The following is a 252,410-nucleotide window of genomic DNA, read 5'->3' as shown; positions in this document are numbered from 1 at the left end:
TACGCCTGCCGGTCGAAAAAAAAAAAAGGATTAAAACTAAACGTGAATGCAGGACTGGTAATTCCTGGAACACTTCTGTTGGCTACCCCCCCACCCCCCCAAAAGGAAGCTTTTCTGCTGGCCTATGACTTCCCTGTCCCCCGCTGCAAAGTTTCGGCGTGTTGTAGGCTGCGAAGTGAAAACTTACTCCGGGGCTCTGTCTTAAATCATTTAGTTTCATGAAATATCTCCCAGATAAGAGAAACATACACCACATGGTTAGTCAGAAATTATTCTAGAAGTTCATTAAATCTCATCTGGGGAATTTAAATGAACTCAAGTAAGTAAATTAAGTGCTGAGTTAATTAAGTTGTTAATTAGTTAATTAACTGTTATGGTTTTAAGTGATGCCATTATCAAACTGACATAAATTTCAGTTTAATTTCCTATATATAGAAACTCTTTATGAAACTGTAAAAGCTTGGGGGCTTAATTCTTTCCACAGAATTTTGCACCAAATGCTAACATATTCCTAACAGTGGATTTATTATTTAGTGGCGAGGGCAGTTTTAAAAATCATTTAACTAGTTGCTTTTTAAAACAATTTTTTTTTTTCCCTTATCGTGCCATTTTATCCTGGAATAAAACTTGTATAAAAATGAAACAAGGTGATGCAAATTTTATAACAAACAGATAAAAAATTGCCCTCTTTCAGGACTGGATGTCTGCTGATCTCTAGAGAATATTACACTTGTGCACATTGACAATGTGTGGTGGTTTTGTGTGTTAAGGACTACCACGTGTGGCATTGTTATTACAGAAGACTGAAAAATTCTGAATGCATCTTTTTAGCTCTGAGTGATGTTACTCAATGTCATTTGGGTGTATGTACCCAAGTTTGTCTTGTGCACGTGCCTTTGATTTTTTTCACAAATAATTGATGAGGAAGACAGGATCAGAAAGCAAAGAGACCTTGGCTTACCTTAAGTCACTCATTTAGGAAACTCAGTAATTGTCCAGTTGTAGTTATGTGTCCTGCTTTTATTAATAAGGAGAAAATGGAAGCTGAGAAATACACAACTAGGGAAGGCTGACTTTCCCTTCTTACTTAAGCAGAAATACTAAAATAAGAAGTAGTCCACAGATGGTACTGTCATAGCTGAGTCTGTGATGCCGTGGAGGCCTGGAAGGCTTCTTCTGTTTAAAAACACAGTGCAGCCAGTATTTTAATACAAAGAACGTGGATGCAACCTCTGGGTAGGAAGTCTCACTTGTTTTTTCTAGCGTGCCTCCACAGGGCCGCTTGCAGGTAGTTTGAAGGCTGGTTCTGTCACAGTGATGGAAACATGAAGAAGGTCTTGAAGCGATTAACACACAAAGAAGGTTTTGAATTGATGCTGCCATCCTGCAAGAATCCTTGATCCTGCCAGTGTATTCTATCTTAAATTAGTTTTATGTCTAGTGATTCTATATGATTTTTTTTAGACAAAATATTGACAGGAGTACGTGCCTCTCCATAACTTAACATTAGCTTTACATCAGTTCATCAGCTTGCTTGTATTGCACCATATGGTACTTGGCTCGGTCAAAAACAATAGTTACATGAACTCTTGATTTGAGTTCCCATGTGGTTTAGGTCCAAACCCAGGGAATCATACAAATTATAGCCGGAAAGACATACCAGGTTTATTGCCAAACCAATGCAGAGCATTCCCTCTAGGGCATTTCCATGTGCTCTTTGCATTCTAATTTAAATGACTTGAGCAACAGATCTCCCTGTTAAGAAAGCTGTTTCAGTTTTGTATAAATTTCATGGTCGAGAAGCTTTTCCCACTTTGCTTAGGGTAATCCCCCTATTCTTAAATATACTTTATGTATAATACTAAGTAATTATTTGAATTTTGGTGTTTATGGCCTCCAAATATTTGGAGATGTTTATTGTGTCCCATTCCCTAAGCTAAGAGAGCAAAATGTACAAGCATGCAACATCTTTTTACGTTACTTTCTTTACGTTGTGGATTAGTTTGACTGCCTGTCTTCCCCTGTTTTTTACTGAATTGTAATTCTGCAAATAAAGACTTTACTAAACAACCTTACACATCTGAATGGTTTGTAGAAAAATATTTTCTCTCTTTTTGTAGTAGGAATCTTCCACCTTTATGGATCATATCAGGTTCTATTTCATTACCCTAAATTACTCTTACTGCCTTTGACATTTGGTTTAGAACAGGTTTAGAAGAGACTAGCTCGTCATTACTGCTGACATGTTTTTTTTCTGGAAATGCAGCAACTCATTTGTACTGGAGGCTGTGCTTAAAAAGAAACTTAAAATAAAAACTAAAAAAACCCCAAACCCACACTTAAAAATATTCTGTAATAAAAGTACCTTTGCCAGTTGAATTAAAAATGCTTTAAATGATCCAGTATTTAGTATAAAGGCAGAAGAATCACAATCTTGCCTCTTTATAGTGACTGAATATTTTGAGTTACAGTCCTTTCTGGGACAGCTGATATTCTTGATACCTCCAATCAGAAATTGGATAGCAATCATTATTCTTGTAGATTCACTGCTGGCAGCGATGAATAATAGTATTGTGGTCATTGCAATCTTGTTTTAAAGTTCAATGCTATATCAACATACTGCTAAACCCTTGATTCTTAATGTGAAAAAGTCACACATACATACATACATACGTATGTATATATGCACATGTATGTATATATTTGTATGTAATGAATAGTATTTGTGGGCAAATGCACATAGAGCTTGTATATATTCTCAGAAAACAAAACATATTTGATATTGTATTCTGTTTGGGAGATGCTGTGTTTTATCTGGGACAGCATTTTTATCATTTTTTTGTTTATGCTGCTGAAAATAGAACATTCAACTTTTCTTTACAGAAAGGTGAAAGTGTAACAAATTGATAGGTTTGTAAAATTTTTTGTTTCTTGTTTTGAAAATTTGCAAACCATGGCACGCGCATTGTTATTACTACAAAAGCTAGCTCAAACGTCTATCCAGCCCTGTTATGCATGTGTGTCCGTAACTGGAAAAGCTGAAGAACAACAAAAAAAAAGCTTTGGCCGCTCTTGCTATAGTCATTCTTACTGTGGTTGTTTCTGCTATGCAGGCTCAGAGAAGTGTTTCCTTGAAACTGTGAGGTCAGTTCATGGCCAGAATATCAGAACAATTGCAGAAGATATTCATGAGTGTCCATGAATAGCCCCGCTGGTAGCACCATATGCCATTGCTGGTCGAAAATGAAGAATAGTGTGGAATTAGTCTGAAATCAAGTGTTGGTGCTTTTATATATGCTGGCTCATTACATATCTGATACAGTGAAATTCTCTTTTCCATATTTTCTCTTACAGTATATGTTGTCAGTTTCTCTCAGCTAGTATTTGCTGGGGGAACAATCATTTTTTTTTTAGCATTAACTTTTTGCATTCCCACAGTGCCTAGGAGCTCAGGCTACAAGATAGAACAATGTTAAGTACTGTCAAGACCAAACCAGGAAGGATCATGTATTCCATAACTTCATAATTTCTGTGCTTTTAAACAGTCTTTAACTACCTTTGAGTTTGTATTTTAGGTGCTATACAAGCAAAAAAGCTGTTATTACAGAAACAAAAATTAGCCTGCTGTGAATATCCCTAGACTCTCCGTCTACTTACTTGGACAACCAAGTAAGGGGAAAAATGATAGGAAAAAGATGAGTCTCTGCTGATACTTCTGTGTGGTAACATGCTGCAAAATTGCACGCTGTAAATGTAACCTTTAGGCATGTAAGAATTTAATTTCGTTGTTTTTCAAAGACAAACCACTGTAGACGAATGATACTCGTATGTCTCTGAAGGAGACTGTATGCAGTAATAAGCAAGGGAGGGGAGTAGTTTTAAGTTGGAGAACAGGCAGCAAAGATATAAAGTTCAAGGAAAATGCATATGAAAACAATTACTGAAAGTAACAACATAGGCCATTTAAAATCAAAGTGTTATGCATTCAAGTATTATTGAGAAAATATTCAGCTTGATTTTATGTATTTGTTTAGAGTGAGATGTTTAGGGCCATGTTATGCAGGTATACCACAAAAAAAAGAACAGTAGAGCAGATAGAAATGCTGCTTTTAAAGAACATTTGGTTTTATACATGCGTTTTGTATCTCCAAATAGTTCTGAGAGATAATCCACAAAAATGTTTGTTATTATTGTTATTTTTAAATCTACTCAGTCATTTATTTTTCAAAGGTCTCAATCCACCAGTCCTGGTTTTGAGCATGTTTCTTTTGCTATGGTGCAGCTCTGCAACCAAGCAGTAGAGGGCATTCTTTCTTTAGGAGATGGCGATTGTTCCTGTAAAAAACCTAGTGTTCTATTTAGTAGGTTGGTGTTCTTGGGTCCATTTTGTCTTTAAATGTAGCCCATTCACATGTATATACTGGAGACAGGATAAAGGGATAAATTCCTACCCCAAAGGTGCAATATAGTCCTTAGTATTGAGTAAATAGGTACTAAAATTGTGTATATTTTGTCAGAGTATTTTTTGATAAATGAGAGATTATATATTTGTTATTTAAATTAACTTTGCAGCATTTTTCATAAATTCAGTTCTCCCAAGATCTGAGCTATTTCAGTTGGCTATCATCAGTCAATAATCCTAACAAAAGCATTTTCAATAGTACGTACAGCAAACTGCTCATGTTGACAGCAGCACCTGGGTAGGTATTTTGAGAGCATGTTCAAATGGAGTTGTTGGGGACTGCATTAAAATTCTGGTGGGTATATTTGTTTTTTACGTGTTTGCAATTAAATTTAGTGTGGTGTCTTCCTCTCCTACTTAGAAAATGCTATCTGGCAGAAGTGAACACTGGGGGCTAGAACCCTCCCTTCAAAAGTTGGGAACTTCGTTCCTCCATTCAGAGCCCCGCGTTGGAGAGCAGTAGTAGGGCTGCACACCCAGAGCAAAAGGCTAATTGGCGGTGGCTATGGATTACCTTCCTGGTGCTGTTGAATGCTGCTCGCTCTTTACCAAAGAATCGACTACACTCTGGGTATTTGGAGAGTATGTTTTTAAGTGTTCCTCTGTTGCGAGGAGATGGAGATTTTTTTCTTCTTTTTTTAAATTGGGGTGAAACCTAAGTGACTAAATGGCTTCTAAATGCTGATATGAGGCTTAGGCATATCCTTTATAGGCATGGGTATAGATTAGACATGGGCATAGGCAGATCCATTATATTCCAGATTTCATTTCAGAAGATGGCTGTCTTAGTGAGTCTAGTACCTTCTGTGTCGCTGGATTGTGCAGCATCACAGGTGAGGTATGGAACAGCACAGACAATAAAATGTTTCTCTATATATGCACTTTAGTAACACCGGGAAAACAAAAAGATCTGCTATCAGAGATGAAAATGTTTACATTTTAAATTTGAGGCTGCATATTGCAATTATATTTGCGATGTTGCATCTGAACATGTGAAAATAAAACTCCTTCCCATGGCATTGGCCTACTGATTCATATGTTATTTTATAAGAGCCCAGGAAGTAGTGCCCCTTCAACTGGCTAATAGTTCTTCTGGTATTACAAACCTTCAAAATAATTACTTAAGATAATATCTGCAAATAAAACTCCTTCCCATGTCACTGCACTACTGATTCACATAACATTTCCTGGCTATTTTGATTGTAAATAAACGGGTTTTGCTTGCATAACCTGTAAGCATTCAGGAATCTGACTCTGTAATAAAATGCTTATTATTTCTGAGGATGATTGTGAGCAGAAGACAAGTGAATTTGGGTACATATAGACTCTAATTATGTGTAAAAGATTAAAATGATCCTGAAAGTAAACATCACAGCTGTCTGCAGCTGTGCAATTGCGAAGATGGTTTTGAGGCTGGAACTTTTATTGTCTGTTGCTTAGCTGGAATATCTGCCCTATGTTTTTTCTTTGATATCAATAGGTTTGCAATGACAGTATCAGAGAAGGGCCACCTTCATGTCACAATAGATTAACGGGAACAAAATTTATTCCCAGCTGGAAACTGGCATTTGTGGAGAAGGCTCACAGACGTGAGATGAAAAAGGGCTTTCTGTGGAAAATTAACCTGAAAAAAAAGGGCCCAAACCAAAACCTTTTCTTTTATGGGGGAGGAGTGAGTTATGTTCAGCGAAGAGCCCAATAAGCACTTCTGGTGCAAAGAAAGGCAGTGGGAGTGCAGAGCAAGGAGTGTTGGTGAGAGAAGAGAAAGCAGGATCTCTTTGTAAAGTGAAGAGCTATGAGGTGGGTCATCTGACTAAGCCTTGGAATATGGATTGGTAGGCTCCATCCTATGGCTTCTATCCCAGGTAATAAATTGAGAAAAGCTGAAGGAGCATGGAAAGATCTTTAGATCAGCTACCGGATTTGGTGAGCTACTGGTGAATTAGATGAAGGAATGCAATATTTATGGGTCTTGGCAAGTTCTGATGCCTCATTGCTCAGCACTGGCAGTTCTATACTTGAATGAAAACAGTTTTGCCGTCACTCTTCCCAATGAAGCAACTCCCATAGGTCCCTACGAAGTTAAGCAATAATGTAATGTTTTTTTTTAGTACTGTCATTTTTTTATTTGTGCACAGATAGGAGAATTTAGTTTTAAGACTGGTCCATGAAAGCTAGTGGACAGCAGTCAATTTGCTCAAAACCAGAAGAAAAGTCTGGGGTGAGAATGTAATTTAACGGAAGTGTCCCACGTTCTGCATGTTCTGCTTTAAACACTGGTGTGTCTCAGTTTCAATTGCGACATACTGCTTTTTCCTTTAAAGTAGGAAGATTGAAATTTTAACTCTCTATTTGGTTGCTTCACCAGTGAGCTTAGCACTTCATAGATGCAAAGCTTTGGGTGATAAGCATTTAACAGATTAACTAGGAAATGGAAAGTTCTCTGAATAAATTGCTCTCAGGTCTAATGTTAATGGTGTATATAGTTGATTGGTAATGCTCTTTATATGACATCAGCAGCCCTGAGCAGAAATGGAAAAGAAAAAAAAACAGATTGCATTACAGTACTGTGGTATATATCAAGGCTGGCTGTCTTGGGACTCAAAGGGTAGCATAATCGTAAGCTTTTAAAAAAATGTGTACTAATGCTGAAGTAATGATAGTAAAGATTCTATCCTGAATGTTAACCCACAATAAAATCTCTGTCATGTCCTGAAAAGCACTGCATTCTCTATCAGATTTGATTTTTTTTCCCTAAAAAGATGGCACTAGCAAACATTAAACATTGTGTTTAAATATTAAACATCAAAGTGCACCATGAATTTTTAATAAGCCAATTAACAAAGAAATATCTCCATTTGTTTTTGTGCAAATGTAACAGTAGCGCAAAGAGTTCAGCAGACAGAATGCCAGTTGCAATGAAAGGTAAGGACAGCATTATAAAGCAAATCTGCAGCTCCCAGAAGGCACATTATTAAACCCAAATAATACTTTGCAGAAATGGACAGCCTGTTTTTTTTAAAAAAATCTTAATTTTGGGAAATGGTTGAAGGCTATAACCTTTAAATCTTTAAAGGTTCATTAGAAGGAAAATAGTGCCCCAACTGGTAAGTGACATGACTTACCTCTAACATTGAGATGAAAGTTACAGAAAAACAGAACAGCAAACTCTGTAGCTGTAGCTGTTCACAAATGGGAGTGCATTCTCATAGGGAAATATTTCTTGAAGCAGTTATTGCAGACTCCTGTTGCTGATACTGTCAGGCAAATTTGTAGGATAGTTTTTTATTGCAAGGATCTTTCCAAAACACAGACCCTTCTCCACCTGGCAAAGTACTAGGAAGTTCTGCTTCTGGAAACCCATGAATGTAAATGGGAGCACATCTGTAAGTAGGAATTTCTTTAATTTTACACGTTTAACTTGGAAATGCCTTGCCTCTAGCTATCTTTGAGGATAAAATGAGCACTTGTGAAAGAATTAGATGTTTAATTAGGAGAACATGAAGTTTATGAAGTGGGACAAAACTTGGAATAGTCTTATTTCTGGGCAAATGCCACCTGGTTGGGTTGCATGACAATATGTGTGTGTGGCATCATTCCAGGAATCTGGTTTCATGAAGTACTGTAGCAGGTGAAGGCTAAGTCAAAGGTCTTAATGTATAAGAACAGTTCTCTCTCCTTCATAAACCCATAGCTCATAGAACATCTTGAGAAAATAAGGAATTCCTGGCGTTAATTTTATTTTATTTTATTTTATTTTATTTTATTTTATTTTATTTTATTTTATTTTATTTTATTTTATTTTATTTTATTTTATTTTACTTTATTTTATTTTATTTTATTTTATTTTATTTTATTTTATTTTATTTTATTTTTCAGTTGTGAAATTGAAGGGGTAGGAATAAATTTCATGTGTAGAATGATTATTTATGTCAGTGGTGCAGGTTTTCACAGCTTCCACTGAAGCATCTGTTGCTTTTCTAAGACCATCTAAGACCAAATGTGGGACTTAACACAGCCTGGGTTTCCCCACTCCTTGTGATGATTGTTTTCTGCTGGTCAGGTGGGAAAGATCAATCCCAGATCAAGAACAACTGTTACATTCACTGTTTTTTAGCTTACTGGGAGCATAAGACTACATTTTTCCTAGTGCCAAAAATGGTTACTGTAGTTCATAACCATTTTGCTTCCCAGCACCCTTTGAACTTCTAAAAATTTACTGGACTAGGCTTCATCTAGTCTTAACTTAGAACTCTTCTACCTTCATCTCAAGTAGACATACATACCCTCCTCCTTTCCCAAAATGCACTCAAATTATCCCTCAGAATAAAAAAAAAAAAAAAAAGCACCTTTTAGACTGTTAACTTCTTGAAGGCAATGGGACATTAAGAACATTAATCAGCATAGCAGAATGGTGCTAGAGTGTTTCCCTTCGTGACCATCCTGCATGAAATAGCCCTGAGAACAAGCAGTTCTTTTTTGCTATTAGAGCACTGCTTTTTCTGGCACTTAATACCTCACTGAACGCCGTTGTTATTTTACAAGACCTTCAAAAATTGCCTTGAGTCTGTTATACTGAAACCATAGACTTAAGTGCAGAGCTTTATGCTGTTCGTTTCTGCTCAAGGCAGTCAGCCTCTGCATCTCTCTCAATTTGCTATTTATTATGTATGAATAGCACTTATGTGATTACTGGAAATCTACAGTACGTGTGATGGGATCTCAACAGATGCAGAGGAGAGATTTTTCATGTTTTCATGTTGTAACTGGGTTAGCTTAAAACACATGGGAATTGCTAGCACAGGCTCCTGTTGTAAAAAATATGTAAAGTTTGCAGGACCTAAACAGGTGGTATTCTTCCCTCTTCTTTCTGTGCGGTGCCTATGAGCAGAAAGAGCTTCTCATTTGTTACCTCCTTTCAGCACCTGATAGTGAAATACAGATAGAACTAAGGACATGGGAAGAAAGATGTTCTCCTGGTAGAGCAGTCATTGTGTTTCAAATAGTTTGGGCTGAAAATTTCCTGTTATGTTGACGGTTATGGCTGTGTGGTGGGTTGACCTGGGACAGATGCCTGATGCTCACCAAGCTCTTCTATCACTCCTTCTCCTCTGGACAGGCAGAGAAAAAAATATGACGAAAGACTCATAGGTCAGGATCTCAGGGAGATCACTCGGCAATTACTGTCAGGGGCAAACCAGAATTGTCTTGGGGAAATTGGTTTAATTCATTGCCAATCAAATCAAAGTACGATAATAAGAAATAAAACCAAATCTTAAAATACCTTTCTCCCACCCCTCCCTTCTTCCTGGGCTCAAGTTCCCTCCCAAATTCTTTTACCTCCTCCCCTCAAGCAGTGCAAGGGGTTGGGGAATGGGGGTTGTGGTCAGTTCATCACATGTTGTCTCTGCCGCTCCTTCCTCCTCAGGAGGAGGACTCCTCACACTCTTCCCCTGCTCCAGCCTGGGGTCCCTCCCACAGGAGACAGTCCTCCATGAACTTCTCCAATGTGGATCCTTCCCACGTGCTGCAGTTCTTCACGAACTGCTCCAGCCTGGGTCCCTTCCACATGTCCTTTGCATGAGGTGCCGTCCTTCAGGAACAGACTGCTCCAGCGTGGGTCCCCCATGGGGTCACAAGTCCTGCCAGCAACCCTGCTCCAGCCTGGGCTCCTCTCTCCACGGGGCCACAGGTCCTGCCAGGAGCCTGCTACAGCACTGGCTACCCATGGGGTCACAGCCTCCTTTGGGCATCCACCTGTTGCTGTGTGGAGTCCTCCCCAGGCTGCAGGTGGAGATCTGCTCCAGTGTGGAGCTCCATGGGCCGCAGGGGCACAGCCGGCCTCACCATGGTCTTCACCAGAGGCTGCAGGGGAATCTCTGCTCCGGTGCCTGGAGCATCTCCTGCCCCTCCTGCTGCTCTGGCCTGCAGGGCTACAGGGCTGTTTCTTTCGCATCTTCTCACTCCTCTCTCTGGCTGCTGTTGTGCAGCAGTTTTTCCCCCCGCTTCTTAAATACGTTATCCCAGAGGTGCTACCACCGTTTCTGATGGGCTTGGCCTTGGCCAGTGGCAGGTCCATCTTGGAGCCGGCTGGCATTGGCTCTGTCCAACATGGGGGAAGCTTCTGTCATCTTCTCACAGAAGCCACCCCTGTAGCCCCCCACTATCAAAACCTTGCCACGCAAACCCAATAAAGGCTGGAAGACATTCTAGCAGAAATCAATGGTATAGCCCCCCTTAGTGTCCAATTGTAAATCATAGACGAATCTCCAACATACTACTAGTGTGATTACGGAGGCACAGAACTGGAATGCAAAGAAGGGCATTCTGTAATCAGATAAATATTCTTACTGTAGTTTTCTGTCTGTCTATGAGTTACATGAGCTGACTGTAGTTTTCTCTGATTCCTTCAGTTAAATGTACTTAAATACCTTAGGTTTTCATTTTATCTAGTTTTACTCTGATTATTAATGAGATAGGTTTTCTATCATAGTTTATTTGCAATAGTTGCTGGGAGTCAAACTGAGGAATTGATCATGTTCTATCAGAGGTTACTAGATAAAACTTTCAGCAGAGAAGTTAAAGCTAATTCATTCTGAAAGTTGAAATTAGAATTTTTTTTTTTATCCTTCCATCAGAATATCAGTCTTTCTTTTAAGCCTTGGAGCAGAATTTAACTTTCATCACTTTTGTTAATTAATCCACTGGTGGCCACACCAGAATCCCATGAAACAGCCTGTATATCTCAAATGTCTATGATGTTGTGTGACACTAGAGTGGGAAGCTATAGAGAAGCAGCATGTCCTTCAGCTGAAAAGACAATGATTCCTTCAGTCTACTGCTCCCAGTCCATCCACTGAAAAAATTCTTTCACTGTTATTAGTTGACAGATATCTGAAACAAATATGCTTCTTACTTATTTTACATGGTCTTGCATCATGTATGGCATTGCTATTTCTACAGCCTTTGGAAATCTTGAAACAAAAATATTAATATAGTGTGAATCATTATAAAATACCAACATTGTTGCTGTTCTTGTGTTTGAAAACAAGGAGAATCACAGTCAAATGACTTGCCAAACTTAGACAAGTACGATATGATTTGTATGTGGTGGGAATTATAATTATCACTGTTAACATTGTTATTATTTTATTATATCAAAAGGAAGAGAAAAACACATTAATTGGGTGTTCTGACATGATTTCCCAGACTGGATGAATTTTTTTTTAAATAAAAAAGGAAGGGTAACTTCATTAAACAGAATATTGGAAATTGAAGACCCTGTTTAAATAATTTACAAGGGTATTCTTGACACATATAGTCACTGGACTTGCTCTGATAATGTTAGTGTGTTTGTATGCTTGTGAGATCTGGGTGTTACAAAGGACTTAAGATAGTTTTGGTATCCATATATTAAAGTCAATGGAAAGAAGGGAGGTGATAAACTTTTCTCAGAGCTCAGTACAGGGAAAGGAAAAAGGGTAACATCTGTCAGCCATATTTTGATTCTTTTTTTGGACTACTGTTATTTCTGATACTATCAAGAGAGGCAAATTACAATATGTTAAGATTGATTATTGGCAGTTAAATCAGAAGTGTTTCTGAGTAGCTACAATTTACAGAAATAATAAAATATTTTTGTTGAGCATTAAAAAACTGAATTAAGATATGGAATAAGACATTAGCATTGGAGCTCTGAAGGCATATAAAAGCCCTAGGCAGTTTATGTTTAATTGGCTCTCCAAGGTAGAAAACAATTCTATATAGACAGATCCCTTAACATACTATCCTTCATCCCTACCTTGGACTTACCCATCTGAAGGAGACCTGGAGGACAAGTAAAAGTACTGTCTGGCCAAAAAAGTGGATAGGTCAGTTTCCCATCAAACAAATAATTCCTGGGTGTTTTGAGAATTTGCTATAAAAATCAATAGTGTATTCTTTGTTCTATACTACGTCCTGTTTGAAGCAAATAATGCTAATTCAGTAATTGCTCTTGAGAAAAACAACTGCTGAGATTGTTGCAAAGTTGAAGAGCTTCAAAGGAGTTCTGCCCTTCATAAAAGGATTAATTTGACTAATAGCTGACTATTAGTCAGATTACAAACAGTTGCTTTCCTATAAGAAGTTTCTGGACGGTAAGCAATCAGGAGGCATGAAGGTGAGTCTATAGATGTTCAACTGCCTGAATGTTGCCTTCCAAGTATTATGCGTCTGTGATTCTGCTTACAGAAGCCTTGTGCTGTAAAACAGAATCCCATTTTTCTGCCTGTGATAACACAGTTCAAATATCTCTGCTCCTCAACAGTTCCTTGCATTCTGGGTAGATAACGAGCTCTTTAAGGGAGTAAAGAGACTATACCAATGTACAACTAGATTAGCTATGTACTGCCAAAAGAGGGGATTCCACAGGAGTTTCTTACTAAAAGCTATAATCACAATAAATATAAAGAAGGCAATTTTTAGTACTACCTGAATAGTGTCATGCAGATATAAGCCCGTAAACGTGAGAAGATAGCATACTGCTAACAAAGGATATCAGCATGAATAACTGTAAATTTTGGGACAGTATGAGAAAGATGCAGCTAATACCCAATACCAAGTCGGGTACTGGAGCTCTGAAGGCATGTCAAAGCCCTAGGCAGTTCATGCTTAACTGGCTCTCCAAGGTAGAAAACAATTCTATATAGACAGATCCCTTAACATACTATCCTTCATCCCTGCCTTGGATTGTTTAATTCCAAACACAAGAACTGTGGCTGTCATGAAGCACTGTGATACATGTGATCTCAGCTGAATATGAATATTTGTTTATTCTTGCATTCTCTACATATAGAGCAACTCCTGTTTCCCTATAAGAACGCAATACTTGTGATTAGACAATTTTTAAGATTGAAGAATCTTACTTTTAAGGTTGAAGGAAGAAGGAGGAAGTCTTGACCCCACTGATTGTTGTGGAGAACCTTCTTGTTGACTTTAGTAGATGCAGTCTTTCATGTTTTATTAAAAAAAAAAATCACTGAGGAAGCAGTGCCATTCAGGTGTAGTGAGTTAATTCACCTTCAGATGATACATCCAAATTCTCCCCTGTTCAGGGGAGAAAAGAAATACAATATAAAAAATAATTTGCCCTTTTCAGAGCAAAAGTCAATTCACGTCTGCATAGATATTCCTATCATATTCAGGGGGTCATGATAAAAGTGTATGTGTTTATTCTGCTTATGCTTCTTATTCCAAAGATTAATTAGTTCTGACATCCTCATTCATTGGTTAGTCTATTCCTCCCATACGTTTCACTCTTAGTGGTTATTTGTTCTACAGCAGTGCAATTTGCCAACAAGATTCTTTTTAGACTCAGTGTTGGTTCCACCAGTTACTCTAAGTATTGCCATTTCTTTTTAACATGCTTTACTTGCATTTTACAGTTTTCTCCAGGCTGTAAATCTTTCTCACAAAAAACGTTCCTGCTAAAGTGAATGGAATTGCTCATGAAGTAAGCAAATAGACTGAATCTGGCACTCAGAAAAGCCTATTGAGGCATATATTTAACTGTTCTGCATGTTAACATTATGATTGCAATTATCTTGTGACTATGAAGAGTCACTGTTTATATACAATTAGCAGATGAGAAGGGCACAACCTCTAATCTGATCTTTCTATTTTTTGTTACACCTACTGGGAGTGAGGGTATAGAGGATGCTAAGTACTGTTTTATTCCTTCATAATCTCCTTAACTACATAACCTCTCTTTTCCTACCTCTGTGAAAAAGGCTTCCTCCAAAAAAAGAGGGCAATCTTACCCCACCATGGATTTGTACTGACTTGCTAAGTAAATGCTACTCCTTTTTCCTGTATTTCTGAAATAATATTCTGATAACTAATACATTTATTTTACTGTATCTGAGTTTTATGGTTTAGAATGGGAGATGGGCCATCACAAGACCATCCTGGATTCTCTCCCTCGCTCCTGAAGCGAGTGAACACCCGAACAGAGCAATTATCCAGCGGTCACCGAGGAACAGGCTGAATCCAGAGAAAAAGATCTGAGTAGGAGCATGCACATAGGAAGCACGCACCCATGCTGCTAACAGATTGTATTCTGTCCACGGGAAAATGCCACTAACTGCAACTCCGTTCACAGCTACAAATTCCCCTCAGGCAAGTGGCCTAGACAACATTTTGTATTTTTTAATTGTTTTGGGATATTTGCAACATTAATCTTTTCAAACAAGCAATAATTTAGATTATTTATAAAGACATTAGTGATCTCTTTCAACTGTGTCTTTTGCTTTGGGATTGCTCTGGAAAAAGCACATGTTCAAATTGTGTTTCCTGAAAACAAAAGGAACAGATGACGCTGATAATCCATATTAGGCTGTAGTTGCTGAAAAAGAGCATTCCTGGTTTTGGATAGGTGGGCTTCACCTGAGGAGGGCAGAACGCTAACTTCTCACCTGTTGTGAGTGGTGTCTGCTTAACAATGCTTGAAAACTATAACATTGACTTAATAAAGACATTGCTCATACTTGAGCAAAAAGTGCTCAAGTCGACAGGCACTGAAAGGATTTGAAGATTTTTTTTAATGTTCTAAATGGATGTTCTTAAAATAAATTATCAAACATTCATGCTTGTGTCTTGATATTTTTTGTGATACACTTTATGATAGCCCCAGTTTTATAGTTTGTGTTTATCTATTTCTTCTGCTGTGCTGTATAACAGTGAAGTAAGACTTTCATTCTAGCTCTCAGGGGATGGCTTTATGTTATCGAATCTCTGTTTGTAGGTTCTAATACTGATGTTCTTTATATCCTAAAAAGAAATAACCCTGAATAGATAAAATACTCTGTACTACTTTGAAATCTTGCTTTTTCTAGTGGGTGATTTACATTACATGCGATGAAGGTTTGTTTGTTTGTTTTTAATGCTTAATCTTTATAATGATATGCTGGTTTGAAGGCACAAGCTTGAACAGAGCGTTTTTTGATCTAACACAATTCTTAGTCACTTCTCTGCTTCTGCAGCTCTTATCCTTAATACAACTTCATGCATCCAAAACTAGAGTGTTTGCCTCGCAGTGCGAAGATCCACATTTATTCTATACTTTCCCTTTGAAAATAGGAGTGTCCTTAGTCGAAAGAAAAAGTCACTTCCAGAGCTGCACAGGGAAGCTGCTTCAACAGCTGCCTGCACTGTATTTGTACTGTGAGTAAGTAGGGGAGCTTGAATAAATACTGTAATTAGGAACATAATAGCACATTTTGGTTGCTTTAATAAATAGCACTAACATGAATTTTTTCTTAGTGGTGACACTAATGATCATTAATGGCCAAGCCTGTTATCTTTACAGTATGAATTCTTTGCTGAAAAGCCCAAGTCTTGAATACAAGATGTGATATTATTGAAACAAAAAATAAATGCAAAACCTTGGTATTAATCTCATTGGTTTGTGATAATCCTAAAAAATATTAAACTGAAATAACAGAAAAGACTCCAAACCTTTTATTTCCTTTGGTTTTCATGCAAAAGTAACAGGAAGCCACATGGGCACAGCTGGATTTTGTATAACCGTGTTCATGCACTATGTGCACCTCAGCTGCCCCTGGGCTCCAGCTCTCTCAGGTTTCGCAACCACACAACAGCAAGTACCAGAAGAGGTTTCGCACTTCCCAAAAGGTAGGTTTCTCAGTGCTGGTAGTACAGGCTTGAGGTAGTGCAAGGGAAAGAGACAGCTTTGCAGGGGACTTGTACTAAATGCTGCCTTTAGCTGGCTCAGTCACATGCAGAGGCATGTGTTCCTTGGGGTGGGCATTTAAAGCTATAACGATGGTAGACAATTTTTTTTTCCTCGTTGTGTGCTACTGATTAGAGTGCTTGCAGGTCTTAATAACACCTTCGACAGAACAATGTCTATTTTAGCCAGCTTTCCTTTGGAAATGGTTACTTGCATGTCTGTTACTGTTTTCCAGCAATAACTTTTAAAGCATTGATCAGTTTCCACCACATTTGAAAGAATTTTTCACATATCTTTAACTTGACGAATTAAAGGCTGAAGATGAATTTTTATTTATTAAATGTCAGATCATCCATTGAGAGGGTCATACAAAGATTATGTCAAGCATCAAATGTCACCAGTCTTCCAATTTAGACACAAGAACGGTCTGCAAAGGAAATACACCTGTTCTTAGAAGACACATTGTTGATCTGCTCCTTTGTGCTGCTCAGGGAGCTATTAGTTTTTTGCCATATTCATCCCATTGAATATAAAAAGACATTGTAATCATTAAAATGCATTAATGTCATTAAATATACAATATTCATTCTACAAATGAAGTCTTATTGTCAAAGATTCTTTTTGGATAATATTTTACAGACACTATGAAAACATGTGGAGCAATGTGCTTTCTGGTCTTTCCACATCAACAAAATTATCCAGCTGTGGAATCTTACTTGAACTGTCTTGTAGGAACAGGGATCTGCAGCCCACTGATGGTGTTATGTGACTTTGACTGTGCTTTGTTTCACAAAATGTATCCATAACGCATAATGTTCTGCAAAACTTGTGGAAGCTTTCTTCCATCTTTGCCAGAACACTTTACTATCTCTTTATCTCATGATATAGGGAGAATCACAGACTCTCATGAAGAACATCACCATCTCCACTTTTGTTCTCTTTTGTCAGCTTATCAGTCCACCAGGCTGTAATAAACCTGTATGGAGACCTCCAGTTCTATCACATAAACCACCTTCTGTCAGCTTACAGGAAGGCAGTACATTTGCAATTATGTGTTGTAGGACCTGTTCTCAGTTATAATTTGAAATACTTGCTGGCATACTAGAATAAATTTTTTCACAGGAAAGGATAGAAAGGTGATAGGACATATTTGAGACCATTTCTCTTTGTAAACAATTGAAACTCTTCAGAAGTTAACTGAATTCAATGGTGACTTGAAACCTGTTCAGGAATTCTATTCTTCAATAATTACGGTGATCATTTTCAACATCTACACTGAGTTACAGTCATACAGAAGACAACCCATTTACAATGGGAATCTGTGGATTCAAAAGTCTTCTTTAGTATTATCTTCAGAAGGTGATGACCATGCTTTTTGAATGATCTGCATATATTCTGTATGTGCTTCCATTTGTTACTCTTTTTTTCAACTAACAACCATATGTATTGTGAGTCAAACACATTGTAGTTAGGTGTTGCTAATGTCTTCTATTTACCCCCAGTTTACCTAATGATATTGAAGCTCCCTGGGATTTTCAGCAAAACTTGCCATTTACATGATGAAGTTTAGTACCAATTTTTAGGCTAAGTTAAACTTAGTAAGCATATCTTACTTTGTGTGCCACACAGTAGTTACTCCCTTGAACTCTTCCAAATTGATGACATTTTAATTTTACCTAATTTAGTCCCATAGAAACGGTTGAGTTGCTATTTCATTCCACATATAAAAGTGGAAATGTGCTGCAGTGCTTCAGGAAGGAGTTAGCAGAAGAGTTAATAGCCACACTCCTAGGACAAACAGCCTTCTGCTGCATTAATAGGCTCTGCAGAGAGGAGCAAATTACAAATGTTACCTCCTACTATGGTTAATAAGATTTCCACCTTTAAATGCGCTATCCTAGTACCACTGTATGCTGTTATAGCCTGTTGACAGCTACTCTGTCAAGAATATTTTAGTTACTTTCGGAAACATTAGACAGAACTTTTCATTCATTTTTCTCATATCTGACAAACTGTACTCAGTTTCACTCTCCTGGCTTTGTTTGGGTTACATGTTGTCACTGTAAACCTAAAGTAAAAGGGTTATGTCTAAATATCAAAGGTTTCTTATTTTGGTATTTTTTCTGAAGCTGTATGCAGAGTAACCATAACACAGCAAAGCTGGGGTAAGTGTTCCAGGATACTTGCCTGTAAAATATGGTGCACTTGTATCAGATGATTTTTGAGGTATACAGAGTCAGCAAGCTTCATTCAGACTTAAGAGAGGGACTGAGTGTTCTAAGTTGTACACTTTTTTCCTGGAATAATCGTTTTTGTCCAAAACAACATTACCTGTGCATGAATTCCCCCCACTTGCATCTTCAGATCACTACAGCTTTTGTAATTCTACTGTTGTATTTATACGCTTCATTAAAAGAACCAGATTTTCTTTAAAAAAAAAAGTAGCCAGAGGTAATTCTGCCTCTCCCCCACCCAACCATTCTGCCTTTAAAACATGAGAATTTCAACTATGGAATGCTCTTTATTGTACTTTGCTAATCATATAGAATATTTTTAGTGGTATTTGGGACCTTCACAGTAAATGCTCCTCTACTTCCAGTAAAGAAACTCTTCCTTTTGCTCACACCATCGCACAAGCCTTAATTTTAGCCTCAGCATATCTGTATGATTCATTCAGTATTGTCCTACAAATTTGTTGAAGATGTATTAATTTCAAAGTTCAATGTAAGACTTTTACTGGCTTTATAGTATTCTTTTCAGGAAAGTAATTGCAGTTAGCAATGATACTTGTCTGTGGAATGAGAAGACTTTGCTAAAAATTATAATATGATATTCTATTAATTAAATAGTTTCTAACTTCAAAATTACTTTTAGCTGATCTATGATGGACAGTTGCACACTTTGGTCAGTTTGCAAAATGAGAAGTACTTCTATTACTCTACGGATTTCAAACAGTAACCAACATAATATTCAGTGTAATGTGTTTCAGAATTAGGTTTATTGTCACAAAGCCAATATTCTGTTAACATTATATTCTCTAATTTGAAATTTGGGGAACATTTTAATTTCCTTATTTTGTGTACTCAAAATAGCATTTGTAAGAATGTTCTCTTATGTTCTTTTGCTAAACAACTCAAAAGTCAATACTAAACAACTTACTATATGCAATTGATTAATGGTAATCTATAAAGCAGCAGAAGTTTTATGCACTGTTTACTCCAATTTTCTTATAACTAACTTGGAGGTATCTTGTGCTCACTGCAGCATAAAACCTTATTGTCAAAGGCATGAGACTAGATGTTGTTGAGAAAGGAGATCTGTATTCAAGGACTTTGACCTGTGTGCATGGGAAGCAAACAGTGTTAATGATTTAAGTCAAACGGCTTAAGCACTTTCCCCCTATTTTGGCAGGGATCACTGGCCCTTGGAAACATACTTTCTGCCTAGTTTAAATGGTACTAGTGAACCGCAGTGCAATGGGAATAAATCGCAATTAAGTTCCAAGTGAGGGGTAGGTGGACAGGAGGTTTGGTAAGAGCTTTAACCTGCAAAGCTGAGTGCACCTATCAGAATCAGAATTACTTCTTTGACCTGGGACCAGTTTAATACAAGTAGCCTGTACTCAGGCTGTGCAGATGAAGTAAAATACTCTGTCTCTAAGTAGATTGATCATTTGAACAGTTAGGGATGTATTCGCATGGGGCAGGTAATTTGCCTAAGTTCTCAGTATAAATGGCGTAAGAAAGAGGCAGCAGCACAGCAAGTCGACTTCTATGATAACCTGTCTTAGTATCCAGTTGTATTGACATTTCATGAACAACATAGGAACTCGGTTTCCATGGACGTAGTGCTAATGGGAGATGAATCTGGATTCTGGCTTCTCACACCCCATTTCATGGGTTTTTTTGGAGTTTGGGCGGGGACTAAACCTGCAGTTCTATTGTCTGTGCCTGTCAGCCTGTACTTTCCCACAAAGAAGGCCATTCAATCAACCATTATTTGGGACACCTCCAAGTACTTTTGGTATTGATTCGGTGGTGCTTTTTGGCTTTGAATTAGTAGCCAGACTTGGCTCAAAAACGCACGCTCTGGTATCTAACTCAGTTTCACATGGAGGAACAGAACAGACAATTATTGTAACACAAGAGTTATGTGCTATTCACAGCTAAAATGAGATTAATATGTTAAGTCTTTGAAAACCTCAGCAGATATACGTATAAAGCTTTCACCTTGAAGTTTACGATTGAGAATGAGGTAATCAAATAAACAACAGTGATCCCTTGAAGAACATAATTTCTTATTAATACTTGGTTTACTTCGGGAAAACCATCAGTTCAACAGGGACACTGAGTTTATTGACCCCATTTTCATGCCCACCTTCTCTAAAGGAAGACAGGAGGCATTGACGTGTAGAGGTTTTACGCATTGCTGATGGACAGTCTTCACGTTTGGAGGAGAAGAGTCTTCTGATATTTGAAATGGTTTCTTTCTGTCCGTCTTTATAGGTTGACCAGTGTAATTGAAACATGTAAAACTGTGAAGTGTAAGTAACATGGAAAAGCATTTCTCCCCGTAGGAAGTGAAGGTGCTCGATACAGGAGACTGGATAACTGGTGACTCTGAGTACATGTCCTCTTGGTAAATCCTGTAAGAAAAAAAGTAGTAGCTTTCATGGCTGTATGCAGAAATCATACAGAGACTCTGAAAATAGAAAGGCTTGAGCGCCAGTGTCAATGCCTGTCAATCTGCTGCTGCTGCATGCAGTGTTGGTCTTTCTTGTTTCTTTGGGTGATTGTCTGGCGAATTATTCCTTCAGTAATTTGTGAAATCACCTTTTTCCTTTCAAATTGTGTAATAATATCCTCTTACAGTAGCTAACAGCTGTGTACTCAGCTTTTTTCTCTTCATTTATTGAAATTATTATGTAATATTTTAATTCCTTGGGGCAGAAACTATTTATTCCTACTGTGGTAGTATAGCAACTCTTGCAATGGGAACTTCAGACTTATTTATCATGAAAATTATTATTAATATGCTACTGAAGTGTTTATCATAAACACTACTTATGATAGAAATGCTAAACCAGTGGGTAGCTGTATCATGACAGCTCTTCAGATTCCTTCCTAAGTTGTAAAGGTGAGCTACAGAGTTCAGATCTAAGTTTTTCGGACACATGGGTAATCCCTGGTTTTGCTTCTCCCGTATATGGAACAGCATAAACCCAGTCTTAACTGTATGCCTGGAGAATAAATAAATTGGATATGAACCGTGGAAACTATGGAAGATCACAGAAGCCTGTGTTGCTTGGTATCGCGCAGTATGTATGAGGATATAAGGTTTTGCTAGGATACTTTGTATATGACAGCAATTACTTTTCCCTGGATGGTCACAATGAAGATGCGAGGAGAGTTTTAGAAGATCCTTGTAGTGTAAGTCATTCCCTTTCTTCACAATCACTAGAGCTACAGCTTTTTTAGGACACATAAAAATAATACAGCAAAGTAATTATATATTCCTGCATGCTTTCATAATGGCTGAAGTTAAAAAATGAACTTTTCCTTTGCCACATAAACAGAGAAACATGCACTGCCAAATCATACTCCCTCTCAGAAATACGTCATTATTTGCATTTACATTTTCAAAAACACAAACACGTACACAGCAAAACTCATAGTTCACAGGCTAAATCTCTTCAACGTGACAAAAGGTATTGCAAATGTGCTTATGAACAAGAAAAAATTCAGCATTGTTCAACAAGTCTATTTTTTAATAATTCAATTCTATGAATGAGATATGGAATAAATTCTCACTTTTGGACACATGCATGATTCCCACCAATTTCATAAGGAATTATGTTACACACCCCAAGGGAAGAACATCCCTTGGGAAGATCTTCTCAATGACTGTGAATTGATTTTGTTTAGCTACTTCAGAAAGATGAATAAAAAAAATAATCTGGGTCCCCATTCATCTCTAATTTAAGCTTCTGTAAAGCAGAAGTAATTTAGTGGCTGCAATTGGCATAGAAAAAAGGAGAATCAGGCTAAAAAATTTCTATAAAATATTAAGCAGATACAACAACTAGTTCTCTGTTCATGGTTTTGCACTATAGGATGTGAATAATTAATTATGCAATATCTAATTCATGCAATAATTATAAAGGCAAACAAGTTGTTTCAAAAACAGTTTTAGAAGGTATCTTTTACAAATATTTTCAGGTAGCTCAGGAACATTGTGTTTTGTTTTCAACACAGCTGTACTGGGGCCGCCTCTGGATTGCCAGTGTGTGGATCACAAAGGATCTACAGGGTTTTTCTAAGCTCGGTGGAAGACCACTCAGGTATGTCAGCGTAAGGGTATATTTACCGACTCTGAAGTAATTAGTCAAAATACTTTATTTACCATATATGGGAACAAGTGTGCTTATGGATATGAGGCATTAGAACACAACTTTGCCGCCTGTTCAGCAAATTCAGCTATTTGTTCTCCAACTATTTGCTGTCCAGAGTCTGCCTTTTTTTAAGTATGTATGCAGCAAAAATTACCGCTTTAAGCATCAGTTTCCTAAACTTCAGCTTCGGTGCTGTCATAAGCTGGATTTTTTTTTTTTTTACCTTGTTTTGCAGGCTTTGCTGAAGGGAAATATATACTTTTCTCCTTTTTTCGTGAGATCATATTGATTTCTTACTTGGCAAAACATTTTTAGTAGACCTCAACTCTGCATCTCAAATTACACAGCAATTTCTGTATTGCAATACTTCAGTTTCAATTTTAAGTTACAAGTATAAAAATATGTTGTGCAAAACTTGTAATCTTTCAAGAGACCTACTTTTCTATAGAATAATGGGAAAACCCAAATGCAGATAGAATTCTGAAACACTAATGTGTTTCATACGAAAAAATGTTCCAGTAAATGTAGCAGAATTCAATTTTTTCTGTAGAACACTGTCATTTACAATACTTTGTTTCATGCCATTTGCACGGTGCTTCAGTCCACTCAAATATTTTAATGAAGATTTACCTTTCAGTTCTAAATGGTTATGATACAGATTAGGGTGGGTTTGTTTTTTTTTTTTTTCTATTCCCCAGAACACTTTGGAACAGGAACACATGACTAGGCAGAGCGGATTGATCATAACAGGCAACTCAGTAATAGGATCTGCAAGATATCATGAAAGAATTAACAAATTGAATGAGAGTGAATTACACTCATAAGAAAAAGTTTGTTAATAAGGAAGAAAGAGCTTTTAGCTTTTACAGTGATATCTTCAATGAGCTGTAAAATAATACACAAGAGAAAAAAATCCCAGCTCTCATAGCACTGGATTTATTAATAATTAGCCATCGCTAACTCCTCAGTGAGGCACAACTTGATTGGAATAATAAATCTATACTATTCAGGTTAGTTATTTATAGTGGGCAAAGGAAACACACTGGTGAATACCAGTGGTGTGCGAGCATCGGAGAAGCTGTCAATCCTGCAATTTATTTCCCGGTCTCCTCCACACTCATCGCATGACCTTCCATTGACTTCTGCAGTCCTGGACAGGGACCCCAGCTCTTCCACATTTCACTGTATTTGTCTACACAGCAGATGCCATCCTAGGAGGCTCCTCTGTGAGTTGTTCAGTTGCATAGATATGAAGTGTGACTGCGGGCACTACAGTTAGAAAGGATCCCAGGTCTGAAGTAGAGGACAGGGTTTCTGGAGCCTAGGCTGTGTCTGCTGGGTTCCCTCCAGACCTTGGGCCACCCCGGCAAAGGGACCCTGAAATGGCCACTGCCTCTGACCCTGATGCCCTCGTGCTTTCCGCTGATGAGCTTTGCCATCCGTAAATCGGGAAATGGGAAATCCCAGCCTACGGACCCGCAGCAGCCACCAGCTCGTACCTGTTGCTTTCAGCCCCCGAGACGGGTCTGAGCGCGCCCTTCATGTCGGGCCCACGCCACTGACGCAGGACAACTCGATGCCTTTAAGGGTCCGGCCGCCCGCGCAGGTCAGCGGGGGACGTGACCCCACGGCGGGGGAGGGGGCGCCGAGGCCGCGGCGGGAGGCGCGGAGCAGGCAGCCCCCTCCGCGCGCCCCCGCACCCCTCCGCTGGGCTCCGCGCCGGCCCTTGCGGCACCGCCTGACGTCACCGCCCGCGGCGGGCGGGGCGGGGCGAGGCGGGCGGCGGGGCCGCGCTCCGGAGCGGGCAGCGCGGGGACAGCGCGGGAGCGCGGCGGGGCGCGGCGGTCCTGCCTGCCTGCCTGCCTGTCTGCCGGCCGGCCGGCCGGGCTGCCGCCATGGAGGAGTTCCTGCAGCGCGCCCAATCCAAGCTGGTGAGTCACGGCGGGGCGCCGCGGGGGGCAGCGGGCGCAGAACTTCGCCCGACTCGCCGGTAATTGCAGCCATCGGCCTCTGCCCCCCCGCTCGCCCGCCCCGCCCGGGGTGCAGCAGGCGCGGATGCTTCCCAAAACTTCTCGGAGTGTTTCTGCAGCGCTCTGGTCCTCGGCGCTGCTCAGCAGGGCGGGCGGTGGGGAGAGGATGGGGCTTGTGACCTTTGCGTCGGCGGGGGCGTATTTTTGGGGGTGCGTATTTTTGGAGGTGCGTTTTCTTCTCACGCCTTGCTGCCCTCTAGTTACTGCTGAATAATGCTCTGCTTTACGAATATACGAGCCCATATTTGACAGGCACGTGGGGGGTGGCAGCGTGCCATGTTGGGATTATTGGTGCATTTGTAGAGACTTTCAGATGCATCAAGTTGCATAGTTGAATGGGGAAGAAAATACATCGGAAGTCACTGAAAAACTGTAATTTCTGTGGTCTGAATGTCACTAGAAGTAGGGGGTAAGTTTGGATAAGCGAGACTTGAAATAACTGAGGGATATGCAAAGGTGATCGAGGACCAGCCCCATAATTGCGTCTCGAGGGCCACAGGTAGTTAATATTGTGTTAGGAATCACAGAGAGATATACGTCCTGTTCTCAAATTACTGTATTGGTAGGGTTGTGCTGAAACTGCACTGCATTTATTTTGTTTACAGTGGTTGATAATCTGGCCCCAGTGTGTGCTTTTTATTTCCCCTTGGTGCAGTGCGAAAGTAGGATCTTTTTAAGACTGGGGTGGTCTTAAAGCCACTTCATTTCCAATCGTGAGGATTGATTTTCTGGGCAAAACTTGGTTTTACAGTTGTTACCTTTAACGGGCAGCCTGCACTCCTGCTGGCTATCCCAGCTCTAAGAACTATATTCAATTATAGGACTAATAATGGGTTAGTAAAAAAAATCCCGTCGCTGCTAGTTTTGCCCTGTATTTTTGGGCACCTGGGACCTATGTGCTTGCAGAGTGCCCTCCCCACCCTTTGGAGAATCGCTGTAGATAACTAAATGTAAACTTCATTGTTGATAATTAGAAGCGTGGGGCCTTCCCAGTTTCATAGACCTGTTATGACTGTCTGGAGAGCGAGCAATCATAAAAGCAAGATCCTTTTTCTCTGATGACCATCATTCTCTATATGCAATGGTTTTAAAGGATAGTTTGTTATACCATCTCTTGTTGTCATGCATACGTTGGAAACTAGACAAGGCATTTTTTAGAGGACTGGCAAAATAGAAGAGAAAAGAACTACCTTAATATTTAACTGTGTTGGCAAACGTTAAGGGTAAACATGAGGGTGTGTCATCTTGCTTACATGCTAGCTAAGTTGCTTTACTGTGTATTTTTAGGAGTTTACATAAAGTGTTTCCCTTATGTTTTCATGTAAACAGTCTTTGGTAGTCCTGTTGAAAGATACTGCATAGTGCAGTTTCAAATACTTAATACATTTTCAGATCAGCATTTCATACATTGCAACATTTGAACTGGAGTTTTGGTTTTGACAAGTTTCCTGCTCAGATACATCGAAGGTGGTCTCACTTAATGGACATTAATTAAGTTACAATAGCAGTCTCTTCTGCACCATTAGTAAATGGCAAGGAGTAAGAGCAACTTGATTTTGCTACTAAAAGCAAATACTGCTTTAGTTTTTCTGAGTAGCTGTTGGTAATAGGAAAGGAGTTATCTGGAAAACGATAATCTGAAGAGGCCTGTGGATAATAGGTAATATTATTTCTTTAATTCAGATGAATCGGGGAGCACAGCAACTGAACAGTGGCCCTTTTTATTCCTGCAACATGGGTTTTCAAAAGAAATGCAGTCTTCTCTTTGTACCTTCTGAACCATGGGAGCAAAACGTATTTTGGAGCAGGTCTCCTCTACAGGAGGAGTATCGCAGGAGGAAGTGTCTTTCAGGCTGCGATGTTTCATTTTATGGTCGTGTCAGCTGAGCAAGGCTGGGGAAGAAGCATCTGAGCATCAGCGTGTTCTGGTCAGAACAGATAAATCTTACAGGCTGACTTTAATTTGCCAATTTACTTTGTCCCACAGTAGCCTGAAAAAGGTAACCCGGAGCAACTGGGTTCTGCAACACAGAAGGCTCATGATGCGTTTTCCTGCCTGCCTGGTCAAGCCTTTTGTGGGGAATCTTTCTGTGCTGATACGAGGTAGCCATAGACTGAGTTGAGGGCAAACAAGGGGCTATGTTTGCTTTGCCACTGATCTAGGGTAAAGCTGCCTGGGTAAATGGGCGAATGGCTCAGAACTAACGAGCTGCTGTCTGTCACTGTGCTACTGCAGCCATGTCTGTGGAAGATGCTAAAGCCCTACAGTTGTACCTCAGAGGCCTGATGATGCCAGTTTTACAGTGCTACTGTTTCACACCATGGGAAATCTTCTTAGGTTAAAGTGATTACAGGGCATTGACTACATGAGTATTACTCAGCATAAGTAAAGGAAGATTTTCTTTACTCATGAACAATGGCTCCAGAAGAACAATTGCTCCAGACTGTGCAGGAGAACCTATTACTGCAAGTGCTTCATCATTCATTTGCGTCTGGCTCCAGCCACAACATTAATCAGGGCTGTTTTTCCACATGGAGAAAATTCTAGCCTCAGAGTACACCACACAAAGGACTTGCACATTTTTTTGTTTTCTAAGGCTCTTGCATTGTGTACCTTCATTGATTGTTAGAAAGGAAAATTCTTTGTGCATTATCTATTAAAAATAAAGTCTCCATTCTTTCTTTAAGAGCAATGAATTTTGCTTTTGTGACTTGTCATGTAGTCGTAGAACATTCTCAGGAATTTTCAGTACCGATTTTTAAAATTATGTTATGTATAATCTATGTAAAACCAAGGGGGAAAAATGTTAGAAGTCAAAACATGGCAGAATATAAGAGATGCTGTGCTGACATTTTTTGGCATTTACGGTTCAGTCCTGCAGGTTTTTCTCCAGTTTTTCCTAAGTCTAGCAAAAATGTGAGAATAGGTGAGACTAGGTGAGACCAAAGGTCCTTCTAAACCAGCGTTCTGCCTTGGTTTAAGGGAAGGTTATAAGCAGTAGAACATACAGGTCTGCTGATCAGGTGTTGAAAGCTTAGATCAAAATATATATATCTGAACTACAGTGTCAGCCACAGCTAGAGTAATCTGCTGTACATTTGGCTACATTTTGTGTTTGGTTGTGGGGTTTTTTGTAATCAGATTACACTTTGCCTTCCACAAAATCCCTGAGACAGTGAGTTTTACAATTTTATCATGTGCTCTGTGTGAGTGGGGCGATATCCCTGTTTGTTTGCTTTAAACTGTCTGCCCAACAATTTTGATGGGCGTTCCATCGTTCCTATGCCTTGAATGAATATTTTTTGTTCACTTTCTCCGTGGTGTTTAGTCAAGTATTGCCACATCCCCCTTCTCCCAAACATTTCCAAACTAAGGTTTTCTATTGCTCCTTCTTACACGAGCACTGTTCTATCACTCTGTCCATGCTTGTGGCCTCTCTCTGAAGATTTTATAATTTTATCAACTCTTTGAAAGTTATAGAGCCCAGAACTGCCTGCTGTATTTAAGGCATGAGTGCATAAAAGGCTTTGACAGTAGTATAAAACCATTTCAGGTTTTTTTCCATTTTCTTAAGAGGTCTTGGTATTCTACGTACTTATTCTATTCCTATTTATTCTATTTTGCTGTCAGAAAACATTTTTCTGATGCTTTCAGAGTATAATTTAAAACAAATGCATGACATTTTTTCTGCTTAGTAATACCCATTTTAAAGCCTATCTGACTCTGTATGGTACGTAAATATAGTTAAAAAATGGAGGTTTCCTCACATTTTTCCTAGTCTGCACTTCTCGGCCCTCATTTCCATTTACCATTTTATTACCTAGTCCCTCAGTGTCTTGAGTCCTTTCTGCAGCTCTTGTAGCAAGTTTTAGTCCCTTGAATACTCTGGTATCGCCTGCAGCTTTTGTAACATCATTATGTGCCTGCCTGTCCTCCTGGAAGTAATATTATTTATTATTTATGGATATGAAGAACAGCACGTATCCCAGCGCATATCCTTGTGGATGAATCCTTCACAGGTATTTTTCCTTTATTGTGAAAACCGACCACTTGTTCCTGTCCTTTGTTTCCTAACTCTTAGTTCTTTATTGTGCCATGAGAGGTTTACACCGCCTTTTTCTCTTGTGATTTAGCTTCTTTGCTAGGAAACTTTTGACTTTTGCTCTAGGAAACTTTTCAATAATATTTTTGGAGACCCAAGTACAATGCATTGACAAGCTTGTCCTTCTCTGCATGTTTGTTGAATTATTCAAAGAACTTTAAAAGACTTAGTACAAAAACGTCATACTTCGCAAAACCTTGGTGTCTCTTCCCCAGTATATTATGTTATTGATGTTTGGTGGCAATCAGTCTGTCTGTGTCTGGGCTGGACTCTTTCACGCACAGCAGGGCTCTCAAGTGGGAGAGGAGTGACTGATCAGTCAATACACTATTTTCTATAACTTAATTAGAAAAATAAATCAGAAATTTAAGGCTTCAGTGGTGTTACTTCAGAATGCTTATCAGAATGATTATCAAAAGGTTAAAGGCAATTAGATAGAGAAATACAAATTCAGAAATTATTTCTTTAGTAATTCCCCGGTGTGAAATACTGTGTGCTGCATGAGGTAGTTAAGTTTTTGGTATTTTTCGAGTAATCTCTGCGCTTCAGGCTGTTTGCAGTGAAGTTGAATGACTGTGAGAAGTTAAATCAAGGGAGCCTGTCAAGAAAGAAGCTGTAAGGATTAAAAAAAAAAAATAAATTAAAAATTAACAGAATTCCCCCTGAGAGATGCTGAGACAATGGCTGCCAGCCAGTACTTTTTCCCTGGCCCGAGGTCTGTGCTTAATGGAGAGCCTAATGCTTCATATGCTGTCCTCAGGGAAGTCAAAGAGGACAGAGTGAACCCCGGAACGGGCTTAATGCACAGATGATACGGAGATGTCCACACACTGCAGCAAACTGCTTCAAACTAGCAGTTCGAAGATGGTCCTCCCCCTGCAGAGAATAGCAGATTAGCTGAGGAAATAATCTTTCCAAATGCTGTGTCATCTTCAGCGGTTAACAGCATTTGGAAAAAAAACCCCAAACCCTGCTAAAATTTAAAGTTCTGTTAACCCCTTGCTGCTGTAAGAAAAGAGACTATGATGCTAGACCAATGTTACATTTGGCAAAATAATCCACTGGGCAAATGGGGAATCTTGCCCCCAGACAGATGTGCCCCGAGAAAAACTGGACTGTGCAACTGGACGTTTTCCAAAGTGAGGGCCAGGCCCATAGCCAGGGAGATGCCCTTGAGAATAGTAAAAGAGGCTTCCAAGGCATTGCTTTGACAGATATGAAAAATGAATGTTGTGCTCGTTTCTGAGGCAAAGAAGTTCAAAGAACAGTTAGTGATGATGGCATGACTTGAGCAGATTTATGCGGCTGCTGTTTAAAAACAAGCTGAGTCACAGGTTTATTCATATTGCCTTTTATTTGCCTATCTGGAGTTTTGTTATCAATCATAGGCAGTGGTGACTTTGAAAATAATATTTAATTTAGCTGGAATAAAGTAGTGGCTTTATGGGAAGTGGAAGACATTACAGAAGTGAAGGAGAAGTTATTTTCCCAGAAATTGCTGAACTTATCCAAGCAGAGGGGTATTTTTTCAAGCATTAAGACAAAGAATCAAGTTTTACACTCTCATATATCTTATTTGCATTAATCCAGCAGCACACAGGGGACTTGACTCCATTTAGCAGGGCACTTAGAGTATGTACAGAATTAAGAGTATGAGTAATGATATTTACTTCAGTCAGAAAACTCACATGCATAAGTTGTACGTACATCTAAAAATGTTGCAGAATCAGAGTCTTACCACTGATTAACCTTTTGTTCCTTCAGTCAGTCAGAAGAAACCATGTAATTGGCAGCAGCAACTTCAGAGTCAGGGTTCATTAGTAATGCGGAAAAAAGAGTAAACATTGCTCTAACGTAATTCTGAGATAAATATTTAAACAAAGAATAGTTGTGAGCCATGCTGAGCAGATACAGTAATATTAAAGGGCTTACAGAGATTAGTGAAATTATTAGAAAAATATTTTGGGAAATGCAATTGAAGAGTAATTCCAAATATATATTCTGTATGAGGAGAAAAATTTGAGCACATGAAAATAGAAAGATGGAGACGGGAGTGTCACTGTAATGCAAATAAGACATGCTTGTAGGGTGATAATTTTGTGAATATCCCAAAAGAAAATTTTGGGATACCGTCTTCATATTGCATAGTAAGGCAGTAATAGGTCTTTGTATGTTCATAGACACACATACACATCTTTATTAGGTTGAGTTATGTCCTGTAGACTTACTCTGTCTCTTTTTCATTATCATTATGCAATTTCAAGTGGAATGCTTCCTTCTGTTTTGGGTGCCATATAACCAAAAACATTTCTTGACTGTAGGAAGAATTCAGAGAATCATTAACAAAATGATTTAAAGAATTGACTTCCAAGGAAATAAAAATGAACTCAACATAAAACTTGATTAAACTACTGTTGAGCTGAGACATGAGAGCAGTCTGGATCTATGGGGTACTAACAGCAATGCCAAGAAGGAATCATTCATTCATGTACATTGGTATAAATAAGAAGTTGCAAAACTGTCAGCAGGGGCTTAATAACAAGAGAGTATTTCCTGAAAATGAGGTCTTTTAGCTAGGAGAGCAGTCCCCCAGAGGAAGGAGGGGAACCCCCTCCATAAAAGCAAACCAAAATAAAACAAGACTTGGATGAACATATGTAAAACTATTTCAAAAAACAACCTACAGTTGTAAGGAAAATATATTGGGTGATTTAATAACCTTTTAGAGTTCCACTAAGGCCATGCAAACTACAAGTATGTAGAAGCAGCTGAGAATTAAAAAAGCTTTTGCCCCATAGATTTTCTTGGTTTTGGCGGACAGAAATAACATTTTAAAACGGTAGCCTACATACCTCGCCTTTCGTCAGTCTCTGGTGCAGTGATATTTTCTCCTTTTTCACAAAAAAAAGGGAGTGGAAATGGAAGAATAAAGCACATCTTGGTGAATTTTCCATTGGAGGAGGTGAAGTACATCAAATTGAGCCAAATTCTATCCTGGATAACTTTCGGGGTGTTGAATCATTGCATGTGTGGCTGATGTACTTGTTCATTGTTCTACACGGAAATAAATTCCAAGGGCATTTCAGTGCAGTATACCTCAATTTACTAGGGTATCATCTACCTGTACTGGTATTTAAGTGTGGTACTGTGGTATTGACCAGGATCCTGTTGTGCTAGATGCTGTGCAAATACTTAAAAAAAAATCTGTTCAATCCCTGTCTTTAAAATGTCTGTAAAGTAAGTTGGAAAACATATAGGAGGAAGCAGATGAATCCAAAGTAGTAGTAGGGTGGTAATAGTTAGGTGTGATAACATTTATGTATCCTAACCTAATTGTGAGCATTTTGGCAGAAGGGTAGCTTTGAGTATGAGTTAGAAAAAGGAAGATGGGGAGGTTTGGAAACATGTCTTTAAGTGTAGGGACAACACAGGAGGAAATGAGATCTGATTACTCTTTCCACTCCTTTGCTATTGACCTGCTGGAGGTAAAAGTTAACGTTTCTTTATTGAATAGGAGATTATAGATGTAGCAGAGGAAAGTGTGAAAAGGTTACAAAATACAGTTTAGGGATTCTATTTGATGTGTTGGAGCAAGTGTGGACAGAGCCAATATGGCAGGGTCAGAGCCATGGACCATGGGAAGGTTTTCAAGAGCATGGTTCTGGAAGCTACCAAGTTACTTCTGCTGAAGCCAAATAACGTTTAAGTCATTAAATCATCAGGTAACGATGGCCAGAGTGTTAGCTCTGAGGGTAGGTAGGAGAGGCTGATGAAACAAGAAACCTCTGGAACTTTGCAATAGGCAGGATGTGTGTGTCTAAACTGGACATGGTGCCAAGATTACGGGCTGGCGTGATGCGTGGGATAGTTTTGTCAAACATTCCTGTGAGAGAGAGGTTCAATAAAAGGAGAGGCAGTAAAAGCTCAGCTTTAGCTGTGCTGAGTTGGACTGTATGGTAAGGTTATGCCAGCGAGGTGGGGAGAAGGTGTGGGTTTTCAGTGTGAAAGGGCAGGACTGGAGCAGCACCTAGGTCCTGTTTGCTAGGCTGGAGTCCTAAGGGAGGTCAGTCTCAGAGTTTAAATGACTTGATGGTGTTCCTGTTACATTCTTTTCCTGCAGAGAAAAGAGCCTGGTGCCAGCCTCAGTTAGACAGGTTCTTAACAACTGTAATGATATCACTTGTTCTAATGATATACAAATAGATTGCAGAACAGTAAGGACAGAGGACAGACGGTGAAAAGGTTAGGAACATTTCAGAGAACAATGACGTCTGCATGATGTCAGATAGTTCTCTTTCCTTGTTTACTGTGTCATTTGACAGTAACTGAATAATGGGTGATAGACCTAACAGACCTAATGCACTGGCCCAGTTCCATCTTGCACAGTCATAACTTGCTTTTGTACATTCCTCTCTAGCCTCAATTTGTTAGTCTCAAGCCTCCTTACATCAGCTTTTGTCTAGAGCGCAGTGAGATTTTGCAGTATACCTACATGATTTACCTGTTTTGTACGCTTTAGGAAATTTTGATTTTGCTGTACTTTGATAGCAATAATTGTGTTTATGTAATTTATTAAACCAGTTTTGATTCTGGTTTAGTTTTCTGTGTGGAAGTGCCTCGGTATACAGTGCCTGACACTAACCAAGTTAAATGCTGAACCAGCCTTTGATTAAGTGACAGACCATCATGATGGAGTGACCTTTTCCCCAGTGGTTAATCTTACTGTTATACAGAGCATAAGAAATACTATCCTTAATAAATACTTTCTTGCTCTTGTACACTAGTGATTAAAAAATCCTGGGCAAAGATGAGTTGCTAGGGAAGAAGAAAACTCTGAACTGTTTCTTCAGATGCTACCATGCTTTTATAACTCATGGAAGTAAGTGGAGACACAGAGTCTAGCTGGTGTGCTGGCAGAGAAAGGCATAGTCTGCTTGGTGAACCTCGTATACTGTTCTGCAGTCAGTGGGATAGGAGGAAAGAAAGGAACTTTTCTTTTGAGTTTGCCTTTTTTTTTTTTTAATAAGAAGCAGAATTGCACCGTTTGGAATCTATTTGACTCTTTGTGAATCAGTGATAAATGGTTAACTTTTAAGCACTTGCACGGACAGTGTCTCTTAAACATAGACAGTTGGCAAGTGATCAGTTGACTGATTCAGCAGCCTTTCCTTTACTTAACAAAGGTTTTAACACTCAGTCAAAGTCATTTGCAGGCCTGGCTGGATTACAGCTGAGTCAGATGGGAGTGCAGTGGTAGGTTAACTTGCTGGAGAGGTACACTAATGTTTTTTGATGATGCATGTATGCAGTCTGTTCGAGACTGTATCTTGAGCATTCACATTACTCAGAAGAGCAAGTGGCTTTACGTGTTGTACCTGTGTATTTTGCGTTTAAGAGGTTTGGGTCTATATGAAATCTTGGAAAGGTTAGCCTGCCAGGTTCCTGCATGTTTTTTTATACGTGTTTGAAGTGGATAGCCTTATCAAGTTAAAAGACCAGATACGGTTTTAAAAACACTGGTTTCACTTCTGGCCTTTCTCTGGTTTTGGATTTGTTTCTGTGTTGCTTTGAGTTTTTGGTCTTTTAATTCAGCAAGCATAAAAACGTAAATTACCCATTCAATTGAAGTAACTTTAGTGCAGAAAACAGCCAAAATTTCCCCTTTTTTCAAAGATGGACTTAGCTCTCCTTTCTCTTGACTTAGTTGAGATAGCAGGTGTGGTAATTTTTTGACTAACAAAAATACTGTAATTCAAGTTTACCTGAATTACAGATTTATTTTTTTTCTTCAAAATGAATTACTCATTCCGTCTGTGAAGGGTTTAGGGGCTGAATTGTTATCACTAAGGCATAGTCTGTGGTAAAGAGATTATATCCTTCCTCTCCGCCTCCCCTCAAGGAAACGTGTGCATTTATCTCTTTGTGGTATGATGGAACTGTAGAGGCTAATGATAGATAAATTGTTCAGTTGCTGCAACCAGCTGTAAAATGATGCATCTTGGCTATTTTTTACATAAAATTAGGTTTGTGTATGAGAGGAAGAGGTATGGGACGGCTTTGTACATCTCTGCTTTCTGCATGTTCTAAGAGGTTAGCTACATAAACTCATTTAAAACCAGTTCCATGCTACTGTGTGGAATTTGTTCCCTCCCTTGGGAATTTGATGCACACTAGAAGTTCAGTGTTGTCAGTCTTAGGAAGAATAAACAAAGGCAGTGACTTCATTTATTCTTTGGAAGGGTGGCGTAAGTGTGCATTAAAGCTCTTGTTACAGGGATGAGAAAGTGGTGCAGACTGGAGTTCTAGTCTTTCATCTCCAGAGACATGGACTCATATCCTGTTTTAGATCACATGTGAAAATGAGTTAAGTGATCCAATCCTAGTAGCTATTTGTTCACCTCTCAAAATCATTGCACAGTTTTCAACTGGCAGCTTTGGCACAGTAGAAGGGGTATTTCTAAGGCTGGGTCTGAAGTCTGTTGGTTCATCTGTTTTGCAAAGTTTGTGCAATAGTTGTTGGTGGGAGCCTGTCTCAGTATGAAAGTGTTCAGGCTTCATTTAAAAACCACAACCAACCAAACCAAAACAGCCATCAACTTAAACCCCCACCTCAGCCCCCCTCACTGTGTGAGAATTGGGCCAGTTACAGTCTTACGGTCTGAAGACGTAATTTATTTACAGATTCTAAATAAAACCCAAATTACAGTTGATAGATAAAATGGTCTGATCTAAAGAAATATTTTTAGTTAAGTTTAGGTAAGTATGAAGACCATAAAGTCTGCTTGACTGACAGTGTTGAGACTTTGTTTCTTAGAAATAGAGCAAGTTAAGTATATGGCTTACTTGTTTTAGAAACAATTGATATGCCATTTCCGTATCCTGTCACCGTATAAGATAATTTGAATGTGTCTCTTCACCAAATTGTCTATAGTGGCAGAAACCATTACCTGAGAAAACTTTCAGGCTTTCTGTTGATTCTCCCCCTTCCCGCCATCTTGTAGAACTTATTTGAGATTTTATTCTTGCTGTCAAATGCCCTGCAACTTGTCTTTTAGGTTGGGGATTCAAGTTCTGCTCTGTGTCACAGTGGTGAAAATACAGAGTAATGCCAGTTTGGTAGCATGAGTTTATGTTTATACTGAGAAAAACAGAAGAGGCTGGTTTCAGTGTGCTAAAATGTAACACTAAATGTAAAAATGCTCGCTTTTAATGGAGACAGCACTAAGCAGGTGAATTTACCTCCTTATTCCTTTTCTCCCCGGCTTTGTAGCTTCCAAAGAGAGGAGATGAACGACATCTTTATTTATATATTTAATTTATTTTCTTTTTCCTTTTTCAGCTGTTTTCTCTCTGCTTTCTCTCCTTTCCTGCCAGTAGGATATTTAAGAGTCAAGAGCCATGATATTTGCCATCTGGCTTTTAGGAGTGGGGGCATGCGTACCGATGTATGTGAAACCAGTATAGTCTCTCATTAAATGTCAACAGGTTCAGCACACTGTAGTATAAATACTTTGTGGTTCTCCACAAGTGCTTGTAATATTGCAGTTTGTAATTTCCTTCTGTGCCAACCAGTGAGGTCCAGTTCTTTTGAGTATCTTACAAATTTTAGGATAAATTAAGCCATTTGTCATAGGATTGTTTATGAACTGCTGTTTTTTGTTCCACCTTACAACATGCTGTCCATTGCCAGAAAACCAGACAGTTCATCCTGTCTGCCTCTGAGGTTTTCTTTGCATTTTGCTTCACTGGAAAATAAGCAAGGATGCTAAACAAGATGTGAAACGACACTCTAAAACTTCCTAGCCCCGCTTGATTACATGTATTCTCCATTGTTAACTGAGTGCTTAATCAATTTACCTTTTAAGCTAGTTAGATACTCGTTTTAATTCTCTGCACATTACAATTTTTCAGAGCTTAGATTGGTGCTGTTTGATGATGATGTGGAAAAAGCAACCTAGTTAGTTGCCATGTTAAGCAGTGATTAAAATCTAGCTGCTTCTCTCCCAACCAGATAATAATTACTGATATTGAATTACCATCAGTCTGTGAGAGCAGAATCTACTCTTTGCTTCTATAAATCAGAAGTGGTTATACAAATGAATCTTACGGTAATCAAGAGAAAGGAATTCTGCTTAATAAGTGTGGGGCTTATGGTGCAAAGCAGGAAAAACCCAGCACTATTTCATAGCATCGTTTTGAGCTGAGGCAGCAACGCTGTGGTACAATAGCAGAAGTTACAGCTGGAGTAGTAATCTGACATGTTTTGTCCAATTTGAAAGCTTAAAAGGTGATACTTTTAAACTATGGCAATCCAGGGAAGCTAAGGGGTGCTGTGCTTTCTAATTCAAATATGCCTTTTTTTTTTTTTTTTAAAAGTATCACACCACTGTATGTGTTTTGAGTACCCCTTAACACATTTCTGAATGTTTAGAAAGTACCCATTTTTGTGATAATTTGATACGAGTTAGGTTGATAGCTGACAAACAGAAGAGCATGTTGTCTGTACTGGGAGTTAGAAACCACTGCTGTAATAAGAGAAAGTAAGCAAAAGTGTGTAAGAATAGATTACAGGCAGGACAAGGGAATTTTCTTGCACTTTCTGCATCTTTGCAGGATATTTGGATATTTGCAAGCCCCATTCTATCCCTGTGCATTAACACCGAGTACTATTTTGAATAAGATTGTGGTCTGACAATTTTAGGTTAGGGATAGCTTGCTGGAAATCATGGAACTTTTTTTGAAATGATTGCCGAGACAGTGTCAAGGCCAGGGAGTGAAAACCACCAAAAAAAAAAAAAAAAAGAGAAAAAAGTGGGAAGTAGAATGATAATGTGAAAGATATTATTTATTGAATGCATAAGTGTTGTATTTGGTTCCTGGTTCTGTCAAGAATCTAAATAAACTTGAAAACTTGACTTGAGTCTTGTAAACTCCCCCTTTCCCTATGCTTACATTCTCTGCCTGCAATTTTTAGTTACTATTGTTAGAGAGATATTAATTTCAGGGGCCCAGCTTTACGTAATTGCAAATGTTTCTGAGGGCATTTAATTAATGTAAATCAACATGCATAAAGTTTAAAATAGTGCAAACCCACTGAGATTTAGTAATTAGGTCTTGTAAGGGCAAGCCCTTATAAAACCACCTATATAGATTTGATAGTTGTACTGGGAGAGCAGAGAGCAGCATAAATCAAGGGAACTGGATGTCAGCTGGAAATAGTGGGGTGTTTCCAGTCACAGAGAAATGGGTTTTCTTTCCCTCTCCTCTTTGGTGCCTGTAGCTTCTGCTGCTGAATGGTCTGTGAGAAGAAAGGTTTTTCTGTTCGTACTGGAGAAGGCCATACTGAGCCACAATCTTATTTCCATTTTTGACAGGGTGGTCTGTCATCCAGCAGCTAATACTAAAGCTGTCTAGCCTCTATCTCTTAAAAAAAATCTCTTGTAGGTGCATTTTTTGAAGTGCCCCTGGAAGAAAGAATCAAGAAATCTGATTTTAGCTCTTTATCATCTGCTCTTTAATTACAGAGATTAGTGCCAAACCCTTGAATTGCACTTGCTATCAGTGGGGAGAAAAAGGAAGACACAGAACATCAGTGTGATGTGTTCTTTTTGGCTAATGATGGTCTGTAAGGTAAATGTGCTCAAATAAGTCAGGTGCGATCCTTTTTTGTCCCTGTCCTTAGGTCTGCATAAGCTGCTGTACCAGGAAACCAGTTGAAGGGTGGGAATGGAGTTGGGTAGAGTTAGTTCTGGTTCTGCAGTGCTGGTAGTGAGGAGAACTGGAGAAAACATGCAGTGGGCTGGCCATAGAATCTTTGGGGGGTGTGTGGAAGACAGGACCCCCCTCTGTTTGTACACAGCTTCTGTGTGGAGTGTTAATTCCTATGCAGATATTCCTCATATTTAAAGTCTTATAATATAGAAATAGTTCTCTTATGTTCCAGGTTATTAAATAGGAGGATATGCAGATACTGAACATAGCCAGCATGCCTACATGAATATGTTCATGCACACACCAACCCCAAATGTGTACAGTGTCCAAAGTTGATAACCTGTGGGCACTTGTGCATCTGTAATTTAAGATTTGACGGCAAAATAAAACTGTGTTCCGTAGAGGTTACTGTAACCTCATCCCATCACAGACATTTAAGTTTAGATTCTTTTCTTCACAGAAATGTGTAAATCCTCAAAAACATAAAATGTAGGAATATTTTAAAATAGTGAAAGGCGTTTAGGAGTGAAAAGTTAAGTCAGTACTTTTGGTAATTTGGAGATGGGAGCTTGGCTAAATTATAATTTGTACAGTAAAGTTCGAAGAAAGGGCAAAGTATCTTTACCGAGATCAATAATAAGAAATCGAGTAAGTAGCACTAGCATAGCTCAGCACTCTGTGGCAAGACCAAAGATATTTTTGAGGAAATAGGAGAAACATACTAATACTGTTCCAGAAAGCTGCTAAGCTTCATGCTCTTCATGCAACTTTAATTTGAGGTTCAGTTTGAGCTGTAATTGGTATTAGTGTCAGATCTGTGGTATTTGGAGAATCAGTTGCACTTACATAACGTTCAAAAAGGCATTTTTGTATCTGGGAACAATAATATTTTGTATCTGGGAACAATACCATACTGCTGTGTTTGCTTTGGACAGAATTTCTGAAATGTCTTGCCTTTTTTTTTTTTTCCCCTCTTTGCCTTTCAGAATGCTTATGCTGAACTAGTAATTAACTACCATAATTATTAGCATCCTGGTTCCCCAGATGGATGGAAATCATTACAATGTATTTTAAAATCACAGGAATGTAATGTTCATGTGACTTCAGCCAGTGGATATGGATCTCCTCTGATGGCCATAACAGTCTATGTTTATAAATAGGCCTCATTCTCAAACTTTGCTTCTCATATATTGCTGTGCCTGTGATAGATGACTCAAATCACAAAGCCTCTGTGGGGTGGTCATTGTACAAATTTAAACAGTTTACTAATCTGTTTGAGTAATCATGTAGTGGAATATCTCAAATCTATTTAAAATCAGTATGTTCTTTTAAGACCTGATGTGCTTTTTTATTGAGGAGTGGCAAGTATATGTTGGTATATGAACATATGAACTCCATCTAGAGTCAGAGGTTCAATGTTCACATACAACTGCCTGTAAATATGCTGTTATACCTTATCCTCTTTGAGTGATCCTGAGAAAAAATATTGTTCTACTTAACTGGTAAAAGAAAGGAAAGAATTATGCCATGTTTATTTTTAACAGACTTTCCTAATTCCATTAATGCTGAACAGATATCCTCTCAACAGCAACACAAGGCCAGCACATGCTTCCCGTGTAAGGGAAAGAAAGCTACATGTAGTTATTCCTCTTGTTCTTTTAGGGCAAAATGCTTTTATTAAATAAAGCGCTGTGTAATGGTCCTCTGATCTGCAGAGATTTATGCAATTAACTAAGCAGAAATAACAAGCTGAAGAAATGTCAGATTGAGAACAGAGAGTGACCTTACACTGCAAAGGCAGGAAATCATCACCAGTTTCTGACGTTACCACCGTTCCTGTTCTGACAAGTGTTTAAGTGGATGCTTGTCAGTATCTCCAGAGGTGATGACTCCCCTTTTTTAACACCTTGAACACCTTGCGAATATGGAGGAATTTTATGCATTGCACCATTCTCGTGGATGGAAACACAGCAATCGTTTTATCGGCACATACTAAACGTCCATGTGATAGAGTGTGTTGTGTTGCTGGCCACTGAGGTGGGGTTTAATTAGAAGCAAATTCTAAATGTCCTACGAGTGTTCTCAGACTTTTGCAGGAGAAAAGTGTGTGTCTGGCTCCTGTGATCAGTCTTGTGCATCAGGTATTTTGGCTTGCATAGGTCTCTTTTATGTACTTAGGTTTGTGGTTTGTTTTTTTTGGTTTGGTTTTGTTGTTGTTGTTAATTTTTTTTTGTTTTTGTTTTTGGGGGGCTATTGTCTGGTTGGTTTTCCCTCCCACTCCCGGCGGTTGAAGGACTTCTGTCTGTGCAAGAGGTGACCTAAGAGGGATATTGTGCTTTCTGATTTTTTTTACCTTCATGGGCAAATTTAGAGCTCCATGATTTGGGGGAAGTAAGGTATTAGCCTGAGAGGAAGCAGATTGTTCTCTCCTAGCTTACGTGCCTCTCCTTACCTTTGGACCCTCTGTTCTTAACTAGCGCAGACACAGAAATCAATGGATGCTGCTTTTCCTAACAGTATGCTCTTCAGTTGAAAACCAAGAGCTTGACTGTTGAGAAAATGAAGCAAGTCCCTATATGGGGGAGGATGCAGTTACCAGTGTTTTCCATAGACTAAAAATACATCATAGTGTGTTAAATAATATAAATCTAGAAGATATTTTTGGTCTGTCAGTTGAAAGGTAAAGTTGAAATATTAATGTAATTTATTTTGTTTGTTGTTACCAATTTTTTTTTCCAAAATATTTGTTGTCTTTTGAATTAGCTGGGACAGCAGATTTGCCAGGGATGATGAATTGCCCATTTTGGTGTTAGCTGAGAGGATTCAGCAAAACTATCATTGAAGAGGATGTCTTACTTAATCAGTCATTAGTGACTCTTCATATGTGAGTTTGTCAATTTATATCTCCTGTTTTTTCCTGCTTAACAAAATTTGAAATAATACATTGTGAAAACCTAAATCAAAATGGATGAAATTGAGCCAAACCTTAAACAAATCTCTTCTAGGCGTATTCCTTGTTCTCATATTCTGTTAATGCTTACCAGATTTTTTAACAGAAATGAATGGCATAATATATCTTTAAAGAAACTGTTTTATAGCTTTGTAAGATAGGCAGTGCTTCAATTTACTTCGTAATTACACTTTAAATTATTTTGTCTATAGTTTTCCATAGTTTCAAAGCAGTAGTTGATATGCTCACCATGGAGATCATCTTTAGTACTGTATACTCTCTATTTCTATGGGTCTTTGCTATATAACATATCTTTTATGAGATGAAATTGAACTACTGTGCCAGATAAAATCTGTCTGTGCAATCAATAGGCTCTTCACCATTACAGAAGCTCTCACCTTTCTTCATGGTGGGGTTTTTTTGGTAGCTACAGTGACAATCTGGCTATAGGTCTTTATGAGAAATATGTGTTTATTATATTGCAGTTCTTGACAGATCTTGACTGGGCTGGAACATTACTGTGATGACCAGCAGAAGTAACATAATTTGTTCCTCTTTTTTTCTGTACCAGTTGTCCTAGTGCGTTACATTTGAAACATGGCTCAGGTACATGTATGTTCTACAGCGAGACAAAATAATGTGAAATGGAGCCGTGGTTCAGAGAGGCAATAATCATCATCACCATAAATACTTTTTATTTTACTTTAAATACATTTTGCAGTATCATCATCTGTATGTTCAAGGTGTCACTGGCACTCTGCAGGAGTAATAAGGCAGGAGTCTTAAGCAAAATATGTAACCGCTAGGTTCTTTCTTTTTTTGGGAGTCTTTGTAACGGGCACTGTGGTGCTCTGTGGCACTTCAACTACTGCAGTGCTGAACTCTGAAGTGCAAGAAGGAATGGGGAATGCAGATTTGAGTGTATTCCCTCCTATAGATATTTCCCAGCTTGCCCCAGGTTTAGCAGGTAATCATGATTCCACCTCCTGACAAATTTTGCTTCCTCTGGAGGATCTTTTTCAAAGTGATTGGTATTTCTTCCAATCCTTTTACTATTTTTCCATTGTCAATTGCACTGGAAAAATAAAAGGGTTAGCTTCAGTGTTTTCCCTGATGCAGAATGTTTTCATAGAAAGACACTTAAGAAATACCTTTTTTTCAAACTTATTTCTTCCTGAAAAATCTTACATCCTTAGCAGTATTTTAAAAGTTTTCCCTGAAACCCGAACACTCCCTTTTAGTTTTCTACCCTTTTCTCATTGAATGTTAAAGGAGGAAATTTTTCAGTAAATTAGGACTAGTGTTGCATTTCTTCAGATAGGAATATTTTTTGATTTTTCTTCACCAGAGTGTATTTTACCTGTTCTGTCTCATTAGAAGGAAAACTAACATCAGCACAGCAAAAATGAATGTTTTAGACTGCTACTGTATATTGCCTTTCAGCACACTTTAATTAAAGTGGCATTTGTTTGTCCTATAATATCACCATTCCCTAATCGATGTACTGAGCAAGCACCATGGTGACAAGATAAGTTGCTTTGTTTTGTTCCATATGTCTGTGTTCCAAATTTTCCATAGTTTTAATTGGTTCCCTGCAGAATAAAATTTACAAGCATATGGTATGGAAAATGCTGACTGCATTTGTTATCATATATTTTAGTACACTGGTGGCACTAGATCACTAAGCCTTTAAATGTGATTATGAGGTTATTTAATGCAGTCAACAGTGTGCTTAAAACAAAGCCAAATGGTATCAAGGAAATATGTTTGAATGCCTTCTTACTGCTTCTTGGATAGATGGGGATGTCTGATTCAGAAAAGGTTTTGGGAAATGTTTATTCTGAAACATACTTTGTCACCTAAGTGCAGTTCAGAAAGGTCTGTGGAGGCTGCTTGCCATCACAACAAAAGGAATGTGCGTAGGAACATGGAACGCAGAAAAGGCAAAACACTTGATACATGACAGATTATTGACTTCTGAAGAAATGCACTGGCATTAGCTGATGAAGTGGAATGCAGGATCAGCCCTTGAATCTCATGGGTCTGGCTTTGGAGACATCAGCACAACATTTTTACACCGATTCTGCTCTGGTAGAAGACAGCCAGTCCAAAAGAGAACGTGATTGTCTGAGAAGACCCCAGTTGTCTCAGCGCGTGAGAAGGTCTGAGTTCAACAATATTGACATAGGTGCTGGGTTATGCATTTTTGATTGTGCTGGAGGGGAGGCTGTGTCATGGTGGAGAAGAGCTGAATTGGATTTCCTGATGAGGCAAATCAACCAAGGTGGTTTCATACTACTCCAGGAAGTGCTCAGTGGGTCATTGTATTAATGAACTCTTTGGATTTCACGAGTAGACTGGAAACTCAGACACAGCTCAAATGATCAGAGGAAGAGGATCACTCCATACATGGGGATTTCTGATGTATGGATTACATCTCTTGTGTATGGATTCAAGAGGTACCATATCCCTTCTGTCCCTAGTCTGAATCCATCCTAACTTACTAAATAAATTACTTCCAAATTTCTAGTGTTTTAATGTCGTCCATGTAAAAAAGAGCATTAGACATTAAAGCAGCACAAGTTCTAAGTTTATTGGTGACTAGATGTATGCTGAAAAGCCTATGAAACAAAACTGTGATTATGCATTTTCTCGTATTCATATGCAGTGCATATATGGCTCTGATATTAGTATTATGGTGAGGGCAATTCAGGGATCTAAACAGTATAGGCATGACCAAGTGCTGTGCGAGTAAAAAGGCAGTGCCTTCTCATGACGAAGCATATGTTTTATTCTCATAACATCCCAAATAAAAAAAAATAGATTGTTTTTGTAAAACCAAGTTTCATTCTGAGTGTTCGTTTCTTAGTGCACTGTCATCCACTAAGAAGCACAGTGTTGCAAGATAATTTTTAATCTGTGCACAGCAAATCAATCCAACATCTATCTCTCACAAAGACACTTGGACTTAAACATGTTGCAGTAATAGAATTCCCTCACGGAAAAAGAAGCTTCCAATAGTAAGGAAGGGCTTTTGGGAAAATTCTTTTGGGGAATGGTATTTTAGGATAAGTCACTGATGGGAAGGTGGTGTCTATGATTTTATTGTTAGCATGGACTACCTGTTTGTCTTGAATCACTTAAAATATAGTTAATGACGAAGATGAGACAGCAGTTTACACAGAAGATTTGAAACAAAGTGAAAATGTACCTATTCATGATGTTTGTATTTGAGTGCATACGGTCACAAATATCTAGAGCACATATTGATAAAAAAATTAGAAGAAACACTGAGATTGCAAGATGATACAATAAAAAAAAAAAAGGAAAGACTAGAGTACAACCTGCTTATATGTTGTCCATATAAAGACAGAAAACTCACGTTTCATTATATGATCACTAATGATATTTCTACTGGGCTGTAGACTCACTTCAGCGTATGGTCTCCTGTTCAACTTGGTGCGTATCACCTAAGGGCTACGCTGACTTGAGAAACGTGAAGGTCAACTCCAAAGGCTCCTGTATAGCACAGTGTTCAAGTGCCTCCTAACTCTTGGCAGATTTATTCTCAGGTGCAAAGTTGCTTCCACCATTTTAGAGAAGCTGCTCAGCTTCTTAAACACTCTGAGGTCAGATGTTAAATCTGTGACTGCATTATTTGAGTTGAATTCCCTTGCCTTAACAAAAAAACCCCACCTCTTTCCTCCAATACACTTCCTCTTTGCTCTCTGTAATTCGTTCAACTTCTGCAGTGTATAATGTAGGGGATTATTGGTACCAGTCACCTCCTGACACATCACAGAACTGAAGCATGGTCCCTACTTTCAACTCATTTGTTTTTAGTATCTCAAGGGACACCTTCATCCCGTAGTAAGCCAAGCAATTCCTAAAGGATATGAATACTATCAAGCCCTGAGGCATCCCAATCTCACCTTTGCATGTTAAGTGGCAAGTGGGGAAGGAGAGGAGAGAGGAGCCGTGTAACTGGAGCTGAAAATTCAAAGATGTGCTGTGGCTGATTTTGGATGCTGAAGGTAACTTGGAATAAGGAATATGGCTTGTTGTTGTACAGAGGTAACTTGCAGTATGCTGTATTGCTGAGACTCAGTCATTAGGTGAGAGCACTAATCCTACATAGAACACATTAATTTGAACAACAAATGAGTTAATGCAGCATAAAAGGAAGTGAGGAACTTTGATTTTTGCTTTAGTAACTTCTGTGATAAAGAAACCTATTGACAGGCTGTTGAAGTATTGCTGATTCAAGCTTAAATAATGATTCTGCTGGGAACATTTTCCTTTTTCAGCCATACGAGAGTATATCCTGTTTTGCCTTGGCAGTAAGAGCAATGTGATATCTTTACTGAGCCTAAGGTCATTTAAATAAGTTTTTCCCCTCCTCACTTTGTTAATCTTGTATCATAAAAAATTAGATTTCTTTAATTCCCTAAGACAAAGCCTATTTAATATCTGTCTGTCTTAATGGGAGTTTTACCTTGATACAACAGCAAAATTGGAATCAAAACATGTGGTGCCAACGTCTGATTCCAAAATGTCTGTGAATATGGGCATATAAGTGTACCCCATGTGTGACCGATTTTGAAGACCAGATACTATTTGGTATACTTACATCCCATGATCCAGTAGGAGTAGTATCTCACAAGTTGGCCCTAAAGGTAAAGATTTGGAGAAGCAAGAGAGTGTGAACTTGTAAAGCTTATAAAACATGGTGGCAAATCAATGCCAAACCAATTAATGGAATAAATCTAATTTTGAAAGGAACCAACAAGATTTTGATTGATGTTTTTAATTCTGTGGTGCTTCTTTTGATATTTAAGTGGCATTTCTGCATTATTTGATTACTCCAACTATTCTTTTTCAAATGAAAATTGCATGTAGAAATCATTGTTCATGTTTATTTTTTGCAATGTGAATGAATGTGTGTGATAAGTTAGAAAGAAGGTATTTCAAGAACAGGCAGAGCAGATCTGCATGCAGTTATATTTTGTAAAATTGATTAGAAGTGAAGAGAGAGTAGATGTTTGCAGTTGGTAGGAGTTCTTTCCTGAATGATTGAAGTTCGTCTGTCTGCAGACTGCCAAATCAGAGCCCGTTGGCAATGTAGAAATACTGAACTCAATTCTCAGCAGCAATAGCTGACTTTGCCAATTCTCGATTAGAAACGGCTGGAAAAGAGAGCTCCTGTCTTGTGGAGATTCCAGGAACAACCTAGGGACAGAACTTCCTTGCCTGGCTGGCATGCCAGACAGTTAACCTGCCTCATTTCCATTACTAATTTTGAAGGATCAGTACACTTCTATGGAACAGTGTCATTCTGGGAAATGGCATTTTTAAGTTAGACTCTCTTTAGCAAGCTCTTGACTCTTAAATATGGCTTTTAAAGTATTAACTTTGGAAGACCGATAATGCTTCTTCAACAAGGCTGTGTTCAACATCTTGTAGGAAGTGCAGTCACCATCAGAGATGGGAGTGCAGGTAAGGCCGATTAAAATACGGAAAATATGTCAGTTAGGCCTCCGGTAAGTTCTATGTGTATGAACCCTAAGGAATGAGGATCTTTTCCTAGTCTTTGTTAGCCATATTCTTTTGTCCAAAATATCAGATGATATTTTATGCCTATCCAACCATTTCTGAGAGTGGCATTGAATTTTTATGACTCTTCCACTTTTGCTTATCTTTTTTGTAAGGCTGTGTCTCCCGTACAAAAGCAAATGGTGTGGATTTAGGAAATTGTCCTTTTGTTTTATTATATTTTACTCTGCTAGTGGGATTGATGTTTGCTGTAGCAGCTTTTTTTTAGATCCATAAGTAAAGCAACATTGTACAATATAGATCCAACAGGTAATGATTAAAATATGGCACAGCTGAAATTTTCTCTATTAAATTATGTTCTGTAGGGAAGAAATCGATATGTAACCATGTATTTTACAGCTATTACAGTAAAATACAATATATATTATATACTGTGCATGATAAATGCAGGGCCAGAGAAATGTAATAGTTTTTCTTCTGTCCTCGAAAAGAAAATGAAGACTTACCAGGATAAGAGACAATCTTTTTTTTCCAAAGCCAGTATAAAGCTTTCTTGTGAAAAGACGTAGGAAATATTAAGCTAACTGGAACTTTGCATAAAATATTAAATTAACTTTGTCTTGGCTTAAAGCCATTTCTTTGACAATGGTGAATGACAATCAACTTAAAAGCCCTCAGGTTGACAGAAGCATAATACTGCCTGAAAATATAAGGCAAATACAGGATGTACTCCAAAATTTGGACTACTCAGTAAATTTTACCTCTGGGTTGGAGGTACAACTCCAAAGCTACTGATGAGGTACAAAAATCCTCTCTCATGCAAGTAAATGACTTAAAATCTCAGTTGCAGTTTTTATTACTATCTTGTCCTTGGTCCAGGTAGTTAGGCTTTTTCCCTCTGCATCTCCAGGAAAGCTAAGTATGTCTGTGCAGCTGTGCTGCCTTGTTAGTGCTTCACCCACAAGGTTGGAAAAACTTTCAGTGTTGTGTGTGACACTGTATTATTTTGTGACTCCGCAGCTTCTTCTTTATTAATACGCATCTGTTGAGCCATTTAGCTCCTTGCTTCAAAGAATTGCTATCCTTGACAAGTGCTGTCCCATCCCGTGCAGCAAAATGCAGTGATTTTGTTGCACTTGGAGGACAGACGATCCAGTGAGGTTTGGGGGAAAAAAAAAAATTGCTCAGAAAGCAAGGCTGCAGCTGCGTATGTGTCTCTGTGGTTAGGGGTGTGTGTGTGAAGAAGAGGGAAAAGAACAAAAACTTTTGCCTTGAGGCAGCGTTTTGTAGGGGTTCCTGTTTATATTAGAAAAGGTCTTTGGTATTTCTCATCTTGGAAGATCATTTCAGATTCTGTGTTAACAGAAGAAAAAAAGAAGAGACTGGGTATCGTAATTTGATGAATCACTGTAGTGATATGTCCTAGCCAAAGTTTTTGCAAATCTGATTGCCAATATACTGGCAGTATGTTTGAATGAATCAGCTGTTTGATGCAGGTAAGGACTGATAAAATGTAATTTTGACTGGACTTGCATAAAGATAAAGTTGCCATACTAATACTTTTATGTGATTAAAGACAGCAAAACTAGGCAGATAGGGAGCTTCTTCACTGTTAAGCATCGGAGTATCAGAAGAGATGTCCTACTAGATTGTGGAAGTATCTTAATATTTATAAATCTCTTTTTTGAGCATGATAAGTGAATGTGAACTGTGCAGGTCTGATCTGAATTAAGTTATCCTGACTGATGCCATCTGAGAATGACACAGAATTTCTTTAATTCACTTGATCACAGGCATCTGCTGTTGATGTGTTCTACAACTTACCTTTAATCTAGCTAAACAAAAACCCATCAGCACTAAGAGAGACCAGTGGTCTCTGATGAATTTTAATTGATGAGTTCCAGTTACATCATCAACCTCTTAAATTTTTTAATTCTTAGAGATACTGAGGGTTCATGATTCCTCTCAGGTTTAGCTGTGGTAGCTGCAGAGTTAAGCACATTTTAGTCCTATTGCAGTTAAGTCTTACAGAGGTTATGGATCTAAAGCTTCATCTTCCCGATTGCAGGCTTCTTTGCTGGGGTCTTTGCTCGGAAGGACCTGGAAGAGGAAGCCTTACATCCATGTGCCCGCTTTTCTCCTAGCTGGCTGATTAAGCAGGCAGTAGACTATGCAAACTAGTTGTATCTGAGATGGTGGAAGGGGAAGCAGTCGCAGACCTTTAAGATAAACAATAAGCTTGGATGGCCCTGTAGACTAAGTAAAACTATGTATTTGGGTTAGTGCCCAAGTTGTAGTGACACTGTTTAATTTAGGCCTGATTACTTTGTATAAACTTGCGTGCCTTACTAATCACCAACCTCCAGAGGAGGAACTGCAAAGTGTGACTTCAAGGGCTGATGAAGGAAACATCTTGCTGCAAGGAAGGTAACAAGGATAGAAGAATGTCACTGGCATGAAGTCAGCAAAATCCTCAGTAACTGGGGTAAAGTAAAGGTGGCAGGAGGAGATCGCGACCACCAGCTCAACTGAGGGACTATGCAAATTATGCCCCCCCCTCTTTCTAGGACCATGCATGATAATTTAAATACATGTAACCAGTAGCAAGTGATACGGTGATCGCTAACCAATGAACATAAGCCTGGGAGGGTTTTCCACTGTTTTTGCTAATCATGTAACAACATAAATGCGTTGTAATTCCTTTGTGTGGGGTGCTAGCTTTGTGGAATTACCTCCTAGCACCCGTCTTTGCGCAAACATGAAATAAATAAATATCCTATGTGTAAGGTTGGCCTATTGCACACCAGGTACTGGACCTCGCCTGTAGGATAGCAGCCCTGGGAGGGCGTACTTCAGGGTTGCTTTTATGGCGAGTGTACTTTTTGGAAGACTATTATTAGTAGGTAGTAGTAGGATACTAAAAAGCCATTCAAGCAGCTACACGTGGTGGGAGGAAACGCTGGTGAAATCATGTATCTTGGACTTGCAAGAGGGAAATGAAAGGAAAATAAAATTATGCTTAGTGAAGAGAAAAGCAGAGATCAGGAAAGGTGAAAAAAAGATTTCACTGATCTTTAAAACAGCATGTGAGTAATGTCAGTGGAAGGTCTACCTTGTGCCTTGATCTTCCAGAAAAAATAGGTAAGAAATAAAGTCACAACAACAGACAGTAGCTCATGCTGCTTTCCTGTTGGTTTCTGAACCATGAGCAGCTGTAGAAGATGAGGAGACAGTTCCCTCAGCCTCAGAAGAGGTGGTACCAACTTAACAGAGGAAACCTTCCATATAAGTTTGTCAGAACTGAAGATACCACCTGAGCTAGAGAATGCTATTTCTTTTATATGCTCTTTGAAAACCATTATCTGATGTGAGAATTGAGAGGGATAGCTTAGTTTTGTTCCAAATACACAAAAAAGGCAGCATGTTGCAGGGAATGCTTGTGTTGTGCTGTGTTCTGTTTATGTTATTATGGATGACTTTGGATTTAAGCCCTGGAAGAAGAAAACAATGGTTGTTTTGAGGGTTTCATTAATCTTAAAATATAATTTTAATCAATATGAAAATAGTTTTGTAACAATGTATTCAACTATTCCTCTTAACATAACTTCGGATCTATCAGTACCCTCCTCTTGCTAGCTTTTGATTGCTTTAAAAGTTTTGGTAAGCAACATTGTGGTTATAGACTACAAGACCCGGTTGTTCCTGAAGGAGTATCTCATCATTTTTATTCATGGACCATGGTGTCTTTTTGCCAGTAATGATTATCTGAGGAAGTGATGTCATGCTGAAAGTATTGACTTGTAGAACTTCTAAGATGCTGCAAATTAAATTGAGGGTTAAAAATGTTGCTTTCATAGTCCTATGGTAGAATTGGTAGATGGCACCCATTTGTGTTGAGACGAGTGTTTGCAGTAGCATTCAACTTTTTACCATGGCAGTTTGGCAGAGTTGATCTTTTACCCGATGCAGAGATCTCAAATTGTCCGTCCAGCACAGGATAAAACAGTATTTAATGTGCTCGCACTTGTTGTAACACTGTGGTTATCGCTAAGCTTTTGATAAAGTACCTGTGGTGTTGGAACAAGAAGATTTCCTGTGTTACAATAGAATGGGGGACGTGCTACCTAGTTGTCTTGAGCGTTCTGTTAAATACATTGTCTGTGATTCTGTCATCAGATAAATACCCAGTTCAAATAATAAAGATGACTGGAATAGAAAATGTCCATGTGAATAGGTTATGCAAGTGTGATCTTTATGTGTCACTGATTTTAGTGGTTATCACTGAGGAATGGGAAGGTAAATAATTCAGTATTAATGTACTGAGCTCTATCAGGGATAGCATGCACCTGTTTATCTGCCCCTCTGTAGATATCCTTGGCTGCTCAGTTTTGCATGTGGTGGCTCTCAGACCATAGCTCCTGATCTATGGTTTGGAGTTCCAGCCGTGTGCTTAGGGGAATTGTTGCTTAGCCCACTGGTTCTAAAGTTCCTGTTAACTTTGCCTCTTAATGGGACAGCACATACTACGTGAATGCAAATACTAGGATGGGACTTCTAACTATGGCTGGTGCAGATTGTATGCAAGCCTAATCTGTTTCTATGTATATCAAATTTATGCTGTTTTCTAGAAATGTATCATAGAATCATAGAATATCTCGAGCTGGAAGGCACTCATAAGGATCACAGAATCATTAAGGTTGGAAAAGACCTTTAATATCATCAAGTCCAACCTAACACACCACGCCCCCTAAACCATGTCCTGGAGCGCCACGTTCACATGTTTTTTGAACACTTCCAGTGATGGTGACTCCACCACCTCCCTGGGCAGCCTGTTCCAATACTTGACCACTCTTTCTGTAAAGAAATGTTTCCTAATATCTAATCTAAACCTCCTCTGGTGCAACTTGAGGTCGTTTCCTCTTGTCCTATCGCTGGTTGCTTGGGAGAAGAGACCAACACCCACCTCACCACAACCCCCTTTCAGGTATTTGTAGAGAGCGGTAAAGTCTCCCCTCTGTCTCCTCTTCTCCAGACTGAACAACCCCAGTTTCCTCAGCCGCTCGTTATAAGACTTGTGCTCCAGACTCCTCAACAGTTCCGTTGGACACGCTGCAGCAACTCAATGCCTTTCATGTAGTGAGGGGCCCAGAACTGAACACAGGATTCAAGGTGCGGCCTCACCAGTGCCGAGTACAGGGGCACAATCACTTCCCTACTCCTGCTGGCCACACTATTTCTGACACAGGCCAGGACGCTGTTGGCCTTCTTGGCCACCTGGGCACACTGCCGGCTCATATTCAGCCGGCTGTCAGCCAGCACCCCCAGGTTCTTGTCTGCCGGGCAGCTCTTCATCCACTCCTCCCCAAGCCTGTAGCGTTGCACGGAGTTGTTGTGGCCGAAGTGCAGGACCCAGCACTTGGCCATATTAAACCTCATACAGTTGACCTCAGCCCACTGATCCATCCTGTCCAGATCCCTCTGCAGAGCCTTCCTGCCCTCCAGCAGATCAACACTCCCACCCAAGTTGGTGTCATCTGCAAACTTACTGAGGGACCACTCGATCCCCTCATCCAGAGCATCAGTAAAGATATTGAACAAGACCGGCCCCAGAACTGAGCCCCGGGGAACGCCACTTGTGACCGGCTGCCACTTGGATTTAACTCTCTTCACCACAACTCTCTGGGCTCAGCCATCCAGCCAGTTCTTTACCCAGTGAAGAGTAAACCTGTCTAAGCCACAAGCCACCAGTTTCTCCAGGAGAATGCTGTGGGAGACAGTGCCAAAGTCTTTACTAAAGTCCAGGTACACAACATCCACAGCCTTTCCCTCATCCACTACGTGGGTCACCTGGCCTTTCATGAACCCATGCTGGCTGGGCTTGACCCCTTTGTTGCCCTGTGCATGCCCTGTGAGCACCCTCAAGATGAACCTCTCCATAATGTTCCCTGGTACCGAGGTCAGGCTGAGAGGCCTGTAGTTCCCGGGGTCCTCCTTCCGGCCTTTCTTGTAGACGGGCGTCACATTGGCAAGCCTCCAGTTGTCTGGGACCTCCCCTGTTAACCAGGACTGCTGATAAATGATGGAGAGTGGCTTGGCAAGCCCCTCTGCGAGCTCCCTCAGTACTCTTGGGTGGATCCCATCAGGCCCCATAGACTTGTGCGTGTCCAGGTGGCTTAACAGGTCCTTAACTGCTTCCTCCTGGATTATGGGGGGTTTATTCTGCTCTCCATCCCCATCTTCCAGCTCAGGGGGCTGAATACCCTGAGGATACCTGGTCTGGCTATTAAAGACTGAGGCAAAGAAGGCATTAAGTACCTCAATCATTGAATCCAACTTGTCTTTGGGAGAACAGGTGATGCATGTGGATAAGAATATTTGTTCAGAAAATGGAGGATTTAATTTAGGAAAATAATAGCAGACATCTTATTGTGCTTTCTAGTGATAATTAAGAGTGTCATTTTAAGTTGTTTTTGTTATGTTTTGCTCCCTTTATGAGTTTCTAGAACTACAGGAAAAATTAACTGTCTGAACATATTCTACAACTTTATTAATATAATTTATTTTATTGTTAATAATTAGTTTGATAATGTATGATTTGGTATTGAAGGTGCCTCTTCAAAAATCATGGCTTCACACTTTTTTTAATGCAGAAAATTCTTCAGACTGGTGAAACAAAATGTGGACTATCATTTTCTCTCTCGTCAGTGTGTCTTACATCAGAATGTGAAGCACAGACTTTCTTTGCTGTTTGTTCTGGCCAATTTTGGCCTTGAAATCTGTGAAACAGAACTTGAATTACTTTTTAAGACAATTTACAGGTTGACTTTGTATTTTAACATTAGCAGAATAGCTGTCATACTTTATTAGAAAAACACCATCTCAAAACCACTTTGCTAAAAGTCACAAATGAGACATTGAGGAGTGAAATGGGGTAGTTGTGTGCAAATGAACAGATTCTTACTCAGGGAGAAGTAGAGTCATTAAAATAACCAATTACAGTGGATGAAACAAAAATATATCCTCTTTGGAGTAACCAGAGAAAGGTAGCGTGCATCAGAAACCCCTGAACGCCTTCAGAAATTTGTTTTTCATACCTTTTCTCTTGGGAAAGAGTTGGCAATAGGTAGTTGGTTACTGTGACTGCATGTTTGTCTTTGGCAGAAATACTGTGGAAGAAACCAGCAAGTTGTTTGGCAGGATAGTATATTAACAGCCTGACTGAGAAATACACCCTCTCACTGTTAGTCTGCTTACTGTCATACCAAAAACTCAGCTTAATAAGCTCCATCTCAGAGTTCTTGTTAAGCTTTTGACAACAGTCCAAGGAGATGGCCTCTCCTTCCACAGTCTGTTCTGGTTCATATGTGTTGATGAAATTCTGGTGTGCTGGAGTTAAAGAATTAGTCCTCAGATGGCTAGTTGACCTGTTTGGATTGTGAAGAGGTGGCCTCCAGAGCTTTCTTGCTCTGCTATGTTCTCTTCGTATTCTGCTCTTTATAGCCATGCTTTTCTCGTTTCTTCAGAAGTCAAGTGTAGGATTCAGAAACTTTCAGCCTTGGAATTGTTCAATTTTTGTGGAATTGTTCTGTCTCCATTCCTGAAGAGGTAATAAAGAGATGGGGGTGTGATGGCACATACAAATGAGTGAAAGATGCTGGGTTTTTTTTTTTTTTTAGCAATGTGTATTCTTCTTTTCCTTTCAGAGATCTGTTAAGACAGAAGTTTTTTAATCTTTGGTAGTTCTCCTCCCACATGATTTTCTACAGATTTTAGAACTGCAGTATACCTGTGTAACAAGGCTACAGCTAGAGATGTGAGTTGTAAAAGCAAGTATGCAGATTTTAGTGCTTGAGGGAATGAATACTTAAAGACAACACAAAAAATTTCTCAATTTTTCAAAAGAAAACACTCATGTACCCGATGACATGAACAGGACTGACTTTTATCACCGCAACTCAGATGACTGTTGAGGATCCTTGCTAATCGTATATGGGATAGTGTTTTGTGGAATACGAACAACAGGAAGCAAATTGTTTTGTAGGTACAGAATATGTAGATATACAACAGCATTAGATAGCTTGAAATTTTTTATATTGTTGTTTGCACTGGATACCTAGAGTTGTAGAATTAATAATCAGTTTGTCAGTTCATTCAGTTTCTGCCTTTTTCAGGGTTGAGTCATTTGCTATGCAGTTACAATGAACCTAAAGAAAAAGACTTGTATACTCTGAATAATACTAAAAAAAGGATGAGCTCGTGAACTTTATTTTCCGTCTTTGATCTGACACCCTAATCAGGAATATATGCTGCAGAAGAACAATCTGACAAAAATATATTGAAAAGAGGAAAATGGAGACAGTTTATTGTTGGTGAAGGCCTACAGATGAAATGAACATATCTGTTCCAGACACTGTACTCTTCAGAAAGCTGTCTTTCCCAATACATAGCGAATAGAGAATAGGTGTCCTGGTTTTATTACCCAAAGGTATTTTGATGACTGTGTTCCATATAAAGGAAAGAAAAGAAGTTTGTTACTTATATACAGATAGAGGTAAGATTAGACACAGAGAAAAAAGGTTAGTTTAAAAAAATTGCACATTTATAATTATTGAGGATAATATACTAATTATATACTTCTATCGAAAGTTTTATTTGATAACCAGAATCCTAATTTGAACTAACAAAAAGTACATCAGCCTGTATATGACAACAACAAGAAAAATGTTTAATTGCATATATTTGGTTTTGAAACATCTACCTTAGTGTCAGTCAGGTATGTTTCTCAAATCAAGAAGCGTACCTCATTAAAAGAAAATAAACTGGAAAGTTTCTGTGCAGCTAGCTTGACATTAATGATGTACACAAGAGAAAAACATCACCTTACATTTTGTGTGTGCAATTATGAAAAAGGTAGACGCTTCCCTGCAATGTTTTGCTTTCACAGAGTTGGTCTGTCTTGTCTTTTCCTTGTGTTCGGAAGGCTCCTAATTTTATTAAACGCGGAAGAGACTCAGTTTGCTTTGCAAGTGAGAACAACTCAAAAGTCCCCAGTGCTGCATCAGGTGTGTTCAGCTCCTGAAGGGTCAGGGTGAAAGCCGCTTACTTTGTCTAGTTACTGATTTCAGCCAAGCAAATTAAAAAAGGAAAATTAAAATTACAACTTGCGTGTATTTCCACACTCTTCGGGATGGCTTTTCTTACTAGATTTGTGGGGTGTTTTCAAAAGCTTTTTCAACATATACATTAAGCTGCTTATCTGTTACTTTTCTGCTAAGGGGACTTCTGTCAGGTAAGATCTTGTTTGGGTTCTAGATCTAACATCTCTTATGAAAACCACATTTCTTGCCTTTCTTGGGAGCTTGGGAAGCCAATGAAACAAGTCTGATCCCACAGTAAGTGCAGTCCTTCGGCCGATGGCAGAAAGCGCTACAACTGAGGACAATGTCTGATATGTAACTTGTCTTTTGAGGTGTCTTGGTGATTGGCCTTTGTTTTTTCTTATCATTGTTACTCATTGTGATTGTCCTCTAATATGTTACAGAACAGGAGCAAACGCCTGGAGAAAGTCCATGTTGTTCTTGGGAATAAATCCTGTGATTTGGATTCGCTCATTTCTACTCTGGCCTATGCCTACTTTTTAGACAAGGTAATGGAAAAAATGAACCAAGTCATCTTAACTCCTTTGTTCCAGGTTGTTACAGACATCATCTTATTGTTAAGTCACTTAAAACATACTGTAAAAACATTATGCTGGACAATGATGCTGGTATAATCAGAGGTGAGGTTTTTAAACTGAAACAATCTACTTTTTTTTTCCATACAAAAATTTATGAGTGGGTATTAGATGGCTTATTCAATAGCAGCAAAAAATCACCCCTGTACATCATTCTTTCTCCTTCCTAGTTTCCCAGTGATTCTGTAGGAGGCAAAGAGAGACAGAAGAACAAGGAAAAAAGCAAAAGAACTTTTTTAAAAAATTAAGTAAAAGGGGAAAAAAAAACCCAGAAAATTCAGGCGGCTTCTAATTGCTTACTCTGTTAACACATTTTCCTAATTAAAAACAGGTCTTATTTTATACAACTCTGACAAATTTATACCTGTGTTACAGGTCAGTCCTCCTGATGTTCTTTGCTTACCCGTGCTGAACATACCAAGAAAAGACTTCAGCTACTTCACAGAGACAAGATTTATATTGGAGGAGCTGAATATCCCGGAGTCATTCCATATCTTCCGAGATGAAATCAATTTGCACCAGCTGAATGCTGAAGGGAAATTGTCTTTAACACTTGTAAACAGCAACATGCTGACAAGGTATTGAATTGTATGTACAACAAGATGGCTTATGTGGGTTTGGGTTTGAGCTGTTTTTAAAAGTGTATTTTACAGTTTTTCTGCATTGTTAACACAGATTAAAAAAAAAAAGGAAGTTAAAATATATTTTGTCTCCCATTATGTCCAATAAATGTAACAAACTAAATAGTCATCTTTCCGTTGTTTTTGATGGAACTCCCTTTTTTAAGGACCTTGTATTTTCACACAGCTTAGATTACATATTTTAATTTAGTTTAAATAGTCTGGAAGCTTCCTGTGACCAGTAATAAGAGATCAGATTTTTCTCCTGTTTCTTAGTTAGCTTTCACTAAAGCCGTTAAGACTCTCACATTCATTTGGAGATGGCCAGCATACTTGCGTATGTGCTGCTAAGATGGCTGCTAGATTATTGCAGTCCTTAAAAAGTACAGAATATTTACGAGCCCATACTGAATCTTTCATAGGAGCCTCTTTATAATGGTCTGCCTGTCTTGCCCAGAGTGGAGGATGCTGTTTACTTCCAACTGTCTTTAGAACTTAATTTAAGATAAGCAACGTCCTGTTGTGCTGTGGCCCCATCCTACTCTGAAGGGTTTGTGGATTAGAATAAAAGTAGGGAATGTCTAAAATGAGAAATATGCGTAAATGTCATAGCTATTGATACTTTAACTGTCGTCAGCTCCGTACCTCATTGCAAAGTAAAAATTATTTTGTCTATTCCTGTCTCTTCCTGTGTTTCTTCCTTCTAAAGAATTATGATTAGAGTTTTATATATATAGTTTATATATATGTAAATATAGTTTGGCTTTGTTTATTGCTATTATAAGCAGAAACCTGAAGTGTCTAAATGCAAAAAGAAGATTTTTGGTAAGTTTTCATGTAAATATTCAGTGAGGAAAATCACAAGTCTCCCCTACATAAAGAGTGATATTTTCAGTACATGTAGAAATATTTTTTTCAAATTGCTAATTTTTAAAGGTTTTGTTAATGGACATAAAAACATTTAGCTCTTACTACTTAGTGAGGTATCAGGCCACAAAACCACTGAGAACACTTCATTAAAAATTACAGTTTTAGGACTTCATTGTCACATTCTTTGGCTTTATAGCAGACTTCAAAGTACCAATAATAATAGTCTTATAGCGCAGAATTTTGAAAAATTTTTTGCACTGTTTTACTGGTATGTCTAAGCAGCTAGAAAGAAAAAAAATATATATAATTTTTAAATTTGCTTAATAGTGAGGATAAAAGTTTGGAATCAGCTGTTGTCAGAGTCATCAGTCCAGATGAGCAGTGTGACGGCAGCCTGGAGTTACAAGCGTCGTCTTCCTCTTTAGTAGTAAAAGAGATTCTTCAAGAAGCACCAGAGTTAATCACTCAGCAACTGGCTTATCTCCTCAGAGGTGAGAGATTACTCTTTATATTAAATACTGAAAGGTTTAATGGAGTGTTTCTGAATCTGCTCATGCAGAAAGAGTGTGATCCATTCTTTGGTTAACAATCCCTTTAAAGACCACGGGAAGCTTCATAAAAGAAGCAGGGAGTAAAGAGTTTGTTAAAGAGTAACATTATATTGAATATTAAAAATGTGCATTTAAAAATAGGCATGAGAGGTCTTTGCTGTATCACTAGACAAGAATATTAAATGGAGCTGTCGACACACCAGCTGGGTAGCTGGAAAAGCTGTGCGGTTTGTCGATTCCAGGGGCTGTGCAGTGCTGCCAGTTCGGCTCTGCCTGCCTGTGGACAGCAACATGGATTGGAATCTAATATTTACACGTTACAGCTTCTCCTTTTTACAGAATGATGTTTTAATGGCGTGATGAGAAGCTTTTACTACTTAAAAACGCTGTAACCAAATCTTCGTTGTGCTCGCCTTTTCTTTTGTATCACGTGCCCAGTAGAGTACAAAGGATGGGCCTTCGACAGTCAGAAGAGTTTTCATTTCTGTCTTCGTAGTTCATCGTTTGCATTAGTTTCCTCAGTTTATTTGCTGCAGCAGAACTCTTCAACTGGAAATAAAACTGGGGTTAAAAAGAACTGATTGTTGCTTTTAAGTTATTTACTGAATTTTAATAGTGTTTAATAAATTTTAGAGGTTTTAGGTTTTAGTTGATGTGCAACTGTTAAAAGTCCTTTTGAGAAATTAGTGCAGGCATGTTTAACAAGGATTATGAAAACTTGCCTACACTTAGATTTCAGAAGCTACTGGAGTCTTGGCTTGTTATTGTACTCATCGTTGTGATAACTAATGCAATGCGCGTGTTATGAGAAATTACAAAAGGTAATTTTTATTTTTCTTTATTAATCCATAGAAGAAGCATTAACAGCAACACAGCATTTGGCCTGCTTTTTTAGTGTCTTCCATGCTAATAAGCTCTAGTAAACCTGCCATGAAATATTTTTGTAAGCTTCCCATTTCTGTTGAGGTATCCAGGAAGCTAGGCAAATGACCAAGCATAACAATTTATTTTGGAGACAGAACCAAAAAAGGCTTTTGCGGATGTCTCAGGATACCTGTTTGGTGGTGGATAAAGTCAGCAGGCAGTGCTCTGAACAATGACCAGAACATGTTCAAGTACTATACATGGCTGTAAGTGTCTGTATGTTTTGGCTCTCTAGTCTTTTGTATCCAAATTAAAATAAAGTGCTTTTATTAGAGAAATATTGAAAGCATTTGCATTAGAGATAGCACTTCCAGTTTTGAGGGAGATAGTAGCTAAAATTTTTTTTTATAATAGTAACTTCATTTTAATTATTGTGTTTTGTATTGCATGTTTGAGTAACTTAGTGGATATAGGAGTCTGTGCATAGCTTCTCTTTCATGGTATGAGAAATGATTGACAAAGACTAAACAACAAAACACAGCTGCACTTGTGACTTGATGCTTTTCTACTTCTCCCTGTAACACAGTTTGTACGTACAGAAGGCTAAGCAATACAGTGAGTCCTCTTATGGGTCTCTTAAAATAGAAAAGGTTTAGGGCACTTAAGAACATTCCACTGCAAATTCAGAAAAGTCAGTGAATCCCATTACTAGTTTTGATAAGATTAAAAAAAAAAATTCCTAGATATAAATGTATGTAGATGGCAGATCAAACTACAACCAGTCTGAAAGGAAAGATCAACTACGACCTGCCCAAGTCTAGTTTTTGTGTTTCTCTGTATATATTATGGCCTGTAGTCAAAGTCCTTGCCCATAAAGTATAGCTTTTGAAATTCATCTCACCTGTGAGCATAGGAAATAAAGAAACCACATATCATGGTCTGGAAGGAGGGGTGGGTGCTTCCTTCCCACTACCAGTGAATGTGTGTATAGAGGCTTGCAGGATGGTCTCTCTCTGGTGGCACTCCACAGGCGTAGAGCAAATGAAAAGGTCCTACTGGGTTTTTCCCACTGTGTTATGTTACTTCCAATGTAAGCCTGTATATTTTTAGTATATATAAATTTTGGGGGAAGTTCAGAAGAGAAGGACAACGTGGAAGTCAAAGCGCTATAAATTAGGATTTTATTTTCATAAAATGTCTGAGAGATCCTAACATCTGAGTCTCTGAGCTGGGAACTCATCTTTCATTTTCTGGCTTTCCCGTGAGTATTTTTCTAGAAGACTTGTAAGATAGTACAAATATCTCATGTTCCAATGATTATCATGTAGTCTCTGTGACAGCTTCATTTGCTGCCTCTTTTTCAAACTTCTTTTTTCTCACAGTCTGTTAGCAATTTTTTTTTTATTCTACTAACAAAGGTAGATGTTTATAACCTGCCATATTTCAACTTTGAACAAACTTCACCTGCTCTTCTGTGTTTAAAAAAAAAAGTCAAGAAAAAAGACTTCTCCTGTGAAACTGAGCATTATTGATTTAGACAGTTTAATGTTTAAGGACTTTTTTTCAGCTGAATGCTTTCCTGGTGTCTTTGTCTCCCCGTCAGCCATGCTACAAGTTAATTCTACCCTTGGGCTTTGAATAGAGCCTGCTTGGAGAGTCAGTGTTGTACAGACATACTTGCCTTAAGTTAGAGCTTGTGCTGTCCCTGGATTTGTGCCAGAAGCAAACAATTATAAAACCTGCCAGAGTCTTGGGCCTGTATTATTTTATTTCCCCAGAGATGTTTACAAGGGGACTGCTGCCAAACTCAAGATCCATTAAACTGCTGAATCATTACATTTTCTTGTTGCAGCCAGCTGGCAAGGATGTGATTCCAAGCACTCGCTGTCAGGTACCTTGGGTCAGTGCACTCTCAAAAATGCCTCCTTATGTTTATTTGTATAAGGCCTTGAAGGATGCCACAAGGTGCAGACTGTAACATGTAAATAGAGACAGATTTACAGCAAGAGCATCAGCATTTTTTTTTTTTATGTGAATCTGCTTTTGCTAGTTATGGGCTGCATAGTTGAGGTCTTCTCGTGCCCTGTTGGGGCAGTCTGACTTTCAGTAGAGAAGGTTAGTTTGTTATTCTAGCCACCCAGACAAATGTTAAGAAATGCCCTTTTAAGGACTTTGGGAATGATGCCTTTTTTTTTTTTTTTTTTTTTGTTCTGTCTTATACATCGATCGGATGATTTACATGTTCCCTAACTGGCGCATCCTTAGTATTTATGCCAGAAAGAAAGGAGCATTTTGAACTGTGCTGAATGCTGCATTTGTTTGGAGTGTGTTTTTATGTATGGAAAGAGTTTTCTTGGAGGCAATGCTTCCCCCTTCTCCCCCCAAATTACATTTTATTCCAGCTTTGTGACTTTCCTGTTAATTACAATGAAGACTGCTTGCGTGGGTCCACTTTCCAGTTTTGGCTTGTGGGTTTTTTTGAGGGTGGGGAGCGTTGAAATATACTTTCCATGAGGGACTGTTGGTTTTCCCTTTTTCCCTGTCCTTTATTTTTCCAGGTCATGGAACAAAACCTTGACAGGAGAAATGCCTATATTTTCATTGTACTGTTTCTCTCTGCCATAAACTTATAATTCAGGAGATGGTTGTGCTGTTCTTAATGTTTTCCCAAAACGACTTCTGCCTTCATTAGATCATGTTTAATATTAATGCACAGCAATTGCTTTTGGCAAAACTAGTGCTCCACTTCCAAACTGCTTTGCAAAAAAGAATAAAATGCACATTTTTTTAAGAGTCCTAGTCTATTTTCTAGTGACCTCTCCTTTGGAAAAAAAACTCCATAATGTAGTGTGATGCACACAAGAAATGATATTAAATCTTGTATTACCTATTACATATTTCTTTTTTCTGTGCTTGTCAGCAGACAGAGCAGCCTCCATTATGCTTTCAGAAACCCTGGGGGAGTTGCACCAGCACTCGGTAAAATCTGCAGGAGATTTCTGAGCCCATGTATCTCTTTTACAGCAGGTACTTACAGGAGAGCACATGACTAAATGGACTGCTGACCTTTGGCTGGGCAAAAGTACCTTGGATGAACTGTTTTTCTGAACTACCTGGAATCCTAACCCTCAGAGGGAGGCTGAGGATGCCTGGGAGAGCAGACATGTGTGCCTGCCTTTCCTGCTGATGAGCATAGTATTAAAGAATGAAGGAAGAATAAATGTTGATTTTAGGGATTGCTGACACCCTATTGATTTGAGAAGGATCCTTTTCTGGCTTTAATCCTAGTAGAGAAATTAGCAATTGCAAACACTACAGTATTGCTGTGACAAGTGGGAAAAACAGCCTTTTAAAAACCTTTCTAAGGTGTCTGCCTATGATGAGGCATTGTTTCAGGCTGACTGCATTTCATTCTTGTATTAAGTGATAAATCCCCTGATTTCTAAGTTTGCTTTGCTCTTTGAAGATGTCACCCCTGATGAAAATAAGCAAAGGGATTGACAAACTGAGCAGTGAAAGGCAAAGGCTCCTAGTTAGATGCTGCAGTAATAGTGCATGTCTAAACACATTCTGATTTTACAACTTTACAGTCATGTCTGTGTCCTGCCAAAGGTGAGATCAAATCCAAGATGGCCTTACCATTGAAGAAACCAAGAATTTGTTACAAATGTGAAAGCAAAAGACAAATGCACACTGATACCTGTGAAATGCTGCTGTAGTATGTCCTAGGCAATCTTTCCATCCCTTTTGTCTGGGGAAGAGATAAGTAATATAAAAGTTTCCTTCCACCAATCCAGGTGTTCAGGAGAATTAAGGTAGTTTTATTGGCACGAGCAATGCTGCTGCAACACTATAGTAGATCTGCTTTGGTGTGAAAGATATCCATGTATTATTTTAGCAAAAGGATACTTCTGATGATTTTTGGTGCTGCATAGCTGCTGTGGGTCAGGCAGTTGCTAAAATCACAGTCAGATACTGGCTGCTAAAACCTGTCTTGGTGTAACCACAGCATTCTGCTGACAGTTCTCCTGTTTCCTGCAGTTGCAGAAATATGAGACCTTTCTTCGCTCAACTCCTTTCCTGTCTTGCCTCCCAGTACCCTTTTTCTTGACGATAGAAGGGCTGGGCTACATTGGGCCTGGAGCTAGTCAGTGGTCCAGCCCTGAACTTCACAGTAGGAACTGTACCCTGTGCTGACTGGGTACGTTACCTGTTTGAAATACTGACATGGAAAAAAGGTTAATTAAATAATAATCTATTCCATTTTATTATAATAGTTTGTGAATTGTTTCTGTGAGAAACAGGAAAAAATACTTTTCCTTAAATTCTGAGACTCAGAAACGTTCTTCATTTGACTGTTTCTATATGGTTGAGCTTTTATTATGTTTTAGGAAGGATATAGTTCTGCATTTGTCTAATAGTTTAGTTGAAATCCAAGACTGACTGGATAAAAACTCTGGTATAGTTATTGCTCAATTCACAATCAATCCTGTAATTAGGTTGGAATGGTTTCTGGTATATGGAGCTAAAATGAATCAGAAGTTGCTGACCTGACACTGAACCCACTACACAGTAGTTATATCTGTATAATTAGTCAGACAACGAAGCTCACGTCATGTTGATTCAAAACTGATGAGCTTGATTGATATACAACTCACACGTCTTGCTTTACTGCATTTTCCAGTATGTTGCGTTAAGATTTTCTGTTCTCGGTCTTCCACAAATACTCTCCCCTGCTGAAGCATGCACAGCTGCGGCAGTCAAAATTTGACACATTGTGAGTCTGAGGACCTATGCAGATGGACAGACTGCCTGGCTCATCCTAGTGCTGCTGGGAGGCTGTACGGGATACGCTACAGCCTCCCTCCAGTAGGTAATTGTATGATGAATTTGAGCATGTGTTGTAGGTCCAGTGCTTTCTGCTGGACTCTCAATTTCCTTTGTGTGTGCACGAGCAATTTCCCTGTCTGCTCCTGGAGGAAGAAGAAAAGGGTGCTGGAAAAGCAGAAGATTGCTGTTGCTAAAGTAATTCATGCATCCTGGTCCTTGAGCTGCCATTTATCCAGGTGCAGCTCTGTGCTGACTGGGAGTGTGCTGTGGGCCATCTAACTCATTCTGGTCACCGCCCTTCCTAAGGTATGGACAAGAATATGCCGTAGGCACTCTTGTCTGGTTAGAGGTGGGAATGGCGAAGGGGCATTTTTAGGTGAATTATCCTGGAGGCTGATGATTGATCATACAAAAGGGATTGAAAAATAGGCCTTGCTAATATGTATGGATAGCTTGGGTGCTTTACATATCAGTTATTTGTCGGTAGACATCTGAAATGTGCTTGCTGTGGAGCCATGCTTTGTGTACCTGCATTTACAAATGTCAGTCTGGGTTAGTATTGTGTATATTAGTATTAGTTAGCTAGTATTAGTTAGTATTAGTCTGTAATTCTTTAATATTTTTGGTACTATCAAATAGGGCAGGAGCCTTGTCTTAAAGTGATGATAAAACTGGCATAAAGAAAGGGACACTGAGAATTAAAAGAATATTGACAGTTACAGTATCTATAACAGAAACACAGAATGGAATTTCATGTATGTGAATTTCCAGAAATTAATATCTGATAGGGATCAGCTTTTGGCTTGTTAAGCGTTTCTTATTATTTAATCCACACAGGACTTGTCTAATAAGGAGGTGTGTACTTAGCATGCCAAAATTGTTTCATATTACAAGTGCTTCATGACTTTTGAAGAAATGCTTTTTGTTACTTTATGTGATGGCGATTTAGGAGAAAAACGAATACATATTAGATGTTTGAGTCCTAGTCAGTTTAGTGAGATTGAGGATGGCTGTGTTCAGGTTTTTCTTTTCATCTCTTGGCTCTGTGCTAAAGCCTGAACATTTTGGTTTACAATAACTATCTTATACTATTGTACTGATTTACTCATTGACCTAGCATGATGCAATGCAATCATATGCTTGTCTGAAATCCCTGTGCACAGTACAGTAATAAATATTTTCAATGCTGAAGTATAAGATTTTATTATCCATAATTTAGTGTGAGTAATTGGAAGTGAAGGCTAGCTTCGGGTATATTAATAAATATCTCCAGGGAATGAAAGGGTGACTTTAAACCTTGACCCATCAGGAATGTTTCACATCCAGGATAGAATATATGCAGCACGTAGTTGTCTGAAAAGACATCAAACTCACTGCTGTATTGCAAGAGCGTACCAATTATGGTGAAGTTATTTATTGGATAACATTTCTCTTAAGTTTTAAAATTGAATGCTTCATTTTGTCTGGCTGAATGTGCTGTGCTTTTCTGGTATCTTCATTGATGAGGAATTAGCTGGAGTCAGCTACACCAAAATGACCAATGACTTTAAGATCATCTAGTCCAGGCCCCTGGCCACGTGCATGGACATCTTTCACTAGATCAGGTTGCTTGAAGCCCCGTCCCACCTGACCTTGAACACTTCAACGGATGAGGCATCCACAACTTCTCTGGGTAACCTGTTCCAGTGCCTCACCACCTTCATCATAAAAAATGTCTTCCTTAGTCCATTGTAGCAGTTCACTGACATGTCTGTAGAAGGAAGGTTGGCAATGTGGATTTACTGTTTCCAAGCATACCAACACTTGGTCTAACGCTCAGAGAGCGTCCCACCACTTGCTGCTGGCCGTGCCGCAGAGCTGCGTTGGACCTACAGAAGCATGCTGCACACTGTGGCAGCACTGGCACCAGCTTACTTAGCTGTAGCGTAGGCCCTGACAAGCCACCCAGTTCAGATCTTAGAAACTGTCTTCACGTTAGGAGGGTGTTTCTGTGTGAAAAGCATTCAATGTCTAATTCAGTGAACTTGTCAGTGGAAACAACCTCCAAGAAGGAGAAGGCTTGCGTGGCGATACAGTAGACATTCTTGTTTCTGTAGTACCGCTTCGCTGTTTACAAGGAGGCATTGGTTTTTATCTTTTGATGTTTCAGGAAGCATTCTCTTCAAGTGCATGTCTTTGGAGGCTGACAGAATTACAGAGCAGCAGGAGAAAGTGCTGTCAATCCTAGAGGAAAAGTTTCCAGATCTTCCCCCACGAGAGCAAATTATCTCTGTTCTCCAGGAGACTCAGTTTAATCCACAAGGTAGTGTGCAACTTGCTTCCATTTTTCAGACCTTGAGTTTCGCAACTGTATCAGAATATATCAGCTGGTTGTATGTGGTGAAAATACTTGCAGCATGCTATCTTCATTGACAGTTACATATATTATATTTAATTTTAAAAATAAGTGGCTTACATTCTGAATCATGGAATTGTGATTCCTGTTGAGGAACTACTGAACTCCTAAATAATCTTGTATTCCATTTACAGATAAAGTAAACATTAATTTATTTCATATATTGCTTTTACAAGTGTATATGCTAGTCAGTAATTTGTGTTGATGAAATATAGAGGCATAATCAGTGCATCAGCCCACGTGCAGAAACCGAGCTGCAATTGCCTATATGGTGTGGGCATGGATTTTACCTTCTGAACCTTGCCAGATTTATCAAGGGCTGTGCACAGTTGAAGTGGATTTTACTTTAGACTAACATTAGACTAACATTAAGGAAGCAGTGGGAAAATGGCAGTTCTTTCATTTCCTTCTGCTAGAAATAGCTGAACACAGTCGTCGTTTTTTTCAGTGATCAAAAGTGGGAATGTTTGAACCCAAAATTTGGTATCAGGCTTGTGAAGAAGGGTTTTTGGAGCCTGAAGAAAATTGTTGCAATAACTCTCACAGTTTTTACTGTCTTTGTTAAATGGTATTTGCTACCAAGTTGTTACCAAAGAGTGAGTATTGAATCACTGTGTTTCTTTGTTAGATATATCAGGTATGCACAGCGTCCATGCAGACTCATAGTCTTTTTATTTTTTGCCGTTCTTTATCCACCCATCTGCAGAATCCTCTCATCTGAATTCAGAGTGAGAAGGCTCCCTTACCTGGTAGTTTTTTTACCTGTCAGTATTAGGACAATTCATCAAAAAAGTTCTCAGTTGCATGCAGAAGTCATGATTTATTGGCCTAAAATTCATGAATTTGTTTGTTATTTAAGGCACGGTGGACTGTAGCCCACCAGTAAGTCTACAGGTTACCTATAAATATTTTTATAGGACAGATGCATAAATATAATAAATATGTAAACATTAGACAGTTTATCTTGTCATTAGAATGAATGCAGTATCTGGACTATACAGGAGCAATAATGAGAGTATTATTTTCTTTGGCATAGGTTGGTATTTGGCTCCCTCAAAAATCAGTCATGCAAACACATTTTGGATGTTATGCTGCGGGGCTTTAAAAGTCTTTGGACGTTTTAGTTGCTACCCTACACTGAAGTGGCTTGCAGCTTTCTTTATATAGTCATTTGGCTATCGTGTCTGTATTTTTGATCATGTGATATGACCATGTTCCTATACGTGATATATATTTATTTTGAGAATCCTTACAGCATTTTAGACAGACATCTCCCATTAGAGAAACTCAGTCAAGTAGATTTTCAATACATTGTAGTTAAACATATCAACATGTCTGGTTGCAATGTGAAGCAATTCCAATTTTACACTGTTATTTCTAATGATAATATGTACTTCTGTTTCTGTGGTACATAAACATCTAATTGGTTCATTCACCATTTGATGTACATAAGAAAACCCCATTGGTGTTGGTATCAATTTGTGAAGAAGGTCAGAAAGGTTGAATGACTGTGTGTACAGAATATCTTAAGTGCTTTGCTTCTAAATATTTCTAAATACCATAGTATTCCACATGTACTTTTCGATATATTACTCATTCCAGAAGTGTTTCTTATTAGTATTTCATATTAGACCATAGGAATGGTCTATCTATACATTTATCATCAACTGGAATTCAGTTTGCTTAAAAAATGTGAGCGTTCACACAACTTCATTGCAGGACACTTAATTCTTCATCCTTTGCTCGTCCCTATTCCTCTGCCTTTAAATCTCTTCCTTGCTTAAAAAATCCCTCTGGACACATTAGGTATTGAAATATTAATGTTGGTTTTAATTTTCTCATAGGATGTCATAAAATACAGAAGGCTCAATGTTAAGGTCTAAGCTGTGTTTTTAATTTATGTTGCTGCATCTACTCAGCTGTAGAAACTTGTATGTATTGAAGTTCCTTTCTCTTCTCAAACAGGTGTAAGTATTGAGGAGGTTATGCTGAAGGATCTCAAGGAGATTTCAGATGGAGAAATCAAAGTAGCAATTAGCACTGTGTACATGACACTGGAGGTAAGAGGAAACCTAAACAACGTAGTTGGTAAACAGCCCTATTGCATATGGAGATGGTTCTTTAACAAAGATTTTGAGCCAGTTATTTTCTCAAGATTATATATGAGCAGAATTGTCAGTGATTTAATTAACCTGGAGAGAAGCAGTAGCTGTTTGTAGTCTGACTTAGATTATTATGCATCTGGTTGCTCCTTCCTGTTAGTCTGTACCATGGTGTGTTAAAACAATGGCATCAGCAAATTGCAGCCTTTGGGAGAACTGAAGGTGTGAGCTTTCTGTCGTACTTCAGTAGGTAGTTACTAACTAGGACTTTGTCCTACTTTTCACTTGCAGTATGGCACGCAATTTATAAAGGCACTCTAATATTTAATCTCAGCTTTTTGAGAGGAGGGGATGTTCTTTCGTGCCTTCTATAAACCTATCATGAAACTGTATAATGAAGTGTGTCCTTTGCCACATTGCCTAACTGAAAACATTGGTAGAAACAAAAGGATGTCGATGGGGCTGAAGTTCCTAGAATTTTGACCTTCTGGATCAAAACTATAGATTTGTCTTTATGAGTATCCCTGAGACAGCCTGAGAGTGGCTGCTTGTATTTTCTTTCTTGACCAGTCCCAAACATTTGTAATTGCTTAGGGAAAATTTTTGTGTAGTATGTTTTGTATCATTATTTCAAGATAATTTGCGTTATGGATATCAGTAGGTATTTACCTTGACCTGAAGTAGATTCAAATATTACTGGCTATTATGTAAAATATTAATGTCTAGATCACTGAACAAGTATGACATGGCAGCATTACTTCTGATGGAGGTTTGCATACTGTTTAATAATAAAACTAACTAGATTGAAGAAAATCTCAACAACAGAGACCCTTTTGCAGAATACGTGTTTGCAATTTACAGTCTCACCATTTGCCTGAAGGTCACACATGCAAAAGTATTTGACATGCAACAGAAGTTGTCATCTTCTACTATTGCATTTTACTTTAATCAAAACTTTATTTGACCTCAAATAATACAAAAAAAAAATCACTTCAATAGTTCTTCCCTGTGTATATCCTATGAGATTTCTTACAACATGTCTTTTGTGATGCATTTTACAAAAAATAAAATAAGGTGCTTCTGTGGCTGAAGATGTTTGTGGTGCAATCCAGGTAATAATTATCCATAGATTTCTGCTTGGATACTAAAATATACAAAGCAAATAGGGTAGCAAAGCTTCAAGAAATGAAGCAGAATCTGTTGGCTTCTTGGTTAGTTCCTCAATGCCAGGCAATCTTTACCAGCCAGCAAACCTGCACTGCTTTATGAACCATAAATTTGCCCCTGAAAATTATGCCAAGATTGGGAGGAAAGGGGGTGGGGAAGGAGTAGTGTAAGATAAATCCCCAAAAGTGGAAATGGGATTTTTAAATATTCTTAATAATAAAATCTTCCTCTTCATTTGTTTTAATTTTTTCTATTTTTTTCTGTCAGTTTCAGTGAATGGTAGACACACGGCTAGTAATTAGGAGCTAGCTTTAGTGTTACATTTTCATTTTATTTATTTTCCTTTTAACTTATTTAATAAACTGTGTAGAATGCAGGCTTTGCACTCCACAGATCTAAGCTCCATTTTCTCAACTCCTTGATTTACAGTGCTTGACCAGCACAAGACCTTTTTTATTTGCTCTTATTAGAGCCAAGGGTGATATGGTCTGCATGGTGGTAATGGAAGTGACTTGTAAAAACATTCTGCACTAGTTACTTCACCCAGTATCAGAAGCATATTACATATAAGGGAATTACAGACAAAACTGTCAAGACCTGTATGTCTATTCAGTAGAAATCTGTTGCAAACTCATAACACACAAACTTTAATGACTTCAGGATTTTCTCAGCAATACTAATGGTAATTTGTTATTCTTCCTCAAAGTCCTCTACAGACACTACCTAATTAAACATTAACGGAACATGAAGAACAGGCTTGGCTTTGCTGCACGTGTTGAATCTCTAATATGTTTGCTTCTTCAGAAATCTCACAAGGTCAATTTTAATCTTTTTTTTGAATCAACAGCTATGCAAAAGTATCTTTTGTTAAAGTGCTTTCAGTAGGCTTGATCATTTGCTTTGTTTCAATGGTCTACCATGTAGGTGATACTGCTAAAAGCAAAGATGATGATTATATGATTAAAGTTGGGTAGAGTAAGCTGGTCACAAGCATGTATCCCTTGCTGTGTTGGACATGCGTTATGAAGAGTGCAAAGTGTTGCAGCTCAACACTGAAGCTCTGATTTCAGTCAGAGTTTCACAATAGTGAAGACAGAGATCAGAAAGTTTGATATTCTAACAAATGTCACACCTTAGTAGCACATACTCAAATGATTCTAAGTTTTCCTTATTTCTGTTTTTATTAGGACTCTAGGAAAGTTTTACAGATCTTTATTGAAAGTAGATTCTGAAAAAATTCTGTCATTTTGAGAGGATGGGTGCTCTTCTTAGCAAAGTCTTGACCTGGAGCTAAATTCCCCAGTTCAAGAGAGACAGGGAACTTTTAGAGAGGGTCCAATGGAGGGCTACGAAGATGATTAAGGGACTGGAACATCTCTTGTATGAAGCAAAGCTGAGAGACCTGGGGCTGTTTAGTCTGCAGAAGAGAAGGCTGAGAGGGGACCTTATGAATGTCTATAAATATCTGAGGGGTGGCTGTCAGGAGGATGGAGCCAGCCTCTTTGCAGTAGTGCCCAGTGATGGGACGAGGGACAATGGGCACAAACTGCAGCACAGGAAGTTCCACCTCAACATGAGGAAAAACTTCTTTACTGTGAGGGTGATGGAGCATTGGAACGGGCTGCCCAGAGCGGTTGTGGAGTCCCCTTCTCTGGAGACCTTCAAAACCCGACTGGGCACGTTCCTGTGCCCTAGGTGATCCTTCCTTGGCAGGGAGGTTGGACCAGCTGATCTTCAGAGGTCCCTTCCAACCCCTACCATTCTGTGATTCTGTGATTCCTTTCCCTCTCTAGTGCTGATTTCCTATGTTAAATAAATAGTTTCCTCAGTTTTCCCTCTGTAAATGAAGATGTTAATCTTTTATTTCATAAATGTGCTGTGAATTTAAATTAATTGAAGCTTATGTTAGATATGTTGCTATAAACCCCATTTTTATTAGTTTTGATACAGATTTCCTAGTGTCTGTGGGAATGTTTGCTAAGCCATGGACTTTATAAGGAAGGAAATGGTGGTAACTAATAAGTCATTAATAAGTTAATAGTCATAATTACTTCTAGTACTAATGCATAGCAATACTCAGACATGTAGGACACATGCAGGTACACTCCAGCTCTCCTGTTTCTCATGAAGAAAGACATGAATGCAAAAAGAGTAGTGCAGTTGATCTCAGTGCTTTATTTGTATGTACATATTGATACCAGTCATCAGTCTGTGATTTACATACATTGTCTGTTGGCTTACTAGTTGTCAACTGATTTTTAACTGTATTGGTAAAAGGGAATCTTTCAAATATTAAAGGAATAGACAGTGTTGTCATCAGCGATAAAGGCAGAGAAGGCATTTCGTATGGATGTGTTTAGGTTTCTATAGTGTGTCGATATGCAGCTTTGTGTTTACTGAGATAACTACCTTTGGATCTGGGCTTCCTGGATCCAGGTGGCATTAAAGCTGTAAGTTGAAATCAGACCGGTGTCTCTACTGACTAGCTGCCAAAGTGTATGCTACTTGGATTTCATAGGCATAGCAGCATTTTTTCAAGAGAGTGACAAAAGTGACAGTGCCCAGACCACAGTTATTTTTGTTGCCTTTGCCTTTTTGTTCCTTTTGTTAGGAAACTACCTAACAGTTTCCCCGAGTTATAATAATGATTACCCATACGATATTGTAGCATAATTCAGTGCATGCATTGCAGTTAATTTCTGTTACATTATGTTATACTCTTGTCCTGGTTTCAGCCGGGATAGAGTTAATTTTCTTCACACAGAAGCTAGTGTGAGGTTATGTTTTTGATTTGGGTTGAAAAAATGTTGATAACGTGCTGATGTTTTGGGTTGTTGCTAAGCTGTCAAGGACTGTCCAGCTCCTCGTGCTGGCCGGCCAGCGAGTAGGCTGGGGGTGCACGGGAAACTGGGAGGGGACAGAGCCGGGACAGCTGACCCAGGCTGGCCAAAGGGATATTGCATACTGTATGACGTCATGCTTGGTATATAAAGCTGGAGTGAAGAAGAAGGAAGAGATGGGGGGACATTTGGAGCGATGACGTTTGTCTTCCCAAGTAATGGTTACGCGTGCTGGAGCCCTGAGTTCAGCCATCTCCAGGGAAGCAGGGCTCTGTCATGCGTAATGGTTTCTTGGGAAGACAGATGCCATCACTCTGAATGTCCCTCCACCCCTTCCTTCTTCTTCGTCCCAGCTTTATATACTGAGCATGACGTTATATGGTATGGAATATCTCTTTGGCCAGCCTGGGTCAGCTGTCCCGGCTGTGTCCCCTCCCAGCTTCCCGTGCACCCCCAGCCTGCTCGCTGCAGGCCAGCATGAGAAGCTGGACTGTCCTTGAGTACTTAGCAACAACTCAGAACATCAGCACCTTATCAACAGTTTCTCATCCCAAATCCAAAACATAGCCTCACACTAGCTTCTATGAAGAAAATTAACTCTACCCTGGCTGAAACCAGGACACCCTGCTTCCCTGGAGATGGCTGAACCCCTGCCTGCCCATGGGGAGTGGTGAATGAATTCCTTGTTTTGCTTTGCTTGCGTGCATGGCTTTTGCTTTACCTGTTAAACTGTCTTTATCTCAACCCATGAGTTTTCACACTTTTACTCTTTCGATTCTCTCCCCCGTCCCACCGTGGGAGCGAGTGAACGAGTGGCTGCGTGGGGCTTAGTTGCTGGCTGGGGTTAAACTACGACAACCCTGAGAGTGTATTTTGCTTGTTCTCTGATGGAATTCTCTTGGAAATGAGAAATATCTTCTGACTGTGACTTTCTGTGAAAGTAATTTTCTTCCTGAGAAAGGAATACTTCCTTTGTAAACTGAAGTCTTTTGTCTGCTTGCTTAAGTCTAGTGCACTAGAAGAACAATCCAGGTTTCATGAGTGTTCAGTTTAGTTGAAAAGGCTCATGATATTGTAGCTTAATAATGTGCTTGTTGGACTAAGATCTGAATCAAATTCATGAAAATTTATTCTAAATGCTCACAGAACTTCCAGTCACTTAGGAAGATAAAATATCGAGTTTCTTCAGGGAGAAGCAGGGCAGTCAGCTGAAAACAAAGCAAACAGTCTATGATTGTCTGCTGCTGACTGTTAGAGACAAGGAAATATGTACATTCTGAAGGCTGACTGATGTGTTGAAGTTCTTGTTCTCGTCTTTCTGGCCATGGTATCTGAATACTTCATAAAGACAGTTTCCAGGTTGTAGAGGCTGTGTAATCTTTTAGTATTGCAAGGTTGGAGCCACCTCTATGGGGTGCCAACTAAGAGATTTAGAGGAAATGTCAGAGCCTCAATGGAGGCTGCTGTCACCACTGTTGTTGCCCCAAGAACATGACCTGCAAGTTCATGCCGGCACAGTGAGCTTGACTGTCCTTAGGTAGCATCCAGCAGTCCAAATGAGTTGAGGCTGGTACCAAGGGAAAGTTCTGGCCTTTGCAACAACTTTCCTCTTTGTGGAAGAAAACACAAGAAACATTCTCCGAAACACAGAAATTTGTTCCAGCAACAGTAGCTTAGGAAATTTAGAAGTGTTTGAGTACACAGTGGATCTGCTTCCTAATGAATAGAAATGTCTGATCTCAGAGAGGCAGTTTAATTTTCAGGCTGTTTTGTAGTAGTAGTAGGGCATGCAACTATGTTACTAATTTGGACAATTTTATTTGTGTAGTATGAAAAGTGATGCTTTTAATACTTATGTAAAGCAAATCAGGAATCTGTCTCAGCTAGAGCATGTTGAACAGGTGCTAGGTAGACTACTGCACACCGTTAAGTGAGATTACAACACGTTTGTTTGAAGGTTTGAACTTTTGTTGTCTGTCTGTAATGATTGGACCATAGTTATGTATTTGGGAAGTTTTTCTTGCAGTATAAATACAAACGTATTTTAAATGGCATCAGATTGGTCCATGAATTTGTTTTTAATGCTAAAAACAAAACAAGAAGAAAACCCCAAGTAAACATGTTAACATTTAATCTCCCAGTAATGGAATTGGAAACAAAATTCTCAGCAACTTACAATAGCAATAGCTGTTCAGAGATATTTTTCTGATGCCTGTTGTGAGAAGTTAGGGTCTGTAAAATAAATGATGTATGGAGCTGTAGGAATGCGACTTTTGCAGAGTACCTTATGTCTAAGGAACATTAAACATAGGGTTCTCGTTTAGCAAATAAATAACCATTCATTTCAATGGCTGCATAGTCTGGACTTTTGTGCATATTTTTGCAAAGATGAGAAGAGGCCATTAGGGATTTAATATAAAATAAATCGCCAAGGGGTCTTCTTGTAGTCCTAGTCTTTCTGCCACATGGTGTGTCACTAATGTGCATAAATGGGCTTAAATGAATTTGTTATCTGTATTACATTTGCAGTATGTATATATTTATATATTATTTTTTAATTGTGTTTAAAAATAAAACATTAAATACATCATTTCTGAGAGTTGAAAACATACCATTTGTAAATAAATCAACTTTAATTAAGGTCTTAAAATGTCAGTGTGTGAGATCTGCCTGTAACATATATAGTACAACAAAGCTTGAACATATGTTTGTTTGCTTTTTTTGAAGTATTAGGATGGTTAAGTGACCACCTTATAGGACTGAGTAGGGCAGGCAAACATGCATTAATGTAAATATCATACTCATGTTTAAATGTCAGACTACCATGTTCTGGAGGATGGTAGCTGTGTTGTTGATGCCCCAGGTCAGCCGAAGTACCCCAGTTGTAATGAGTACAACCCAAGGTGTGGAGAGTTGAGGCAGACCTGCTGAATTCTCCGTTGTAGTTAGTTACTTGTCTCTAAAGGTATGAAAGGAAACAGAAGGGGAGAACCTTAGACTGTTTTAAGGGCTTCCTAATTAACTATGTGAAATCAAATGGCAGCAAAAGTTACATTGATTACAGTGATTATCAGGATTGCTTGTTGTTTTACAATCAAGACCTTCCAGAAGATGATGTGGGGGTGGTACGAGCTAAGGTTCCCCTACTCAGTGAGATGTTTTTGCATGAAGTCATGTAGAATGTCAGGCAAGGTGTTCATTATGGTTCCTTGCGATGTGAGGAAAATGTAAACTTGTAAAACTGGTTGAGACCATTATATTTATCAATCAGTCCAATTCAGCCTGTGTTTAAATTGTTAAATAATGATTTATTCAACAGTCATTTTTGCAAGGTGTATTTGGTTATTTTATTCTGTACTGCTGTCATAACTTACAGTAAGCCAGAAGCATCAGAGATTTTGTACTTGCAGTATCTCTTTAAGAATGCACGAGGTATATGGTGATACCAGGTCTGCAATGGTATGTATGTAGTATTTCAGTTTATTTCAGTGTCTGATGAAACTGAATAGACTTGATCTGTTATAATTTGTGTCTAAATTTGCCCCGTGCTATTGTTTCTGATTTTGCCTTTACTGGTTTTGTTCAATCTTTGTTCAAAAGTTAATAAACAAAGTAAAATAACTATGAGAATTATTAAAGGAATAAGCACAGACATTAGCTTAATCTACTAACATTACAGTGAAAATGTGCTTGTGTTTACAACTACATTGTTCAAGAAGATAAACTGTATTTTTTGTGTCATTTATGAAATGTATTTCAATAAATAAAGATAGTTTCTTTATGAAACGCAGCTGTATAATACGCACTATCTCTCAGCTAAAGAAAATGCTATCATCTACAGTATCATTATTGGACTACATTCCTGACTTCTACAAAGCTGACTAATTTATCATTTGTGTACTCTTCTAGTTCTTGTCAGTAGCATCTCAGCTCAGCTGCTCATGTGGCATAGACATTGACAGCGGGAGGTGCTGTTTTGAGAAATGTTCAGCATAAAAAAGAGGTTTTTTTCTATGAAATACAATACACTTTTTAAAAATTTCAATGTCAGACCTAACTTGGACATTTAATATTTTAAGATCTGGCCATAATGCATGAGAATATAGGAACTGGTAATAGTTAGGGATAACAACAATATGAATATTACAGAAAGGTTAAATTTCATTTCCTGCTAATCAGTTTATGTTTTTTCTTCGCTATTGTGGGGGAAACAACTTAATTAGAATGTTAAACTGTTGATCCAAGATTACAATATCATTCCAGCTATAAATGAAAAGACTTGTTTTGGGTTTGCTAGTATTAGTGTTGCATTACTGCAGAAGACAGCAGTTCCATCCACAGGAAGTGAGAGAGAGATGCGGGGTATTTCTAAACAAGTATCTGTCTTGGTGACTGCCTTTGTGTTTTTCATTTAGAAATCAAAAAAAACACCCCACATTTAAATTAATGCAATATTTATTTAGTATAGTGATGTTTTGATGCAGAAAACCAACAAAATATGTCTGCTGTGTATTGAAATATTAATTTTGTTCCTTCTGTTTGGCAAGCCATGTGCCTAAAACACCTTCTGAACTGGAATGTAAGTTAATGCATAACACCTGTAAACATTACAATAGCCTGTGTTTTTAGCATACACCATTGAATTTTATACCTTCTGCTACATATCAGGAACTTAGTCCTGAAGCTGTTGTTTATTTTAAGATGTAGGGACATTTTAGAATTTTTAATTAGTCAGATCAAGTGCTCTATTTATGTTCTTTAGTTAGATGATGATGCAGAAGATCCTTCTTTTGTCTCTGTGTAACTGGGTACACTCTCAGGCTTACTTGAAGTCAAGTGCTTGTAATAAACTTCAGGGTTGATTTAATTTTGTATACATGTTAATATATTTAATTTCTAATACAGGGATCTAAAAACCACAAAATTATTCCAGTTGAAACCCTTCAGCCCCTGTTTGAGTACTCAAATTCCGAGTAGCTAGGATCACCAGCTGTAGTTCTACCCAAGAATGCTATTTTCTTTCTCTCTTTCTAGGAAACAGATAAAGTTTTTCTCAGAAAGACCCTGATTCTATATTCAGAATTATTCACAACCTCTGTGCCTCTCCAACAAAATGTAATTTTCATCATAAAGCTGCTGCATGAATGTTATTCACCAAAAAAATATAATCTATTCTGCAACTCCATAGCTAGATTGCATGTGTAAATTTTATTTTTGTATTTAAGTGAATACAGGTTAAGTCTAACCTGCAGGCTCTTTGACCCTAGAAATACGGACATTCAGAACCACTGTGCATATTGCAAGTATTGCAACATTTTACTTTTTGACCTTTTTTCCTTTTCTGTGTAGACTTGATCAATAAAGTATCAAATTAAAATTCCTTCCAGGTAATTTTGCACTGCTTTGGTGATAGAGACTTACATTATTTATTGTAGAGATGGGGAATTCAGGCGTATATACAGCCCTTTCACACTTGGGAGAATGTTATTGTCAGTTCTGTAAGAAAGAAGTAATGAATCTGAATCCAGTTTGCCTGGTTCTTTGGCTCAGGTCAAACAGGACTACGGAATTAGTAGTTCTCTCAAAGAGAGAACCTGGCAGGATTATATGTCTTCATTGCTGGATGATTTTTCTTCTTCCTTTGCATGAACAGTGAAACCCACTGAAGACAATCTCTCCTACCCTGGATTCTAGCTTTACCAACAAAAGCTATTAGTTTATATCTATTTATTGCCAGTTCTGTTTCTTTTTACAGAAGGACAAATCTCACTACTAGATATTCTGTAACCTGACTGCATTTCAGCATTTCTCTCTTGCTGTTGCTCTTGCCTTTTTCTTAGTCACCTTTCAAATGAATTTTCATAAAACGTGACTCTCCCTTCCTCCTCCCTCTCCCAGGGGCCAGGAGGTAGACTTAGAGAAAGGTAAGGGTAAGCAGAGTCCACAGGGAATCTTAATGCAAGTGCAGTCTTCTTTTTTTCCCTCACTGCAAGATTGCTAGAGAGCGATAGTCAGCAATCTGCCTGGATTCCACACCCAGAATTTGAGATTTTTTTTTTTTTTTTTTTTTTTTTTTTTAGGTTTCATGGATGCCAGACATCTGTGTATGCTAGTTTGTTCTCTGAGTGCTTGTCACAGACTAGAACAGAAAAAAGTTGGAGTAGATTAATTTTGTACCTGACATGGGAACTGTTAGGTCAAGTGTTTGGTTGGTAGAATACCATGGACTTACACTAGCTGTGGATTGTTTTAGCTGAAGAAGGGTTTGGGGATGAGTTTGAATAAGTGGCAGTTGTACAACCAAGAACTCCTGTAATTGGGTTTTAAAACCAAAAAACTTAACTGAGCACTAAGTTAAGCAGTGGTTGTTGTCAGATTCCTTCAAGTATGGAAAACGTATTGTTTTGGTCTAAAAAGTTTGCCTTCTCTTCTTCTCTATATAAACAGCATTAGCAGGGTTGCTTCTCAGCATTTGCTATCAATTTCTAAATAAAGGGGCTAGAGATAATTCAGAAACAAAAAAGTGATTTTCCTTTCACATCTCTGAGTTGAGTATTTGCCATATGGGTTGCTCAGCATCACACTCTCAGCAGGTCTAATTTATGGTAAACACACAGTGAGTGAACAGAAAAAAAAGGCAATGAAAATATTAATATTCTTCTCCCACCCCATTTTTTGAACTAAACATATTCAGGTTCGGCCCGTATAGTTGTGGCATTTAGTTGAGTATGTACGTATTTGCCACTCAGCTAGGAGTTTGTGGAGACTGGACTGCTGCGTTTTCTCGCCCTGAGACTGATTTGCGGGAGCTTGCAGGGCTGTGTGTAGATCAAACCTTCCCTGCTCCGATCTGGCGTGCTGCCAGGCCCCCCGGGGCTGCGTTCTCTCCATCAAGGGCAGTTGGTGGAAAACATTGCAGCTCTCGCTGCGGCGTGGGGCGCTTTGGCTTTTCCCTGGGCCTCCACGGGAGGACCACCAGCGGAGTGAATGTGTTGACGCTCTGGTCCACTGCTAGGATTTGCAACAGGCGAAGAAAGAGAGAGAAAATAAATAATGGTATGGATTTGTCTAGAGACTCACAGCCATGGAAATGCAGAGTAGTGTTCCTGGGGCTTTCTCTTACTGTTGCATATCTACGTTCTTTTTCTCGGTGGGTTACCTTCTCCCACTAGGGACTTTGCTGCCGCAACCATCCTTCGAGGATTCTTCAGAACTTGGTCAACCCCACTCCTTAGCATGCCTGTGTGGAAAATCACTGGAGAGCAACACAAAGTACTAAGCATGTATCGGCAACCCAAGTGAGCACTCTTTCATCAGTGCTTCCAGCTCAGGGAATGAGTTTTTTCACAGGAGGGTCAGCATTGCTATATTTGGAAAAAAAAACAAAACAAAAACCCAACTCTGTTTTACAGTGAGAAGAAGGCATATCTGAGCAAAAGAAACTCCATTGCATAAGCAGATGCATTGTTCTGAAAATAGAAATTGCTGCCATTACACACTTGATATTCTAATTACAAACAGGAAATAGCTATAGAATAAAAAGCTTTAAAAATCTGTGGCTTGAATCCTGTCCTCTGTCTTCTGGTCGTACATAGACCTTGGTAATGCGTAACGTACTTTCCTTTCTGTCTGGGCGCTTTCTGTTCCAGCAAGAAACTTCACATCCCCATTCCAGATCTGAGGATTCAGCTGAATAATTGGGAGCTGTGCATGGTTCAGATTTTGAAGAAAGTGCAATAGTCCTGCATTCAACAGTCATGATATACTTTACTTTAGGCAACATTTTTTCTAAGTCTTCAAGAGGAGATACCTGATTTACAACACCTGTAGGTATTTAGTTCAAATAAATTCAAAACTCTTTCTTTGGATCCTGCTAAATATTTGTGTCAGTGTGATCTCCACAGGTTGGCAGTAAGATCCACAGGTTGCATATTTAACTTGTATATTAGTATTTGCGGTTGTGTTCCATTACCCCTTCTTCAGTCTTTTGAACAGGGGTTAATTGGAATGGCCAGTTTTGTTTCTCTGCTTATATTGGGTATTTTATGCTCCTCTAGTGTGCTGTATGAACTAATCTGTAAATACTTGTAGATGAATGAATAGGAAATATTGGTTGTTTTATCATCTAGAATGAATTCTTCCTTCATGTATATCATTATCCTAATTGTTTACAGTGTTCCAGTCAGTTACACTTACACAGATCCTCTGAGGTAATGGAGTTGTGTTTTGTAGTATAAACCAATATTTACTCAGAAGTCAAACCTTAGCCTCACTTCCTGTGGACTTCTAGTATTATCAGTGTAGCAGTAAAATCCAAAGTGAGATTTTCAAGATGCCTAGGTGGAAAAAGCCATGTAATTTTACTAATTCCTTTCTATGCATTTAAATTTCTGTGAATAACAGCCAGCTGAAGTTAGGTGCCACTGGTGACTGTTTTGCCCTCTGTGGATTTTATGCTTTAACCATTTTAGAAAAATGTTAATTTACAGTGTCTTCTGTCAACGGGAAATGGTTGGGAGGTTAAAATAAATTAAGTGATGATGGATCCTTTGTGTACTGTACACTCAGTCATTGTGAACTCACATTCTGAACACATTTAAGGGGCATTGAATTTGGCTATATTTTTTATCCATTATTAAATACTCAAAAAACAAGCATATTTTCAAATGGCGTTCTGCACAGTCAGTGATGTATCTGTGCTTGATGCCACTATTCTTCACAAAATGTGATAATAATGTTATCTGTTAACATAAAAACAAAGTTTGACTCCACAGAAGCAGCTGGAAATGGATAACCACAATATGCGTAAATCTCTTAGGAACACACTGTTTGACATATACTGCTAAAAGTTCCTCATATTTAGGAATTCTTTTAAGTGAAATACTTGTGCTGAGTCTCAGCTGGTGTGCATGAAGGAATATTCATCTCCCAGTGGTAACATAGAATTTGATTTTTTTACCTTTTTATATATATTTAATGGATTGAAACACTTTTAAGAAAAAAAATACATACATTTCTGGCCCTCATCTAATTCAAAGGGGTTTTATTGTTCTGACTCCAGCCTTTTCTCATGTTTTATGTATAGGTAAATCAGAAGGTTATGCCTAGTCCAAGCTAGCAGGGAGCAGAAACAGTCCTTCTCTGTGACATCCAGGAAGGTGGTCAGGCGGGCAATGACAGACGGGTGTTTACTGGGTGGATACCACAGGTGATTTGAAAAGAGATTGTCTGCAGCTTGGCAAGAGGGTCACGCAATATGTGCTAAAACTTACTATTTTGTAGTTGCGGGTTGCAAGAGGGGGGCATATGAACCTTACAAGATACGCCGGGTGTGTCATGCTTGCAAGTCCGTTATAGTTTAAAATTTTAAAGTATGGTTATTGTGTTGTAGTGTTCTGTGCATTCAGTCGAAGTTTCGTAAGTCGAAGTGGGTGGTGGCAGCCACTGAAAGAAAGGAGCTTTCAGGAATTTGATGTCTGGTCAGGGAAGAGGTATGAAATGATGGCAGAAGAGGAGAGTGAGCTACTGTGGCACAGGAACATAAAGGCATAAACCAGCATGAGGTGTGATATAAACCGTCTTGAAGCTTCACCGTCTTAGAGGCTTCAAGGCTATGCCATAGGATTGTTCTTAGAGATGAGGCTACTGAATTGTGGCACTGCATGCCATACAAAAGTGTGCCATACTTTTTTTTGGTGTATGTGGATGTATATATGCACCACATACGTGGTGCTGTGAGAAATATGAGCTGTCTACCTGCTGTGTAACATGAAATTTTTGCTACATGGAAAATGAATTAGGCTCACTCTGTTTTATTTTTAAGTACTCATTTTCTTTATTCTAATGCAATTTGGTACTCATTTCTGTCTATGAGAGTGCATCTAGATTTCTGAGTCAGATCCTGAGAAATAAATTTCTAACTTCTGAAATTCATACTTGTCCTGAGAAAGCACCTTGTCAAAGTTTCTTGTTTCAAAGAAATGGAGAGAGGCCACAGTGTCTGCTGACATAACTGTTACCAAGCAGTAATTTCTTTCAGTTTGAACATGCACAAGCAGTACATCTGACTCAGTTACACTCGGTAGTAAAATCCTTTTCCAGAAGAGGTTATTCTGTGTATGACTTGGCTTAAACTTTGCTATTGATAATGCAGATTTCAGAGCTGGAAGAAGTATTTGTGGTGAAAGTCAACTAAAAGAAAGGGGCTTTCAGGTGCAGAGTGAATTAACATTGTTATAGGGTATTCTAGAGGTTAGATACAGTCCAGTTTCCACTGAGGGAAAGTACAATTGTAAGTGTATGAGTAGAAATATTTTTGTATGAGAGACATAGCCTAAGACAGCATCTTGGATGGTACCTACAGTAAAATATCTTACTATTTGGGCAAAGCAGAATGTAGATCAAGACAATATGTGGAAATAACTGCACAATTCCACAAATGAAAGAAAACTAGAGACAAAAATATCATGCAGATATAGGAGGTATCTCATATTAGGTCTTAGTAGTGTTTCATAATCACAGACAGTAAATTTGAAGCTCTTCACAGAAGTGTGATTTAGTTGCAATAGGCAAATGGAGATTTTAACAGAAGAGATCTTATTTTGGGTCAGAAGATAGAAGCTTTGTTTTCGTGAAGAAAAAAATTACATTAGTTTTGCAGTATCTGCATAATGCTGGTTTTCTTGGTAGTTTTAAAGATACCCCACTGGTAAAGCTTTAAAAAAAAGGATCTCTTGACCTCGTGAAAAAGTTAGTTATTTGGAATGTTAAATGCAATTATATTGACATATGGTGATAATGTGATAAAGCGTAAGGGTTAAAGGTTGAAGGAACCATGGCTTGGCAATTAGCAATGTAAATGAAACATTCATTATCCAGCATGCTGAGAAGTTGATGAACTGTACAATAAATCTGAGCCCAAGTCACTACTGAGATAACTCATTTCAGACATAACGGTATTTATTAGGATCCTGGACATTGTTTTGCATTCTCTGATGAAAAATCTTGCTATATAGAAATATTTTATCCATTAATTTATGTGACATAAGTCAAGACTAAGAATTCATAAGGCCCTAAGCAATTCTGCAAATAATATAGAATAAAAAAGGGAGAAACATGAAAGACATTGAAACATCCTGTCAGGAAGGGGTGTTTGATTAGATGTATCGGTATCTCTTCAATGCATTGGTATTGGTATTTCTCCAATGTAGATTGTCTACAGGGACTTATATTAACTCATTTGAAGCCGTTTTTCATCTTATGAGATATAACTGAAATCAGAATCTGACCTAGTAAGAAGAGAGACAATTATTTAGTGTTGTAAGTTCCATTTATACATGAAAGACGGTATTTTTTGGTAAGAACACAGGATGTAGTCTTGTTTGAGCGATGATGCAGGACATGTTTACATAGTATTTATAAGTTCCGTGAAGATTAGGATTGATTGTTATCAGGTATTGTTATAGTTAACTGTACGTGGGTCTCTCTTAGAATAATGCTCAGTATCAATAAAACCATGGCCAAATTTATTAACTTGATCATAGCACTGGTAGATTACTTCCCATTCATTAGACAGTTCTATGGAGCTCCTAATAAAATAAATAGTGCATAATTTGTTCAGTAAAAATAATTCAGGAGAAGTTAACAGAAACCAAGACACATGCATATGCGCTAGCTTTCTTGTCAGTGAGACAAAAGAATTTTATGTTTAAGTGATTGGTGGAAACAGAGTATATATTTGGCTTGTGTTAAAAAACGTTGAAGACGTTTGTTCCTTTTAAAGGCTACCAATATATCATGGCCCATAGCAAACAATACATTATATTTTCTGCTCCAGCTTTGCATCCATTTGGCATTGTTAGAAATTTTGCATTACGCTTCATATTACATAGATTTCCCACTGTGGAATAGACAAATTACTTACTATTGAGGCAAAACATAAACTCTGAGGGAGTACCACATCTTATGTAGTTTTCATGCTAGTTCTGTGAAATTTTGTTCTTATGAATCATTATGAATCCTGAAAGATCACATAATGATTTATGAATTCAACCAAAAACATCAGTACTCCCTTAATCTACCCCTGTATGAGTATCTGATGCACATAATTCTCACTTCATTCATCAGTGTCAGCAAGAAATGCAGTATTTGTTCAGTAATACAAGGGAATGTAATGCACTGTTCAGAAAAAGTTTAATATGTAATTAATGTAATAAAAGTTTAATATGTATTCTATATGGAAGAGATAGCATTCCTATATGTATATAGTATGGTATATTTGCTTACTATTCTGTACTACACAGAAAGTATAAAGAACATGCAAGGAAAACTCTAAAGAGTGTTGGCTCCACAGCCTCTCCCCTTCAGTTATTGTACAGAAAGCTCTTCAGAGGGTCAGCTTACATGATGTACCAATTGAAGTGCTGAAAAGGGCTTTCAGGTAGGCATCTGTCAAATACTTGGTATCTTAAATTTCTTTTTGGAATCTCTCTAGTTTTGTGATTCGACTGTAAGTTCCTTGGGCCAGCATGGTACACAGGGTGGAGGATGCAGGACATGTTAGGGATCCTATAGGAAGCCTATAACAGCAGCAAGAATTAAGTTTAGTACTCTTAAGTTCTTTAAATAGCAATTTAAACTCAAAAAAGTATTCTAACTTTCTTGGAGTAATTGAGATGGCTGAGTATTATACATGTTCCCAAAATGGGTTGTGAAACAGCTTTAATTGACAGGAACTACTTGGTTTCTGCTGTGGTTGTATCAGAGCATGGCTGTACTTTAAAACCTAAATTGTGGGAACTTAACAGTGGATGAAGCACACCAGCCAGGATACTGATTATAAAGACAGGCAAGTGCTTTGCTGAGCACAGCTCTGCCACAACTGAGAATGTAGCTACTAAGTTTTTATAAAATTGTGAGGAAAACACTATTAATAAAATATTTAACTCTTAAGTTGTATTTATATAAAGAGTCTCTTATTTAACTACCTTTGAATTTCTCTGGATGTCTATACAGCTCTGTGGCTATTGCTGTGCTTTCCTATAACAGTAATATCAGTTAGGAGGGCTTGGGGCATTAATCTCTAAAGCATATAATAGATTATCCTTTACCCAAAATTTTTAAATTAAAAATGACCACAAATAGGTCTTCTGAATTACAGTATTTGTAAAGTCTTAATTTCCTGACTGCTTACTGATTGGCTGTACTGGATCAACTTGAACTGAAATGCATAAGCAGTAGTGTATATGTGTGTTTATATACCTACAAATGTATATATTCACATGGACACTGTTGAAATGTGAAACATTCAGTACATATACAGGTTATATACAGTATATGTAAAATATTCAGTACATATACAGTACAAAATACATATAAATTAGATTTGTTTAAACGAGTTTATTTCCACAAGGAGCTCTAAGAGTAAGCAAAGGTTTAGACCTGAAGTCTAAGTGTTGCCTTTACTAATTTTTAGGTGTTTTCTCTAGGTACTATGCTTTCAGTTTCTCACTGTTCTTTGAAAAGCTATTGGAGTTTTAAAAGAAAGCTTAATGGAGAAGACTGGTCACCTTTCATCTCCTATTGCAGCCCTCTTTTAGATTTCTTAAGCTTTCCTTGCCATGTTTTTAACAGAGTTTGAAATTTCCTTTTGGCCAAAGGTGGAATATCCACTAATCATGACACCAATGTGGTGTCATGACAACCCAAGACAAATAAGCCGTAAGACTCTACAGTCTTTCCTAGCTTTCCAGTGTAGAGACTGCTTATGATGGTATCTCAGAACGTGTCTAACTTGTTGCAGAGTCCTTCAACAAATCTTCTGGAAAGATCATAGCAGAGGTGAAGGAAAAATAAGGCATTGGGAAACTTTTTGCATACTAACATGAAGGTACCTACACATACACTGTGCACTTTTCAGACAAGTTAAGGCAACGTTCTTTTTTACAGCATCCTTGAAGCTCAAATCCAAGCAATTTCTCAGAGTTCCACAACTAACAGATAAGTAATCTTTCTTCTATTTATTTGTGAATTTCTCAGTTAAAACCAATTGAAGATACTCACTGGCATATCCACAGGCATGAGGTCCCTATGTAGGATAGGAGGGTCCACCTGTAAATGGCAAAAAATGTCAGTCTTGAATCGATATTTTTTTCAATAGTTTTTTCTTATATTTTTCTGGTTAGGCCACTCCAATGTATCACTGCTTGTTCTCAAAGAATAACTCCCCCATCAACAAAATAGTCTCCTTCCAGTATGATGCTAGTGCATTACTAGTAACCAGTAAGAGTCAGACTTGAGGTGATTTTGTCTATTTTTTTATGGTAGCTGGCTTATAAATATCACCTGGGGGTTTTGCAGTCTAACCTCATTAGTGGTTTTTTTTAAAGCCAAACTCTTCTATAGCTGGTTAGAGGTAGGAAATACTTGTATTTTACCTGATCACATTTAGATTGTGCTTCCTAATTGCTTTCCTCTTATCAGCTGCAAGGCCACAACTAGATCTGACCATCTAGTCAGAGCATCTAGATGCTTTCTTGGCAAACATGGGGGTAGGCAAAAGGCATTAGACCTTAGACCTCTCCCTGTATCCTGGGAGAAACAATATTTTTGTTAACTTTTTAATATTTCTTCTGGCATGAAAACTTCTGCTAATAGCTAGGCTTTTCATAATGTAGTTCACATTTATTATAAGCTAATTACCCTGGACAACATTTATAGTATGGATGAAAGGTGCCTTTTTGTGAGGTGGCTACCTAACACTACACACAAACAGTACCCACTTAACAGCTGGTTTATTCATATCGTGCCCACTGCATACAAACTCCCAGGTCCCTGTATTGTGGAAATGACAGTCTTGGCTGAGAATTTTAGTGGTAGCTTTCTTCTGTGGAAAACTGGAGCCATCTACTGTCCAGAGAGAGCATCGTTTAAAGTGAAGTGTGTCATTTTTCTGTCTTGTCCTATATCCTCAAAAATTCTCCAGTGTTTAGTAGGTTATTTGCTAGCAACATGGGTGCAAAATTAATGAAGTCTAGATGTTTCTGGAAAAAACTTGCCCATTAGTATATATGCTAAAAGGCATTTATTTGGACTTCAACATTAACTGTTACTTAAAAATTTGTTTATATTATACAGGCAGCTTGATAATCAGGAAAACAGCTGGACAAACAGTTATCTGCAAGTGTGCAATGTCTAAAAAACTCGTTCAATAAAATTAACAATTTTTCTGCTCAGTTCATAGTTAGCTTCCCTGCCTAATTATCTTCTCAATACTTTACAAAAAAAATCTAATTTGGTAAAGTACAGTTCAATTCTGACCATGAGTCCATGGTAGAAGCATGCTAGGGCCCTCATTTCCTATTTCTTCCTGATTTTGGACCTAATAGATATAAAAAAAAAATTTGATCATGCTTTAAAAACAAAACAAACCAAACCAGAACAAACCCCAAACCTGGAAAAAGTCACGCGTTTTTATTTTTATCTCTGGCAAGTCTTCCAGCCTAGATCAAACTTTGGAAGCCTGTCAAGATCTTTTTTCTTCTGATGCTTCCCCACCGCTTCTGTAGGCCACATTGTGCCACTGCCTGCTGGCCAGTTGTCCCAGTTATGCCCTTGTGACACCTAGCACTATGCTTCAATATCTTAAACGGGTGTAGCTACACCCGTTGTACTCTACTAAGCAAAGAGTCAGACATCAGTTTGAGCCATAAAATAGGCTGTAATGCAGGCAGCTCTTTCTTAGTTGCAATGAGCTATTGAAGAGTGGGAGGAGAGAAGCAGCGTGTAAAACACTTACTTGCTGTTAAAGTCAAAAGATACACACTAATTAGTTTAACTTGTAAGGTTCCCCATCTAATTAGTTTAGCTTGTAAGATTCCCCATCATTTTCATTGCAGTGGTAGTTGCGCATGTCTTATACACATATACAAATACACCCAGTGCGAATAGGACAGCATTTATGTGTAGGTTGAACCAAATGATTATAAATGAATTGGGGGATGTCTCCTGGGATTGGACATAAAGGTCTTGTAAACTGGAAATTTTATAAACAAACAGCTGTTGGGAAAATACCATTATGCTGTAATAGCTGCTATTAAAATCCATTAGCAATCTTGATGGCCTGTTTGAATTTGATGCATCATTTGCTCTGATAGCATTTCTTTCTAAAGAATTTTGTAAAATATATGTAGATTATGGAAGACAGTCTTAGCAGACTAGGAGATTAACACTGATTACACATTTTACTTCCGTGTGCCAATCAAGCTTTGAAGGATGCTGTGTATCCTCCAGTTTAAATGTCAGCAGACAAACAGGAACACATTAACCTGAACAGCTGCGAAGCTTTCTCCATCACTGTGGGAGAAATACACAGCGCTGCAGAGATGAAGTATTTCCAGGTTAAAAACCATGTTTCAGGCAACAAAATAAATCTCCAGTGTTTTCTAGGAGTTTGTACGCTCTCCTAATTGATGCCTGTCGTTCTCCTCCTGCTCCCAGATCCAGATACCACAGTGGATACCAGCTGCGGTAGGGGTAGGCATGGCCTGCAGGTCATGCTGCTACCAAAATTAGTCAGACTTCTAATGAGATTTTGAAAAATCTGCATGCCAAGAACTATCTGAAAACTCTCGTCTTTTATGAACAGTTCAGGTGTCGGTGTTGTAACTAAACTGTCCCTCCAGAAGCAGGTGTGAAAACCCACGGAGTGAAATGTGTCTGCGTGGGTAGAGGTAGGGATGCACTTGGCTGGTGCTGCAAGGGCACCATCTGGTGGGTGAACAAGAATAAAAGACTACAGCTTGATAGAGCAATCGGATTTAAATGTCTTTTAATCAAGACTTCCTGCCTTCTTCCTCTTTTTGTAATGCTCATACTCAGATGATATGGTGCTTGTTATTGTATATACTTTGTTTCCCATTTCTTCCTGTATCTTGTGGTTTTCAATTTTTTTTTTTTTTTTTGTTTTGTTTTTCAATAAACCAACATAAGAGAGGAACCTTCATAAGTATTATTCTGGTATAAACTCACATGACAGTTTTATGGATACCCTCTTTTCCTCTCTCTCCTTCTACCTGTGCTCAGTTTCTTTGCCATATCCTGTTTCTCCTCTCTGATAACTGCATGCAGCTTTTTTGCTAAAAGGACTGAAAAAACATGCCATGTCTTCTACTATTTCCTCTCACCACTACTCCTCTCCTTCCTGGTGGAGGTACAGTGGTGGAGATGAAGCAGACCTTGTATGTAAGGATGTTGTTCTGCTAAAGCATACAGCAGAGCCATGGTCAGTTCCTTTTGCAGATTTGGTGTTTAAATTTTTCTTTTTGTTGAGGATTATGATACAAGTATCTTCATCAAAAGAGCTGTAGGTCTATGATACCACTGTTTATTCTGGTATTGTCTTAACAGAATTGCAAGAAGCTAAAACTAGAGTAATATAGCAGTTGCAGAAGAGCCTTTACTTTACTACCAATAATATACGATGCATTTCACTGCATGCTTGTCCAGCACTGAGCAATAGATGGTTTTGCAATGCACAGTGTAGCAGAGGTAAAGTCCTCGCGTTACTCCATATGGATTTTTTTCATGCTTTGAAAGAAGAATGGATGCTATTTGGAGCCTCAACTTTCTCATTTACATGTTAGCATTTTTAATAATATTTTCAGACAATAAATGAGGCCCTGAATTTAAAGATTCCAATTCACAGAGGTTGAAGTGAGAGCATTCTAAAAATGAGCCAGCAGGATAGAAAGCCTTAACTACAGCCCTAATTAATAAGGTGCTTGTCCACATATTTTTTACTTTCATTAATTACTTCAGGTCCATGAATTTGTTAAGATTTGAATATATTCCAAGTACATTTTATCTGTAAGCAGTTTGACCACACCATCACCCTATCTTTATTTTTACTTCAACGTTCAGACAACACAAATTCAATATCTGAAGAATTGTATTCAGAACCTTAGTTTTGAAAACTCAAATTATCATAGGCTACAATGAAGTCAATGGGTAGCAGTACAAAATTTAGTAAATAAGATGCTTGCTTTGTTAGCTGAAATTTTTCTTTGACATTGCTAGGAAGTACTTCTTTCTTTCCTTACTGGGTTAGAAAGATGCTTCATTGACAATGCATGACTGCATTCATGAAGCAGAGGGTAAACGAATGTTTTTTAAGGGATTAAAGCTATGCATGGCATGCCTGGGGCAAACTCAAATATGTGCTCTTAACTTGCTATGTATTTATTTTGCTGCTAATGTTTTGGTTTGTTGTTTATTGAGTTTATATTTAAGCATATTTATTTACTTTATTAACAGTCTTACTATACAATTTACCTGACAGATTAGGCATGGCTCGAGATCTAAGTGCTTGGAAGAAAGCTGGAGGAGAGTCATGAGGAGAGTCAGCTGTGCTAGCTGGAGTCACTAGTGCACAGGGTGGAATTACCAACAGTTGGTAAAGCTCTTTTTAAACTTGTGTTAGGCTGCAGAGGCAGTACCGACCTAACGCGATCAGCACCAGCAAAGGTTTTTGGAAACTAATTGGCCTGGCTGCTGAACATATTGGAAAATAATGATTTTGCATGCCACTCTTTCTGTAATGTTAAAACTTAGAGCACTTTTCTGCTTACCAACCCCAACAAAATTCTTGTATTATCACTCTTCAGCAAAACAAAAAAAAAGAGTTGTTTGTTTTTTTTTCCTTTTTATAGACTCTCAATCATAATTTCTTGCAAACATTGATGGTTCCGTCTAAGTATCAAGTGATATTAGAACCGTATTAAATGTATTCCAGCTGCTTTGGGCCCTGTGGGCTGATGGTTGTTAAACTAGATTTACATGCCAGTGTCAGCAGAGCAGTGGTCCTGTGCCTCAGAGTGGTTAACTCCAAGTTGGATTCAGGGTACTTTCTTGCTTTGTACCTAATTTTTCACTACTAGTGAGAGAGCAAAGCGCAACTGTCTGAAGCATACAACCTGAATAAAGCACATATGCTGGAGAGCTCGATCCTGCTGGTTGTCATCCAAAATCTGCCTTACACACAGCTTGTATTTTGTTCTCGGAAACTTGAACCATCTCAACGGTAGAAGATGCTGTCTTAGCTACTGTGAAACAGAGACAAGGGTGCCACAGCTGAACTTCTGCCTGGTGTGACCAAGTGTGTGTCCCCTGACAAGCATCTGCAAAGAACTTTGTTTTATCCTGTTTGTGCTTGTGTTGGTAATGACTTCTTTTGTCTCTTCTGAAGGAACTGACTGTTTAACAAATGAGTTGCTAAAGGCATTTTGCTTGCATAACTCTAAGTGCTTATTAGAAAAATCCTTAGGAAGACTTAAGTGAACTACAAGAGACCGAATTGCTACTCTTACTTATAAGAAGATTGGGATTTTTTTTAGTGGCAAAGTTCACTGTACAGTATTTGATCACCTCTGTCCAGTTCCTAGTTCATGTTCACAAACAGCCCGTGCAGATGAGACTAAAGCCAGTTCACTGAAAATACATTTATCCCTGTTTGTTTGTGTGTCTTGGAGAAAGATATTTAGCTTCCTCAGCGGAGAGATGAACTGGATGTATGGAAAATTAATTACTCTTTTGTGTCTAGTTGTATTCCAGGTGAGAGTTGCTCCATATTGACACTGGCAGCCAAGCAAGGTGCCAGTGTCTTAGCATACAGTGCAAAACTGACTTAATCAAAATAATTAAAAATGCATTTCCAAAATTTTTACACACTTAGCAGAGAACTTTTACTTCCTGGAAGGGCATTTTGCTAAACTTGGGTGCCTGAAAAATAGTGTGAATATTGTCTGTGCAGGGAACTGATGGGGAGAATACTTGCATTAGTGGGTGTGCCAAATCCTTTGAAGTCACCGAGAGGCTGTCTGTTAACTTCTAGTTTGTGTGATTCTGAATTGGCCTATGTCATTGCAGAATGAAAACGTAAAGGTAATAATTACTATTTGTATTTTTTCAATATGTAGAGACCCTGGTTGGAGTGGGGCACTTCAAAGCCATGGATCTGTGCTTCTGAAAGGGAAATATTAATTGCAAACCAAAAGATAAAAGTATAATAAGGACTCAGACACAGTTGAAGAGCATTTTGCTCAATGGGAAACTGTATTTGCAATTAGATTTGGGGCAATAGGAAAAAAAACTATAAAAAGCTAACACTAAATTCTTGAAGTGGCATCAGTGGTGCTTGCTGAGAATTCGACTGCAATAGTAAGTAGAATGAGAAATTGGAAATGGGGATAGAGAGTTCAGGACAAGTAATAGGGAAGGTAAAAAAATAACGTAAATCCGTCAAGAATTTGCAGCACTGGAAGAAGAAAACTTGTGGGAGAAAGTAGTATTTTGGAGTCAAGAGAATGAATAGAAGAAGTACAGTTTTTGAGAAAAATAGTTTGAAATTGAAAGACCAAGAGAGGAAACCCAAGAAAAGACCATTAGAAAGGCAGAAAAAGAGGTAGCTAGATGAAACAGAAGCCTTTACCGATTACTAACATTTGATGAAACTATCCAAAACTGACACATTAACAACTTAGAATGTATTAAAAGTGATAAATTTGAATCCTGTAGAAATGGTTCTTTTGTTTTATTATCAGCTGATCATTTTCAAAGCAGGGTTTTAAATGGGGAAAAGATGTTTAGGTCCTGCACAAATCTGGATGCCTGATAGGCCTGTACCAATAAAAGTGGTCCATTTTTTAAATTCTAGATCAATTATCTTGCAAAATCATTTACCCGTCTATGTAAGTAGGGTGAAATAGCTTTAACAATTAAGTAAGTGTGGTTTATTCCTGTAGTGAGATTGTGAGTTGCTTACATGAATTAGCAAAGTAAATGTGATGGGGAAAAAATAGATAAAAAATTAAAAAATCAGCAATTTGGGATTTAAAATTGCCGTTTAACCTTTCAACAACTTGAAGAGGTTTAAGGCATTATAAATTACTAAAAATTGTGGTGACTGAACCAGAAAACATAGAAGTGTGGATGCATCTGCATGGCTATGTTACTGTGTGACTGACACTTGGACTGAAAGACTCTATTCCCCAGCAGATTTTGTCGTTGGTTTTTCTTTAACTGAGCTAATTGTTTCACATTAAATACCATTCCCTTTTGGAAGGAATTAATGCTGAGAGAGAATGTTGTCCCACAAAATACTTTCGAAGTTTCTTCTCCTTCTTTTGGCTGATTTAGCTGCAAGTTTTTGAGTTCCATCCAAAAGATTTCTGCTGTTTTTACAACCTATATTAGCGTTAAAAACGTTGGGATTTTGTTACTGAGTACAAGTTGCACAGAATGATGTGTTCAGAGCGCCACACTGGGGGAAGAACTGCAGGTTTCCTTGTGCTTCCTATACACAAATGAGTTTTCCCTCTCAGCATAGTGGTGTTAAGGAACAGGGATGCTCGTGGAGGCATGGTGCGGCGGAACTCTGCTAGGCCATATCCCAGCAACATCAGGTGGAGACGTCTGCTGGCTGCTTTCTTTGGGCTGCAGTAGGAGGTCTGGCAGCATTATTCCCTCCTTTACCAAAGAGGGGACAGGGTTGGCTTCCATTGTATCACAACAGCAACAACAACAACAAAGAGAAAAAAAAAAAGAAAACAGGAAAGAAAGAAGGAAGCCTTCAGGACTAACTCAACTACATTATTTCTAATTATGCTCTTGGCTGAAGACTGAGTTTTTATTATCTTGAGGGAAAGTAATTCTCAGATATTAGGAGGAAGTTATTTCCTGTTACAGGCACAGAGGATATGTGTGATGTGTATAATATAGAAGATATAAATGTATATATAATTTTTCTTACCATCTGCCTGTGATGGTATACATTTACAATTTTGCTAGCTTCTTGCTTTTGAAAGTGTTTTCAATGGTACATCTAGTCTTGCTGTCTCCAAACAAAAAAAGTGTTCCTGAAAGCAGGAGAGAAAGCAGTATTTTATCCCTCTGTAGTGAAGCAACTAAAGAGAGATACCACTTTTTGCCAGGCAAAACTACATGTTTATGGGAAAACAGCAATAGTATACTGTTGTCATTGTTACGATGAAGCAAGTCTCCATTTCCAATTTAAGCTGCAAGCATTAAAAGTGCACATAGGAAGAGCTCACCATCCTGCCTTGTTTTTTTGGCTTTTTCCTTGATCATATCTTCAGGAAGAATTAACATTTTGATACAACATTTGTTCATGGATTTGCAGTGGTTAAATCAATAGTTAATGAGGTTCGTCTTATAATTTGAGCTTGTAGTTTGTTTATGCTAGACCAACTTTATCCATACTCCAAACAAATTATCTCTTATAATCACCAGCCTGAAGATAAATCTCTAAATGTTTTTCTGATGATAGTGCTGTGGTTGGCAGGTGTTAGAAGTGCCTCCCAGGGACAAAGATTGAAGATGGGCTTGTTCTCACAAATCCTTCAGGCGAGGTTGTTTAGCTTTCTATCCTGTCATCTGCAGAGGAGCCTTGTATGGTGCCCTGCTAATGAAATCTAATAGGCAAAGGTCATATATCTTTATGAAGAAAAATGCAAAGCTGGTGAATGATAAATGTGCTCCATGGGGTTCAATGGACGATGCTTAGCGAGCAATCCATGTTTAAAGTGTTTCAAACGGCTTGGTGTATCTCTTCTTTTTTTGTGCTTTAACTACTTTTTATAACAATTCTTATTGCTGCTGATGGGATTAGATAAATACAAAAATAGTTGTATATGCATGCAAAGTTGTCCATGTAATTAAAGAAATAGGTAGGGACTTTAAGCGGGTAATTTCCTATTCATAGCATAATGAATAAGGCAGCACACATAAAAGTACATGGCAGCATTGTATTTAAATCTGAAAGCTTTATTGACTAGCAGTAGAAGCATACTAGCTAGTGTGAAAGATGTGAAGATTTAGGTAGATTCTAGCATCAGTTGCAAATCAGAAATGCCGCTGTCAAATGTCAAAAAACAAAAAAAGGAATGGAAACAAAACAGGCTGGCATAAAATTGCAGATAGAGCTTCTAAAGAATGCAGTTGAGTGCCTTTAAGAAATTACTAATCGGAAGTTAGAAGGAATTAAATAAACCAGATATTGTTGAATCACTGCTGTTTTTTGAGAAGTTACCAGTTCATTTGCTATAGTTATACTGCTGAGCTAAGAGACAGTTCAATAAATCAACTTGGGCTTGATGGATTCTACAAACCATTGCAATGAGTGCGTGGAAGAGGAAAGAAATCTCTTAGTATTCCCTCTTTGACAAAAGGGTATGCAAAGAGCCTGAATGGATGAATGGTTGATTAATTTTGCCAGAAATTTTCTTGACAGCCAGAAATGTGTTTTTGCGCTACCATGTTTGCATGGGAATTATTTTGTAAGGTATGAATTATTATATATAAACTGACACCTGAGACTTAGCTGGCCAAAGCAGACAGCTCCTGGTCAGTATATATATGGTTGTGATGTTTCTTATGTTTTAATTCATCATTTTTCTTGTTACCACTTGCTAATCAGTCAACAGTGAAATCAAATGAACCTTGTAACTGAAGTGGTAGGTTGTGTCTTTTTCAGTACTTTTTAATTGATTTACAAGATACGAAAAAATCAGATAGAAGTTATTAATGTAGGATCAGAAAGCAGAATAATATAAAGGAGAATAAAAAAGTGTATTATATGATATGTCCACATGGCCTCTTAATTAGTAGGACACAGAAATAGTGTTTCCTTTTCTAAGTTTCTGAGGTAAATGGTGTATTCGATTGTATATACTATACTGTACTTTAGTATGGAGATTTTTCCTTTTAATTTTGTACACATTTGTGCATATTTTGTACAGATGATATTTGCTTATAATGTGATGCATAAGCAGGTCCCTGGAGTCCTTTACTTTTAGGCTTTGGATACTCATTCCTGTGGTTTTGAAATAAGCGACTTTCTTTTTCATGCGGTTTGCTCCAGAAAAATATGTACAGGCTCACTTCAGCCTTTAAAATGACCCAGAGTGAGTACATTTTAATGTCATGCAAGTACATTTCCCCAGAGTTCCGTACTTGCAGCAGAAGTTGTACTGTTAGGATTGCCAGTTTTCTAGTTTGTCCCTTTAATTATTTTACAGAGGCAGAGTTTTAAAGACACACTTGAAAAAGGAGGTGTCATTTAAGCCTTTAAACTTGAAATCACATCTATATGTTCTGTTATATGTTTTTATTTTTAACAACTCTGAACTACTTATCCTTCAACTGCCAAAAATGCTGAAAAACAGCAGCTCTGCCTTTTTCAGTCACAATTTTCTTATTGCAGAAGATATCAATTAATGATGAGATAAATTACAAGCGCTTTGAATTTCTCTCCTTGAAGATGGAAATAAATAAGCACTTTCACCTTTATCTCATTCAGCTGGATGATGTACATCCCTTCTTTGATTCCTGTGCTGCTGCAAAACCCTTTTTCTTCTAGATTCTGTCGTCACAGCCATCTAGTATTATCACGTTGTTCCAGTGCACACCACAACAGTACGCACACCATTACCTATGTTTGTTTATGTCTCTAACATAAGCCGGAGGAGGAATGTTCTAAGCCAAATGGGCCGTTATGATATCCTTACGTTACGTGGATATTATGTCTTTTAAGATAATAATGTCTTTTAAGATACATGGAGATGCTGTACCGCAGCTGCTAAATTCAAAGCTGTCTTAGCTATCTCTGAAAATGTGGAATCATGGAACTGAAGTGTGACTGTTTACCTGAGCAAGTTTGGTTTTTTTTTTAATATTTTATGATGAATCGAGACTTTCCTTTCTTTCCTGGAAATCGTGTGCTGTGCTAAATACATATAAAACATGGACATCTTTATAAGTTCTGCTTGAACACAAATTCAGACAAGCCTGAATTTGAATACACAGAATTTGTACTTGAATCAAGTGCAAGTAAAACTCATTTAGCTGTAATCTCAAATCATGAACAGTGGATCATTGTTAAGACACACTATCATAAAATGTACCAATGCTGTAGAAAAGGCACTGCTTCCAGTGTGAAACTGGCTAAACATGCTTTCACTGAAAAAAATACGATAATTTCTTGTATAGATGAATCCTTCTTTATTCTTTCGTCTTTGGTTTTGTTGTTTGGGCTTTTTTTTCAGTTATTCTGCATTTAATAATGATAAGTTGTAAAAACACAGCCATCACCTATAGTAAGGCAAGTGAGATCAGTGCTAAGCAGACATTCATACATTCATCATGTTATTCTATATGCAGTGTTCACAATGCTATAGAATTTCCTGTTTAAATTTCCTTCTAAGTTAAGCTCGGGATGCCTAATGTTAAATGTAAGGTGTGACTGGGGTCTCTATAGAACAGGGTAGCACAAGCTCTCAGATGCCCATTCTCCTGCTCTTCCATTAGGACCTAATACCTATTTCTCTTTGGAAACTTCAGACGGCAACACAAAGAAAGCAGAATTAACTGCTATTTTTGTTCTTTTCAGAAAACTGATAAATATTGGCACAGCCGAGCTGCTATTTCATAGATTGAAATGAACAAAAGAAAAATGCAATCTTTCCTTACTGAAAACATTTTGTATAAAGTGTTTTCAGCAGTGGTGTTGATACAAAAAAGAGGTACAATAGTGAATGTACTTGTCCGTGTTTCTGGAGTCTTATAAAAACTGTACTGTTTATATTGTTTTTTCCATTTCTAGTGACCTTACCTGAAAACTTTTATAAAATATCAAGTCTTTTTCTGCTTTTTTGCCTTTTTTTTCCCTCTTATTAAAGGAGGGGGCTTCTAGTAATTAGCTGGATTTACAACAAATGGCACACAGACTGTTAGCTCTGCATGTGTGCTATAACATTGGTGTTTACCCTATTATATTGCAATTTAAGTATGTCATAAAGTTTTATCAGTGATCACATAGAAATAAACTGGAATGCAGAAACACTGACCATGAAATATTAAGAGAATACAGTGTGAAGCAGTATTCTTTTAATTCTATATTGTGGTAATTGCTTTGGTTGTGAAAATTGTAATGGGATACAGTGATATTCCTCATTTATATTTTGTGATGGTTGGGTATTTTTAGCAAATGAGTTGTCAGCAGAAAGGCTTCATTAGACCCATCAGGGTATCTGCCCATGAATAACGAATCCCAAACTGTACTGACAGTTTCCTTGAGCCAAAATGATGGAGCACCTCTGACAAAAGCCATATTGTGCTCTCCATGTGAGGAGTGTGAAGAACAAAAGAGACAGTTTGTTCTTAATTTGGTCAGGTTAATATTGACACAGTTAGCTTAGAAGCGTCAGAAGAGTGTGTAATGTACATTTACAACAATCACTTGGGTAATTGGCTGTTGGCTTCATGAATCAGAAAGTGTTGGCTAGATATGGAGAAGTTACAAATTCTTTTTGGATATTTCTTGGAGATTTTGCTTCTTTTAAAGAATCATCCAGATTCGTAGTCACGTTAACTATTCCATTAAAAGAAAGAGATTCCTATAAGAAAATTAAGTTTCAGAGAAAGAAGTTTCACAATAATATAAAGCCTACACAAAACAGTATTTCTCAACAGAAATATGTAATAACTGAACAGGTCATGTTCAAAAATCCTTCAAAATTCTGTGGATTTCTTAAACTTTCTCATTCTGCTTACCCAGATAATAAAAAAAAATTCGTCATTTCAGAATATTCACCATATTGTTATGTTGTAGCATTATGTAAACTTTATAGGCATTAGACAAAACAAATGCACAATTTTATTAAAAATGCTGAGACTAAATTTCTCCAGTATCCATTTGTAAAACATATGTACTACTAGATTCTGCTTATTTCAAGTATGTTATGTTTCAAGTATACTTACAGTCCTTTTTTTTTTTCTTATTGGTTACTTATAGGGCATTATGCCAACTAATAATGTTTACATATGCAGTTTACCTGCTGTATACTATGCAAATATTAATTAATATTTAAGCCAGCACATGCTAATAAAGTAAGGAAAAGTAGTATAAGAACGGACAGCTGGCTGACCTTTGTCATGGTTTGTCTTTATGTCAATGTATTTCCTACTATACTAATTCATCAACAGCATACGTTACAGTGCTTGTAAATATAGCAGCTTAACTGCTGAAATGATTAGCATTTTTTCATTTCTAAAGGAAATGTTTTATTTTCTGTTAGCATTTACAATACGTGCAACATTCTGGTTGTTTACTTAGGTTAGCAAATTTCTGGAAGAGTCCATATGCCTACCATGTCTTTTAGTATATAGTCTTTGGTAATTTATAAGAGTTTCTTGTTTGCAACTGTCTTTGTTTATTTGAATGTTGGAATGCTTGTGAAGGGAGTATCTGGATTGTGTTGTTGGTACTAGTTTAGAAGAGTAAACTTTATGGATGTTTGGGGGGAGGGGTGAAATTAAACTAAGGCTTAGAAAAAATAATTATTTAAATCAATAATAATTATTAGCATGAATAAAATTACATGTGCTTATTTTAAAATTAATAATTAATTTTCTGTTTTGATTAATAGTCCAGTCAACCAAAAAAACTGAGAGTCATGATGCTGTAAGCATGTAATCTGATCTTGCTTTTATTCAAGCTTAGTCAACAGCATTTTCCAGCAAATTTGCTCTTTGACCTATTCTTTTAATGAGGTCTGTTTGCATTGTGTTTCATTTCTGGATGCACTTAGTGAGGTAAAAACTTATGAGAAACATTTGTTCTTGATTATTAAAATTACTGTTTATGGGAAGTATTAGTTGAATATTAATTGTTGCTTAGTAGTAGTAATGTGAGAAGCTTGCATCTTACTCCTCATGTCACAGAATAAATAGGGTCTTGGGGTTTATACCTTTGCTGAATAATGACTTTTTTGTCAGAAAGTTTTCTCATTGGCAGGCTATGGGGTAAAGTAATAAATAGGGTATGATCAGCATCATTTTGCTTGACTTGGACTGTGTTCAGACATGCCTTAATGACTTCCTCAGTATTATCGTTGGTTGCATGTCACTGTGACATCTCTTGCCCTCTTGCACTTTCAAATATTCAAATAATTTGCATGTTTTCTTTAAAGATGTTTTCTTTCAGTGTGGTGTATGGTGGTGGCACACCTAATCCCACTCCCACGCTGCTCTGAGCAGTCTCTCATCAGCTGATAGTGTTTAGCACCAGGCGGTGCTGGTCAAATATGATCCCAGTACGAAAAGCATGCAAACTCTGAGGTATCTTTTAAAACACTGTTTATTAGAGCCAACATTATAAGGAAAAAACACTATAGATAATTCTACATCCCTTTAGGTGGTGGGAATCCTGAGGGCTGCAGCATTGAGTAAGCCTCCAATCCATCCACAGCATGCTGGAGAGACTGTGTTCATAGAAGAGATTTCCACCTTTTGGTCATTTCAGCTATTACAGGATTTTCTTAGAAGGAAACAACTCCATTCCTCATTTCCACTGTCAAACAGAAAAGATGTTCATACAAGAACTTACTGCTGCACCTTTAGATGAAGGCAAGGGTGCACAGGTGATGTAGTTGCTAGTACCAGGTGGATGCTGCCTGCAGGCTTCTCTAGTACAGTTAGCTGTCCAAGTTTATTCTGCACCCAATGAACGTGTGTGGGACAACACACTGCAAACGCCAAGCTGGACATGAAGCATAGAGAAAAAACATGTAGTCCATAACTGATGTCCTTTGGCAGCTTGTACCCAATGGGGAGGGACAGGTAGCCGGCTCAGAGTTAATCTTTGTGCTTCTTTCGGTCATCAACATGCTGAGAACCTCAAGAAGAAAAAATACACACTCTGAATAACAGTAAGTTTGAGAGCATGGAAGCAATGGAGAGAAACTCAAGTAGCTGGATCAGGTAATTATGTAGGTAGTACAGATCCATTATTGTTTATATCAATGTGGGCTGATGTGAAGCTCTCCAGTCAAATTGTTCCACCAAGAATACAGATTTGGCAACTTCCCTGCTTACAGGAGCAGGCTACTGGATCACCTGGTGCTGTATCAACTCCTCAGTGCTGCTTTTGATTGTATGACATAAATTAGCAAAAAACAGGGCACAAGGCAAGTTCAGATTTTAGCACCTTCAGAGGGTCTACCATAGCCATTTGCATCTTTAGTTCCTCGTCTGACTGGTAGAACAGACCTTTCACTGTATGGCATTTGGTGCCACACCCTTGCTGGGTAACTGATCCTGCCAACGAGTAGCTGCTGGCATGTGAACGTTGCATCTTTGTCCTATTCTATTCATACTCTTGTTCTATGATGCCCTAGTCGTCCTTGGCCTTAAACTGTAGACGTGTACCTCTGATCACCCCACATGCCCATGTGGGCTCTCCAGTTGGCCATGGCTGTGACAGGGGAGTTTTCCCTTGCCATGTAGGAAGGTTAAGAGGTTCCTCCCTCAAAATACTGCAGAAAGCAGGGTTTTTGGCACTTCCCAACCTACCACTCTGTGAGTGACAAATGCGAGCTGAGATGATGGCAGATATTATCTCAGTCAATGTCACTTTCATGAGGCTTCCAGTTCAATCATGTGATTTTAACAGAAAATTTCTACTTCCTTGCACTTTCAACAGATAAAAGCAATATAGAAGATAAAGCATCATGAGCCTGGAAGGCTGGACATTTTTTAGAATGATCATTTTTTTACCTTATGTACCGCCATAGAACACCTTGCAGACTAGATCCTTGATTGGTCCTTCCCTGTGACCTCCTGTATTGGGTTTTGTGTCACAAGGTTTTGGTAGCTGGAGGGGGCTACAGGGCTGGCAGCTTGTGAGAACCTGCTAGAAGCTTCCCCTATGCCCGATAGAGCCAATGCCAGCCGGCTGTAAGACAGACCCCCCACTGGCCAAGGTCAAGCCCATCAGCAACAGTGGTAGCACCTCTGGGATAACGTATTTAAGAAGGGGGGAAAAAAATAGCACAGCAATTGCAGCTGGGAGAGAGGAGTAAGAATGTGTGAGAGAAACAGCCCTGCAGTCCCCCAGGTCAGAGCAGAAGGAGGGGCAGGAGATGCTCCAGGCACTGGAGCAGAGGTTCCCTGGCAGCCCCTGGGGAAGACCATGGTGAGGCTGGCTGTGCCCCTGCAGCCCATGGAGATCCATGGCAGAGCAGATCTCCACCTGCAGTCCATGGGGGATCCCATGCTGGAGCAGGTGGATGCCCAAAGGAAGCTGTGACCCTGTGGTAAGCCAGGCTGGAGCAAGTTTGCTGGCAGGACTTGTGACCCCGTGAGAAACCCATGCTGGAGCAGTCTGTTCCTGAAGGACGGCACCCCGTGGGAGGGACCCAGGCTGGAGCAGTTTGTGAAGAACTGCAGCCCATGGGAAGGATCCACGTTGGAGAAGTTCATGGAGGACTGTCTCCTGTGGGAGGGACCCCACGCTGGAGCAGGGGCAGAGTGTGAGGAGTCCTCCCCCTGAGGAGGAAGGAGCGGCAGAGGCAACGTGTGATGAACTGACCCCAACTCCCGTTCCCTGTCCCGCTGCACTCCTTGGGGACGAGGAGGAGGTAGAGAAAACTGGGAGTGAAGTTGAGCCCGGGAAGAAGGGAGGGGTAGGGGGACAGTGTTTTAAGATTTGCTTTTAGTTCTCATTGTCTTACTCTGATTTGACTGGTAATAAACTAAATTAGTCTTTCCCCAAGTCAAGTCTGTTTTGCCCATGATGGTAATTCGTGAATGGTCTCTCTCTGTCCTTATCTTGACCCACAAGCTCTTTATTATATTTTCTCTCTCCTGTCCAGCTGAGGAGGTAAGTGATAGAGCAGCTTGGTGGGCTCCTGGCATCCATCCAGGGTCAACCTACCACACCTCCCAATCTTGAATTGGCTATGAGTGGGTAACTGAGATAAGGAGTTATCAGGGATTTTCAAGTGGTTTTGAATCTGCTTTAGTTCAAATTTTTTATTCAAATAAATTTTGATTATGGGATAACCAAAGTAAGTTTTCCATGCTTGAGCACATTTTGTTACTTTTTCAAATATACCCAATAGTTGAGCCCTCAGAAAAAGGTTACTGGTTTGGACATTCAAAGCTTATGTGCCATAATTCCTCACCATAACGCCCTATTCAGATTTCGTATCTGAATGTCCACCAGTAAACTGACAGCTGACTTTTGTTTGTGCATTAATCTGCATGAATTACACATCAAACTAATTTTTAGGTGCTATGCAAACATTGAAATGGAACTTCAACTCTAATCTCAAAAAGAATCAACTTCCAAAGCATTTGACGAACAGATTTTTTTCTTTAAGTTTGATTTACAGGGAGGGAGATGCATTTTGTGGACACATTTGAGTAGATTAATAAATAGTATTTGTATATATGTAACCAAAACAGTAATTTATCAGGTAGGAGACAGATGCAGGGGAATAACATGCCAATCTGCATATACAGTTGTGTTGTGTTCATGATGAACTGCTGTTTATTCAGGGCCAGTGTAGCTTGGCAGCATAGCAAAACTATTAGCTAGAAGATTATCTAAAATACAAATAGCAGAAACATAAAGGAGAAAATAAAATTTCTAAGACTTTGTTCACTGGCAGCTATCAGAACTGAAGACTGAAGAGAGATGTTTATACTTTGCGTGTTATGTCTCCAGGTGAGAAAGAGGGATGTATGGTTTATGTTGCGAAACCTAGATAATTCAACACTGCGCTAGTGCAAATATACATGGGAATTTGAATGACAAATGTGGTGTTTACCTCCTGTGTATTTGGTGTGGGTTGTGTGTGAAAATAAGCATTTTTTTGGACACAAAGAGATTTTAAAACTAATTTGCCTTACTCTGTCCTTACTTTGATTTTTTTTTTTTTAAGACTTGCACAGAAGGAATGAAGGAATCTAAAGCAATAATCCGTGGTAAAATTGTATACAATCATGTAACATCCATCATAATGGGTACATATAAAGGTCTACAAAATTAAGTAGGCACATACAATTTCCTTCTGAGTGCCTGATTTTGCACCTAAATTAAAAGTATTATTTTAAATTAATTATTGACATGATAAATTTCATAAAATACTTTTGTTAAGAAAATAGTTTTTATTCAAGAAGTAGCAGTAGCCCAATACTTTTAAACAACCTTGCAAAAGCAAATAGCAGAAACAAGTAAGAATTCTGTTTTGGCGGCAGTTTCAAGAAGGTAAAACTTACATTTAGTATTTTAGCATTCTTCAGAAATAAAAGTCTATTACTGTGCTGTGATACCAGTTCTTGATTTTCTTTTAGCACAAAGCTGTTTTGACAAATGGAATGGAATTCTGTTGACAGTTACAGATACTGATGCTCATTAACATTTCTGTCTATTTCCACCACAGATTGGGATGGAAGAAGCAGGGAAAAGATGCTGACATTTCTTTTAATTTCTTACCATATTTCAGGACTGCATGTTACACAGGAGTCTCATTGGTGATCTGAAAGCATTCATAGATAAATATGGGTTTGATGTACTTGTCATTTTGGCCAACTGTTTGTCAGACGAGAAGCAAACAAAACGACAAATAGCAGTATACTCGGAAAACTTAGAGCTGGGCAATCAAGTAAGTGCCTGGAAAAAGAATCAAATAATGTCTTTCCTGAAAAAAATGTTTTTTTAAAGTAGTATATACCAAAGTGTTGAATAATTACGTGGGGTCAAAAAGTAGCAACTGTTGACTGGCGACTGAGTAGCTGTTTGAAATGGCTGCATTAATTATATGTTACAGAATGAAAGATTGTGATATTTATGATTGTTTCAGACCAGTCTAATAGAAAAAATGTGTGCTTACAACAAATACAGACAGTGATGAGCTTTTCAATTTAGCTAAAACAAAATGATCTTTTTGTAATAGTTTTTCTTAGTTATATATTGTGACCTATACTAGTAAGTCTTTGGCAGTGAGGCACGAGCAAACACATTGCAAATACTCATGACCAGAACTCATCTATGTGTAAGTTATCACTTAAGAATTTGAGCTCTGAAATGAAGCCAGATTATTACTAGCATGTTCATTTGTCCAAAGCCAGGTGCTGTCCATTTTGTTGACTATATTGATCCCCAAATGGAAGAAAAAATCTCAGTGGCAACTTTTTGAACCTTCTTCCCAGTCTTAAAAACTTCTGATTTTAGGGGCAGGCGGCTAAATGACTTTATTGCTTTCAAGGTCAATATAAATAGATTTATTTTATGAAACTAGTTATGTCATTTTAATAAACTTTTTTTTGGACTTTCTTTAACTAATGAAAAGTGAACTTGAAAGTCAGATGGTGTTATTTCAAGTAAATATTCTGACCAATTATATATTACATATTTTGTATTGATCATCTATTTTAATACTTCAACTATTTAGGGATCATAATAAGGCTGTTAAAGCAAAACGGACGAGAAATGGGTTAATAGGAATAGATAGGTATGGCTGTGTTACATGGTGAAGTAGTCAATATGTGCCCTTATGTCCATAATTGCAATGGCTTTTGAAACATCTTATTTTTCAACAGATCTGCTGTGAATTAGAAGAATGTCAGAACCCTTGTTTGGAGCTGGATCCTTTAGAATGTGGATGTGACCAAATTCTCATTTATCATCAAGAGAATTCTTTGGTGACCTGTGATCAAATTTTTCTTCTAGTTAAGGAAGTTATAAGTAGAAGGCAACCAGAAATGGTATCAAACAGTAGAACTTCTTCTACTGAAGCTGTCGCTGGAAGTGCTCCACTTTCTCAAGGATCTTCTGGTATTATGGAGTTATATGGTTCTGATGTAGAACCACAGCCCAGTTCTGCCAATTTTACAGAAAATCCTCAAGATCTAAATGGATCTATGCAAGCCCATGTTGATGTTAATGTAGACCTTGTGAGTCCAGACAGTGGATTGGCTACCATTAGAAGCAGCCGGTCTTCCAAGGAGAGTTCTGTTTTCCTCAGTGATGATAGCCCTGTTGCAGAAGGTGCTGCTTCCCATCACAGTCTTCTGCCTGGCTTTGATTCCTATAGCCCTATTCCTGAAGGAGCAATAGCCGAAGAACAAAAGCCTCAGTCTAGAAACAATAGTGATAACTTTGATCTTTTCAATTTTGATCTAGTACCTGTGGTTACAGCTCCATCTGAGTCACCTTCTCGTTCTGTTGATTGTTCCCCAGCAGACGACTATTTCCTTAATAGTGATTCATCAGAAGGACAACTCACTGTGCAGAAAGAACTTGAGGAAGCAAACCTGCTAGAAAATGATACAGCAAATTATTCAACTGACTTATTTATGACAACAAATGAGGAAGACAATTTAGCTGAATTTGATGAGGATCCAGGAGAAATACGTGAGAAAACTTCAAGTTTGATCGATTTAGTTGAAGGTGGTTCTTCTTCATCAGAAATGTTGAAATCTGCTGATTCAAGAATTCCACCAACTCCTATGAACAGTCTTGTAGAAACTTCACCATTAGATAATGGGCAGCCTTTATTTTTCCCACAAGATGTCATAAAAAAAATTAATGAAATGGATGGCACAAATTATTCTCCGTCTCGTGTTAGATATGGAAGTTGGTGGGATGGCTTTGACCTCGAGTCCAGAAATGCTGATACATGGAGTTCAAGTGAGCAAGAATCTGTATTTCAGAGCCCAGTCTTATGGAAAGATTGTAAAGAAAGTCCCTTGCTACGAGAACGTATTGATAGAAGAGCCTCAGATTCTGTATTCCTCCAAAAACAGCCAAAGCAAATGGAATACATGAGAGCAGGTCTGTGGGATAATCAGTTTAAACAAGATAATTGGAACCATGAGAATCAAAAGAAAAACAGTGAATGTTCGCATTTGCAAACTGCTTCTTTGGAGGAGACAAAGCAAGAACCAGAGAGCTTTACTGACCCGTGGAAGGTCAGTCAGCGGACACCTATAATGTCAGATGCATGGTGTAGTGGTGAAGGGAAAGGTGGTCAGCTAGCTGGAGACTCTTACGAAGTCTGGACTAAGTTTGATGCAGGAGATATTGCTAGACCCTCAGAAAATGTATGGAACATGCACAAACTGGATAGAGAAAAAAAATCAGTTAATATTCCTGAGGAATGGGCCATATCAAAAACTAATTTATCAGATTCTTCAGAAATCACAGTGGACAATGAGACTGAAAATCCACCTATCCAAGTATCTCCAGAAGCCTGGGATAAAGAACAGTATTATTCAGTAGAAGAATACGGGAAATCTGAAAATAAAAATTCTGTTTTCAACAATATGCAAAATAATTCCAAGCTACAAACAGGGGAAAAAACTGTATTTGGTGACCCTAAACATAGACCAAAACAATTTGAAAATATAGAGACCTGGAATATGTATGATAAAAATATGAGGAAAGAAGTAACAGAAGTAGTAGTGCCATGGGAGGATACCTTCTTGTATAAACACTCAGATCTTAGTTCATCAAACATAGGTGAAGATTTAGTTGTTTCTCCACCAGACACCAATTATTCAACATCTGATTCGTATATATCACCTACATATGTGGAAGACGAAAGAGAAAATGAGGACAAAGATTTTGACAAAGAAACAGTTACTGATAAATGGGTAAACCCAAATTTGACTGAGCCAAAAGTACTTGAGAAAGCAAATAATGAACCATTATCTCCCAGAAACATGCCTTTTTCAAGCACTGGAAACACAGACATCTGGGAGACTCCCCTAAATAATGTCACCCAATTACAAGAAAGAAATTCTGAAATTACTGCTCTTTATGCTTCTGCTAAACCTTTCCTTAATTCAGAACAAACAGCTGATCAATGTTTTTCAATACATACCAATGAAAATAATTTTTCTGCAACTGAAATCAGAAGAATAACACCGGTATACAATCAAACGGTGAATGACTTATCACCACCACAGAACGAATTAAATGCTAGGCAGACTGCATCTGAAAATGTAGAAACAGTGAGCAGTGTTCCTGTAGAAGACGCAGACACATCGACGCCAACTTCAGACACTGGGAATGGTTTGGATCTGAAAATATGTGACTTAGGGAGTGAGACACTTAGTCAGAAGGTGGCACAAAACACTGCTGATGTTGACGGAAGGCTGGATAGTCAGGATTCAGCGCAGCTGCTGCACTCATGGAGTTTGCAGAGCGAGCAGGGTTGTGAGGAAGGCTGGGACAATGCCTTCATCATCTCTCAGGAAGGAAGAGAGGAATTTAAGAGAACACATGGGACAAGTGGGCAGCAAATGATTATTGACATTTGTAATAAATCAGTGCAAGAGGACAGTGAATCTTCATGTAATGCAGATTCAGAAGAAAACAGGTCAACAGCTGAAGTTCCCAGCTCCCCAGAAAAAATGAGGAATAGTGTTAGCTTGGAAGCGCTAGTCACAGAGGATAAGTCATTTTCCAATCACAGTAATCCAGTGAGTCAGGAAGAGAGGAATAATGTGGAATCTTCTTCAAGTGCTTCTGAGGAAGGCAGAAATTATGAATCTTTTGATGACTCCAGACCACAAAATTACAATTACAGTGAAACATCACAGCTGCTTTCTGAGAAATCTGAAAAGGAGACTACAATGATAGAGGATGCAACAAGTCCTGAGATGGAAAGTGTCTCTGAAAGTTCTGATAAGGGTAGTGATAATCCTGAAAATAATTCTTCTAAAATGCCTGGAAGCTCAGGCATCTGGAGTGACTCTGGAAAAAGTGGTTGTTGCCTAGCCACATCAATTCCTTTGATGTATGATCCACAAGAAGGGCTGGGAGAAGTGAAAGAGGGCTTAGGTGAAGCGGTTCATAACCATCCAGTCATTTGTAATTCTGAGTTTCTGTCTTTCAAAAATAGCTCAGAACTGAACAGGACTCACGAAAAGTCTTTCACAGATGAATTTAAGAAGAGTCCTTCTTCTGGATATGTCAGTGTTCCTGACATTACAGATATGTCTGTGGTGGAAAATTCATTTTCACATGAAGTAGGTTCTGGGAGAAATGAAAACTCTGAATATTTAGAACCTGCTAATAATCTTTGCAGAGAGCCATGTATAATGCTTAGTGACAGTTTTCCCCAAACTGCTTGGAATTCACAGCCATGTGAAGATTTGCAGTCTCCTGGAACAAGTCCTGAGGCAAGTGAAGTCCTTGAAATGGCAAACACAACAAGTAGTCTTTCAAAGGATATACAGATCAAAAGTTATTTGGAAGAAGATAATGTGTGGAGTGATTCTATAAATGATTATGCACACTCAAGTGGAACAAGTCCCGATTTAAGTGATGCATCTGTGAATGTGTGGGGAGACCTTCCAGTTGCCAGTCATCACAAAACAAGTAGGGATATGTGGGTTATTAAAAATAATAAAAATAGTGAAGGTGCTTGTAAAAAGAATGAATTTGGGAATGAATGTGAAGAAGGATTTGAAACAAGTGCTGAACAGAACAAAAATCCTAAAAGCTTAGATTTTTGGAATGCCCATGTAGATGATGATACTGTATCTTCTTTATCAAGTCCTGACATAAATGAGGATTCAGAGAATTCAGAGTCATGTCCAGAAGTGATTCATGAAGATTCCACATATAAAAACAAACAGCACAAAGAGTCTGAAATTGGACAGGATTATGCTCAATCCAATGCAACAGGTCCTGAAGCAATTGAAGGCAATTTTGATGCAAAAACTAAGGTGGGAGAGGAGGTCCAGTTAGGCATCTTGAATGAAAATCCTGAAACAATCAAAGCTGTGAAGGTATTGCAGGAGGACTTGGCTATAATGGAGCTTAATGAGACTTCAGAATATTTAGGTCAGTGGGAAACGCTTGAGAAAAAAGCTCAGGTGAGCATTTTCAGTGAAGAAACAGGTAGTGGAGAAGACTCATATTTGTATCAAATGATTGAAGATATTACACCAACTTTTGCTGTTGGTGATAAAGAGGAGTATCCTTCAAAAGCTGTAGATATGTGGAGTATGTCATTGGAAGCTGATTTAAGAACTGATTCAAAACCCACAGTACAAACATTTGGTTTTCCAGGTGACAGTTCAGAATGGTGGAATTCACGACCTTGTGAAGAAAAGCAATTGGAAGATCAGTATTCTGTTTCAAGTCACTCTGCAATAAACCAGTTAACAAATAGTAAGGAGGACTCCTGGGGATCACCTTCACAAGATGAAAAACTAACAAAAGCACGTTTCACTAATGCAAGTAATGATGGAAAACAGCCTCATCCCCTGTACTGTAATGAAAAGGAAAGTGAAAGGCTAGTACATCCTATGAATATTCCTGATAGTCAAATAAATCAAGACACTGTACAGTTCAAACAATTTGATCCTTTCATACTGGATAAAGAAGAAAGGGGCTTGAAAGAGCAGTTGTTTCTTACAGATGAGGAAAATCAACTGACTCCACAGAATCCTTTTTCAGGTGAGGAACGAGGTATGCCAAATACATTAGTTCAAGAAATCACTGTACCAGATCTACCAAAAGACAATGAGGGAAATGCAAGTGTCATTGCCCAAGAACAACAGCAGGAAACCTGTGAAAGATTAGAAGTGCACAACTCCCTGCCAGGTGCTTTCACTGTAGAAGACTTATCTTTTGAAATGACAGAGAAGTTGAGTCCAGGGTGGAGTATATTAGTTCCTGAAACTGCACTTATCCCAGATATTTTACAGGATAACACACAAGAAAGTAATCAGCTGTTTTCAGTGGAACCTGACCTGTGGACTAATGCTGAGCAGACTGTCACTTTGAAATCAGATGGTGAAAATCCTGATGTATTAAGTCATTGTGACCAAGACAATAGTTCAGAAGCATCAAGCAGTCCTGACGTGTGCCAGGAGTATGAAGCTAAGCGTGCCTCTATCCCACCTTCTCAGACGGTGGTGGAGTCTGAAGACAAAGATAGTCAGGCATGGTCAAATACAAGTAAAGAAGCAGATTTTGATTCAAAGTGCCAGTTAATAATGCAGAAGGTAGAGGTACAGTCTGAAAGTGGTACACCCCAGGACTATGAACAGGGACAGACCACTGAATCCTATCAGCTAATCTCTTCTAATACACAGGAGCCTCCTGAATTTGCACTTTTGGAAGAATGTGGTCTAGAAAATAAAATTGCTACTTACCCAACTGAATTGGCTGAAATTACCAATGAAGTTTTAGAGGTGATGTCCTTAGATCTGAAAGACACGTTCCATGAAAGTTTTGCTCCTGCAAGCCACCAGGGAACACCATCTGATACAGCTCAAATAGCAACCTCCCAGATGCATTTGGTTCCCATGGATTTCACTCTACCTGATAGGGCAGAACAAAGCTTAAAAGAAGCTAGTACCTTGGCTGCAATTGGAAAATATCCTGGTACTGACCATACAGCAATAACTGGTGATGAGCTAGACATGTCAGAAGAATGTGTGGGTGAATCTGAGATAGGGGTAGAACACAACATCAGGAATACAGCAGTGACTAATGTTCCAGCAAGCACATGTGGTGGAATGAACATACTGTCAGTACTAGGCAGTGAAGCAGCAGAAGGCGAATCAAAGGATAAACAGATATTCTTTCCCAAACCCATTCTGCCTGGTGGTAATGAAGGCCATGAATCTGATTCAAATAATCAACTGGTTGATGACATAGCAAAAGAATCTGAAGATGTAATTGAAAATGATGTTCCTGTATTTAAGGAAATGCCCAGTGGCCAATCACCAATGATGTGTACTCCTCCATCCTGTGTGTCTTTTGATGCTGAACCCTCTGGCAGCAGAGAGTGTGCAAAGGATGAGCTCTTATTACAGCAGCCATTTTGTGATGGTGTTTCTTTGGAAAAACCTTTACCACTGCCAGCTCCTGCGGAAGGTGCAGAAGGCATCCTAATGACCAAAGACAGAAGCATTAAAGATCAGGTGACTGAAACATCCACAGAGTGCCTTCAGAAAAGTCACACATCAGTACCTTCACTCTCCAAGTCTGAAGCAAATCGAGGAGCTTCTGAGATTTCGATAGGAAAAGATGAAGCAGAAACAACTGATCGCGACTCACCGCCAGGTGGAGATAAAAGATCACCCGATGGTAAGAAATCCTGCTTTCCAGAGCAAGTTCATAGGACAAAGAAAGAAGGAAATATCTGGAGTTTTACTGCTGAATGATAAGGCTGTGAGTGAAGTTTGAAGTTTGTGTGTCTCCCTGATGTACAAAACTCTGTACTTTGGGAAGACCTCGAGCATCACCCTTCTAGACAGATCTAAAGCTTTTAAACATTGAACGAGGAACATTATTTCTGTTGTTTGTACAGGGCCTAGGGTATGGGACACTGAATCATTTGTCCCTTAGGAATGATTGCAGTGTTGCAATGTTAATGTATAATCTTTAACAATAATGATGATGATGATGATGTTATAAAATTCAAGTACACATTAACAGAGTAAAGCAAACTGAGAAGAGCTTTATCTCACTGTACTGATTTAAAGAAATCATGGTTACTGAAGTAGTAATTAAAAAACTAAAAGGAGTTTCTGTTTGCCTGTTTTTTTAGAAGCTGGTACTGACTCCCTACTTTGTAGGGAGAATAAGCCAAGAAATTCTTCTGAGCACCCTAAGCTGGAAAGTATAGAGGGTAAAGAAGATGTAAGGAGGCAGGTGCACCGAGATCCAGCTTCACTGGAGATGGATTACGTCCTTACTGAGGAAGAAAATATACCTTCACCAAAGGATACCCTTGAAAGAAACGAAAGTGATTTTGCATTTCAAGAAGCTAATGTAGCTGAACAAACAGAATCTCATCAACACTTTTCACCGGGCTCCTTGGATACCTTTCAGCAAATCTCCATTACAAGTGAAAGGGAAGATCACTGTGTTTGTGGGCCTGAATGGGACACTGTTCACTTAGAAGAGAAAAGTTCTTCTGTTGTGCCTAAAAAACTGGATGATGAAAGGAGATCACAGGAAGGCTGTGGGCAAGATGAGGGCTGGATTATATTGGGCCAAAATGAAGTCAGTGATGTATCACTTGAAGAGATTTCTGCCAAGTCAGAGTTGCCAACATCAGGGTCTGGGCATTCTGGTGAAGAACCGGCAGCTGTTGTAGCACAGAAATTGATTCTTGATACTTGGGCAGAATTTCAGGTAGAAACTCTGCTTCAGAAATCTTTTGAACATGAGGGTTGTTCTCCTTCAGACAGCCTGACTACTGAGGACAAGAGTTTGGGCATCGCTGGATCACATGTGTTGCAGGTAGTTGATGGTGATGGTGCACAGGAAGCAAATTCTCAACAGAGACTTGGAAATAATGTAGTAACAGAAAAAGAAATTAAGGAGGAAATGGTGCTTCTCAACAGTGAAAGAGAACTGAGTCAAAAATCAGGGTAAGGAAAAAACAACCTGTTTCCTTTCAAGAGTCTTTTGTTCCCTTGCTATCAATGTTATTGAAGTTGCTTGATACGACCCAAATTAGGATTGTTTTGCAATGCAGGAAGCTTGTAAGGCCACTTCCTTGCAGGTATAAGTCCATATTCTTTCGCTGGAGTCCCACAGACTTCATAACCTACCTCTAAATCTGAAACAGATGTGACCAGGGAATGCAGACCAAAGCCAGGTATTGATGGTATTGCCAGTCCAGATACAATGCCAGTGATGAGATTATGGAGGGATCAAAGTGAAGTACTGTCTCTGCCTAGCGCCAAAATGCTGTGAAGGAAAATAGGAGGGAGTTGAGGCCCAGAGTCGGGAAAAGGTGCTGCTTATAGAGAAGAGAAAAGGATGATGGAAAATTACGGTCTCTGTGGTTATTTCCAAGCTTTAGTCAGGTCGGAGCAGCGTTTCTGTCTGTTTGGACTGGACTGGACTGGCAGTTGAGGCAGTCTGAGTATATTTGCACCTGCCTTTTGGTGGAAGGGCAGCCTCTGTGCTGACAGCATTGCTACTGCCTGCTGTTGCGTCACCAGACGGAGAGAGAAGATGACCCTCTTGACTCCATTTACTGTGGCGTTTTGGGCAGGGTGCTTCTGTTGTTGACCCCTCTTCCTTTATAACTAGGAGGTTGTAACTGCCACAGTGGACTTCTAGGGTAGCCCCAGAGACGCAGGTGTGGAAGTATGACCTCATTTCTCCTGGGCATACACTGCAGTTTTACAAAGAGGAACCTGGCATTGTGTTTATACAGTGAAATTCTTCTGAGCAGTAAAAGAAACTTCCCAGTACAAATAAAACTACAGGGTGTAACTGCTTTGTACTTGCTACTCCTTTTGGACTCCACTTACCCAAAACAACATATGTGGAGGAAATGCGTAGAAACATACTGTTTATGTGAAATGCAAGACTGATTTTTTCCTTTTTTGAAAGTTTCTCCCAAGCACTTCTCAGTTCAGTGTAGAGTATACATCACATTCACAATTTCTATTACCAGGTTTTATTTGGCTTGCAATTTATTTTAGACTTTTTCCAAATTTTCACTAACAATTTTGCAATTCTAGCAGTAGGCTTTTTTCCCTTAAAGGTGACATGCCTCTGTATGATGGTATAACCCTGATAACAACATGTATAAATAATCTGTGATAGAAAACACCCCAAACAGTTCACATTTTATTAAGATTTCAGGAATGAGCAATTCAATAGCTGTGTTTTGTCTTCCCCCAGATGTTATAATACCTCCCCTCTAAATATTTTCACACATTTTTCAAACAGTGTGTTGTTGCCATAAGATGAGACACTGTTATAGCTGAGATATTTTTAATACAAGGTAAGTACTGGCTTCATCCTAAACAGAAACCTCAGTCTCAGAAACTTTGAAATATAATGATGTGACTTGCAGGCAGTTTTCTTGATAGACAAGATTTTGAGTAGATATAGAGCATACTTTGCCCTCACACTGCCCCTGGCTGAAATTGCTTTAGTCTTACTAGACAGACAGCATTGAGGCAAATATGAGAGGGACTTTGTTTTGGTAGGGCAGTGACAGCTTTTATTGGTGCAGGTTAGCATTTACTGCCCTGAGGAAAGAGGCAAATCTTCAGAAGGGTTAGCAGAAGATGAGCACTCCCCAGTTCTGTATGGTCTGAAGTAAACAAAATGCTGAATGCTTGCCCTTGCAGCTATCAAAAGTAGAGCTGGTTGGCACAACATTTTTGTTGCACCGAATCATCCAAGCTTTTAACTTCTGTTCCAGAAGGAACATAGAAATTTTGACATTTTCTACAAAAGAGAAATCTGGAAGAAGCAAAACAAGCAAAATCTCCAAGCACTTGTTTTGCAGCCACATTATTGTGTGGAAGGGAGGTTTGGGATTTGTGGATTTAGGAAAACTAGATGTCCCTGGACTTTTGAGGTGGTTTACTTGTTAGGACTAGTCCACACCTTGGAAGTCATCTTCTTCCATTATCTCTGCAAGGCTTCACTGTGAGTTCATCAAAATGAACTAATTTTGATTAATAAAGCTGTTTTTTGACAAACCAGTAATTTCTAGTGAAAATCTTTAAATCAAAAAACTTACCAGCTCTGCTCACAATAAATGGTGAATGGGACAGGACAAAGGAAGGGTTGTTTAAAGGTACTGGCTAGTTGCAGGCTTGCAAATCTGACATGAACAAATCAGCTGTCTTCTCCTCTGTCTCCCAAAAGCATTTTAAATTAAAAGCAGCCAGATGCTGCCCCTGCTTAAGGCACACTGATTAATTACATGCAGGCAGCATTCTAAGGTTTGACTTGCCATGCTTATGTTCTTAGAGAGGAAAAGAAAACTGGTCTACGTATCTGATTTTAACTGATTTTTAAAAATCAGCACAATGGAGTTGAGATAACTTTGAAGCAGTAAGATTCTTTGTTAGATACCTCAAGAAAAGGATCTGATTTTTGAACTTAGACTGGCACTAAAAAAATCATTCCTATGGCCATGGATTTATAGGAGTTTTTAACATGTTATTGGTATGACTTGTTAGATCCACTTTGAGAAGAACTCTCCTGTTATCTAGGAATTTCTGTAACTCTCCAAAGTAAAAACTTGAATCTTGTACACTATAGTAGTTCGCATTGGTGTTTCAGGTGTAGTGCATTCATTATTCTTAGAGCTTAGTATATTGTCTTAGACTGATTCCCTTATTAAAGTCCAAAACTGGACCATGTTAATGTAAGAGTGAAAACTTAAATATATGATGGAATATGGTGCATCCTGCAAGGAAAGGATACAGTAGTTCTTGGTATAGAATATATATATGGTAATTATAGCTTTTGCTATAGGCTTTTTTCTTATCTGTCTCAGAAGTTATTTAATACTTTTCTAAATACCGAATCCCTTTTCAGTGGATAGCATGAATAGGTTGGCTATTTCTGACCTTAACATGAGTGATGCTGAAGCCCAGAGAAGTAAGGAAAAGCAAGGAAATTATTGAGCATCCACATTAACAATTATTTATGGAAGCACACAACCAGTAAAATCTAGTTTCCTTTTGGTTTATGTTTTGTTGTTAGACTTTTTTGTTGATAAGGTGTGAAATCTAATGGAAGTTTTTTCCACCATTAATGTTATTAAAAATAGTGCTGCTGCATGAGGATTTCATATCTAATAGAGATTGCTCTTATGCTGCTGTTTTCCCCTCAGTTTCCCCTGTGTTTGGTAGCTGATGTTCAATAAACTTGTAATAAGCTTCTGTCTTTGGTCAGTTAGATAGTGACTTCAGACTTCTCAGAGGATAGCAGAGACACATGCAGATGTCCCTATGTGTGTCCACAGCATGATCAGAGAGGCCTTTATTCCTTTGAAATCAAAGCAAACACACAAAAAATGTTATGGTAGAAAGGATAAAACACATACAGGAGTAATTATTTCTAGACTGTATGTCAGTTTCATTAAACCTCTTGAGTAACAGCTGAAGAAACAGCAACTGATATGGTAGACGTGTGTAATTAGAAATGCTTTCTAATGCATTTCATTGGCAGTTTTAAAAACACAAGTTCCTTCTTAAAACATACCTCAGTGTGCAGCTTTTAAGTCTGAAATTAACTGCCCTCCTTGGCCAACAAAGTTTAAAACAATGTGATACAGCAGAACTGCCAACCTGTGGGAGGTTAGCACAGAAACACTGGTGTCTTCACATAACAGAAGAAACTAAGGCTTCTTTTCTTGTTGTTATTGCAGTTGAGTTTCTGGATGGCCTGCTAGTGCTAGTCATCAGACTCTTGAGTCCACCAAAGATTTACATCCTTTGATGTAGAACTGAACCAAAGACTAAGTAATTTATACTCAGCTCTCCAAAATGTCCTTCTTGCCTGAATTTTTGTACTTCTGAAAGGCCATAATTTTGACTCAGGAAAGTTTCTTGGATTCTTCACTAAATGTGACTCTTACCTTGACTGAACAGTCTGTTTCCTATCTTATGCTTACTTAAGCCTGCTTGGTATCAGCAAATTAAGGACCCTTAATCTGAAGGTCTGTCTGGATAGCTGTGCCCTGAGCATGGATTACATTATCTGCTCATTTTTTTGTTTTGTCAAAGACTTTTGTTTTATGCAGTTGAGTTTGCATTCTGAACCTGTAACTCCTGTCTTTGTGGTAGTGGTTTTAGAAGTGGCTCCTGAATCTGGGGCTTTCTCTAGTGCAGCCTTTGCTTCCCATAAGGAAGCTTTCCTTGTGGCCTGCCAGTTTCATATACCCCTTGGCAGAGTGTAGAAGTTAGGTTCCTTATTTTTAGGTATGTACTTCACCTTTATATATTTATATATGGCACAAACACAGTATCTCTGAAGAATAAAGAAACATCATCATTAGTACTTGAACAGATGATGCGGACACCCCAACCATTGGACAATTGAATTGGTAGTACAAAGTTTAGGGAGCCATTTACTTAGTAACTGCCTTCTAAGCACCTTTCTGAATTTATTCACATGTCCCTGTTTAGAAAAAACTGAAGTCCATGCTTGCATACTGTGCTAAATTCCTGTAGTAGTGGAATAAGGATCAGTAAAGAATGCAGTTTGCATTATTTTCTGCTCTCATCCAGAAAATGTCTGTCACTTAGTCTAAGAAAATTGACTGTTTTGTGAAAGAAGGAATTAACATTTTGGAACAGAAAGCGTAAACGAAAGTGAGAATGAAGAAGTGGATTAAAATTTTGATGTCTGCTGGTCACTGTCCCCTTCATCCCGATGTCAAGCATAACAACTCTCCAGGCTGCTCAGGCGGGTTATAAGAAAGTCTGTGACTGGTGGTAAAGTTCTTCACTTCTGTCCTGTTTTTCTTCTGCAAAAAAAGCATCAGCAGGAAGAGAAGAAAAGCATGAGGGTGCTTGCTAGCATTAAAATGCTGAAGAAAAGATTTAAGCCAGTCTCAGTAATATGCAAACACTAGAAATAATAAACCCGAGCAGTTTCTTTGGCCTCATAAAAAAGTAGAAAAAGATTTGATAGCACATTATTGAAGTCAGTCTTTCCAAAAAGAAAACAGCTTTTTATGTGCCTTTCCATATGCGAGCACCCGAGAGTGACTACATTTAAAAAGGAAGAGTTCACAGAGCACTGTATGAATGTTGGTAGGCAGGGTAACATACTTTGCTGCTGCTGCTGCTGCTGTGGCTGGAGGTGTGGCAGCAGTAAGGTTTATGAAGACTGGAGGTCTTTTCCTTCCTGAGAGAAGCTGTCCTCTCTTGCAGAGCTGTATGAACCTCGGTGGTGAGGCAGTGATCGGGAGGCAGAGGGAGAACGCCACAGGTGACTGTGCTAGCTTTCACCTACCAGCACACTCCTCAGGGTGTGTTAGTGGTTGTGTGAACCAGACCATTCTTGCTCTTAACCTTTGCTGTAGGGAAGGATTATCCTTTTCCTTAGTAGGGAGGGTTGGAAAGAACTAAGGGGAATACTACGAAAGGGTGTGTTGAGTTGGGGAATAAGAAGCAGTAAGAGCAGTAGAGGTAAGGACGCTGATGTTTGGAAGGTTTGGGGAGAGCTTGGAAAACTAGTGGCAAAACTGAGTGGAACACAATTTTCTTTGAACAACTGACAAGATTTATTTAACCCATTAGAAGGAGGATACCACAAAAGAAAGCTTCTCTGATAGCATGTTCTCAAAGAATCAGGAATCAGTCTTTTCTGCTCACTTGTATAGTGACTTTTTGGAAAAGATAATTCTTCTACTGCCTCTGTCCAAAGTATCTCTTTGTGACTATTGCTGTACTGCTGGCTATTAAAACTGCCCAGTACTGTAAGCAATCCAGTAAATTTTTAATGGAGAAACCTGTTTTCATTTTCTACAGGCTTCTCCATTAAAAATTTACCGGACTGCTTCTTCATCACACTGTGGTTGACAGTGAATAAAGATGGCTAAATATAATGAAAGAAAAATCTGTGGCTATTTCAAGATTAATCATAGAATCATAGAATCATTAAGGTTGGAAAGGACCTCTAAGATCATCAAGTCCAACTGTCAACCCAACACCACCATGCCCAATAAACCATGTCCCCAAGTGCCACATCTGCATGTTTTTTTGAACACCTCCAGTGATGGTGACTCCACCACCTCCCTGGGCAGCCTGTTCCAATGCCTGACCACTCTCTCAGTAAAGAATTTTTTCCTAATACCCAATTTAAACCTCCCCTGGTGCAACTTGAGGCCATTTCCTCTTGTGCTGAGTTCTGAGGCTACTCTGCTATCTCTGTGATTTAGCCAAATGCACATCATATATCTCAAAGCCATTAATGATTCAAGTCAAATATCAATGTCCAGTATTGGACTGAAATACTGACAGAATGGAACCAGGGAAAAAATTCTCATTGACTCCAGTGGAATAAGGGTTTCACCAAGTATTTTCTCAAAAAGTCTGTTCTATCACCCCAAAGGTAGGATAAGGCAATGAATTAGGGAGCCCAGCCTTGCTTTGTGCTTTAATAAGCAAAGCAGGCTGTGATATGTAGGAAGCCTAAAGGACTGAAAATCTGTTGTAAGTTTAAGAGACCACATTCTGCAAAGTAAACTTTACTTCCCTTTGGATGCCTCGTGTTTCCTTTTTTGCTTGCATACCCGTGGGGCTGTCATCTTTCACTCCTGTCAAGATTGTTTATTAATTGGCCAGATTTGCTGGAAAGCAGTTCCAGGCACTCTGGGGACCACGCATGCTGCTTCAGTGGTGGTTCCAGCTCCTGCTGAGCTACAATATTATGGACTTGAAACGGGAATTGAACTCGGGTCTCCCACTTCGCAGCACAAAGCGTGACAATTGACTGAACACAAGGAGCATGCTTTAAAGGTTAAAAACAAACATGTAAGGAAAGGAGCAACAACTGAGAAGGTTGCTTGTAGGAATGTCCATGTAAATGGAGTTAATGCCTTGTAACAAAACTAAAAAAGCAAATTGAAACTAAACAAAATGTTTAGCTTGGGATGCGCAAGTACTCTTTTAAGATTGCTGGTTCAGAACTTGAGATTTCAATGTTCATCAGCGTTTAGGATAGGAAAATATATAATTAATGTATTTTACATTATTATATGTAATACCGTTATAATAATTATGGTAATATACATTATGCACTAGAAGCTCTATGTTATATATTAGCCTTTGCAAAGATGTTGCTTCCTGAAAATAGAAGAATCCCTGGGACATATTCAGAGCAGGGAACTTTCCAACAACATAGCTGTAAATTCATTAAAACATTTTATTTATTTTTAATTTTGTAATAATATATTTTAATGCCAGTGAATCTCACTGCTAACCTTTTTTATTGATGGAAGTAACAACATATGCTGTTCATGCATGGGCATTAGTAACACCATTTCTTTCCCTCTACTTGATTTGGCCTATGAAGTCTTGACAACCATCTTTTTTGTTATCAATTTTGAGGTGATACAGTATTTTCCATCACCATCTGGAGGTTGAAAATTAATTAAAACTAAAAACCCAGTTTTCCACTGGAGAGCCAGCTGTTAACCATAGCAGCAGCCAATATGGTGATGATCCCATTTTTGTAAAAACAGCATTAATATTTACATGCAAATACAAAGTACTTTATAAAAACCTTTAACAATAAGAGAAAAACATTTTAGTGACTAAAAAACAATTTAAAAGAAATCCTACTTACTATTGTTCACTTGTGGTCCTGCAATTTTACTTAAATTGTGAGATTCAGCTGGTAGAGCCAGTTTCTTAAAGCAAGAAGACCTGTACTATGTTAGTACGGTTTAGTGGTCACCTGAAAAACTTCCCTGTTGTTCAAAACCCTGTGGTTTTCTGAGCTAATTCACTATAATTTATTCCAGTCAATGTCATCAATGGCATGAGATTTCAGCCTTTAAAGCATTAATGAGCTTTGAAACTTAACCCTGTTGGTGCAGACCTGACTTTGACAGTGAGCCCTGGTGTGCTTAGCGGGTCCCAGCAGAGTGTCCTAAAATCTCAAAGATTTAGAAGTCATTCTGAGCATGGAGGATCAAGGCCATAGTTTTTGCTGTGTTACTAATTTCATAGCTTCATCATAATCGTGCTACTAATGGCTTCTGTTGTACATGAATATTTTATAGCTCTATTTCCTGGATACAGCTTCTAGGTGTCTGGACTTTTGATTTCAAATTAATTAAAAGATTGTCCAGTTGAAGAAGTTATACCCTCATTGTTGGAAACTTTATGTAGAGCTAGCTGCCGGAAGCATTGAAAATCACACGTCCGCATCAGTGTCCTCTTTAGAAATGTATTTTCATACTGGTGATGATTTTTTCATTTTTGAAAATGCTTGTTGTTGGTCTGTTGTTCTTTAAAGTAGCACCTGGGGACAGATTTCTCAGGACATCTGCAGCAGATGATGATAACTTTCCCTGTAGGATTACTAAAACCGTGAAGAATGAGGTGGGAAGCCACTGAATTTTTATTTACACTGTGCTGTAGGTGTGTGTGGAGCTGTACTGATAAATGAAAATGGGGTTAGGCTTTTGTTTGATTTTGACCATTTATGGCCTAGCAATTTGTCCTCACGTAACTCATCTTCAAGGAATTGTGCAGTGTGAAGGGAGAAACTAGCTGAAGGTCAAGCCATTCTGGGGCCCCTCGCCTTGCTGTTTTATTCCCATAGGATTCCAAGGGAGTATCCCCCAAGGAAGCTGCGAGGATTGAAAGTTGTTTTGCATTTGGAAAGAAGCCTGGAGATTCTAGGGACCCTAACACCAACAGGCTTTTATAGAAGGAGATGGTGGGACTGCACTGCATGGGAAAAAATGTCCTTCCTTCTAGCACACCCCGAAGAAACATGGCCAAGAGCACCGGCCATGAACATTGCCCCTTGGTGCTCGTGCAGTTTCTGTTCCCAGAGTTCACCCTGCCTTCTGAACTGGTGTTTGGTTTGTTGCTTTTTAAAATTTGCATATGCGTTCCCATAGCTGAGTTGCAGACCAAACAAACTCTGTAAAGCATGTTTGAATATGCATGTGCTCTATAACCGTCGATGCAAACAGAAATGAGGGCTGGGGCGGGTTGAATTCGTAAGAACGTCGGGCAGGCGGTCTCTCATCACAAGCTTTCCTCGGGCTCTGAGATGAAGCGGCGGGGAGCGTTTCGCTGCTGCCAGCTGACTCGCCCTGTCAAAGTTCAGTGATGCTCCAGCAAAGCTCCACAGGGAATGGGGGGGGGGAGAAGATTTTCACGTCCGAAGCACAGCTCTGCGCTCATTTAAGCGCCCCTTTAAGCAAAGCCCAGTAGCTGCTGGTTCGTACAGCCGGCTATCGGAAGGCAGGTGATCACCCTTATTTAGCAGTACCACTAGCCACGTGACAAGAAAATGGTGGAGGATCTGTATTCCTAGTAAACTGCTACAGAAGGAGGGATGCTGAAGTGCAGCGGTAAAGCATCTTTATCGTTTTCCCAGTAGAAAGGCCTCTTCAAGTCTTTAGAAGGTAAGCATCTCTTTACTCCGAGAGGCTGATATGCAGAAGGTTTTCTGATTAACGGCTCTATTGTTGCAGTTACTTTAGACCGAAAAAGGGGAAATGTTTGTCAGCAGGATGCAAAGCACCCAGGACCTCATTACGGAAAACCGGGCAGCTGTATTTTAATTCTCTTGCAGCTCTTTATGAGAGCAGCTTACATCAGTTCAATGGGATTTCTTTTGTCTGAGCACAGGCACGGTATTTCTAATTAGGAAACAAAACTTCACTGCACAGTCACCTAGCATGTTGTATTATTTTCAGCTCGTTTGCCTAGCTCTGAGGATACAGTGGGGAAAAGAGGAACAAATGTTGTGGGCATTGTCAGGGGATAACCTGCTTTTAAGACTGCATAATTACTGGCATTGTGATTTTTTGTCGTAGCTCTCATTGTAGACTACTTGGTGGTGGTACTGTTTTCATTTTTTCTGCTATCAACTGAAACATATGATTTTTGAATTTTTTGCAATGTCCTCTTAAAATGTTGCAGTGAACAGAATAGGTAATCTTTGAAGGCTAACCAACCAAGGATGCAGCAATAACCTCTGTGGTAAGAGGACTGAAAAAATACTGCAAAAGCTGGTTTGTACAGGCAGTATTTATATTTGTATTTAAATTTAATTGTAGGAGCTTGATTCAGCTCCATTCAGTTGCTTGCTTTTCGTCTGTGCTGAAGGAATGAAAATGGTCTTCAGTTTTAAGTGTGGTAAGCAAACAAACGATGGTGATGTACAGAAGGCATTGAAAATGTATAGAATGTCTAAATATTAGCTACTTAGAGCAATACTGAAAGAAAATGTATGCAGGCTTGGTAGGTGTATGTAGCTAGAATCGTTCTAAGTCAGTGAGGGGCAGGCAGAGATGTCATTTCTGGACTTGCCTTTAATACTCTTGGGAAGCAGAGCTCCAGCAACACGGTCAGCAGGCAGTGAGGCAACTGTGGGGATCGGGGTGGGGAGCGGCACAGGCCAATCCTTACCCTGCCAAAACACTTTTCCCAGGGCTGCTGTGTTCCTCCCACTGCTCTCACCCATGCTCTCCGCTGCTATCTCTTGTGGGGCAGGGGAGTACTAGGGTCTAAAATAGCCTTTTTGTTCCTGTGTTTGATGAGTCTGGCTGTTACTTTACCCTGCATAAATTTGGGCAATATTATAGAAAATTTGTGTAGTTGGAGACAAGTCTAGCTTTCACAAAAGTTCACTACTTTAAAAACTTAGATCCTGCTACAAGCAATCTATTGTGGTTTTGTGGTGTCTCCATAGTATTCATCAGTAATAGGAGAGCAGTGTTATTTAACAGCTTGTAATATATCTGTAGAAAAAGGCAGAGGAAAAAGAAGTCAATCTTTAAGCCACAGTCTTTGTTCAGGCAAGAGATGCAGCCCTCAAACTTACCAAGTAATAATGTATAGGTGAGAATACATTTTTGTCAGCAACCGTGAATATTGATAAAGCTATTTTTATCACTGTAGTGTCTTCAGGACTGGAGACACTTCCTATCAGCCCCTGTACAAATATCCAGAAAAATAAGGTGCTGCTGCAACAACAAATGACACCGAGGCAGCGAGGAGGATGTAAGTGACAGTCCAGTTGCTTGACAGATTTCTTAGTTTACCTACTTGTTTTTCCTTTGGACATTGAAGGAAATGGTTTCTCTCTTACAGGATTTTATGAATTAACTCGTTCAGCTATTTCTAATTAGATCTTAGCATAACCTGTAGATTGCAGTCTTCTATAGCCATTGCAGCTGTGAAAAAGACAGCAGTGGATCAGACTTCCTTATTTCAGGCTACCAGATGAAAGCTGACTGTGCCCTACAAGGTCGAGATCGCTCTCCTTAGCAGAAAACACTGGCGGCAAACTTGAAAGAGCTGTCTGATGGACAGCAGCCCGGCAGGATACACCTTTGCCCGCTGGTCGAAAACAGTAGAGCATACAGTTAACCTTGCCCTTGTAGCTCACAGGCTATAATGTATGAGGAGCACTGGGTAGGGGAAGGAGGAGCCCCATTTTCTCACCTCGTTCCTTCGAATTACTTCTTTAGTCTGGCATTTCCTGTCACTCTGGCTCTTTCACAGCATTTTTGCTATGTCTGACATTCTCCTCTCTCCCAGGCTTAGGCTGTTTTTTATCTTCCTGCTGCTTCTGTGGCCCTTCCAACTCAGTTGCAGAGTTTTGCTTCTGAAGATGACTGGTGGCATTCTGCATCTCCCGTCTCCCTTTGCAGCTTGCCTTTTTAGACCTGCCGGCTGCAGTGTCTGCAATCTTTCCTGCTCTGAACACCTCCTGCCAGTGCAAAGCAGGCGCCGGACTGCCTTGTTGGGTGCCAGCTTTACTGCTTCAGTCGAGCTTATGTGCCTTGATTAGGCATCTCCTCTGGCTCGTGGTTGGGCTTTTCTTATGTTTTTCTCAAGCCGCAAATCACTCGATGTGGATGGGAACTTTTCAGTTACCAATTTACACCCATTAGGGTATTTCCATTTTAATCTGCTGGTTGAAATTCCCACTCCACATTCTGCATTGTCGCTTGCATTCCCCTGCTTTACATGATATGAGATGAGATGAGATGATACTATATTATACTATATTATACTATATTATTCATATATTATGTCATGTCTTGTCATGTCATGTCATATATCTCTGACAAGTTTAATATCACCCTCTTTTTAGAGCCTTTTGTTTAGCTTCGCCATAACCAAGATAGGGAAAAGGTAGCTCTTAGTTTTTTGTAGTTTTGCTGCAGGGGGTAAGATATGCATCTAGGTTATAACAACATTGAATATCATAAGTTTTGAAATCATAGTTACATTAAAATGGAAAGATGGAAATTTGGCTGTACAGTGACACAGAAGTGAGAAGAAAAAGGAAAATTAACAAATTTGTAAGATTTAAGGTGTTAAAGGAATAGAAGTTGTCTGAGAGGAATAATGAATGAAGTCATAAATAGGACCAGAGAAGAAGCATTTATGAGGGGAGGGAAAGATAGCAATCATACACTATAAAAAAAATGTTGCCATGTATCTTTTCCTGTCTATCAGCATATTATAAAGTGTGCAAAGGCTGAACTTAAAATCAAAGGAGTGCTAGAAAAATCCTAATGCTTTAATGAACAGATCAATAAAAGTGCTACAAATCTATAGATCTTGATGTTAAGTGAGTTGGTATGGTTAGCAGCTCTGAAAATCATCCCTAAACACATTTTATCACGTGAGCGAGACAGAATTCACCTGGTATAAGATGCTCTGTTACGGCATTTCATTCCAGCTAATGGTAATAAGTATCATCATCGTTGTACATGGCAGCATTCATACATGGAGAGAAACAAATCTGTTAAGCAATGCAAAAAGTTGGCGGTATTACAGAATAGCCACTGAAGTTGAGAAGTTAGCTCAGCTGCAAAACTAGTGGTTATTACTAATGGTTAAGAGCAGTCCAAAGCATTTTAGCATGTCTTCATTTGGAAGCAAAGGTGCTTATAAGGTGTGGACTGTAATAATAGTTGGAGGGGAGTTCTCACAACTCCACTGGAGAATCTCAGTAGAGCGTAAAATGTAAAACTTCTAAAGATTTTCTGCTTCTGATCCTGCAACTTCTACCCCGTTAACTACTCTCAAAGCATTAACATACTTCCTGAAAGTGCAGATGGCTGCGCTGGGTATAAGGTGCATGCTGCTTTTTCAAGTGCTGTTTGTGTGCCAGTTGCATCATTTGGAGCTGCAGGTATTCTGATGAATGGTCTTGACAGCACAGTATGGCAGGAAAATGGTCGCTGTGAGCCACACATGCTAGAAGGAAAACTGGTTTTAAAGTGAGGGAAACTAAAACTGGGTTTTCTCAGGTAATAACTAATTGCTCAATGAAAGTGGAAGCTGGGAATCAGGTCCCAGATCTGTGATTAGGCCTGGCATTTTAAAAGATTTTTAGAAATACAATTTTCAAACAAAATTTATTTTCAAGTTACACTTACGGATCTTTTACATCAAATTGATTTAATTCCTACTTTGTCTGCTGGCATTACCTTGTTACAGTGCATTTGTAGTGTTTATTCAACAGTGGTTGCTGATTAACATCATCTAGATGTTATTTGTAGAATATTAACAACATTTATTACGAGGAGAGAGATCAGATAAGTTTAAACAGGCCTTCTAAATGCTAATACTGGTCTGAACCTACATAGCTCCTTGCCAGACCTTGTGATATTCCAGCATCAACGGAGGAGCACCCATCACACAGGCACCCATCACACAGGCTCCCCAACTTTGTGTTGTTAATTCAGGTAATTTTCCACTGGGTCAGTAAATATTAGGCAGTGCTGAGCCAGGCGTGTAACAGAGGAGAGCCCCTGCTCTGAGAGCAAGACCATATGGTGGTATGTGAATGCAATGCCAAAGCAGAGCAATAGATGTTAAGTGGCATGTTATTTCTACCTTAGAATTTGTTACTCGCTGCCTGCTTTTGCACACAAAATTGAGTTAAAAGAATATTATTAAAATGGTAATTAACATTAAATTTAAAAAAATAAAATTATTAAAATACCTTTATTAAAATGCTAATAGTAGGAAAAGCCTGGCAGGTTCTGCATTCCTCTGTGAGAGGCATAGTTGGAGACAGTGCTATTTCATGGGTGCAGTCGGATAACACTGCCCTAAAGAATCATCTCCTGTCCCTGTCCATACCATGGAGTTTTTATGTGGTGCCGGGCAGATAGCTAGGAGTCAGCATCTGCTTGAATTGCACATGTCCTCCTCCGCTGACCCCTGTCTGGTTTGTTCTTTTTCTGGCTGCCAAAGTGAGGTCACTGGGGTCTGACTATACGAGTCTTTTGCAGGGGCAGCTAGTCATGGGGATCAGTAGTGGCATGTAGGAGATGTTACAAAATGCTAAATATTGAGAAAAAAAGCCAAAGGTTATTAGACATTCCATATCAGGAACTCACAATTAATGGACATTCTCGAAGTTAATTTCGCTGTTTCTCTTCTGTAACAGTGAATAGTTCCTTATCTTCAACTCATAAAGCTGTTGTCCAAGGTATGTTAAATAATGTTTGGAAATGCCCAATGCTGAGGTGATTAGCAGCTCTGAAAAGCCCCAGAAAGGAGTGATTGTCCTGTCTCTAGAGCAGTATTTGAATGGTCCGTGGTTAATAAACCTTGGGGATGCAGCAAGGACAAGATAAGGTATTAAATAGTTGGTCACTGGGTTGCACTGTCGTTCCTGTCGCATCCTATGACCTGCTGGTGACAAATATCTAGAAGAGACTTTGGGGACTCTGGGGTCTGCTGCAGGCAGCATCAGCCTGGCTTGCATTCCTAAGACCCAATTTCAACATGACATCTAGGGTTGGGACTTAAATCTAATTTCCCTCATTCTATCTTGAGATGTCTTTTTATTTCATGAGGCTGGAAGTCACAGATAATTGAAGAAGCCTGGAGCCCTGGATTCCTTCCATAAGCATTCCTCATCCGCGGGTATATGCATAAGGTTGCTGAAATAGCCTACTGAATCCCATGATCACTCATCTCTTTACATAGATTTGTCCCTCCGTGGCTCCGTGCATCCCTCCCTGGCTTTGCCTGCTTCTCCTGCGCCCTGACACGGGGAGGGAGCTGGCAAGGAGTCAGGACAGGCAGCCTGTGGCTGCCCAGCAGCAGTGAAAGCAGAGGCTTGTGCTTAGGAACAGCGGCTTTTATTTTTTAACGGTTTTGAACTGGTAAGAGCAGACTGGAGAGCCTACTACTGTGAGTGGATACCTGGGAGGAACTGGGGCTTACAATACAGATTTTAAGAAGAGGAACAAGGAACAAGATGGCTAGATAAACAGATACGAAACACTAAAGCTGATTGGAAGCTAGGACACTTTTTCATAAAGAACGGTTAAAAAATGTATTCAGTGGCCCAAAGCGAGAATTTTAACATGTTTTCAATTAGCATACTGAAATGCAAACAATTTAAATCTTCTGGCTAGAATACAGGATTTTGCTACAGAAAGAATATTACCGCTCACAGGCATGTCTAACTTTTTCATCCAACTTTGATGCTGAAAATGGAGTAAAAAATCAGCACATGGAAAACATCAAATAACAGTATAATCAGTAGAAGAAGCTTTAAATTTGAAAAGTGAAGTGTGGGAACGAGGAAGTTATGCCTGTTACTAATTTTTAGCAATGGTTTATTCCATGGCTGTCGAGAAAGTAAGTGACGTGTTTCTGTAAAATGGGAATATCAGCAGTTTGTTTACTGTGCAGTCTACTCTGTTAACATTTGCACAGATGTTTGATTAATAAAGCTTTTGGCTCAAACAGAGCACCACAGATAATTTTTTTGGGTTTTTTGGTTTGCATCCAGAGATGGGAATAAAAGCCTCATGCTATGCATAAGTTCTGGTGCTTAGTCTATAGATTTTTCCTGAACTAATTTGTGATTAAAAGCGAACAAATAAACAGCAATAGAAACACAGTTGATTTAGTATACTAACATATGGTTGCTAAATGCAACGCTCAGGAGGTTATAAAATTAATCCATTTTTACAAGTTACCTTTATACAGTGTGATTATTTTACACAGCTGTGAGTAAAAGTAATAACTTTTTTTTCTAGTCTCAGGTATCCTGGAGTGAATTCCTTCCAACAGGTTCATTTTCTTGGTATGTGGATGTAGTTGAAGCATAGTCTCTGACTGATATTGACTGAATCCTGCACAGTGTATGTCACTTTGATTTGTTGCATACTCTGCTACAGTTTAGGGATCATTAATTCTTCTGAACCTAAAAAATTCACACTGCAGTCTCCTTTATCTCTGAATAGGCAACTGTAGAAATTTTTGTTTATTGTCTGGAAGTTTTATAGCAAAGGACTAGTTTTAGGAAGTAATTTTGGAGGTTGTTTTTAGTGGGTGCATTTGCTAATGGGTTTCTTCTTCTCTTAGTGCACAATCCTGTTGTTTTTTGGGGGACTAATGTTCCTGGCTTCTTTCTCTGTTTCTTTCTGTGTATTTTCATCAAAGTTTCTTCAGACTAAAGCCCATATTTTGTTGGGTTTTATTTTTCAACTTCATATACTAAAGCTTTATTTCCTATAGCATCACCTTTTGGCTATCAAAACAGTTGATATTGAAGTATGTCCAACAGTTCTCTGACTTTGCTTGTAGAACATTTCTACCCATCTTACATGAATGATAAGCATCAAAACGCAAACACAGGCACATTAAATTAGGATTTGTTATTAGTCCATTAGCATTAAAGGTCTCTGAAATAACACATCTCAGTTATAACATAAATAACCAGAAGAACCACCTCTATTAAAAACAATGGACAGAATGACTATATTCTGTCTTTTCTGAGCGTGCCAAGAATGAGTAATGATTTCAGAAAGTAGATACTTGCTGTTATTTTCAAGCGTACTATTGTAGCAAGGGTCTGCAAACTTCTCATCTCTAGCTTTTTCTGATCAGAAATGGGACAGCAATTACAAGCCACAAGCTTGGAGCACACATATATAACATATGAAAGAAAGGGAAAGATGTTTTATTTGGATATAAATGCAAAACAACAAAACAGTTTCTGTCCTAGAAATGGAATAATGTGTGAAGTGTTTAATCGTGATAACAGAATGGATTTTTCTATTCTTTTATGTGAAGTGAGGTGAATGTTGGAGTAGGTACAGAGATGGATGGAAAACACCCCTTGTAAGTCAGCTATCTGGTGAGATACTTTGGCTTTAAATTTATATAAACATCTGTAGCACAGAATTGTAAACCAAAGAGGAATATAGCAACTAAGAAAACACTTTCTGTCAACTCCTCCTAGATGTAAGTTCCGATTTGTGGAGTGCTTAAAGATTTGCTCTAGGCTCCACTTCACAGGCTTTTTATTGCTTCAGAATGTGGACGAAGAGCATTCTCTTTTTGTCCGAAAGAGGTCGGACATCCTCCAGATGGAGCTATCAAAACGCTGTTGGAGCCATCAGTAGGTGGCCTCTGGCAGCAGAAGGGCCAGAGGTGGGCCTACACAAGGCGTACTTGTGTACTCTGGCCTTGGTCTGGCAAAACACTTAACCCTGCTCCATCATAAGGGCGCTTTCAGATGGAGCTGCGCTGCGGGTTGGTGGACGGGCGTTGCTGGATAAAGGCCATGCCAAGGGCTGTTTCATACCTTCCAAGGAAAATACCGTGCTGTCGTGTCCAATCCCTCAAGTTCTCGCTTCGCCTTTCCTGCTCTCCGTGCTTGCGCCAGGGCGGTGTTGCAGGCTGGGGTGGCGGGGCTTCGATGGAACAGTTCGTTGTGCGGCCTGTGTTCCGCAGAAGCGACGCAAGCAGGAGCTTAAGTTGCCCTTGTCTTTGTACCAAGAATTTCACAGGTCACGCATTCTTCCTCAAAACAGCTCAATTCTTCACTGCAAACCAGTGAGACAGCAGGCTGTAAGCAGGCCTTTTACTTCATCCAAGACCAGGGTGTACCTGCGTAATGTGTGGAATTTGAGAATGTGAAAAAAGCCAGATGTCTAGTCTCTGAATAGCCTTTTCATTGTATTTCATCTGCCCTCCTCCCATTTAGTTTCCAAAACAAGCGTGCATTAATGTGAGGTGATTTCATCCATGTCATTCCTTTTACTAATCATGCTTTGAAACTTTATTAAAGCCTTCAATGTCTCATGAAAATTGAAGTATAAAAGTATTTCTGTGTATGGAAGGAACAACATGGAAGAAACATGAATTACTTATCTAGAAAAAGTGTTTGGCCATTGCGGGCTCCACTTCAGATTAAACGTTTGCGTTGGTGAGTACAGAAGCCTGGAAAATAAACACAATTTAAAGTCCAGCTGGGGAACAAGTTGTGGGTTGGAGTGGAGGGATTGGCTTTAGAAAAGCAACAGTCACCACTGGATTAATGTTGCTCTCTCTTGCAGGTTGGAGGTGTTCATTCAGAGCAACCCGTTGGAGAGAGTATTTGCTTTAGACTAGAGAAAATAACTTCTTGATATGTAATAGCTGCAGAGCAGCTTGGGAAACTGGTGATATATCACATATGACACAAGGGTGCGGCAGCACAGCCCATAGGGATTATGACATACTGCTGTGAATATTCAGAGCTGCTCTTTCCAAAATAGCAGAATGTTGCTGTACCTAGAAGAGTCAGGAAGGATAACATTTATTCTGAGAAATACTGATTTGAGAGGGCACTAAGAAATATATAAAGATTATTATTTATTGATCTGTGAGAATGTCTGAACCCAGAAAGAGCAAGGAAAGGATTTCAGCCTCCAGTCTCTCTCTCTTCTCTTTTCATAAGAATTTAGTATCCATCTCCGATCCACCTTTGAGAAACAGGGTTTTTTTAGCTACTTCTGAACAAGTATGTAGACCTGAACTATCAAAGCAAATATACAGTAACTTGATTCCCAGTGCAGCTGATCCTTAAATGGCTGGTCTGTGTACACACAAGAGAAGTCATTTATGAAACAAAAAGCTTATTTTACTTTGACCTCTGTTGTGAGTGAAAGATCCTTTTTTTAATCAATCCAGTAAATCATACCTGATTAGAATGGAGCTTTCTAAAGTAACTTAATTTACTTCTTCAACAAGGAGCATTCATTAAAAAGAAAAAAAAAAAAAAAAAGGTTTTTTCTTTTGCTAATACTTTTGGCCACATCATCCATGGCATTAGTTGCACCTGTATGGAAGGCAAGCAATTTTGTAAGCCAGAATCTTGGAAGTATTTGAAGTAGTCTGTAGGAAAGGAAGAGAAGGTAGTTGCTTAATTTAAGTTTCTGGAGTCCATCTTCCATTAACTAGGGTTTCTGCTGAGACCTGTCGAGAGCTTGCGCACAGCCAGAAATTACGCTGCAAGGTGTTGAGCTGCTGAGTGTAGCATGCTCTCAAATCCATCAGAAAATGGGGAGCTACGTCTGTAGAAAATAAACTTCATCCGCATCTTGCTCATTCTCACACTGATGGGGAGTCCAGAGCCATGTGTTGAGGTACAAAGTCACAGAAGCCACACTCTGTGGATGGCTTTCTAAACACACCAGATTTGAAAGATACCTGTATTGTCTGTTAATTTATGACTGAACAAATATTAACTATGGTTTTTAAAAAATACTAATTTTAACTGAGCATAGGGTATGTATGTCTGGGAAGGAATCTTTAATCTGCTTGGGTAAAGCACAAGGAATCTGGAAAAATATTACTAACTCCAGAGTCAGACTCTCCGTTCTCCAAAAATCCTGCTGGCTGTTTATTTGACAGTAAATGAGAACATGACACAATTAAAAAAAATGAAAATAATTTAAAAAAAAGAGGAAATCTAATCTCAGCTAAAAATTTTCTGAGAGGTGATACTATCTTTTATGTGATTGAAAATACAATGGATAGCCTTGTGTCAGCAATGCTTTTGGTAACTGAGCTTGAACTGATTTTTAACTGCCTGCCTTGTCCCAGATCTTTCAGGACCACAGACTCTTGCTTCCCAAATCAAATATCCTAATATGAACGATATGGGTTATTGACATTAAAAACACTGTGCCATCAAAACAAAGTTAGAGATTCTCAGCCAAATACTGATGCTGTTTACTTGAAATTCTTAAATGAGGGGTATTTTTTGAGTATAATGCCTGTAGCAGTAGCTGTATTTCAGTAGAAATTCAAACAAAAGGATCTGACACATACTTATCTTTCAATTCCCTAGAAATGTATGGTTCTTGTAAACACAACTGTAATATAAAATTCTGGTTTAACTCAGTTATACTGGTCCCACTGAAAGCAGAAAAACATTTGATATTTATATTGTGAAAGTGTAAGAGATTCTAGAGAAAGCAGCAATGCCAGCTCCGAGTACATATGCATTTTTTAAAAAAAGATGAAGACGCCACAGGGAGAAAAGCAGTCTTGAGGCAATCCTAGAAATGTAATGATTTAGGATAATTCTCTCCCAGGCACTGCAAAAATTTTAGTCAACTCTCAAAATTATGAATTAATTACTTGTGGGAAATTGCTTTTCTCAGATTATAATTGTCACTGTTTCTGTAGAGATAGAGTATATAAAACTCAGTCATGCTCTTGTACAGAGAAGATGATCTTCATTCTGCTCAAACATTTTTACAGGCTTCCTGCAGAGAGTATTGTCTCTTTTTAACACAGAAAGCCAGAAAATTCACTGTAGCTTACTCTTCACAGAACTTGAAAGAAAAGCATGTCCTTTCAAATAATTTCCTGCGGTGATTTCTGAAGCTTGTTCAGTAAGGAATTGTCAGTTGGTGTGATAAGGCTGTATGAGATTTTATAAATGAATGGTTTATGAAAACCCTGTTGTGTCCAGACAAACTATACACCCTTGAGTACCCGTAAATTGTCATCTAAGCATTCCTGAGCTGCTTTAATCTGAGAATTTTTCATAGTTTTATATTTGGAAATGTTAATAAGGCCCCAAGTAAATCTTCATCTGAATTTAAAATGGATTAAAAGCATTCATCCTCTTCTCAGACTGTTTCCACCACTATGGTTTCTTACCTTAACTGGCTGTTACTTATAGCACTTCATTAGAATTCAGATTTGTCTCTGCTAAATTCAGATGAATAAATTAGGCTTCATTACACATATTTTACTAAGAATTGAACAGACACTTTTTTTACAGCCAAAGACTCTAATGACTTATTTACATTTTCTAGGTAAATTGTGATGCTATTCTGTGTATCAGTTTTTGTACAGCTTCTGAACACAGATGCTGCAGAGCAGAAGAAAAGGAAATGGTACATTACAAACAATTTGTGCCATTCATTTTATTAATGAGCAGGATACTTTGATCAAATTTCTTTACTGTTCTATGGTGTATCCAAAGAGAAAGAATATTTCAAGCCTTATGTGACAGTAATTAAAGATATTCCAGAATTGGCGTGTTTTGTAGAAATCATCAAGCAGTTGATCTCTGTATTTGTGAAAGTTATACTCTACAGTATGTGGGGATAAATCTAGGAAAATTAGCAAGATTAACGTGTCTGTATTTATTGAGAGACAAGGCCTCGTCATGAGTTGAGCAGTCTGACCCATGGTTTACATTGCCTGTGTTCTGTATGGCCTGATAGGAAGAGTGGGAGTTCACTAGATTGCCTGTCTGTATTGGGAATTTGATGGTATGGGACTTGAGGCAAAGATCTTTCACAACTTTAAGCACAGTGAAGCTTTTGGCTCATTTATAGGCAGGCCTACATGTATACATTTATATATAACCTGTATGAAATTAACAAGAAATCACAGAAACTATACGCATGCTCTGATGGCCAGAAGAGTCTTGCCTGCACACAATAAAATAATGAGGGTAGTCCTCATGGGGAAAATGAGGGTAAGAAAAAACTGCAGGAGCACCAAGCCACCCCTGTTCAGACCCATTCAGCTGAATCATTCAGAACAGAGGCAGCTGATGCTGTGGCAGGGAAAATTACCTTCTCTGCTCTCATCACACCTCTGTTAATTAAAGTGTAAAAATTGCCTGTTCTTTAGCTTTTGTAGGAAAAAAAAAAAGTTTGGAACAGAACTATAGAAAAAATTCTTATTCTGATAAAGTAAATGAAGCTTTTTTTGAGTCATACGTTTTTAGTGCAAATAGTTTGGAAGCTGTCAAGAGTGTACTGAAAATGTAAAATGTTTCCTATCTGCACTTGAACCATCCTCCCAGCAAGCATTTTGTAAAATACTTGAACAGAAAATAAACATGAGAACAGTTCAAGACAGTTTGCTTTAAACATTCAAACACCTTTGTTATTATTTTTACCACATAATGCCTTTTATTTGACTTATATAGGTATGTTAAATTTCTTAGTATCTTCCTAAAAATGGAGTCTAGGTAGGATGTTTTGTAACATTTTAATCTTTGAAAGTCTGTAATGTGGTTTTGGTTCTCGCTTTTTTGCTTCCTGTACCCTTTCAATGCAGGACATCAACTGTTTCACTACTTCAGAATGGCTGATTTGGGTCAGAATTGCTCTAAAGTACTAAAAGAATGAAAAAAACAGTCATTATCTCATTTTTGCTATACAGTAACTATATGTACAGCAATGAAAATACAGTTATGGAACTCTTAACTGTGGTGTGCAGTTTGCAAAGAGTAGCTGAAGCTCCCTGCAATGATGTGTCTGGTTTGCCAGATGACAAAAGGCCAAGTTCATTTGTATAAAATTAGAAGCATTGCTGTTTGCCAGTTTGTTATTACTCAGTGCTGTGTCTTGATCCAAGTAAAAGTGGCTATGTGTGATCCATAGTCTCCAAAAGCTCTACAGGCATCTGCATAAATAAGGGGTAAGAACTGCACAGCAGAATTGCAACAGCTGTGTTCGTTTCTCACTTATATCAGTTTGTGATCAGACTTCTGAACTGGCTACGTTCAGGAAAATTTCAGTTCCATATGAGATCACATGAGCTGTATTGATAGCAAGATCAACCTGTGCATGACTTTTAAGATTTTGCTTTGTATTTTACCTCTCAGGTTGGTACAAGAGGATGTGGGAATGGACATCCCCTTTGCTGAGGGTGTATTAAGCCCCAGTTCTGCAGAGATGAGACCCGGTGAGAGAAGCTCTTACTCATTTTCTTAATTATATCTTATTCCCTTGGCATTTAATTATGCAGTGAGAAGGATGTTTCTGTTCTGGCAAAGAATCTGTTCAGTGTTAAAAAGAAGCATTAAGTTCGCTTTATTTAGTCAATTTTCTTCTTCACTTGAGAACTGATAATTTTAGTGTGCCATTTTCTTTTGTGCGTTGTTGTCATCACTCATTTAGTTCTTGTGAAGTTTAAGTAGTCTTTATTATTTATCTTATATTTGATTACTGTCTAAGTGAGCCAAGTTAAACCTAGAATACTTTAGACAGAACAGCTTGAAATGTGTCACACAATGCAGTGGCAAGGGCCAAAGCCATTCCTAACTTTTGTCTTGTTGAAGCCTACTTTTATTTAAGATGAATTAAAGAGATTCAGAGGTATTTTTATTTCTGTTACTGTATTGAATGTTATATAGTTAAAACTAAAGATACAGCTACTTGCAAATCAACACCATTTGAATAGCAGCAAGTGCATAAGAAAACAAATATTTATAGGGCATTTTCACTCATATGAATTTCTCCTGGATTTGGCAATGTCTTGGTACGTAACTCAAATTTATTGCTCTTTAAATTCTTAAACGCTGTGGGTCAGAGCATGTCCAAGGCTTGATTTTCATGTGATGATTGCAAAAAAGTGACTCTGGATTTTGCATAATTTCAGAGCTCCCGGCAACATCTGCCATTTCTGTAGATGCTTATTTTATTTCTTTAAACATTAATGTTGATATTTGTGTTTTCTGTTAGGTGGTCTTAAATGGCTTGGTGTTACTAAAATTGATCTGCCCTAGTGTGTTTGAAAGTGATTCTTAAGTATCTGGGAGACGAATTGTATATGGAAGAGATAAAGTTCCTTTTTCCTTCCCCTTTTTACAGAACCTCCGAATTCTCTCGATCTTAATGGTTCCCATCCCAGAAGGATAAAGCTCACTGCTCCAAATATCAATCTCTCTTTGGACCAGAGTGAAGGATCTGTACTTTCTGATGATAATTTGGATACGCCAGATGAAATTGACATCAATGTAGATGACCTTGACACTCCTGATGAAGGAGACTCTTTTGAATACACTGGACAAGGTAATGTTCTAGATTGTAAATGTAGAGTTCACCTCTGTTTCTTTCTTCACTGCTTACATGACTGTCAGGCTATGAATATTGTTAAAGCATGTGAGAGTTAATACTAGGTGTCCAGATATTTTTTATTATTTGTTTTTTAACCTTTCTTCCCCCAGTAATACATTTCTACTTTTGCAGAGTGCAGAAAAAAATAGTACAGCTAATCAAATGAAATAAGAAGACCTACCTGGAGAGAATCAAATTCAAATTCCTGCCTTTGTCCACTACCATAGGACTTGCCTGAAAAGAGTTGTTCAAGAAGGAGAAAGCAATTGCTGTCTGTTGTTGATAACACTATAGCTAACTGCACCGTCGTGCAGCTCTGGATTACAGTTACGTCAGTAGATAGGGATAGAACCTTGTGCAAAATATGTCGGCTGACATAAGCTGCACCAAAGAAGTTGCAATGTATAGATTAAGTAGACACAGCGTGGTGAGAGAGGTCTTTTGTTAGTAAGAAAGGTCTTTGTTTATTCCCATGTATGGTTGGAAATCTGAGACACAGAAGGCGTGTACATGGCATGATAAAGCTAGCTCAGGTGACGGAACAAGAGAATTCCTCATTCCACCAATTTAAATAACCTTTCTCAGCAGGGCTAGTTGTACAGTACAGATACACACTGAAGTGCCCAAGGGATACTTCACTCTTCCTTCGTATATTAAGATTTTCTGTCATGTAGTGTAAAGTTGTTTTGCACTGTCTTGCTCGCTTTACTTACCCTCACGTATGAAATAGGGTGTTAATACTCATTCCTTTCTAGTACTTTAAGAACCGTATAAGAACAGTATTCACTAATGTAAATACATAAAGATCATGAGCTATTTGAGGGGGAAATGAATGTGACCGTTTGACAAGCTACAACGTAAAGAAACTTTAAAAATGGATCCATTTAAACTGAATTTTCCCTTGCATTTAAATTCTCTGTTACTAGTGAGGTCACTATAATTTAAAAATTGTATGCTCTTTTGAGCATACAAGAACCCTTGCGTCAATTTAAGTGATATTGCTAAAGAGGCATTACTGCGTACTCAATCATGCATGAGCGTCTCTAATGCCACTTCTCATTAGAAGGCTGGTTTCCTTATGGGTAGATGCAGAGCATAGTGATGAGTTGCTTGATGGCTGGAATATTCTGTAGCAAAGGTTAAAGCTAACACACATACGCACACACACATACACACACACAGAGCAGTGTGTGCTTGCTGTTTTATACTGTTATGACCACTGTGGGAGAGCAGAAGTCTCTGTCTGCAGTGGAACAGATTTTGCCTTTAAGCCCTCAAGTAAATAAATTCGACGCCAGTGATTTTGGTGGCGGTTATATTTATGGCAAGCATTTCTCCCCAGCTTTTTTTGTTGCTTTCTAACTATGCTTTATTCAATTGCTAAGGTTGGACTGGTTTCCCTGACCTCCTAAGTGAAGAAGAACTCAAGGTGTCTGTGTTTTTGGTGACATTTTTACAGTTGTGTAGCTTGATTTCAGGCATACTTAATTGGCAAAATGTCCTCCACTTAGGTGACCCAGAAACATAGAGTAGAAAAGGAAAAAAAAATCACATTTTCTGAAAATCAGTAGGCAATAAAGCAAGTAGGCTATATATGACATAAAACTGCTAGCTGAGAGTATAGCCATGAGAACTAGTGCAGAATGGTTTATTTGCATGGTAAATAGCCTTTGTTATCTTTGTACTTCTGTTGCTACTGTTAACCAATATGTGCTCTGCTCTTACCAGCACTCATAATCTCTCACAGATCAGTGTTTCTAGACTGTTGTGCCAAACCCAGGAAAGTAAATATTGAGAAGACACAGCTGTTGAGACTGTAGAGAACAGTCTTTTTTAGCTTTTCAACACTCAGGCTGCTGAAGGTCCATTTGGACTGTAAAAGGCAGCTGAGAAAAGCGAGACTCTTGTCGTGATTCAGGGGTCCACCTCATCACTGGAAAACTGATGGCTCTGCAATACAACAATTATTGAAATCCATTGGTTTAAAAGAATGATGAAGAAGACTCATCACAACCACAAGGTGCAAGAAAATAGATGAGAGCAGAAATACTAAACAATTTGTCTTAAACTAACACTTGACTTTTTTAGGGGTTGGTCGATCATCAGTTTCACAAGGGGTTTTTTGTCACTAATACCTTGCATTTAAACATCATCCTTCATAACCTGCTCTTTTTCTGAAAGGGGCTTTTTATGATTATTACATTAGATGACACAAAAATGGCATTTCTGAAAGCCATATGTGTGTATAGGTGAAGGCCTCCCCCCAGATCAGTGTTATTTGGAATGTAAATGAGAGTTTATTATTTTGTCTGCAAATGTTTATTTCCTTTCTGAATTTCACACTGATGCATTTTTCTCAGCAAAATCAACACACCAGGCAGTAAAGCATAGCCACTTCTTCAGAAGGAGGTGATACAGTACCCTTTTTACAAAAAAAAATATTATTCGGCCGGTTCCAGCATTGCGAGTTTTATCAAGATCTCTTTTCATCATTTTTCATCATTTGCAGTTTCACCAACAAAAAAAAAATTATCAAATCCCAAATGCAATTTCAGCATTAGTCTGACAGTTACCTAGCCCAGCCTCTTTTCACTAAAGCTGTTTTGCCAGCTGCAGTTCTCTCGCTCAGCCATGCTCTTTCCACCGTCTGAGGAACCAGATGACCAGAACAGTTTTCCTAGGAAAAATGTTCATGTCATGAACATCCCTAGATCATCCCACATCTCTATTCTGAAAGCACCTGAGCTGCGTAATAGCGTCCCATGGGGACCCTATATCCTTAAAGGCAGGGACCACCTGTGATCCCCTGTCAAAGTTTGCATAGCTTGACTGCATGCATGTAGTTTTCATATTGTTTCCCATGGTACCTTTGCAAGATCAGCATCATACAACATTGCGTCAGGATACCTAGGTTCAGATGGAGCGGGGTTATGCATTTTCTAAGTTTATTCCCAATGTCATGGAATATGTGATATTGCAAAACTGAATGCTAAGTATATTGTTAAACATCATGAGCATTGTACCCTGAGAAGGCGTGAATACATACTTCAGTTCCGCTCTATATAATCTACTGAGCGGCATCTGTTGAAGCAGTTTGAAATACTATACTTGAAAAAAATCACATTTTGCTGTCTGTTCTTCTTTCCAACCTTAGATCTCCTCAAACTCCCTTTATTTGCAGTTCAGAAGGAAAAAACGCTTATGTAGTCACATTATATATGCACGTGTATGTATATATTGATCTTCCATCCTTGTTTCCACCATTAATACAGTCTTACGTGAATATGTTTTTAACTCACTGGCTGGATAGACAGTGAGGTAGGAGGTGGAATATTACTGCTTTCTTGCAAGATTCTAGCAGGCAGGAATTAGGTAAAGAAAAGAATTGGTGGTAGACTCAGCTTTTGTTGAATGGGAGAATCTGCCTCAGCAAGGTGGACTATTCGATCAGTAATATTCCCTAATAATACCTTGTATTAGGGACAGAAAATACAAGGCAGACAACAGTATAAATTCAGACTTCATTAGTCCTACTGTCACAAAAAATGTGTGCTCAACCTAATATATACTTTTTTTCAAAGTTCCAAGCTTTTTTTGGTGTTTGAAGAACTTGATATTCCTAACAAATTCTATGGAATTATTGATATGTTTTAATGCAGAAATCAGTTTTACAAATGACTAGTCAGTACATGTATGTATATGTGCCCATAGTTTTTATGTTTGTAGATGTATGTGGTATATAGACAGTATACGATCTTATTCCTGATTTCATAAAGATAATTGATTTATTTCTTACTGGTGTCTTTTAAGGATGATTTACTTCCACTTGTGTGAGTAGTTGAAGAAGCAGTATTAATCAGAGGCATCCCAAGATAAACCAATACATGGAAAAGTTTGAGGACTTCTGTGAAACATTGCGTTCTTTACCTCCTCTTGTCAATTAAAATAACATCTTTTAGTTTATTATTAACTCACGTAGATCTCTCGAGTATTTTCAAATAAGAGGTCTGATCAGTTTTTTAAGTACAGGCAGGTATGTCAGTATGTATCACTATATCTTTATTTACTCTTACCTTGCTTATTGACTTACATGATCAAATCCTGCACTTGCTTATAACTGCACAGCTGGAATAATACTTTAAAAAGAACAGTTGATTTTATTTGTTTACTTCAAATAGGTGTAATGCATAAAATGTATAGAATCTTTACTATGAAGATAAATTAATAATATGCACATAGCCACAAGGCAAAGATGCTTCAGCAAGAATAATAGTACAGAAGAGGGTTTTTTTTCCCCCATGGAAAAAACAGTATGTTGTAACAATAACTAAAGAAGGAAATTAAATAATTCCAGCTGTGGACAGAATCACTTTTCATGTCACTTTCTCTGTAACAAGCCATTAAATTTGAAAAACTGGCATGCAGTTAGATTTGTTAAGAGCCACCTCATCTATGTGCAATGGAAATGCAGATTTTTTTAATTACTTCACAGCTTTTCTGAAACTAAGAGTATCCAGCAGAGAGGCTGTGCTATGAGTCTTCGTAGTCTCTTGTCAGCCATGCAGTTTATTTATTGTGATCATTGTGTCTGTGGACTACATGTACCTGTTCTCTCGCGGGTGCTAGTTTGAACAGGCCAGATTGTGTGGCTGCTCCGTACATCACTTCTGGGAGGGACTGGTATTTAACTCAACCGAAAGACCTCAACGAAGGTGAATACTGTGCTTAAGGTGTATGAGGAGTCAGCATTATCTCATGACAGAAGCAAAGGATGTTCTTCATATTTGTTGGTGCCAGATGTGAGGAGATTGGAGACAAACTGGGAAAAAGTTGAGAAGCTGTAGCTCTGTGGTAATTCCTCCCTTGACAAGAAGCATTGCTGTGTTCACTTCTAGTTCCCTATTTTGCTTTTTAGCATAGCTGTCATTCCTGCAGCACAAAGATTTTTAAAGACCTACAGTGCAGTATCTCTCATGACCAGCTGATCAGTTTTACTAACTGGATGCAAAAATGCAAAAATCCCTTGGGGGTATTCTGCATAGTGATAATTGTTGCTGTTCTTTTTATGTTCATGATGATGAAAATTTTTTTTAAAAGGAGACTTCTCATTTACTGACTGTTAGATGATCAAATTCTGCTCTTATTTGTACCAGTAGAGATCCAGGATAGTGCTGTAAAAATCCAGTTGATTTCAGTCATCCATTTTAAATATATGTAACAGAGACCACATTTAGAGCTTTTACAGGAAAATGTAATATATACAATTCTATTTTTCAGAAGACCAAACTGCTACCAAGGATGCTTCCCAGGAGGAGTCTGAATCAATTCCAGAGTACACTGCTGAAGAGGAGAGAGAGGATAACAGGTTATGGAGAACGGTGGTTATTGGAGAACAAGAACAAAGAATTGATATGAAAGTCATTGAACCTTACAAAAAAGTCATTTCACATGGAGGTAGGAAAACCCTGAATGCGTATTTTAGATTGATGTAAAAAAATCGTGCTTTATGGAGCACAATTTATTTCAATTTTAGTTCAGTTATCATACTGGCAAAGGGGGAGAGAGTTTATTTTTCAGCCATGGCTGAAATCAACCTGGCGTTCAATTCTATGTGGCAATGACTAATGAGTATTTTAAGTATAAAGCAATTTCAGCAGCAACAAATAAACTGACATACATGTGTCTGTAACAATCTGGTCATTGTAGGCTAAACCTGTCATAGGATAAGGAAAAAACCTTTTGTCCTACCAAAAAAAAAACTTTTGAAAACTTTATTCTGTGGATTTTGGCAAAAACTTTTGCATGAGGAAATATAGTGCTCTGTGATTTGTTGAATGATGTGTGTGGGTGCACAGATCTAAACAAGTAGAGTGGCAAAAGGAAAAATACACAGTTTTCCCTGGGGCTTTCCTTCATCTGGCTAAGCTCCTTATGTTATTTTTGGTTTGCTATTTATAGTTGTCAGGAAATAGCATTTCACCAGCAACTGTTTTATGTTTTTTTAAAGTAATTTGTTAATGATTATCAAATAACATATCAAAGAAAACATTTAAAGTAGGAAAATGACTTCATGTGCTTGCTATATTGTCTCCTTTGCTCATCTGCTCCCTAACCTCCTCAGAAAATTTGTAGTTCTGGTGTTACTAACACACTTCTGTATAAATTAATTCAAATTGATAAATATTACTACAGATGTTGAAGGAAGAAAATGAAACAAAGCTTTTCAAGCGCCTTTTCCTTGGTGTCTCCGGTTTAATTTACCTTTGGATTCTGTATGTTTGGGGGACACTGTTGGCCAGCTATTAAGTAAGGTATTAAGTAAGGATGAGTTGTTCTATTCCTGCAAAAACTGAGGCATGTTACTTAGCATCTCAGAGGTAAGATTTGTGAGTTTATATGAGGATGCTTCTTTCATGGTGTTTCTGATCCGTTAGCGTAATTTAAAGGTAAACCATTGTTTCCAGCATATTTTCAGTGCTGAATATCTATCTGGTAGAAGTGACATCAATAAATTACGCTTAATTATATTACCTGAGGATGTGGTCCTCAAATTTGCACATTTATATCAAAAGCCGCTAAAAGCTAGCCTACAGATGTTCACAGTGGCCGGTGTGCAGAAGGTTTAGTCAGAATTAATAAAGACATTTAAACCTCCAAGCATTTTCCCACTAGAACAACACCATCAAAGATTTATGAATGTGATGATACCTCAGACACAGTTTAGCAAACAGACACAGATGGCATAATTTAGGAAACAAACATAAAATATTTTGAGGCCTTCCTAATGGTGTTTATTTATATGTTTTTTGTGTGCTGTAACTAATCTAGGTACATTTGTGGTGAAAACTGTCAAGTACAGTTCCTACTAGTTGCTGGTGTATACTTTTATACCAGCTTTTATGAAAAATAAATACCAGTCCATTTCAGTGAGTGGAGAAGTAGCTTTTAATTGAGCACTGCTTGAATGTTGAGCAAGGACTAGTTCCAGTGGCAGGCTTCTCTGATGGCAAACTATGAAGTACATAATCATGTACAATTCTCAATGGGAGTCTAAATCTTTCTGCTTGGTTCTTAGTGTGAAATAATCAGGATGCAAATTTTACATTTCTGATGTCTTGTTTGGATGATCTTGTTTTAGTGATCTTGTTAGATTACTCAAAGTTAAGATAAAGAACGTTACGTTTCCTTTACCTTTGAATGGGTGCTGGTCAGTAACTTAGCCACTGTAAAAAAAATGATGTGAGATGTAACGATAAATTTCAGCCCACCACTGGCTAAATTGGAAATTTTGCCCGAAATTTAGCCATAGTAAAGTGAGTTAAGGACTGATTTGAATTCTGTGTTTATGAAGTGGCAGACTGAAGATGTGGAAATGAAACAATTTTGATGCATGGATCATGGGAAAACTCTGCACAGCTTGAACAGTTTCTACAGTATGGCAACTAGGCCTATTCTGTATGATGTTTCCTTTGGCTATACTTTAGTATCTTTGGAGTGCTTTAGAGGGCCTAGAATCTTTCCTTTAACCTCAAGATTAAGAACAGATTCTGGCTAAAATTAGTTAATTGGAAGCCAGGTCAAACATCTCTTGATGATTCAATGATCTACTGAACTTTCCTCCCTGCCAAATGACAGAGAACACCAAATGCAGAATCTAGATGGCAGCCACCAAATAGGAAAGGGGAGAGTAGATTTGGCAGCCTAAGTGTGAGTTTGCCTTCCACGTATGTTGATGGAGAAATTTCTCAAAGATCTGTCTTTTTGCATAGGCTGACTGAGAATTTGGGCAAATGGCTTTTACTGGTTTCTAGTGATGAGTTAAAAAGCACATCTCCCTTGGGTGAACATTCCTTGTCTACAGGCATGTGTAAGAAAAAGTGGCTGAAATTTATCTGTGGGTTTTTCTTCTGTGTGGTGTTAGGTGGCATCTGCACATAATCATTTTGCTTTACATGAACTGCACACTGCTGTGTAATTTAGTGGACACACATGCCACAGTGTGCTCTTGCTGCCAGAGCCAGCTGGGCAGATTGCTTTATTGGCAGCATGATATAAATTGTCCTGAAAATCTTTTAAGGATTTAGCTCTACAGAGGGATCTGGACAGGCTGGATTAACGGGTCAAGGCCAACTGTATGAGGTTTAATAAGGCCAAGTGCAGGGTCCTGCACTTGGGTCACAACAACCCCATGCAACGCTACAGGCTTGGGGAGGAGTGGCTGGAGAGCTGCCCGGCGGAAAAGGCCCTGGGGGTGCTGGCTGACAGACAGCTGAATATGAGCCGGCAGTGTGCCCAGGTGGCCAAGAAGGCCAACAGCATCCTGGCCTGTATCAGAAATAGTGTGGCCAGCAGGAGTAGGGAAGTGATTGTGCCCCTCTACTCGGCACTGGTGAGGCCGCACCTTGAATCCTGTGTTCAGTTTTGGGCCCCTCACTACAAGAAAGACAGTGAGTTGCTGGAGCGTGTCCAAAGGGCAGCAAAGCTTGTGAAGGGTCTAGGACAGAAGTCTTTATGAGGAGCAGCTGAAGGAACTGGGGCTGTTTAGCCTGGAGAAGAGGAGGCTGAGGGGAGACCTTATTGCTCTCTGCAATTACCTGAAAGGGGGCTGTGGTGAGGTGGGTGTCAGTCTCTTCTCCCACGTAACAAGTGATAGGACAAGAGTTGTTCCTCGTCCTGAACCAGGGGAGGTTTAGATTTAGATTTAGTAGGAAAAATTTCTTCCCTGAGGGAGTGGTCAAGCATTGGAACAGGCTGCCCAGGCAAGTGGTGGAGTCACCATCCCTGAAGGTATTTAAGAGACATGTAGATGTGATGCTTAGGGACATGGTTTAGTAGAGGACTTGGCAGTCCTATGTTAGTGGTTAGACTTGATGATCTTAAAGGTCTTTTCCTACCTAAATGATTCTATGATTCTGTGATTTTCAAATATATGGAAGGAAGTAAATCCCCTCCCTCTTTGTAAAGCTGAGGGGGGAAAAACACCGCTTTGTTCCATAATGATTTAGCAGAGGGATGAACTAGGATGGGATAGGTGAAATGAGTACTTTGAAAGTATGTGGGTCTATTGCGAAGATGGAAACATAACAGAGTAGTATTAAGTGATGAGTGTGGGAGGTGGAATTCTTGTCTCTTTGTTTCTTTTGAGAAGACTGGTATATTCCTTCATATCAAACTCTTAAAAGGTGAACGTGCTGAAAACAGGCCTGGAGCTTCTTCTCCCTCCCTGTGTACATCCTTGCTAGAGAATGCAGTGCTACTCTTTGAATTCGACTGTGACATCTTCACTGGGACACCAAAGTCAATCACCCATTGATGTAGATACGCTGTTCACACTTACTGGATCCTGAGTAGGATCCAGGAGCTGGAGCTATGACACACCGTGCCATGTCACATGGTTTAAAGTGTTTATATCTACATTGCCCTTTGAACTCAAACCCTAATTGTGAGCTCTTCTGCATGTCCGTGTCCTCCAACAGAATGGAGAGCAACACTGCAGTGGAGGACTGAAGAAGACAATGGACATATACTGGGCTGTCATTGTACAGTGGCTTCTCTAGCTCTGGAAGCCCAGCTGTAGATTAGCTGGCCTTTGACCTCTGAGAGCCAGAAAAAAGCTACTGCACAGTGCTGGGAATACAAGAGATGCCAGGATCGTGGAGGAATGGAGTTAAGGCTAAGGGCAGAAAGCTTCCTGCAGTGTCCAAACTATTCTTCAGTGGATTAAGTCTAGACTAGCATTCTCAACTCGATGTTGATGTTACCATCAGCAGTATGTATTACTAGTTTACTCGATGCATTGTATTTAGCCAAATCTACCAATCAAATTCAGAAAGAAGGAAGTCCAACATAACCCTTCAGCAGGTTCCTTTGCCAAGCCTTGATTTGAAACAATATGGCTTGAGGCGGGAGACTCACTTCTGACACACATTTTTGTCTCAAAGACTTACCCTTCTTTTCTTCCCCTTTCTAACACCACTGGGGAAGCAGTGGTGTTTTCCTGTCCTTTAAGGAACAGCTGAGAGCCCTGAACAAAGAGCACCTCTGTACATGTCTTTATGACTGGGCTAGTGTTGAGATTAATCAGCTGTGGTTCTTCTTGGCATGGAAGACTTCATGGAAAAGTGCCTTGAAGCACCCATTTTGTCAGGGATACTGGATTCTTTGAAGATCTCTACAAAGCCGTGTAAGAAATTACTTCCTTGACATAAAGATCTTATGCTTATTTCAGATAGTTGAGACTCATCTTAGGTTTTGAGTAAGAAAGGAGAAACCAAACTAGTCTCTCACTCTTCCATGGTTAGCACACGCAGATTGTGTGTTACCTCTGTCTTTCTATGGAGAATTTTGCTTTACTCAGATGGCCACAATGCAAGAAGTTCTATGAGCATTTGAGTTAGGCTTGGATACTGCTCTCCAGTATCCAAAAAGCACTGTAAAAGTCTTAAACTCCTTATGAAAGTGTTGTATAGGTGCCGGTATAACCCTTTAATTTTGTCAGGAGTTTGTTCATATCTGCACGGGAGATTCAAGGTTTCCTTCACAACCATTATTGTCTCTCACTCACGGTTAGATTCTCCTGCCTCTTTTGAAAGGCTTTGAAGTCATTGTCCAAGTGCTTCTATCTCTATGAGTCGTTAGTGCTATGTACCTACAGCCATTTCTAAAGTGTCTTAATTGCATCTAACTTTTAAACAAAACTTTCAACTGAAATGCAGGAGTATTTTGTGTTTATCATGAATACAGAAATCTGTAGCAGCTGCAAAGGATTGTGGGGAAGATTAACCTGCATTAATCCATCATGAAAAAAAAATACTTGCTTTTCGGTGACAAACAGCTGTCTTGGACCCCAGAACAGTAGTGCTGCAGGTTTGTGGGTTTAGAGCTATTGTTAAGCAGTTGTGCAGCCCAGAGAATGCCAGTATTGTACAACTGCAGTGTCCAAGCTAAAAAAGATTTTATACAAAACTTGCAGAAAATTATTTAACCAATTCCCAGGAGCTTTTAAGGTATAGTGGGGTGCAATCGTAATATCCTGTGGCCATTGGAGCTGCGCAATACAACTGAGATTGCATTGTGAGACTTTGTGAAACATCATTCAAAAGATGCAGGATAACAAATGTAGAATATTTTCTTTAGTCCCTTATTCTTCAGTCTAAGGTGAGCATTCAGCACACAATTGCTGTAGGGATGCAATGAACCAGGAGTTCAGATAAGATTGTATTACTTACAAAGTAGAATAAGGGTTTTTTGCCAATATTTATAAAAAGTTTCCCAACCGTTGTGCTTAGTCTGTTTTTCAGGAATTCAACATAACTGACTATCCTAATTCCTTATCACTTGAAGGTAGTTCATATATTTTCGGTCTTCTTCAGTAGTAGACATAATCACTCTCTTCCAGGACTTTGAGATTTCTTTTTAAATTTATCTTGTTAAGAGCCTTTGACAAAGATAAAAATGCCTTTTCGTTTTTTCCACAGGGTACTATGGTGATGGTCTGAATGCTATCATTGTGTTTGCGGCATGCTTCTTGCCAGACAGCAGTCGAACTGATTACAACTATGTCATGGAAAATCTTTTTCTGTGAGTGATATGTGAGCAATGTGACCGTCTTTTGAGTTAGTACTCGTAATTATGTAGTGAGAGATAAACTGTCTTTAATTAAGATGTAATTTTGGTCATTAGAAGGGGAGTGATCTGAATGACAAGGAAAATAGTTTTAGATAAACTGCTCAGTGCAGTATTATTTTGGTATTCTCTACCTACTCACCCTCCCACTTAAGCTGACTGTAGTATCTCCCTAAATCTCAAGGAATTCAGCTTCCTCGGCCTACAATCACGGCACTGTTTACTAGTGATTTCCAGCCCTTGCTGAGAACAATCAGCAGGGACTTAGGCCACCAGACTGGTTTTCAGTGTTCGTTGTTTATTATATATTATCACTATGTATAACTATAATTGTATTTTAAATACGTGCTGTGGCTGTGTTTAGAGGTCACAGGACCATTTTGTGATACTTGTTTTAAAAATAGAGGATGAATGAAAGTTGCTGATGCAAACAGCTCTAGATATTTTTCCTGACTCTAGCTGCTTCTGATTCAGTCAGAAGTGGCAGGGGCCAGTTGCGCAGGACACAAATTTGACCACATCAACCCAAATTCATCACAGGAAAATTACTCCTAATAGCAGTTTGGTTTGGCAGCCAAAAATTGAGAAGGCAGCCCTCCCCTGAAGTGCTTCCAACTACTTCCAACTTACAGCTGTTAAAAAGTCAATCATGCCAGCATTTTCTATGCTAAAACCAGTAAGTCATTTCCAAAGCCAGCAGAGGCCTAGCCTTCGCTATTTTCCACTTACAAGGCACCAAGAGCACAGACCAGTCTCCTTAACACTCCAGTCCTTGAAGATACATGTGGTGACAGCCAATGCCTTCAACATTGTGTCTATGTGTGAAAAACAAGATTGAGTGCTTTAGTTCCAGGTCAGGCCAACTGCTAGCATTTTTCTGGTAGAGCCTTTAAGACCCCCATGTCATCTGCAGTAACTGATTTACACAATGCCCAGTGATTAGAGGAAAGGAATTGCTACACTGGCTACACTTGATAACTAGGAACCAAAGTTCAGAGTAACCGTGACTAACATTAAATAGTTGTTCTTTGACTTCACCCAAGACCCCTGTTCATAGATAAGAGCTGGTGGTAAATGGACTTTGCAGAGAGAGCCTTTTCAAGCCTTAAGAGACTTTTCCACATCACTTGAGGATAGTGCCAACGTCAATTTTATAACTCACTGTCTTTTTCTAGGGTAGTAGTGTGAACCTTCATCTTTTATAGACTCTTCGTTCTCTGTAGGACAACAAGAAAAGGGAAAATCAGATCACCCCTTTCTTTCAGGTGTAGGTCTATTCATTGCATTGAAATAGAGAGAGTGCAACAGTTTAGAACATAGCCAATAACTGATATATGTAAATATTTGTGAATTCTTTGCTACTGAATTATATAGGGGTCCAGAGAGACCTGCAAATCACTAAATCTATTATAATTTTTTATACAGTGTGTTTCTGATAGATAGATAACTGTGCACTTGCAGTATATAAGCCATCTCTAGTTTCTGACTGACAACTGTCCTCACTTGTTCATGAGTTTTGCAGTTACTTTCTCTTCTGTTACCTTTCCAGTATTTCCAGTTACCTTGTTCCTATTTGTTACCTTGACAGGTAACAAAGATAGTTGTAAAACTATCTTTGAAGAGCTGGGTTTGAGCCAAAACTCTTTGAGACAGCATCTTCTACAGCACCTCTAGGTGATGCAGATCCACACAGAAAATTCTGCTGTTTCATTTGTGGCTACCTGATACAGTCTAGAGTTTAAAAGTTTTTTAAAAGAATCACAACTTGAAAAACTACACTTTGAAATGCAAAACCAGTACTTCTTACTTTCAGAGTGAGAGAATTATTCTAGTCAATGAGAAACATGCTGTCTGTCTTTTAAAACAATAAAGAAATTACCATTATTACCGAATAATAAGAAATTACCAGTTAGATAAGATTTGCAGGAGAGCTCAGCATCCCTAAAATAGCAAATGGTCTAATTCAACACACGATTAATAAGAGCTGTTGAGTGAAAGTATATGAGATAAGTGAGATCTGACTAAAAAACTAGCAGAGGTTCCTTTTTGTTGTAATACTTGTCTTACTCTTGAAGAGAAGTATGCGTGATTGTTCTTACTCTAACTGATTATTTGTAATATTCACAATTTCCTTTGTACCTAGACACAGACATTTTTCAGACTGTCTGTTTCTATAACTGAAAGGCTTGTAGTGCATTCAGAAGTATTTATACACACTTTTCATATGTTTCAGTGTCTAAATGCCTTTAAAGCACTAGATGTTGTGCCCCATGGGAAGAGCTAGTTTTGTAACCTGAATAGTCAGGAGGTTCAGTTAGATTAAGCTTTTTGCATCAGAATATCTATACAATGCCCCGCTTTGATAATTCACTGTTAGACATGAGCCTTTACAAATGTTGGGCAGAAGGAAGGAATGCAGAACTGCAAGGTGAGAAAGCCAGCAGTGAAAAGCATTGAGTGAGTAGTGATTTAGATGGGATATATCAAATGCATGGAATGGTCAGTTAATGACTGCCTACTTTATGCCCAGGTAAAACATCATTCTCTTTGGTGAGAACTAGATTTCCTACTCTTTGTTTAAAGAAACTACATTTTAAGGAATTTAAGGGTTAGATTAGATCATGAGTCATTCCCATACACCTGTGAAAGGGGCCATTATGCTCAGGGATAGAACTGCCTTTTGTAGTGAGCACACTCAGGCATTCAGGTTTTTAAGGTGTGACTTGTGATTTTTCACTGTAGTTTTTTTACATAAGCATGACTTGGGGCTGGGTAGTAGAGGGAACAATTTGAACATTCCTGTGATGAACAACTCCCAGGTGAGGTAGGGACTACTGAAGCTGAGCAGAGCGTCTGCATGTATAGTCCCGGACAAGAATTTAAAGCTAGCTACCCTTTCATTTGACTGAGTACTGTGCTCTTCTAGGTGGGGTGAGTTTGGCCCCAAGAGCACTGTTCTGTCTGAATTATCATTGCTGAGCTGAGGAATTTAATGAGTGTTTGGAGTGATGTGCTCTCAAGATGAAGTGATGCCATGGACTGCTCTGTCCTGTCAGAAGGCCGGTGGATGGACAAGTTGCATGAGCCCTGAGATTCAAAGTGTTTGTAGTTGGCAGCCACAGACTTAGTAGCAGTAGTGTGAGGATCACAAGAATTATAGACGAGTGTCTTCTCCTGACCCTTGTTTTTGCATTGAACAAACATGACAATTAATAGTGAAGAGAAGTTTCTCAACAGTTAATCTCAGAAGTGCCTGGACCTTCTCCCTTGAAAAAATTTATGATTTCATGCCCGTTTAAGAAAAAGCAGTCACCTGTGATATTTGAAAACTCGCTATTGAAACTGTGTCTTTGTGAGGAAACCACGTATTTCTGACGATGCAGATAAGGTTGTGGGTTTCTAGTTATACATCTACAGGTAGCATGGCAACTAGGGCTAGTTTGCATTGGTTTAAAGGAAAAGAAAACACTGTCTTGTCATAAATTGCACAGTCTGCCTTGATTTATTCCTAGTAGATTGATTTAGTTTGGACTAAAGTAGATAATGTGAAGTATGTGCTCACTTACTTCTGCACTTTTATCAGCTATGTAATCAGTACCTTAGAGCTGATGGTAGCTGAAGACTATATGATTGTCTACTTGAATGGAGCAACACCAAGAAGAAGGATGCCTGGACTGGGTTGGATGAAAAAATGTTACCAGATGATTGATCGACGGTGAGTAGTAGTTTCCTTTCTGATCCACAACCATTATTTTAAACACTATCTATTTCTGCTACTCCCCTGCATGACAGTGTTCACTGTATATGATCTTTCTGTACGTTTTGTGGGTTTTTGCTTTTTTTTAAGAAAACATTTCTTTTTTACTTAGATTACGGAAGAATTTGAAATCATTTATAATTGTTCATCCGTCATGGTTTATCAGGACAATTCTGGCTGTGACACGACCTTTTATAAGGTATGTAGTGAATACCAGTGATTTTCTATGTCTCTAAGAATACAGAAGTACATTAAATCATCAAACATGGCTCTTAATCTTTCACTGAAGAGTGCTTATATTACAGTTCATGTTGAGATTTTGACAGTTGAAGCTGACTTTCCTAAAGTGAGTGGAAAAACCCCTGTGATTTATGTGACTATCTAGTTGCAAATATCACAGGCCTGATACCGTAAACTCGTATGTGTATGCAGAACTGGGAATTCAGTCCCTTAAAATTGTCTTTGTTCCAAGCCCACCTAAAAGGCTTGTAGAAAAGGGGTCTCCATGTAATGATAATCACCTCATTAAAAAAATCCTGGCTATGGGGCAAGACTAAGCTACAATTCTGAGTTTAAAAAAATTAGTTACTGCTCATGCAAGAGGACAGCCAGCACTGTGAGCTGTGTCAATGCATAGGAGTCCTGTTTCCAAAAAAGGTTTTATGCCACCAAAAATAATCCATTGATTAGTAGAAAAGCAAAGAAATGTTAAAGACCCTGAAGACCTCACAAGCTGTTGAAGAAGATGGGCAACTATGCAGTTGAAATCCTGAGGTCAGGGAGAACAGAGTGACAGGTATGAGAAAGAGTTGCTTCAGGAAGGAGAAGCAGCATCAACTACAGAAGCCACACAGCAAATATTCAGAATGACCATACTGAGCAGCAATGACTAGAGATTTTGCATTGCCAAACAGGAGTAAAGGTTCGCTCTAAATAGTTTTGCAAGTCAAATTAGCTGTACAGAACTAGACACAACAGAGACCAGTTAAAACTCTCCATTTCAGCCAAGTAGATTGAGTCTCTGCAAGAAGAAGGTGAAGTTCAAATGTGAAATGAAAAAAGGTAGGCAAGCCACATGGCCAATGTGACTTTTGTGGAAGATGACATAAGATATTTGAACCCTCACTGAGGACAGAAGAGCACTATGAGAAAGCTGAGTGAAAAACTCCAGGAGGCATGAAAAGAGAGGATCAATTCAGTAAAAAGCAGCATGAGGAGATAGAAACTTGATTAGATTGAAGGCTGGTGTCTGTAGCTTAGTTTGCTAGACCCAAACTGTTCACCAAACCACTGGCATGCATGGTGGGAATTTTAGAGTAAGAAATTAATTGGTCTCAAGAAAAGCAGAGTTTTCAGTGAGACAGTTAAACATGAGCAACATAATTTTATTCTATTTCGGCTGAGATGCAGGATGAAACGGTAGGAATCAAGAAACTGAAAGACAACAGAATGGCAAGGGACAGTCAAGTCACTCAGGGTATACTGCAGTCAAATCTACCTCAAAAAGTATTTTGGTCATGTATTTGGGATGCCCATACACAGATTCCCACATAAAGCAATTACTCAGAAGTCAATCACTGTGATGAAATTGGTGGACCCAGGAGAATTCTCAAGTAGAAAAATTAATCCTTGAAAGATATTTTTTTCCTCCCCCCTCCCCACCTGTAGAAGCTTCTGATTGGCTTGCAGCTTGCCAAATTACTTTAGCTGCAGTTCAGATGATGCAGACTATGATTTACATTTTGGATAAAATGCTAAGAATTATCTGTATGATATCATGGCTTTGACTGGACAATTGTGAGTTCATGCATCTTAAAACGTGACCATTGGCCTGCTCCAGTGTGTGTGCCTAGTGATGCTGATTTGGTACAGAGACAAATTAAAACGGATTATGTTAAACAACTATTCACAGTATCTTCATGTATTCCTATTTCAGTTGTCTGACTTGACCTTACTAGGAATATTATGTATGGTGAGGGGAGGGGCAGTAACCTTCTGCTCAGAGCCATTTCCAAGGCTTCATGTTGTCTGGTCATACACACAAATAAGCAGTAAATAGGAAGAATATGTTCTATTTTGCATGGCCTTACACTTTAGAACATTTATGGTTAATGTGCATCAGTCTTTTACTGATGTTAAAAGACTATCTAAATACAACCAGAGCTAAATTTGGAAAATTGCTTTATGAGTCAAATGAGAAAGATACATTTCTCAGAAGCTGATACCTGTAAAATAATTCAGGTTAGACAAATGAATAGCCTTATTTTTTTAAGTGTGTTTTCTGAACAGTTTAGCCTCTTTCTGAGTGATCATTTCTCAAACACAATAAAGGGTCATATAGCTGAAATAAACAAGGGAAGTATTTCCTCAGAATACAGCCCTGCAGTAATAATAGACATGCACATACACAATCAGATCTGTACTCATCTAAAGAAATGAGAAAGTTTATGTTTGATTGAGAATCAGTGTCAAATATAAATGCTAATTCATCACAATCACTTGATGTTAATTCATCATGACCATGTCAAGTGAATGCTTCCCATCTCTTTTTACATGTAAGTATGGTGTAGGGGATCTGATTCTTTTCAGAATTTTAATACAGCTCCTTCGAACTATAAAACTAATTGCATTGCCTAGTATGTAGGCATTACAATTTATAATGTCCTAAATACTGTGATTCAGCTTAAACAAGGAACAGCAAAGGTCTAGACTTGACCTCAGCATCACTAGAACTCAGGTATGCTCATGATCAGCTGAACTCTAATTGAAATATGAATTTAAAATGCTTAATTATTTAATACATTAAGTACGTACCTTCTCTTTTTCTTAATACATCATAAAAAATTGTGGGTTGGGGGGGGAGTCAATTAACATGTTGTTTCTGTGTTTCAGCTCTAAGTTCAGCAGTAAGATACAGTATGTCAACACGTTGGCAGAGCTTCGTGAGATGATTCCAATGGAATATGTCCACATACCAGACAGTATTGTCAAGTAAGTGATGTACAGTAGGTGTGTTCTTGTTCTAATGGAAACTATTTCCACAAACTAATAATAGAGTTTCAGAGTCTGTTAGAAAACCAGAAAGCCCCTTCCTACTATGTTACACATGCTCATGTGTTGTTCCACAATTCCACCGTCAAACTGAGAAGCAGAAAAACACTGTGTAATTGAAACACAAAATAAACATATACTCCTAGGGGACCAGCATTTATAGGAAGAGGAGGGTTTTGTACTTGGCCAAAAGATACTGCTGGTAAAATGAACAAAACCATTCAGGCTCAGAGTCCCTTCATCAACCCTATGACTGTATAATCTGAATTGGAACAGACTGTTCCCTCACTAATTGCAACCCAGAAAGAAAACAGGGAAAAAGTTTAACCCTTCCACAGGTGTCACCTATGCTACATTTTACCACCTATGCTACAATTTTACCACTATTTAAGTAAAAATGTTTTTCAGTCATACAGAGCTTTGAATGGAAACAGTAATTCAAAGATAGCCTGTTCAGTAGAAAACCACTGAAAGTCCACAGGTTCACTCTACGGTATCTTGTTGATTTTCATGGTTTAACCGAGAACCACTGAAAGACGGTGTATCAGTTCTTGCTTCTCATGTGTAAGGGTTTTTTAAATGCGGTTATTTCTAAAGGGCAGATACCTACTAAAAAATTGTAGGAGTTTGATTTGAATTGCTGACCTCAACTGGCTTTATTTCAGATGCGAAAACAAAAAACTGAAATGATATATCAAGAGTGAAAACCTTGGAAAGCAATCATGGTTTTCATGTGGGTCATTATTAAAAATATATGCTGTTCAAGAATGCTTTTTTTTAATGATTCTTTTTATCAAATGTCCTAGGTTTTGAACAGGCAAGCATTCTGTACTAGAAAGTATTTTGATGAATAAACACACAAGTGTGATTGTCTTTTCCTTATGGTTTGTCAGTGGCTAGGTATGAAGAACACTTCATCTGGAGCTGTCATAGATCTCTTCAGCCTAAGGAAGAGTTTTCACACCTGCCTCACAGTAGTTGTGAAAGCAGCATAATTTCCTTCATTGAGGGTGGTTGCTCTGATACTTTTGGTGTAATCCCAGGGAGCAAGTGGAAGCTCAATTCTTGCCGTGGCACTTGTAAAAATAGTAAATTATAGTTGTGAAATCAGGGATTGTAGGGACTTCCACCCCAGTGTATTTGCTGCTGTAACTTCTTTAGACGTGGAGTAATGGTAAGAATGTGGAGCACAGAGGTCGTTGGTCACCTGATGAGATGTCCAGAATTTGCATCCCTTTAACATCCCTAAAACTTTTTCATCCTCCCTCCATCCTTTCCTCCTTCTCTCCCTTCCTCTTGATTCCTGTAAACAGGAATTTAGTTTCTTACAGTTCTCCCTGATACAGACCTTAACTTGGTGATTGGTGTGTTTCTCTGTTTCTGCTGTTACACTGTCTGTAGCAGTACGCGCATCTGCGTTGCACACGTTTTCTCCCCTGTAGACTGAAAACTGTTTGGAAAGTCTATTCACCTCTCAGACCAAAGGTGAAATGGTCACAGCACCAGTACCAAAGAAACTTTAGGACTTAGAGCTTAAGAAATTTTAGGGAACTGCCTGCTTCATGTCAGCAGCAGCCACATGAGAGATCATGATTTTGCTGAAGAAAAAATTTGAAAGCTGACAAGTGTGCCCATTGGTGGCAAGCATTTCCAAGATACCGTCATAGGAAGATGTAGTGGGTGTGTGCATTCAAGGCACTGTGAGTGATTATTCCCATGCCACAGGGAGAAGAGCAGTGTTCAGTTGATAGCTTCCCTTCTGCTGGAAATTGAGAAAGATTCCTGTAGCAAAATAAAAGAAAATAAAATTCAGCTTTCAGTTTCATAATTGCTCCACTGGCAAAAACAGAAATACCGCTATGGTCAGGAGGAATCTCACCTGTAGAACATTCGTGGGGTTATGCCAGGGATTGGGTTGTGTGGTGGTTTGGTAGTTTTTACCAAAGTGGGTTACAATGTGCCTGTTGGATCATATGAACTTGTACATCTTTTCTCTTCCTTCACCCACTCTTACCTTGTAAGGTATGATGAAGAGAAGTGTATTAAGAGAAGAATGAGGTAAAACTTGCTTTCTAGCCCATGCTGCTGCTCATAATGGAGTGAATCTGTGTGACAGCCCTTCTTCACTTGCAGGCGACCTCAACAGCTGAATGAGGGAGGACTTGCAATGATGTGGAATCTTACTTCCCCCTTCAAGCTGTTGAGATCAGCCTCCCTTGCAAATAAAACTTACTCAGCTGTAAATGTCCTTGACTTGGCCCAGGCTGCAGCTAGTTTAATACTGTCTGATAGAGCAACTGAACGCTTCCAGCTCTGCCCACGGGGCATGCCTCGGATCCCTGCTGCTTTTACGTTCCTGCCTCCAAATGAGCTAAATAAGGAGCTAGAAATTAGAGGTGGGTTGAGCACAGGGATAAACAGTATCGTACTGAACTGAAGAGCTCTAGGGTCCGTGCACATACTGGGTGCCTATTTTAGAAGCATGTACAGTATTTGTTCTTTGCTCTGCTATTGCTCTGCTTCTCTCTTACGCTCTGCTTGCTTCTTTGTTTCTTTATATCAATAACTTTCACTCACGCAGACTGGATGAAGAGCTGAGGGAAACTTCAGAAGCAGCCAAGTAAGATAGCTTTCGGCTCAATGCTGGCATTATATTTACTTGGTTGACAGGAATGGATTGAATGCAGTAGTACATTATGTGTTTGGTACGGCAATCCACTCGTAGTTTCGACTGCTGTGTAAGTTGCCCCATCTGTGAATTGACTTCCCCTCTCACTGTAAGCAGCCTGCTTTTGTACTGTTGGGTCTGAGTAAGGAATAATCATAACCTTACGCTACAAAAAAACGTTTTTGCTCTTTTTTGATTATTGTTGCTATAGTCATGGGGAGGACTGAAATCGCTTTTTTACTCCATTAAAATTGTTCATTAAACATTTTCTACCCCTCACCCATTATGTCAGATGACTCACAAAGTTTTTAGGAGGTAGTTATTTTTAAAAATTATTTTTTATAATTTTCTAAGTTAGGGATAGCTGTTGTACCTCATTCTCAGTTAAGGTAGGTAGGTAGGCAACTTTTCCTGTCTTCCACTGTTGGTTGGATAGGCCAGTGGGTTAGTACCTGATAATATTGTATTGTCTAATGGTCGCTTAATAAATCAGTGTCAGCTGATGATCAGATACTTTAAACTTGTAACCCTGTGCTTTGACTTTAACATACTGAGGTAGTACCATGTGAAGTACCATAGAAATCCTTAACGGGAAGGACACAGTCTTGACTCACTGAGCAGAGCTTAGAAAGTAACCAGTGCACTTTTTTCACATGTGTGTCATAAACGAGATTCCGGAGAAGGGAGCTGTGTCTGTCAGGTTTAGTATGACCCTGAGGTTTTTGTGACCAAAGATTTTGAGTTTTTGAGGTTTCTTTTCAGTCTCTTTCCTTTAGCTTGTGCACTTCAGAATTTTCATCTTACCATTTCTTCTTTGTTCTATTTTTTCTAAAGTTTATTCTTTTGTGGTACACATTTTCCTCTGTTTCTCCTGAGAGTAGCTTTTAAAAGAGCCATAGAGAAATTCCCAAAACACTGGCTACTGCTTTTTCATTCTTGCAGTTAGACTTCCTCAGAAGCAATAAATTCACATAAGGAGTTATCTGATACCACCTGAATATTTTCTTAAACAAAAGAGGCGCACCCAGCCTTGAAATGCAACTTCTATCCCTTCTGTTCAAACATTTTCAAATGCATTGTAGCGTATGACAATGGAAACTCTGTGGCAGAAAGCTGCTTTCTTGTTACTCCTTTCATTTAAAAGAGTGCAGGCTGCAGCATAGCAAGTGAAAAGGGAACTAAACATTCATATGAGGCATCACTGATCATTGTTATTGTTGGATGTATAGAGTCACTGTAGTGCATTTCCCTGCCCTGAAAAAAATAGCTTAAAAAATTATTACTCAAACTAATTTGTGTTGCAGGCACTAAGCTCACTACATTCCTATTTGTGCTGTCAAAGATAATCACTACAGTTAGTTATTGCACCTCCCACATTTGATGTCATATTTAAAAAGAGAAAGAAATAAACAGAGAAGAAATGTTTACTACTATCTCTTTTTCCTTGTACCCAGAACTAGCTGCCTCTCAAATGATCCAGAAATTACTTCAGTGGAGCAGGAGTAAGAATTTATTCCTAATACTGTCATTTTAACATTATTTTACATTTTAACATTATTTTACAACCATGCTGCTAGAAACTGAGACTGAGTAGACTCCATAAGGCTTTTTGAAGACCTAAATTCTTTTGTAGTTATTTTCAGGAGCTTCAACGTATGCAAGCAGAAAAAGCACTGAAGTTAGGATTTATTCTGTTTGCATTGCAGATGTGTTGAGAGTGTCCTCGACCATTTCCAAGCAGAGACAGGTAGAATTCTTAGCCTGAGGATATTCAGGTTAAGTTATGTGGAAAACAGATAGAAAAAGTGCGACATGATCAGAGTGAAGATGGTCCCATACGTTATCCTCAATTAAAAAGTAAAGCAGTAAACTTGCCATTCTCATTCAGAGATGAAAAAGTCATATATTTTACTTTGATTTCTGGGTTGTGGTCTCGTTGCCTTCCTTCTCTTTGCTTTTTGTGCTTCTCAGCTTCTTTCATAGTTACCTCCCTGACTAAATCTCCAGTATCTTTATGTCTCTTCCTTTCAAAGCTGGGCTGGTTCCCTTGGAAATGAGAATATGTCGGTCCTCTGGCATGCTGTTCCTCCGTCCGATACCATAACTGAAGCATGCGAATGGAAAACCCTGCACTGCTCTTACTGGGCATCCGTAAGGGTGTTTGTTGCTGCCATTGGTGGCTAGAGTAGCATGTCGGGGGGACTGGCCGTGGCGGCAGCGTGTGTATTCCTGGCCAGCGGGTGCTGGGGAGGAGCCACTGGGGACTTTGCTGTCCCTACCCATCTGACTGGTATGTAGAAGTACACAGGTGTCTCACACCGGAATGTTGTTCAGGAAACAGCATGTAGTAAGCCTGACTCCTCATTAAAAGATTCCATCAATAGCATGAGTATTAATACGAAATATATGTAGCAATATATGAGCTTTTCTTGTCACTTTTTTAAAATAAAATTGTACTCTAGTAATCTATCACAGGTGCTGATACATAGGTGAGCACCATAAGCTAAATTCCTGATTCCTAGAGCAGTTGACATAAGATGTCGGAGCATCTTTTTTTTTTTCCCTCCTCAGACACTGTTTATTCTGTAACGAGTCAATATGAGAACTGGGTTTTTTTAAGTATGAGAACAGAAAATAAATAATATGTTAAAGACTATTTATTTATTATTTTGGCCTTTTTGTGGCTTGAACAGGCTTTTCCTGTTTTTCTCAAAAGAGAAGCTGGGCAGCAAAAAGCAATATGAGAAGACAATTTATATTTAGCTTAAATAAATAGGCCAAATTAATGCTAATTCCTGATATTTACATTTTCTCTGCATAAATATGAATCTGTCTTCACAAGTGGCAATAATTTTCCTGTGTTCCTATCACTCATTTCTGCTGTCATTTCTTCAGAAAATAGGATTTCCCATGCAAATGCCTCCACAACAGCAGTTTTACGCAGACTTTTATTCTGTATGCTTTCTGCTGAAACCTCTCTGGAGTCTACCCAGCTCTTAGTTTGCTTCTGTTGTCTTTCTTGTATCTATTCCAAAGGCTTTTGTCTATTGTCACGCTCTCTTGTGTTCTATTTTTTTCAACTTCTTGCACTTCCTCATGACTTTAAAAATAAAAATTATTAAATAATTCACAGTGAAGAACCCGGTATATTCTGTAACAGTTAATAAATTGAGGGTGCTTTAAATAGTTATGTATTCTGTGAGGAAAATTGTATTTTGAGCAATGTTTATGTTGACAACTTCTTATTCTAAAGAATGCTTCTAAAGTTTTTGATGACATGTGCTCTGCACTAAATGGGCAAAACCATACTCCTAGAAACATTTTTAGGGGCACCCATATCTTGCCACACTGTGGTGTCATTCCACCAGTGGATCTTTCCACATTTGGTGTCTACTTCAGATTGGAAGTGCTAGGAATGTAGTTATTCATTTCAATAAAACCATAACAGATCTTATTAAGGTGTGTATTGTACATATATAGTGGATAGGATGTGTGTAAATTATTTGACACCAGTGCATTTAAGCAAATGAGAGATGAGGGTGCTCAACACTTTGTGGGAGCTCAGGACTGAGGAAATGACTAGCCACGTGTTTCATAGCACTGATTTCTTTTTTGTTGTTGTTGTTCTTTTCTGTTTGTTTTTTTGTCTTTAATATATAGCATTGACATGACCCTGAAATAAAAACCATTGCTGCCAGGCATTTGAAGAAGAGGATTCACTTGGATTTTCATCACGCAGACACCCATGACCATGGTGTACAATAGGCAATTTGGGTTAATTTTGTTTGGTTTATGATTTTTCCGTGTCATTCAGCAATTCAAGACGACCAAAAAGGCCAATCCTGTTGCCATGGAAACAGCAGAATTTGGGACCTTGGTTATTTGTGTTTTTCTCAGAAATAGAGTTTTCATTAGGAAAACTGTGTCATCTAGCATTGGTTTCTATGTGTGTGCAATTTCTGTTTAAAATTGTACCATTTTACCAACAGTGTGCCTCATGAACAAGTCAATGAGGATGTGGATTTTTGTTTTAATTTTTGTCTGCAGCATATTAATGTTTATGCATAGCTGAACTGAATAGTTATTGTTACAGTAAATGTTAGCTTGGTTGTAGCTAACTACTCTGTAGTTGCTACTACAGAGTAGCAGCAACTTCATTGTTTAAAAATAATTCTAGACATGATACAGGACTTCCTTGAATTTGTCTGTTTCTTGCTGTCAGAAAAGTCTTCCCATGTTCATTTAATCCTAAGGACTTTTTCATTAGGTCACAGAAAAGACTGATGCAGTGAAAATATAATAATTAGTCATCAAATAGACTCCCAGAGGACAAATGAGTAACTGAAATTAATTTTATTTTATTAATTTACTTTAGTATCTTTATTTTAGAGGTAGTTTTTATAGAAGCAGCTAATCCTGTACATGATTGTCATACATTCTAAAAGGCTTGGAGCACTAATTTATTATTGGTTTTTAAATCTGTTTTTCCAGAACTTTTTGTTTTAAGTCACAAATCTTCAAACAGTATCCTAACTCCAATCGTAAAGGCTATTAATGCTATGAATATGAAACAAATACTTCGTATTTCCTACTAACAACTGAAGTTCAAATGTGTGTTAACCTTTAACTGAAGGTTAAATGTGTAAATCTGCAGTTGGGAGTCACACTCATTTGTTAGGAATAGATGTCAAAGTATTATTCAAAGTGTATCTAACATAAAAAAAAAAGTATTACAATGCAGTTTATTGCCTGTGTGATAGAACACAGCAGTAAAAACATAAAAAGGAAACAAAAAACCCTAAGCATTTCTTGTTTGCTTCTGTCCTGTGTACTGGCACAGAAGACGTTCCAGTGTAAGTTTTCATATTCACTGGAAAATAACTGCAATCTCTCCGACCATTCTTTTACAAGAGAGTGCAAATTAATTCTTGAGTGAATTCTGCTTTTCTGCTTTAAAAAGACAAGAGTCACGAATATGACTAATGCTTTCTCTTCCTCTAACGAACACACACATGCGCTTTCCACACCTGCTGACTCACCTGCCTTTTGGGATGTCCCAACAGAAGTAAAAGTGTTACACATTCTCTGAAATACCGTTCTTACCTTCAAGAGATTCTCATATGCCCTAAAATTCCATCTGTGGATTCTGTACTTTGTCTGTAAATAAGTTCTTAAGACATAATGATTCAAGATAATTTGCACCTTCTTTTACGTGTGCACTAACTCTAGTCCTGCTTCCAGTCCGGAATTATTAATTAAAGAGAAGACAAGCAAAAACTTTCTTGGGGAATAAAGTTTAAGCCAAAGGCAGGACAGCCTGAGCCTTGATTTTTCAGTAGGATCTAAACTGAGAGTGAAAATTGTATTTTGTCCTTCATTTAAAAGATCGATATTTTTATTCTGTGATTTGCACATTTCCACCTCTGTCAGTTTGTCTCTTGTATTTGCCAGGTAGTCTGCAGGCAAGGAAGCAAGCTTCCGTCACTGTGTGCACAGTTGTTCAGCTACTGTAATGAGGACTGACAAAATACTCAGAAAGGCAAGAACTTGCCAAATGCTTCCTTACCTGCCAGCATCGAAACTGAAATATTCAACCTGCACCTCTGCAGCCCTTGCTCTGTACTGAGAGGCGGTGCGTTGTCTCTCCGTCACACTAGCTAGCCCGCTGTACCGCATCTTTCTGTCAGCTCCTGCTCCTTGTCACGGAGGAAGGACCTAGTCCCGCTGACCACTGTTGCTGCTCTCTAACCTTGCCCTGAATTAGGATCTGGTAGTCTCCACTGTTTCTTGGGTATTTGAATCTTGGCTTGTGTCTGCCTTATGAAAGTGCTGTCACTTAGTATATTGGGGATAATGTTTTATGTACAGATTAATATTTGTATTAACTTCCAGATGCTAACTAAGCTTCACCTAGATCTAAACTATTTAAAAGCATTTAGTAGCATGAAGTCACGTCTTCTGTAGACATGTAGTTTAAGCCACCTAGAATGAGCTGGATGGCTTGTGTTATGCTGTAGGTGAGAGGAGTGTTCACTAAAAGGGAAGTTCACCGCAAAGCAGAGGTTCCGCACAAATCTTTAGGCACTGTTTGAGACCTACGTGGGTTATAAGAGATTTGTGGTCTTAGTAGTGGGTGTCAGCTCAGAGGTGAATTTAATTCTAAAGGCTGTCTGTGAAATCACCAAACAGCAAAGCTGTACATGAATTAGTATGATTAATGTGGGTGGACCAACAGAGGCGGCCTGAGATGGAAGGAATTTGTTTAGGCCAAGTGCCACATTAAAACAAAATAGGGCATCAATGTGATGGTGCAAAAATGATTTCAAGATCAAGGTGTGGTTATCTTTGCTTATTAATATATTTTGAAAAGTTTTTTAATGTTATGGCAATTCTATATTATACTAACAATAATGTATCAATATTAATAAATCAGTAGTTTGTTGAAAGACAAATATAGTACGTATAATTGCACAGACATAATCTTTTATATTCAGATTTTTTCTACTGTGTATCAGAGTGCTCAGATAAAATATAAATTAATATTTGCAATTTTTTTTTGTTAAAAGACCTATGCTGACTTAAATTATAGATTAAGCAATACAAGGATATCTAATATCATTGTATGCATATATATACATATGAATCAGAAATAAAGAACTGCAACCCACCACTGGAAGTATTTCCTTTCAACTCCAAGTTTTTTTCTTTATTCTCTGGGTATGTGGGAACACTTGACCATTTCAAATCACAGTTCTTTGCATAGTTATAAATTTCTTTTTATGTCTATGCCCTACCTGTCCTTCCAAAAGTTGAAACTGAGTCAGTGCTGTGTCTCATGATGTTACTCTCCACCTCCATCTATTCAAATCCTTGCTTTGCTGATACTAGCAATATTGTTTCTGAAAGAAAGCAGGAGTGGCTCTTCAAATTGCTCTCTAATTTGTGTCTATGCTGTTATCTAAAAATCGAATGCATAGATAGTCTCACTGCATCTCATATGGTAGGCAGAAAACAGAAGCTACGGGGCACAATAGGCTGACTGTGGAACCACCCTGAGCAGTTTAACACCCTTGTTGACTGCAAGTGAAGGAAGGAGTCAGAGCTGGTGGGTGTTCAGTCCTCTTACCGACCTGGTACCATACGCCCACTCCTGACTCCCAATCTACGTCAATGTCACATGGGTCAATTTATACTGCCAGTACTTGAAGTAAACCTGGCTGACTTTTGGATAGCTAACCTGCAGCATGGGCCGGTGAGGCACCAAATAGGAGCTAAAAGGGGATAACCTATGGCTTCTTAATTGCTACCCACACGCAAGCAACTCTGTGAACTCTCCGAGACCTAGAAGTTGGATTAAACTAACCTGTCATGCTTGTTGAAAATAGTCTCCTTGACTTTTGATAAGTTTGAAAATCTATCACATCTTAAATGTTGGTAATTTAGGGCTTAAATGGGGCCTCAGAAGGAGGTTTAGTTATAGCCATGTCATACAAAAGAAGTGCTGCTAGATTTCAGGAATCTTAAATTGTGTTTTGGTTTTGGTTATCTTTCTCCGGGTCCTTCCAATGTAATTTAATGACAGTTTAAATGTTTTGTTGGCAGCTGATCTCTGGTGTGCAGTAGTATGGGATCACTTACACCCTAAATCTCAGAGGTTGGAATGGATACTCTTAAGTCCACCTATAATGCTATAGCTGGGAGAGCTGTGGGTCATCCTAATGTCATCAGTCATTGTAATGAGAGCTCAGATGTTTTCTCTTCCTTGCCTTCTGTGTGCCTCACCACCTGGCAATTTATGTCTTCTAGTAATTTGGCTAATGTTTTCAGAGTGCTGATTAATGGCTTTTGTAGCTGGGAACACTGGTGCAATAGACACAGCTGTTTATACAAGGAGAAGCTGAAGATGTGGGTAAGTAGTAACACAGAAGCCTTATTTTCAAAAAAAGAAAATCCTAGTATATTAACTGTTGACATCTTCCTGTTCTCTGATATGTGAACATTTGGGACATCTTAACATTTTTCTCAAGAAAAAAGGTGTGAAAGTACTTAAACTGTATGTTCTGCTCATTTGATGTTTCTTCAGGAGTGGGAAAAACAGAATTTTTATTTTGTCATAGATTTTCAATGGAGGGTGTTTTCAGCACAGTTCAGTGGTGCAAAACAAAGTATATCAGCTGAAAGTGAAATCCAGTGCCATGCAGTAAGTTAACATTATCTCTCGTTTCCTGACTGTGCTAATTTTCTCTCTCCCTGCTTCTCCAAGATTTATATTCCTGTTAGCTCAGCCGTTACAGCTAAAGCCGAAACTGATGGCCTGGATTGTTTTCTGTATGGGAGAACTAGTTTAACAAGCTGAATGCAAGATACTATGGAAGGATACCGTATTTATTTACAAAATCTTGAAGTAATTTCATCTCACCTGCTCACACTCCTCCTCTCATAGGCTTCATTCACTCACACAGTCACACCAAAAGCGCCAGGACATGTGTTCCCAGGGTGGCCTGGCCATGAGCAGTTGGCAGCGCAAAGGACAAGAGCTGCTGACTGCCAAGTCCTCATCATGTTTCTGGTCTTTTTTACTGCAGACAGCAAACTGGTTTTTGAGTGTGAGGATTTCGAGTCCTTTGTACAATTTAGGAGTCGGTAGCTATTATTGGGTGGTCCTTTGCTTTGGAGTCATGCTTCCTTCAGTCTCATAAATCTGAGGCCACTCTTTCTCCTTTGTTTGGAGCAAATGTTTGTTCTCTTGGTGAAGTGACGGCCTGCATCACCCTGTATGTGAAATACTGTAACCTTTTTGTCATCCTGCTGGTGTTAGGTGGCAGGGTCTTCCACTGACAGCCTCTGGTCTTCTCAGAGTGCAGGTCTTCTGGTCCTGACATTAAAAAACAGGTTCCGCGATTTTATTGCTGGGATCGGTGTCCTAGGAGGTGCATCCTGGAAATGGTGCTCTTTGTTACCCTTCTTCTGCTGTGTTTCCCGCTGCATTCACACACATGCGTATTTCCTTTCGTATGGCATTCGTACTGATCTCGTTTGTTCTGTTACAAATTTCTGCAGCTTTGCAGGACAAAGAGCTGCAGTTATGCTGTAGTGATAAGTCAAGAAAGGGCTGTTGGCAGAGCTCTTGGGACTTACTGTGTTAGAGTAAGTACAGAAAAAATAAAGGAAATCTAGCTTTCTTAATGAAAAAAAGTATTGAGGATTCTTCACGTCTAAGTACAAATACAGAGTTGGGAAATAGTCCCGTATTATTATGAATCCCGTGGTAGCTTGGAAGTTACTGGATTAAGTGAAAAATCAAATTTTTTTAAATTTATATGAAACACTAGAATGGTTTGGGTTGGAAGGGACTTTGACAGATTGTGTAACCCAACCTCCACTCTAGTCCTCTTGACATTTAAGATGTGAAATATAAATGCTTCTAAAGAAAGCAAATAAAATAATTCCTTACCATTTTCTCTGAAATAAGTGTGTGGTGGACCTGATTTTGGTGTGTCTCTTCTGCCCTCTGAAGCCTTTGGGCTGGTAAAATTGCATCCTCTAACATTTAAACTTGGTGTTGAAGGCTTGCGACAGTGCTGACAGTATATTTTGTTAGAAATACAAAATGTACAAATACAGATTTTCTAGTTTGTAGTATAATCATTTGTGATTTTTGGGTGCCACTTGGTTTCCTACTAGTGCCACTAGTGGGAATAAAATACAGGTCCCAGCCTGTGTTAGCTGTGTAGCTATTTCTGGAGACAAGAGGGGTGTCTCTGTATTACCTGGCACAGATGAAGCCAACGGAGCAGTCATGGGGAAATTCACTGTTCTACTCCTCGTTGATCCTCCTCTCCTTTCCTCTAGTCATGCAACCCCTCTAGCACCCTGTTCCCATTGCAGAATACAGCTACCCTGCAGGCAGATGGTGGCAATTAACTAAATGTTTACAAAGCTTTAAAACAAGAGCCCAAGTTCATGAGGGAGCTCATAAATCCCTCAGATGTATGGGGAAGTTACTGGGGGCTTTAGACTGGTGGTTGTTACTGTAAGCATTTAATTTTTTCTAATCCTTTCTTTGATGTAGGCTTGCACTTTAAGGCTGCTTTATACCCTGTGGGCTTACTTTCTGTGTATCAGCGATTGAAGTAAGGCGAAGTAAACTTTCATAACTTAGGTGTTTTGTTGGATCTTGTTCTACTTTCTTAACATGAGCTACTGGTCTGCCATCCGGCTGGTTGATCTTTTTTGACTCCCATTATGTTTGTATTTCATTTCAAGTCCTGACATGTGCCAAATACTGCCATTTTTTTATTTTAACCAGTGGCTTTGTGCAAGTGGGGGAAAAAAAAAAACAAAAAACAACCCAAAAACCACCGAAAAAAACTTTATTGAAGCTTTTCATTTGCCAGGTCTGCAATTGGAAAAATTACAAAATTGCAGTCATGACTGATAGCATAATTTAACTTTCATTTAAAAATTGCTTCCTGGTAGAAGGCAATATCTAGTGAAGGACAGATTGCTACCTATTTTACTCGTAGATCCTATTCTGCATGACTATCTGCCTATGCTCAGGGGAAGGTCAGAGAATGCCACTGTGAAATTAAAATGATGGCTGTTCCTGTTTGCACTGTTTTGCTTTAGAGTTCTGCAATCTTTGCCTTGACAAATGCTCAACACTACAGAATACAAACTCTCACACAAATAAATTATTTCCAAAAGCTACTGAAGTCTTTTTAAAAGTCATGTGCTTGGTTCTTACAGTTATTTTTTCTGGAAAGGTCCACCCATGTAAGAAGAAATGATTACTTGCTGCTTGCACAGAGTGACATCTCTCAACAGGGGGGTTGGAACTAGATGATCTCTAAGGTCCCTTCCAACCCAGACCACTCTATGAATCTATGAACAGTTCCTCTAGTGACTCGCTGGATTTGTCCGTTCAGAGGAAGCAATGGAGTTGGCTGGGCTGAGCTCTGCCAAATCTGAGAGCCTGAAACAAAATGCAGCCTGAGCGTGCAGCCTCTGGTTTCTTCCTCTTTGCTTTCCTCAACTTGAGATAACCTATGTGCTGGTTTTGGCTGAGATACAGGTTTTTTTCTTTATAGTACCTAGTACGGGGCTATGTTTTGGATTTCTGCCGAAAACAGTGTTGATAATACAGGGATGTGTTTGTTATTGCTGAACAGTGCTTACAGAGAGTCAATGAATTCCTTGTTTTGCTTTGCTTGCGTGCGTGGCTTTTGCTTTACTTATTAAACTGTCTTTATCTCAACGCATGAGTTTTCTCACTTTTATTCTTCCAGTTCTCTTCCCCATACCACCAGGGGGGAGTGAGCGAGCAGCTGCGTGGTGCTTAGTTGCTGGCTGGGGTTAAACCACAACACCCTAATAAATGCAGCTTTATGGAAGAAAGGCTGAACACCTCTGAAGGCTTATAGTGCGTAATAGTACATTTAAATGTGCCGACTGGTATAGGCTTTTTGCGGTATCTTTGCTGGCTGTTCCTGTAGTGATAATTATTGTTAAGAAAAAACACAGACAACTGGTTCTACAAATACACTTTCAATCTCTTCATTTTTCTCCATTATAGAAAATCCAGAGTCTTGGTCTTTTAGGCAAGATAGGAATAACAAGGCAAAATTATAACTTTTTTTTTTTTAAGAATTGAATCCTTCTCTTTTTGAAGAAAGAAGTTCAAACAGTTGTTTCATAAGTATTATTAGAAAAAAATAATTTCATGTGCTAAAGCATGCATACATTAGGATTGTTATCCAGGTGTTTGTTGACTTTAGTGGACTAAGATTTTGGTCTTAAATCCAGAATTATGTTAAGACATGAGAATGCACTGTACCATGTTATCCCTATAGTTTGCATCATATTTGGATTATAAAGTAGAAGGAATGACATTTGAAGCCAATATTTCTGTATCATGAACAAGTAATTTTAATCCAGCGCAGCACTATTTCTGAATGATTTTCAGATTCCTTGAGGCCACAGACCAATAGTTCCTGCCCTAACATTAGCTAGTAACCTATGAACAGTCTTGGAAGTAAATGATAACTCCAGAGAATGAGGTTTCTTTTGTGTTTGAGATGACCAACTGTGACCTCAGCAGTGGGCTGCTGCAGAAAAAAAAAGTGCACTGTGTATGCTCATACAGTATCTAGTCTGTCAGAAGATCTACTTAACTCCAGGGCTGTCAAGCCATACTGTTCACAGGAATTAAATTCAGGTGAAGAAATATAAAAAGCATAAGCTTGCTTCCCAGTATTACCTGTTTAGCCAAGTCACAACTTACTACAAAAATAGAAGCTGTTAAAAGAAAATTCAGATCAGAAGTGTCAGAACATTATCATCTTGCCTTGCTGTTATGTACTTCAGTAGGCAGCAAGCAAAGCAGGCTCCAACAATAGCAGGAAAATAATCCACAGGGTACTTCCCACACCACTCCCTGAGGCCTGAAATGTAAAGCAGACTCCCTCTGTGAGAGAGTGACTCAGAAAATGAAGTGCTGGCTTGATATGGCAGAGCCATGTTAAGCCATCAAGACTGCAAAACTTCGTCTCTGTCTTCATCCCTTTGAAATATGAGTAACGTTGCATTAAACAGTCAACCTAAAGAATACTGAGAATATTAATGTGAGATTTGGGCTTTATGAAAGAAAAAAGGAAAAGGAACGCAGCTAAAAATTATCAGTCTGGGAAAGGAAAAATGGGGGAAGGAAGGACAGGTCAGGGAAATGACCAGGGGGAAGGTCATGTTGCAGACATTTTTCTGCCTAGGGCTGCAGCGTTCTTCAAAATTATGGTCCTCCCTGGGGAGAGCTTCTGAAACACAGCAAGCCCTGTTTGCCTGGAGCCTTGACTCAAAAGAAGCGCAAGTCAGCTCTGTTCCAAATGTTCTTTTTTCCTCGTTTAAAGAAATGATGGAATCCCTGGAGACAAGTACCTTAATCTGACTTTCATTCGTCGTAGAATAAAACCCTCTCAGCGCTTGTGTAGACAGCACAGAAGAGGAAGTTGGAAAAAATGGAAAACGTATGAATTTAGGAAAAAAAAATTATTTCCCAGTGAGTTGCACAGAATAAGCATGAGTCAAAAGACATCATAGGTGTGAATAAGGAAACAAATTAAATACAGAAAGGAAAGAGCAAGATGCAATAGGGAGGCATATGGAAAAGAGATTTTCACAGAGGGAAAATAGCTGCAGGAGAGAAATGACAGAATAGGAGATGAACTCTGCCAAAGAGGATAAAGAGAGACCAGAAATGCAATCTGAAAAAAAAGACATGCTAATTGCCTCAGAAGAGAATTCCTGGGTTACTTAATGCGTCAACAGCGGTGCTCAGTAAGGTGTCTCAGTGGTGTATGATGGTACAGATGTATATAGCAATAAAAGATCTCAAGTTATCCATTTGCCCACTTCCTACCTCATCACCACTGGACGAGGAAAGAAAATCAGTGTGGGGAAAGCAAGTGGATTTAACACAGTGCAGGTTTTGGGAACAAGCATAAAAATTGGTGACACCTTGTTGATCCACTAAAGCTGGTCTGATATTCTTTAACTAGAAGACTTGGTTTTGGTGGTTTTTACAGATTTCCATCACTGATATGGCCATACTTCCTGAATGCACACCATTCCCAGAACCCAGTCCACCAGCAAAGTAACACTATTCAAGTGGTCATGGTATACCCAGGAGGAAAAATTCATAGGTCCTGGCTGCTACTATTTTCTTTGAAAACAGTTTTCTTTGGAAAATTTTCCTTTCAAATAATATTTTCTTCAGTTTTCAGTAGTTGTGGGTTTGGAATGTCTATTCTGTCTTGCCAGCCTGTAAGTATCTGTGAGAAGTGTCTTATTCACAGCTGTTATTGAATGGAGAACTTTCTGCTTTTCTTGGGTTAAACCAGCAGGCAACTAAGCATCACATAACCGCTCACTCACTCCCTGCAACAGGGTGGGGAAGAGATTTGGAAGGGTAAAAGTGAGAAAACTCATGGGTTGAGATAAAGACAGTTTAATAGGTAAAGCCAAAGCCGCACACGCAAGCAAAGCAAAACAAGGAATTCATTCACCACTTCCCATAATCAGGCAGGTGTTCACTCATCTCCAGGAAAGCAGGGCTCCATCATGTGTAACGGTTACGTGGGAGAACAAACACCATAACCATGAACATCTCCCCTTCCTCCTCCTTGTCCCTGGCTTTATATGTTGAACATGACGTCATATGGTCTGGAATATCCCTTTGGTCAGTTGGGGTCAGCTGTCCCAGCTGTGTCCCCTCCAACTTCTTGTGCACCCCCAGCCTGCTCGCTGCTGGGGTGGTATGAGAAGCAGAAAGGCCTTGACTCTGTGTAAGCACTGCTCAGCAATAGCTAAAACAATGGTGTGCTATCAGCATTGTTTTGGTCACAAATCCAAAACAGCATAAAGCAAGCTGCTATGAAGAAAATTAATTCTATCCCAGCCAGTACTAGTACACCAGAAGATAAACTCAGGCAGCTGTTAATAAGCATAATTTTGGCCTACCAAACCCGACTTCAGGCATCTTTTGATTAAGGTGTTCTGCCTTACATGGAGCAGTGATCAGCTAGACACTGGTCTAGTTGCTATTGGTGTTGGTAGACACCTCCAGTTCATGAGAGAATTGTCAGACACGTTCAATACCTGCTGCAGAGTGCTTTCTCACTTGCTGGAATTGTGAAGTGAGTAAAAAAATGGATGAGAATAGTGACATGAACCCACACAGGCAATGTCGTCAGCAATTCAGTTAACTCATTTGCCAGATCTAACAAGTCCTGGAAAGAAAAAGGCACTCTTTTTTTTTTTCCCCCCAAAAAACCAAATCAGACAAGGACAAAGAAGGGTAAAGTGCCCTCAGAATCACCCTCCTGAGGCTGTCTACCTTCTCATTTTTCTGCCTACACCCTTCTCATTTTCGTCTGTGATTTCAGCTGCTGCACCTCCTACAAAGCTGGTACCCCGTTCCCCTCTCTTGTGAGCGGAAGCCATGAGCACAGGAAAGAGAGTGGGATGAGATCAAGAGTAGGGCTTTTTTGATGAATGCTGAACAGAATCCAGAAGAGACTCTGTTTCTCATCCCTAATTGCTTAGTCTCAATTTTTGTCTCTGGTTTGTTTAGCCTGGTAGGGTCTTCTTTTGTTTATTCTGCCTACTCTGTATTATGTGTTGTTACTTCTGTGTTACCATTCACTAGCGCTTCTTCCACTGATAAGCTTCCTAACTTTACCCCAATGTCAAACTAATAGTTACTACTGATGAAAAGCATAGTCTTTTCATGCTTCTAATTCAAACAGCACTCTTTTGTTAACTGCCTTCTCTCCAAGTAGGAATGTGGTGCAACAGGAATCTCAAGGAGAGCACAAGTAGATTCCTCGGGACCTTTATTGACCTGAAGCTCCACAGCTAGCTCACTGTGGAACAGAGGGTGGTGACAACTCACCTAGGTGGGCAGATGGGATGCATCAGGCGTGTATATATATATGTTTATATATACACACATATGTCTAGATGCATAAATATATGAGCAAAGCCAGAGTTGCAAAAGATTATATTGCATTCAAGCTTTTATGTTGCATTCAATCTTTAAGAAAACATCTGCAGCTCTTGCTCTGCCGCCTGATGCTGTGCTGGATGTTAAGTTAGCTGTTATGAGGATACAACAAGTTAAAGGATCGACTGGCCTAAACTGCTTTCATGTACAACAAAGGAATTGTTTTCTGGTGGGGAGATAACATCAGTGAGTTGGAAAGCTCATTCTTTGATGTTACAATGTCAAATCATGTCATGAGGAAATGGGTAACATAAGCTTTTGACATCTTAATATCATTCAGATTTTCCTGAATGTGTTCCAGTATTTAATTTCCTGAAAAAAAAGGTGTGATCTGCATCTAATTCTGGCTCCTAGCCCCTACTGTGAGTTATCAGGGCTTGTCGTCTTTGCAAAATTAATTCAAGCATTAAACTTTATGTTATTCCAGAGTGATTTCTATCCATATGCACAACCTTCTCCTTAGTTGTGGTAATATCACTCTCTACAAGTGGCCCAAGAGTGGGCTGATTAAACCTTAAGTCGGCACAGTTTACCAGTTGCTAACAGAACAGCTCCAAGGTGCAGCCACAGGGTAAGACAACTGCCATGGCATGAATTCTCCAGTGTCTTCCCACAAGTCTTTTCCCTCCTGTCCAAAACAGCAGACATCTTCTTCCAGAATGCCTTGGTAAAGGATCCAGCGTCTGCCTCTGTGTACAGAAGGACTTATAATTTGGGGATTTATTACAGGAGGTCCAAACACCCCTGACAGCAAACTGCAGTGCAAGCACAGACTTGCTCTGTGGCTATTCTCGCTTGAGCTGAGCTACCTCAGTTGAGGTCTGCCAGAAGAGCATACTCTTGACCATCCTTATGCCCAAAAGGATAAAGCTAGATTTTTTTAGGTACACTGCAAAAATGCAGATGCTGTGGGTTTAGTTCTAACTTTGTTTCAGTGGTAATTCACGATCTGGAAATGCAACATCTCACTGCTACTTGCTGTCCCCCTCTTTTTTTTTTTTTTCTTATTTTTCCTTTTTCGTGTGAATGGTAGACAGATTTTGTAAATGAAGGGTGGAAAAAATCTCTGGAGGGGCTGCCTGCTTTAGTTTCTTTGCACTTCCAAACATCCAGATCTGATGCCTGTGGGGTGCCCAGTTGGTCCCAGCACCTTCTTCTTTCCCATGGGAGGGGCAGCATGAAGATCACCCAGCTTGTGCAAGTGCTCACAGCTGCCCCCATGATTTCCGGGGTCTCTTACCATGGACGCGACAAGGAACCTACCTTATATACTGGCAACTGGTTCAACCAGCTTGACTTTTTGTGCCACTAATCCATGTGGCATACATGTATTGAGCAGATGTGTAGTGTGACAGCCCCTCAGAGGGGAAGTGAGAGAATATTCCTTCAAATTTTCCTCAGGATATTCTGCCCTTCCATGTGCCCACACACTCCTGTACCCTACTGAGTGGCCTCCTGATTGAGAAGGTGAGCCTGTCGCCCTGGGAGGAGCATCATCATGCTGTTGTCATTATTCCCATCCCTTCAGAATTTTATTAAACCATGTATTTTATCTAAACTCATTCTCTGCCTATCTTTCCAAAATCAGATATGTTGTACTTAATATTGTGGAGGGCCCCAAGTGTATGTGAGGGATGTTCTCTGCATACATGAGGATTAAGAATATTTAAATAGGTAAAATAAAGTATAATGACTAATAGCTCTGCTACGACATATGTTCGTTCACTTTCATTACTATTGATGGAGAACCCCCACCTCCTGTGACAACTTATGTTCTTTTTTTTTGCTCTTTTGGGACCTCAATAAATAAATCAAGTTTTGAGGTTATTCCTCTTTGTACAGAAGAGTTGAGTTCTAAATGATGGGAAGAACTGGTGTCTCAGTTTTGGAGCTGGCCCACTGATCTGTTAGACAAGTCTCCCTGTGAGTTTCTGGTTAGTAAGATTTATAACCAGGCAGAACAGCTCTGAGCCCAGTAGGTTATAACTGCTCAGCTGAGGACAAATAGAAACGTGCAAGTGTGTGAGAGAAAATCTTGAGTAATGTTGTGCTGCTTTTACCTAGGACTTTGTTTTTGTAAATTGCTGAGTCTGTTGGGTGCCTGGACATTTCATCTCCATTAAAGAAAGGCAAATAAGGAAGTAAACACAACTAGCCCCAAGAACAACTGATAGAGAGGAAAGAGGGCAAGAGAGCAAAGAAGTCTAATTGCTTGAAGGGGCAAACGAGAAAATATTTTTAATGGATTTAGAAAAGAAAACCCAAGATTATTTAAACATCCTTCTTGAGTTCAATATTCAATATTAGTAACTTTGAACTTCTGTGAGTCTCCACTGGGGTTTTTTTATTTTTATTAAGCTCTGTCCGAGAAGTTGAATAGAGTTTGATTGCACATTCCTTTGAACATGCAGAAGTTACTGGTGCCTGTTCTGTGCCTCCGCCTGGGAAACACAAGTGTTTGAATGTAGTGTAGATGTGGTCATCAGCAGATAGATTCATCTTAGGGACATTTCTGTCAGCTATTCCAAGCTCATTCAAGAATTAGAAACTGGGTGTATGTGGTGAATCCAAAATATAAATTAGTCATTTGGTGATCCACATTGCAAAACTGAGATTTTCCTGAGTATATTAACAAGAAAAATTACAACCTGGCCGCATCTATCTGCTGGTTGCTTCTTCACGTAGAGCCAGATCACAATTTAAAAGTAAATACATATATTAAAGAAATTAATTTTTTTCTATTCTTAAGCAGAATTGGCCCTCAAGACCCTGCAGTGGTTCAGAGAGTCAGAAACATCTCTTACTCTGCTTGCAACTTACAGGCAGCAAACAACGCCATCCCCTTGCCACTGCTTTGCATAAGCCAGGCTTGGGTTATTTCTGCTTCTCAGAGTAGCCTTCAGAGAGGCTGTTGCTCAGAGTAGACATTTTATCCGACCACTCTACCAGCTGACGGATCCACTCCTGCCTCTGCCCGTACACTGTCTGGCTGCTGCCCTCCCAACCGCACATCCCTCCCCGAGCTCTCCTCTAGCCTTCTGCATGTTCCAAAACATTTTTCTTATCTGGATGACCCTCCTCTTCCCCTGCGTTCTTGCATTTCTGAGGGTGTATGTAACAGGTTGTAACTATTTGCATAGGTAAAAAACGGGTGTAGAGCCGGTACGCTTACTTACATGCCTACATTCGCTGGCTGTTAACAGATCATTAGTCCACTGTAACTATAGTGAAATCTAGGAAAGACTGCTTTTACGTACTATTTTGATGCTCCTTAGGTATAAAACTGCTACCAGATAGAAACTAGTTCTGGACTGGTCTGGGTGATACAGGATTAGTCTGCTACCTGATAAAAATATTATTGCAATACCTAATTATGAGGCTTTCTTAACATACCTTTATTTGAAACATTACCCAATATCTATCAACTCGTGTATTCAGCTCAGGAAATAGTTTTAATAAAACTAACCAAGCTCCTCTCAGCTTGAAATTTTGCTGAACTGTATTTCTGTCAGAGACAAGCAGGTCATTATGAGGTCAGGAAAATACAGCGACTAAACTAGTCTGTGGTAGCTACCGGCAGCACTGTTGAATTCAGACTATTTGGCTCAATTTCTACAGCTGTATAAATCCCCCAGGAAAAGTCTGGTTGCAAATTTTTCTCCCTTCCCCAATGAGACCTTTAGTTTCAGACCTCTCACATCTCGATACTGGCTACATAGTTTTCCAATTATTCTATGCATTGCCTTCACTTTTGCTTTCTTACCCTTCCTATTAAATGACCTTTCATGGGTTTTTTACTTCTGTTCTGGGGAGAGGAAGGTTTGGGAAAATAGGCACCAAACCTGTTGGCAGTACGCAGCCTGTGTAGATCTCAATGTTTGCTAAACATTAGGTCCATTATTCTTAAAAGATCTTCATGTGATAAGGAGGTCTGTAGCTATTCGAAGTAAGTGAAAGGTGTGCTTAATGTAGTGCTATAGTAAATGGAGTAGCACAGCTAGGGTATCCTAACTTGGCTTAGCCAAGACCTTACAAACATGACTGTACAAAGATTTTACAAGACAGTACAAACCAGAAAGCCTATCCTCTTGCCTGGGTCTCAAGCCTTCAGGAGAGTGGACTCCTCCTCTTTTCCTTATGGTAACACTCTAACGTTGTGGGAGAGAAAATTGAGGTAGAAAATAAAGCTAAGCAATGGAAGGATGCATTGAAAAAAAGCTTACTGCTTTTCATAGCAATATGCTCTTTCATGTGCTTTACCAAGTTTATAAGCAGCAGAACTGGCTGTACCTACCTTTGGTGCTCCCCAGCACAGCGCCGTGTTCCAGTCCTGAACACATACTTGCCCTCATTGCTTATATCTAGGAACAAAGGTGAATTAAGTAACACAACTCTGTGCTTAGCACCAGATTAAATATAGTTATATATTTATATAGTTATATATTATAAATATATAATTTGTGGACACACTGGTCATGAATCTAATTTCAATAGTGCTGAAATGGTCAGCTAACACCTTTCGAAGGTTCCTAAATACCAGTGGAATACCAGTGAAAATTTAAATGTGTCTGTATGAATTTCAGCGTATAAGCTTCAGAAAGTTTTATCTGTGCTTTTGTTCTTCGGTGTAAACAGAGGTTAACATCAGTAGTGTCAAAATAAAATTACACAATCCAGTTTGTGGTTTCTTTGCAGTCACAGGAGATTTCTTTCCTAAGTACTAACCAGTGTAAAAAGGGCCACGCAGATTTTCTGAGGGAAGGGGCTACGTGTTGGCAAAGAATTAATATCATCACATTATAATGTACTATAAATTTGTTTTTTAAAAAATCAGAAATCTTTTAAAAGGCACATGCAGTGGCTTGGAGACTGTGGCAGGGGTTGAGCCCACTTAGCCCTGCTGATTAGCATAAAGGCAACTTCAGCTGGTTTACTTATCTCAATACCTGCCTCCAGACATCCTCGGCATGCATATATTTCCAGTCATGTGAGCCAGTTTTCTCTTCAGAGACTTACTGTCTTCTGTCTGGTGTTCTGTTCATCATATTTGGAAAGTATTTCTTCGAATTGGCAGATATAATTACCTTTGAAATACTCTTTCATTGCCCTCAAACCAAATCAATATACAGTATTAATCACAGGCTAGCTAAAGCTTTTACGTCAGATTAGGAGTAACTACTACTTAATAAGAGAGTTCAGTTCTGCTGAGAGCGCCTAATATTAATTTGGCTGCCTATCAGTTTCAGCCATTGCAGTCTCAAGCTGAGAATAAAAGGCTCATTCACTCAAATGGTCTTATTTATTAGCCTCTTAAAATTTTCCATGAGTATGAACTCAGGACTTTTAAACAGAACTGTTATTTTTCTCCAGTTTTACTCCTGTTCACATTAATTCACGGGGGGGGGGGGGGGAAGTCTGTGTCATTGTAGTCAGGCTTATATAACTATTTTGCTTTGAATCCTCATTCCTGGATTAAAGCGAACAGAAGTTACTTTAGGACCAAAACAGAGTCAGTTGGGACACCCTTCACATTCAGTGAATTCCCTTCAGATGGATCCAGAAGTGAGCTGGCTGGGCTAGAGTCTCAGACTTGGAAGAGCCAGGGTATTCACAAATGTTAAACATATTTAAAAGGAGAGATGTGTAGCCCTGAAGCTGATCTATTCCATGAAAACAGACAAAAAAGAGTAATGAGAATTCCTCACTCAATGGGATAAGCATTTCTTGAGGGTTATGCACTCTAATTCAAAGTATAACTTGAGGATTATGCACTCTAATCTAACTAGCGATAGTTGAGAGGAAATGGCCTCAAGTTGTGCCAGGGGAGGTTTAGACTGGATATTAGGAAAAATTTCTTTACAGAGAGAGTGGTCAAGCATTGGAACAGGCTGCCCAGGGAGGTGGTGCAGTCACCATCTCTGGAAGTGTTCAAAAAACTTGTAGATGTGGCACTTCCGGACACGGTTTAGTGGGCATGGTGGTGTTGGGTTGATGGTTGGACTTGATGTTCTTAAAGGTCTTTTCCAACCTTAATGATTCTGTGATTCTGTGATTCGCGTGGCTCTCTGTGAAGTGTGTGGCACTTCCAAGATAAGGTTATTTTGCATCCTGAGGGAATGTGGCATGGAGTATTTATATACCACCAAAGAGAAGAAAAGGAAGTTGACTAAATGGTATTTCCTCCATCCAAACAGGACTTCTTATCAGTTTGGCTCACTTGTTCCTTGAAGACTTCATAACCACAGCATGCAGAAATGTTTGAGATGCTGTGCCCAGAATGGCCTAGCATGACAACCATGCTGGAAGTACAGCTGGATGACTCTGATGGGATGCTAAAATGATTAAAAAGGATAGAGCTGCTAGCCATCTTTTCTTTGACTAATCCCCTAGAGGGGAAATAGTCCATAAACCCCCTGTATTTTTCCTCTGGGCACTTACAGTTCATTGAGAATAGACCTGACAAAATAATGGGTAGCCTAGGGCTTACACCTAGAAATAAAATAAACTACCCAGGAAAGCATTTGCAGAGACACAGGTTCAATTTTTAAGAAATCTGGGAAACAAAGTTTCAAATCTAGATACAGAAAACTCCAGTAACTCCACAGTGTCAGCGAATAACCCAGAGAACAGGGATGGTTCATGATACGTCCCCATCCTTGAAGAGCACAGTGCTTGCTTGCCTCTTGTTTGCTATAGTTGTGACAGAAGTAGCTGCCATTTGCTATAAACAAGGATATTTTAAACCACTATTGTAATATGTTCTGTTGTGTGCAGTTAATTTTAAAGCCCATTTGCAGCTTGCTGGACGGTACCTGCATTATTCTGATTATAAGCTGACCCAGAACAGCATTTGATTTCACACTTGGGTTCAGTTTTGTTCCTCTCTGGGCACCCCTGCTGCTGCTCCGATCCTCGGCTCTGCTGGTGTCCATGATTTTCCTGCTGTTGCCAGCGTCACCGGTGCCGCCGCTCTCGTCACCCCTGCGGGGCGCCTGGCCTTGCTGCCCCGGCCGAGGACGGAGCGGGAGGAGGCGCGGCGGCAGCGGCGGGGCAGCCGGAGAGCCGGGACGAGGCTCCGAGCAGGCGGGCCTGCGCCGGCGGCCCCGCCGCTTTGCGGAGAGCCGGAGAGGGTTAGATAAGCGGGGGTCGCTTGGCGGTTTTGGGCTGTCTGCTGGAGTGACGTCTTGCAGTGCTGCCGTTGGGGGGCCGTTTGGGCTGGGGCTTGGGGTTTTTTCCTCCTTTTGTGTACAGAAGAAGAGCCAGCTTGTAATCAGGACAATAAAGTCACTTACAGTGGTTTGAAATTTAACACCTGGCCAAATCCAAGTATCCTGTTGTTAATTGCGCAGTCAGCATGTTTAGCAGCGTTCAGAAACACTGACTGAAGTGATTAACTAAGGAGCGAAATGACCTATTACAGCTGGCCTGCACTGGGATTGAGTTTATCATTAAAGCAAATTCATTGTCTTTAGAAATACGTATCTGAGCAATTTTAGGCTGAAAAAAAATATCCTAGAAAGACAGGGTGCTCTGTAAGAAATGGGGTCAATAAACTGTTTAAGATTGTGTACAGATTTCCTTAGCGTTTCCCCATTGCTCTTAAGAAAGTTGAATGTAAATGTTGGTTAATAAATGTAAAAAAGCTACTACATCCCTTTTAAAGCCAGTGCTAAAGCAAATACAGTGACCCTTCCGGTACTGGTAGAACATATGTGGAACTGGAATTTCCTGGTGACTTTTGGCTTATATCAAACTGAAACATACCAAACAGGTTTTGTTTCTTTTTCAAAACCTTATCTGGTGTAACAATTGCTCCAAACTTTTAAAAGATTTTTTTTTAGTGTAAATGAATTCTTGTCTTTCTTTTCTGACTTCTACTCTCCTATGAGCCTTAAACAAACATTCATTATGCTGTGTGGACTAAACTAGTAACCAAATGCCCAGCCAAGAAAAACAATTGTATCTTGGCTTTCATTAATGAGGTTAAATGCAGGAATTTGTTTGGACAGATCCTTTTCTGCATATGGGTAAAATCAGTAGTGTAGTTGTACATTGGGGCTTGCTGCAGAGGTAGTTTCCATTTAAAATGAAACCCCCAATAGGAAAAAAAAATCAGAACAATTAGCATGGGATTCAGTAGAGACAGATGTGGGATAAATCTTGTAAAGTGCTAAATGAAAGTCAGATACCTCAAGGAAAACTGATATAGGTGGGAAGTTAGCCACCCTTCAAGATATAAAGCTCTTTTTGACTAGTGCTTTATCAAGACCCTTTTTAGACTACAAAGAAATTTTCCTGATCTACTGATGATGAAATTCCAGGTGCAAAGTCATGGAAAAACTAAGAAAAAAGCAAAAAGAATTTATCTCTGATTTGGTTTAGTTAACAAACTTCCACGTCATGACTGCCCTTGGCTTTTTTTTATTTTTAATTTACTTAGTTCCATAATATTCATCGTTATTTTATGCCATTGTGTTCAGTTCCATGGTTTTGTGGTTTTTTCCGTATGAGTAATTCTCTGTCTACGGGTGGAGCAAACCCTGGGAATACAGTACTGCTACCCAGCTGGAACTAGTCAAGGTATTAATTTAATTCCCTGTAGGATACATCTGCAGGTGTCTTTCTTTACCCAGGATTTATAAACAAGATTGGGATTACCTAATATACCTGCACAGGAGATGAGGTGAATTTACTCTGTTCTGTGAGTGTGAGATACAGTATTGAGCCTAGAAGGTCTTTGAACAAGTCATCAGTCATTATAACAAATTACCAGTGGGTAATATACATGACACGAATTATAGGCACCAAACTGCCTGACGGTATTGCAACTGCTGACATGACTTCCCATCATTTATTACCAGATGGAAAGAGAAAGGGAGCTGGAAGTAAGCAAATGTACAGCTCTGTGAAAAAAGAAATTAAGCCATGTAAGTGTTCTCTGAGGCTGCCGGTCTGTCCTTGCAAAGACAAGCAGGAAGATGCAAAGCTGAAGACTGGCTGAAGCAAGTGGAGTTAAAATTAACCCTAGAGTGGTATCTGGGAGACCAGGCTGGCATAAAGTCCTCCTGTGCACCACACTATAGCCAAGACTGTGACTTTTGGAGCCAAAAAAGTGCCTTAGGTGGCCTCAACGGTCCTGATGAGGTGGTGGGTGAGATGGTGTCCGAGGCCAATTTGTTCCAGACAGCTTGTTCCTGCCTTCAGAACAGAGGACTGGAGAAATGTGAAAGGAAAGCATGTCTGACAGAAGTAGATGGCACTGGTTGATTCAAAGTAAACTAGGGAAAAAGGACTTGACATGCTGGTGGGTCTGGGATCATGTTCCTTCAGAGGGCTGTCAGTTTAACCTGGAATTAGATACACTAAATGATGTGCACATGTAAAGCAGAATGCAGGCACTTTGTTGTTGGATGAGCCGCAAGCTGCAATCCCTGTCTTTCCACAATCCAGTCTCAGAAATAATACCCGCTACTCAGTTGCTAGCTAAAACTACCTGAGCCTGAGCTGCTCAATACCTATTATTTGTTGCTTGACTCCAGCCAGGATCCAGATACAGGGAAGACAAGTAAATCCCTAGGGATGCAGCTAAAGGAGATTTTCTTTTGCATTGATGCAGCTGAACCCCCTTAACATGCAAGCTACAATGGCTGCTCTGTGAACAGGTTATTCACCTACAAATGTCCTTCTTGGGCTTTGAGCGTTCAGCTTCATATGTCCTCCTCCCTGGAAACTGTCCTCACCCAAGGGAAGAAGCTTAGGTGCATATAGTCTTGTATGTGGAATTGGGTATTGGGTGTGAAATAAAAAGCAGTGCAGGGGGCATGGGGGAAAAGTTTTCTCTTCTTCCTGTTATTTTATTCTTTCCAGGCTTTCTTAACAAATAGTGTGGCCATCTTTGGCATTTGAAAAACCGTGTCTTGTACAGTGTAGTGGCACCTCTCTTTATCACTAAAACATCATGCCTTTTTAAATTTTTTTTTTGGTTACACAGGTATGCATCTAACTAAATACAAATATGCATAGCTGTATTTCTCTTCCATTTCTCTGTCATGAAGACAGTAGTGCTATTTGATGCTCTAAGTTGTAATGATAGCCTAAATCAAAAGTTTTCATGTAAAAGTGCATTATTTTTAAAAATTAACTGCATAAAGGTCTACGCTAAATGAAGGCATAAATGAAGGCATTCATTGTTTTTAAGTATCTAGTGAGAATAATGTAGTATTATATTTTTAAATTCCCCACTTTTAATTATTACAAATGGCTGACATTGCAAAAATTGTGCATGTCCATATGTGGTAGGATCATGGTAGGATTGTGACAAAAATAAAATGGAGGAATGTAGGAAAAATTTAGTGGTGAAAGCATAGTGAGCTGGGGGCAGCTGGTTACTGCTAGCTGAAGGGCTTCTGTTTAAAAGATTGTCTGGTACTGTTAGACACACACCGTATTTGGCTCTGTTGAAGTCAGTCAGTCAGTTAACACCTTCTGTAAATAAATGTTCTGTGGGTTTTAACATTTCCTTAATTGTGACAGGACTAAGAATAAATAACGTGCTATCTTTGTGGCAATGCTACAAATGCCACAAGATGAGCAGCCTAGCTGAAGAACGGTAACATCCTGATACGTAAAATAAAATACTCATTTGGTGGTTTAGCTTGCCAGCAGTAGCTGGCTGTCATCAATCCCCGCTGTCAACTTTTTCCATTTCTGGTGAATAAAAATTATTTTAACACTTACATTAATTCTCAAGACATCTGGGATTCTCTGATTTTTAAATCTGACAAGGTACGTGCCCTTTTTAGAGTGGAGGCGGGGGAAGTTAATCTTGCTGTCACACTGAGGGTAACAGCACTGAGGCAGGAAAAACGCGAAGCGCCTTGTTCACCCAACCCAGTGCCCTCCTGCCTCAGTCGAGCTGCCGGACGTGCGAGATGTCCCCTGTTCTCTCCGCCCGCCGGGTGCCCCCCTGGCCAAGGCCACTGTGTGTTTCTCTAGTGCTTGCCAGCCCTGAGTGGCCACCACCAATCTTGTCTGCAGCCCCAGAAGACCATCGTGCTGGGGAGCAGCCCCCTCACCGAAGCCACCCGAGACTAAACCTGCCGGGCTGGCAGCAAGCAGGAAGGCTGGGGTTGTGTTGCCCATCACCACGACTCTCCCTCAGTCCTGCTTTGCTATGGCAGGGTGCATTTTCTTACCTGTATGCGACAGAGAGGGATTTTGGGACCCAGACCTCCTGCACTGATTCAGGTTTTTGTTGGTGCTGGGTTTCTGTTCTTGTAATTCACTACTAACCTCGTGTCGACATCTTGAAATCACTCAGATGCTGAGGATACACAGAATAAAATGGTTTCCTTGCAGTATAAGCACATAATGTAGTTTGATCTCCAGGTAGTGCATGTGAAGTGTCTGGAATATATTCTAATTGTAGTGACTGTACTACTCATGACAAAAATGTCTGGATTACAGTACGTCATAAATCACTGTAGTAAGCAGGGTGTGTGCTCCCAAAGGAAGAAGAGCAGTCTTAGCTGTCTGCTAGTAATAAACCTAAAAACTCAATTTATTTCACTTTTAGGCCTAAAGAACAGCCTACACTGACTAGATGAAAACATGTTAAGTAGTAGGTACTAGATGGCTTCCTGCTATGATTTAGGCAAGATTGTGGATGTATTGTGAGAAAACCCTAGGATATGATTGCATACAGAGATATGTCTCATTGTTTAAGATGATTGATGTGTGATGCTTATCTTCCTTTGTTTAACTTTCAGATGAAAATGAGCATCCTGATCTGCACTGTTCTTTTTGTGGGGTTGTGGCAGACATTTTTGTTTAGTAAAAGTCAGTGTGGATGGCCTTGTTTTGGAATAATATTTTCATTGCTCTCATTTAAATCAGGAATTAGATGAAAAAAAGGGATAAAGACGTTATTAAATTGAACTAATTTTCCACAAGGAAAGATTTTCCCAAACGGTTGTTCCATTTTAGGTAAGGTAGAAATTTAACTTTCCAGGGAGGAAAAGCCCCAGGAGTCTCTGTGAAAGGGTTTTATTTCCATTTACTGTCAAATCTTCTGGCACTGCCTGATGTCGTTCATACCGAATGCATACGTACTACCTTGCAGGCGGGAGGAGATTATGTCAATTGTTCTTTGGGAGAGTAGTGTAAAGGTTTTAGCTTTATGACGTTTTAGTTTTATTACTAAAATAATAGCTCCCTAGGGTGACACTCATTTAGGCTTCTGATTTTGCCCCGGGGGGTACTGGTCTGTTGCCATCCCAGTACGAAAAGTGCTCAGACCCTGTAAAGTATCTGTCCCAATGTTAACACAATAAGGAGAGGAAAGCATAGGCAATGTTACATCCCTTTAGAGGTGCTGGGAGCCCCAGGAGTTGAACAAGACTCCGATCCGCCTGCAAGATGCCTTGCAGACCCCGTTCGTGGCAGAGAGGGCGAGCCCGAGCCAGCCACCTCTGCCACTCATCTGAGCTGTTACAGGACTTCCTAGCAAGAAAGCAACTCTATTGATCGTTTCTACTGTGAAAAAGGAGAGACGTTCTCCAGAGAACTTCTTGTTGCACCGTTCAAGACAAGGCTTTGTCACCCAAGCTGCGTGGGAGCTGCCACGCGTAGGCTGTGGCGGAGGAAGGTGCGTGGCACGGCACGGCACGGCCTGAAGGCCACGCTGGGCATGCAGCACCTGCCCAGCTTAGCTGCGACGTGGGTTGCTGGCTCCTAAATGTACAGTGGTCTCCCAGTCAGGATCACTACAGCTTCTGTTTCCAGAAACTTGCAGTTTTCCACAAGTAAAACTTTGTGTCATTTATAATACTTCAGCACAGTAGTGGTGGACAGGGTGGATAGAGATGAACAGACAAAATGGACAACTTTTTAAAATGTCAAAACTTCACTGCAACAGTTTCTTCCACCACTTCCTGCCATTTTACTATCATTGCTCTGTGCTAGTTTTCCTATTCCTCCCTTTCTGCTCCCTGTTCTTTCATCAGCCTTCCTGTTTTCCTGTTTTTTTCCCCATTTTTCTAGTTCCAGTCTATTTTATTCCACATTATTTTGTCATTCTGTTTTTGTCAGCATAACAAAATACATTCTTTGTCTCACTTGCCATTTAGTGCATTGCCCTGTGATTTTTGTGATATAGGTTCTTTGCAGAAGGTGGTCTGCCTTCCTGTTCGTTTACATAGTACTCACCACAGTAGGGCATTTGGATAAGGTTACAATGAAATCAATAACCCTGTGATATTTTGCTGCCTTTCGTTTCCTCTAGACAAGTTAAATATTAATTCTACTAAAAGCCATACTGTGGCTAATCTTTATTTTTCTTATTTTTTTCTTCTTTTTTCCCCCCAGGATGTGTCCATTTAGTATGTGTCCAACTGCCAGGACTCCAGAAAAATTTAATGGATCCATGCCATTTCCTTTTCTATAATACTCTGTTCCCAAGGTTTATATGGACTTCCCTAGCCACTCCACTTTTTCACATCTAACACTGAATGCTCTGTCCCTTCTCAACCATCTCCCTACTATGTGAAAAAAGGAAGTGCTTGTGCTAAGCAGAGTCTCATCACTGGTTCTGCTTTTCACAGCTCATTTTAAGACCTTTATTTTTGGCTCTGAGTTAATGTAGACAATTTCAATTTGCCTAGAAGTCATTGTGCTTTCGAAACCTCTGCTGATGTTCTTTGTCTAACAAAAAATGTACTGTGTGAACCCTTTTATAATGCACTGTAGAGCACTGAAATTGCATCACAGACCCTCAAATGTGCCCAGCTGGACTCCTTATGGCAGGAATAACATTATCAACTGTGGGCTGAGCAGCTCTGAAGCCAGGATTTGCATGTTGAACTGCAGCACTGGAATCAATTCAGTGAGAAAAAAGTGTCAATTGCCTCTTGAAATATACTCAAATATTATTTGACAGTTTTTTATCCAACAGCCTAATCCTTTTCTGCAGATTGCCATTTAACACTCAGGCTGATATTTTATTCTACCTACTATTTTTTTAATAAAGGCAGAGAACCTTCTATCTGGTAATAGGCAAAACATTTAGAAGGCAGGGTAGTGAAAGTTTTTTTCTCCAGCTGAGGTTCATTTGCATAAGCATTCTGAAGGTTGATAAACTTTTTGTTCTGAAACTATGCAGAGTCCAGGCTACTGTAACCTGTATTGCTTTGTTGTCTTTTCCTGACTTCTCCTGCCTGGCATTTTTCAGATACCAGCTCTTGAGACTTGCCATCAGGCTGAGGCACCCTCCCAGTCTGGTGGTGTGCCTCTGATACTCATTGTTTTGTACCATAACCTCAAAGCAAGACGCAAGAAGCCTGATGTCGGACAAAATAAGGGTGATACATCATCCTTTGGATTTAGGAAGTGCCAATAGCATGCAATATCTGCACAGAGATCTGCGAACATCAGTGAAGATGTATACACTGGGCTGCATTTACAGACAGAATTTAAAATGTTTTTCCAGAGAGATGTTGGAAGTATGTGCCCGGTTCCCTATTCCGGGCTTAAGTGCCAGGCCCCGCAGAGAGCGTCAACACCTGGCACAGGGATTTATCAGCTGCAAGGGGCTGGCCAAGGCAAGAGGTTTGTCTTTAACCCACTTGTCTCTATATAGCTGGTGACTTCTTTAAAGAGACCAAATTCCTGCGTAGACAGAGACATGTATTTCCTATTCTTTTAAAAACAGAGGTTGTGCTGTTCTAAGACCGGGGAGGGGAAGGGAAGGCAAGGCTTCTCAATCTACCTACAGCAGTACATCTTTGTGCAGACTTAAAAATTAACTAAGCACGGAGCTATGCAGCAATGGGCCAGGCCACGTAGAAGGAGACAGGTAGATTCACATGTTTAGGTAAAGCATGAAAAATCAAAGATAAGAATCTGATGGAAAGAAGGTGCCTCTAACTTCAGGTGCAGAGGGACAGGGACATAACTTTGGACATGACTATCCAAGTTCTCACATTAGGTGCTTTCAGTTCTTTTTGAAAATTGTCCAAGGGTAGCAACTTGAAATACAAATTGTATCATAGTCGTTTACTGCAGTTTAGGCAATACCAAATATGGGAAAGAAAATTGGATCCAGTGCTGTTAATGTAAAAAAAAGTCACTTTTTGTTGCTGATATTTTTCCTTCCATAACTTTTGCCAACAAATGACACAGAGCACTCAGCAGAAAGTGAAATCATTTTGGTGGAATTATTTTTCCTTCTTTTTTCCAGCAATTAAAGAGAGTAGCACTTAACAAACATTAACCAAATACCCCCTTCTGCCAAAAATAATTTATACTACTATAACCCCAATGCCTATATATAAAAAATAATACTTCCATTGGTATATTCTGATTCTAAGCCAAGCTTTTCCATGGGATTGTTAGACTGCATGTTAGGTATCAAGTTCCCATCAAAGGCCTGCATAATGTGGTTTCTCAGTCTAAACTATTCTAAGTACCTGCTCCTGTTCAAAGACATGACAACCTACACAAACACACATCCATCTATCCATTTTACAGTAGTTTTCAAAAGTACCGTGCAAGTCCAGATACACAGACCTTCCTAGGCAAGAGAGAGCACACATGAAAATAATCACACAAAACAGATTTCATTTCCTACAGTTCATCATTATAGCTACCTTTACATCAATATTTAAATAGCCAAAAGTCAGATACCTTCTTAGAGCAGCACATAGGAGCAGATTGACCTGACTGTGCTCACTCCTCTTATGTCCAGAGAGGGACTTACACATACTGATTTTCCTGCTGACTGCACTCCAAGAAAACGTGGGGAACCGTCTCCTCCGTACCACTGTTGTAACACACAAATGGATTAGTTTGTGGTTTCATTTAAGTATGTGAGCAGAGCCAAATGGTGGTTGCAACAGTACCAGAAAGTGCTCAGTGTCTTCATTATTTCCCAACTTTTTTTTTTTTAATCACTATTTCCAGCTTCATCTGGGCTAATTGATCCTCTGAAATACAACAGCCAGTAATGGCCGGATAGATACCTTTACATTACATATAGTAAGCCTGCCCACCTCAGAGTGTAATTCTGTCATTAACATAAACAAACATTTGACCAACTTTAATCCCAGACAGATGTGGCAGTATTCTTGTGAAAAGAATACTAAGGTAAAAATGACAGAACAGGTGAAAAAAAGGAACGGTATGTTGGGGCCTTGTGGGCACTGGTATTTGTGGGGGTGACAAAGTGGATGTGTGCATACCATTTACGGCCACCACTGGCAAAAAGCCTAGTCCCTGGTAAGCTCCTTGTAGGTGCAGCGGGCACCCCAAAGCTGCTCTTCTCCAGTCCAGCTCTTGCTGCCTCTCCTCACAGTGTCTGTCAAAGCCTTGCTCATGTACGTGCAGGCCAACAACATCTACTGCTCTCCCCTCATCCACAAATCCAGTCATTTCACCACAGATGACCATCTAGTGGGTCAGGCATCATTTAGCCTTGGTCAATGACTATTCCCAGCCCCTGTCTTCTCCTTGGGTGTGCTCGTACATGCCCAAGAGCTCTTGCTCCACCCATGATTTTTCCAGGGACCAAAATTGAAGCCAACCAGCCTGTAGTTCCTCAGAGTGTTCCATTTGCCCTTCTCTGAAGATGGGTGCACTTTGCTTTGGTCATTGGGGGCCTCTTCCAGTCTCCACGACCTGTCAGAACTGAAGGAGAACAGTCTTGTGAGGACATCGGATAGCTCCCTCAGCATCCTTTCATGCAGCCCAACTGGTCTCAGGGGCATGGGTAGGTTGAGGGCTCACTTGAAAGCCACCAAGTACCTCAGCCTCTGTCATTAAATCACCACCCTCCATCCAGCAGGTGGTCCCAAATATGCTGTTTAACCTCCACTGGCTGAAAGCAACTGGTGACTACTGCTGAACCACTGCATCTCAGACAGAGCTATGTGAAATATTTTGATATGTTGATTGTTGTTCTTTTCCACCGTGACTGTCACTTTCCAGTGTTTTCTGCTCTTAACATACTCTTAATTTTTTGAGACACTGTTCCAGTCTGTGTCATTCATCTGTAGATGATGAAAGGTAGCCTTGTGGAGGATTTTCCCTCTCATTTAAAAAATTTCCAAGTGTGACTATTTTTAACGCTAGAAAGATGCTTAGTTGGGGGAAATTTCTCATAGCTTCATGCAAATTAGCTGAAGTACATGGTTTACACAGCTGAGCTGCCAGTCTAGCAGATTTAATATCTTCTGAGAGTTCTTCAGGCTGCTAGTAAAAATTCAACCTTAAAAGTTCAAGAAGGATGAAAGCCCGCTGTATTCACTGCACATTTTGATACATTCACAGGTAAAAGAAATAAGACTTCAAAAATACACAAAACCCTAGTGGTATATAGTTCAATACTGTCTTGATTAGACCTGAAAACATTGAGCTTTTGTGGACTTTGAGGTTTTTGGGACTACATCCCTATGAAGATAGATCAGAGACATTTATGAACGACTCCTCTTTCCCAGAGTATTTTAAGAATCCTGATGAAAACTGAACTTGACAGTTGCCACTGAGGGCTTCATTTAAAAGAAACGCCTGGATCTTTTTAATTATTCTCTGCCAAATAAATTGCAGCCATGCAAAAGTAATTATTCTTAAGAGGTTTGTGATTCTGAATTTACTAAAAAATTAAGCTACCAAATTGAGAAACAAAGTCACCCCTTACATACAAGATCTAATCCATTCTCTAGGTCCCACTTTCTCTTCACTCGTTGCTCCCCTTTCACACGTATTGAAGCCTAGAGCTATGCTGAAATATGGAAGAACAAATAAATAAATAAATGAGTATGCCTCTCAGTTATTCAACAGTGCAGAAGTGGCTGTACTCAATTTAAAAAATTTCTGTTTGATTGCCTTTTATGAAAAGTCCTATGGAACCTAAGAAATATGTGTTAAAGGCTGTGTTAAATAGGGAAAAGTATTTCTAAATGATGGAATTTAACCTGCATTCATGACTCAAACTTCTATTTTATCCTGAATGTCAGTCCATTACTCTTACACTTCAGTAAATGTAGCAAAATTGTAAATGTGATGTATGTAGTAGTTTACATTTTGAATTGGAATTCAAAAAGGAAAAAATTGTGTGTTTTCAAATTTTACTGATTAGGAAGAACCTAATAAGATTTCAGCTGCTGAGAGAAACATCATTTATTTTCCCTGTGTTTCTGAATATATAATCATTGTATCATTTTAGAAAGATTTTCAGATTCAGTGTAAAGTGCAGAATACAGATAGACAGATAATCCACCAAAGGATTCTCCTGCCTAGATACATAGTTAAAGGAGACTTGCACCATATTTTCAGTCTAGATATCACTGGGACCTGGGGGATAGGAAGTTGGGGTGCAGGGAGGACCGACTTCAGGACTAAAGCAATTAAGTGCCTTTGCCCTCAGTAGGGTCTGTAACCCCATCTGAAAATAGTTTTACTGAAACTTCATTTCTCCTTGTACCTTGGACACCTGAAGTAATGTTTGGCAAGGCCTGATGGCATTTCTTTCAGATGTGCCCGTTCTTCCAAGCACATCACAGATTCATAAAATCATAGAATAGTTTGGGTTGGAAAGGGCCCTCAAAGGTCATCTCATCCAACCCCCCCTGCAACGAGCAGGGGTTGCTCAGAGCCCCGTCCAAACTGACCTGGAATGTTGCTGGGGATGGGGCATCTACCACCTCTCTGGGCAACCCGTGCTGGTGCCTCACCACCCTTTGTTGTAAAAAATTTCTTCCTTATGTCCAGTCTAAATCTCCCCAATTTTAGTTTAAAACCATTACCCCTTGTCCTATCACAAACTAAAAAATTTGTCCCCATTTATCTTATAAGCCTGCTTTAACTATTGAAAGGCCACAATAAGGTCATCTTGGAGCCTTCTGTGCTCCAGGCTGAACAATCCCAACTCTCTCAGTCTGTCCTCATAGGAGAGATGTTGCATCCGTCTGATCATTTTAGTGGCTCTCCTCTGGACCCGCTCCAACAGGTCCATGTCTTTCCTGTGCTGAGGACTCCAGAGCTGGACACAGGACTCCAGGTGAGGTCTCACCAGAGTGGAATAGAGGGGCAGAATCCCCTCCCTCGACCTGCTGGCCACGCTGCTTTGGATGCAGCCCAGGATACGGTTGGCCTTCTGGGCTGCAAGCACACATTGCCCTGCTTTTCTTCCACCAGTACCCCCAAGTCCTTCTCAGCAGGGCTGCTCTCAATCCCTTCATTCCCCAGCCTGTATTAATACTGGGGTATGCCCTGACCCAGGTGCAGGACCCTGCGCTTGGCCTTGTTGAACCTCATGAGGTTCACAGGGACCCATTCCTCAAGCTTGTCCAGGTCCCTCTGGATGGCATCCTGTCCCTCAGGTATGTCAACCGCACCACTCAGCTTGGTGTTGTCTGCAAACTTGCTGAGGGTGCACTCAATCTCACTGCCTATGTCACTGATGAAGATATTAAAGAATACTGGTCCCAATCTGGGCCCCTGAGGGACACTGTTTTTCACCCATCTCCATCTGGACATTGAGCTGTTGACCACTACCCTCTGGATGTGACCATACAACCAATTCCTCATCCACTGAACAGTCCATCTATCAAATCTGTATCTCCAAGTTAGAGAGAAGGATGTTGTGTGGGACCATGTCAAAGGCCTTACAGAAATCCAGATAGATGACATCAGTAGCTCTTCCCTTGTCCACTGGTGTGGTCACTCCACCATAGAAGGCCACTAAGTTGGTGAGGCAGGATTTGCCCTTAGTGAAGCCATGCTGGCTGTCTCAAATCACCTCCCTGTCCTCCATGTGCCTTAGCATTGCTTCTAGGAGGATCTGTTCCATGATCTTCCCAGGCACAGAGGTGAGGCTGACAGGTCAGTAGTTCGCAGGGTCCTCTTTGCAACCCTTTTTAAAAATGGGTTCAATGTTTCCCTTTTTCTATGCTCCAAGGACTTCACCTGACTGCCAGGACTTTTCAAATACCATGGAGAGTGGCTTGGCAACTACATCAGCCAGTTCTCTCAGGACTCTGGGATGCATCTCCTCAGGTCTCATAGACTTGTGTATGGTCAGGTTCCTCAGGTGGTCTTGAACCTGATCGTCTCTTACAGTGGGAGGGACTTTGGTCCTCTAGTCCCCACCTTGCGGTCCATCCACTCAAGAGGTGTGGGAAGAGAGTTTGCCAGTGAAGTCTGAGGCAAAGAAGTACCTCAGCCGTCTCCTCATCTTGCTCATCAGGTGGGGGTATGCTTTCTTTGACCTTCCTTTTCTGGCTGACATACCTGTAGAAGCCCTTATTATTATTCTTTGCATCCCTTGCCAATTTGAGCTCCAGCTGCACCTTGGCCTTCCTGATCCCATCCCTACACAAACAGGCAGTGTTCCTGTACTCTTCCCAGGATATCATGAGAGGAGGAGAAAAGGAGGCAGGGTGGGAAAAGTCTTGTTTGCTAAGGGTGTAGGGAGCCCAGGAGACTGGAGATACTGAGGAAGAGACCTTCTTTTTCTCTGTGCCCTCAGTTGCAGTTGGTAAGCAGGCAGAAAAGGTTAAAAAGCAGCAAAGGCAAAATGATTTGACTAGTTCCTGTGAAAACAAAATGAAGTTTCTCTCTGACCCTTCTGGTTTTGGTCATTTGAAGAGAACAAGAGCTCTCCAAAGGTCAGTTGCTCTAGGGAGTGGGGGCATTATCTCAGTTACTAAACATCCTGTTTGCTGAGTTTCCTGGCATGGCAGCAATTCATATTAAGTTTAGTGGAGAGGGAGAGAGAAAGAGATGGAGGGAAGAGTATGCATGCTGCTTGTATTTTACCTTCTATCAGAGGTCCTTAAAGAAGATGTACATGAGTTTGGATGTAGTTTGGATATTTATTTTTTCTGAAGTTTCATTGCCATCTGATTGTTATTAAGGTTTTATGTATTTCACAGGCAACACCTTCTCAGTGCTAGTGTCACATGCACAGAAGAAAGAGTAAATACTTTTGATCTCACTGCCCCAAAGTAGGTTCACCTGGGTTCATTCTGGTGTAAAAGCAAATCCCCTCTGCTCCTTGAGGCCCCTGTAGCAATAGGAATTGAATGCATCAGGATGCAAGGCTTACAAGTGTGTGATATGTTATTTCTTAAGAGCATCTCCTTGCACTGCATGCCCAGCACAGCCATGCCATGCATGTAGCTAAAACAGCACTGCTTGGTCCAGAATAAATGAACCCACTGGACTCATTTGGACTCAAGAGGCCCATGCAGGCAGGAGGGCACCTGGCCTGGCCAGCAAGAGTTGGTGTGCTGGTAGCAACAGGTTTGCTGATTTTTGCAGAAGGACTTTTCTGCTGTAAACTTGAAATGGCACAAAGGGTGGCTAGGATTAACTCAAAGTTAAGCGTAACAGCCTTTCAGCTCCTTCTTTTAGAGGAGCTATTACAACATCATCCTGGTCATCTAGTGGTTCAAAGAGGTAATTAAGAGTTAACTGCCTGGTGCAAGCAACATGCTTAATTAACATGTCTGCTATTAAATGGGATTACAAGCATTACCTACAGACAGGTGATGTGCATTCTTCCAGTATGTTTTCCATACTAAAATCATTTCACATCAACACTGGGAAATCCCTCTTGCCAGCATCACTAATGCAATTCGCATAGCCGGTGTCAAAATATACTAAAGACTCACCCATAACTGTTGATGCTAAGCCACAACTTTCACTTTCCCTATCACACACCAGTTGAGAAAATATACCTTGGAGCCACATGACCATTACTGCTTACCACCCCATGTGTAGCTAAGGCAGGCTGGTTGGAAGGAAGAGAGAGAAAGGGTTTTGACGTAGACAAACTGATTTCCTTAATGTTAGTGAAGACTTTAGTAACTAAACATTTTCTCCTAAAGGATTTCTGAAATACTACTTGTTTAAATGAGAGAATGAAAGTAAGGTCAAGTCCCTGAAAAATATAAAAAATATTAAGGTAGGTAAAGTTAATATGATTTCATGGAGCAGAATAAAAGATCATTTCTTGTATATGAATAGATCTCCTAGTAGGCCTAGGTTCACAAATCTGGAGCAAATTATTTTTAATATCCATCATCACTGGAAGTGTTTAAAAAACGTGTAGACATGGCACTTCAGGATGTGGTTTATTGGGCATGGTGGTGTTGGGTTGGTGGTTGGACTTTAGGTCTTTTCCAACCTAAATGATTCTGTGATTTTGTGACTTGACTTGGAATTAAGAGCATAACCTAAATTCATGTTTGCTGTCTAAGGCACCTCAAATGCTCCTTGCCTGTCAAAAGCAGGTTACTGTTAATTTACCACACTGCAGTCTAGAGCATTAAAAGCACAATTAAGGAAACTGATCTGCTGGAAAGAAGATAATTTGAAAACTATGGAAACTGGTCTATTATATTATTGAAATGTTAAACTGAGGATGAATGATATTGCTAACTGGAATTGGGAAGCCATTGCACATAATACAAATTCCCATGTTTTAACTGACTGAAAAGGTGCTTACTATTATATTGGTTCTTTTATGTATTCTATAAGTGACCAAAAAAATCCATCACTGAAATTTTCAAAAGTAAAAGAAGCTATAAAATAAACCAGTGAAATATTGCAGCAGGACTTAAATTAAATGACGTTTATTATTTTTAATTACAGCCACAGCCATTCAGAGCTAGTGGTAGCACTGAATCTGGAGGAAGGGATTATGTGCTCCTTATGAGCACATTACAGTTATATTGGAGCAGATGGCCTCTTGCATGCATGCTATAATGCAGGTCAACTTTTCATTGTCAGGCCACTGGAAAATGCACCAAGTAATGGTGAGCTGGCTGGTGGCCTTAATTATAACTGCAGTGTTAATCTTGAAGGTTTCCTGTCATTTTCTGTTGTGCTAGATGGGAAGCAGCGAGAGAGCCAAACACATGCTTCCTCTCAAACCAAACCTAAGGCAGGAAGGAAGTTTTAGATAAAAGCACAAGTACTAGGTTTCTGGGATCAAATCCGTCTCTGAGCCTAAAGGCTTTCAGCCTCATGATGTTTAGTGATACAGGATACCTGGATACCACAGTTATATTTGGTGGATGAAAAGCTGGACATGAGCCAGCAATGTGCGCTCACAGCCCAGAAGGCCAACTGTATCCTGGGCTGCATCCAAAGCAGCGTGGCCAGCAGGTCGAGGGAGGGGATTCTACCCCTCTACTCCGCTCTGGTGAGCCCCCACCTGGAGTCCTGTGTCCAGCTCTGGAGTCCTCAGCACAGGAAAGACATGGACCTGTTGGAGCGGGTCCAGAGGAGGCCACAAAAATGATCAGAGGGCTGGAACACCTCTCCTGTGAGGACAGGCTGAGAGAGTTGGTTTTGTTCAGCCTGGAGAAGAGAAGGCTCTGAAAAGACCTTACTGCAGCCTTCCAGTACTTCAAGGGGGCTTATAAGAAAGATGAGGACAAACTTTTTAGGAGGGCCTTTTAGATGAACTTTGAAGGTACCTCCCAACCCAAACTATTCTATGATTCTATTATTATCAGTAAAGCAAGCAAAAAATTATTATTAGGGCCACATGCTTATGTATAAGTGGGGACTCAACTAGAGGAGTGCCTCTGATGCAGGCACACTGAGCACCTTTGGAAAATTATGCTACGAAAAATTAAAAGACAAGTTAGGGGATTTTGAAGAGCATGTATGCTACTTCAACAACGGCTTCACTGGCTACTCATTCCTTTCCAGGAGTGATGAGCTGGACTGAGAAACTGAACCAGCATTAAAACATAGAAAAAGGGAAGGAAAAAAAAAAGGTTATTGGGTAGGCAGAAAGCAAACCAGTTTCCTTCCTAGCTGCCCAAAGCATGATAAGGTCACAGTGCAAGGGCTGGTGTAAGAAGGGTGCATGCAGCAGAGACTGGAAAAAGCAGGTATTCTGAGTACTCTGGGCAGCACCGTAGCTGAACCCACCATCACAGCTTTCATTTTAACTGTTCTATCTTCTGTCCAGCTTCCAAGTTCAATCCTAGTGCAGGTCTGTGTGTTGCGTTCTTCCCTGAGAGGGAACCTGAAGGTAATCGATCAGAGTAAACCAGCAGTTTTCTTGTTTTAGAGCACCACGATATTCAGAATTAGTGGTTGAAGGGTTGATGTAATCATTAAATTTTTAATTTTTAGCTATTCCTAACAAGAGTCCTGTGTCTTCAGCACGGCATCAAGATTAGCTTGTTGCTGCAGTATCAGTGAAGCATTTTTCTTTCACGTTCACTCAAGTTAGTACTAGACTTTTACTCCAATCCTCTAAACATTCAGTGGAAAACTCAGACAAGTTATGAAAAACCAGCTGCTGATATCAGTAAGGGATATAATCTAGATTTTCCTTCAGTTTTGCTGATGCCACAGAATAGTTCGATTCTAGGATGATGATTTTGGCTAAGTTTCTTGGCAGATTCAGTGAAACACTAATGTAAGTTAGATTGCTTTCTCTATCCATTGTCACTGGCTGTGGTGTCTTTTCTGTATGCATAGTTGCAATACCTTTAATTAATATATTAATTTCTTTTGGCACATTCAGTAATTGTTCAACAGATTAAGAGTTCTTTTAATGAAATTGCCTTTCTAGACCATTTAAAATCTACTAGATAAACATGTCTCTTGTACAAGTCAGTTTTAGGGTGGTGGGGGTTTTTTGTGATTCAGTTTCCCCAGATGAAAAAGAAATCCCTCCTTACCTTATGGAGAATGTACACTAAACAGCAATGTTCTCCTATTTTTCCTTCTGTACAGAACAGAACATACCGTGAATATACACAGGATCTCTCTTGACTCTATCCAAACAGTAACTTTTGGATCACCTTGTCAAGTAGCACCTTCACTGTCTATTTAAAGTAGCAGTATCATTAACAACAGAAATACAGACAGGCATTCATTGTGTTATACAAATGAGTAAGTACAAAGCAGGCTGGAGTAGGTAGGTAAAGCGGTTGATGCTCCAGCTGTCTAGCAGATTTGAAGCAATTGAGTCCATCCTGTGCTGAGAACTTAATTACCACTTTTTCAGTCTATTTGAACTAGCAGTTCTGGTCTCATAGAAGCTATTCAGGTGGCTTGTCTTTAGGTGGAAATTCCTAAAAACAAACAGCTTCCTTTGTGCTAGAAATATAACATGACTTCCTGGAATTCCCCAGTACTATATGCAGTGAAGTTACACCTTGTTGTGGCATGTGCAAAGGTGGTAGAGCACAACTGTTTGTAAGAGCATTCTTGTAGAAAAGCCAAAGGGTGGGGAAGACAGGGTATTTCCCTCCACTGCCTCAGCTCACAGGCTTTAATTACCTGTTTATGCATCATGTGAGAGTCTCTGAAAACTCCCTAAATAGCTTTCAGGTGGTTTTGAAGGTGGGGGTTGGCAAGAATAGGCCCTACTTCAGATTAAATTGTTTGCCTCCCTAGCTGTTTGCATGATCAACAGTAAGCAGTTTATTATGTTAATGTCTAAGTATTGGGGCACACCTTAGGAGAAACTTCATGACAAGCTACCTTTGTAAGAAACACATGCTGCTGTCACAGTAACAGTTCAAGAAACAAAAAATTTAGTCTCTTGCCATTCGCTAGTGCCAGTAATGAATTCCACTGTCACCTCAGGAGTAAGATGAGGCACCTGGCAGTAACTATGCATGACAAACCTAAATTGATATGGAAAGAATAATATCATCCCTCAACAGTGTCTTGTTCTTTCACCCACATGCTCCTCTGCCACATTGCAGCAGCTAAACTAAACAGGGACCTAACCCAAAACAAAACTCATCCAGATTTCATCATTAGAATTTTTAGTGGTGCTTTTAGAAGGACTTCAATTGTAGGAAGAGGCAATATCATTTAGAAAAATAACTTTATTTTTGCATGCTCAGTGTTAAAAGAACGTGGAATGTAAGTTAAGCTTGACAGAAAGCAGAAACCAGCAGTTCCATCAATGACATTTAGACACTACTGCAGTTCTTCTTCTAACTTTTTGAGAAACTTAAGTCTTTTTGGATCCGAAAGCAAGACTCTCAATACAGTAAGAAGTGTAAAATTATAAGTCTAAGTCATCAGGCACAAAACTGGAGTTTCCCTGAGAAGATGTAATTACAAACTAGTGTATAAACTTTATATCACATTATCAGGGGAGTTTACGAGTACAAAAGCAATATTTGGCTACAAAAATTTAAACACAAATCCTTAATACTCCATATTGAAGATGAAATTTTCAGGAGGATTAAGAATTATATATTACAGAACTACAGCAATCAGATTTAAGTTAAACAGTGACAGCTGGCTTTGGTATATTCCCTTTTGTATAGTTTTCAGATCAATTCTAATGTTATTTTCCTGAGATCTTTCAGTACTCAGTATGAAGACTGTACAGTCCCGCTGCTTTTTTCCTTTTTTTTTTTTTCCCCTCTTCATCTTTCCCTTCCAGCTAGCATTACATTCGTGGGAAAAAACTGAGGAATAACCATGAACAACATGTATTTCCAATCCCTAAAACAAATAGTTTAGCCAATGGAAGTCCATTCATTACACCTTTTAGATAATAAATATCCCAAATAGTTGGCCTTCCAAGAATTGCTGTCTTTGATTTTGTACACAAAAGTTCCAAGCCTCAGTGTGCAACACAAGGCATCCCCATGTTAAGACATATCTTCTCTCCCCCTTGTCCAGACACAAAGCAGAGAGGGCGTCATCACCACCATACCAACATGGTGAGAACCATTATACTCATCATTAGCATCACCACCGTGTTACATGTTAAAGTACATAACTATATACTATTTGTAACTAGGTTTTATAGGAGGAGCATGCAACATTTCAGTTCTTTTGCAGATACAAAGCTTTGTGTCGCAAATACTCTTCCAAACATTTCACTGCAAAAGGGTCAACATCAGTGTCAAACTTATTAGCAAAGAAGTGGTGGTTTCGTAGCATCCAGTTCAGGTCTCCTACCCCAAAAACACAGACAGAGCGAACATGAACTCCACTGCATGGTGGGTAGGGTGCACCTTTGGACACATCGCCTTCAAAGTACTGCCACTTGACAAACCTGGCCAGTGCATTCATGTCAGAAACATCGTACTTGTCACTAGAAGAAACTGCACCTGGGACTTCAGGGATTCTCTGAATTGTTGCCCACAGGTACTCATCTGGGCTATAAGTGTCTTTTGCCCACTCAATGAACTTAAGTATTTTGCTGCTTTCTAATACATATTCTACAAATCTTCTGCTAACTACAAAATAGGCACTACCAGAAAAAATTGGAGTACTGAGAGGTGGTAGTTGTTTGTCTATGCCTGTGTTCTTTATTTTACCATCAATAATCTCATGGTGTTTCTTCCACCTTACTTCTTTATAAACAGGCATTTTTTCTGTTTCCAAGCTGTTTTCACCTTTAAGGGCTTTTAATTTCTCTACTATTTCCTGGTTGGTCTTTATAGGAAAGTCCATGCCACAGAGGTTTATTAGGTATTTCCAGCTTGAACTTCTTCTGTAGAGATCTTTCATGCAGTTAATGTCTGCCTGCACTCTGCTCCATGAAGCATATACAACACTCTCTAACTGTCTGGAAATAAAGACATTATCAAAACATGAGACTATTCCCTTCACAGCAGCAAAAAAAGATTCTGGAGACTTTTTGTCAACATGAATGCAGTAAAAATTCTGGGGGGCATAGATTGATCTTAGAAGTCTATCCAGCATCTCAATTTTGTGATAAACCACTATTGAGTAAGCAATTGGAAATTCTGCTTCTTCATTGCTGAGAGGTTCCATAATGTATTTCCTAGTCTTGGTGAAGGAGGCACAGTCTGTTGTCATGTTAATATAATCATTTGTTGTTAGTCTGGGACGTTTCTTAAATGACACTGACAATGTCTCAAGCTTTACCTTTTGAATTTCTTCTATATCCCCCTCTATAATCTTGGTGCAGTTAACATTGCCAATAGGGTCTTCCTTTGTCAGCTCTAGATGTCTCCGATTTAAGAAGTTTTGTTTCTGGTTAACTTTCAAAACTGAAATTATTACCAAAATAAGAGTTAGACCCAAGAAAAGCCTGAAGCGTGAGTTGTGGCAAAACCGTAATTTCCTCTTCAGCATTTCAAATACCACGTAGCTTTGCAGGGCGAAAAAAATTGCCCTCCACTCTGCTCATATCAGCTTCAACAACTTCAGAAAAAACAAGTTTGTGTTTCTCAGGAATTTGGTGAGTTTGTCAGGGAAATGGAAGGAAAAATCCTAAAATAAAATGAAATATGACTGTCATTCAAAGACTAAAAGGTTTCTTTAAATTACATTGTTATTTAGTGACAGTAAAAAGGTGAATAGTTCAACCAAAAAATACTCTGTTGAAAATTAGAAATTAATGAATAAAATTAGTTTATTTTTCTAGAAAAATGTTGGGACAGGCAGGGGATAGTTTTCATGAGACACCATTCCCATAGTAGTAAGACCACAAACCAAAGTTCAGTAAGAAAACAGAGCTGGTTCAGCTGCATCTGACAAAATTAAAGCCAGTAACATTACTGAGAAGCAAGTATTTGATGTTAACTTCAGAGTTTGACAAGGATGTTTTATACTCACTTCAGCAGTGACATAGATTTCATTATAACTTACCACTCACTAGGAAAGCAGTCCCTGCAGCTTTTCAAGATTTCTATGTGAGATACAGTCTTTTCAACATCCTGCTGATGAGCTGAGAAATACCATCAGGAAAGAGCTAATGAAAAGGGGAGAAAGAAATTAGTATAGCATAGCTCCTCAACTTTCAGAGTTGTGAGAACAGCTGTGACTAAATTGCTGAAGTACCTTTTTAAGGTAAAAGGCAATATTTTCAGCCTATCTCTAAAGCTGATTTGTGTTAAGTCACTGCAGATGCACAAATCTGAGAGCACAGTAGTGTTCTGTTGCCATCGTTTAAACACACTTGTTTTTATGATTCAGCAATTGCTTTTATGTGGAAATACGCTGCAAGGCTCAGCTGCAACAAGATTTGCAATATGCCAATTTTATTTTCATCTTTATTTCACAGGCACTACATAATTTTTGTTTGTTAGTCCTGTTTCCCCTTAAGCACCTTTTTTCTGTTTCAGTACTCTGTGAAGGGATTGCTGCAGTTACGCAGCTGCTACAGGTGTAGCTGTTGAGAAAACTCCAGTCTAGAACTGGATTACAGAACTGAGTGTCTTTTTTTGTAAGTGCTACTTCATGCAGGTAAACTGATCAAGAACAGGAGATCCTTAAACAACTTACATTGCCACTTAAATGCCATTTATACTCACAAATCCATTGCCTAATAATTCAGTGCCAGTTTGAATTTCAAACCAACCTCTAATTGCAAAAGCTAATAGAGTTTATAGAGAATGTCTTCCAAAATTTTAATCTGTAACTTAAAAGGTTAATGAAATATTGAAGTGTTTGAGAGATATACAGCTCCTTTCATTTTTACTACTTTCAAGAACAATTTTGTGCCTCTGAGTAACTATGTTAAGCAAATGGTAAGAAAATTTGTTTAAGAAAAAGAAGTGTGCACTGTGCCCAATTCTGGGTTTTGTGGTCGGCTGTTCGGCGTAAGATTTTTCTTATTTACCCCCCTCTTTTCTTCAAGCTACCCCAGTATAATTTTAGCTTTTAGTTGTCAAACTGTGGTTTTTAACCTGCTACTTGCAAATCACAGAACAGGTGCATGTAGAAGTTGAGGCCTGGCATCACAGAGTATTTTGGTAGTAATGCTGCTACCAAGATGCACTACACATTGGGTACACCACTGTGCCCACAGCATTGGAAACTAGGGGGAATTGATCCACGGGTAATAGGAGGGGGAAAGGTGTAGATCACTGCACAAATGTCTAGCACAGCTATAAGGATCAGCAGTATTTTAAGCAAGTACTGCAAGCAAATATTTTGTAATTTAAGCTGCCAGCAAGCAGAGACCACAAATTATTTGTGACTATCAGCATTATACAAATATCTTATTTACTATAAAGTGTACTTTGTTTTCAGAGTTACACCTGTGATTATTTAATCCTGCATTTCTAATTTATCCTGGGGAGGTGAATGCTTGTTGCAAGTCTGTTTTAGGTATATAGTAAAGTCAAACTGTAACTAAAATTTTAACCCTTAAGGTAAGTAGTCAGGTGAACTAGTGTGTAATTACAGCTGAAAGCACAGAGATGCACCTTTTAAGTATCAGGTCTCATACTTTGAATTTGAATTTAAAAAAACACAAGAAAGGGAAATTCCACAATTACTGCTTTTAGTTTGCAATGTGGCATCAAACACAATGACATAATTTAGAGCAAGTTTCAATTGCTTCATAACTTATCACATGCTTGCTTTCTTGACGTCCTGCTAGTTTTGACTAGTAGATCTGATCCATTAAAAATAATATCCATCACATACGAAACTAACAAAGGACGTGAGCTATGCGATAGTCTCAATAATATCTATTGAATATATATTTCCATAGGATGAAACTTGTGATACTGGTTACCCTTAAATTACTGTTTTCTGCCTACTAACTTAGAAATTAGGACTTTTATAGAGCTTAAAATGTACTTGAAATAAAATTTAGCTGACAGAAGCTGGAATCCTCCTTTCTTTCGGATGAGTGTTAGCACTACTATTTTATCCCATTCTCAGTTTTTGTGGGAGCACTAGCATTGTGGGGTAATACACACTTCAAGAGAATTGTCATTCCTTTGCTGTTCTTTACAATGCAGGGAGACAGAGCCTTAATTGAAAGCTACCATTGCGGTCTTCACCTTCTACAGTTTCCAAAGAATAAAGCTTGCTAAGAAGTCTTTCCAGCTCCTGTTTTCGAGTAAAACTTAGCTGAGAGCAGGATAAAGAATCTGTTTCAGAAAGGCCTTGTATACCCAGCTGGGTGCAATTCCTCTACTGTTTTGAGCTCAGAATAATCAGACCCTGCATTTCCATTATACCAAAATGAGACATAAATATTTACACATTAACATGGCTCTTGTCTTTAGGTGGAAGTTTTTCCCGCACAGTCAAATTTCTCTCACTGACACACTGCTTCCTCTGGACAGTCTTAACCATAAATTACTCTTTGTTTATGCTTGCAGTTCCTTTTCTAAATATTCCTCGTACTTGATCATATCCCATTCTTTGCAAAAGCTGACCTTTACATGACAAGGAGAGATTTGGTGCCTTTCATCTAATAACATACCTGTGTTTTGTTTGTTAAAGACTCATGAGCCTAGGATACTTGTTAACATAGCTTCTGACTGCATTCAGTAAATCTTTTAACATCTTTTTCTCAAGCTCTGGCATAGCTTTAGTATGCACACTAGAGAATGCGGTGTCAGAGGCAGAACTTTGCACTGTGGGAGAGGAGGAGTGAGGTTTGCATAGTCACAGATAAAATGCTTCAAGCTGCAGTCTTGGTCTTGCTCTCAACTAAAGAGTAAGTTGCAGAAGTTGTGTACTTGATCCACTTCCTTCTTTTACTGCCTCCTGCTGAAGTCAGAGCCTGTATTTCTGATGCAGTAGTCATTAAAAGGGGAAACTTACAGCAGTTGCTGGTATTTGGAAGAGTTAGTACAAAAGTTGAGTTAGCTGCCTGCTTCCCTCTTTCCTGCCAAAATTATTCTTTGCTGTTGTATACAAACTGTATGGTATGACTAAACACAAAAAAAACCAAGCTAATTTCAACTTGATTTCTACTAGAGACTAGTAGAAATTTCTAGTTCTCCACTTAAATAGGCCTTACGAGAAGAAGGAATACTCTTCCTAGTTTAAATCTCCATTTCTGCCACCTCTTCTGTGTCAGAGGGAACATCACTTGTATCATCTGCAGTTTAGTGTATTCATCTGTGAAACAAGTACTCCTTACCGGGTGGTTTGGGAGATGTCTTGGTAAAAGGTTCTGATTTAACTTTTATATTACTGCAAAGGTGCTGCTGTAGAACAGCTGATTTAACTAACAATGTCTCTATCTGGTTACTATATAAACTTGTATTAATCCCACATGCTAAATTATTAATCTGACCCATGGTACTGACTGAAATGAGTCACCAGTAGACTACATGGGTACTTACACCAAAGGACATGAAGGGAAATAATGTTCATCAAAGAAAGGCTGCATCCATGGACAGGAGGGAGCAGCACCCTCCGAGCCCAGATCAGCATGTGATTTTAGATAAATATGGCTTCATCCATCCTTAAAATCAAATACAAAATACCAAAGAAACCTAAGTGTTCAGAGAAACAAACAAGCAAAACAATTTCACAAGATCATACCACAGCTTGGAGGGAGATCAAAGTTCACCTGGAGGTTTTATACAGACAGGCTGGACTGGTGCTGCAGCACATATAGCAGCACTATCAGCAAGGACCTTTATATCCACGCCATGGGGCTAGTCCCGAGAAAGAGGTTGTCTGTGAGGGCACGGAGCTGGCAGAGCACTGCTAACACCGGCCCTGATGGAGGACACATGCCTCAGCCCAGCCACACGGAAACCAGCCTGTGACCGCCGGCACAGCAGACCTCTTCGGCTGCCATTTCACAATGCGACTGGTCCAATGTCACGACGTGCTGCTGGTGGAAGGAGCAGCCCTGCTCCCGTCCCTGCTGGCCGCACGTCGGGCCAGGAAGGATACGATAGCAGATCCAACCAGCCAGCCCTCTGAGGAGCTCTCTGTGGTCAGCTCTCATGGCTGCCAGCAGGGCCCCGGGGGCACTAACAGGCCTTGACAGCTCCAGCCAGCCCCCTCCACGGCCTCACTTCAGCCTCCTGGAACTGTCAGACCCTGCCCCAGTGACGCCACAGCAGGACCGGTCACCAGCCCCCACAGCATGGCCATGGGCCCTGACAAGCTGGGCCCAAGTCCCAGCCCAGCCTCGGCCTGTCCCCGTCCCCACAGAGGTACCTGATGCCAGGACCCTGCCCTGACAGACCTGCCATGGGGAGCCACCGGCCCCTGTGGCACCCCGAAATCTCTGCTCACCACGCCGCAGTCCAGCAAAGCCAAGCTCCGGGTTTTAGGCTCTCGTTTGGACTGCTATGGCTGAGCGTCAGAGGTGTCTTTTCCTAAGCGAGGTTGAAAGCAGTGACAGGCCCTAACCGGTGCTACGCCAGGGCCGCACCGTCCTCGTTTTGCTACTCGTTTTGCCTGAGTTGCAGCGTCAGGATTGGGAAAACAGGATTCCTGGTTCTGGGGCATCGCAGGGCCTCCCTCGTGCCAGCTCGCATAAAAGGCATTGCCCTCCTCTGTCCTGTCTGAAGTCAGCAGCATAAACTAAGCAGATATTTTTTGTATTTAAGCAATTACCGTATATTTTTATGCTAAGTATATTTTTTCCTTGGAAAAAGCAGTGAAGGCTTGCTGTGAAATAGTATACAGACTGATTTGATTTTGGCACTTTAGACATTTCTCACATCAATGGCAATGATGTGACAATGCTTTTTGTTGAGGCAAGATGTTAAACACCTATTCAGCATCCAAAAGGAAGCACTGTAGCCTCCAAAATACACCACGGGCCAGTACCAGCACCAAAGTTCAGAAGGGGGTAGGTGGAGGGTAAGAAAGTACTTTGGAGTGCTTCAGCAGCATTCAAATCTTGTGAATGACTGATAGGCAGGAAAGAGCTTAGAGTTAGGTAGCATCACGGAGGCTATCAGGAGGTCAAAACCAGTTATAACAAGAGCAGGGAAGATCTGGTGGGTCTTGCAGGCTTAGCTGCAATGTCCTGGTGTCACAATTCTCTCAGCCTGAGACAGCTGCTGAACTAACATGCACACAGCTTCTTTCCTTCATTTTTCCTCCTATTCTGCTTCCTCCAACAAATACCAGAGGAAGTAGATGGTGATGTTTGCTCTCTTGTAGTTGCTTTGGTGACTTCGGACACACAGCTATTGCGGAGAGGACCGAGCAACACGAACATTACACAGGCCTCTATTCTATGTCCACAGACACATTAGCTTTTCATCAAAGCTTCACAACAGGTATTTGAAAACTTCCTGGCAGCTGCACTAATATCCTACATCCATTCATGACAACATGAGATTTTTGTTTTTACAGAAATGTATGGAAGAAAAACGCAGTGAAAAACATAGTGCTGAGTGCACCTACTTCTGAAGTGGTAGTTGGGGTGGGCCATGAGACAAGTAGAAGTTTTGATGGGTGGGAAGTGAGTCAGAACTGACTGACTTTTACCGAGACAAAGAAACTTCAGGTACCTCTGAGAATAGTAAGCGAGTAGGTGTTGACCAGATCCCTGCTGTTCCCTTTCCTCATTCACAAATTGCACCTGAGATACAAAACTTTTCCTCAACACTACAGAAGGCGGCCCTCCACTGAGCGGATTTGCTGGAAAGTCCTTGAGTTCTACCAGGGTATATCCAGGGTATATATGCTTCAAAGCGTACATGTCCTGCAAGCAGTCATTACAATTAACCGGCTTCCATTCAGGTTCAGTTATGCAGAACATTCATTCTGATGAGGAAGTGATTTTAAAACCGTAAGCAACTTGCTTAAACACAAACATGCATAAGCACAAAGACAACTCTACAGCCTGTACAGATGCACGGATATCTGCAGATATTTACTCAGCATTTCCATGATATCAAGCAGCATGATCTTGAAAGTTTGTTCCGTTAGATAGTCTTAGGTCTTACTGAAAATAAGAATTGGTCACAAGCTGAGTATTTGTGTTACCGTTAGACTTTACGGAACTAAGACCTTAATTCTGAAATCATGCAGAGGCACCAGCAGGGTTCCATGTGGATGCAGTTGTCTGCTCATTGATAGCATTCTGCAAGAGTGGGGCTTTTGCTTCAGAGATGCTTAAAAAAAAGAAAAAGAAGAAAAAGACACTTCCTTTTCATAGAAAAAATAACACATTTCTAGTCCTTTGTTAGTTAGTAGACAGCTTTAAACAAAACTACAAATTACTAGTACTGCTACACCTACCACTCCATGGAGATTAAATAATGTGGGAGTAGCTAAAAGTAGATACCTATTTTTCAGGGGAAAAGTAAAAAAGTATGAAAGTAAATTCAAACCCATGGGTTATTTGGAGATCTTGTGTTCTAATGTCAGGAATCTGACACACTAAAATCTTTCTCTTTTAAAAACCGAGTAAAACGCACATGGACATACACTCAGTGTGTAAAATGGCACCAAAAAAGTTGAAATTTTGGTAGCCTTTCTAGTGCTCTCTTATACTACTGTATCAAGTAAATCTTCCTCAGAACAGCTGAAAGCCTGATTCCCATTTGCGTTAATACCTATCCTTAAGAGGTCCCACAGGCAGAGTGTATTCTTATAAGAATAAGAAATTTCAACTAAAGAAAGTAAAGCCATGATGGCAAAGTCATTCAGTGACCAGTTCCTACCTCAAGAAGTGTGTGACTTAGTACTGATGAAAAGATATGCTTCACCTGAAGGTTAACTAACACTGAAAGTATACTCACAAATCCCCCAAAACCCACAAAATCTTTAAACTAATGTTGTCCAATTTAACACCCAGTACAACTGCCTGCTGTTCATTGAGGTAATTTGTACACATTGACTACCTCAAAGTAAAACGCACATGTATTTTTTTTTCACATTATTCTAAAGTAGGAACTATCATTTCACCAGGAACAGAGCAATCGCTGCACTCCTTGCGCCCACCTTACAGAACTTTGCTAATTGCTGCCTTGTGACAATGCTGTATTTCAGAACGGGACACGCTAGCAGACTCTGTTACAGGAACGGTAATACGTATTAAACCGCAAGGCTGGTCGGGGGAAGGAAGAGGCTGTCAAATTTTTGAGTACTTGGATCCCTCTTCAAGCACAACATTTAAAATATTCTGAGGAGACTTTCTTTAGCCCCATGTAGAAACCAACGTTTTAAAGCCATGCCTACAGTTACAGCCCTTCAGTGAGCTAAACGACAAATAGTACCAGAAGCAGTAATTTCCTGTGAAAAGAACAGATATCTCTTGTAGTTACAGGACTAACAAGGATCAGCACCATGCTTAGGTGCACAGGTTTAACTCTATTGTTTGAGTTAAGTCAAGTCAATAAAATAATACTTCTTACTTTTAATCTACAACTTAAGAGGTACCGTATGATAGGGTTTTTTTCATTGTTCACTTCAGGTGACATGAGTTTAATCTGTCCTGAAAGCCAACTGCACATAAAAATACATTTCAAAAATACAACTTTTTATTGTCCAAGGAGCAGATACTTCAAGTAGGTTCCATTGCAAAATACACAAAAAGACAGACAAAACCCCCCATATTATAGTTTATAGTGCTGTATGTATCATCAGCAATGTGTAACTTTCACTGTCATCGCAGAAACTTTATATTGGGTGAGAACTGCTACCTCTTACTCCCTTACAGGATTTTTCGGTAGGAAAACAGCTTAATCCTTCCACCCCTCAAAAAGGTAAACAAAAGAAGGCTTTAAAACCTAATCGCTAGCAATACGTATGATCATGATAGAAGAATCCACACTTGGGAACGTTTTGGTAACACAGCCAAACACACAGGTTTTTTTACGATTTACAGTGATCTTGCCTGGTGGGTGCAAACAGCTTTCTGAGATAACCCATCACAGGTTTCTGAGATGTGATGAGATTTCTGTTTGTTTTATCAAGCTTGTCTACTATCACCACAATTATCCTGCATACAATAACGCTTCACAGTGCAGGAAGTGGTTTCCCTAGAGCTATGAATTAAACCTCGTAGCACAAGTTATTTCGGCTGTACTAGCGGGGCTAGTACTATGGTACATTCCTGTGGAACTACCTTTTCCCACCTTTCCTACGACAGAATTCTAGGTTGATAAAGTTAGGTGTTTTCAAGTTTCAAGAGCTTACGAACTGAAGTAAGTGGAGAACTTTTCGACTATGTTGGAATCTAAAGGAAAACCAGGAGGAGATTATTAGAAAAACAAAATTAAATCTTTTGCTAAGACTAGCAGTGGGTTTTCCACTGTGGAAACAAATTTGGAGAGCAGGATTTTGCTCAGTAAATCACCATATTCTCAGCAGAGCAGACTGTAAATCTTTAGCTTGTATGTTCCCCAGTGCATTTTGCTTAAGTTAGAAAAAAAGAACAGACTTGGCAAAAGTATGCATAGGGGTTTTAAAGCAACTTTTGTCTCTTCTGGCCTCAGGAAAGAAGTATTACCCCAGATAATTCAGATTCATAGGATAGACATGATGCTGATAACTGATGTTTACTACAGGCAGAGTAGAGAATCACTGAGGAGAGAAAAATCATAGTACTGTTTTCTTTTGTACACACCTACTTTCAAAAGCAATGTACCATTGTAACTGAGCTCCAACTGAAATACCAATACTGCACTATTTTTTCACAAGAATTTTCAAGTTGAAGTCGATAGGCTGAAATGCTAGATTTGTTCCCTCTTACCACCATGTCTGACTCTTGTCATTCTTGCCAGCTCTGAGGTGGCCCACCTCATATTCCATTAACAAAGAAATTCAAAATTCCAGGCTCCAAAACGGCAATTCCCTCCTGCTGCCGCTCCTACTGTTTCCCACAAAGAAATCTACTTTTCTGAGCAACGCTGAAAAGACACAAAGGTCCAGAGCAGAACTGAGCCTCCTGTCAGGAGTGCTTCTGAGTCCTCACACCTAACTTGGGTCACAGCAAACTATTTACAACCTTCTAAACAGCTTTGCGGTTCTGAAAAGAAAAAAACAAAAAACAAAAAAAAAAAACAAAAAACCCCCAACAACCCACAAACCCCGCCCCACGCCTCCCCAAAAAACCCAAAAACCCCCGTAGGTTTCTTCAGGGTTTTCCCAGTTCTAGCAAATCTACCGGGGGGGGCGGGGAGGCACGCCCCAGGATTGCAATACCTCAGGAGCATCAGATGTCCCCTGGACCCCGTGCTCGCTAGATTTCACACCAACCGAGCACGCCGAGGACAACAGCCTGTCCTGGGCTTCCCTGCATGCACCACCGCGGGAAAAGGCAAGGGGAAGAAGGGAAGAAAGACAGCCAGAAAGGTGGGGAAAAAGAGGGGGAGAGGAGAGGTTAGGTTTCAGGAAAAAGGGAATAGGGAAAAGGGGAGAAAATAAAGGGAAGACAGAGAAAAAGGGAGAAGAGAGGAAGAGAGGAGGTAAACAGAGAAAGAGGGGAGAGGGAGAGGGGAAAGAGGGGAGAGGGAGAGAGGAAAGAGTGGAAGAAAGTGGAGCCGGGAGGAGGAGGGAGGCACAGCAGCGGCGCCTCCCCTGCCCTGCAGCGCGGCACCTGCCTGCCGATCCGCGGCTCGCGGACGAGCACCGCGCTTGGCACGGAGGGGGCCCCCGAGACAAGCGATGCTCCCGGCCCGCCCGCAGCACCCACCGGCGGAGCCGAGGCCGCTCCCGCCCGGCGCGGCGCGATGCGTCGTGGGGAGGCGGCCCGGGGCAGGCAGGGCGCCCCGGCAGCGCGGATCTGCACCTCCCCGGCCTGCGCGGACCGGCGCTGGGCTCCCGACCCCGCCTGGCCCCCGCCTCCCCCGGCACCACCCACCCACCCACCGGCCCGGCCCGGCCCGGCCCGTCGCGTCGCGTCGCTCCGCGGCGCCCGGTGCCGCTGGCCGTGTCCCGCCCCTGCCTCTCCTCACGCCCGCCCGCCGCCTCCCTCACTCCGACAGTGCCGAGCTCTCGCCAGCCCCTTTTGCAACCACCCTCCTCCAGCCTTTTCTCTCTTTAGGCTTCCCCTGCCAGCGCCGGTAACGTTGAACCCCGCGCTGGACGGAGCAGGGGCATCTCCTCGGCGGCTCATGGCAACACGGGGCTTTCTCACGGCTCCCCACGGCCGGCCCGGGGGACGGCCTGGCCCCTCGGGAGGAGGCAGGTCCAAAACGACCGTACAGCCGCGGGGGCAGCGCGGCATGGCAGCCTGCCTTGGGTGCCAGCCCGGGGGCGCTGGGTGGGCTTGGTCGGGCTGTAGCCGCCTCCCGTCCGTCAGCGGCCTGCTCGGGGCTCGCCCTTTTGCGGACGGAAGGGTTGTGCGTGAGCCCGTGGGTTGGAAAAGTGGAGAGGCAGGAAAGGGAGGTGGGGTGGGACGGGCGCAGACCTGGCTGGGAAGCCGGGGTCGAAGCTTGCAGTGGTGGAAAGAAAAGCGTGTCCAGACAGAGTCTGAGGAAGCCTTTGATTTGTTGTTCACTCTGTCCTGTCGAGTGTCTACCCGACGATAAACATGCTCGACGGGGTTTGGAGGAGAGCTGTGAAACACGAAGGTGGAGGTTAGGAGCAGGCAGCTTCTTAATATGTTATCAATGTACTTAAAAAGAAAACATAAAATTAAATTCCAAGGAAATAGGAAGTTCAAATAAAGAATATTGCTCATTAAAAAAAACCCAAGTGCTGCAGCCTGCAGCAGCTTGAACGGTGCTTGTAGCATTCCCCAAGAATCCCTGCACATCAGCATTACCTGGCGTGCAGTACGATTTGGCAGATCGAGGTATGCCTAAAGGACCCTTCTGTCCTTTTCTTTATCCCGGTTGTGAGCTCCCACTGGAGGTTCATGCATCTGCACAGTAAGCAGGATCGAGGGGCTGAAAGCCAACAAGAAAATGAGAAGATTTGTTTTCAAGGCTGGCACTAGGAGACGATGCCAGGAGAAAGGAGAGTTGCCTCCACATGTCACCACTTGGATCGGACAGGTTAGTTTGGAATGGACTGAGAGACCTCAAATCTGCATCGTCATGTTGCCAAGAAAATTTTCATTGTACGTGTATCTTCTGGGTAGAGAAGTAGTGTATAACTACATGCTAGCTTGGCAGTTCTCCCTTTTTCCCAACAGGTAGGGAAATAAAAGGGGTCTTACTAGTGTGTCTGCTGTTTATAGGGCTGAACTTCTGGTGAAGCACAATACTAAAAAGGCCTGCCCTTTGTAAACCCAGTAGAGGCTGGTAACAGAAGTTTCCAACAGGAGTAAGAAATGTGGGGAGAGGGGCAAGATTTCCTACTTGTTTTTCCTGTGGAGAGGAATGGTTTATGATTACAGCTGATGACTGTATCTTGTTGGTCTTGCATATAAATTAGAAGGCTAAGCCACAGGTAGCATAAGTTTAAGAATTTATTCTTTTGCTAAACTGTCTGCCAAGCATCAGTATTGCCATTGCAGTACAAGGAGTACTAACAGCAGAGCTGAACACTGAGTATTCTTAAGAGAGTGAATTTGGTAAGCTTTGGGGACAGATGTTTTCTTTCATTGTTTTTCATTCCCCCTGCCTTAATTACTTACACAGCTACAGATGCAAAGAAGTGTGTTGGATCAAAATAAGCAAAGCACCAGAGTTGATGTGTATTGCTGCAGTAACAGAAAGTACCCTCTAACAACTACTTCCTGTGGAGGGGAAAAAAAAAAAAAGAAAAAGCATTAAAGACATTACTGAAAATAGTTATTTCAGATACGTAGCTGAGGTTCAGAAGTCTGTTATTCTCTGACTTTTGCACAGGTAGAAAGTGTGATTAGAAAGGTTGAGATCCTCCGTTGACCATGCTGGCAAAGACTTAATTTGTTTATTGCAGTTTTGTGAAATTTCAAGGACTGTGTTTCAGTTACGGTTCCTTTCATGGGTAGTTTTTGTCTACTGGTCTTGAAAGAAAATGGATGAAGTGGGTTTGCATCTGGTTTTTGCTCTTCTAACCTTGAAGGTGGAATATGAAGATGGCAGGGTCCACAAGCTGCCCTTCCTGCTATGTGATAGCCCTGTGAGAAATGTGACTGTATGGTAGCTGTGAAATGAAATAAAGTAAGAAAGAAAAAAGAGATGACATTCACAATTTTGGAAGTACTGATAGAGGAATTAAATAAACAATGGAAAAAGTGGAACTTAGAGATAAAATATAGAGATAAAAGTGAACAAAAAAGCAAGTCACAAGTATGGGAAGTTTAAAATACATAGTTGATGTTCTTGTAAATCTTGACTGGTTTGCATGAAATCAATTTGTACATGAATATTTGATAGCTATAGTAAGACCAACAATGCAGTGAGAACAAGGCATACAAACAACATAAATGATAAAGTTTCAAGAACAATTTTCTGTGCATGGCTAAACTTGCATAGTTGTGGTTCGGGAGAATACAACTTAAATATCTTTCCAATAGAAGCACCTCTGTCTCGTAAGTACTTAAATTGCTCTAAATTGATATTAGTATCTTATTTGTCACTTGACAGCTGGCTTCAAGCTTTTAGGCTTTTTCTTGGAAAACCTGAAGTATATAGAACATTTCAAAGGACCTTAGTTTTTACATGCTCTGTCAAAATTTTGAGCTGCAAAGAATTTTTTAGAACTAATGCTTACTGCTCATTCGTGCATCTTCTCAATTTTAACCAGTTTTATGGAAGTAAAAGTTTCCTTTTTTTCTGAAAATCCGGGCAGTGGACTAGCATTTTGTAATGTTAATAGCTTCTCTGCTAACCTTTTCAAAAGACCACATGTCTGAGTTTTTGTGTCTCATAAGTGTAACTCCAATATCCGTTTCTTGTAATAGTTCAGATCTAACATTAGGAAGATGTTAGATCCTAACATCTACCCTCAGGTAAACAGAAGATCCTAAGCCCAGTTTTGAATCCTGCTAGGGCTTGAAGGTTTCTTAATATAGAGGCTCTGCCTTTACTACATTACCCTTCTCTAAGGAGAGTTGCTGCAATCTAGAAGTTTGTAGTATCTTTCCTGTAAGCATCCCTAGTAACATTGCCCCTTGTCATAAAGTTCAAGAGGCTTAACATTCTTGCCTAGATTCCCCACACTGCTTGCTCCATGCCTGAGTAGGGAAAAAAATAATTCTAATTTTCAATTTGCAGATGAACCTTTGAAAGATGAGCCTCACCATAAGTCAGGGGGAGGAGTGCCAGAAATGCAAACACTGTGTGCGAAAAAAAAAAAGGTGTGGAGAAGATGATCACAGCTGCCAAAACCACTTTAACAGAAGACGTTGTCTGACAGAACATGGTTCCAACCCCATTTAAGAAAATATATCTGAAACACATTGTAGCATACTTCGCTTTAGAACAAAGTGTTTTCTGATGTGGGTGAGCATTTCTAGGGATGAACATGGCTGATGCCTAATGTTGATGGGGAAAAGTCATGTTTTCTTCCTCAGCATATGTATAATACATATTAGATATGTATTACACATATCTTTCATTTTACCCATTGTGTGTTTACACAAAATCATCATACTTTTTGAGAGGCAAATTTTTCACGTAATTTTAAAATAAGTTTAATATGAATAAACTATGCCAGTACTGTGTGACCAAGGCCATCCTGGGACAAACTTCTTCCAAGACACTGGCTGGCAGTTAGTACTAATTAAAGAATAAACTATGCCAGTCTGCATGACCAAGGCCATCCTGGGACAAACTTTTTCCAAGGCACTGTCTGGCAGTTAGTACTAATTAAAGAATCAAAAATAGAGTGGAGTGGATTGTAGCCTTGAGTTGCCAAAATTAACTGAAAAATATATACTTTGTAAAGTAGGGGCCTCTGGTTGTTCCACTATGGTGCATTTGACCTTGGCTTGCTGCCAGATGCCTACCCAGCCAGTCTCTTACTCTGGGTCCTCAACAGGGGAAGATGGAAAAGCTCATGGGTTGGAATAAAGATGGGGAGATTGCTTACTAATTACCGTCATGGTTACAACAGACTCAACTTGGGAAACTTTACTGCTAATTAAAAATAGAGTAGAATGGTGAGAAACAAAGACAAAACTAAACCCACCTTCCTCCTAGCCCCTCTGACCTCTTCCCAGGCTCAACTTCACTCCTTCGTTTCTGACTCTTCTACCTCCTCCCCCCTGAGCAGTCCGGGGGCATGAGGAATGGAGGTTGTGGTTAGTCCATAATTGCTCCTCTGCCCCGCTCCTTCCTCCTCACGCTGTTCCCCTGCTCTGGCATGGGGTCCCTCCATGGGATACAGTCCTTCACAAACTGCTCCAAGTGTGGATCCTTTCCATGGGGTTCAGTCCTTTGCGAACAGACTGATCCAGCGGGGGTTCCTCCCCACCAGGCTGCAGATCCTGCCAGGAGTCTGTTCCTGCCTGGGTTCTCCATTGCAGCTTCCCTCAGGGCATGCCCACCTGCTGTGGCATGGAGTCCTCCACAGGCTGCAGGTGGGTATCTGCTCCACTGTTGTCACCCATGGGCTGCAGGGGGACAACCTGCTCCACCATGGTCTTCTCCATGGGCTGCAGGGAAGGCTCTGCTCTGGCACCTGGAGTACCTCCTGCCCCTCCTTCTCCACAGGCATTGGTGTCTGTAGGGCTGCTCCTCTCGTGTTCTTCTCACTCCTCTGTCTCACAGCTGCTGTGCAGCGTTTTTTACCCTTCCTTAAATGTTATTACAGAGGTGCCACCAGTGCCACTGGTGGGCTCAGCTTTGGCCAGCAGTGGATCCATCTTGGAGCCATCTGGAACCAGCTGTGTCCAGCATGAGGCATCCCCTGGCCTCTTCTTGCAGAGGCCACCCCTGAAGCCCCCACCCCTGACCTTGCCAAGGAAACTCAACAGAACCACGTAGGTTATTTTTTGTTACTCTGATCCAGTTAAAAAGTGTGACTTGCTGATTGCACTGAAGAGATGAGAAGCAAGCCTGGCGTTAACATGTCTGCTGGGGGAATGCTGGCTGCTTTGGGAGGAGTGATGAAAGGTCAGTCCAGTGTGGCCTGGCAAAGACAGTATTTTAACCATAAGGAGAATTAGTCAAGTGCCTCCCAAGACATTAACAAACTAGACAAACTTCAACCTTTCAAATTTTTCCAAATTTTATTTATGAAAAGTATCAATTGTCTTAGTCCCATCTCCCAAAGTAAAATGAAATCAATACCAATATCATGTATATGAATAAAAATAGATAAATACATACATACATGCATACAGACATATACATATGTGTATGTATCCACCAGGAATTCTGAACTAATATCTGAGTTGCTTTCATTTCTCCTCTACACTTTTGAAATACTTAATGAATTTCAGAGCCTCATCTCACAATTGCTTTAAGGTGACCTAAGTGCAGGCTTCTTCTGAAAGGACTGCGGACTGCGTATCTGCAATGCTCTGCTCAAGCCCTTCCTTTGATTTTCTACGATCTATTGACTATTTCATAGCCCAAGTTTTCCATTTAAGTTTTCATTTCTCCATCCCCCATTTGTTTGTCATTACAGCTTTGAGGAACAATTCCACTATAAACTGTTTTATAGCCTCTTGTGTTCATGTTTTGCTAGATAAACATTTATTTTCTTTCCAATATAAATGGTTATAAAGCATTTTTATATGAAAAAATATATACAAATTTATATACTAAAAAACTTTTATAAATTTTTAGATTTATACTTTAAAAAAAAAAGCATTTTGATTTAGTTACAGTATTTTTACGATAACAGTGTTTTGCCATCAGTTGTTACATAAACTGGTAGTCTGTTGCTAAGTTTCCTATTTGCATTTTGCTGATGTTACAGACTTTGGGGTTGTTGGTGTAAACATATACCAAGAAACTACAGAAGCATGAGATCTGAACACATGAATTTTGCAGCACTCCCATGGGACTTCTTTTCCATTATGTCAGCTGTGAATAAAATTTATAGACTGGTATTTTCCATTACTGGACTAGGTGCTCCGTCCCCACAGGAAATCATAATCTGTGTATTTCCAAGTGTTGAGAATTGTCATTAACAGCCTTGTTTAGCACCCTAAAGTAGTTGAAGCTTTAGGCTGCAAGACCTGTCCAAGGGTAAAATTTTTGATAAAGCTAATGTTGCAACCACAAAACTAGCTGAATCCAGCAGATGCGAGCAGAATGAAGAATATAAGGACCAAGGAAACAATTCCAAGAGAATGTGGTAGCTTCAGAAGGTGGCCAGCCTAGTGACCAAGAAAACCAGTAAGAAATCAAGAGGCCACTGACCAAAATTAAGTGATTGTACTTGGCGATAAGGTAATGGGTGGTGCATTCTGGGAAACTTGTCTGTAAGAGTGTAACTGGGGTGTGTGGTCTGCAATGGGGGTCCTTCCTTGGAGGCACCCAGTGCCTCCTGGCACTGCTCTGTGTGTCGGATAAATAAACCACTTACTCACCGTATTGGCGACTCGTCCTCTTTGAGCAGAAACCTAGGGCCGAGCCCTGTGGAAGTGGTGGCCACATAATTCCTAACATGGACTAGGTGGCGGCTGCATAATTCCTGCAACACAAGACTGTCTTTAACTTGTATATTTAGTGCACATGAACCTATAATAAGAATCGTCCCCTGGTATATGATCTGATTATTGCCTGTTTGTGACTTTACTGTGTTAAAGAAGAGGCGGCTGCCCGAGCACTCACACACCAGTCATGGAGCCGCACACACACCACCCCAGACTTCAGCTGCTCGGACCAGAGTCCCTTCACAGCGGGCAACTCCAGTGAGCCGACGGGTGCCCCCTTCCACTCCTCATGCACACACACACACACACACTCACTCTCGGCGCTGCCTCTTCCCTCAGGCTTGACCCTGAGTTTCCTGACGCAGAACCTCCAACATGACGAACGCCACACGAATTTATTAGGTGGTACAGTGGCGTAGAACAGCTCGAGCTGGGCGCCTCCGGAGAGGGACCCCGAACAAAAGAACCTCTGGGCAATTACAGCCTTACAGTCTAAGTTCCCCTCCCCTTGTGAGACGGTTGGGTCCAGTTGGGGCATTTGGGTCTGGGGTCTCCATGTTCCTCACTGGACCCTCTCACTGTCTCCAGGAGGGACGTTCTTTTTCTTTTCTCGAGGAGGCAGCTTCTGCTGGTGGATTGGCTGTCTTCTCTTTCTACCTTACAGCGGTTTCGGGGCCTTCCCTCGCGTCGCGAAGTCAGGGTGCAGGGCAAGTTCATCAGCACCTCGGTGGAAGTTCACCGCTTGCGGCCTGGGGCTCTTTGCTAACGCTCTGCAGCGGATTCCGCCTGACCCAGGAAGCGACTCCTGTAACAACGGCAAGATTAGACATCACATAATCATATAAACTGTGCATTACCATAAATCACAAGAATTTTATTCATATTACTAGATACAACTGCCTGTTGAACAGCTCCTAGGATCAGTACTGGTGTACTCTAGAGTAAGAGTATACTGTCATTTTTATTAGGAATTTCATCTTTGTTCACGGGCTTTTGCAGATTGCTTAAGTTCTTGGAAATGTAGCAGTTTCATCAAAAGGATGGATACTGCTGCGATGTGTATTTTATTGCACACTTTATGTAGTCTTTCACAGTGCCCTTTCCAAACTCATCCTATTGGTTTTGCAGACTTAAGTTTCCGAACCTGTCTTGTTTCTTTATATTCCCAAGAATTAGTGGTTTGGTCATGTTGTCCATTATTGTTCTGCTGTGGAGGGTAAACGTGGGGTCCTAATTACAGGCTAGACAATTTATATTCTGCAATTCACCACTCCTTTCTTTAATTATAAGTTTAAATCTGGGTTCTATGTAAACTTTTTGTTCAGATTTGAGTGTGTCATGCTGTCACACATAAATGCTGAACGAGAGGTTCCCTAAGACTTTAAAAATTCCTATAAAATTGAGGTCTCTTGTAAGAACTTTGTAAGTTTCCTCTTCATACCTGATACCTTTTAACAGTTTCATACTTTCAAGGTCAAGAATACTTAGTACTGCCTGAATAAACATATACTTTCACTTATGTATCAATTATTAAAGTGATTTCGAATATCCAGGACAAACCAACTTTCTTCTCACATTTGTTTTCAGCAGCTCCACTGAGCCTTCCAGAGGGACAAAATTCCTTCTGGATCTCTTAGAACTTTTTTCCATTCATCTTTCTTTTCGTAACCCGGTCTTACCATGTAGTATTCATAAGTGGTGGTGGTATTTTGTGGCAGAGGTAAATATTCCCCCCAAACCCAACCAAAAAAGCAGGAAGTATTTACCTCTTGATGATGAGTTACAAGAAAGAAGCTTGTAGGAAAGAAAGGGTTTAATTTCTTGCTTTCAGTACTGTACTATGTCCTTGAGATCAGCTCTGTTGTCTTAGAAGTTTTTCAGTCCTCAAAAGAAGGAAACTTCTGAAAAATACCATACCTTTTTCCTTGTGAGAAGTCCAGAGGGATCTTAGACTGCTGGTAACCTCTTGAAAGAGTAAAACAACTGTATATAAGGAAGAGGTCTGTAAAATAAATAAACACACAAAGAAACAAGCCTGATTTCCAATCACAATTCAGGGGTTTGCACTATAATGTAAAAAAGGTGTAGTAATTAAAAATATTATAAACAAATACTCTGATGTCTTTCTGTCCCAGCTTGCTGACACATGCCTAAAATTCATCTCTGTAGCTCTACTAGGAAGTAGGACTGAAGCAAACAATTTTTCATTCAAGATCCACAAATGAAGATTTGAACTGCATCCTCAAAAAGCCTCCATTGTCCTGCCCAAAGGCTTCTTGGCTCAAATATCTTCATTTAATCCACATATTTGACATTCTATTTACTCTTAATGTAGTTTGATCTGCCAGCTGGCTGCTCTCTGTACCTTGGGATGGTGTTCACCAAAAGGGTTTAAACCAGCACTGGAAATCAATGGACTTAGTTTTAATTTACCAAGAAACCGTTCAGTAGTCTGAGACAGCACTTTCTTCCACATGTTGTCTAAAGTAAGGAAAATGAAGACCGTAAGCAAGTGTGATGTTCAAAATCTCTATTCAAGCAGACACCAACAAACTGTACTGGTATAAATTGATACAGCAGAGAAAATAGTTCAAGCAAATCACTGTTCTTTCAATAATCTGAAGTGAAAAAGCAGTTGCATGAGAAGACCTGTGTAGCCTGTTGTTTTCTAGCACCAACCAGAAAAGGAATGAGAAATAAACAGAAGTTACCTCAACCAAAAATACTGCACTTAAGTAAATACAGAGCAGCCTTTCCCATAATGCACCTGAAGCAGTGCCTTTGCAAAAATGTGCTTCTAATGCAAACAATAAAGAAAGGGTACCTGATATATAGGTTTTCTGTTTTCTGTAGTTTCTGAATTAAATAAAGAGGGCAATTATTTCTTCAGTGAAGTGCTCTGAGGTTTACTGGTGAAATGTTCTGCATAGATGTAGATACTGCATTGCTGCAGTCATTGACGTGACTGTCCAAACTTTTTGCAACCTTTGCTTCTTGCAGCCACCTTCTGTGTGACATCTCAAGATATTCAAGGTCAGGTTGGACGGGGCTCTGAGCAATGTGATCTAGTTGAAGATGTCCCTGTTCATTGCAGGGGGGTTGGACTAAATGGCCTTTGAAGGTCCGTTCCAGCGCAAACTATCCTATGATTCTATGATTTTACATTCAAGGCAATTTATGGTCTGAGCCCAAAACATGTAAATATTCACTTAAAACTCAGAGTGAAGTCCAGTGTTGCCAGTTTTGTTTCTTTGGCATACTACTGCAAATTACTGTACAAAGAAGTTTAATGTATTGATAGAGCATTCTGGGAAACTGGCCTCACAGAAATAAAGAACCAACCATGTATCAGGCCTCCTGCTTCTTCTCTCTCCTATACATTCACGGCAACAGCTAGGTTCAAAGCAAAGTCAAAAAGAAATTATAGTCATTCCTGCATTGCACGTTCTAAAATGTAAGGCGTAAAATCAAATGGTCGATGTTAATCATATCAGTTAATGCTAAACATACTGAGGCTCTGCTAATGAAGCAAGATCACATTAGAGAACCTTTTATGTATCGGACATGATTCTTCAGAAATTGGTTCAGGACTAAAAGTTGATTTAATAAAAATAACTATACATTTAATGCCAACTAATGCAGAGGAAATAATTATCTTGTATTTTGGAATTTCTGAATAAAAATCACTTAGCTTTTTTACTAATTTAGAATTTAATATAATCCATACTCCTGGCAAACACATACAAGGACAACTAATCCACATAGGTGGAACTGATGGGGGTTCATTACACTGTGAAGAAGTAATGTATACTTTATAAAAGGTATAAAAAGGTAATAAAGTATTCAGAGTGAGGCTCTCCTGTAATTTATTTTTCTTTACATTATAATTCAATTGATTTTAAATAATCTGTTGAGTATTTAAACTGAGGTATGTGAAATCAGAATTTGGCTTGATGTTTAAGCAAACTGTTAAATCAAGGTATTATGGATATTCATTGGACAGAATTTTGTTTTTACTCATTTAATGATTATTTAGTATTATTTACTGAGAAATGGTCATAAATCCTTTGAGATCCTTCAAGTGTCCTTGGGCAAGTGAGGCTGCTGTTAATGTGCTCATGATCTGACATATTTTATGAATTTATAAAAAACTGTAGACAGGGAAGCTGTCTGATACAAATACATTTAGCAGAAGTACTTGTCAAGAAAGTGGAGGATAACCTTTCAGTAATTGTCTAATTTAGCAATAATTTAAGGGCTGAAATGGAAGGGCCTTCAACACCATATTGATATTCTCTTTGCTTAAATATAGTGTTGACATTCACTGAAAAACTAGCCAACTGGCACGAACAAGTTGATATGAACTTGGCAGCATTTTTGAGTGCTCAGGTAAACAATTGTCTTTTGTTTGCCTTTTCTCACTTAATTCACTAATCCATGCCCTTGGAACAAGTCTATAAGAAAGCTACAATAAAAGCAGGTAGAGAAGTTGATCAAATACCTACGCAGAAAGGTGAGAACGACAAGGTTACTGATCTACCTTGAACTTCCAGGTTCAGCTGTGTGCATTTCCCCTTCGGTTGAATGGGAGATACCGAATGTAATAATGTCATTCACAACGAGAAAAAATTGCATTACTGAGTGTTGTCACCGAATTGGGCGAGGCCACAAACTGTGAACCTGAACTTTACGTATGCAAAACCTCAGCCCAACTTGGTAAATTAATAAGGTCATGTATTATGTATTACTGAAATTAAACTAGATACAACGATACCAACCAGCTCATAAAGTCACATTTGTGCCTTATCTATGAGCATTGTCCTCTGATTGTCTGTGTGTTTGTTTCTTTATTTCTAAATCTGACCTTTTGGTGGATTAGGAGTTGCCTATGGAGGAGTGATGTGGAGAGTGAGCTGCCAGGAATAGGGCTGTGCGGTGAACCAAAGGGCTAGAAAAAGCGTAACTGCAGTTGGTGTTGGTATGTGCTATTTCACAGCTCCTTCTCAAAAGATTTTTCAGAATATATTGAACTTCTGAGTCATTTGGTATTAAGTTCCTCCAAAAGGCAACAGGTTCAGAAACCTATATTCTAGTTAACAGGCCTACTATGGGCAGTAAAATTTTGTCAAATATTTAGCATGAAAACAAAAGCATAGTTTAAAATAGGTATTTTTACAGATTCTTTTCCATGGCTTGATTTCTCCTTAAAAGAAGAAGAAATGTCAGTTTCATAAGCTATTTTATATACTCTAACATCAGACAAAATAGTTTGAATGCTTTAGTGCCACCTCCTTACCTACCTCTAGAGAGAGTTAATGACCATTGAAGTCGCTTGTCCAGTGCGACAAAATATAAGTCTGAAAACAAAACAGACTATTTCTTCCACCAAAGAAGGAAGTGGAAGATTATTCAAACCATCCCAGAATATGCTGCACTTTTTCACTTACAAGTGAATCTTTTGCAATACCTCAGAATATCTGTTCCATGTTAGTACATTCTGGTTGGCAAGTACAAGGTTGCCAAAACTCACAATGGCATATACTAATCCCCGATTTATTTTTTAGGCAAGAAAGGACTACATGAATCTCTTTATTAAACCTATCTGATACTACACTGATGATGGCTGTGAAAAACCCTGAGTTTGTGGGGATAATTAGCTTTGTAACATAAAGCAGGCTTTACAGAATCTTCTGCCTAACCTGTTTTGTAGCATAAATTATGGGTTCCCACTGCTATTTCTTTGCCAAGGTAAACAGTGTGGGGCAAAATTGGCAAACCAAGTGCAGGAGGTAGTGATACTAATAATGTAGAAAAAAAATGGTTAGAACACCTCTACATGAATCTAATTCTGAGTTAGATGGGCTGTTTTGAACCTCTGCAGTTCAGGATACCCTTGAGAAAGTAAGGAGAGTAAGAGATGTCCTAAAACCATCCTGAGGGGCTTGGGGGATATTTTGGGGGGTGGGGAGGGGTGGGGAGGAGTGATTTTTAATTATTTTTAATTATCAGTCCCAATGAGCAAAGTCATTGTTTTCATTTCTGATGGATTCAGCTGAAGTGGGAGAACTGAGGGAGAAGCACACAGTGCTTCCGCCGTATAATTAATTTAGCAACAAACATACCAGCTGCATTATTCAGACTATGCAAGCCTTGCTACTCCTAGGGGAAGACAAAATGACCCAGCAGCAGCTTGCAGAGCAGCTCTGTCACATCTCAAATATGGCATGTGAGTTAGCTTCCCATATTACTACCAGCATTCACTTTCCATCATCCACCAAGGAACTTGCTGGAGATCAGCAGGTCTTATTCGGTGTGGAATGCAAAGCAAGTGTCATGCTGTAAGGAGTCCTGTGAGACAAATTGGTGATGCAATAGTGGATGGAATAAGGCTGATATGCCAGTTACAAAAAATCATTTAACACAAATATCCAAGTAAGGATATAACCTACTAGACACCATGCTTGAGCCAAAGGACATATTTTCCTCATTTGCAGCCCTGTGTTTGGCATCTCCCATGTCACCAAATCCAACTCTTTGGCACATGCGTCATTGCCACTTTTGCAACATTAACACAATAGGTTGCATGCTGGAAAGGTGAAAGAAAATGTAGTGAAAGGGTTTGAACTTCAAATAAACAGTTCGATTCTAAGTATTGCAGTAGGGCTACTTTCTTTAACACCATGCTTACCGATATGGGTGATAATTTTTTATTACACAACGCACACCCTAAATGTATGATGAGTTTCAAAAAAAGTGCAGGAAACCTGTGGATAGAGTAACAATTATTTGTTAGCAGCCCTGATTGTAGGAACAGCCTTGTATCCTTTCATATTTGGTGTCTTTTTGCAATTAGGTAGCACATACTGGAGTTGTGGTTGGTTTGACATTGGGGTAGGATATGATTTAGGAAGAACTAAGCAGAAAAAAATGCCTTTTGCTTATTATTTCTAAACATTGCTTCTAATAAGAATCTGCCTGTCTATGAGGGAAGAGATAGCTTTGGAGGAAATGCAGCTTAATCTTGCCCTTGTTTAAATCCATACATTGTTAATAAAAAGCAGTTTATGAGAATCTTCATGTTTATAGAATCAGTATTGCTGTTGTCTGTGCTGTGTAATCGCTGGAAGGAAATAAATTTGAAGGAATTGCTTGAAGTAGGGTCACAATTTTTTCTTCCTCTTGTAACTTCAGGGCTTTATTCCCCTCCCTTAGCCCCCAAACATAAGAAAACAGAAATTGGTCTTGTATTACTTCTGTGTTTCTCCTTTGCACATCTTTTGTGTACACAGCTTTGGTTTGACTCTGCAGGTGGGTAGGGCAGCACCAGGCCAGGTTTACTGTCAAGGGCAAGTGACTGCAGTCTGCCTGTAGTGAGGCAACTTTGGGGAGAATGATGTAGAATAACCCTTCTGTCCACAGCATGGATGAGTCTGGCACAGGCTGCTTGCAGGAGTACTGGGATTGTGTGCACAGCAATTGGAATGTAGCCCAAAAAACAGGAGTGGAAATTATGGCTAACCCTTTCTCTCGTTATTGTGCAAGTATTTCCTGTTAAGAAAACACAATGTTGGAATCAAACAACATGCATGGAGAAGGGTCTCTTTGCAGTGGCAGGCAGGAGCGATGACTAGGGCTATTTCTTCAACAGGCAGCAGAAAGAAGATTGCTAAATGAAAGAGTGGCTGTGTCATATAGACGTCAGTGCTGTCACAACTGCAGGCATGCCTTGCATGTGCCTGGGAACCAGCACCACATATTGGTGATGGCAGATGTATTATAAACTGCAGGTTCCTTTTAACAATGAGAAATTTTCAGCAGTATCTTTCTTGTTTGCTCAGCCATTGCTTAGTGTGTGAACACAGCTGTAACAGCAAGCACAGGTAAGGAAAGAAGAAAATTATCTCAAAAACTGATAATTAGCATGCAGGGAAAAACACTGCAGCCATTTTCTTCATTACCTCCTCCCTGCACTGTCAGTCACTTAAAACAATCATTTTCATCTTCTGCTTGTTCTGATGCTATTGCACAGGTGAAAAAGCTTTCTCCCTGGTAGCTAGAAAATGAACAAAGCCTCTTCAGGCTTCCATAAAACTATTAGAGATGAAGGCCTATGCAGGGCCTTCCTCGACATAAAAAAGCAATCCTCGACATAAAAAAGCAAATCTACCACGGGGGCAATACGACTCTCGTGGTTTTGAGAGGGCACTGTTCTTCCGAGCACTTCTAAACACAACGTCCATGAATGAGTCCAGTGGTCATTGGTTCAATTTTTTATTCTTTATTCTGAAATCAGTTCTTGCAGTAAAGACAAACAGCTTTTACAAACTGGCTTACTTTCTTTTGTAAAGTGTTCCCAAACTTGTGAAGCCTCATAAGCATCAAACATCTGCTGTTTTTACCTCCTGCTTAAGCTTATGCCCTGCTAACAGGCTCTTCCCTCTGAGAGACTGCCTTTTTCTGTAAGCTTTTAGCACCTCTGCCTTCTATTCTTCCCCATGAAAAGGTGGGAATTAAGAGCAAAGTAGTACTTAAATTCTAGGTCAGAAGACATTTTGGTTACCTAATTTTCTTTTTTCTTTCCAACTCATCAGAAACAGAAATAATGCAGTTTCACCAAAATCTTAAATGAAGTTATTTCTGGTTTTTATTACATTTAACAAGCTGAAAAATCCATTGCCCATACCACTGTTTGTGGCTTTCTTAATATATCTCAGCTAACTACCTCCTGTAACACATTATTACTGCTTACATGTCATTTCTCCAGGAATAGGCTTGCACTAACCTCAAGAGTTGCCCCACATCTATTCATCTGCAAGGCATTGCACAACTCATGACAATACAGTAAACATCTCCTAATATACACCACTGAGATCCCCAGTCCTGTTCTTCTACATTTCATTGTGGGATTCCTGGTAGCAATCTGGGCTGATAGCTGAGAAATGCGAGGTACTTTGGAACACAGACTCTCAAACATACGAGAATCTTCTTCCGCTATCTTCAAGGGTTCCTTCCTTCTCAGGAAGCTGCCTGAGACGCCCTGGCCTCTACTAATTTTCTTGTGCTACCAAAGCCTCCGTGGGTAGGATTCTCCTGCAGATTGCACCAAAACATTTCTCATGCTGCATTGTATCTTTCATTTTGTAGCAGATTAGAAATTTAAATCAAAGATTTTAATTGCTTTTATAATATATGACAGACTGGTCACAAACATTTTGATCTCGGTCAGCTGTGGCTGGAAAAAATGTGTGTGATACACACCTGACATTCAGATAGACATCATTATGATTCAGCCTAACCAAGAGTATTAGATCCCAGTCGTTTAATCTGAGACACCTATTAAACTACTTTTGGAAAATGGACAAATAGGGAGGGCTGTAAAAAGCATTTAAAGTTTATTTGCAAAAAAAAAAAAAAAAAAAAAAGCCTGGGTTCTTCAGCAGTTTTAAAATTCAGAGAATTTTAAGTGCTAACCACGAAGTATGTCCACATGGCACAATACAATGCTGTGCAGAGACACGGGAAAGCAGTTAACCTAGTTGAAAGCAGTACTGTGCATTTTTCAACAAGCCACTTGAGGCTTCAGTGTGGAGAAAAGGCACTAGAAAGAGAAATAGTGATTCAAAAGCTGAGGGAATTTTGAACACATTGATACAGGCTTTCAAAGACCACCAAGCTGTACACCTTTATGTCATATTTCCGCAATATCTGAATTGTACCAGTAAGTAATCAAACAAGCTTTGTCTCTCACACATTATTTAGTAACATAGAAATGGTAGTTGCTAGAATTTTCTATAATTACCTGAATCTGTTCAGTAGTTAATACCGGCTGTCCCTTACTATGCAGACATTGATAGTACCTGTCACTGTAATCTAATGCAGTCTTGTTAGCCATCACATTAACCTGCAGTTATTTCTTCTAGAAGAACATAGCCTTTTCAAATAGAACAAAACTTCAGACTGTTAAAAAAAAATTAACTCCTGTGGTTTGCTATTCCAGACTTTGGAATACATTTCTGTACTCTGATTTCATCACCTGGTTTCAGTCCACTAAAAGTAAGGCATGCCAGAGTGACCTCGGACCGAACTCCTGAATCAATGAGAGTTCCACGCTGGGAATGGAAACTTCCAAGGAGCTAGTTAAAATGCTACTAGTTTTACTACATGGCACTCTTCTCTCTGAGTCACCTCCTGAATATTCACTAAGCTTGGTGTAACCAGAATTTCCAGCTTGGCTGAGACAGCCCTTCAATATCCCGATATCCAGCAGATTTTTTTTTTTTCCCCTATTTTTCTACGTTACATGGAGGAAAGAGGATATTTGTGCTCGCACCTTAAGCCATGCCTAGGAATGCACCCTTTTGCAGCATGACAGCAGGAAACAGGGACTCTGGCACAGGGCTGTGATGTGATACAAGTCATATGTTTTGCTACAAAACAAGATGAGTATGTTCTGCATTGCATTAAACATCAGTCAGTACGGTAAGCTTATATTCAGTCGGGTAACCTGACAAGGGCCCTACACAGATGACAGCACGTACTCTCTTTTCTTTATTCTTGTTTCTATGGCTGTAGAAATGTATGTACACTAGAAAAATATTTAAACACTTTTTACTAACAACAATAGCTGTAGATAACATAGCATAAGCAGGGAACAGAAGTTCCCTCCCAGCTGCTTGAAATAGCACCTGAGTTCTCATTGCAGGTATGAATTATCAAACTGCTCTCCTCTTGGCTGACAATGCAGGCAGACATGCTCATCACTTAAAATTCGAGAACACTTTTGTAAGAAACATGTCTATTAACTCTACTAAGCTTTATTACACGTGACTAAATTCTACTCGTTCGACACCCCCCTCTCCAATATGAACCAGATACAATTACTAAGAAAGTCTATTATCAATAGATAATTTTATCTGGATCACAGCAACCCATTATGATGACTGGTAACAATTATTAACATTAGAACTATTTGACAGAATGAGAGAGAAGTCTTCAGTTAAGACTTCTGTGAAATTACCTTACCACATAGTTCTTAAACAAATACTTCCTTGGCTTGCTATTTCTCCAGGCCATCTCTGTTACTGAGAAGATTGTAAACCAAACCTACAGACACCGAAAAAGAAGACACTGCATGCCATCTCGTGGATATCACAAGAACATCAACATTTAGTCTGAAAAGATTAATTCATTAGGGAAAAAAAAAAGGGGAAGAACACAAATATGTATCTCCTTAAATACGAATTATAACCCGATTCAATAGGATAAACATGTTCTGAAAAATAGAATGTTTTGTTTCTTGATCTTCAGCTGAAATAAACAATTCTCATGGCCATGGGGTCACATTTGTCAACTGTTGTGGTCTGTCATTAGTTTAGCAACTATGTTACAACTTCAGGATTTGGACTTAATAGCCAAGAACTTTCCATTATGAAGTATCACTCAAAAGTGTTTGTAACATTATTTTCTATATGCTGGGAGACAGCAGAACAGAATACATGCAGTAGTAGCATACTTAGGACATCTTCCACTTCTCCATCTTACATATATCCTACCACCACTCTGTTGCTCAGCTACAGCTACATGTAAAATGATCCTGTAACTCAAGTCAAAGGTACTCAAACTGAAGTAGGCTCGCTCCGAGCACTACCGCCTGCCTCCCCCCGGAGAGAGACATGCCCCGGCTGCGCTCCTAACGCCGGCGACCCCCTTCACACCGCGCAGACTTTCCTTTCCGGGGCAGGCCTCTCCGCCGCCTCCGGGAGCCGGCCCTGCGAGGCAGGCCCACCCCGCCTCGCCTACCCACAGCCCTCCGGGCGTCCCGAAAGCGCACTGCCAGTCTGCGACAGGAGGGGTTGGGCGGGAGGGCTTCTCAACGAGCCCGTTTCGCACCCAGGGCGGGGTGCGGAATAGCCCCAGCTGGGCCGGGGGGGGGCTGCGGCCGCCATCACGCGGCAGCAGCCTCTGCCAGCCGGGCCCAGGCTCTGCCCTGCCCGCGAGGCAACACGAGGCGGAGGGAGGGAGCGGGGCCCCGAGCAGCACCACCAAATGGCGATGGGGGGAGAAGGGGGACGCGGCCCCGCTTCCCTCCGAGCAGGCCTCGCCCGGCCGCCACCGCAGCTCAACCACCCCGCCCAGCGACGCAGTTACGGGGCACGTTGCGCATGCGCAGACCCCCTTCCTCCCCCCCCCCTTCGGGGTGGGAGTGGCGGTGTGGGCATGTCCATTCTCGAGGGGAGGCAGGTGTCTGTCAGAGAGCGGTATGAATTGAAAACTGGAACGCCCTACCTTGATTCCTCCCCTCCTTTTAGTACCGCTGAGAGCAAGGTGGTGGGGAGCGTCGCGCGCGGGGGGACGCGGGCCCGTGGAGCGCCGGGCTGGGAGCTGCTGGCGGTTCTCGCCGGCGCCGCGTGCCCGCCCCAGCGGCCGCTGCCGGCCGTCATGAAGTATCTGCCCTACTTCTGCCGCGGGGAGGTGGTGAAGGGCTTCGGCAGGGGCTCGAAGGAGCTGGGCATCCCCACCGGTGAGCGGGGGACCGGGGCGGGGTGAGGGTGACACCCTCCCGTGAAGGCCACCGGCGAGGTGTTCGCCGCGGCCTGGCCTTGGCCGCCCTTTGGCCACGCCGCGCGGGGCCGGTGGCCCGCACCGGCTCCTTGTCCTGGGGCCGCGGGGTGGCTGGAGTGAGCCCGGTGGTGAGACTCCGGGTTGGGGGACTTTCAGCAGCCGGCGGCGGCTGAGAAGGGGCCGAGGGTAAAGCTGGGGGGCTTGGAGGAGAAGCTGAGGGGCGGGGTGCTGGGAGAAGTGCGGGCCTGAGAGGCTCGGAGGAGAAGCGGGGGGATTCGGGGCGGGAGCTGGGGGGCTGGGGGCTCGGCGCGTTTGGAAGCGGGAAGACACCCAGTCGTCCCGCGGCATTGCGCTGCTGGCGTGACTTGCTCTTTCTGTAAACAGGCTTAGCTTGTTCCGTGTTTGCGTTTTTCTGGCAATTTTTCTTTTTTCTACGTTACTGAGAGTCTCATGCCCTCTTTTGTGTTATTTTTACCCCCATTCTGTTAAGCGATTTCTTTCAGTCGTGGTTTTTTTGTTCGTTTAATCATCTAATGATCGTCGTGATGATGTACAGGATGTAGATAAGTGATCACATGCACGGTGTTGTGATGTGGCAGCTTGGAAAATACCCGTTCGCATAAACCTCAGATCAGAACAAGAAAGGGAGTAGGCATTGGGAATAGCTGTAAGGAAGGAAGTTCAAGGAGAATAATGCAGAGGCTAACAAACAGAGCAGGTAGACTTGGCCTGCGAAGACATATATTTCCCAATTGCTCGTCTCTCTTTCAGTTGGCTAAATACAAATAGACGTGTAATTCAAGTGATTTTTGGCGTGTCTTAAACGGATACTGAAGTCAGCAGTCTTGTTGCACCACTCTTGTCAGACCAATATTGAAGTGCTGGATTTCTGACAACTTGTGTTAATAAGTTTGCATTCTTCTCTTGATTGTGTATAAATGTGGTATTGGTATCAGGAAATAGGGGAGGGATGATAAAAATTCAGTAACCATAAGGTCTTTCAACTTGGATGTCTTGCATGAGAAGATTTACTCACATGGGAAGTAGAAGTAGGATAATAATTTTGAAAGAAGGCTAGGTTCAGTCAGAAGGGAATTTATTTTACTGTAGATGCATTCTTTTCAAAGAAAATACCACAAATCCACAGATATCTCTGAAAGGCAACTTGTACAAAATTAACAGGTAACTAAACCCTAATTTCATTTTTCTCTACATTTTTTATTTCATAAGTAATCCTTTTACTAACAAGTAAATAGTTCTGAGATGTTATTTTATAGTGCAGAAGCTTGATTCCCTCCCCCCCTTTCATCATATTAAAGCTGTGATCCTAAGTTATCCTAAGAGTGAAATGCATTCTGACTCGATATATTACATGTTTATTAATTAGTACCGCAGAAGAGAATGTGTATAACTATAAATTATAGTATGCATAAGAAGTGTGATAATTCTGGTATTACCACGTGGACTGACTGAATTTTGTGAAGCTGTTTTTTATTCTATACTTTGCCAAATGGCACATTGCATCATTCTTATCATCATCAGTGTTATGACTGTAAATAGTATGTAGACAGAGTTTGGCTTTTAGGTGTTTGAAGATTCTGTTATGTCCTTGACTTACACAAAGTCACTCAAACTTTACACTTCCTAAATCTTTTGCAGCAAACTTCTCTGAGCAAGTAGTTGAAAGCTTTCCCTCAGATATCTCTACGGGTATATACTATGGCTGGGCCTGTGTTGGAAATGGAGATGTGCATAAAATGGTTTTGAGCATAGGATGGAATCCTTTTTATAAGAATGTTAAGAAATCAGTGGTAAGAATTTTACTTTGTGTGTGGGTTTTTATTATAACAAATGAGCCAGATGTTGAATTTGAATAAGATAAGCAGAATTTGATCCATAAATGAGATCTAGAAATTTTGTTTGCTCTTAGAAATTTATTTGGTATCTATATCTTATGTTTGTATTCTGAAAAGAAAATACTCTCAATAGCCAGTGAGTATGCAGCTGTGGGTGAATAAAGTTTATTTTCTTCTTTCTTTTCCATCATTACTTAAATGCTTCCAAAATAAACTTCTAACGATATTTCTGAAATGGTGGTCGCTTGTGGTGCTGATAACTAACTAAACATAAGCTTGATAAATGCATTGAATTTACTGGTTATGAGAGCTCTAGCATGAGCAGGGACATACTAATCTATTGTTCTCTGCAATCTATCTGCATTTCAAATAACAGATGGTGGGGCATCTTAATTTATAATGATTTTCTATTAATTCTTCTCTTAAATGATGGAATCCATACCTGCGGTGCTGTGGCTTGATATACAGAATAAATATTTGAAGGTACATAATAATAGGATGGAGGAGTTGAGTTAAAATCCTGAGCTGTGACAACTGTGTTTTTCTTGCTGTCAGGTACTGGTGTTTTTCCCAAGTCCTGCAGAACTGTTTTAATTCTTTAAAACGCTTTTATTTGGTCATGAATCTCTGCTTCTAAGACTCTAATTGTATGAAGACTCTTTAATGTGCTTGTATTACACAATTGCGTGCTTTTTAAAATTTTTGCAGGTAACTTTTCTGAGCAAATAGTCAAAAGCTTTCCATCTGATATCTCTGCTGGTATATACTATGTCTCTGTTAAAGACAGAGACATGCATAAAATGGTTTTGAGCGTAAGATGGAACCCTGTCTTAGCCTTTGCTCCTTCTTGAATTTTATCATTCAGTTCCTATGTGAGCTGGTGGTTAAAACTCTCCTTAAGCCAACTATTTCAGTCAAAATCTTCATAGTTATTTGGATATGTCAACTTAACGATGAAACATTAGGCTTTGTTTGTGATTTGCTGCCTTGGAAATCTTCCCTCCAGGAAGTGGTGAAGCATTTCTCTTGCCTTTTTTTGTTTTGGCTATCAGAATACTCTTAAGTGAGAAATTTTCCTTAAATTCCATGTAAAGTACAGTTCTCCTTCCTAACATATGCAAAAGCCTTAGCCTTTTACTCTTGCATTATACGTGCTAAACTGAATGTCCCTTTTATTGGTATGTGTTGGGGAGAATTTGGATTAGGGATATTAGCTGTAAATCCTTACAGTGAAGGAAATAATCTCAAAGTTTATCGTAAATTCCAACTTATTTCTCTTCCTTTAGGAAACACACATTATCCACGTCTTCAAAGAAGACTTTTATGGAGAAATTCTTAGTATAGTCATAACTGGATATATTCGACCGGAAAAAAACTTTGATTCCTTAGGTCAGTATTGCAAGTCTCCCTCAAACTAGTCTGTTATTTGTCTTATTCATGCAAGTACCGTGTCTTTACTGTCTCTCTTTCCATAATGAGATGTTTTATCTCTTAACCTTTGAAATTTCAGTAAAAATGTTTTTCATAAGCTAAATGTACAAGTAGGTTTAATAAAAAAACCCAAAACCACCAGAAACACATCCCCACATCTTCTAATGTATCACAGTAAAAAGTTGTATTTTTGTGTCACTTGTCTGAGTAGTAAATTGGGAGGACTAATCATGGGCTTGTTGTAAAAGGATCAGTCTAGTCTGTTAATTTCTTTTTAAAATGCATCCCTATTAGAATTGAAACAGTTCATGAAACTGTGTTGATCTTTTGCTAAAATGTCTTTTGGAACAAGGAGAGGGTAGTGCTTATAATGGTGAAAAATGCAACTCTGGCATGTTAAAAAAAACCCCCAAAACCCCCAAGAATTTTGCCATTCAAACCTCATGGTAATAATTATATTCTAATTCTGCGATTGTTGTCTGGTATTCTGTAGTACACCTTATTTTCACTTGCTATTGTATGTTCAGAATTCAAACCAACTTTTAAATATCCCTGTTCTTTTTCAGAGGCGCTCATTTCAGCAATTCAAGAAGACATTGAAGAAGCAAAAAGACAGCTAGATTTACCAGAACATCTTAAACTCAAAGAAGATAACTTCTTTCATCTGCCAGAAGGCAAACTAGTGAACAACCACTGAGCAAACTCATGCTGCTTTTATTTTCTTTTCTTTCTGTGTTTGGGTTTTGGTTTTTTTTTCTTCCCCTGTATGGAGCTTTTATATTTGCACTGGTTTTATAGGTACTGTGTTGTCATATGTTCTTTTAGGTAACGGAGGGTGGAACCAACCAGACAAGATGATTTCGGTTTCCTTGTGTTCATTGATCATTAACTCAGTCATGCAAAAGGAGTAGAAGGCTGTTTTAGTCCTTACAGATAAATTGTGTATTCTAAAGTTACCAGTTATTCAGAGATCTGAGCACATGCAGAACATGACCAAAGTTAATCATGCCCTCTTCTGACCTTGAGGTATGGATGCTTCATTTAAGTGAAGAATGTCTGTTTTTAACATACAGAATGTTATTCCACCGTCTTTTCCTAGTTTTATGTCATTCTTACATTTGGATTTTAGCTAGTAGCTTAGAAAATTTTGCTGTTGATGTAGTTAGAAATTTCCTGTGGTGCAGGAAGCCAATGGTTAGATGACAATAGCAGGATTAATTCTCTATAGTTCTTATTTTTTTATATTCTACACAGCTGTCATGGTTGAAGCTGTTATTTTAATTGAAATTTAAATTTCAAATTATTTATTTTAAGTTTATTTGAAATAGAGGAAATCACTGTTGCTCATTGAGTTACTGGAGTCCGAGATACACTACGTCATGGTTAACTGTACATATGACAACACATAACCGATGTAGTTCACAGTAGGAAGTGTTTCACTGAAATTCAGGAAATTAATGACAGTGTGAAAGTTGATAAACTTTAAAGGATCAGGCGCAATAGTTGCAGAAACAGTATAACAAGACTTCTGCTCATTGGGCCTTAAGGCAAAACAAGTAATGAAAGGCAACTTGACATTTTATGTGCTGTTAGCATTTGTCATAGGAAAATGAGGAGAACCTTGGGGTTATTCACTACCCTGGCAATAAAATGGCTGACTTCAAGATTGACATTATTGTAAGCACAGAAAAATCTCATCAACTCTTCGCACCAGGTGCCAGACAAGAGCCAAGGTTTTGGCTGACCAAGTAGATCAATACACAAATGAAAGCTTTTGGGGATTTATGGGATAATATATCAACTCTATAATTGGTATTGGTCATTTATTACAAGTAATTGCAGCTGGTCCTACTCTGAAATGTAGGGATAGGTAAATGGAAGCAGTATTGTCAGAACTGGTAGTAATTTGAAAATAACTTCTTAAAGTATGTAATGTATGATTCCAAATCTACTCTTTTTTCCTTCTTATAAATTTTTCTATCCCCTACTTGGTGAGTGGAACTAGGTAAGCTGCAGTGACTTTGCCATGTTCATAATCTTTTGACGTCGGCTTGTGATGGGGCTGGAACATTTTCTGCAATTCGGAATGGTTCTGTGGGTATGTCTTGACTGTAGTTCTGTGTCTGAACTACCGTGTACAATTTGGAACGCACAATTTCTGTAGTGAAATTTTATGAATTTACTCCCTGTCCTATCTAGTCAAATCCTACTTTTCACTCTAGGGTTTAAGAGAGTTTTAACAAGGTAGCTGTTGGGGTCTTTGTGGCAGGTGCTGTCAGGATGTTAGTTCCACTTCATATTACGTTAACTTTCAGCCAATGTCATGGGATGTTACTGAGGAAGAGGTCTTGAGCAAATCAAGGACTAGTGTTTGCTCTGTAGAACTTCAAGAGAAACTTGATTTATTTTAAATGAATTGTTGACCAGTGCTGTTGATAGCAGGGACAGACGGAATACAGAATTGGGGGGGGGGGGAGGGTAACAGCAGTTAGATATACTTTCTTTTAAAGGACCACAAAATAATTTAGTGCCGGAGACTGTATTTCTAAAAAGTCTGTAATAGAATTGTCTTGCAAGAGTAACAGATTTTTTTTTTTTAATTTTTAAAAATGGAGGGATGAAGGGAAAAATTTTTTTTGCAAAGATTTAAGGCATTCTTGAGATTGCAGTAATGTCAAAATCCTATATTTTACTTTTTTTTGTAAAAGAATAAGCAAAAGCCACTCTACTCAACTGAATATATTACCAAGAATATATTTAAAGAATAGATTGTTGTTCATCATGCTACTGTAGCTTAACACTCATAGCTGCCTTTAAAATTGTGTTTTGCTGTAATGTCATGTGTCCATTGTGGAAACCATGGTGCCTTAAGCTCATTGTCTGAATAATACTGTTATGTATCTGCTAATAAATGCTACTATTGAAAATTCACTGTTCGGTTGTAGAACCACTGCGCTATTGATAGAGAACAGTGGCAAAGGGAAACTTGAAAAACTCCCAGTTTGCTCTCAAATCTTAGCTGAGGATGTATGGATACACTGAACTAATAAACTGCTCTTGTGTTTGTCTTCAAATTAGAGAAAATGTTACTACATTCATTTGGCTTCATACATTACATTATTTAAGAGAAAAAGTTGTTTGTCAACCATTTAAGCTCAATACATAATTCCTAGCACAGTATAAATTTTATGAAGGGTTATATTTTTGTATTATCCACAAATAACTATTTATTTCAGTTCATGTTGCTGCACTGTACCATTAATAAAGGAACTGTAATTGACAAAGTTATCCTTCTTGTCATAGTTTCCTTTCCTTTGCCATGCCTATCACAGGTAGTTGTCTTGGTCTTAAGCAAAGCTTTGTAGGGGTGACTGCCTAAAAAGCCAGACTGACAGACAAGAGTAGTGAGATCTTATTCAACCTTCCTAGTGTGTCAACCTTCCTAGTGTGTCTGTAAACTGGCCCCACTGGGGACTTTTGTGCTTTAGTGAGAACTCACGGGTGATACAGCCTTAGAATTCATGACCTGAAATCTATGAACCGATTTGTCTATACACTTTCTTTCAAAACTTTTCAAAATTTCTTGTTTCTTCTAGGATTCAGATGGAAGAAGTTGCATTCTTCTCCTATGTTCTTCTTCAACTGTTATCGTCTAGGTCAGGGCAAAGATTTTGCTGCTGCTGCTGAAGGAGAGTCAAACCTGTATCTTGAAACACGTTATTGTGGCTCTGATCCCTTTTGGTAGAAAGTTCCTCTCATACTTTCACTCTTGGCAGCTGTTGATATGTAGACCTTATATAACCTCTGTCTAGCATCACTGAAGTTACAATGGAGAAAGACTGTGACATGTGGTGGTGGTGTATGTAGTAAGGGTTGCTTTTTTTTGTCTCGTGCAGTGGAGTGACTCTTCAGTGTAGGCTGGTATCTGTCAGAAATTGTATTTTTAACAACAGATTGCCCAGACTGGAGGTATGGATTTAAGAGAGAAAAATCCTCAAGTATCTATGTTGTTCAGGGCGCTTCCTTAACATTCAGCAGTATAATTTCCAAGCACCTAGATTTTCTACTAGTTTTCTTCTGGAATTAAAGTGAAATTAAAAAATACCAGAATGCCTTCAGATGTCTTTTGTAATGAATATGCTTTGTGTAGAGGTATAACCTTTTTTCCCCACAGATGGTTGTATTTTCTGAAGGGAGAAGAAGGGTAAAAAAAACCCCACCAAAACAAAACCAAAAACCTAATATGAAGGCGGCCATACTTGCTACTGTGATGGTTGGAAAACTTATGTTATCCACTCTTCTAGAGGATCATTTGGGTAGATTTGTGGCCTCTTTTGGTTTTTAAATGGGCTGGAACTGTAAAAACGTTACTAACAATGGCAGTTGTCTAATTAAGCACATAACTGATACCTGTCTTGATCTATAATGGTTGGGCACTGATTTTGTCATCTTGTTTTTGTCTCAGAATAGCCAAGTGCTTAGTATCTTTTATGTTTTTAAGTTTGCAGTTAGTTTCCTCCTCCCACGTTTCTAAGATTCTTAAGTGAAAGAGGAACTCGCAATTCAATGCAATCGATGAATACAGTAAGATTTGTATTTGGTATTTTTGTTTCCTAATGAGAACCTAGGTGAGGGAACTAGTCTTTTGCATAAGGAACAGGAAAAAAAAAGCAAATTTGGAATTGAAGATGATACTAAGTGGCGAGAAAGAGGGGGAAGGACACAGCAAAGTAACTGGTTGGGGGATTTTGGTCATGGCAGACGCAGTGAGCAAGGATGGAGGAAGTCAAGAAAAAAAATGAGGAAGAACAGTTTAACATATTGCTTATTAGAGAAGTGTAGAACCTGAACTCTTCATGAAAAAGACAAGTGCTTATATAGATGCTGAATAGATAATATAAATGAGGCACAATAAAAACATTTATCTTTCCATTTTATGGAAAGAGAGCAGAAGTTAACATGTGCATATGATATCTACTATTGATTTTGGATCTCAATATCTATAAATGTATCTAGTTTATTGCAAATATGTATGTCTAGCCACAATCTTCAGTCATCTGTTGTTTGATTGGAGAAGGGATACTTTATGTATCTGCATGTTCTTGAAAACGTAATGATTTTTTAAAACCTAATTCCTAATCCTAGCATCTTTGGTATTGCCATGTACCTACTAAAGAGAAAAAAAAAAAAGAGTCAGTGGAAAAAATTTCTTAGTCTTCCTATTCAGAAGTCTTTCTGAACCCTCAAAACACCTGTCTGTTCCTCATCAGGTTGCATGTTTGGTTATTCCTTCAAATTCATGCTTGAAACCACGCTTACGTTTTTTTAGGTTGAGGGTAGGTGAAAAATCTATGGTTAACAGTAAAGAAAATGTACTTTTCCTTCCCTTCCCCCTATATTTAATGCAAATAAATATTTCTCTTGAAATACCTGTCACTTGTTATGAGAAAACCAAATGTCTCAAAATCCATTTGAAATGCTTCTACGGTAACTTACTGTTATGGTTTAGCCCCAGCTGGCAATGAAGCACTACGGAGCCATTCGCTCGCCCCCGCCCCAGGTGGGATGGGGGAGAGAAATGGAAAAAAAACCTTGCGGGTTGAGATAAAAATAGTTTAATAGGACAGCAAAGAAAGAGGAAATAATAATACTGATAAAGGAAGATACAAATCCAGGTCATGCACAGTGCAACCACTGCTTACAACCCGGTGATTGACAGCCTGTCTCCGAGCAACGATTCCTGCCGCCCGCCCTGCAGCCAACTCCAGTTTATCTACTGAGCATGATGTTACATGATGTGAAATATCCCCTCAGCCAGGCTGGGTCAGCTGTCCTGGCTGTGCCCCCTCCCAGCTTCTTGTGCACCTCCCTGCCGGCAGAGCATGGGGAGCTGGAAAGTCCTTGGCTTGGGTATAAGCACTACAACTACTTCGCAACAACTGAAAACACCAGTGTGTTATCAACATTATTCTCATACTAAATCTAAAAGACAGCACTGTACCAGACGTTGGGAAGAAAATTAACTCTATCCTGACCAAAACCAGGACACTACATAGTTGAGTCTTTATATTTTCGTTGCTCCCTTTGGTTTGAATTCCAGCGTGAGTCCTTAGCCAGAAGTCATATGATGGTCATACAAGACCTGGAGGAAATTGCATGGTGTACTGATTTAGGGACTACCCTGTGGGAGAAGGAGAGTTGGGCCTCAAGGCACTTCGACTGTCACTCCTACAATGTACTTTCCTTCACTTCCTTACTAGCAAAACTTCAGAATAGAGTCACGGAAGAGGAAAATTTCCCTCTATACATACACTCCATTGGAAAGAGGATGAAGAGCACTGGTAACCTACACTTGCCTTTGAAATCAGATTACTGGATTATATGAGAGATGAGTCGGTGGTAGAACTGTGCAGGAGATGTGAATTTACAAGATTTTGAAAGAGCATTATGAATGAGAGAGTAAGGAGAGATAATTTCCTAGGAGAAAGAAAATAGAACTAGCTAAAGAGCTTAGGGCTTGGGAAACTCCATGGGTAAATGAAAATAGCAAAGAAAGGGCTACAGGGTGAGGAAAGAAGAAAAAAGAAAAAGGCATTGCGATGAAGAAAAGTTTGTGAAACAGTTTTGTTTTTTAAATGTATTTGTTTCCTTCATGACATCTTTCTCAGTATGGCAGATGGAGAAGGCAGGAGGATAGACAGAAAAAGCATTGGCTTTATGTGATCAGGATTTGTGGATTTGAACAGCTGTAGATTTGAATTTCTCTAGCTTTTTCTCAGGACAGTGTAAAAAGCATAGTCACATGAAGTCCATAAACCAGAAAGCAGTATTTCAGATACTTTTGTGGTGTGTTCTGTGTGCGTTTATTATTGGTTCCCTTGGTTGCACTGTTTTCTACTAATTTTCTCCAGGGGAGTCAATGGCTAATGAACAGTTCCCTCTGAGTCAGTAGCTCTTGGACAAGAGCTTGTATAAAGTTTGTGATTCTTCTTGGTCTCCCTGTGCACTCTCAGCAGGCTAATTGAAAACAGTTCAGTTCTAACTGAAACCACTGCAAAATTGGCATGGCTCTCTAGGCCTCTAGTTCGGGCACCCTTGACCACTGTTTTTAAAATGCCACTTAAAAAAAAAAAGTCTTTCTCACAATTCTCTTCCTCATATCGTGTCCTTCTAATGTTATCCATCAGTTAGTTGTTTTTTTCTCAAGAAGACTTCAAGGCAATTATCTGCCATCTTGTAGAACATGGACATTTTCACCCTACCCATACAGCATAAAATCATGCAATCTTCCTGCTGCCTCTTAGGAGCAGGTTTCTCATCCAAGCTGTCATGTGAATCCTGCCAAAAGCACTGAATGAATAACTTCCATCCTATTCGAGCTCATCTTCCTCATCGTCCCTCAAGAGTCCATTTTTAAATTTATGCTGAACTGTTGCCATCCTGTCCCATACATGCCATATCATCATCTTCATCTCCAGTCTCAATCGCTGTACTCAATCACTTGATCTTCCTGATTGTGTTCTTGCAGTTGTTGCTCATGTGGGAAGGAAAGGCTTTGGATTCATTCATCAGCTTCTCATACCCACCGTCATGAACAGCTGTGGCTTTGACTTGCTGTGTTCTCTAGATACGTGTAATGGTTCCAACAAAAAGGAGAAGCAAAATCAGCTGATAAGAGAGTGGTTTAGGATCATAACACACAGTCATCTGATAACAGCAATTTAAAAAAAAGAAATTATCTGAGGTCAGGTAGGAGGGGTCTTTTTTTTAAATGACCTAGTGGTACATTTAGGTCAGCATACCATTTTTAACGTGCTGGAGTTACTGCCTTACCTTTCTAATCTAATTTCTAATCTGCAGTTGTGCTCTTGTAGCTGTGATGGCATAAGGACAAAGGCAAAGTGGGGGGGTAGGACAGCTATGTTTCTTCATTAAATTAGGAATAGTCAGAAAGAAGCAGGAAAGCTAACAGGGACACAAACACAACCTACTTTCTAACCTTAGGCTAGAAACGCAAAACCCTTGGAAATACTTACATTTTTAACTCTCTGTCATCTAGAAAACGCTGAAGACTGGTTGTGTGGCCTGAGCCTGCTTTTCCCAGTTGTGTAACTTGTCTTAGCTCTACAAATACGTGTGTAAAATGCTGTAGCTATTTCAAAGTCTTAAATTTAACAGCTGTTGTTTAACAGCTGATTTACTAGGACACTGTTTTGAACCGCTCATGTGAAATGAGGAACAGTCCAGAACTGTGCCTTAGTGAATCATGTGCTCATTGCAGTGGAGAATAATTAATCTTAATATTGTAAATTTCAGCATAGTGCTCCAAAGCCAAATGCAGCTCATAATCCCAACAGATTACAAATAGAAAGAGTTGGGACATAGGTGAATTTAGGAGGCTCAGTGTAGACATGGAGATTTTGTACTAGCCAGTCACAGAATGGTATTAAAGAGGTCAAACTCTGAGTAGGAAGGGAAGTAAAATAAAGTTTGGGAAGTTGTGTAAAATAGCTCTCACTGCTATCACCTAACCATTTCCCAGGGTGGCTCTGATACGTGTCAAGTGGAACTTTTATGCCCGCAGAAAACTAAGACCTTGGTTATGCTTGGAACAGACTTTATTCAATATGTTACTCAGTCATGAAATGTCAAAGAGATTTGTGCATTGTAGCTTACACACAGGAAGGCTGCCAGGAAGTTTGTGTATTCTGTGTTTTGATCCAAGCAGTCATAGCAATGGGCAAATAGATGTCTGATGAAATACCAATTAGGAGAGAGTAGGCTATTCATTTTGCTGAAAAAAACCCCACCTAAACCCCGAAGTGGGATGCAGATTAAGCTTGGCACTTCAGTTAGCATAACCAGCAGTTTCAGATAAATATGATTTTTATAAGCTCATGGCTTGTCTGACAGTATCTATTAGCCCCATGCAGCAAATGGCCACACTTTGTTGTTCTGCCTGTTATTGCAAAGTAAAGTAGTTTAAAATGTTGGCATTTCAAATGAAAGACAAGAAAGGAAATGTTTTGAGTAAGAGGAGGGAGAACTGTAGACACATTGAGTCTCTTCCCAGAGAGGGGAAATGGTGGGCATTTTTTTAAGAAGACATGCCCTGAGTAGAAAAGCAGGTATATGTATAACATGGCACAGGGACAGAAGGAAGAATAATAATAAAAATAGTAAAATTATTATTATTATTGATAACTGCAAATCTAAATGAGTTAGCTGCGCCATGTCTATCTCAGTGATGGATGCTAGGTCCGTATGGCTAGGAGACAGTCTGTCATGAGAGTCACTTCCACATCTGACCCTACCTGAAGCTCAGAACATCCTAAAAGCCTGTGTTTAGAAAAAAAGGTTAAAAAAATCTGTCTGCTCTCTGTGAGAACAACTGACAATGGTCCAGGGACAGTACAGCAGATCAAAAGCTGCCTGTCTGACAGTGGGGCACTTGGCAATAGCACGGTTAGTCATTTTTTACCAGGCCTAGTTGTGAATATTAGTTGCAGATGCTGTTGAAAGTGTCTAGCGTTGCATTGCACATTGGCAAGTGGCAAAAGATTAATCAGGAGCAGATGTAGTAGGAATTAAGGAGAGTTTTTCCCCTTACCACCATTCTGGCTACAGCATGCCTGCCCTGAGCAGGGTCCCAGAGTGTCTGCAGGGTCCAGCACAGGCCACAGGGTCCTTGGTACGGTGCACGTAGCAGAAGGTGGCTGCACGCTGGCAGGGTGAAGGTGTGGAAGCCCGGGCTGAAGCACCGAGCCTCTGCAGACACCAGCAGATGTGCAGAGCGTTAGCTGCTGCAGCCCGTACGGCACAGCCCGTACAGCACAGCCCGTACGGCACAGCCCAACAAGAAATTGAGGGTTGGAAAGGAACAGTGAGCAATGGCAAACGAGTTTAAGAGGGGTAGAGCTCACTTTGGCTATAAGCTGTACGAAACATTCAATACTTGTATTTTATATGCTTTTGGTCTTTGTTTAAGGAAATAAAGTGTGGCAGGCATTTATTGTGAAAAGGCTCTTTTGTAGCCTTAACCAATTGTGTCGACCGGACCATTCTCCTCCCTAAGCTGATTACCCAGCTGCTTTATTTTCTCACCAGCTCCACTTTCCTCTGGCACCCACAGCTAACTGTGGTGCTGGTGTGAGCTTTAAGGGCAAGCAAGCCAGGTGCTTGCCTCTCCAGTGAGGTGAGAGGCAGGAGAAGGATGGATTAGGACAGTAACAGCTTCAGGTCACCTTCAGTGAAGAACAGAGCACTCGGGACGTAGCCTGGCACTGCCGTGAGGTCACCCAATAGTGGAGTAGAAGACCCAATAGTCTTCTTCCAGCAGAAATACTGGAGCAAGAAGAGCCAGAAGATGCTAGCTTGAGGGGCAAGGTGTGGTGGGGGAGGAAGAAAAGGCAGCAGCTCAGGTCCCTGAGATTGGAAACAGTCATCTGAGTCATGCGATGAAGGTGCAGCTTATTTGCCTGGCCATTGGTGAGGATGTCTGGCTGAAGAGCTGGTGGCAAATTGCCCTGTGAGGTGGATACTGCTAGAAAGCACAGGGGTTAGGGAAGGTGTCTAGCATGCAGAAGCCCAACCTCGCCCCACCATTCTGCTATGCTATTTTTTCTATTTCTCATCCCTGAAGGGGTGAAATACTTTTCAGCCAGCCAGGTGGTGGGGAGGAAAACCAGTGGCTACAGAAGGACAGTAACCGGCCCGATTTCAAGGTCTCCCATTTCACAGATAGGAGTGCGAATGCAACACAAAATAGGTGAATCCTGGAGATCAGGGTGTTTGCAAAATGGCTGCTGGCCTGCCCTAGAAAAAGAGACAAAAAGCCAGCATTAGTCAGTGCGGTCTGTCCCGTTAACTCATCCTGCTGTGGGAGCTCAAGCCAAGTGAGTGTGGGGGACTGTGCCCCATCTCCAGCCCGCCGGGGGCAGCAGGCAGAGCCCCAGCCGTCCATGCTGCCTGCGTTGGGCAGGGGCCAGGGCCCCGAGCCAGCCATGGGGCTCTTTGCTATGGGGTTTGTGCTGCTGGGAAGGCAGATGTCAGATTCATTGAGCATTTAGGGTGAAAGGTTTTTTGAAGAAAGTCTTGACTAGCCTCTGTACTTTGCACTATCTATGTATTAGTTATATATTTAGGTATAATTTAGTGGTAACATAGTTTAGGGAGTGAAGGGTAAGTGTTGCAACAACTTTTTTCAATGTCTTTTTTATTTTCCTGTAAGTTTCATCCTTCTCAGGGCAGAATGAGCATTTTGTTCTGCTTGTCTTAGCCCTTTTCAGTGTAAGGATGCGGATATCTTGCAAGACTTCCTGCAATGGCAAGGTCCTTTGAGTTTAGATCCTTTCTCCCTCTCACTGACATGTTGTCTATACTGGCTGTTTTCCCGGCTGACAATCCATTTCCTACAGGTCAGGTCACAACGTGCTGCTCCAAGCAGCCTAGTCTGTCTAAGAGGCCCTGTGGGGGTGATGGGCAGCCCAAGTCTCTCTCAAGCATGTAGATGTACCCAACCATACTAGCACATGAGCATTTTTAGCCTGCTTATACAAGCAACCCTCGAAGTAACTTGCTGGTGACTTTGCTCACTCCTGTGAGATGCAGAAAAATCCACTGTCACCAGATTTTGAGAGACTATTCCCTTGCTTCATGTTTTTTTCATGACTGTTACTGAACAAATCCTTACGGAGTATCCTTCTTGGTGTCATCCGTAAGAATATAAGGAATAGTCTGGGAAAGCTAGATGTTTGGTCTCAGTTTTACTGAACTGAGCAGTATTCACATTTTCCACTCTCCTATCCTGCCCTGTAGTACCCTGCCCTGTAAATCCTAAGATTTTTCCCTTCTTAGACACTAGTCATTTGGCACACTCTGAAAAAGTGTTGAATAACTGATGATATATTGGACAGCCATATGGTTTTAATTAATGTTTTTCACTTTATCTCTAAAACCTTGGCTGAAGTAAAGTCTCTTCTGTTTCTGATGTCTGCCTGTAGTTGGACACACTGTGTTCTGTTCTCAGTTGCTTTTCTAAAAGCAAACTTTTAAAAAAGTTTGCTTTCTAAAAACTTCAGAAATTGTCAAGGCTGAATTCTGATTTTTCCCACTGAAATTGTCTATGGACAACATATGCAATATATATGAACTCTCATTTCTCTTCTTGGCGTCTAGCTACCTTACCCTGGCTTATGTTTTTCATTTCTGGGTAGTTTTAAGTGCTGTATTTTAACACTGGTTATGTGTGTGAAGAAATAAGCCAAAAATAATACTGAAGTATATGTTGAAAGGGACCTTGGTCCTGATGAGAGAGTTGCAATATAAAAAATAAATAGCAATAAGATAAGGTTAAATGTAGGAATGTACATCAGCAATTGGGCTTCTGATATTTGACATGAGTGACAACCTTTAACTTTACAGTCAGATATAAATGCATAAATACCCCAACTTGAGTACTCCTATTGCCTACAGAAGCAATGGAATTAGATTTTCCTTTATTAAAAAAAACCCACCCCAATTATTTTGCATGTCAAAAAGTTCCTAGAATGGACAGGTGTGATGCAAAAGATCTTTCTACAGAAACCTGTGCAGGGTATTTCCAGTAATGTAATCAGAGCTTTCCCAAGAACAACCTTGTGAAGTTGCCAAGAAAATCAGTCATGAAAAGGCAAAGTGTTTATCCTTGGCCTTTGAACCAATGCTAAATGAAAACAGCAAATGACTGAGTTTAGCCATGGAAAAATGTTTCATTTGTCAGTTAAAACATTACTCAGGATAGTATGACAAGTTATATTGCATAATCATAGAATTATAGGATAATTTGAGTTGAAAGGCACCTTCAAAGGCCATCTAGTCCAACCCCCCTGCAATGAGCAGGGACATCTTCAACTAGATCAGGTTGCTCAGAGCCCCGTCCAACCTGACCTGGAATGTTTCCAGGGATGGGGCATCTACCACTGTCCACCTCTCTGGACAATCCAGGACAGTGTTTCATCCCCCTTGTTGTAAAACATTTCTTTCTTATATCTAGTCTAAATAATGCTACAGGAGAACTAATTAATGATAAAGTTGCCTGCCTTCATGGGAATATTGCCAGCTTGGAGGCTTCATCCCTCTGTTCTGGCCTATCATTGTTCCTTGTATAAGAAAATTCTCAAATAAGGACAAATAAGTTCATGGATTGTTGCTGAACTGTTTTGTTGTATATCTTTCTGACGCGAAGTCTACCATGCTGTACTTGAGGTTCCTATAAGCCTCTGTGTGAAATTTTCAATCTGTAGCTCTTCTGGGTGTAAGTGAAATGTGTAAATATAAAAGTCACATGTGCATGATGTTCTGTGATTCTGAAGTGATCATGAAACCACGGATCAGAGAAAAGTGTAAACTAACGGTAGTCTAAAAATGGGGCACTGAGTCTAGGAGGTGGCTCTAGGAGGCACCTACCTTGTGCTTGGGCGTTCCATTAACTAGAAACATTCTGGTGTTCCCAGCGCCTCTAGGCATAGAATTTTTTTGTCTTTTTCGTATACCTTTTAGGCTGTTTTCACAAGACTCCACTCCTGATAGACCTATATTTACTTCAAAGACTTAACACAGCCAGCTCTTATTTATGCTGGATGTAATTTTGGTGCCCAAATGCCCACCTGGGCTTAAAACCAAGAAAATTCTTAAAAGTTGTCTGAAGACTGAGGCAGATATGTAAATGCCCTCAATGAATGCAGTAATATCATTTTGGCACTGAAGTGCACAGTCCATCTCTTTATTTACTGAATATTCATTAAAATATTGTTACAAACTGATAAGCTGTGCTCTGCATGACTCTCAGAGCAAAGAGATTAGTTTGGTAAGTGGCACAAATACTGACTCTGTGTAAAGCATCTTGTGGGGAGCTTATCAAGCAGTGTTACAAAACACTAGATTGGGTGTTCTATGTTAGTTTGTTATGGGAAAGATTATTCTAATCAAGTCTAGTTAGTTGAGAGATTTGACTCTTCCTACTGTTTTAAGTAACAGAACAAGCTGGACAGAGTCTCCTGTATATTACATAAAGCTTGCAGCCATACTGTCATTCTGCAATTCTATACGTAACTGGGGAATACCATTAGCGATAGATGTCAACTGTTCAAGCAATACCAGTTAGTTACTTTCATTCTCCACAGATTTGATCTTGATATGCTAAAAAAAAAAAAAAAAGAGGAACTGAAAGTATTATAGGAGTTAGCTCTGTTAACAGGCATAATCACAGAATCACAGAATCATGAAGGTTGGAAAAGACCTTTTATGGTCTCTCCATAATCTTCCCCGGTACCGAGGTCAGGCTGACAGGCCTGTAGTTCCCGGGATCCTCCTTCTGATCCTTCTTGTAGATGGTATGAGAGACTGAACCGTGGGGCATTTGTCTCAAAGACTGTTTGTCTGGGCGCGAATTCCTTCGGCTGGCGATGGGAGTGGCTGCAGGGCCATGGAGACCTCCGACTGATGCCACAAGGCCCAGTCGTGCACCATCGAGTCATGCGATAGCCGCGTCATAGTCGTGGGGCTGGAGCCTCGTGAAGTGTATGCGCATGTGCAGACGGGCAAGTACGTGTTGTCGTCATGGAAATTGCAGCCTGTGAATGAGAATAAAAGGGACTGCCAAGACAAGCCCTCGTGTGCGTGTTGCCACGATCACCCACCACAGAAACATCGAGAAGCTTGGACCCTGGGATGCTGAAGATCCATGGTGGTGACTATCTTTGCAAGTCTATCGTGAATGCTTGCTTGATTTCTGTCTTCTTATTCCATTCTGTCCTATCGCTACTAATTTCTTACTTTTAATAGTAAGTTATCACTACTAATTTTTTACTTTTGATAATAAAATTTGTTTTGGGTATACAGCACTTGACCTCGTTTGTGTCTTAATCTCTCTCTCAGGATCGTGTCAAAACCTCCCCCGGCATTGGATCAGGACAGATGGGTGTCATGTTGTCAAGCCTCCAGTCACATGGGACCTCCCCTGTTAACCAGGACTGCTGATAAATGATGGAGGGTGGCTTAGCAAGCCCCTCCGCCAGCCCCCTCAGTACTCTCGGGTGGATCCCATCAGGCCCCATAGACTTGTGGGTGTCCAGGTGGTGTAGAAGGTCATTAACTGCTTCCTCCTGGATTATGGGTGAGTTATTGTGCTCTCCATCCCCGTCTTCCAGCTCAGGGGGCCAAATACCCTGTGGATACCTGGTCTGGCTATTAAAGACTGAGGCAAAGAAGGCATTAAGTACCTCAGCCTTGTCCTTGTCCTTGGTGACAATGTTCCCACCCCACATCCAATAGCAGATGGAGATTCTCTTTGGCTCTCTTTTAATATATTTGTAAAAACATTTTCTATTGTCCCTTATGAGCATGGTCAGATTGAGTTCTAGTTGGGCTTTTGCCTTTCTAATTTTCTGTCTGCAGGACCTAACGAGATCCCTTTACTCTTCATGAGTTGCTTGCCCCTTCTTCCAAAGGTGATAAACTCTCCTTTTCTTCCTGACTCCCAGGAAAATCTCCCTGTTCAGCCAGGCCGGTCATCTTCCCCATCAGCTCATCTTGTGGCACATGGGGACCGCCTGCTCCTGCGCCTTTAAGATTTCCTTCTTGAAGACTGTCCCGCCTTCCTGGACCCCTTTGTCCTTCAGGACTGTCTCCCAAGGGACTCTCCTGACCAGTGACCTGAACAGGCCAAAGTCTGCCCTCCGGAAGTCCATGGTAGTGGTAGTCCTCACAACTGGAATATTTTAATGTATAATCTTTTTTTGTGTCCCTGGTTAAAAATGTTTCATGCATTCCACATTGAAGCCCATGATACACTAACATCATCAGCACTCCTGATGTATCCAAAGTGGGCAACCTGGTCCCTGAGTAGAAAAATACTTCTGGGTGTTACAATTTCTGTTAATGTCTCTGTCTTTGATGCTGCAATGAAAGACTTCCTCGGAGACTTCAGCTCTGCTAAAGACTGAGTTGTTTTGGAAGACATTGATGCACCATATTTCTGTGCACTTTGCTCTAATGTTGTTTCATATCTGAATTCATACTCAATAGCAAGTATGTTGGGGGAAAACCAGAACATTTTTTTGTATGTTTGGGGGGAAAAAGCACTATATAAAATGTCCTTCACATGATCTCTTTCTGCTCTACAAAAAATGAAAAAGAAACCTCCACCTTTATTCATGCTTCTTTCTGCAAACTCTCTAGAGTCACTTGTATTTGCATGTGTACAAATGCAAACAGATTTATCCTAGCATGTTATAGAGACTGAACTGGTATGTCAAATGTTTGCATGGAAAAATGTATATATACTGAGACAGAGGTTCTTCAAAACTCATTGCATTAAACCTCTTTTCCATT

The 252,410-nt window shown here is 39.7% G+C and overlaps 3 protein-coding genes across 5 annotated transcripts; 2 read left to right on the top strand and 1 right to left on the bottom strand.

Annotated features, from left to right (window-relative positions):
• Window positions 1-24,277: 24,277 nt before the first annotated feature.
• On the top strand, window positions 24,278-163,181 carry PRUNE2 (prune homolog 2 with BCH domain; the record flags this gene model as incomplete). Of its 3 annotated transcripts, none has more annotated exons than XM_082013549.1 (20): window positions 24,278-24,515; window positions 56,473-56,577; window positions 57,040-57,242; window positions 58,482-58,645; window positions 66,549-66,701; window positions 68,760-68,854; window positions 105,267-105,425; window positions 106,363-112,876; window positions 113,340-114,168; window positions 137,165-137,244; window positions 138,153-138,353; window positions 143,676-143,852; window positions 149,876-149,978; window positions 153,607-153,738; window positions 153,893-153,979; window positions 156,673-156,771; window positions 158,854-158,889; window positions 159,413-159,451; window positions 160,954-161,001; window positions 163,160-163,181. In XM_082013549.1, exons 1-20 carry the CDS (start codon window positions 24,480-24,482, stop codon window positions 163,179-163,181), a joined length of 9,282 nt encoding a protein of 3,093 aa, XP_081869675.1. In that variant the 5' UTR covers window positions 24,278-24,479. The 3 variants fall into 3 exon arrangements, with proteins under 3 accessions (XP_081869675.1, XP_081869677.1, XP_081869676.1); XM_082013551.1 differs by lacking the exon at window positions 163,160-163,181 and having other exon boundaries at window positions 113,340-113,929; window positions 114,038-114,168; window positions 160,954-161,005; XM_082013550.1 differs by lacking the exon at window positions 159,413-159,451.
• A 38,700-nt stretch (window positions 163,182-201,881) lies between these two features.
• GCNT1 (glucosaminyl (N-acetyl) transferase 1) lies at window positions 201,882-203,162 on the bottom strand (the record flags this gene model as incomplete). The annotated part of the gene is made up of 1 exon (XM_082012823.1): window positions 201,882-203,162. One exon carries the CDS (start codon window positions 203,160-203,162, stop codon window positions 201,882-201,884), a length of 1,281 nt encoding a protein of 426 aa, XP_081868949.1.
• Window positions 203,163-232,629: 29,467 nt separating this feature from the next.
• Window positions 232,630-237,302, top strand: RFK (riboflavin kinase; the record flags this gene model as incomplete). Its single annotated transcript, XM_082012822.1, has 4 exons — window positions 232,630-232,711; window positions 234,412-234,563; window positions 235,895-235,997; window positions 236,606-237,302. 4 exons carry the CDS (start codon window positions 232,630-232,632, stop codon window positions 236,734-236,736), a joined length of 468 nt encoding a protein of 155 aa, XP_081868948.1. The 3' UTR covers window positions 236,737-237,302.
• Window positions 237,303-252,410: the final 15,108 nt, after the last annotated feature.

Source organism: Phaethon aethereus, assembly GCF_964289735.1.
Source record: "Phaethon aethereus genome assembly, chromosome: Z".
Lineage (NCBI taxonomy): Eukaryota > Metazoa > Chordata > Aves > Phaethontiformes > Phaethontidae > Phaethon > Phaethon aethereus.
Note: the sequence above shows the minus strand (reverse complement) of the source record. Positions and strands in the feature narration are given on the sequence as shown.